The sequence below is a fragment of the Phacochoerus africanus genome, chromosome 10 (assembly GCF_016906955.1).
Source record: "Phacochoerus africanus isolate WHEZ1 chromosome 10, ROS_Pafr_v1, whole genome shotgun sequence".
Classification (NCBI taxonomy): Eukaryota; Metazoa; Chordata; class Mammalia; order Artiodactyla; family Suidae; genus Phacochoerus; species Phacochoerus africanus.
The window spans coordinates 20,092,431-20,337,232 of NC_062553.1; the positions used below are offsets into that span (position 1 = coordinate 20,092,431).

The 244,802-nt window shown below is 40.9% G+C and overlaps 2 protein-coding genes across 5 annotated transcripts; one reads left to right on the top strand and one right to left on the bottom strand.

Moving 5' to 3' along the window:
* Nucleotides 1-23,454: 23,454 nt before the first annotated feature.
* CCKAR (cholecystokinin A receptor) lies at nt 23,455-32,881 on the bottom strand. Its single transcript, XM_047799005.1, has 5 exons — nt 32,582-32,881; nt 31,629-31,880; nt 27,431-27,692; nt 25,199-25,326; nt 23,455-24,027 (listed from the first exon to the last, which is right to left on the bottom strand). The coding sequence occupies exons 1-5, from the start codon at nt 32,691-32,693 to the stop codon at nt 23,495-23,497; spliced, it is 1,287 nt and encodes a 428-aa protein (XP_047654961.1). The 5' UTR covers nt 32,694-32,881; the 3' UTR covers nt 23,455-23,494.
* Nucleotides 32,882-89,103: 56,222 nt separating this feature from the next.
* TBC1D19 (TBC1 domain family member 19) lies at nt 89,104-209,879 on the top strand. Of its 4 annotated transcripts, XM_047798790.1 has the most exons (21): nt 89,104-89,328; nt 103,666-103,738; nt 104,691-104,736; nt 111,170-111,245; nt 123,560-123,634; nt 124,672-124,735; nt 126,334-126,380; nt 130,383-130,493; nt 135,038-135,110; nt 144,180-144,218; nt 146,337-146,449; nt 157,128-157,202; nt 160,745-160,807; nt 174,173-174,257; nt 178,286-178,330; nt 191,731-191,763; nt 195,900-196,009; nt 198,345-198,436; nt 203,147-203,262; nt 208,531-208,601; nt 209,673-209,879. In XM_047798790.1, the coding sequence occupies exons 1-21, from the start codon at nt 89,230-89,232 to the stop codon at nt 209,745-209,747; spliced, it is 1,581 nt and encodes a 526-aa protein (XP_047654746.1). In that variant the 5' UTR covers nt 89,104-89,229; the 3' UTR covers nt 209,748-209,879. The 4 variants fall into 4 exon arrangements, with proteins under 4 accessions (XP_047654746.1, XP_047654747.1, XP_047654748.1 ...); XM_047798791.1 differs by lacking the exon at nt 208,531-208,601; XM_047798792.1 differs by lacking the exons at nt 103,666-103,738; nt 104,691-104,736 and having other exon boundaries at nt 89,152-89,328.
* Nucleotides 209,880-244,802: the final 34,923 nt, after the last annotated feature.

A 244,802-nucleotide genomic window follows, 5' to 3' on the forward strand; every position in this document is an offset into this window, starting at 1 on the left:
AGAAAACACGTTTTAATAGGAAACAGGAAGTCAAGGGGGGAAGTAGTTTCAGAGCAAGTTCGTTTGTCTGACCTCCCCCAGAAGAAAAAGTATAAGAAAAGAGTAACCGGGATTTGCTAAAGACATCTTCCTCTAAAAATAGTGGTTGTTAAATAAATATAAAACCATTTAGTTGGAATTTGGATGGTGAAGCTTTTAATGGATAAGATTAGTAATGGTTTCTTGATTTAGAGTTTAGAAGGAAATAAAATGTCCATATCCCTTGCTGTAAATAGGACATGATCACTTTCTAAGCAATCTATTGAAAGATCCATTAAGTGTATGCATGTGTATGTACCTTTTGTCCTTGAACCCCTGGATGGTTGCCAGTTAAAAAGATGCAGAGGGCAAGCCACATCGAGTTCTAGTGGTGAGTGATCACAGAAGCAAGTCCCCTCCTCAGACAAACAGAGGAAGATGCACTAGCAGCCCCACCCCCAGTTTAACACCAGACGACAGTGAGGGCAGCAGATTATGTTGGTATATGTAAAGCACAAATGAGGTGATTCATCTTGACCTACCAGTTAGACCCCAAAGCGTAAAGCTGGGAGAGAACTGTGGACCACAGCCCCTGTAGGACCTATGAGGCAGGACAGTTACACACGGTTCTATGTGTTAAGGATACGGTCATTTGTGTGCCTGGCACACGGGTGTTGAGTAAGTAGTTTAGTTTAACGTGTTGCGCACGCATGTAAGAAATCGTGACTCATCTTGGTTTATAGAAAAGGCAGGTAAATATTCTCTAAACAGGAAGGGGGAAAGGTTTTAACTCTTAACAAGAAACATTCATGCCGGACACAAATAGGTTGCTTTATAACTGTTGGACTTATAGAATGTTTTGCTTTGGGAAAGTGGCACTTTAAAATGTGGAACTCTGTGAAAAAAATGTCAAAGGTAAGTATGAAGTCTGGGTGTGTATGCAGTTCTTTCTGGTGCTGGTGTTGCAAGAGGAGTGGGTGGCCTGATGGAGGGCGAGGAGCTGGTTAGTAACCCTGGATATGCACAGTCCAGGCTGGCCACCTGGGGTAATGGGACTGTGGGAGCACTCGGAATGGATTGTTACCTGTTTTTTGTTTTTGTTTTCATTTTCCCCTGGCTGCATCCAAGGCCTAGGGGAGTTCCCAGGCCTGGGATCAAATCTGAGCCGCAGCTGTCACCTCCACCACAGCTGTGGCCGTACTGAATCCTTAACCCACTGTGCCACAGTGGGAACTCCATGTGGTTTAGTATAAATTTAACAGGTTCCCAGGGCCCAGTTTATAGTGTCCAACCATGGCTGTTAGGGAGCTGTTCTCTGCACCTCATGTCTTTGCTTACGGAGGGACCTTCCATTAGTATTTGGTAAGATTCCTGGCCTCTGCCCTTTGCTGAGTATTAATAACTTTGCCGAGTTAATAATTTAACTCGACTTCAGCCAGGAATTGCAAAGACTAATAAAATCCTGCTTCATGGGGTTCTGTACGGGGGAGAGGCAGAAATAAATGCAAATGTACATGCATGTGTACATACTAAAGGGCGCCTACTGAAATCATCACCATCTAGAGCCCAGAAGGGATGGGATCTGAGCATCAAAAGACAGCATCCAGGAGTTCCTGTCGTGGCGCGGTGGTTAACAAATCCGACTAGGAACCATGAGGTTGCAGGTTCGATCCCTGCCCTTGCTCAGTGGGTTAACGATCCGGCGTTGCCGTGAGCTGTGGTGTAGGTTGCAGACTCGGCTCGGATCCCGAGTTGCTGTGGCTCTGGCATAGGCTGGCAGCTACAGCTCCGATTCAACCCCTAGCCTGGGAAACTCCATATGCCGCGGGAGTGGCCCAAGAAATGGCAAAAAGACCAAAAAAAAAAAAAAAAAAAGACAGCATCCAGGAGCATGTGTGGGTGAGAACTACTACTGTGTCCTAGGGCACTGAGTAGGTAACACTCAGTATGAAAATCTCTTGTCTTTAGTGAGCACATCATCAGTCATTGCAGTGGGAGCACACATCACAGTCAAACAGCTGCCTGAGGAACTTAGGCTCGTCCCTGTGGTCATTCTTGAGATCTCTCAACCACCTTGAGGTAACCCCTGGGGCAGGGTGAGGTACTGTGAGCTGTGGGTGATGGAGAGATGAGCAGGAGAAAGTTTCTGTCTGCAAAAGTTATTGGCAGGGGGGCTGTAACTGGGATTGCCAAATGCCAAGCAAGGAGGGCTCAACCTAACGTGAGGTCTGCAAATCTTGCAGAGAGCTTCTCAGGGAAGAGCTGGAGGCCAGGGTGGAGGAGCAAGGCTGAGGGAAGGCAGGAGCACCTCAGGGGCCTGGTGCCCACCGCAGTCTCTGCTGGTTTGATTAGCCAGCACCCCGGGGTGCAGCCGGAGGAAAGGAAGAGCCCGTGCTGAGAGAGGTAAGGGGCGGGGGGGCAGGTTCCAGGGAAGGAAGGCAAGAGTGAGGGTCACATAGGGTCATTCTGAGATACTCTTTAGACTTGAAGTTGGATAGTAAGCAGTCAGCTCTCCAGATCGGGAGCTCAGGTCTGTGCTGGAGATTCACATTTGGGAGGCAAGCGGGGGCAGGGGGTGGTGGGGTTCAAAGCCATCAGCCTGATGACTTCACAGGGGAGGAGAAATGATAGAAAAGAGGCCCACACCCCCCTCCCCAAGTCCCACTTTAGATAGTGCTTCTCAAACTCTTGTGCAGGGGGCACCCAGGGGAGGGTGTTAACATGCGTCCGAGTCCATAGGTCCGTAGATGCGGGTCCGGACATCCTGCGCTCCTAACGGTCCTGCCGGTCCACAGACCCCCTTTGAGTAGCTTAGGCCTTGGGTGTGTCCAGACAGAAATGGGATCGGTCGATGAAAAGAGGAACACGGAGTTCCTGTTGTGGTGCAGCAGAAACGGTCTGACTAGGAACCATGAGGTTGCAGGTTCGATCCCTGGCCTCATTCAGTGGGTTCAGGATCCAACACAAGTCTTACAGGAATGTGATGGGGTTGTTTGTTTGCTCGTTTGTACTTTAAGGGCCACATCCATGGCATATGGAAGTTCCCGGGCTAGGGGGTCGAATTGGAGCCACAGCTGCCGGCCTACACCACAGCCACAGCAACCCTGGATCCAAGCCACATCTGTGACCTACATGGCAACTTGCAGCAAAGTGGGAGCCTCAACCCACTGAATGAGGCCACGGATCTAACTTGTGTCCTCATGGATACTATTCAGGTTCATTACCCCTGAGCCACAACCGGAACTCCAGAATGTGATTTGAACACCAGCCAAGCGTGTGGAGAGAGCAAAGGTTTGGGCACATTTACTGGATATGGGTTTACCGAGGACAAGCAGAGAAAAGACTTGGCTTTGAGGGCTGGTGTCAGAGCCCAGGGCAACCTGAAGCTTTGCTTTTGTTTTTTTGTTTGTTTCTTTTTTTTTTTTTTTCTGTCTTTTTAGGGCCGCACCCACTGCACATGGAGGTTCCCAGGGGTCTAATCGGAGTTGTAGCTGCCGGCCTATGCTGCAGCCACAGCAACGCCAGATCCAAGCCAAGTCTGCAGCTTACACCGCAGCTCATGCAACGCCAGATCCTTAACCCACTGAGCAAGGCCAGGGATGGAACCCACAACCTCATGGTTCCTAGTCGGATTCATTAACCACTGAGCCACGACGGGAACTCCTCCCCCTGTTTTTTTTTTTTTTTTTTTGTCTTTTGTTGTTGTTGTTGTTGTTGCTATTTCTTGGGCCGCTCCTGCGGCATATGGAGGTTCCCAGGCTAGGGGTTGAATCGGAGCTGTAGCCACTGGCCTACGCCAGAGCCACAGCAACGCGGGATCCGAGCCGCGTCTGCAACCTACACCACAGCTCACGGCAACGCCGGATCCTTAACCCACTGAGCAAGGCCAGGGACCGAACCCGCAACCTCATGGTTCCTAGTTGGATTCGTTAACCACTGCTCCACGACGGGAACTCCTCCCCCCGTTTCTTAAAGACCTCCACTGACTTCGCATTTTGCTCCGAGTAAAATCCACACTCCTCCATGACCTTCTGCCTGGCTACCTCCTGCCCCTTTCTTCCGCCCTCTTCCCAGGTCCGCTGTTTTCCAGACACCCTGGCTTCCTCGGCTTTCCTTGATTTCACCAAACGCGCTCTTGCCTCAGGGCCTTTGCACTGGCAGTTCTCTAGGTCTAGGACATTCTTCCTCCGCTGTCTCCAAGATCTGTGCCTCACTCCTGTAGGTTCACATCTCTAAACACCTTATGCAAAATGGTATTTCTACCTCCTCACTCTCCGCACCCTTGATCCTGCTTTTAATTCACAGCAGTTATCACTACCTGGCATTTTGTGTATTGTCCGCTTGTCCATTTCTGTCTGCTCCAACGAGCATGAAAGTTCCTCGAGAGCAGGGACTTTGTTGTGTTCCTTGCTGTGTCCCCAGACCCTAGCAGAGGGTGCCAATGCCTGGCAGAGAGCAGGTGCTCAGTGAATGGTTGCCGAGTGGATGACTAACTGTTCCTGAGTCACACCATTGAACGGGGGGTCCCGTTTACCTCGACAACCCAGATCCCTGCTGGAACACAGCTGGAACACTGCAGGGACAGAAGTGCCCAGAAGTGACAGGAACTGCTCAAGACCAGAGACGCTGTGCAGGGATGAAAACATAAACCTTGAGAGTGAAGGGATTCTTGGAAGCCAAGAAGATGGAATTGTAAAGAAATCAACTTGAGTTCCCACTGTGGCTCAGCGGGTTAAGACTGAATAATATCCATGAGGACCAAGGTTCGGTCCCGGGCCTCAGTGGGCTAAGGATCCAGTGTTGCCATGAGCTGTGATGTAGGTCGCAGATGCAGCTCAAATCTGGCGTTGCTGTAGCTGTGGAATAGGCTGGCAGCTGCTAGCCTGGGATCTTTCATTTGCCACAGGTGCAGCCCTGAGAAAAAAAACGCTGCACAAAATTCAGGAGCCCTCCCGCCCCCTTCCCTGCCCCAATAGCAAAGACTACAAAAGTTGAACTGGGAGGAAATTAGGGAAGTTCCCGTCGTGGCACAGCGGAAATGAATCTGACTAGGAACCATGAAGTTGTGGGTTTGATCCCTGGCCTTGCTCTGTGGGCTAAGGATTTGGTGTTGCCATGAGCTGTGGTGTAGGTTGCAGATGGGGCTCGGATCTGGCACTGCTGTGGCTGTGGCGTAGACTGGTGGCTACAGCTCCGATTCGACCCCTAGCCTGGGAACCTCCATATGCCGTGGGTGCGGCCCTAAAAGGTCAAAAGACAAAAAAAAAAAAGAGGCATTTTTCTCCATCTCTGCCATATAAGTGGACCCTCTGTTAGAATTTTGACTTTCTGTAAAAGACCCTATGTCTAGAACATTCTTCCTCCTTCCACAGGTGGCTGGAGGGGGGCTCTTTAAATGGAGGGAGGGAATGAACCCTGGAGGGCACTTCTACTCTGCACAGCCCTGAGGGGCTGAGTTAGCGCTGCAATGCAGTCGGAAGGTCAAGGCCATAGACTTCAACCCGGGGGCGGAGACAGGCCCCCACCAGCAGGAGTCGGAGGCAGCCTGCCTTGAGGCACAAGGTGAGGTCACCCGCAAACCTTTTTTCTAAACAACTGCATTGGCTCTTTCACGTCCGGGAGTTTGAAGGTGTCCTGGTCTGTGTGAGATAAGAGGGTCGCCGAGGGTTGGGCAGGTGTGCAGGGTCTCACGGCGGCGGAAGCTTTAGACTAGAAGGGCCGGCATCCGGGTGTTCCCACACTGGGCAAGGACACAAGCAGAAGCAAACAGCGAAAAATAAACAAATTAAAAGGGTTCGAAAGCAAATGTTGACGTTAAACAGAGGACTCCTTTGAACCCAACAGGAGGACATGTGTAACCAAACACGAGCCAGGCTCGGCGGCGCGGGAGTTGCAGGGGATTAGCAATATCCACAGGTCGTTTATATTTGGCGATAACGAAGTTACAGGTTAATGATAAAACTGCATCCCAGCAGGGCCCCATCAGCCGGTCTGGACCAGGGTGCGCGGTCCCGGGTGGGTGGCAGAGGCACACAGAGCCGCGGGACCACCTGGCTGGCCCCTGCGGCTGCCGAGACTTCGTGCGCCAGGGACTGTGACCGGAAGAGAAACTGCTCCGTTTGAGCCTGGCGCTCGAGGACGCAGCCCGGGGAAAATGAGGTTCAGTCCCCGACCCTGCTGAGCCCTTCCTCTCCGGAAGCCCATTTGGACTGTCCAAAGGCGGGGGCCCGGGGCGGGGGGGGGGGGGGGGAGGGGCGGGGGCGGTGGCAGGGGGCAGGTAGGACCCAACCTGAACTTGCCTGGAGCCGCCGCAGGGGGGACGTGGAAACGCACATTCCAGGGCACAGCGCCTCAGAGGCGGACGGAGAGGGACAGGCCACTGCCATGCTTCGAAGCCCCTCCTGTATTACCAAGTGGTGGAATGAGCCCCTCACCCCTCACCCCTCACCCCTCACCCAGGAGCAATGAAAGCACCGGGCCCTGCAAAGACCTGCAGATGTTCAGAGCAGGTGTCCCCACACTGGAAAGAACCCAAATGCCTCTAGGTTGGTGAGACACTGGACAAGCTGTGGACTATCCATACGTAGTGGGTTGAATGTTGGCCCTCAGAAGTCACACCGGTGTGCTGATCCTTGACTCTGGGAAGGTGACTTTTTTTTTTTTTTTTGGAAAAAGAGTCTTAACAGATGTCATTAAGGATCTGGAGATGAGGAGTTCCCGTTGCGGCTCAGCAGGTTAAGAACCTGACTAGTCTCAGTGAGGATGCAGGTTCGATCCCTGGCCTCACTCAGTGGGTTAAGGACCTGGCATTGCTGCAAGTTGCCATGTAGATCACAGATGTGGCTTGGATCCAGGGTTGCTGTGGCTGTGGTGTAGGCTCCTAGCTGCAATTCCTATTTGAATTTCCATATACCACAAGTGCGGCTATAAAAAGAAAAAACAAAACAAAAAAGCATCTTGAGATGAGACCATCCTGGATTGTCAAGGCTATCCAGATTACCATGGAGAAGATAAGGAAGGGAACCTCCCAGAAAGCCTGGAGCAGGGGAGTGTACAGGGCTAGCCTCGAAAATTGTGAGAGAATGAATCTCAGTAAATAAGTTTGCAAGAAACAAACAAGTTCATGGTACTACATCATACTATGTAATGCTACTTAGCAGCAAAAAGGAACAAATCAGTGACCCGGGCAAAACTGGATTGATCTCACCTGCATGTGCTGAGTGAAAGAAGCCAGACCCTAAAAAGGCTCCGTGCTCTGTGATTCCATCCAACACAGAGAAGCCCCATGTCCACTGAGTGAAAAGCCCAGGCTAGGTCAAGAAATTTTCTTTTCGCTTAAACCAGAAAGTTTCTGCCCCTTGCAGCAGGTGGTCCCAACAGACACATGACAGGTCCATGTGACACCTGTTTGTTGAGTGTGTGCTACCTACCAGGGCCCATGGGGGGCTGGAGAGTCGATGTCATTGGTCTCAGGAGCCTTGGGTTCCAGCTTGAGACACTAAAGACCCAGGCACCATCTGTCTCCTCCCCACCCCCCACCCCAAAGGACATTTGGGAAAAAAAAACTTGGTCTTAACATCCCTGGCACCTCACCAGCAGGCACAGCACTCTCTCTGTCCACCTGCTTGACCCTCACCTGCCCAGGGGAGGCAGGATGTCAGGGCTTCACTCCACCACAAACGATGCCCGTGGAGCTGCACACATACTCGGGCTCCACAGAGGGGAAGGTTGTGAGGACACGTGGGTCTAAGTGAGGAGGAATGTAAAATGACAGATTAAGTGGGACTGTCCCCATAGTCACACACGATTTTTCTTGTTTTCTGAGGTAAGAGTGTATTGTTATAAAGTCTGCCAATGTGTTGGGTTTCACAGGGCCTTAGGTAAAATTTAAATATATGCAGGTAACTGTAATGTTACAAGATGGCCAGTAGATGGCAGCACGTTTGAACTTGGCCTGGGAAATAGATTTCCTTGAGTTTGCTGGAATCCTATGAAAGTCAACTTAGGCACATTAAAGATGTAAAGGCAGACAGCTCTGGATAAAATGTGAGCCCAAAGTACTCTCCAGTCTTCACCTTGATGAGCATCTTTGTAAAGTCCATTTACATCTCTATGCTTTTTGGCATTTATTAAGAAATATAAATCAAAACCCCACTTTGTGCCCAGTGGCACTACCATAGCAGATAGGATCACCGCCATTTTTTTTTTTGTCTTTTTAGAGGCACACCCGTGGCATAAGGAGGTTCCCAGGCTAGGGGCTGACTCAGAGCTTTAGCTGCAGGCCTAAACCACAGCCACAGCAACACAGGATCCAAGCTGCATCTGCGACCTACACCACAGCTCACTGGCAATGCCGGATCCTTCACCCACAGAGCGAGGCCAGGGATCGAACCCGAGTCCTCATGGATGCTAGTCAGATTTGTTTCCGCTGAGCCACGATGGGAACTCCGCCATTTTAAAGTTTTATGTTTTAGCGCCGTTACTTGTGTTACCACCCAACACAGACGGCCCCTAAACAATGTTCAAAGCTGGTGTCCTGGAGTTCTCTTGTGGCATGGTGGGTTAAGGAGCCAGTGTTGTCACTGCAGTGGCTTGGGTCACTGCTGCGGTGCAGGTTCCATCCTTGGCCTGGAACCTCCACATGCTGAGGGCACAGCCAAAAAAAATAAAAAAAAAAAAAAAGAAGGCCTGTGTATTGAGGTGCAACACAAGGAGTTACAGGGTGATGTGAAGACATTCTTATTTTGGGTCCCTGAAAACCCCAAATAAGTACAATCACGAAGACTGCAAAGCAGGTTCCATGCCTCACTGTGTATCTGGAAGGTTTAATCATGTCTTAAAAATGAAAAAAATGTTATCACACCCTGGCATCAGAGTTAAATAAGGAGCAATTCACATAGGGAGGCCTGGAAAATATTCGGTAGGTAAGACTCTATCCTCTCTTTTACCTCTGTCTTTAGCATTTGTAGATGTGGTTATAGTCACAGAAATGATTCAGAAATAGGCCGCCTTCCACAGTCAGTCAGAATCCTGTTCTGTTTCCTCCGGGACAGCAGGTGAGCCAGGAGAATTGCAAAGGAGAGACGGTACCGCTCACAGGGAGCCATGACACTGGCCAGTGAGCCAAACAGGCTCTGGCTCCTGTTTTGTGTGATGCTACTGGACCGTTCCAAGCCCCCCTGATCGGTCCAGCATGGAACTGCCAATGGGGTGGCTGTGAGTTCATTGGTGGCCCAGCTAGGAGTGGCAGGTGTCTGAGGCATGGCAGCCAGGAAATGCGTTAGCAGCGATGTGCAGAGCCCAGGTAGCCAGCACCAGGGGAGTGGGCTGGGGTCCATGAAACGGATGAAGGAGCTGGGGTCTTGGACTTGAGCGCGCTCGACCTATCTTGACTTTCTCTTTGATGATAAGAATCACCTGGGATGGAGAGGGGTGCTTACTGAATGCACAGATGACCAGTCCTCTCCTCCAGAAATTCTAATTCAGTCAGGCTGGGGTGGGGCCCGAGCTTACTAATTTCTAGCAGGTTCCCATGGGATTCTGATGGGCTGGTCTTTGGTCCATACTTCAAGTAACAAGGGCTTAGAATCCCTTTTAACTCTAGATTCAACCATGGGTTCGTGTCCCTGGAACAACTCTGGCTTTGCATGTGGTGGGGAGAGAAAGTCGGACACCAGTATTTCAGTAGGACCTACCCAATGATGATGACCTTGCTCTTGGCTCTTTCCAAAGGCTATTTCATTTAACCCTCTCCGTACCCAACCTGGGGACTGTCTTCTTATCCCCATTGTACAGAAAAGGAAAGTGAGGGTCAGAGGAGTTACGTAACTTACCCAAAGTCAGTTACCTGGTGAAGGATGTAGGATTCAAAACAATGTCAGATTAGTCTGATGCTCATTACTTAATTATTTTACACATTCATTGAGCCAAAAAAGAGTGATTAAATATGCCTGTGACCTCTGCCGCCACTGTCAAGAGGTGGTAGGACATAAGGTGAGCAAAACAGGTGATGGACCAGCCCTCATGGGTTTTAGCAGGAAAGGTGGCTTTTGAATGAGAAAATAACACCAAGGGGAAAAACAGATCCCAAAGCTGTCACTCTGGTTCCGGGGGCCTCCACTGGTCTCTTCTTCCCCTGGGGAGGACACGTTCCCCCAGATCTTGACACGGCTGGCCCCTGCCTCTCACCCAGACGTCAGCCCTATGAGGCGGTATGTCCCATGGTGGTGACAGTTCAGACTGTGGCACCAGCCCTAGACCTGCCTGCATCTCCTCCACTTCCTGGCTGTGTGATACACAGCGAGTTACTCTGCTTCTCCGCGTCGGCGTCCTTACCTGTAAAAGGGCAAAGTAATCGAACCTACCCCAGCGGGTCTGTGGGAATTAAGTGAGTAATACACAGGAAGTACTCGAAGCAGCACCTGTTACAAGGTAAACAGCGTGGATGTTTCCAATTCTCTCATTCCCTGCGCACCCTGCCCGACTGTGGTGGACCCTCTTTTAGTCGCATGTATCGTGTCACCCTGTTTTCTTCCTAGTCCTTGTTACCACACTGCTCTGTGTTTACTTTGCGTGGTCTGTGTCACCTCCCAAGTCTAACCAGGGGACCTGGCATTTCTCCCTTCCTTGTGCCTCCAGGTCCTGGAGCTGGGCCTGGCACCTAGTGGGCTCTCAATAGCTTTTTTTTTTCTTTTCTTTTTCTTTTTGGTCTTTTTAGGGCTTCCCCCGCAGCCTGTGAAATTTCCCAGGCTAAAGCTAGGGGTTGAGTTGGAACTGCAGCTGCCAGCTTATGCCACAGCCATAGCAATGCCAGATCCGAGCCACACCTGTGACCTCCACCACAGCTCCTTAACCCTTAACTGTCTTGGGATCCAGAACTCACTGAATGAGGCGAGGGATGGAACCCGCGTCCTCATGCATCCTAGTCAGGTTCATTACGGCTGAGCCACAGTGGGAACTCCTCAATAGCCCTATATTAAAGGAGGGAATCCGCGAACGTGGAGTCTGTGTTCAGGGGGAGAACAGAGCCCAGGCCAAGCAGTCGGAAACAGCTGCCTTCCACGGGGCACGATTTAGACCCAGCTGCATTCTAGGCCCCAACACGAAAGCCACAGCCTCTGCCATTAAGAACAGATGATGGAAGAAAGAGATGGGGTTTGGTGGCCTCCGCTGACCTCCTCGATGCGTGGTTTGAGCCTTCCCGGAAAATCTTTAGAGCCCCGAAGCCAGAAACTGAGGAACATCTAGTTGTCGACGATTAGAGGCCGCAGCCTGTCTCAGACCATCCCGGTCTCTGTCGTAGTTTTGACACTATATTTAAACATGGGTTTTTATATTTAATAAACAAAAGGGCCCCGAGAGAGTCTCTGGAGCCTTCTGCTAACATTAATCATCTTCCTGAACACATGCTGCTATTTGGACCGGGAGCTGGCCAAACTTTAAGGGAAGGGGGGGCAGCTAGGATCGCCCACCTATGCTGCCACTTCTCCCAAGCAAACAGCAGAATGAAGCAGGTGTGTGGCTTTCGTGGAGTCCTTCTTTCAGGAGTCCAAGCCTTCCCGGAAACTCAGGTATTTGTTGGGGTCTGCCTCCCCTTAGGCTGCTAGGAGAGTGAAATCAGAAGACTTATAAAAAGCCTCCCTCATCTGTAAATGCCTGCTCCCTGAAGTCCCAACGGCAAAGTCTGTGTTTTTGCAAAGAGATGTGATTTGAGAAGCATATGCGTTTGGCAAGGGAAAGAGTATAAGTGAAATTCAGTCTAGGAGATAGGAGGTTGATCTCAGAGCTTTTTGGTTGAAAGATTTTGGTAGAAGGCAGAGGAGAGAGGATGGGAGACACAGAGAGAGGCGGCAGAAAACAGAGAAAGGGCAGTGCATCAATCAACCATTGCTACAGTAATGCTGTGTAACAAATCATCCACACCCCACACCACACATAGATATATAATAAGGGCTTATTCTTTTCTTTTTTCTTTTTTTTTTTTTAAGGGCCCCAATGTGGCATGTGGAAGTTCCCAGACTAGGGGTCAAACTGGAACTATAGCTGCCAGCCTATACCACACACAGCAACATGGGGTCCAAGCCATGTCTATGATCTCCGCCACAGCTCATAGCAATGCTGGATCCTTAACCCCCTGATTGAAGCCAGAGATCAAACCTGCGTCCTCATGGATACTCCTCGGGTTCATTACCGCTGAGCCATGACAGGAACTCTGATAAGGGTTTATTTCTTGATCAAGCGTCTGTCATTCTTTTGGCCAAAGCACGCCACTTGGCCAATCTCAATATCTGTGGGGCAGGGAAGTATATGCCTCCTGTGGAGGAGGGGGTGGCATCAAGAAAAAGACTATTTGCTGAACGATAATCTTTCACCGCCTTGGGTATCAAAGGCCATTTTTACCAACCTCACAATGAGCCTCCCATTGCACCAACCCCTTTCAGTTTCATTAGGTCCCCATAGAATTAGGATGGTGAATCAAAAATGGGGCCCGGGGTCTTTAAGTCATGCATCGTGATTTTATTCTGTGAAGGACCCCCCCTCTGCTCCTCCCCTCGCCATCTCTCACTGCAAACTCCAGGGCTCCACGCTCCACTTACCCTGCTTCTTTGGGCCCAGACTCCATTTCCCTCTCTGGACCTTTTTATTCTTGTTTCAGATCCTGGAAGACCAACAGCACCTCCCTCCCAAGGAAAAAACCATCCATTGGCGTCCCTGTTGTGACTCAGCATGTTAAGAACCTGACTAGTACCCAAGAGGATGTGGGTTTGGCTTCACTCCGTGGGTTAAGGATCCGGCGTTGCAGCAGGTGCAGGGTAGGTGGCGGATGCCGCTGGGATCTGGCATTGCTGTGGCTGCGGTGTAGTGCAGGTGTCGACTCTGATTCAACCGTTAGCTCAGGAACTTCTATATGCTGCAGGTCCGGCCCTAAAAAGACAACAAACAAACAACCCCACCCCCACCCCGCAAAGAAAAATCCATTGTCAAATATACCCGAATTTCTTGAAATTCCCCTTGTGGAAAAAAGAGGTAAGGGGGCTAGCAGCTGGACTCCCCTTAAAGAGATGAGCTTTCCCACAAGAAATTCAATCAGAACATTATTTTCCTAGTTAATAGGGGTGTGTTGATATCGAGGAGCTAAAGGTAAGACACTGACAGGTGAAGAGTGATATCGGGAGACCTAAACCTATCTTCCTGGTTGCCCCGCGGTGCGCCTGCGCGGAGCCTCCTGCCTTTGGCTTTGGGGGTGGCTCAGCACCCACTTAGGTAAACAGGAGGAAAGGCACCAGCCAGGGCGGCCAGCAGCCGTGTTTCTCTTCCTCTGGTGGTGCTGGTTCCTGAGCACAGTGGGCTCTAGGGAATCAGTGAGACCCAGTTCACCCAGTGAAATTCACCCAGTGGGAGAGAAACCAGTGGCAGGAAAACCAGTGAAACACGGAATATTCCGATTAGATATTTAAATGGCGCGAACTCATAATTGTCTTGAGTTCATCTGAAATGCATTTCTCCCCATGTTTGCCATTTTCCTAATCTGAACCTATATACACCAGCAGCCACACAGCCCGCTGTCTGGCTCCCCTCTGGCCTCACCTGGGGCTTGGGCGAGAAAGGAGGCGGGTCCTGTGTGTTCCTTAGTAAAGTCGTTAGGAGAGCGAAGGAGACTCAGAAGGAAGAATTAGCAATCAGACTTTCCAGTCTTGGAAAGTTTTATGGGGAACGAAGCCCTGGTGAGTCCACTTTTAAACTGTGAGGGGAGGGGCTAGGGAAAATGATGGGGCTCTCCTGGGATCCATCTCCTGCTGCGATTCTGTTCATTGGGACCTAGTTGGGGCACACCTTGGGCCAGGACCCTGGAGAAGATCAGAGGGCCTTGACCTCTGGTGCTTCAGATCTGGGGGTGGATACAGGAGCAGCGCAAAGTTTACAAACACCCGCACAACTGAATTCAGCCCGTATGCACTGAATATCTAGTGTGTGGCATTTACTTATTTATGGGCTTATCAGAAGCCAAAGTAACAATTCCAGCCTAGACTCATGGGTTAACAATTTTAGCTGACACTTTTGAGCACCTTTGGTATGGTAAGTGTTTTTTATTTTATTTTATTTTATTTGAGGGGGGGAGTTGAACCTGCAGCATATGGAGGTTCTCAGGCCAGGGATCAAATCATAGCTGTAGCTGTCAGCCTACGCTACAGCAACACCAGACCCGAGCCACATCTGTGACCTACGCCACAGCTTGCAGCAGCACCAGATCCTTAACCCACTGAGAGAGGCCAGGGATCGAACCTGCATCCTCATGGATGCTAGTGGGGCTCTTAACCCGCTGAGACACAACAGGAACTCCGGGTAAGAGCATTTTAAAAAGATAACCTCCTTCATTCTCTGCAGTTTTCTCAGAGCTGGACACTGCATCCTTCCCCCATTGCACAAAAGACAGACTGAGGAACAGAGAGGTTGCTCACGTGCCTGAGGGCTCACGGTGAGCAAGAGGAAGGATCCAGAATGAACCCGGGTGGTCTGGCTCCCGAGTCTTGCTTGTGGTTGCTGACCCTACCCCTTTTCTCCTTGTTCCCATGGGACTGGCTCTCTTACTTAGCTAGAATGGGGCCTTAGCTTGTGTGGCGTCTCACCAACCACCCCGCTGTTATTTTGCAGTTCCGGGTCCACCTGGGTGCAGCCTGAAAGGGAGCATCTGGCAGGAGGGCTGGGAGAGCGAGGTGACACTGCACGTCCATGGTACCACTGTTGCTGGCAGTGCTGCGATTCTCCTCTTTCCACCGTGGAACAGATGGTCACCCCTGCCCTGTGCACCTGATTCCTCGATCAGTTACAGCCCATGACTCAGACCCCCCCCCCCCCACCAAGTGGCTCATGCCCAGGGGGCTGTGGTGAGACCTGTTGCCCCATAAATCCTTGTCTTGGGAACAGGGAGTCAAACCTTTGAAAGAACGGAAAGTTGCAGAACAGAGATGCTGACAGTGCACCCCAGAACCACCTGCATAAGTACCATGGATCGTGCCCTCCGTGTGTGCGGCACACCATCATATTTAATTTCTTTCCTCTCAGTCCATTTCCTGACCTTCCTTCCTTGCCCCCAGCACCGGAGAGCCCCTGGATGCAGTTACCAAATACAGCGAATAAATACAACACTGCCCAGGACATGCGTATGCTAAAACATTATTCATTGCTTATCTGAAATCAAAACTAGATGGCGTCTTGTATTTTATCTGGCAACCCCCCCACCTGGAAGGCGCCCAGGGAAACACCTGCTGAGTTAGTCTTTGGATCCTTTGGCTCCACCCGGGGGGAGTTTTTCAGCTGGGCTGCACCCCCTCAGTGGCCATTCCTGCTCTCACTTTTCCCCCACCCCCATCCCTGCTGGCTCTTCCCTTATTGCTGCTGTGCTTGGGGGGATGTAACTCAAATTGGGGTCCCAGAGTGTAAGACAGAGCAGTTGAGGGAGAAGAGACCTATGGGTGGGTTAGGATTCTGCTCAAACCCTCAGGGGTTCTGGTGGTGCTGGGCAAGGGGCATCCCTGAATCTCCATCTTCTCTGGCTAGTTTGGCATGGTTTGGGGCCTTAGGAATGAGTGCGGCCCTCTGAGCCCTGCACCCTTTTGGAAGGCAAGGTGTATTAGTCAGCTATGGCTGCATAACAAAAATACCACGGACTAGGGGCTTATACAACAGAGATTTTATGTTCTCACAGTTCTGGAAGCTGGAAGTCCAGGATGAGCAGAACTGGTTTCCTCTGAGGCCTCTCCTTGGCCTGCAGGTGGCCACTTCTTGCTGCATCTTCACACTGTCATCTCTCTGTGCACCTGCAGCCCAGGCTTCTCTCTGTGTGTCCATTTCCTCTTATGAGGACCCCAGTCAGATTGGATTAGGGCCCAACCCTCACGGCCTCATTTTAATTACTCTTTCAAGGCCCCATTTCCAAAATCCAGTTACATTCTAGGGTACTGGGGCTTAGGACCGCAACCGGTGAATTTGGGGGGGGGGGTGTGCATCTGAGCTCACAACAGTAGCCATGATGGATATACAGTCCAGGGGTCCCCTCACAACTGAATGCCGAGGTGTGTTGAGTGGTCCATTCACTCAACAAAGCCAAAGGAGCAGAGTCTGGAAAGCAAGATTCTGAACTTGTGAGGCCAAGCTTAACTGAAGTCACTGGCTAGTTTTTTTGTTGTTTGTTTTTGTTTGCTTTGTAGGGTTGAACCTGCAGCATATGGAAGTTTCCAGGCTAGAGGTCAAATCAGAGCTACAGATGCCAGCCTACACCACAGTCATAGCAACTTGGGGTCCGAGCTGCATCTATGATCAACACTGCAGCTCACAGCAACTCTGGATCCTTAACCCAAGGAGCAAGGCCAGGGATCGAACCCATGTCTTCATGGATATTAGTTGGATTCATTTCTGCTGAGCCACGATGGGAACTCCCACACTGATGGTCCTAGGGTCATGGATGATTAGTCCTGGAATGGAGCTAAATTAGTGGTTTTCAAACCACATGCTGTGGAAACCCAGGGGTTTCAGTAAGATTTCAAGGAAGTAATCTTGAAGCTCCCATATCTTCATCTCTTTTGTGTTTGGGCTTTCCTACAGAATTGCTTGTGAAAAAAAGGGAAGGTCCTCTGTGTTAAAATTTTTAAATCACTAATTTAGTCCCGGTGCTTTATTTTATAGGGGAGGGATTCTTTCATCAAACATGTTTTGAGGAGTTCCCGTCGTGGCTCAGTGGCTAGCAAATCTGAGATTGTGGGTTCGATCCTTGGCCTTGCTCAGTGGGTTAAGGATCCAGTGTTGCTGTGAGCCATGGTGTAGGTCGCAGACTCGGCTCGGATCTGTTGTTGCTGTGGCTCTGGCGTAGGCCAGCGGCTACGGCTCTGATTAGACCCCTAGCCTGGGAACCTCCATGTGCCGCAGGTGCAGCCCTAGAAGAAAAGGACAAAACAAAACATGTTTTGAGCATCTTCATATATGATCCTTGGTGCTAGATTTGGATTGTTGGTTATTGGAGCAGAGGGCAACAAAACTGTCCAATAAACCCAAGCGGATTCACCCTTACCTTTCATTGGTGTCTTAGTCTTAGAAAATTACCACAGATGGGGTGGCTTAAACAACAAACATTTGTTTCTCACAGTCCTGGAAGCTGGGAAGTCCAAGATCAAAATGCTGGCAGATTAGATGGCTGATGAAAGCCCCCTTCCTGCTTCATAGATGGCCATATTTTTGCTGTGTGCTCATGTGGCTGGAGCAGTGAGGGATCCATTGGGGTCTTTTTTATTAGGGAACTAATCCTATTCTTAAGGACTCTACCTTCCTGAGCTAATCACCCCAAAGACCCTAATACCATCATCTTCGGGGTTAGATTTCTATATATGAATTTCGCAAATATTCTGTCTATAGTGGTTGGCTACAAGCAGTGATGAGTTAGGGTGGGCTTGCAAGAGCCAATTGCAGAGTTTTCAGGAAACTTGGTAATACTAAAAATCCATTGCTTTCTAATTATTTTATTGCCTCTAGGTGTTATCTATGCTCCGAATGCTATCTACGTGTATGGATTGGCATGGAAGAAATCCTACAAGCTGCTGTGCTGCTGTACTGCTCTTCCAAGCTCTGAGTTCAGTAATGTCACACTGGTAGCTTGACCTTGGCCATGGTGGGAATATTTTCACCATGGAACTCAGCAAACCCAGTATAAATCAAGGCCTTTTTTTTTTTTTTTTTTTTTAAACTGGAGGGCACATTGTTACTTTCAGTGGCTAGAAATGGGACACAAACGTACCTCTAAACCATTAACTGGCAAAAGGGAATGAGACTGTCATGCATTGCAGAGATCCACCAGGGTTTCCCCCTCGGAACCAGAACTTTTTCCCCTGAATATAACACCCAGATAATCACTGGGGAAGGGGGACTTGCTAGAAAGGTAGCAGGGGAAAGGGCAGACAGGAAGCTTTACATCACAGGCTCATGGATAAGTTGGCCAGTATTTGCCTCCTCTGTGATTTTTCTGAGAAACTAGATCTACTTTAATAATGTTGATAATTCACCCAAGAGGTGAAAGCTCATTGACTGATGGTATCTCTCAGCTTTCCCGTGAGATGGCAAAGCCTGTTACCTTCCTGCTGAAAATAAACATAGACATAGACGCATCCAAGACACAAGGGCGAGAGGCCAGCTTTCCAGTCCTCCACCTTCAGGGAGCTCAGAGCAAGGACCAAAATCCATGGGGGAAGGAGGAGGGAGGGACTGAGACGAGATTTCTCATCCTTGAGTCTGCGCTAGCGCCAGGTCCACGAGCTGCGGAGCATTATGGGAAATGTAGTCACCAGCCATTGATTACACAGGCTACTAAGTGTCACCTAATCCCAACAGCAGCCCAGTGGCATTAGAATGGGCCCGATCTGACTCTGCCATTTCCGAGCTGTCCAACCCTGAACACATCTCCAGCTCCCTGAGCCTCAACCTCTTCACCTGTGACGTGTGGACAATGATGCTTTCCACGTTGTCTTGAGAATTAAAGAAGAAACCAGATGCTGCTTGGCAAGCAACCCAGCCCCTCCTGATTGGTCAGTGGCAGGTGGAATCAGCAAGGGAAATTTCTCAGGCAGCAGCGAGGATAGATCTCTGCACCTGCCCACCCAACTCTGAGAATTTCCCCAGGGTCCTGGCCTGGTTCAGTGCAATAGCCTCAGCACCGCCTTTGAGCTGAGCACTATCTTGAGGCAACTTCTGGGAGTGGGGCAGGCAAGTGAGAAGCATATCCCAAGGCCTGGGGAGTGTGTGTGGGGGGGCCTAGTTGTCCGGGTCCAGCTCAAGGGTCACCTAGCGGTAATGTCTTTCTGGTGACCTCTAACCCCACATGCCCCAGACATTCTCCATCTCTGCACAGTATTCACCCGCTGTCACAGTGACCTCACAAGGCACGCAGCAGTCTTGATGAGTCTTGGTACCCCTCCCCGCCCCAGGCCAAATCGGCTTTGGGAGTGGATTTTCATGCCTGCATTTCAATGGGAAGGGGGCTTCCCATGCACACGCACCCAGGGGAAAGCAAAAGGGAGGAAGAGATGGTAGCAAACGTCATAGAGCCAAATCTCGGTTTGGGGATACACACATGCAGAGTCAGCATAAGCCCTCCAGAAATTCTGATACTCTCCAAGAAGATGTGGTACATATGCACAATGGAATATTACTCAGCCATTAAAAAGAATGAAATAGCGGCATTTTTAGCAACATGGATGGACCTAGAAACTATCATGCTAAGTAAAGTCAGCCATACAATGAGACACCAACATCAAATGATTTCACTGACATGTGGAATCTGAAAAAAGGACAGACGGAACTTCTTTGCAGAAAAGATGCTGACTCACAGACATTGAAAAACTTATGGTCTCTGGAGGAGACAGTTTGGGGGGTGGGGGGATGTGCTTGGGCTGTGGGATGGAAATCCTGTGAAGTCAGATTGTTATGATCATTATACAACTACAGATGCGATAAATTCATTTGAGTAATTTAAATAAATAAATAAATTATTAAAAAAAAAAAAAGAAATTCTGATACTCTCCCAAGAGTATGCCTTCCCTTGTGGAGATGCACCAGGGTGGACAGAGCACAGTCAATCACAGCATTTATTGAGCACTCATGGTGTACAGAGTTCTGGGCAGAACACTGGAAGGAAATACAGTGGAGATTCAGCAGCTACTGTCACTTGTGTCGTGGTTACATTTTAAGTGAATGGAGAAGATACACATACACACACAAACGTGTTGAATGGACATCTAGATACATATATTGCTCACTTACCACTATAAGTTATGACGAGAGTTTGCCACTGTAACTAGTGCAGGAGAAGCCATGGGGATACATGGGTTAAGTCAAGGTCAAAGACATATTTCAGGGCTCAAGTTCTGACTTCCCACTCTTGTGAGGAGTGGAAGCTACCAGAAGACACTAGAAAATACCAGAAACTTAGCAAGTTTGTTTTCTTTTTCTTTTTTTTTTGTTTTTGTTTTTTAGGCCACACCCATGGCATGCGGAGGTTCCCAGGCTAGGGGTTGAATTGGAGCTGCAGCTGCTGGACCACATCACAGCCACACAACGCAAGATCCTTAACCCACTGAGCAAGGCCAGGGATTGAACTCGCAACCTCATGGTTCCTAGTCACATTCGTTTCCCCTGTGCCATGATGGGAACTCCCAAATCTGTTTTCTTAACTGTTGGTCACTTTATTTCAAATTCAAGTTAATAATTCAGTTGAGCATGAAATAGAGGCAGTTGACTCAACAAAGTACTAGAAGAGCTTTATGTTAAAACAATTAAAAAAAAATCAGCGTGTTGATAGTACTATTTCCAAAGGTTGTACACAGATTCTGAAAGTTAATAGCATTTTTCTTTTTTTTGAAAAATGCTTCTGTGAAAGACTTTCCAATGAATTTAACGAACAGAGGCGTTTTAGTGCTCTGTATTTGGGAAATCTTGTTTATATTCTTACGTGCTTTTAAAGTTATTTTAAAGTAGGGCTGCCAGATAAATACAAGATATATTTTAGTGCATGGGACATATTCATACAAAAAAAAATACTGGCTGTTTATTTGAAATTAGAATTTAACAGGACATCCTGTATTTTATTTGCTAAGTCTGGCACACTATTTTTAGGTTAACTTACTTTTGGAATTTCCAGAGTTTTCCAATATCAGGGGAGGGGTAATTTATCTTCATTTGTATGCTAACATTGTCGGAGAGAAAGGTTTATTCTTTTTCTTTTTCTTTTTCTTTTTTTTTCTTCCACACCCATGGCACATGGACGTTCCCTGGCTATGGATTGAATCCAAGTTGCAAGTGCAACCTACAGCACAGCTGCAGCAACACTGGTTCCTTAACCCACTGTCCTGGGCCAGGGTCCTTTGCCACCACAGAGACAACACAGCATCTTTAACCTGCTGCACCATTGTGGTAACTCCAAGGCTTATTCTTCTAGCAGGAAAATTGTAGGTTTTGTAGTATTTACTCAAATATTAGAGACATCTTCCTTTCTTACACTTTTATAATTCCCATTTTAGTAGTGCATGTTTTAATCAGTGAGTGTGTCTACCTTGAAATTTTTGACTGAGGTGACAGGTTAGAAATATGAAATTTATTTATCTATTTATGTATTTATTTATTTAGCTTTTTTAGGGCCACACCTGCAGCATAGAGAGATTCCTAGGCTAGGGGTCATGTTGGAGCTGCAGCTGAAGCCTATGCCACAGCCACAGCAGTACAAAATCCAAGCCATGTCTGCAACCTACCCCACACTTGCAATGCCAGATTCCTAACCCACGGAGCAAGGCCAGGGATCAAACCTGCATCCTCATGAATACTAGTCAGGTTCGTTACCTCTGAGCTACAGTGGGAACTCAAGAAACAGGAAACTTAGATTGCAGTCTGAGGAAGAGAAAAAAACTAGTATCTGGCTTGAAAAGTCCCTCATGATAAATGATCACATCCTCAATAATTTCTTCTCCATTAGACTCTCCACTCTCCCTCCACAAAAAAAAAAAAAAAAAAAAAAAAAAAAAAAAACCAAAACGAGGAGTTCCGTCGTGGCGCAGTGGTTAATGAATCCGACTAGGAACCATGAGGTTGCGGGTTCCGTCCCTGCCCTTGCTCAGTGGGTTAACGATCCAGCGTTGCCGTGAGCTGTGGTGTAGGTTGCAGACGCGGCTCGGATCCCGCGTTGCTGTGGCTCTGGCGTAGGCCGGTGGCTACAGCTCCGATTCAACCCCTAGCCTGGGAACCTCCATATGCCGCGGGAGCGGCCCAAGAAATAGCAACAACAGCAGCAACAACAACAAAAAAAATAATAATAAAAAAACAACCCACAACAAACGGCAACACCCATGTCTTGTTAAACTACACAGCACCCCTTGCCCATTCATGGTCACTTCCTGCCATGCTCTGCCCCTCCCCCTACCATATTGATTTTTTTTCTTTTTTGATAATTGAAATCACTAGCCCTTGAGCACCACAAAGGGTATCAGTCATGGACCCAGGAAAAAAGAAAAGCTCACTTCTCAGATGCCCGGAGCATGAAAACTATGAAAAAAAAGGGAAGGAGGGAGAGTGAGAGGGAGAGAGCACAGGAGCGAGCAAGCATGGGAGAGGGGGAGTGGGAGGGAAGAGGCTTGCTAGATTCTATTCTAGAAGGGTATGTCCTGGCATCTACACGCATAGCCTGTGCCTTCCTTTAAGTTGAGATTTCTATGCTAGAGGAGAGAGATTTCAACACTCAGTTTGCAAAGAAAAGAAGTTCCCATGCAAACGCCAATTGCTGCAGAGAAATGCAGAATGATATCGTTTCTGAATCCAACCTCCATTCACTATTCTTTTTTAAAACACACCCAAGAGTAGACTTATAGGAAAAGAACACACTCCTATGTTCATCTTACGGACAAAATTACACTTATGAATAAACACAGATTGCATTTAAAGGCACGGACAGCTTTGGCATTCAAAAGCTATTTGTAAATTGAGTCCAAGTGTGCCAGTTTCTATTCTGGGCCCAACTCCACATGTTTCCAGCTTGGCCAGGTACATAGGTTACAGCTCTCCTTCGTACCTGGAGGTCTTTCCAGAAAAGAGGATGAGTATGGAAAATTAAGTTGAGGCAAAGAAGCCATCAGGTTTAGTATCACCACATAAAGGTGGAGTTAAGCAACACATACTATTAACGTAGAAAAATATTTCTATGCCCTTGGCAGCATTTAACTTTCGCTATGATAAGGCATCTTCCATCCAGCTGCTTCCCACTTAGTCTTGTCTTTCCAGAAACATAAGTTCCAAAAATTCCAACTTTTAGACAACGGTCCTTATGCTATTCTGCGAACAACATAAACGCGTATCTCTGACAGTTCCTGACCGACCTCGAGGAGAGTAAGTCAGGCTGTTCTCATACTACAGAAAACAGCCAGAAGAGGGTTCGCTTCGCGTTCCAGCTTGCGGTCATGATGAGGTGGGTGGCGACAAAATGGACATGAAAGAGGGTCGGACTCCTGGGAAGCCAAGCAATCTCCACAATTCTGCATCAGCAGAGGCAGCAGAGGACACAACGGTGGCCCCGTGCAGAGGGAGCGGTCACCCTGGATGTTCTAGAACCTTCTAAAGCTCAGTAGGGCCCACCTCCCCATCTGAACACATGCTTGGCAATTACACGTGCAGCCGGAGTCCTGTGGGACTCCCGTCACTCGCCTGCTGAGGTTGTTCTCAGGGTGACCGTTTCCAAAAATGCCCTGCCTGCACCGCCTGGAAACCCAGCCACGGCCGCACCGCCGTAGTGTCTCCCTGGAGCCCGGATGACGAATGACGGAGGCCAGGCAGACAAGGAGTAGTTTCCGCCGGGAGGGCCCTTGCTTCTCCTTCAATTCCTGCCTTCGCCGCCTCCTCTGCGTCCCCGCTCGGTCCCCGCTCCTTCCTGCGGCGCCGGCGGCCAGGGCGCCGCTCACGGGGGCGGCGCGGCGGGGCTCGCGTGGCTGTACGAGCACCTGGACAGAGAGGCCCGCGTGGTCCTGCTTTCCGCCTCCTCCCCCAGCTCCCCTCGCGCTCCTGGGGGACCGGGGTTGGGGCAGCAGGGGAACGTGGCCAGGAAGCCGAGCCGGAAGCGCTGGTTCATGAAGCAGTAGATGATGGGGTTGACGCAGGAGGAGGTGTAGGAGAGCAAGAGGATGAAGGAGATGGGGGTCCCCGAGAGGCGGCGCTCCGCCGAGGCCGCGTCGAAGGCCCGCCAGGCGTTGGCGCTGAAGATGGGCATCCAGCACAGGAAGAAGAGAATCACGATGACCACGAGCATGCGGATCACCCGCTTCTTGGCCATCAGGTTGGCCGCGGGGCTGCTGCTCCTGATGCGGTTGACCTTGCTGCCACCGCTGGTGGACAGCTGCTGCAGCTGCAGCTTCCTTGGGGACTTGGACTTCTGCAGGTAACACCCATCGCTGTCCTCGTATCTGCCGCTGCTGCCCGTGCTCGGGTTCCTTTCTGGGTGGGCAAGTGCCATCACTTAGTTTTCGGGATGGGTCATGCCAGACGGAAGGCATGGAACCCCTGCCCACTCCATCAAGAGGCTAAACCAGACCTGAGCTGCATTATTGGGCGGGCAACTTTGAGCCTGCACTGATGTGGGTAGATATTGTCTACACTAGTCCTCTCCTTTAAATGAAAACTAGTAAAACACAGTATGTGATGTAGAGAATGTGAAAGGAAAATAATATGTATATAGATCCTAGGGATAAACATTGGTGAAGAATGAATATTCACATTCTTCTTCCTTTCTCCAGCTCCTCAGGGGAAAGTTTCCTGCCTGCTCCAGACTGCTTTTACTGTGAGCACTCCGGCTAACCGGCTAACCGGCAGAAATCATCAAAAACCAAACAAAGGGAGTTCCCATTGTGGCTCAGAGGTAAAGACCCTGATTCGTAGCCGTGAGGATGCGGGTTCGATCCCTGGCCCTGCTCAATGGGTTAAGGATCTGGTGTTGCCACGAGCTGTGGTGTAGATTGCAGACGTGGCTCGGATCCTGTGTTGCTGTGACTGTGGCGTTCGTTGGCCGCTACCGCTCCGATTCCACCCCTGGCCAGGAACTTCCATAGGCTATAGGTGCAGCCCTAAAAACAAAACAAACAAAACAAGGAAGACCTGTACGTTGTATACATGGTAAAGAGCTGAGTAAAGGGTGGCGTGAGAAGCGGGTGAGAGATGCCAACAAAGGTGTCAGGTAGGTTTTGGTGGAGAGTGGATTGTAATGAGTGGGGTGGAAGGGAGGCCCTGGGGCATCTGCAAGGGGAGTGAAGGGAGAGAGAGGATGGGGACTGGAATTACAGTCAGCTTTGGTTGTGGAAGGGGGTCCATTTGGAGGCACCATCACAGAGAGCCTGGACCCGTGGACCCTCAGCTTGTAATCGGGTGAGGTGTGTATTATCTCATTTTATTCCGCTCAGCACCCTTTTGAGAGGAATAATTTCTCCATCTGAATAGATGAGGAAATAGAGACACTGGGTCTCACGGCTATGTCTTATGACACAGAGTCTCCTAAGAAAACTTTTGAAAACCTCTGATATACTCTATACACGCTCTGAGTATATCTATTTAAGTTACAGAAAACAAGCTTTTGTAATCTTTGGGCATAAACATACAGCTAAGAGATAGTTACCTCTAGCAGACTTCTTCTGGCTAGCATCAAATTTTATCCCTTGGTAGAGTTCCAGCGAGATTAATCCATATGCCACCATCATCACAATTCCAGGAATAAGAAAAAGGATGAGTAATAGGAACGTGTGCCTAATAAAATAAAAAGCAATCCAATAACCAGCAGCTCCAGCATTTCAGACTCAGATGGCATGGAATAAAAAGGGTTCATCTCCATTTTAATGAGTCCAAGCAAACACATTACTAGTATTTAATATCCTTGGAAATTCTGGAGGGTCCCTCATTCAAAATTGTTTACTTTTTTTTAAATTTCAAATAAAGTCTCTTATGAAGGGCTAGTTAAATTGGAGAAGTTTGCTATAAGTCAGTGCCTGAAAGAAGTCTACATTTAAAGCTAATGAGAGCTTAAAAAAAATAATAATCTGGGAGATCCCGTTGTGGCTCAGCAGGAACAAACCTAACATCCATGAGGATGAGGGTTGGATCCCCGACCTAGCTCAGTGGGTTTAGGATCTGGCTTTGCCATGAGCTGTGGTGTAGGCTGGCAGCTGCAACTCCGATTCAACCCCTGGCCTGGGAACTTCTATAGGCCACACGTGTGGCCCTAAAAAGCAAAAAACAGCAATGAAAACCCAAAAAACAAGCCCATGAGAGTAAGTGAATTTCTCAATAAAGCTGTTACGGAATAATTACAATAACAATTAAATGCATCCATTTACTGATGCCTTATTAAATGTCAATATACTATATATGTATTACTGTATTTAATTCTCATAATAAGCATTGAGATAGGTACTGTTAACATTATACCCATTTTGCAGATGAGGAAACTGAGACCCACGGAGATTGGATAATTTGTCCAAAGTCACACAGCTGGGGGCAAAGGTAGAGTTTGAACCCAGGCAATATGATTCTAGAACCTATGCCCCTGAGCATCACAATATACCATTTGTTGACTTCATAACAACAGAATCGTCAAATGCATAGGTAGCAATGATGGAGAACCTCCTTGTTTCTTGCAAAATAAGACATTCTGGCTGTTTCAACTTGTTGGCACAGCCGTGAGCTCATTCCAGTGCCTGGCGGGCCAGAGCTATGCTTTCTCTAAACGTGTTTGATTCCTGAAGACTTGCAGCCTCTTTATGAGTCTAGCCCCTAAATCACTTTTGCAGTCTGGCATGTGTAAGGTTACACGATTAGGCCATAAAATTGTCAGAGGCTCATAGTGGCCAAGCCATTTCTTATTTCAATTGGACATGTTTTGATAAGATTTCTTTTCAAGTCTTGGAAATGTCCCTCACTTGCAACATAATTCTTCGCGTGTGTGTGTGTGTGTGTGTGTGTGTGTGTGTGTGTTACTTGATTGAAATGAAAAGGGGGGGCGGGGGGGCAGGGAGAGGCAAAGAAAGCAGAGCTTATCTCAGTTTTGAGCCATTTTTTAATGTCTAGCTCCCTCCTTCTAAAACATAGTGCCCTGCAGTATGTAAACATAACGCCTGGCATTTGTATAGCCTTTTAAAATATATTTAATGACATTTTCATAAACAGAGTCTTGTTTGAATCATATCCATCTAAAGAGGCAGACTGAAAAATCTCTCCATCGTTAAATCCTTGTGTAGATAAAAAACTTGAATCTCAGGGAGGTAATACGACCTTAACCAGCATCATCTGCTAGCGAACAAAGAGACAGATATTAGAACCTTGGCTTTTTATTTCTCCTAAAGTGTTCTGTGTAAGTACCATAACTGAAGCGCTAAGTAAAAATCACGTGGGATCTGGGATTTATCCTCAGCCCCACCTCCCATTCTTGGAAAATCACCGTTTTGGAAAACCTTCCGGTCCTCTAACCAGAACCCCCACCAGGCCATCCAGAAGCACGCTGCCTCAGGGTTAAGCCCAGAGGCGCTGTGATCTCTTCAGGTTTGGGACCTTGAGCAACTTTCTTAACCTCTCCACGTCTCAGTTTCCTCATCTGTAAATGGGGACAATAATAGTACCTACCCTCCACTATCGGGTTTTGAGAGGATTATTGAATTAATATACGTGTGGCATTTAACACACAGCACCCTAAGTGGTTGCCATCGCTGTCATCCTAGAGAGAGGTTGAAACAATCCTTCTTGAAACGCCTCCAGGAAACTGATCCCCCCAGACATGCTGGACAAAACACTCCAGGTTTACTCAAAACTGCAAAATGATATCAAGTTGCATGGAACAAAGAAACCCACGGAGCCTTACCAGGACTGCTGCATAACATCATTCGGCAGGAGGAAGCGGCACATGTTCGCAGTCTGGTTGTTACTTTTGGTGAAAGGCACCAGGCTGCTGTAGATTGGGTACGGAGTCATGATGGTAAAGGAGAGGCACCAGGTAGCGGCGATCACCTTCAAAGCGTGGGATTTCGTCTGCCAGACTCGGGACTGTAAGGGTTTGCAAATGGCACCGTATCTCTCCAGCGATATGGCTACCAGATTGAAAGTGGATACGCTCACAGAGGTGCCTGGAAAAGAAACAAAGAAGCGGGTTATGCAGGCTCCGAAATCCAAAGTTTGTTTGCACATCAGCTTAAGCACACCTGACCTGCACAGGTTTAACAGATATCAAAGGAAAACGCTAAGAGGGTAAAGAAACTGTGTGTGTGTATATCTTTAAAAAATGAGGTATTCCCAGCTGTGTTCCAAAAAGGATCTGAGACAGTTAAAAAATGTACTGGCAAATACATCTTATGGTCAGTTTTCAGATAGGTTTATTGAACTTTGATTACAACCTAGCTCCTGCCTAGACTGAAAGCACTCATTAATTAATAACCAAGTGGACGAAATGGGCTCCTATCCCACAGAAGAGGTTTCTGAGTAACCCGTCGAATATCTTTAATTTTGAGCATGATCTGCATAGTTAAGTTGACCTTTTAACTTAATGTTCTCAAGGACCGTGACCCCTGAAGTTCACTGGGATCTAAGCTAGGAGCATTAAAACTCTTGCTGAAAATTTCTAGTACAGACTGTTTTTACTTTTATTTTTTAATTTTTTTTCCCCCCAGTTGAGCCTCCTGAACTAGCAGCTGTCTCCCAAGTCTAATTTTGAGCAGGAGTTTGTTTTTTTTTTTTTTCCTTTTATGCCACAAATGTGGCATATGGAAGCTCCCAGGCGAGGGGTTGAATTGGAGCTGCAGCTGCTGGCCTATGCCACAGCCACTGCAACGCCAGATCCAAGCCACTTCTGCGACCTACACTGCAGCTTAGGGCAATGCTGGGTCCTTAACCCACTGAGCCACGATGGGAAGTCCTCAGACTTGCTCCCACGGCATATGGAGGTTCCCAGGCTAGGGGTTGAATCAGAGCTGTAGCTGCCTGCCTACGCCAGAGCCACAGCAACGTGGGATCCAAGCTGCGTCTGCGACCTACACCACAGCTCATGGCAACGCCAGATCTTTAACCCACTGAGCAAGGCCAGGGATCGAACCTGAAACCTCATGGTTGCTAGTCGGATTCGTTAACCACTGAGCCACGATGGGAAATCCCCCAGACAGTTTTCAAGAGTGAAACATTCTAAATTTCAAAGGAGAGTGTTGGAAAAATCTCCATATTTTAAAGTTTTCCCTGGGTGGGAGGACTAGGGCTTCCTTATTCATTTTGCTCTTCTGTGTTTTTTAAAAGGAACATAGATTATCAGTGAGAAAGACATCAAAACACCTCATTTAAAAGGCACAGTGTATATGTAAAATAAATAATTCAAGACCTGCTGTATAGTGCAGGGAATTCTACTTAATATTCTGTAATAACCTATATGGGAAAAGAATCTGAAAAAGAATGGATGTATGTGTATGTATAACTGAATCACTTTGCTCTACACTGAAAACTAACACAACATTGTAAACCAACTAGACTTCAATACAAAAAAATCAACAAAACCAAACCAAGAAAGGGTGTACTTACAGAGTCAAAAAAGCTTACTTTTCCTTAATTTTTGTATTTTGTATGTGTATGCTTAATATAATAATATTAATATTATTATGCGCATACTTAATATAATATATTAAAGGGAATTAGTATAATATTATATTAGAATATTATTAGTATATGATTATATTAGTATACTAAAATTAAAGGGAATTAGCATATTATTATTTTAGTATATTATAATATACTAATATATATAGTATTATACCATAGTATATAGTAGTATAATATAATAGTATATACTACTATATACTATGGTATAATACTATATATCCTATAGCATTATAAGTATGTAAGTATAATATACTTATTCCGTTCAAATTCCCTTTAATTCTTCGTCCTGAATCCTGAATTCTGTCGATTCTTCTCTTATCTCTTACCATGATTTCTCAAACCTTAGAATTAGTCTGAGATTGAGAGACATTCTTGGCTTGAGGCCTTTTGGGAAACTACATATGAAAATGTTCTTTTTCTGAAGGGAATACCCAATAGTGCTCCTTAGAGAAACCTATAACCCCCAAACCATTAGATAAGAACTCATGTTCTGAGACAAGATTTGCTGTGTTTCATAGGTCTTTACCCTAAGGAGTTGAGGACGTTTCGATTCGAGCGTACAGCCCCAAACTTCTCAGAACCAAATCTATAAAATGGGTTCACTGTAATTCTAAGCCCCCGCCAGGCCAGCAGTCTTCTTTTGGCTACGTGTTAGGAGTTTAATGAGTGTTCCTTATTAGGAGCAGGACTGAAGAGAAGACAAAATTAAGAGAAGAATTGAAATCACTGTAATAAGAAATGCCACAACACCATTATGGTATTGCAGACACTTTCAGAAGTATCTTGCTTTTCATTTTCTAGAATAGTCTGTAGTAGAAATGTTCAGGAAGAGTTTTAATGCTCCCAGCTCAGACCCCGGCTATTTTAAAAACAGTTTTTATGGAGGTCGAATTCACATAACATTAATCATTTTAACGTGAACAGTTCCATGGCATTTAGCACATCCCCAGTGCTGTGCTGCTCCACAAGCCCTTGTTTTAAATCTCCTCGCACAAACCCCGGTTAAGATTAGTAAATATTATCGTAAGCTCTATATGGACAGGTCCTGCAAGCCTAAAGCGCTCTGAGATGCTCGTTATTGTGACTGTGACACTGTTTAACAGTGATCCTTTTCACTCGTGGTCCATTTTTCTTTCGGAGGACGTGGACCCCAGATTGACACGTTCTTGGTTATTTGTGGACCCAGATCGGTAATTCATCATCACTTCGTCAGTCCTGGATCCCGCTTCCTCAATGGGGAGCAATAAAGGCTTTTGAAGCTTTCCTGTCTTTGAAGTCTGCCCTAGCCCAGCTCAGCTCTGCATATTTTGCCAGGCTTAGGTCAGAACCAGAACTGCCTCTTCCCTCATTTCCCACCTCTCCTCTGTTCTCCCAACGGGGAAGGGACAAGGCATTCTGGCAGACAGAGGGGACCAAGAGACACGTCTTATTTCAGTGGCAGGAGAGCCACGACAGTCGGCAAAGCGAGGCTGTGTCCTCACCAACCACTGTGGTGGCTACCGGTCTGGGTTCAAGTCAGCTCAGTGGCTTACCATCTGTGTGTCCTTGAGCACATGGGTAACCTCTCTGTGCCTCTCTTCCCTTCTCAATGAGACAAGGATGAATAACTGTATACGCTGCATAGGGTGTAATATGATCCTGGAAGTAAAATCTTAAAGCAATTAGTAGGACAGCTGGTACTCAAAAAAAAAGTACTCAAAAATGTTAGCTCTTTTGATGGTTCTTATCATCACTATCATTTTGAATGGCAAAGGCAGAGAGCTGTGTATCTCAACAAATCAGGGTCAGGTCAGCCTAGTGACCCACAGGCTCCGGGAGCAAATTCAACTCCCAGCCTAGTGGCAGAGCGTGCTTTCTCTCTCTCTCTCTCTCTCTCTCTCTCTTTCTCTCTCGATGATCCCTGCTCCTAGGAAAACAGGCTGGGAAGTGGATCTTGAGAAGGGAATCCAACCTCTGATGACGCTGATTCTCAAATAGCCCAGTTCCCTAGGACAGCCCGAGCACCAGCAGGAAGAGCCCTCTTCCAGCCCCGCTGGCCACCCCAACAGCCACGCTTCAAGGTGGGTAGAGCTCAGAGTACAATCAACACCTTCCAGGAATGGACAGAGCAGCTGGAACCTGTCTTTCTAACAGCAGCAAGGAAAGCCATCTCCTCTGTGGCTTCTCACCAACTTATTCCCACGCTGAGACTCAGACCTCTGAAACGGGGGACTGACTTTGGGGGAGTTGGGAGGCCTGATCCTCACAAAGCCAGCTCCTCTGTTCTTACTCATAGCCCCACACAACCAGATGTTTAGGGTGTTTTTTTTTTTTTTTTTAACCTCAGCAGGGCTCCTGCCCTGAGGCTGTCAGGGGTTTGGGAAAGTCTGGGGCCGCATAGGGTCTTGGGGGAGCTCCAGGACTCGTCACCAGCAGCTACTCACCCATGAAGTAGGTGGTGATCTTGCAGACGGCACTCCCGAAGATGAAGTCCTTGAGCAGGTTGGGGATGAGGTTGAACGGCATGCAGACGAGGCAGAGCAGGAGGTCGCTGACGGCCAGGGAGAGCAGGAAGATGTTGGTGACAGTCCTCATTCTCTTGTTCCGAATCAGCACAGTAATGACCAGCGTGTTCCCCAGGATGCTGAGCAGAAATATCACCGAGTACAGGAGAATCTGCACGGCCGGCTGCCACTCTGCCGCGACCGGCACCGATGAGCCGGAGGGAAGGAGGTTGTGGGAGCAGGATGTTAAAACCTGAGCACACCAAGCAAACGTATGCCCTGCCGATTTTGGGGGGAGGGGGTGCAGGGCGTACATCATGGAACCCAGCTCTCCCCATACTTACAATATTTTGCAGAAACAAAGTGAGGAGAGCACAGAGCGACGTCGTCGAGGCTTAAATGGTTGGTCTGTTAAAGGATCCCTCGGGGAACCACTTTTTCTTAAGAACAGTGCTCCTCCAGTGAATCAGGATTGCTTTCTTCCCTAGCTGCTAAGCAGTTTTCGCTTTAATCGCTTCTTCACACTGATTTCCCCCAAGAAAAGGCCACAGCTAGATTGTGACAGCGCCTTTTCTGTGATGCTTGTAAGTTCAAGCTTCGACACTTGTCCTCCCTTCTGGCCACCCTTCAGCTCCTCCTCCTACCCCTTTTGTGCCCCCAAGTTCTATCCATGAATCCCAGCTCTCCCGTGGGGGAACAATAAGAGCCCTGAACTCGATTCTGCTTTTTGACCTCTTATCCAAACTTCTGAGCAGCTGACTTTATCCAGCCTGGCCTCACGAGGACCTGGTTCTATTTTGCTCAATCAGCCTTGCCGTTACGGATGTCTCCCCCACCCCCGCCACCCCAACTTAATAGTTTTCTGAATAAAAAGAATGGTCTCTGCCACCTACCTTGGGAAGGATGGGGCTGATCCAAACAGAAAAGCGTCTCATTTTCGATCCCCAGTTCGCAGGGGGGAGTGATGTTGCTTCCATTCATAAGAAGGCTGTGGACCACATCCATCCTTGCCTGCTGCTTTCCCCCAAGTGCTGGCGAGCTGGTGAACGGCTCCTGCTCGGCTCATTCCTCTAAAGACGGACTGCAGAGTCTCCCAAGTGCAACCTGCCCTGCGGGGCAGGGAGGTGGGGCAGTGAATTCCAGGTGCGGGCTTCTGCAGCCATTCTTAAAGGGACTGGAGTTCAGCACACTCAGTCCGGCTGGGCAAGCATGTGCACTCCTGTCTTGGAAAGAGCAGCTGATGTGAGCCAAGCCCACTCCACCTTCCAGGCCCACCCCATTCCTGGGCCAGCGCAGGGCCCTGAGCGCAGCCAGCCTTCCTGTGAGTTAACCCTTCCTGGAGTGATCGCTGCTTTTACACTCGCGTGCACACGTGCGTGGACAGACACATGCATGGGCACAGACGCACACGCTTCCCCGGTACCTCTCTTCTCTGTATAGGAACCTGTCACCATCCCAGACACAAGCAGAAGAAAGCCCGCCGTGGCTGTGTGAGGCAGGAACAATTAACAATTAACAGATACCATAATACAGAGCATCAGGACCTAAGGAGATGGAGTTTCTACCTCCTTATATAAAAGCAATTAGTGCCTTTTTAGCTTTGGAATGATGCCCAGCAATGTGTGTGGATATAACTGCCGGCTGGTTGTTAAGTTGTTACCAATCAGGGGGTGATTTCTTGTGGTCTCTGCCCTTGTTAACTGAAGCCAGGGGGTGCTTTGGCTCTAGGTGCCTGGATCCTTGTTACAGAAGCACTTAGGAAGATGTTTCATGCTTTCATTTATTCATGCGTCCATTCACTCACCCGTGTTCATAAGAGTCAGCTGTTTGCCAGGTACTTTTTTAAACACGTAAGCAAATAATGAACAGGATATTTCAAATGCGTGAAGCACCCCCAAAGAAATAAAGCAGGATGGAGTAAGGGAGAGGGATGGATGGGGGGTGGTTAATTTATACGGGGTATCAGGAAGGGCCTCCCGTAGGAGGAGGCCGTGATCAGAGAGCTGGGTGACCAGGAGGAGGAAGGCTTTGGTGATCTGGGGAAAACTGCTGCCAGTCTTTTTGGCAGAGGTGATGGCACGAGCAAAGGCCCTGAGGTGGGAATGAACTTGGCCTTTTGAGGAACAGTTAGACGTAGGAATGAGTAAGGGTGGACTGTGGGAGGTGAGATTGCGGGGGGCGGGGGTGGCGACCAAGGGCTCTGGCTTTTCTGTGAGACCTTGTGCTGCTGGCAAGCTCCTCGGGCCCCATCATACACTTGGTCTCCCCAGATGAGACCTTTGGGAAAGCAGAGGACAGCAGAGGGCGCTGTGTTTCTCACATGCCGCCGGGCCCAGCAGAGACCTGGACTGGACACATCTGGGCCCTCGTGTTCTGACAGCGCTCTCAGTTGACAGGGCAGCTTGTTTTATATTTGCTGGATCCCTGGCCGGCACAGATGAACTAAGGGGCATGTTTACTGCCCAGGCTCAGGATGTGGGGCTGGGAAGAGAGGGGTACCTCTTGTCTTTGAAATCACGAACAACTCATGTGGGAGGCCCTTAGTCATGGGAATTAGAAATGGAGAAACGCTGGAGTTCCCGTCGTGGTGCAGAGGTTAACGAATCCGACTAGGAACCATGAGGTTGCGGGTTCGGTCCCTGCCCTTGCTCAGTGGGTTAACGATCCGGCGTTGCCTTGAGCTGTGGTGTAGGTTGCAGACGCGGCTCGGATCCCGCGTTGCTGTGGCTCTGGCGTAGGCCGGCAGCTACAGCTCCGATTAGACCCCTAGCCTGGGAACCTCCATATGCTTCGGGAGCGGCCCAAGAAATAGAAAAAAGACAAAAAAAAAAAGAAATGGAGAAGCTCTCAGTAATTATTAAGAGGACAGGTTCTGGCAACAGACCCGGGATCAAATCCTGGCTTCACTGGTTACTTGCTGGGAAATACTGGGTGGGTTTCTTTCTTTTCTTTTTCTTTCTTGTCTTTTTTTTTTTTTTGCTTTGCTTTTTCTTTCTTTCTTTTTTGTTTTTGTTTTTTTGCTTTTCAGGGTGGCTCCTGTGACATATGGAGGTTCTGTGGCCGCCATCCTATGCCACAGCCATAGCATTGCAGGATCTGAGCCGCATCTGCGACCTACACAACAGCTCATGGCAACACCGGATGCTTAACCCACTGAGCGGGGCCAGAGATGGAACCCACATCTTTGTGGCTACCAGTAGGGTTTGTTTCCTCTGTGCTGTGACAGGAACTCCTGGGCAGGTTTCCTACCTAAGACTCGTTTCCTTCTTTTGTCAAGTGGGGATCAAAATGACCTCATGGATGTTTGTGATAAAGAATGACTGATCGCCTCAAAACAGAGAAAGGGTTCAATAAATCACAGACAATAAAAACTATGATTATTATTATTCCCTTTTACTCACAAGGCAGTTGACTCCGAGTGGCCACATGATTTGCTGGTGAGAACCAGCGGTGGGTTCCCCCCTGTGGACCGGCAGCCCCCTCCTCACTTCTCTCCTGTGGCATAGCGCTTTCTCCATCATTCTAGCGTCCTGTAGTCTGTCTGGAGTCAGAACCCCTGTCTCTGCCTCTCCTTCCTGCCACAGTTCCTGTTGGCTCAATCTTCCCAGTCTGTAGACTGATACGGACCCTGCCCACCAGGAGGGGACCCAGTGCGGGACTGTTCTGATTTGAGGAGAGATGCACATTCAGGGTCTGAGCTGTGGGTACAGCTAAATTTCACAGCACGGCTGATCCCAGGAGCCAGCTGCTTCAGCTGCTTTCACGGAGCTGACATCACCAGCCACAGAGGGCGCTTCCTGTTCGGGCACCTTGGCTGCTGCTTCTGCTACTGCACAGAGCCTGCTGCTGCGGGTCCAAGAGCAGAAGAGCAGGGGGCTCCCTCTCAGCCCACCCTGAGCTGAAATGGAGCCCACTTTGGAGCAAGTTCCTTCCTTCCCCCCTCCTGCCTCCTTTTCCCCTCCCTTCCTTTCCATTCCATTCTGTTCATCACTTGGCAGGAAGCAAGGGTGGAGTGGAGGAGGGTTTTATAAACTCACCAAGAGTAAGTATGGCCCATTGGAATGCTGCCGTGCAAATTGCAAACTGCAGGGCAAATCTGAATCACCCAGGGTAGGGGTTCAAAAATGGGGATTCCTATACAATGAAATACTACTCAGCCATAAAAAAGGACAAAAATAATGCCATTTGCAGCAACATAGATGCAATTAGAGATTCTCATACTACATGAAGTAAGTCAGAAAGAGAAAGACAAATGCCATATGCTATCACTTATATGTGGAATCTAAATTATGGCACAAATGATCCCATCTATAAAACAGAAATAGATCGTGGACATGAAGAACAGACTTGTGTTTGCCAGGGGAATGGGGGAGAGAAGGGCATGGACAGGGAGTTTGGGCTTAGGAGATGCAAACTCTTACATTTAAAGTGGCTGAGCAATGAGATCCTATTGCCCAGCACAGGGAACTGTGTACAGTCTCAGGTTAAAACATGGTGGAAGATTGTATTAAAAAAAGAAAAAATAGGAGTTCCCATCGTGGCGCAGTGGTTAACGAATCCGACTAGGAACCATGAGGTTGAGGGTTCGGTCCCTGCCCTTGCTCAGTGGGTTAACGATCCGGCGTTGCCGTGAGCTGTGGTGTAGGTTGCAGATGCGGCTCGGATCCCGCGTTGCTGTGGCTCTGGCGTAGGCCGGTGGCTACAGCTCCGATTCAACCCCTAGCCTGGGAACCTCCATATGCCGCAGGAGCGGCCCAAGAAATGGCAAAAAGACAAAAAAAAAAAAAAAAGAAAGAAAGAAAAAGAAAAAATATATATGTATGGCTGGTCACTTTGCTATACAGCAACAATTGAAGGAACATTGTAAATCAACTAGACTTTAAACAAATAAATAAATAATTTACCCCAAACTGGAATTTAAAAAAGTGAGGATTCCCAGGCTCCCCTCCTAGGGATTCTTCTTCTTCTTCTTTTTTTTTTTTTTCTTTTTAGGGCCACACCTGCAGCATATGGAGGTTCCCAGGCTAGGGGTTGAATCAGCTCTGCAGCTGGAGTCTATACCACAGCCACAGCAATGCAGGATCTGAGCTGCACCTGCCCCCTACACCACAGCTCACGGCAATGCCGGATCCTTAACCCACTGGTGAGGCTAGGGATTGAACCCACATCCTCATGTGTCTTCAAAACGGCCGAGCCACAGCGTGAGCTCCTGCTCCTAGGGATTCTGATCCTTCAGCCCTAGGCCTGGGAATCTTCATTTTAATCCAGCAATCCTGGTGATTTGGAGGCTGGCCATCTCAGGATGGCCTCTCAGGAAGGCAGCGGGAACCTAAGCTTGGTCTTCACCAATAGCTGTGAACGTGAACAAACGTCTTGACTTTTCTGAGTCTCCACCTGCTGATCTGTGAAATTGGCATAACATAGCACTGCCTATAAACCTAGCAAAGCACCTCAAATAGTGCCTGTAACACAGATCTGGACCCTCATGGTTGTTATTAGTGGGATAAGATTAATCCTAGGGATGCTCTATTTATTCCCATCAGCATGGCCAAGGTAAGGGTTTGTAGCTCCAGTGCGCGAGCACCGTTTCTGGCGAGTAGTATGTGCTTGGGAGATGGGAATGTGTTGAAAAGCAGGAGCGCCAGTATTGCATCACTTAGGCTACCTTTTTACTGGTTCTTTTCCCAGCCAACTCCAGATTTTTCACTCTGAGCCAGTGTTACTGTAGAGTTAAATTTAAAAGAGAGAGAATTCCAGCAAGAGACATTAGGGCTTTCAAGGGAAGAGCTGATGCATTTTTCAGGGAGTTAGCCTTCATCTCATTCCTCAGCACATAGTTATTGAATGTCTAAGTGCCAGGCATGATGCCAGGTGCTGGGGATCAGCCCTGAGCCGAGTAAAAAGAATTCCGCCTCTAGTAACTTCTCGGTCCACTTCAGGAGGCAGGAGAGAAATAGATGGGGCAAAATAGAAGGGGCCCTCTCTCCTTGAAGCCCCATCCTCTAGGGACCAGCTCAGGCAAATTGATAAAATTTACTAAATTGGAGTTCCTGTTATGACTCAGCGTGTTAAGAACCCGACTAGTATCCATGAGGATGTAGGTTTGATCCTTGGCCTTGCTCAGTGGTTAAGGATCTGGCATTGCCGCAAGCTGAGGCGAAGGTCACAGATGTGGCTCGGATCCCCGTTGCTGTGGCTCTGGCGTAAGCTGGCAGCTGCAGCTCCAATTCGACCCCTAGCCTGGGAACTTCCATATGCCATGGGTGTGGCCCTAGAAAGAAAAAAAAATTTACTAAATTGAGTTGAAATGGTTTAATTGTCTCTCCTCCCTCCGAGGCACACAGGTCGGGTGCCTCCTGAGGTCCAATTGCCCTTTGGGTGCCAGGGACTCTTTTCTGGCAAACGCTGCCTTCAGAAGATAGGACACGAGCCAGCTTGATAGACCCCTGAATGAGGAAATGGCTCCCTAAGCCATTCTCCAGCTTCAGAAACAATTATTCTGAAACATCGAAAAGATTTATATGGATTTTTTTTGTTCTCATTATAAAATGAATTACATGCTCATGGCAAATTTTTTTAAATAAAGAAAAATAGGTCCATATAAATATACGCACATACAGTTCAGGGCCCCACATGATTTAATCTCAGAGAAACACAGTCCAGGAGCCCGAGGTAGTTAACAGGTGATGGCAAGTTGCAGGTTACCCAATTCATAGGGCAGCCTGAGATTTCTTAAAATTCCTCTCCTTGCAATTTCCCCCTCTGCCTCCTTGACTGTTGCTCTAAATTCCTCACTCCTCATTCTCTTCCCAACCCACTCAGAAGGCTGCACGCTAGGTCTTTCCTCTTTCTGTCCGCCTCAGACTTCTGGAAGCACCTGACTGGAACTCCCCTCCCCTTGCCCAGCCTTGGGAGGGTGGACGTAATGAGGTTCGGGTGCAGCCCCACTGCCCCCCAGAGGCCTGTGCAAAACCGCCCGCTGACGTCCTTCTCCCACTGGCTGCCCTTCTGGAGAAATCATCAGTGGATCCTTTTTGGTAAGTGAAAAACCCCTCCTTGCCACAGAGGAAGGCAAGCCCCATGTCTGCCTGTCTGATGTGGCTGTCACTTAGCAACTCCTGGCTGGGTTTGGGCAAGTAGCTTTGCATCTGTCTCTATTTCCTCACCTGTAAAATGGGCTAACAGGGGTAACGCCTCCCTCAGCGGGCTGCTGGGACATTACATGTAAAGCAGCCAGCAGAGTGTTTGGCATGTCATAAGACTCAGTAAATAATAATAGTAATAGTAGCAGTAATAATAATATGCCATATTTCACGTTGATAGGAACAGGAAAATCGTCCTTAACACCACTGCTCAAGATAACATTTGTTATCAGATTTTGTGGCTCTCCTTCTGGCCTTTACCTCTAAACATGGTTTAAAAAAAAAACAAATTTGGGAGTTCCCTCATGGCTCAGTGGGTTAAGGATTGGGTGTTGTCACTGCTGTGGCTCTGGTTACAGTTGTGGCTTGGGTTTGATCCCTGGCCCAGGAATTTCCATATGCCACAGGTGTGGCCAAAAAAAAGCAAATTTGGAATCATACTTTATGTATGGTGTTCATTCTACTTACCATTTTTTGAAAATATATTTTGAAAGTAGAATTTTCCCTCAAAATGAGAAATATAGTTTTTGTAGGGTTCTGAAAAATGTACTAATTTTTTAAAATTTTCAATAAGAAAGTAAAAAATATATATAATGCCATCATCCAAAGAATTTGAAGTGTTTTACTTACATTCTACCTTGTATATTCATTAGTTTCTCTCAGTTTTTCATCATCACGTTTTAGTACTTCTCTATGGTATTATTTTTAGGGATGTCTATTATTTCATTAAGAACGTGTACTTCAATCCACTAAAGAATTTCCATACGTTGGATATGTAGTTATTATTTGCAGCCTTCTGCTTTTTTTTGGCGGCACCTGCAGCATGCAGAAGTTGTCAGGGATCGAACTCACGCCAGGGCAGCGACAATGCTGGATCCTTAACTGCTAGGCCACCAGGGAACTCCCACAGCCTTCTGCTTTTACAAGTGACACTGTAGTGAAACACTTGTGCATACACATTTTGGGGGCAGCATTCGTGTTGAACGCATCATCAGCGCCACTTCCTAGAGCTGCCAGCACAATGTGGGGGACTCCCTGGCACTGGTGTCCTGAGGCCTCAGCACATAGCCGTCCCTGAGATCATACTCAATTGTAAGGTTGCTATTTATTAGTACTGGTGTGTTCTTTTATCGGCATAGTTTCAGTTAATAGTATCATTTTGTTAATTGAATAATCTAAATAAATCTCACGGTTGCTTTCATTTGCATGTCTTTCCTTTTTAAGGAAGTATAGTTGATTCACAGTGTCATGTTAGTTTCGGGTGTACAACATAGTGATTCAAAATGTATAGATTATACTCCATTCAAGTTATTGTAAAACACTGGCTACATTCCCTGTGCTGTCCATGACATTCTTGTATCTTATTCATTTGTCTGTCTCATAGTTTGTACCTGTTAATTCCCTACCTCTAGCTTCTTCCCCTCCACCCTCTACTGATAACCACTAATTTGTACCTGGTATCTGTGTCTGTTTCTGCTTTATTATATTCATTCGTTTGTTTTATTTTTTAGCTTTCCCCTATAAGTAAAAACCTCCAGTATTTGTCTTTCTCTGTCTGATTTACTTCACAAGGCATCATACTCTCCAGGTCCATCCATGAGGTTGCACATGGCCGCATTTCATTCTTTTTTCTGGCTAATATAATTTGCATGTCTCATTACCAAAGATGCTCCATATTTTCCATGGGTTTGTTTCCCAGTTGTCTTTCTTCTTCTGTCACTTAGGTAAACCTAAGATAAGCCAGAGCATGTTAAATGCATTGTTTATGTGCTTTGCCCACTTCTTTGTTCGATCAACAAATGTCTATGGAACATCTACTCTGTGGCAAGAACTCGGGCCGGTACTTTTCACAGCAGTGAAGAAACCAAAGACCCCGCCTTTCCTGGGCTCCCATTCTAGTGAGGGACGTTCTGAGGAGGTGACATTTGAATTGAAGGAATGCGTTGCATGACTTTCTGGGAATTTAGTGTCGTCTTAAAATATTTTTGTTGGAGTTCCTGTCATGGCTCAGTGGTTAACAAATCTGACTAGAAACCATGAGGTTGCGGGTTCGATCCCTGGCCTTGCTCAGTGGGTTAAGGATCTGGCGTTGCCGTGAGCTGTGGTGTAGGTTGCAGATTCGGCTTGGATCCCGCATTGCTGTGGCTATGGTGTAGGCTGGCGGCTACAGCTCCAACTGGACTCCTAGCCTGGGAACCTCCATATGCCGCGGGAGCAGCCCTAAAAAGACAAATATATATATATATATATATATATATTTTTTTTTTTTTTTCTCATCACTTGACAAGAATGCTACTTAAAGAGATGACAATGCCATTTAATTTACAAAGTACTGTCATAAACTGCTGTGAGTTGCAAGACTGTTCCCCTTTTCCTTCTTATATGATAATAGGAGCCCCAATTCATTTCTTTTTATTGAAGTATAGTTGATTTACATTGTTGTGTTAGTTTCAGTTGTATAGCAAAGTGATTCAGATATATATACACCCACACAAGCATTTTTTTCAGATTCTCTTCCATTATAGGTTATTAGAAGATATTGAATATAGTTCCCTGTGCTCTACACGAGGTCTTTGCTATTTATTTCTGACATCATGGTGTGTATTGGTTAATCCCAAACTCCGAATTTATGCTTCCCCTTGCTTTCCCTCTGGTAACCATAATCTAGTTTTCTATGTCAGTGAGTCTTGGTTTTTTGTTTGTTTGTTTTTTGTTTTTATGGCCACACCAGTGGCATATGGAAGTTCCCAGGCCAGGGAAAGAATTCAAGTTGCAGCTGCCCACCTACACCATAGCTGCAGCAAAGCATCCTTTAACACTGCACCAGGCTGGGGATTGAACCTGCACCTCCATAGCCACCTGAGCCATTGTGGTTGGATTCTTAACCCACTGTGCCATAGCAGGAACTCCATTTTTGTTTTGTAAATAAGTTCATTGGTATAATTTTTAAAAGATTTTACATATAAGTGATATCATATGATATTTGTATTTCTCTGACTTAACTTCACTTAATATGATAATCTTTAGGCCCAAGAATGTTGCTGTAAATAGCATTATTTCATTCTTTTTTATGGCTGAGTACTATTCCATTGTATGTATAAACTACATCTTTATCCATTCCTCTTTTGGTGGACACATATTGCTTTCTTGTCTTGGTTATTATAGTGCTGCAATTAACACTGGGGTGTATATGTCTTTTCGAATTAAGAGTTTTCATTTTTTCTGGACACATGTATGCCCAGGAATGGGATTGTTGGATCATAGAGTAACTCTATTTTTAGTTTTTTGAGAGGAATCTCTATACTGTTCTCCACAGTGTCTGTACCAATTTACATCCCCACCAACAGTGTAGGAGGGTTCCCTTTTCCCCAATACCCACTCCAGCATTTATTGTTTGTAGACTTTTTGATGATGGCCATTCTGACTAGTGTGAGGTGATATCTTACTGTAGTTTTGATTTGCATTTCTCTAATAATTAGCAATGTTGAGCATCTTTTCACTTGCCTGTTGGCCATCTGCACATCTTCTTTGGGGAAATGTCTATTTAGATGTTCTGCCCGTTTTGTGATTGAGTGGTTTGGGGTTTTTTGATATTGAGTCAAATGAGCTGCTTGTGGATTTTGGAAATGGATCCTCAACTTTTAATTGGGTGCATAATTGCTTAGAATTGATTTTTATATTTCCAGCCTCCTTTGCACTTAGACGTGGCTCTATGACAAGATCTGGCCAATGAGAAATAGGCAGACATGAATATGAAGCTCCTGAGAAGTATCCTTACAGAGAAGGAGCATACCCTTTCCATCCTTCCTCTGGCTAGAATGAGGATGAGAATGCTGGAGCTAAAGCAGCCATATTGTACCCTGAGGTGGACGCCAGGCATTAAATGTAGCAGAAGCTTGGATACGAACAGAAACTGGGATCTCCGATGGTCTTAAAACTTATATGCCAGCCAGCCCTGAACTGCTTACCTTTAGACTTCACTTATGTAAGTAATAAAAATGAATTTGTTTCATTAAGCCAATATTTTGGGTTTTCTGCCACTTGCAATAATCCGAACTAAAACAGTGTGAGTTAGAGTCTGTGTATTTAGTTCTGATCTTTTCTTACATGATTCCTCAACTGCCCTCAGGATGCTTTAGGGTAGTAGTCACCTCACTGACTGTGCTCATATATCCCAGCCTCCAGCAGGTCTGATCCCCTCCCACCTAGTCAGGGTACCATTCTTTTTTTCTCTTTTTTTCTTTTTAGGGCCGCACCTGCGGCATATGGAGGTTCCCAGGCCAGGGGTCAAATTGGAGCTGTAGCTGCCAGCATATGCCACAGCAGTGCTACATCTGAGCCACATCTGCAACCTATACCACAACTTGTGGCAATGCTGGATCCTTAACTCACTGAGCCAGGCCAGGGATCGACCCCGCATCCTCACTGACCCTAGGTCGGGTTCTTAACACGCTGAGCCACAATGGGAACTCCAGGGTACCATTCTTCAGGGCCCAACTTCATCCCATCTTCAAGCAGCCATCTCCAGGTTACAGCCCTCATGGCTCTGCCTTTGCTCCTGACTGCCACAGCCTGTCCTACCAACCCCATCTATTGGAACGTAATCAAATTGCCTTATTCTGTCTCAAGCTGAAGATAAATCTCTGTCCAGTTATTTCACATCTCTCCATCCCCACTACCCTACCCCAGTCCACGTGACCCTTAATCAATGTCCCCACATCCCCTTTGACTTCTCGCATCCCTTCTTGATGCAATCACCTGAGTAGTGGTTTAAAAATATAGACCTGGGAGTTCCCGTTGTGGCTCAGTGGTCACGAACCCGACTGGTATTCATAAGGATGCAGGTTCTATCTCTGGCCTCTCTCAGCAGGTTAAGGATCCAGTATTGCCATGACCTGAGGTGTAGGTCGCAGACTCGGCTTGGATCTGGTGTTGCTGTGGTTGTGGTGTAGGCTCCCAGCTGTGGCTCTGATTCAACTCCCTAGCCTGGGAACTTCCATGGGCCACAGGTGCAGCCCTAAAAAATATATATGTGTATATGTGTGTGTGTGTGTGTGTGCATGTGTATATATGTGTATATATACATGTGTGTGTGTGTATATGTATATATGTATATATGTGTGTATATGTATGTGTGTATGTATACGTGCATGTGCGTGTATACATGTGTGTATGTATACATGTGTATGTAAGTGTATGTGTACGTGTGTGTGTGTGTGTATGTGTGTGTGAAACTCTCCAGCCCCATCAGAGCGGATGGTCTCTGCCTCCCCCCCGGCTTCATCTGACACTCTTCCCCACCCACTCCCAGGGCCCGTGTATGCCACACATACTTTCTTCTCTCTCCTGTGCCACGCGCCTGGCTCCCTCTCTTCCCTATAATCTTTGCACACATTGTTCTCTCTGCCCAGGCGGTTTTGCCAGTTCTCTTACCCTCACTCACCCGTACCCACCAAAGCCACCTTCTTAGGGAATACTCCCCTGGACCCAGACTGGAACAAGGTTCCCTTTGGGGTGTCTACATGGCCCCCAGAGCTCTTTTTCCTTTACTGTGCGCTCCAGGGCACTGACTGTGGTTGGCAATGTTACCTTTGTGTGTTTGCAGGGTCCGTCACCCACTAGCCTGAGGCACCGTGAAGGTAAAGGCTATGTCTCTTTCGCACATCCCTCTAGTAGCTCCTCAATCCAAGTGTCCAGCACCAGTCTTGTAAAACCTCTAGGAAGTAATCATTAGCTCTTGTTATCATTTCCTTCTGCAGATGAGGAAGATCCATCACAAGGAGATGGGAAATGCAGCATCAGTATTCAGACCCAAGGAGGACTGGCGCCAACATCTATGCTCATTTCATTCCACAACAGCAGTATAAACAGCCCCTAACACTTTCAGGGTCTGATGGGTACAGACACCAACAACTGACTTGCTTCCACCCCATCTGGTCCTCAGCGCAGTTGTGAAGGGGCAGTGAGTCTTCCAGACCCAAGGGCCTGAATCTCAGAATGGAATTTCACAGCGGATGACAGATACTGGGGGCGACACTTCAGGGCAGAGGATCCTATGATGTAAGAGTTGGCAGGAAGGCAAACTAGAAGTTGCTTAGACATTTGCCCGCTCTTGCTTAGGGTCTCCAAGGACCACTCAGAGCAGGACATCAAGAGGCAACTTTCTGAGCCAGAACATCGGAAAGCCCCTGAGAAAACAGTTCCATCAGCTCCGGTCCTGGGATCCCACCCAAAAGTTACCCTAGCCCTCCATCTCCCACTCCCCCGTTGGGCTCCCCCAACCCAAACGCCTTTCTCCTCCCTGAGTTAAAAGACCACAGCCCTCTGGGGCGGTAGTGGCTGCAAAGGGCTGGATGTGCCTCCCCAGAGGTGGTGGGAGGTCTGTGTCTTCAATTCTGCCAGCCTAATGTCCTCCTCCGCTATTATTATCATTGCTGGTCATGGCAGGACAGGGCTGCTGCACACGGGTAGGTCACGAACCACTCGAGGTTCACGTGCCTCAGAGGTGTGGGGCGCCAGCCACACTGCTCTTAGGGGAACCTTTGAGAGACAGGTGTCTTCTGATCCACCCACGCATCCGCTGGCTATTTCAGGATTGTAACAGCTACCGAATCCATTAACTGGACTAAAAGTAAAAGCAACTGGAAGCACAAGTGCCTTGAAAGGTTTCAGCGCCCATAATGCTGATCTGGCCTAATTATTGCCCGAAGGAGAGTCAGAACAGAGCTCTTCACCTCAGCCCCCTTCACGGCCCAATACGTTCCGGCTCCATGGGAGGGGATGCTCTCTGCTCCTTGAGGGCAGGACCTGGAGCGATGTTTGCTGCAACTGTATCTCCAGCTGTTCTGCAACGGCTGGTGCATTGCAAGCATTTAATGCATGAACAGAGGGAAGAATTGATGTTATTTCATGTCGTTTTATCGTTCTTACAGACAGAAGACAATTTTGGAGTCTGGGATTTTTCCAGACTGGATGGAATCATCTTCCTTATTTTACTGGAGATATAACCGTTTTGAAAACTCAGTAAATATTGTAAATTTACTCACAGGTAAATATTGTGATATATTCTCTTGGATGAAAGGCTGTTTTCAGGTCATTGATAATACGGCCGCAACAACAAAAGTAATAATAATAGCTAACACGGATGGACTTCTGTTTCAAGAGCTTTATAAACACTGATTCAGGTAATCCTTCAGCTTACCTCCTGAGGGAGGAACTCCTATAATCCCCATTTTTCAGAGAGGCTGAGTAACTTCTCCAAGACCACAACAGAAAAGGAACCTGTTGCATTAGACTCTTTCCTCACCTTCCTCAGGTCATAAATGCTCCTCAGGAATCTAATATCATGAATTTCCACCTAAGGCAAAAATGAACATGCCTTGAAACGTACACAGTCATGCACTGTTTCAGGAAGTTCATAAACTTGCAAACATCTAACCATAAACCATAGGTTAATGGCCAATGTGAAAATATCCTCAGGCTTTGGAGTCAGAGAATCTAGTTTCTTTCCTTTTCTTTAAAGTAGTGATTGTTAAGAACAAATACTGGATGGAGTACATGCCCTTCGGTGAAAATCCAAACGTTAGAGGTGATGTGTAAATTCCCTCCGACCAGTTAATTCCAGGACTCTTCCAAGAAGTAACCATTGCTAGCGGTTCACTTTATATCCATTTAGTATCCATTCAATGCTTTCCTCTGTAGCCATGGAAATTACTTGGTATGGTTGCATGTTATTGGAGAGTTTACAGAAATGATAATTGTATTGCATCTTTTTTTCTGCAGCTAGATTTTCCCACTTATGAATCAACTTGGAGGTTTTTCAGCCTGTATAGGTCTGCTTTATCCTTTTAGGCCACTGTGTAATTTTTCACAGTATGGATGCATCAAGCTATTACCATTTTCTTTCTAAGTGAGTTTAGATTGTCACTTAGAATTGTATGAATTTTAGCACATGTAGGGATTCACATGCTCACTGTCACAATTAAGTGACAGACCTGTTCGATTATCACTGAAAACGTCCTGGCATTGCCTTTCATAGTCACACCCTCCCCCACCCTTGCCTCTGGAAACTGCTGGTCTGCCCTCCGTCCCTAGCATTTTGTCTTTAAAGAATAAATAAATGAACCCTGAGACTCTTTCCTTTCATTCAGTATATAATGCACTAGAGGAGCAGTTAGGTTGCTCTGTGTAGGGGGAGTTCGTTCTTTTTTATGCTGAGAACGAGGTCTTTGTGTGGCTGAACCGGCAGGCATTTATCCATTCACCTGTCGAAGGCCATTTAGGTTGCTTCCGGTTTGGAGCAATTACGAGTAGAGATGCTCTGAACACGTACGTACAGGTTTCATGTGAACCCAAGTTTTCATCTCTTGAGGGCAAACGCCCAGTCATGGTATGGCTGAGTCCTACAGTCAATTAAAGACATTACCAAAGGGTCTTCCAGAGTGGCTGTATCAAGCATTCTCACCTTTGTACCACAAAAGCTTCACAAGCACCTCCTTTTCCCCCTTCTCTTGGGACAGGATCTTTCCTTCAGGCTCGCCTCCTCTAACGCCCCCTCCCTGCACCCTTCAGAGTGCCCAGGTCCTCCCTGCACTCTGGGGACCTGGAGGCAGCCGTCCGTAAGGGGCCTTGGGAGAGGCAGCCCCTGCCTGCCTCCCTGCCTTGGTTTCCGAATGCCCTCCCTGGAATGAAGGTGGAACTTCTCTTAGCTGTAAATTTCATTGATTTAAGATCAAAATCAATAGGAAACCTCTGAATCTGGCCACGTCTTCTGCCTGTCATAGCTCAACCTTATTGACAAGCAGAGAATTCTAACTGGGGAAAAATCCAAATCAGAGAGAAAGTGAGTCATTTGAATATACAGGTAACAAAGCAGGAGAAATGTGAAAAAATCCATTTGTCTGTGTCCGTTCATGGTTTTCATTACCATTTCACAGACAGTATTGGTAAGTAAAGCCAAAGAATCAAGCTATTGAGGACTTTGGTCTTAGAGTCAAAAGTCATTGAACTGTGGCGGCAAGACAGGCAGAGCTCTGTTCCTACAGCAACAGGCAGAGAGGGAACTTCTCTGTTGTAAGGGAAAGCCCAGCACATTTACTTTTAAAAGCCTTCTCTGTTTTTTTGTTCTTTGTTTTTTCTTTTTAGCGCCAAAACTTCTGCATATGGAAGTTCCCAGGAGAGGGGTCAAGTCAGAGCTGTAGCCGGGAGCTATAGCTGCTGGCCTATACCACAGCCACAGCAAGTCCAGATCCTTCACCCACTGCATGAAGCCAGGGATTGAACCTGCATTCTCACAGATACTAATCGGATTCATTTCCGCAGCGCTACAATGGGAACTTCCCAAAGCCTTCTCTTTTAATCGTATGTATTGCAAGAATCGTTGAGTGAATTCATTTGTAAATGGATAGAGGATGAATCTATTCCAAATGTCTCTGAGGAGGCAGTGAAGAACGAATCACTCCGGAATTAAAAGTTTCCCAGGGAGTCCTGGTGCGCAGCGAGGAGCCACCCTCATTCTGACGATGAGTGTTAAAAAGGAAAATGCGGGAGCAGGCTGGGGGAAGCTGGCGATTTTAGTCTTTTTTTTTTAATTTTTTTTATTTTTAGGGCTGAACCTATGGCATATGGAAGTTCCCAGGCTAGGAGTCGAATTGGAACTGCAGCTGCCAGCTTGCACCTCAGCCACAGCAATGCCAGATCCTTAACCCTCTGGGAGAGGCCAGGGATCGAACCCGCATCCTCACGGATGCTAGCCAGGTTCGTTACCACTGAGCCATCACGGGAGCTCCAGCCTGGTGATTTTAGAGTAAACAGTAGGCTCAGAGTGTTGATGAGCGTTGACTTCTGTGGGGGGCGGAGGGGGAAGCAAGGACAAGCTTCAAGATGGAGCTTTGTGGGATTGCAAGGAAATGTTTCCTTCAGGGTCAGAAACCAACCCTGCAGGGGAGCGAGTGTGGTTAAGGCAGATGGCCTTGGGGAGACTGCAGCAGGACTTGCATTTAATCCACCATGAACATGAACATTGGAGATTTACTAGAAAGTAATTTAATACACTGTCTAAATGAAAACAATTTTTTTTTTTTGAAAACAAAGAAGAAAAGTATTGGACTGCCACTGAGGGAAAAGGACTCACAAGTAGAGAGAAGAGAGGGTAAGAGAGTTCCCGTTGTGGCTCAGCAGCTTAAGAACCCTACTGGTATCCTTGAGGACGCGGGTTCCATTGCTGACCCTGCTCATCGGGTTAAGGATCTGGCGTTGCCATGAGCTGTGGTGTAGTCGCAGATGCAGCTGGGATCCCGTGTGGCTGTGGCTGTGGTGTAGGCTGGCAGCTGTGGCTCAGATTCAACCTCTGGCCCAGGAACGTCTGCATGCCACAGGTGTGGCTGTAAAAAGGAAAAGAAAAAAGTGGCATTTTAGTAGTTCTCTGGTGGCTCAGCTAGTTAAGGAGCTGGCACTGTCCCTTCTGTGGTTTGGGTCGCTACCGTGGCTTAGGTTTGATCCCTGGCCGTAGAACTTCTGCTTGCTACTGGTGCAGCCCTAAAAAGAAAGAGAGAGAGAAAAAAAGAGAGGGTAGGGAGAGGAAGGGAAGGTGGCTGAGAAAGGAGGGTGTTGTGGAGGGGGAGAGGAGATGAGATCCACAATCCTTGAGCAGCAGGGGTTTTAATCATGGAAACAGAGTCTGCAGTGCATGTGCCACGTAATCCCGTCTGTACTTCCCCATCCTGCACCCGCCCTGATACAACCTTCAGGAGAGATTCACGATGCTTTCTGTGCCGGCAGGTCAGACTCATGCTTCTTTAGGGTGGCTTTGTTTTATTTGCGTTACAGGTAAAAGTGCAATTAACACCCACCTTTTGGTAGCCTGAGGATTCAATAAAGCACAACACGAATTGCTTCACATACAACAGACTGAGCGTTTGCAATGGACCTGTCACTAGTCTATGCGGTAGAAACGAAGTGATTTACAGGACAGATAGAGTCTTGCCCTCATGGATCTTAATAAGTGGTCATGTTTTTTATCTTCCTTCTAAGGAAGCATTCAATGTAGGAGATAACACAACCAAAAGGGAATTTGGCATCTCATTGCAACCGTGATATCATACCTGCATAGATGAGCAATCCCTTTGGTTGTCTGATAAATTAATAATCTTGGCTAATATTTGTTGCTTGCTCTTGAGGAATTTTTCTTGGGTGAGGAGGAGGAGGGTTTTGTTGTTGTTTGTTTTAATGCACTAAATCCTTACCTAATGCCTATAAAGCAAGTATCTGTATTACCCTCATTTTAAAGATGAGGTCAATGGAGCACAAAGGTCTTGAAGCACTTAGCAAATTTCGGCAGAGGTGAGATTTGAACCAGATGTTGGCCTTTAAAGCTGCTACTCCACTGAGTATGATAATCTCTACTTGCATCCATGTTGCTGCAAATGGCATTATTTCATTGTTTTTCATGGCTGAGTAATATTCCACTGTGTTTGTGTGTGTATACTACCTCTTCTTTGTCCATTCCTCTGTCAATGGATATTTAGATTGCTTCCATGTCTTGGCTATTGTGATTAATGCTGTAGTGAACACTGGGGTGCGTGTATCTTTTCGAATTATGGTTTTCTCTGGATAGATGCCCAGGAGTGGGATTGCTGGATTATACGGACCTCCTGCACAGCACTGGGAAATCTGCTCAATATTCTGTAATGGCCCATATGGGAAAAAAGAATGTATATATGTATATATACAACTGATTCACTTTGCTGTGCGTTTGAAACTAACACAACATCGTAAGTCAACTACACTCCAAAAAAAAAAAAAAAGAAAGAAAGAAAAGAAAAAAAAAAATCTGCTACTCTAAGGAGACACCATTCTCCTGCTGGAGTGAAAAGGCCTATTCCCCTGGGAAGAAATGTGTTATCTAATGACTCTGCCCACACAGCCCCTAACGAGTTAACTGTTGGGCAAATGTTTGCTTTTCATAAAACAAACCTTAATGCCTTTATCTTTCCAAATGTGTGTCGTGTCGACAAGGCGTTCAGGGAGCCAGGGAACAGAGGCAGGAGTAAGCCTTTATTTACATTTGGAGAGGGCCATTCAGCATTTTTCTTGTCTACGGAAGAACGCTTACATCTGTCCGCAGAGCAGCTTCTGGGGCCTCACCGCTCTTTGCTACTGCTGCTCCCCCTTCCCGGCTGCTAAGACAGAGCTCTCCGCCTCATCCTCAGGGTACTGAGACGGCGCTTGCTCCCAGCTCCAGACAGACAGTCTCTGGGCCAAAGCCAGGAATGATTCTTCAGCAGATGGCCGTGTGACTCCTTCCTTTGTGGCCCAGGTTAATTTTTTTCCACTGCCATAATCATTTCTCTTGTGAATGACATACCTTCTTCTGGGTTCATTTCTCTCTATATTTTTTTTTCCTCTTTGCCTGCTTTTTTTTTTCTTCCTGTTATTCAAAGTTAACAGTGACATTAACTCTGTTTGAATAGTGCTCCCTGAGTTACAAGTGTTTCTGTTTACTTACTTGAATCCTCACCATTGTTTCATGAGATGGGTTTTCTATACCCATTACACAGATGAGAAAATTGAGACTCAGGTATTTTTGGTGATTGGTCCAGTGTGATTATAGTGACATTTGTTGTTCACTTAAGAGCCATTTTTCCTTTTTCTAACACCGTTCCAATTTTTTTTTTGTCTTTTTGCCATTTCTTGGGCCACTCCAGTGGCGTATGGAGGTTCCCAGGCTAGGGGTTGAATTGGAGCTGTAGCCACCGGCCTACGCCAGAGCCACAGCAACCCGGGATCCGAGCCTCGTCTGCAACCTACACCACAGCTCACGGCAACGAGGATCGTTAACCCACTGAGCAAGGCCAGGGATGGAACCCGAAACCTCATGGTTCCTAGTCAGATTCGTTTAACCACTTCGCGACAATGGGAACTCCACACCGTCCCAATTTTTATTGGAGTTGACTTCCCAGTCTTAGAGCGTGAGGTCCTTCATGAAGCTGAGTCAGCCAATGGTTCCACCAATGCCTATTCAAGTAATGCACCACCTGAGCCTCATTAAAAATTGATCAGTGACCTCCTCAGAGGTGACCAAAGCTCATCCTGGGAGTGACCTGGAGAAGGTCCTTCTTTTCATGAAACATGAAGCCTCAGACCCCACAGGAGAAAACAGATGCTGAAATGGAGTTGACGCAGAAGGACACAGAGCCAAAAACAGCCACTTTGCTGTACGCTTGAAACCAATACAACATCGTAAGTCAACTACACTCCAAAAACAAAACAAAACAAAAAACCAAAAAAAAAAAACCCAGTAGAGAGAATCCAGGAGGAAGATGCCATAAAGCCAAGACCTCACCCCTTCCGGCTTAAGCCAGTGAGCTGGGTTTCTGTGGTTGAGTCTGGAATCACACCCCTTATGCTCATAGCAGCCCAGCCATGTGACCCAGCTCACCTGATTCCAGCCCTGGTGGGTTTGCCTTGGCTCAGAGCCACCTTCAAGGGACCAGCCTCCCACCGTCTGAGTGTGACCAGAAAGCATGAGGGGCCACTTCATTGCAACGTCCCCGCTTCCTCTGCCCCCAGAACTTCATGTTTAGCCCACCAACTGCATTTCTACCTGTTTACGGGTCTCCCCTACCATCTTTCCCAGGATAAAAATAGAGTTAAACTCCCTCTCCTCTCCTCCCTCTCACCCTCACCCTCACTCACCCAAAGCAAGAAGGCAGATGTCTACAAGCCAGGAAGCAGACCCTTACCAAGACTCTGAACAGGCTTCCAGCCTCCAAACTGTGAGAAAACAAGTTTGCATTTAAGCTCCGCCATCTGTGATATTTTACTCTGGCAGCCCCAGCAAACTAAGACAACTGAATTCCCGAGCTGTCACTACACCCAAGACAGCCCCTCCTCAGAACTTGCACGTGAGGAGCCTGCTGAAGAGGCTTTTAGCCTTGGAAGAGGTGAATGAGTGGGGAGGAATCAGCAAAAGAGGATGCAGAACTTTCAAAGGCAAGAGGGCAAAACAGTGACCCAGCTGACAGGGACGGGAATGCTGGGCTGAAAACTGGTGAACAGAATGAGGTTAGAGCCACTCTTCATATGATCAAAGATCCTCAGGTTTTAAGGAGGAAAATATGTAAGGTGAGTGAATAATAAAACGACCAGTTTAGTGATTGAAAAAAAAAAGAGGAGTTAAAAATGTCTAGCTTGTAAACCCAAAGTCACCCTTTTTTTATTCCATTTTGAGTAGGTAGATGACCTTTCTCATATTTTGAGTTTCCTTTCTCCTTCTGAAGAACTGAAAAACAATAGTTAATAGCTTTGCAGTAATATCTGCCCATTCCCTGAGGACCTTAGAATAAATGCTATCAGACTCGGCTAATTAGAGTGTGTTCAGCTTCTAGCTATTCTCTGTCATTCTTTCTATTTCTAGAGACAGAGATTAAAGAAAAAAACAGTTAAGAGCTGCCCTAGTGGTACTGTCTTTTGTCTGTTGCTTTTGCATTTTGTTTTGTTTTTCTCTGATTTTTTTTTTCTTTTTAGGGCCACACCTGTGGCTACGCCAGAGCCATAGCAATGCCAGATCCGAGCCACGTCTGTGACCTACACCACAGCTCACGACAACGCCGGACCCTTAACCCACTGAGTGAGGCCAGGGATCGAACTCGCAACCTCATGGTTTCTAGTTGGGTTCATTTCCACTGCACCACAACGGGAACTCCTAGAATGGGTTTCGAACCTGGTCCTTGTGCTGCCTGAATGAAGACTCCTGCCTCTAGCTTTTCAGGTTGAAGGATGTGGGGGGAGGTCATGTGAAGCACCTGATTAAAGTGGAGAAGGAGGCAGCAGGGAACAAAAAGCCCCCGATATGGTCAACCCTGACCACTGTCGACCTCATCACAGACTTACTTGTTCAGTGTGCTTGTGGTTTAATTTCCACCCTTCCTCCAAGGAAAAGGAGAGAAAGGGAGCTGTCTGCACAACCTGTTCAACACCAGGCAATGGAAAAATTCTGTTCGTCATCCCAGTTTGTATCTGCTACCCTAAACAGCCAAATAACAGAATTCTCTAATTGTCATCAGGATGTCTGCTTGGCACAGGTATGGAGAAGGTCAGATGTCTCCATAGTTGGCTTTGTGGAAGGAAAAAAAAAATTAGAGCGGTGACTCAGAATGTAAAAATCACATTACTTTAAATGATATGAATAGCAGTCAAGGCAAGAATACAATTATCTGCAGGTGGAATCAGAAAGCAGCGGGTCACTGTCACAGTGCAGAACGAGGTTTGTGGTCGTCTGCGTTCCTTCCTCTTCCAGACAATCTAACTGACCGTTGATCAAACACAGTCGAGAGCACGGGAACTGACCCCAGTGGATCTAAGGAAATAAGATGATGTCTTGGTCCGTTGGGGCTGTCGCAGCAGAATACCACGTCACCACGTGGCTTCTAAACAACAGAAGTTCCTTTCTTACAGTGTTGGAGGCTGGGAAGTCCAGGATCTACATGTGGGCGATTCAGCGTCTGGCGAGAGCCTCCTGACTTCCTGGTTCACGAACAGCTGTCTTCTCCATGTCCTCACGTGGTGGAGGGGCCAGGGGGGTCTCCTGGGTTTCTTTTTTAAGGGCGCTAATCCTGTTCATTAGAGCGCCCCCCTTCTGACCTAAGTATTTCCCAAAGGGTCGGTCCACCTCTAAATATCATCACACTGCGGATTGGGACTTCAGCATACAAATTTCAACATATAAAAACTCAATCTATAGCAGATGGCATTTCGAGTTAGAGGAAAACAGACTGTTGTTATTATTCAACAATTCATGTAGGAGCGATGGATGAGCTATTTGAAAAAATTAACTTCTATTCTTACTGCACCGCATACATGAATTAGCCAGTGTTCTTGGTGACAGACAATGGAACGCTCTCTAGCTAGTGTAAGAAGAAAAGGGAATTATTAAAGGGTATTAAGTGGCCCCAAGACGCTCTAAGAAGGCCAGGAATCAGGCCTGAGGACTTTGCAGCCAGGAACAGCCCAAATTACAGCACAAGCCAGGTCTAGTGGAGACCCTACTGCTCCCCTCCTGAGTACTGACCTCCAGACCTCAGCCCTGGAGCTGCAGGAAAGATGCTGCCACCAGAACCTCTGCCATCGCTGCCTCTGAGGTCTGGAGGCCCCTGCCCCCACCCTGCCCAGGGTGGATTTTCGGGCTCCTACCCCACCCATCACTGATTTCTCAATCGAAATTTCACATGGATCGGGAAAGCCTTGGTCACATGTGTGAGCCCTATTGGCAAGGGCAGCTGAATGTCAAACGTCTGGCTTCCACCACAAGGGAGGTCCAGGCAGATAAGGTGGGAACATTCCCTACACACACACACACGCACACGCACACGCACACGCACACGCACACGCACACACACTGGAAGGACTATGTCCAAGTTGCCACTCAGCCAGAAACATAATGAATATTCACTATAATACTTTAGAATAAATTCTAGAAATTGCAGAGTTAACTGTAAAAAAAAAAAAAAAAAAGGAGCCCTAAAAAGACTGGAAGAAGATACAGGCAAATATTGAACAGATCTTGGGACAAAGAAGGACTTTCTGAGCATAAAAGCCATAGAAGAAATCACAAAGGAACAGATCAATAAATTCAACTACTTAAAAAATCCATTCCTTCTTACAATAAGCAAACCATGAACCTTTTGACTGATCACCCCACGTGACATTTGCCCCTTTAAAATAAGCACATGCATGAGGCCAAAGTCAACTGAGTAAAATATACGTGGACGGTCATCGGAGACCACACGGTTTGAGTCCAAATGAAACTCTTCGCGTCCTCTCAGAATCATCTTCAAACCAGCTCTGCTCTACTCCGGAGGATGATGTACACTTCTGAGGAAGAAGCCTTTGTTTTCCCCAGTCTCTTAAGAGTTGCTCTTACATATTTGGGAAGTTTAATTATTTTTATTGCCCAAATTACTTTCTGTCTTTTAGAGGAATTTAAGTTAATCCACATCTAGACTTATGAGTTTCTTTTAATTAGCAAGAAGAACGGCTTGGGTCACCGTGTCGATATTTCCTGCAATTCCCTCCGCTGTGTTTACAAGGTAATTGCTGAAAGTATTATTGCTGAAGGGGAGACCGACGCAGGGCAGTTAAAAAGAATTGTCTTTCTTCCTTTTCATTACAGCTCTGGGAGAATGTTGGGACTCGGCTCTTGCGGCTGGCTGGGGTCTGACTAGTGCTTTTTACTGACAGCATAAAATATACGTTGTTACATTTTTTGATTTCTGGTCAGGTTTCTGGGGTCTGACTAGTGCTTTTTACTGACAGTATAAAATATACGTTGTTACATTTTTTGATTTCTGGTCAGGTTCAGTTGATAACCGACATCATCTGCAAAGAGAATGAGGGAAAGAAGGAAAGCAAATCAGGATCTCGACACAGGTGTGCCCAGGGAGGTGAGGCTGGTGGTTAGGGCAGTGCAGGTGCAGGGGCACATCCCCCACGCTGGGCAGCTCACTCTGCGTTAGGGGAAGGGATGCGCAAGAACCCATAGATGGGAGGAGATTAGGAAGGGGTATCTGATCCGTGTGATCTTAATTGTTTTGGAGTTTGTGATCTAAGGTTAAGCAAAAAAGGGTACTTATAAGCAGACATGAAAACCAGCATCTATTCCCAGCTTGTACTTTCTTCCCATCTTTTGCATTTCCACTCCCATAAACCTACCAATGTACCCATTTCCTGGCAAAACTCAGAAGAAGTCAGAAAACTTCATTCTGGCATTATTATGTGCCAGCTAATTTTGTTATTGGCAGCCCTTTTTTTTCACAATAGCAGGAGTGGTGAGTTAAAGACGGTGCAAAATCTGGCGTTCCCGTCGTGGCTCAGTGGTAACGAACCCAACTAGTATCCGTGAGGATGTGGGTTCTATCCCTGGCCTCGCTCGTGGGTTAAGGATCTGGTGCTGATGTGAGCTATGGTATAGCTTGCAGACGCAGCTTAGGTCTCATGCTGCTGTGGCTGTGGTGTTGGCAAGCAGCTATAGTTCCGATTCAACCCCTGGCCTGGAAACTTCCATATGCTATGAGCATGACCCTAAAAAAAAAAGGCAAAAAAAAAAAAAACAAAACCCAAACATGGTGCAGATTCTAATCTGAGCTGGCTCTAGTTTTGAGCAGTGGAAAGTGGTAGAAATTCTTACTGTAGAACTTCCAGGGCTGTGCCTTAAGAGAACGGCAGCTTCTCCTTTTAAGTCCCTAGAAAGTTCCCTCTGGGAATCCAGTTGCCACAATACAAGAAGCCCGAGAAGTGGAGAGGCCACAGAGGGGGAGAACTGGGTCACTTCAGCCTCGCTCCCAGCAGAGAGAGGCAGCGCCAACTGGCAGGCATAGTCGTGAACCATCTTGTACCTTTCATCCTCCCAATGATGGTAACGCAGCTGACACCACGTGGAGCAGAGGAACTACCAGACTGAGCCCAGCCTACCCAAAGAACTGTGGCAGAGATAATAGATGCTTGCTGTTAGGTTAAGCCAGTAAGTTTTGGAGTGGTCTACATAGCCATAGGTAATCAAAATCACTATTTTTGATAAAATATCAAGATTTCCCAATAAAATAACTGGAGGATGCTTTGTTTGCTAAGCAGTGTGTCAAGTTTGCATGGGTTAGTGTAAAATTCAGAGCTAAAGTCATATGGTAATAAAAGTTTGGTGGAATTGCACAAGGTGAAAAATCCTGGAGGGAGAAGGAGAAGGGGCAAAAAAGAGAATGAGAAAGGAAGAGAAAGAAAGATGGATAGAGCAAGAGATAGAGAAGCTCACATAGCACCCCACCCTCCAGCACCCCCTCTGGTGGCAGGTTAGCAGAGAAGGGAGCTGGGGAAGGAAAGACTAGGTCACTTGCTATGGGGACCAATGAAGACGTCCACTTAAAACTTCCTTTCTCCGTATTTGGCATAAAAAGAAATAAGCTCCTCTGTAATTTAATAAGCCCTATATCAGAAAGGCAAACAAACAAGTTTATTAAGCAGAAGGTCTAAACAAGGGATTTCTGGATGGCACCAATTTTCCTTCATTCAAAGAAAAAAAGGCAATGACTTTGGTTGGCATGTCTTGCTTTAGAAATTTGTCTGTTTCCATAAAAGGGAATCAGCATGACAAGGTCATGCCGCAGGTCTCAGATGTAGCTTGGGGCTTTGTCTCTAGGAGTCACCCAGAAGCAGAAATATACCGATAAAAAGTTCAGGAAGGCTATCTATCGAAATATTAAAAGTGAGAAATTTGAATCTTTCTAAGATCAGGTAAAAGGCAAGGTTATTCCCTCACACCACTCCTTTTCAACATCATGCTAGAAATTCCAGCTAATACAATAAAGCAAGAAAAGAAAAGATGTACAGCCTGGGAAGGAAGAAATAAAAATATGACATGGTCATCTATGTATAAAACCTGAAAGATCTGACAAAAAAAAAAACCCAAAAACCTCCTGGAACTAATAAGCCATTATAGCAAGCTTGCAAGATACAAGGTTTTTATACAAAAGTCAAATGCTTTTCTATATATATACCAACAATGAACAAGTGGAATTTGAAATTAAAAATACATATCATTTACATTAGCATCCCCCCAAATTAAACTTAGGTGTAAATCTAGCAAAATATGTACAGAATTTATAGGAGGACAACTACAAAACTCTAATAAGTAAAATTAAAAAAAAAAACAAACAAAATGAATGGAGAATTATTCCATGTTCACGGGTTGGAAAACTAAATACTGTCAAGATGTGAGTTCTTCCCAAATTGATCTACAGAGTCAATGCCATCCCAATTAAAATTCCAACAAATTATTTTTGTAAATATCAACACACTAATTCTAAGGTTTCTGTAGAGAGGCAGAAGACTCAGAATAGCCAGCACAACATCGAAGGAGAAGGACAAAGTGGGAGGACTGACATTACTTGACTTTGCCAGTGCCCTAAGGTAAGCTACAAGCTTTGGGTGGTTATGCTGTGTCATTGTAACTTCATCCTTGGTAACAAATGTACCATTGTGGTGAGTGGTGTCAGTAATGGGGGAGCCTTTCTATGTGTGAGAGATACATGGGGAATCTTTCTATGTTTCTCTCGATTCTGCTGAGAACTTAGAACTGCTCATAAAATAGTCTTTAAAAATTAACAGTGGCCCTTTTTTACTGATGGGATGACAAGCACATTTAAATTTTTCTTTATACTTTGCCATATTTTCTGATTTTTTTATTACTCAATGAATTTATTATATTTATAGTTGTACAATGATCATCACAATCCAATTTTATAGGATTTCCATCCCACACCCCCTGAACTGTTTCCTTTGGAGACCATAAGTTTTTCAAAGTCTGTGAGCCAGTATCTGTTCTGCAAAGAAGTTCATTGTGTCCTTTTTTCAGATTCCACATGTCAGTGAAAGCATTTGATGTTGGTGTTTCATTGTCTGACTGACTTCACTCAGCATGATAATTTCTAGGTCCATCCATGTTGCTAAAAATGCTGGTATTTCATTCCTTTTTATGGCTGAGTAATATTCCATTGTGTATATGTACCAAATCTTCTTGATCCACTCCTCTGTCGATGGACATTTAGGTTTTACTTTTAAAAATGACATTTTGCTCTTATCGTTGTAGAAACAAGAAAACCATTTCAAATTAAAAAAAAATAGCTCAGAACTGTTTATGAACTTGGGATTTATAGATTCACCAGAAGTCTCAATTCCAGTAACATCTTTGCTATACTCTCAGCTTGACCCCTCTGTCCTTGGCTGACCAAGGAAATACCTACTCATAACACTTAATGATGGCTTCTCCACTGTTAGAAGACTATTATGATATTTTTCCCTCATTCCTGGGGAAAATGACACCAAATTTTTTAGACTTTTCTCCCAGAGCCAATTTTATCAACCCTTTCATCATGTTAGCACGTCCCATTGGCAACCCCACCAACAATGAAAAATAATTACATTTCCCTGACCTCCATCAAAGCAGGTTGACCAAATCCTATAATGGATACCTGGAGAGTCTGAAATAAAACTTACTGGATCACGTGCATCTGAGAAAGGGCTAAATGAAGAATAGTGGCCACATGGGCCCCTGAAGGCCTCCAGCAATGCTTACATTCCAACCACACCTTAAGTTGTTGCTCAACTTTTATCTAGGGGCAGGTTTTTTTTTTCTCCGATCTGGAAGCCATTTTATTTAATTTATTAATTTATTATTTTTATTTATTTATTTAATTTTTTTATTACTCAATGAATTTATTACATTTGTAGTTGTACAATGATCATCACAATCCACTTTTATAGGAGGATTTCCATCCCACAACCAGGGGCAGCTTTTAACTTCTGGTATCATGAGCCCCAGGGACCAGACTGCTCCATTGCCAATTGTTCTGCCTTCATAATAATAATAGTTCTAATTGTTATCATTAATGATAACAGAATGATCCCATTGGCATAGTATTTTTATTGCTACTATTACAATTCATTCTTATAATTTGCAATAGTTATTTTCTAAAGAGCTACTAAAGGCTTTAAAATTAGTGGATACTGAACCTTTGCTCTGAGGAGAAATACAAGGTATGGTACCTGCAAGCCTTTGGTCATTTTTTTTTCTTTTTCTTTTCTTTTTGTCTTTTTCTAGGGCCCCACTCTGGCATATGGAGGTTCCCAGGCTAGGGGTCTAATCAGAGCTGTAGCCGCCAGCCTACACCAGAACCACAGCAACACCAGATCTGAGCCACATCTGCGACCTACACCACAGCTCACAGCAACGCCAGATACTTAACCCACTGAACAAGGCCAGGGGTCGAACCTGTGACCTCGTGGTTCCTAGTCGTATTTGTTAACCACTGAGCCACGATGGGAATGCCTGGTCACGCTTTCATCAATTGATCAATACATCCCTTATTTCATGTGTGCTTCTGTTTGAAGACACCTTAGTTAGCCTATAGTGCTGATTCACTGACATTGAACTCATGGCCAATGGCACCATAACTCATGCCTGAATGCCTCTTATATCTGTATTCTCTCTATGGGGCATACATAGCACAGCCTTCTACTCGCACTTAGAAACCCGAGACATCACTTCACTCTTACACATGGGGACTATTCTAACTAGAGACATCACCAATGAAAAAATTCAAAAATCATGGCACTAACTAGACTACAAAAATTAGCTTGTTTACAGTATGAGAGTTGCAACACAAAAGCAAAGCATTTCCTTGTTCAACCTCAGCTGGAAACATGAGCATTGAGTTCCTCCCTAATTTATAGAGATAAATACATAGCAGAAGAGCAAATCAACAAGTTTGCTAAAAAAGAATTCCTTTGTCTTCTTTCTCTATTGGCTCAGAACTTATCGGGCCCTGGCAGGTACCCCAACACACAGTAGGAGCTTGATCGAACTACAGGGAATCCAAAACAGCAGAAATTTCTACCTCTCATTTCTGGAATGATCTGAGTTACCCTTTTTTGGGGGATGCATAGAATTTTTCAGAAAAAGGGATACTTTTTACAGCAAACTGTGAGAGAAGCCACCCAGCAGGTCGGAATAACCCTTCAGGCTGGGCTTGCAATTTCAATAACCACATAGGCAGGGGCTGGCTTTAACACAGCAGGACCACCCATTTCAGGGTCTTCAAATCCCACTGAACACAAACTTAACAGAGCTCCCTGCTTCTGTCAGGACTAAATAGTATCCAAACACCAACCAGGAACCAGGTTGGCCCTTGCAAACTGGGTAGATTTGCTTTGTTTTGTTTCAGACCCTATTATCAGTCTCCCCGGGGGCACATTATATTCAGAAGAGCTTCCCAGGGAGCAGTTGGTAGCTTTTACAGTTTGGCAAGGTTGATACAGGACTGAGTTTGGAGGCGACTGGAATGAAGTAAAATCTAAATGCCATTTTCATTCCAAGATCTGAGTTTATCTTAAATCAGCAGCTGCAAAATATGAGCATCTAGCCCACAGGAACATAAAGGGAAAGTCCAGGTTAGATTTCCAGCAAATTTATCCTCTTGTTAGGGCCTCTCTTCAAAGCCTTTTGAAAATTACCAACATAAGTCTAAAACCTTATTTATTTATTTATCTTTTAGAAGCAGCTTGGACATCTCTGTTCTAGAATAGAATGAAGACAGAAGATCTTTCACTGAATATTTAGTCTGTCTGAGCATACAGTGTTAGATGCTCTCACCAATAATATTCCATAACCTCCACAAAAGGACTCTGTAAATTGCATATTATCACTCCATTTTACTGATAAAGACACCAAGGTTTAAACCTATAAAGTAATTTGCCCACAGCAGCTCAGTTAGTAATGGGAGAAGGGAAAGAGAATTGAAATCTCTAAGACCAGGAGTAGAATAGAATTAAGATTTTTTTTTTTTTTTTTTTGCACTCAGGGTCAAAAGCCTGACAAATCTGACTACCTTAAACAAAAACAACCAAACAAAAAGACTTACAAAAACACTATAAGCAAAACAATATATCAAGAGCCCCTACATTTCAAAGTGAGGTGCAGAAACATGTATAAAGGACTTGCAAAAATATGTTTAGAAAAACCTATTTTGTGACCCCCAAAATGAGTGAGCTGGAGAGGGAGCGCTGGGAGAGAGCTACGCGTGCTGTGCATTCTGACTTCCTTCCATGAGGGCGGGGAGGAGAGCACTGCCTTCTGGCAGTAAGCCACATTCTGCAGGTTGCAGACAAGCGTGACATGTGTCCCCTGGAGGTGAAGGAGCCCAGGAAGTTGTAGGTGACCCACTTCTGAATAATTCTACAGGCAGGTGGCTGAGTGATGCTGCTTGAGGCAGCTGAACAGAAAGGTCCACACAAGGTGTAAACTGTAGTTCATTGATGGGGAGCACAGATGCTTCCTGGAGGACCAGCTATGGGACAAATTGGAAGGAACCAGCTTGGAGTCATCTTGGACTTCACTCAAGAGAACTTTCTAGAAGAGTAATGTGACTCCAACAAAGGGAGTGGACAGTCAGATGCCCAGAGCCTTAGGAAGAATTATAAGTAGCCACTGGAGGAAGGAGGGGGACCCTCTCTATCAAGGAAGCTGTGATCACTCGGTGTATCTCTGGGAATCCATGAAAGCATCTCGAGAGAGTAAGAATCGACTTTGGGATTCTCCATACAGTAGAGCCAATACTATGCATTCCAATTCCCAGGGTACACAGACTACATTTCCCAGCTGCCCTTGCAGTTTGGTGGGATTATATGACTGTGTGACCAATGGTGTGTGGGCAGTAATAGTGTGAGAGACACCTTCCCAGCTAAAGTGCATCCACAGGATCCTCTGTGCTTTTCCTCTTTTCCACCAATTGCAGAGCAGGATGAGGCCCTAGAGAATGAACAGGCCACAGGCTGGAAGAAGTGGGGCTTTGAGAACTACAAAATACTGCCCTCCCTAAACATTGCGCTTCAATTTACCCTGTTAGTAACGTGTGAGGGAATTGGTTTCCTCATACCTTCTTCCTAGAGTTTCATATTTATTTTCTGAGGACATAATAACAAAGTATCAAAAACATAGCAGCTTGAAACAATAGAAATGTATTCTCTCACAATTCTGGAGACCAGAAGTCCAAACCCAAGGAATTGGCAGGGCCAGGCTTCCTCCACGGGTTCTGGAGAGAAACCTTCCTTGCCTTTTCCAGCTTCTGGTGGTTCCCAGCATATCCTGGCTTCCTCAGCTTGTGGCTGTGTCACTCCAGTCTCTGCCTCCATCTTCACATGGCCTCACCCTCTTCTGGCTGTGTAATGTGTCTCTACTTCCTTCTCAGAAAGGCATTCATCATTGGATTTAGGGCGCTGGATAATTTAGGATGATCTCTTCATCTCAAGACTTTCAACTTAATTACAGCAACGAAGACCCTGCTCCAAAACAGGGTAACATTCATGGGTTCCAGGGATTAGGATAAACATTTATTTCTTTAGGAGTCACCATTCAACCCACTACAAGTTGATGAAAACTTTAAAAAACCTTTACTAAACAAACAACAACAACAAAACCTTTACTAATTTAGATGAAAAAAAATAGGTTCTAGGTATTTTTGCCAAAAGCATCTTTGCCACAGGCATTTTTGTCACCTAAAAATGCCTATTTTTCTTACATTTGTGGGCTCACACCTATAGCTTCCCTTGCCAACATCTTCTGTTCCCCTTGGTGTCTCTTCCTTCCTGTCCAAACAGGCACACCTGCTTCCTATCTTGAAGTCAAACACATGAGGAAGCATAGGCTGATGGAAATGATTGCTCTTGTTGAATAATAATGCAGGGTCTTGAAGAAAACTGTTGGTGGGAATGTAAATTGGCACAACCACTATGGAAAACAGTATGGCGGTTCCTCAAAAAACTAAAAATAAAACTACCATATGATCCAGCAATTCCATTCCTGGGCATCTAGCTGGAGAAACCATAATTCAAAAAGATATAGGTACTTCAGTATTCATTGCAGCACTATTTACAATAGCCAAGACATGGAAGCAACCTAAATGTCCATGGACAGTGGAAAGGATAAAGAAAATGTGGTACCTATATACAATGGAATACTACCCAGCCATAAAAAAGAATTAAATAATGCCATGTTCAGCAACAGGAATGGACCTGAAGATTATCATACTAAGTGAAGTTATTCAGACAGTGAAAGACAAACATCATATGATATCACTTATATGTGGAATCTAAAAAAAGGATACAAGTGAATGTATTTACAGAACAGAAACAGACTCACAGACTTTGAAAAACTTATGGTTACCAAAGGCGACAGGTAGCTGGTGGATTGGCATATGAACACTGAGGTATATGGACTGCCCAACGGGGATCTGCTGTATAACAGAGAGAACTCTACCCAGTATTCTGTGCAATCTATGTGGGTAAAGGATCTGAGAGAATGGATATTTGTATATATATGACTGAATCCATTTGTTCTACATTAGAAATTACCACAACCTTGTAAATCAACTATACTCCAATAAAACTTAAAAAGAAAAGTAACCCTATTAAAAATAAATAAAATTAAAAATTTTTAAATCTAAAAAAAAGCTAACAACAGCAACAAAAGGAAAGGAAATGTGTGAAGAAAGAATAAAAAGCAATCTATGGTAAAGAAGAAGGGTTGAAATGATTTTTCCTAAATCTTCCTGCTCTAAAAAAGTGATTTCTTTGCAACGGAGAAAAAGCCATGCTGATGCGCTACTTTGTTTGAACATATGAATGGTCATACAATAGAATAGGAAAGGTAATTGAAAGATTATAAAAATTTCATTGCATTTTAAAATAAATTTTCCACCTATATATTTGGGGTCATCAGAAGACAGAGGCAAATGCCGTTTAAATACTAGTTCTCCATGAATTTTAAATGACAAAATGAGATTGGAATTATAATGTAGTAGTAGAATTACTGTAACCTGTGTACTATTTTGTCGTTGTTCTTACCATACCATATTGTAGCTATTTGTTGAATGTGTCCTCTACTGATTGCGAGCATCTGCTTCTTTTTTCTCTCTGTGGTTCCAGTGCTATATGGTTTGTTGATTTCACTTATAATAAATAATGGCCACCAATTTGCACATTAATGAAAGAAAAGTTAGCTCCTCCCCCACCAAATCTTTTTGTAAATTACAGTTAGGCCAACATGTATTAGTCAAGACTCTGTCAGTTGTTGGGGCAGAATTTTAACTCAGATTGGCTGGAGTTAGCTGTGGATCCTGTAATGGATAGTTTGCAAAATTAAAGCAAGCTTTTTGGGAGTTCCCGTTGTGGCTCAGCAATAATGAACCTGACTAGTATCCATGAGGATGCGGTTTCAATCTCTAGCTTGCTCAGTTCGTTAAGGATCCAGTGTGGCCATGAGCTGTGGTGTAGGTTGCAGACGCTACTCGCCTCTGGTGTGGCTGTAGTTGGGAGCTGCAGTTTTGATTCGACTCCTAGCCTGGGAACGTCCATATGCTGCGGGTGTGGCCCTAAAAATAAATAAATAAATAAATAAATAAACAAAGCAAGCTTTGTAGGCATCATGGCAGCTCCAGGGACGTCCGAGATTGGAACTGGACCCCAATGCCCCAGGGCTCTATATATCTGCCATCGTATTTCTGGTCTCTCTTTATTCTCATCTGTTGAAGATGAGCTTTCCCCATGTGGAAGGGAAAAGGGCCACCAGCAGCTCCAGTTTCACTTTTTTTTTCTTTTTAATGTCCTTGTCCCTTCAGCTCCAACTGGAAAAAATCCAGAGAAAGGCCATGTTTGGCCCAGCCTGGTCACTTTAACACCTTTGAGCCATCCTCTGTGGCCAGAGGTGTGGGAGACAGTGGCCTTCCGCAGAAGAGAGGCTGAGGGGCTGGGGAAGGGGTCAGGGAGCATCAATCCTCCGGAAGAGGAAGCTTGTTCCTTGGCTTGGAGGATTTGCGCTACGTGGACAAAAACAACAGCCAGTCACCTCAGAAATACTTTTGCTCTTTGGAACAAATCCTACCTCAATCGATATTTACCAAGTTGCCAAAGATTGACACGGATGGTTGGCAACAGCAGAATTTTGAGAGCCGGTGTCAAAGAGACGGGGAGGCCCAAAGCACAGGCTGATTTCACCTTCTCACCCTTCGGAGCCCAGCCCCAATGCCGGTGTCCTTAATTTCCAAAAGGAGGCTCATCCCTTTGTTACTCTTACGGCTCTTTCCTGTTCTCTCCCTCTCCTTAAGGTACCTTGCACTGGTACATTCCCTCTTTGGCTGTTTTGAATAAGCCGATGTTCTCCCCTACAAAGGGAGGAAGGGGTCACTCTATTGTATCCCCAGCACAGAACACATGGTACTTAGAATAAAGGATGGATATAATTGCTAGAGACGTCAACACGAGTAATATATATTTTTTTTTTTGGTCATGCTGTGGCATGCAGAAGTTCCCTGGCAGGGATTGAACCTGTGCCACAGCTGTAAGCAGAGCCACAGCAGTGACAAGGCCAGATCCTTAACTGCTGAGCCATGAGGGAACTCCATGAATAAGCTATTCGAGGAAGTATGAAGACAGAGCAAAGCTGAGAGCCAAGGACTGAGCTCGGGGAGGGCCTGAATTAGGTTGAGTTAGAGGGAAGATGAGAGGGAAGGGGAGCCAAACAGAGAGGGAGCTGGAGGAGGGAGATTCGGCTTGTTGCCAAGCATCACTCTAGCCAAATAGGATAAAGTTGCGGTGAAAATGGGAGAGGTGGCAATGTTTACTGCAGTGAATCAGAAAACGATTTAAAAAAAATTTAAAGTCACAGTCCCCTAGATTTGTTCTGGAAGAGAGAGATGAGGCTCAACTCACCACCGCAATCACTCCTGACCAGACTGAGACTGGTCTTCCCCGGGGGTGGAGGGGGAGGGGACGCTCTCCCCCTTAGGAAAAGCCTGTGCGCCTGAGCTCTTGGCCTCTAGCCCCGCCTACGAATTTGATCTGAGATCTTTGCAGCCCTTCAGAAAAATGAATAGTTGCAAAGCTTCTGCTTGGTATTTACTTTGTTAAAGGTCATCAGTTGGGATTCACTTCTGGTAAAAGAAAGACGAGATTAGATTTCCATGCAAAAAAGAACACAAACGCAGGCTGGAATTGAGACGAGGGGCGGTGGGGGGCCTCGAAAACACAGTCCTATCCTGACCTGAATTCAGAGTATGTGAATCAGAATTTCTGCAGGTACAGTCCAATCACTGGAATTTTTTAAAAGTTTGACTCCAGCGTGAAATCAGGATTGAGCTAAACACAACTGTTTGTATTTATTTACTTACTTATTTATTTATGGCAACGCCTGCAGCATGCAGAAGTTCCCCCGACCAGAGATTGAAACCGCACCACCGCAGTGACAAAGCTGCATCCTAAACTGTTTTATGTAATGTTCCTACAAGCTTTTAAAAGTTTAACTTCTGCCTGGGGCTAAAGATGAGGAGCTGGAACTTGGGAGAGAGAAGATAAGACAGGTTCTTTGATCTGATTGGGGAGTGGACCCTCAGCTTCCAGGTGGCAGGCCTTGGGCTAAAGAGAGAGCCTACATTACCTGTCCCCTTGGGTGCCCACTCCACTCCTGCCCCCCATGAAAGGGCCAGCCAGTAAACTTTAGGGTTTGTGATATCTAACTTATGACTGATATGGTATTTAATTCCTCGGCCCTCTGTGATAACACCTGGCAGTAAATTTTGTTAGCAGGGTCATGGGTATGGAGGGTGTCCACCCTGGTTCAAGGGTGCCAAGATGGCAATAGATGACAGGGGGCAATATCCTATCTCTTGGGATAGAACATGATGGAAGATAATATGAGAAAAAGAATGTATATATATGTATGACTGGGTCACCTTGCTGTACAGCAGAAATTGGCACAACATTGTACATCAACTATATTTTAATAAAAAAATATATGCATTGGAGTTCCTGTCATGGCTCAGTGGTTAACGAACCCAACTAGCATGCATGAGGACACAGGTTCAATCCCTGGCCTTGCTCGGTGGGTTAAGGATCCGGTGTGGCTGTGAGCTGAGGTGTAGGTCTCAGACTCGGATCCCGCGTTGCGGTAGCTGTGGCTCCAATTAGACCCCTAGCCTGGGAACCTCCATATGCTGAGGGTGCAGCCCTAAATAGACAAAAGACAAAAAAAAATGTGCATTAAAAAAAAAAAAAAGGATGGCAAGAGGTACCCACCAGAGCAGCCTGGTACCACCATGTTGAGTTTGGTGACAAGGATCTCGCACTCCGTAATCTTCAGCTGGATCTTGCAAGACACTGGATTTCTTGCAATGATTAAGAATGAGGACAGAAGATTTTATTTTAATGTCACTTAAAAATGAAACACCAAAATTAATAACTTTGGGAACAAGGAGGTCAAGAAGCAAGGAAAGATTTTTAGATTTGGCATTAAGATCTATGGGGACATCCAAAGCATCCGTTTCAGAGGAATGGAGTCATATTTGTAGGGTCTTAGCAACAGGGTCTGTGTGTGCATGCACAAGGCTCTGGAGGGTGGTGAGGATGAAAAGATGCAATGCAGGTGCCATTATTCAAGCTACAGGGACACCACCTGGTGCTCACTTGGTCCAGAAATTTGGCTATAAAAAGGAGAGGCAGAGAATCTCAGCCAGAGGAGGTTACAGGATCAAATGAGGGTCCTCTTATGGGTTTGGATGGAGATGGGATGAAGGTGTGCACACTTGGATAGGAAGGAAGAGGCACCAAGAGGGAACTAAGGATGCTGGAGGGGAAGGGAGTAGGTGTGAGCCCACTGATGTAAGACAAACAGGTGTTTTTTAGGTAAATGGTCATGAAACTTCTGATTGCACCATTCCTATCAAGAAAATGTTTTTGAGGGTTTACTTTGAATTCAAGTATGTTTATTTACTTATAAATTGCTTATGTGGCACTATTATATGGTTATAAAATTGTGAAAATGGGTATTTTTAAATGAGGATATGAAATAAAATAGCTTTAGTTATTTATTATTAGTAAATTCTTTGTTTTTGAAATAGTATTTATATCTAAGACTACATATTACTATTAATAATAATATTTTTAGTTATGGCAAAGTCATTAAGTATGCTTCACTATTTTTGAAAATCTTTTTTGGGGGGCCACACCCACGGCATTCAGAAGTTCTTGCTTATGTGTCACTATTATATCATTATAAAATTGTGAAAATGGGTGTCTTTAAATAAGGATGTGAAATAAATTTTTTTTTTTGGTCTTTTTAACTTTTCTAGGGCCACTTCCCAAGGCATATGGAGGTTCCCATGCTAGGGGGCTAATCAGAGCTGTAGCCGACGGCCTACACCACAGCCACAGCAATGCGGGATCCGAGCCGCATCTGCCACCTACACCACAGCAATGCCGGATCGTTAACCCACTGAGCAAGGGCAGGGACCGAACCCGCAACCTCATGGTTTCTAGTCGGATTCGTTAACCACTGCGCCAAGATGGGAACTCCTGAAATAAAATATTTTAAAATAGTTTTAGTTATTTATACTTAAACTCTTTATTTTCAAAATAGTATTTATATCCAAGACTACATATTATTATTATTATTATTATTAATATTTTTTATCACAGCAAAGTCATTAAGTATGTGGCACTATTTTTGAAAAAAAAATTTTTGCTTTTTTGTTTTTTTAGGCCACACCCATGGCATATGGAGGTTCCCAGGCTGGGGGTGGAATCAGAGCTACAGCTGCTGGCCTACGCCACAGCCACAGCAACACAGGATCCAAGCCAGTCTTTGACCTACACCACAGCTCATGGCAACACCGGATCCTTAACTCACTTAGCAAGGCCAGGGATGGAACCTTCAGCCTCGTGGATACTAGTCGGATTCATTTCTGCTGAGGCACGATGGGAACTCTGAAAATCTTTTTTTTTTTTTTTTTTTGGCCATACCCACGGCATGCAGAAGTTCTCCAGCCTAGGGATCAAAGCCACGCCAGAGCAGTGACTGGAGCCACAGCAGTGACAACACCAGGTCCTTAACCCACTGAGCCTCCAGAGAACTCCTGAAAATCTCGATTTAGCATTTTGTACTACAGTGATTCAAAGGTCTGGTTCTAATTTCAGCTTAATTTGGTATTTGCTTTTATGTCTGTCATAGCTGAAAAAGTACCTCACAAAGATATACAGATCTGACTGGAAGTCGTCTGTCATTTGCTTTGCTTACTAATTCGTGGTACACTTTTTTAATTCCCACCCATTAATTATGCAAGGGTTATTACTGAAATTCAGCTTGGAAATTTCCATCTTCCATTTTTGTTCTTGCAAACTAATTGTTAGGTGTTCTATCTCTTTCTTTTTACCAAACGGGTTTAAAATCCATTGAAATTTTTTGTTTAGAAAAAAAAATATTTTTTATTGTAGGATAACACGCATAGTAAAATACACTGGTCCTCGGCTTAGTGGAGGATTTTTAAGCAGTGGAAAATTCAGTTTCCAAGTTTTTCAGGTGTGGGCATGTGGCTGTTTTTACAGGTAAACAAATATAAATTGTTGGGAGCAGCAACATAAAATAACTGTGGGAAACTCCCAATACCAGTTTCAAAACTGATGCCCCAAGAGCATAGATATATTTTTAAAAACAATGACTTCTTTTTCTCATCATTAAAAATGCCTTGGGAGTTCCTGTTGTGGCTCAGTGGTTAACGAACCCAGCTAGTAACCATGAGGATGCAGCTTTGATCCCTGGCCTCACTCAGTAGGTTAAGGATCCAGGATTGCCATGAGCTCTGGTGTAGATCAAAGACATGGCTTGGATCCCATGCTGCTGTGGCTGTGGTGTAGCTTGGCAGCTACAGCTCCAATTCAACCCCTAGCCTGGGAACTTCCATATGCCACAAGTGCAGCCCTGAAAAGACAACAACAAAAAATACCCTCACCTTGAAGGGACAGATTAAACATATCTACTTGTTTGAAAAATATTTGCTAGGAAGCATGTGAGTGACATTTACTTGTCATCATGGAAAAGGTCAGCAGATCTGTAGTACTTATGTTTTGGGTTTGTTTTGGGGGTTTTTTGTGTGAAAGAAAAATGAGTATCATCTTTAAGTTTGACAATGATTTTACCTTGGGATAACTGCTTTGTATGTGGGGTACCAATCAGTCTGCTGTTGTTACAACGATGCTGCATCGCCACCATGGGACCTCAATGAACTATGGCATAAGCATTGTTTCTAGTTCAAGGTCTGGTCCTAGCTGTGGGTGACAGAGCTTGGCCTCAGGCTGCTTCATGTGTCTTATTCCAGAACCCAGGCTGACAGGCAGCCGCAATTCAAGACATATTTGTTTTATGGCCATAGAAATGAGCAGGGCTTGGGTAGTACATTTTGAGCCTCTGCTCACGTGACAGCCGCTAACATCCTATTGGCCAAAACAAGTCACACACTAAACCCAAAGTCAAGAGTGGAAGGAATACTCCGTGTACCATGAGTCTATGTCAAAGCTGTTGAGGCAGAATATTCTCTAGCAGGAAAACGAAAAATTGAGACCAATCATTCAATTTACCACAAGTTCCCAAGATTTTTTTATTTTTATGTTTATTTGTACAGCTATGCCTGCAGCGTATGGAAGTTCCTGGTCCAGAGGTCGAATTGGAGCTGCAGCTGCAGGCCCATGCCACAGCCACAGCAACACTGCATCTGAGCTGCCTCTGTGACCTATGCTGCAGCTTGCAGCAATGCCAGATCCTTAACCCACTGAGCTGGGACAGGGATCAAACCTGTATCCTCACAGAGACAACGTTGAGTTCTTAACCTGCTGAGCCACAACGGGAACTCCATTTCCCAAGATTTTTGGGTCACTTCTAATCTCACTAAAGCATATTATATAAACGCTCTTACAGAGAGTGCTATCTTTGTAATCTTTCCCCAGAAAGTGTTTATTTATTCCTATCAATGCTCTGACCCTATCAGTAGTTTGCGCTAAAACATCTCTCTCTCTCTTTAGTGGAAAGAACTCCGTATTTTTTTTCAAAACAAACAACTTTTTATTGAAGCAGAGTTGGGATTTACGATGTTGTGTCAGTAGCAGATGTACAGCAGATGATTGTCATATGTGTGGGTGTGTATGTAGACATATACACACGTGTGTGTGTATGTATATCCTTTTTCAGATTCTTTTCCATTATAGGTTCTTGCAAGATATTGAATATAGTTCCCTGTGCTCTACAGTAGGTCCTTTTTGTCTATTTTATATAGTAGGGGGTATCTGTTAATCCCAACCCCCTAATTTATCCTTCCCCCAAGGCATTTTGCCATGAATTCATTATTGAATTCTTCTACTGGACACCTTTCCTTAGACGGTTTCTCTCTCACACACACAATGAACCTGTCCTTCCTTGTTTACGGAAGCAGAACCCCCCAAACTCAAATGAAGCACAGTCACATGACTGTGTTTTCCCGCAACAGAACAGCAAACTTCTCATCTGCCTAACTTGTACTAATACTCTTTATCCAGTTTTGCAGCAGTTTTTTGGTACATCTTCTAGCAATATTTTCTGGTAGAAGAATATGTATTGCTTGTAACCCTATTGTCTTAATGTATTATTTCAACTATTTGGCTGCCATGATGTTTCTTTTTTTATTATTAAAGTATAGTTGATTTACAGTGTTTCTTCAATTCCTGTTGTACAGCAAAGTGACCCAATCACACACAGTTCCCTGGGCTATACGGTAGGGCCCCATTGCCCATCTATTGCAAATATAACAGTTGGCATCCAACCCCCTCATCCCCCAAATGCCCATTCATCCCACTCCCTCCTCACTACCCCCTGGGAACCACAAGTCTGCTCTCCTTGGCTGTGATCCATTTCTGTCTTGTAGATAGGATCATTTGTGCAATATTTTAGATTCCACATATAAGTGATATCATACAGTATTTGTCCTTTTCTTTCTGACTAACTTCAATTAGTATGAGAATCTCTAGTTTCATCCATGTTGCTGAAAAAGGCATTATTTTGTTCTTTTTATGGGTGAGTAGCATTCCATTGTATATATGTACCACATCTTCTTAATCCATTCATCTGTTGACAGACATTTAGGTTGTTTCCATATCTTGGCTATTGTGAATAGAGCTACAATGAACATAGGGATGCATGTATTTTTTTGAATGAATGTTTTGTATGGATATATGCCCAGGAGTGGGATTGCTGGATCATATGGTAGTTTTGTGTTTAGTTTTCTGAGGTTCCTCCATACTGTTTTCCACAGTGGTTATACCAATTTTCATTCCCACCAACAGTGAAGGAAGGTACCCTTTTCTCCGTATCCCCTCCAGCATTTGCTATTTGTTGACTTGTTAATGATGGCCATTCTGACTGCTGTGAAGTGGTACCCCATCATAGACTTGATTTGCATTTCTCTAATAATTAGTGATGTTGAGCATTTTGTCATGTGTCTGTCGGCCATCTGTATGTCTTCTTTGAAGAAATGTCTATTTAGGTCTTCTGTCCATTTTTCAATTGGGTTGTTTGTTGCTGAGTTGTAAAATTTGCATAGAAACATAAAAGACCCCAATTAGCCAAAGAAATATTGAAAAAAAAAAAGAAAATGGAGGAATCAGGTTCCCTAACTTCAGACAATACTACAAACTACAGTTATAAAACCAATATGATACTGGCACAAAACAGAAATACAGATCAATTGAACAGGATAGAAAGCCCATAAAGAGACTGAAGCACTATGGTCAAGTAATCTATGACAAAGGAGGCAAGAACATACAGTGGAAGAAAGATAGTGTCTTCAATAAGCAGTGCTTGGAAAACTGGAAAGCTACACATAAAAGAGTGAAATTAAAACACTTACTAACACCACACATAAAAATAAAATAAAAATGGCTTAAAGACCTAAATATAAGGCCAGATATTATAAAACTCCTAAAGGAAAACATAGGCAGAATGCTCTTTGACATAAGTCACAGCAACATCTTGTTTGATACACCTGTTAGAATAATGACAATAAAGGCAAAAACAAACCAATGGGACCTAATTAGACTCAAAAGCTTTTGCACAGTAAAGGAAATCATTTAAAAAAGAAAAAGAAAAAACAACCCAAAGAATGGGAGAAAAATCTTTGCAAATGATGCAGCTGTCATGATGTTTCCGTCTTTGGTGTGTGGCTTGTTTGGTTTCGGTCTAAAACCATTTGTAAATATTTATCATTTGATCTAACAAAATGCTGTTAATACTAGAGTGATATCACATGTTTCTAAATATTGCTGAGAAGCAACAAGGGCCTTTCATGATTTGCCTGCTTGATTTTTTGTTATATGACTTGCTGTATTATCAAAGGAGAATATCCACTATATTGGAAAAGGATATTAAAATACTCCTCCCTCTTCCAGTTACATGTCTTTGTGTCACTGGATTTTTTCCAAAAACAACATAGCACCACTGATTGAATACCACAGGAGAATGAGGAACCCAGCAGTCTTCCCTTAAGCCAAGAGAACATCAATAGAACTGTGCAGAAATCTAAAATAATGCCTCCTTTCTCAGTAATACTTGTTTCCAAAAACACATTTTTAAAATATTTAGGTTAATATATCATAGGTTTGTTACTCTAATTTTAAAATGGATTATAAGTGATCTTTTCATTATGATAAAGTGTCATAGCATAAAGTTTACCATCTGAACCATTTTTAAATATGCAATTCAGGGGTATTAATAAACATTCATATTTTTGTGCAACTATCACCACCATCCATGCCCAGAACTCTTCATCTTGCAAAACAAAAATTCTATACCCATTAAGCAACAACTGCCTATCCCCTCTCCCACCGGTCCTTGGCAACCATCATTCTGCTCTCTGTCACTATGATTTGACTACTCTAAAGTACCTCTTATAAGCAAAGTCATATAACGTTTGCCTTTTTTGTGCCTAGCTTATTTTACTTCGCTTTATGTCTTCAAGGTTCATCCATATTGTAGCATATGCCAGCATTTCTCTCCTTTTTAAGTCTGAATAATATTCCATTGTATGTGTATATCACATTTTATTCTTTCATCTGTCAGTGGGTGTTTGGGTTACTTTCCATTCTTTAGCTACTGTGAATAATTCTGCTATGAATGTGGATATACAAGTATGTCTTCAAGACTCTGCTTTCAATTCTTTAAGACACAAACCCAGAAGTGGAATTGCTGGATCCTAGAGTAGGTCTCATTCTTGGGGTGGCTCTTCCCTTAAAGTGAGCAATTTCCAGTCTAATTCTCAGGATTTAAAAGTCTCTTTTTCTTTCATTGTCAAGGTTTTGTTATCTTTGTGACCCAAATAAAATAATCTTTTGTCTTATTTTTACAAAATAGTTTACAATTTAGAAGTTTCTTGAATTTTTTTGTGTTTGGCTAAAATTTGTCTCTTGAAAATGGGCTATGACTTTTCTGTTTATGGCAGAACTACCCATTTTGCCACAATCGGCTCTGGCAAATTCAAGAAAACCACTTAAAATGAGTAATGTTTTCCTTCCTGGGCTTAATAGACACCTATTTATGCAAAGACAGAGAACAGATCTTTGCATTTCCAGGAAATAGGGACAATTAGGAAACTGTGGAAATAATGGACCCAGACAGCACAGTGGCTAACAGACTTTTATGACATCCAGGAAATAGGAAAGCAACACGAGCAAGGTAAAGAGCAAATTATGAATGGATTTCTTTTTCTAACAAAATGTCCAAAGAATTAGACAAGGATCATTAAGCCCCATAAGAAGAATGAAAGATAATTTGACCTGTTGACATAATAGACTCCGAATTATTGGGAAATGAGGAAGGTTTATGTTTAGCCATCTAGCCTCCTCCTTTTATTAATGACTTTAATATTTTTACAGCACTTTGCAATTTACATAAAGCTTTTCTTGTTGGTGGCACCTGCCTCTTCATGTTTTCCCCTGGTCCCCACAGGCTTTCATCAGATCCGATCTCAGAAACGCATTTGCTTGACTCATTCCCAGTAATCAGCTTCAAATCCTTTATGAAACATGAAACAAGACAGGGTCATACTGAAAAAAAATTCATTCAAACAAAGGTAAAAATGACTGATAATGTTTAATATGTGACCTTTTCAGAGGCATTTGTATTTTACCCGAAGATAAGGTCTTAAGTTAAACAGATAAATCTGTAATTCTATAGGTCAGGCAGCAGGAGAGATTTTCTGGGGGAAGAGAGGGCCTAGGATTCAAAGTGTCCTTCTCTTAGCTCTAAAATGAAATCATTTAGGAAGACATTTTGCTCTCTGGCAAAGTATTTCTCTCTCCAGGTCTGCATAGCTGATGACATACGTTGCTTAGATTAGTTGGATTTAATTAATTAGAAACCAAACCATAGAAAAATATAGACTCAGAATTTTTTCAAACCATATTGTAGCATATGTCAGAATTTCCTTCCTTTTTAAGTCTGAATAATATTCCATTGTATGTGTATATCACATTTTATTCTTTCATCTGTCCGTGGGTGCTCGGGTTACTTTCCATTCTTTAGCTACTGTGAATAATTCTGCTATGAATGTGGATATGCAAGTATCTCGTCAGGACTCTGCTTTCAATTCATCCAAAAATATAGATGCAGAATTTTTTTTTTTTTGGTCTTTTTAGGGCCACACTGCAGCATATGGAAGTTTCCAGGCTAGGGGTTGAATTGGAGCTACGGCTGCTAGCTTATGCCACAGCCACAGCCACAGCAACTTGGGATCCGAGCTGCATCTGCAGCATACACCACAGCTCACAGCAATACTGGATGCTTAACCCACTGAGTGGGGCCAGGGATCGAATCTACCTCCTCATGGATACTAGTTGGTTTCGTTACCACTGAGCCACAAAGGGAACACCTAGATTCAGAATTTTAGAGATGAGAGAATCAGAGCTATTTTGAACAAACTTCTTATTTTACATATAAGAAAACTGAGAGCAACGAAGTCTAAATCTGATTAGTCTGAGCCGCAAGATCCAAATCCTGTAATAATCGAGGAAGCTGATAACAGAAAAGACCAAAGCTCAAACTGATCAGGAAAATCTCTTGGGATGCATTGTTGCAGTCTAGACAAGGGCTGGGTGAACTATACTTGGTGGTTGTTGTTGGGGTGGTGGTTGTTCCGTAAATCCCACTGAACTATATCTGAGCAGTAGATGGTAAAGATTCCATTGCCTAGCAATGCTGTTTTTTTCTTCTTTATGGCTGCACCTGTAGCACTTGGAAGCTCCCAAGCCAGGGATTGAACTCATGCCTCCACAGCAAACCCGAGGCACTTCAGTCAATTTTTAACCTACTGTGCCACAGTGGGAATTCCTCAATGTGGGTTTTTTTTTTTTTCATTTAAGAATTTTATTACAGTATAGCTGATTGACAATGTGGTGCTAATTTCTGCTGTACAGCAAAGTGATTCATCTATATATGTACATATATCTTATTTTTTTCAGTTTCTTTCCCTATATCGACCATCACAGAATATTGGGCAGAGTTCTCTGTGCTACACAGCATGTCCTCATTCTGAATACTGTAGTGTGCATATGCCAGTCCCAACCACCAGTCCATCTCTCCCACCCCACACACCTGTCCCCTTTGGTGACCACAAGTATGTATTCAAAGCCTGTGAGCCTGTTTCTGTTCTGCAAATAAGTTCATTTGTATCTATTTTTTTGTTTCCATGTATAAGTGATATCCTATGATGTTTGCCTTTCACTATCTGACTAACTCCACTTAGTATGATAATTTCTAGATCCATCCAAGTTCCTTAAAATGGCATTATTTCATTCTTTTTTATGGGTAAGTAATATTCCATTGTATACACATATCACATCTTCTTTATACATTCCTCTGTTGATAGACATGTAGGTGGCTTCCATATCTTGCAATTATAAATAGTGCTGCAATGAACATTGGGGTGCATGTATCTTTTTGAGTTATGGTTTTCTCCAGATAGAAACCCAAGCTGTACCTAAATCTAAGATCAGGCACTTTAAAACTCTTAGAGGAAAACATAGGCCAAATACTCTCTGACATAAACCACAACAATATCTTCTTAGATACACCTCTTAGAATAATGACAATAAAAACAAAAATAGGAGTTCCCATCATGGTGCAGCAGAAACTAATCCAACTAGGATCAATGAGATTGCGGGTTCCATCCCTGACCTCACTCAGTGGGTTGAGTATCTGGTGTCACCATGAGCTGTTGTGCAGGTCACAGATTCGGCTCGGATCTGATGTTGCTGTTGCTGTGGCTGTGGCATAGGCTGGTGGCTACAGCTCCTATTAGACCACTAGCCTGGGAACCTCCATATGCTGTGGATGTGGCCCTAAAAAGACAAAACTAACAAACAAACAAACCCCCCCAAAAAACAAAAAACCCCAAAATAAACAAATCAGACCTAATTAAACTTAAAAGGTTTTGCATAGTAATAGAATCCATAAGCAAAGCAAAAAGACAAACCACAGAATGGAAGACAATATTTGCAAATGAAGCAACTGACAAGGGATTACTCTCCAAAACGTACAAACACCTCCTGTAGCTCAATGTAAAAAAAAAAAACCCAAACAACTCAATCAAAAAATGGGCAGAAGACCTAAATAGACATTTCTCCAAAGAAGACATAAGGATGTACAAAAAACACTTGAAAAGATGCTCAACATCACTAATTATTAGAGGAAAGCAAATCAAAACTTCTACGAGATACCACTCTATACCAGCCAGAATGCCCATCATCAAAAAGTCTACAAATAATAAATGCTGGAGAGGGTGTGAAGAAAAGGGATCCCTCTTACTCTGTTGGTGGGAATGTAAATTGGCGCAACAAACATGGGAAACAGGATGGAGGTTCCTCAAAAAACTATCAATGGAACTACCACACAATCCAACAATCCCACTCCTGGGTATCTATCTAGAGAAAACCATAATTTGAATGGACACATGCACCTTAATGTTCATTGCAGCACTATATATATATATATTCTCCATCACATATAGTCATTGGGCTCTGCTTGTTTTATTCCATCTTATTTGTAGTTACTCCTAAATTTTTTCCAATTTTTCAATTTTTCTTAAAGGATTTTCTCCCTTACTTAGTTTTCATTCCAAAGGAAAGAAAGAGATTTAATTAAGACCATGTGCCTTAGGCTTTCAGATATTTATTTAACCAGTATTTACTGGCTGTCTTTCACGTATCAGGTTTCTTCCCTAGACACCAGGTGTCCAGCAGGGAACCTGACCATCTAGGACCCTGATTTACAGGGCTCATAGGAGAAAATGCAGTATAAATACATAAACAAACATTTTTTTAAAAGGACTGTTTAGATTAACATGGTTGTTTTGAAGAAAATAAAACATTGTAATGGGTTGAGGTGTCATATGTAGATTGGGTGGTCAGGGAAGGCATATTTGAGTGACATTTGACAAGGCTGACCCGGATTATTTAGTCGTTGACCTCAAATTGTGTCCATCACCCAAATAATTACTACAAACCTAAAGGTATTAGGCTTGGATGAACAAATGGAAAAACACAAGAAACAAAGCCCAAGCTGGTGGTGGTTAGAAGCTTGGTAGCTGTGAGCAGTGACGCTTCTAAAGACTGATGAGGAGATGGGGATTGGAACAGATCTTTCTCGTTTAGTACAATTTCCTGCTTTTGTGTGTTTTTTCTCCCTTGTTTTCTGGCCATCAGGGATTTGTTGGCTGGACTCTTGGACAAGTGGGTGTGAGTCCATGAAACCGCAAGTTATACTTGGATGTTCCTTCCTGTTAGTAATCAGTAGAACTCAGGGCTTAGCATTCCAGAGACCCTGCCATTAAATTGAAACTTTCCAAATGATTGTCTTCGTGAATATTTACTTCTAAAATACACCTCATTATGCCAACAGTATGCTGGCTTCTGATGATAGGTTGCAGCGGAATTGTTTAGCCTTTTCTCTTGTGTGATATTTTTCTTTCAGCTAATTTTTGATCGTATGAGTTGTGCTGTTTCATATTCAACTAAGCTATGTTCCTTCATTCAGTTGGTAATCATCCAAATTTGTGCCTTAAATTTCCAATTATACACCAGGTAGAAACAAATTGTTCCTTGGTGGTAGCAAAGGTTTGAATTGACCATGAGTGCAAATCTGCAAGATAAAAAAATTCTTGCAAAACAGTTATATGTTTTTCCTTGTGTAGCCAAAATACTCAGACAATTGATGGTTTGGTTTTGTTTTTTGTTTTATTTTTTCCCCAATTTTCCTCCAGATGACTCAATGTAGATGCAGCCAAGGAAATCTTTAAATCATAAATGCTCAATTTTCATGGCAGATTACAAATTTCTACAACCAGCATGAGTCATCACGCTTTTCCCAGAAAAGACTGCTCTTCCAAGCATCAGAATCTACAGTCAGTTGTTTTTTTTTAAGGAATTCTTTGACATTAATCTTGAATGTAGCCTTTGCTGCTTAAGATGAGTTTCTGAATTTTAAACAAAGGTGGAAATATTTAATGAAGAAAACATAAAATAAACAGCACATTTAGATGTTATTGGCTTTATCTCTCAGTTAAGCATTTTCCTTTCCTGCTAGGCCAAGTAAAACAAAAGGAAAGGAAAAATCAAACTCTTAGAGACTAGCACATCATCTGAGAACATTTCCAGTGATCTCACAAAGGCTGGGAAAAGAGTAAATTAGTCTCCTCTCCTCTTCCAGATTTGGATTCACACCAAAGGAATCATGACAGTCAACATTCTCTAGGTTTGAAGTAGGTGAGCTAAGTGTCTTTCTGGAGCCACCTGAGACTTCTGGGCTTGCTGTAAAATGGTGCCAAGCGGTACAGTGGACAGAGACCCAGGACAGAGGTACACAGCATCCAGATGCTCAATTCCGGTTCTTCTACAGATGAGGTGTGTGGCTCTTTGCGTCTCAGTGGCTCCTATGTTTAGCCATGTGATGCGTCTAAGCAAAATGATCTTAAAGAGTATTCATCAAAAATCTATGATGGAGAATAATATTAATATACATTCATATATAATATAAATATATAATCACATACAATACAATATGACTAATTATAATTCTTTATAATATAATTTATTTTTTTACAATATAATATAATTAATCATTTAATAAGTAGGCATTTAGCACCTACTGCTATGTTTATAACCTTTTCTCCTCGAACAAATTCCTCCAGGACAGAAGCATATCTTACTCATTATTACGGACTCAATTGTGTCCTCTTGCCCCCAAATTCACAGGTTGATGCCCTAACTATGAGCATGACTGTGTTTGGAGATAGGACTCCAAAGAGGAAATTAAGGTTAAATGAGGTCATAAGAATGAGGCCCTCATCCAGGAGGACTGGTGTCCTTATAAGAAGGAGAAGAGACACCATAGACGGGCAGGTGCACAGATAAAAGGCAGTGTGAGGACTTGGGGAGAAGCAGCCACCTGGAGCCAAGGAGGGAGGGCTCAGGAGAAACCACATCTGCCAGCACCTTGATCTTGAATTTCCTGCCTCCACAACTGTGAGAAATAGATTTCTGTCGGTAAAACCATCCAGTCTGTGGTATTTTACTGTGGCAGCCTTTGCTGACGCATACCTGCATTTATGGTGACTGTGGTAGCCTGGCACTCAGCATCTCTCCCAGCCTCCCTCGGAAGGTTCTCTTTCAGCCTCAAATGTAAATTAGGTTCCCCACCTAGATGCCCTTCTGGGAGATTTGGAAGGTAGAGGTGAGGCGGGGGCTGTCTCCAGGCTGCTGTGTGTGTTGCTGGGACAAGCGCAGTCGTGGAGATGCTGCTCTCGTAACTAGATCCGAGCTTTGAAGGCGTGGAGAGGCAGCTGTTGGGGTGGTCGAGGTAGCGGCTAGATGGCAGCTAAGGCAGTGTATCCTCAAACGTACCTGTTCCTGAAGGTGATCTGATTCTCTCTGCCCTGATTGTGGCAGAGGCTGCAGCCGCCTTGGTAGGTTCCCTTGACAATGTTCTGAGAGTGGTTTATGGAGCCCTGGTCTAGAACTTGCTCCTCAAGGCTTTCCTATTCCATAGGTATGTAATGGTCTATATAAAATCTCTTTCTGCTGAAGAAAGCTAGAGGGGTTTCTTTCTTTCTTCCTTTCTGTTTTGCTGCTGAACCTGGGACGGATACATTCTTCTCTGTGTCTTTGGCTATGAGCAAAATGCCTGGCATAAGTAGAAAATGAACCAATGTTTATTGTTGTCTAAACCAGTGGTTCTTTTTTTTTTAATTTTATGGTTGCATCCACAGAATATGGAAATTCCTGGGCCAGGGATTGAGTCTGACTGCACCTCCTGAGCAACCTGAACCACTCAGTCAGACTCTTAACATGCTGCGTGACAGCTGAAACTCCTAAGCCAGGGGTCTTCACACTTGCCTATGTATCATCACCACCTGAAACCCTAATAAAGAACACAAAGGCCCAAGCTCACTGAGGTAGAATGGGGCCCTCATCTCTGTATGTTGATCAAATTCCTTAGGAGATTCTAATACTCACCAAAGTTTGGGAAGCTCTGGTTTAAAGATTCTCTGAGGCTTCCCAAGGACCAGGGCATACTTCTAAGCACTTAGCACTCAGTGACTAACAGAATTCCCATGATAGCTTGATAAATTTGGAAGTAGTATTATCCCTATTTTACAGATGTAGAAATGGAGGCATAAAGAGCCTGAGAAAAAGTGCCCCAAATTGCACAGCAAATAAGTGGTAGATCTTAGTATCTCACCCCAAGCACCAAGATACTTAGACCACCAGCCCCAAGCTCACGACTGCTGTAATGTTCAGCTTGGATGATCTCTCTCTGCAGAGCCTAAAGATGACTCTCATTTAAATTTAAATCAGATTCCTCCAATTCCCCCAAGTAATTATTATTATTTATTTATTTATTTATTTATTTATTTATTTATTTTTGGTCTTTTTTTGCCTTTTCTAGGACCGCTCCCGCAGCATATGGAGGTTCCCAGGCTAGGGGTCGAATCAGAGCTGTAGCTGTAGACCTATGCCACAGCCACAGCAATGCAGGATCTGAGCCGTGTCTGCGACCTATACCACAGCTCATGGCAATGCCAGATCCTTAACCCACTGAGCGAGGCCAGGGATCGAACCCGCACCTCATGGTTCCTATTCGGATTTGTTAACCACTGAGCCATGATGGGAACTCCCAAATAATTTTTTTAAATTTAAAAATATCCTAGTCTCTCAGACCAAGTCCTTTGGTTACTAAAGAAAAACACTGGGCTAACAAAAAAGTCTTTCCAACCAAACAAATTTTTTTGGATAAATGACAACATAGTTCAAAGTCTAATAAACCTATTTAAATCAAAGAATAGCTTGAAGGAATAATTGCTCTCAGCTACAAAGCCAATAATTCCCTGAATATTATTATTATCTCCAAAGTGAAGAATAACAAAACTGACCCTTAGGTCCATCTGTTTATTAGATAAAACATTTACACATTTCCAAGAAGAATAGCTCAATATAGTGTTTAGCTGCAGAGTCCCGCACGCTTTTTACCTTACTAATCATGTTCTTTACATCCTCAAGATTGCATCTCTAAGATTTAATAAAATCTTATTATTTTTCTATTGCCTAGAAATTAATAATGTAGAAGAATATTATTAGATATCCAGAGGAACTTCTCATAGAGACACGCAATGAATAAAAGGAGATATTCTCCCTTCACATATTTTGTAACCTCTTTAGTCAATGGAAGATCTTACATTTAAATTTTATGTTTATTGAACAGGAGGATTTCTGAAAACTTTTTTTTTTGTCTTTTGTCTTTTTTTTCTTGTTGTTGTTGTTTTTGTTGCTATTTCTTGGGCCGCTCCCGAGGCATATGGAGGTTCCCAGGCTAGGGGTTGAATCGGAGCTGGAGCCACCGGCCTACGCCAGAGCCACAGCAACGCGGGATCCGAGCCGCGTCTGCAACCTACACCACAGCTCACGGCAACGCCGGATCTTTAACCCACTGAGCAAGGGCAGGGACCGAACCCGAAACCTCACGGTTCCTACTCGGATTCGTTAACCGCTGTGCCACGACGGGAACTCCTGAAAACTTTTTTTTTATATTTCTGAAAAAAAAATTTTAATATTTTTTGATATGAAGGAGTTTTCGTTCCTACCACTGGTTGGGCTTATAAGACAAAAGTGGGGCTTGAATATTTTTTTTGTTTTTTTTTGTTTTGTTTGTCTTTTTGCCATTTTTCTTGGGCCGCTCCTGTGGCATATGGAGGTTCCCAGGCTAGGGGTCGAATCAGAGCTATAGGCACCGGCCTATGCCACAGCCACAGCAACGCGGGATCCGAGCCGCGTCTGCGACCTACACCACAGCTCACGGCAACGCCGGATCCTTAACCCACTGAGCAAGGCCAGGGATCGAACCCACAACCTCATGGTTTCTAGTCGGATTCGTTAACCACTGAGCCACGAAGGGAACTCCCAGCTTGAATATTTTTGAGGCAAAGATTAACTCTCATTTGTCCCAGACAGGAAAAGTAAGGCTAAACAAGCTGGGTTCATGGTCTAGCTCTGTTATTATAAACTGTACTGTGACTGTGGACAAGTTATGTAAGTTTCAAGTTTTAGTTTCTATAAAACTTAGGGAGAATAACCTGTACCTTATGAGGTGTTATAAGGGTTAAACGAAATGATATTACTTTTTTCCCCTCCATGTTGAATCTCTGCAGCCCTGAAGAAAAGCTGGAAGGAGGAAGGAAGAAGGGAAGGAAGGGAATGAAAAAAAGATCATAACAACAAATCATACACAACAAAATAAAAATTCTAGAATTATGGGGACAAGTAGGATAAATTGTGAGAAAACTTGGGTGTAAATTTGGAGCTCTGCCTCCATCTTCTTGTGTGAACGGAAGCAATTCTCTTAATTTTAGTCCTGGAAAGAGTGACCTCTCACTTGTGTCAATGGAAATGAAATTTTTGACTCCCCAAGTCTGTTCTAATTCTGACAATCTATGCTGAAGAAATATAAAAAGTAATTCTTGAAGTTCCCGTTGTGGTTCAGTGGTAAAGAATCTGACTAGTATCCCGTGAGGATGAGGGTTCGATCCCTGGCCTCGCTCAGTGGTTTAAGGATCTGGTGTTGCCATGAGCTGTGGTGTAGGTCACAGACATGGCTCAGATCTGGCGTTGTTATGGCTGTGGCATAGGCCGGCCGCTGCAGCTTCGATTTATCCAACCCCTAGCCTTCCACATGCCATGGGTGCTAATTAGCCTATTTTTTTAAACCACTGTCCCTTCAATTTTTCTCCTGAGAGTTTTATAATTTACAAGAAGTTAACACAGTCTCTGAGATTGCTCACAGAGCCAGGAGCCAAATCCTCCCCATTCACACACAATTACCTGGGAGCAGAGGCATTTAGGATGGGGAGTGGAGGACGGCACATTCTAATACTCAGAAACAGGGTATGGCCACCTTGTAAAGAGAGGTGGAAAACAGAATCAAATTGGCTTTTTAAAACAGTTTTATTGAAGTATAATTGACTTACAAGGTTGTGATAATTTCTGCTGTACAACAAAGGTCTTTCAGTTACGCATGTACACACATCCATTCGCTTTCAGATTCTTTTTTCTCTCATGTGGATTATCGCACAATGTTGGGTAGAGGTCTTCATGCTGTAGAGCAGGTCAAATGGGCTTTTTGCATGGGGGCTTTTGTGGACCTTGGGATTTAAGCACCTCTGGTGTTTTGCAACTCCTGGAGCGCCAGGAAGCAGCACCCTGGACAGTGGCTTTGGGGCATCACACACCACCCAAGCAGGCATTGCAGATCAGAAGCAGAATTCTTGCTAAGCATGCCTGTTTCATTTCCTAATGACTCTTGGAAGCAATAGGAAGTGAACATGAAGAGGATCCTAAGGTCTTGGGCTGGCAGGTGGGACTAACTATCCAGTGACATTTGACATCACTCTGAGTTCATTTATTCCCAAACACAGCAAGGTCTGTGATGTCTGTGTTTCACACTGCGCACATAATGATTTTATTTAACTCAAGTCCTGACAACATACAATTCCAGCTATTCTGCAGCCACAACATGCTAAAAGCAGTGTCTCCTTCCAAGACAATATCTAAAAAATCCTTTTTGTTGTAGATTGTACAGGTGAGCCACACTTATTTGAATCAAATAAGGACATGTTCTGGTATACCCTAAAGCATGTCTTGTTTGTTTGTTTGTTTACTTATTTTGCTTTTTAGGGCCGCACCTGCAGCATATGGAAATTCCCAGGCTAGGGATTGAATCTGAGCTGCAGCTGCTGGCCTATGCCATAGCCACAGCAACCTGGGATCCGTGTTGTTTCTGCGACCTACACCACAGCTCACTGCAATGCCGGATCCTTAACCCACTGAGGGAGGCCAGGGATCGAACCTGCTTCCTCATGGATACTAGTAGGATTTGTTACCAGTGAGCCACAACAGGCATTCCCATGTCTTACTTTTGTGTTAGACTGTTTTTGATGTGGTCCACATCTTTGCCCCTGTAAGGCCACTGGTCAGTGACTTTCGAATACATCCTCTCACCCATAGTGATGCTACATTGTATATAAAATAAATCAAAGAAGAGAAGGTCGGAGAAAGTCAAGATTGGGCACAGAGCCATACGCATACTGGCCCAGAGGACCTCTGCTCTGAATTTGAGACAATTTTGAGGATACTTCCTTCTACATCTATTTGCTTCTGTCTCTGCTTATAGAATTTTAACTACTCCGATGATTTAGGCCCCTTTTGGCTATTCATCTGTCAGCGTGGGTTCACTTCTGGTCCGCAGTTTCATTTCTTTCCCTTCCATACTTTATGACCCTTCTTGACCTAAGCACCCTTATCTCTTCAGTTATTCATCACTTCACCCCTTCCAATCTCAAAAGATCTGTCTCCAGAGTCATCTTCTTTTGTTCAAAGTGACCTTTGTGCTGGAGACTCCTGAATGGACAGGGTATTGGGATAGAGAGACTATAGAGTTAAGGAAATGTACTCATCTACAAGTGTGAGATATTCTGAGCTGCTGGAGAATGTTTTGTAGCCAAACTACATGTTTTTTAGAGTGTGTCATAATTGCCTTAAGTACTTTGTTCTTTTCCTGTCCAACTCTTTCCAAAGATGTTCTAATTAAAAAAAAAAAAAAACCTCACCAAATTGGAATCTGTATTTACCATCACAACATTCTGAACGGTGGTGATGTGAAGGCCAGGGTACTGTGCATGGCTGCCAGAGGTCCAGGCCCTTTGAATCTCTGTGTTTACCTGTTCTAGTCCTTTGCTATTTAGAATGTAGTCCTTGGGTGACCAAGGGCATCATCTCTTGGGAGCTTGCCAGAAATGCATATTAGCAGATCCCATCTGAGGCCTATTGAATCAGAAGATCTTTTGCGACTCTTAATCACATTAAAGTTTAACGTAGTCACCACTGACAGAGGAGTGAATAAAGAAGATGTGGTATGTATGCACAATGGAATATTACTCAGTCATAAAAAGGAAAGAAACAATGGTGCTTGCAGCAACATGGATGGACCTAGAAATTATCATGCTAAGTGAAGATAATCAGAGAGTGAGACACCAGTGTCATATGCTATCACTTATATGTGGAATCTCAAAAAAGGATACAATGAATTTCTTCGCAGAACAGATACTGACTCACAGACTTTGAAAACCTTCGGTTTCCAAAGCAGACCAGTTGGGGTGTGGGAAGGATGGGCTGGGGGTTTGGAATGGAAATGCTATAAAACTGTGATAATCATAGTACAACTATAAATGGAATAAAGTTCACTGAGTTAAAAAAAAATGTTTAACATAGTTAGACCAGGGTAGTTTTTGCAGCAATCTTGGTCTGTTTTCTTGGAATCTTACATTTGTTCTGCTTAAAACATATGCATGTGCACATCTGAAATTAATTCTTGATGATTTTGGTGAGGATATTCTAATGCATGGATTATTCCACAGGCCTTTTACTTGCGACCCTTTGGAACATCATTCAATTAATTAAATCGGCTACTTCTAGTTCTCCTAAACTTTTTTTTGCTACGTTTCCTTGATGTCTAGAACCATGTTTTAGTTACCATTGTGCCCACATAGGTTCTTGATGTAAATGCTGAATAAGTTGAAAGCTGAATGAATTTCGAGTTGAGTTTTGATTGAATGAATGAATGCCTGGAAGAAGAGGACTCTAGATGGTGCAGAACTTGAAGACTGGGACAATGAATTAACTCTTCTTGAATTGCCAATGCTTCACAGAAAACCTATTAATAAATCCTTCTTGGTTATGTTATAGGTGTTAGATGAGAAGATGTTACTTTATTTATTCCTGGCTTAAGGCCCAGAGCATAGGAGCAGAAGGAGAAATCCAATGGAGTGCTAGGTACAGTGCTGGGCACCTTCGCTATTGTTACCCCAGCCAATCATCCCAGCATCTTGTTAACCGGGTATCATTTTACTGAGGTGGAAACTGAGTTCTGGAATCTAAGTACCTGCCCCAAGTTCACAAAGCTATTGTCAGAACCTCTTAATTCTTGGAAGTCATTTGCTATGTCATCATGTGCACGCCCCTGTTTCTGAAGAGCTTGGAAGGCAAAAGAGGATTGATCCTTTATAATAAAACACAAAAACTGACAACTTTCTGATTTCCCCTAGTGCATCAGAAGCCCTGTGTGGAAAGGGCTCCTCTTGCAGGAACAATGGAATGAAAAGCTACTCCCCTCCCCCAACCCCGCAGGTCTTTTTCTGCCAGCGGAACGCAGGTGCTGGGGCCGCCAATTGCGGAGGGGACCAGAGAGGAACGGACGCACAGCCCGGTAGTTGCCTGGTAACGCCCGCTGGAGGAGTCCCAGCGAAATAAGGTCCCCGAGAAGTGTCACTGGCCCCGAGCGGGACCCCGTTCGGAGCCTGTTGTCTCCGCGCCGGCGGCCTGCCCCCGCTGCCTGGCGGGCTAGGACAGGGGAGATGCTGCAGGAGGAGTCGGATCTGTCTCTCATTATTGCCCAGATAGTCCAAAAGCTCAAGGACTCCAATTTGTATGCTCAGTTGGAACGGCAGGCCTGGGTAAGTGAGGCTGAGTGGGAAGGGATGGCGACCCGCGGGGCCGCGGCGATGCCTTAGCTCCTTTTGCACCCCTCTGCCCTAAGCCCGAGATGGGTCTCTCCAGCTCTGTTCTGGGCACGGAAGACCTCCCTTCCAGGTGTAAGCTCCACTTGCTCAGCTTTGGGTGTAGGGTAATATTTTTTTTTTAAAAGGGTGGGGCACATCACGCCTTTCTTCAGAGCAGAGAAATGCTGATGCTCTTCATTCGTATTGCAGTCCTTTCAGGATCTAATTTTTTAAGCTGCTGGAGTCAGTAGAATTAGGTTGGACTATACCTTCCTTCCCCTTTTCCATCCTGTAGGAGGGTTTGGGCCCCAAATGCCTTTTGGCCTTTGCCTCTATAACCTTCTTGCACTCTATCCCCCCTGCAAAGGTTCCCCTCTAACTATCCACCCAGCATTTATTGAGTTGTTTTTTGTTTTTTGTTTTTTCGTGCTAGGTTCTTTAGACGCAGAGATCGATCAGGAGATCTTTGCCCTTTTTGTGAATGTCATCAGTGGAATCATATAGTATATAAATTCTTATGCCTGGTTTCTGTCATTTTACATAATGCTTTTGAGATGCATTCATATAGTTCGTACTTCAGTAGTTATGTTCCTTTTTATTGTTGAGTAATAGTTCACTGCCTGGATATACTTTGATTTGTTTATCTATTCATTGGTTGCTGGGCATTTTTGGTTAGAGTTATGCATTGTTTCTGTTTATAGAGATTACGAGTAAACCTGATATATGCTTTCTGGTTTAGTTGTTATTATTATTTGTTTTCTTTTCTCTTGGTTAAATACCTAGGAGTGAAATTGCTGAGATGTGTGTCATATATAAGAATCTGCTGAACTTTTCCAAAGTGGCTGTATCATTTTAAATTTCCACCAGCAATTATGAGAGTTTCAGTTGCTCCTCATCCTTGCTGGTGCTTGATGTCAGTTTTTTTTAATTAATTTGTATTTATTAATAACCTTTGTGGCATTAATTGCATTTGCCTAATGACAAAAGATATTGAGCATCTTATCATATGTTTATATCTCCTTTCGTGAAGTAGTCTGTTCAAATCTTTTGCCCATTAAAAAATTGTGTTTGTTCCCATGTTGTTGAATTGTAAGGATTCTTTATATATGACACAAGTCCCTTATCAGATATGTATCTCATGAATATTTTCTCCCAGTCCATAGCTTATCTTTTCATTTTTCTTAACTAGGTCTTTTAAAGAGAAGAAATTTTAAATTTTGATGTTGTAAATTTTTACACATTTTATGATTTGTGCTTTTTGTGCTATACCTAAGAATCTTTGTCTCCTCAAAGGTCTCAAAAAGTTTCTCCCATGTTTTGTTCTAGAAGTTTTATAGTTTTACCTTTACATTTATATCTGTGATCCATTTTAAAGTCAATTTTTGTATATGATGTAAAGCTTTTTTTTTTTTTTTTTTGGCATGTGGATGTCCAATACTATACCTGCTTCTAGTACTTATTTTTTTTGACAAATCTATACTTTCTCCACTAATTTTCTTGGCACCTTTGCTTAAAATTGATTTAGTGCATGCATGCCTGCGCGCGTGCGCACGCATGCACACACACACACACACACACACACAACTATTTCTGACTATTCTGTCCCATTGATCTATTTGTCTATTACTATGTAAATACTACACTATTTTGATTTTGGTAACTATGTTAAGTCTTGAAATCAGGTAATTAGTCCTTCAACTTTGATCTTTTTTTCAAAATTGTTTTGGCTACTCTAGGTTCTTTGCTTTGCCATATACATTTTAGAATCAAAAACCAAAATTTGGATTGGGGTTATGTTGAATCTGTAGATCAATTGGGGGAGAATTTATCTTGATATTGAATTTTCTGGTCCATGAACATGTTTTATTTCTTCATTTATTTATATCTTTATTTTCTCTTGTCAGTGTTCTATAGTTCAGTAACAAATACTGCTCATATTTTGTTAAGATTCTTCCCCTAAGTATTTCATGGTTTTTGATACTATTACAAATGTTGATTTTTTTTTTCTCATTTCATTTTCCAATTGTTTGTTGTTAGCGTATAGAAATACAATTGACATTTGTATATTTACCATGTATCCTGGGACCTTATCATACTTACTTGTTAGTTATAGTACGTTTTTTTTGTAAATTGCTAAGGATTTTCCAAGTATAGGTATCATTTGTGAATAAAGAGGTTTTACTTCTTCCTTTGCAATCTGTGTGCCTTTTAGTTCCTTTTCTTGCCTTGTTACACTGGCTAGTGCTTCCGGTGCAGTGTGGAATAGATGCTTTTTGTTAGGTTGAAGAAGCTCTCTTCTGCTCCTGGTCTTCTGAGATTTTTATTATGAATCGATGTTGAATTTTGTTAAATATGTTTATTGAGTCTAGAAAATGCTCATGAGACTTTTAAAAAAATATGTTGATATGATGAATAATATTAATTGGTTTTGAATTTTGAACCAATTTTACATTCCTGAGATAAATTCCACTTGGTTACAATGCATTATCCTTCTTACATATTTCTTGAGTCTGTTTGTAATATTTGTTGAAGATTTGGTGAGTATTTTTATGGAGGTTATCAGTTTATAGTTTTACTTTAACATCTTTGTCTAGATTTGATATCAGGTAATTGTGATCTCTCAAATTGAGTTGAGAAGTAGTTCCTTCTCTTCTATTTTCTGGAAGAATTTGTGTAGAATTAACATTTCCTCCTTAAACGTTTGGTAGAATTCCCAGTAATGTTGTTGGGGCCTGGAGTTTTCTTTGTGGGAACATTTTTAGTAAAAAAATTGAGTTTTAAAATATGTGTAATCTATTCCTGTTATTTATCTTATTTATTTTGTTGAGTGCTCTATTTGCACTTGAAAAGCATGAGCATTCTGTTGTTGCTATGCCATACATGTCAGATCAAGTAGACTGACACTTTTGCTCAAGTGTTCTATGTCCTTGAGTATAGAGGCTTCAGTCAGTACAGTCAGGAGTCAAGTTCGAGTTTTGTTATTAACTGTCATTAGTTTCAGTGTACCACAGGCTTCAATTCAGAGTGCTGCTGTAACTTTGCGCTTAGAAATGGCCCTGTGGTACTGGAGGATTTTTCTCAGTATTTCCATGACATCATTAAAAATGAATAAAAGCTCCGAATGGACACCTCACTGAAGAAGACTTGGGAAATAAACACACAAAAAGATATTTGTCTTTCATTTGTCTTCGCTTGCCTGTGCCACAGAGGAAGAGCTCTCTCTGTGCTCTGATCCCTTTCTCAGCAGTAGTCTGTTGTGTGTCACTCAATTCTAAATTCATAGTAGGTATAGGCATTCTCTGTTCTGGTCCTGTCTCAGTCCAAGTGCCTTGGGGGGAGTCTTTGACAATATTCCTTTCTCTTCTGCTTTTGCAGCCTCACTCTACCTTGTAGCAAGCGTATGATGGGTGAAAGAGAGATCCCTTCCCTTCCTTACTGCTGGTTTACCTCTGCTTTTTACTGACATAGGATTCTGGGCCTGTGAGAGTTTTTTTACCTTTCCATGAGGAAGACAGTTCTTGTATCTATCTCACCCCCAGAAACAATGAATTATTGCTTCCCTAGAGGTGTAAGACCTTTTCCTCAAATGAGACGAGAGTTTGGGCAAGGTGGCATGGTTGCATGCTTGTTTTATAGCAGTAGCTGTCCTTTCTTGCACACCTCTACCACAGAAAGGGGCTCTCTGGCTCCCTCTTCTGCCCCCAGGCTTTGGTGCGGACACCTGATAGAGAACCATGGAAAGGAGCATGCAAGGATGTGAATTTCCATTGTGCTTTATCTCTCAGTATTTCTAAACTGACATGCTAGTCCACATCTGGTCTATAACAGTTACAATTTTAGCTGATTTCTTCTTTTTTGCTAGTGTGGTAGCCTCCTTTTCCTCCTTTGCTTTGTCAAATATGAAATAATCTGGAGTCAAGTCCTGTCTGTTTTTGATGGCACTGTTACTATTTGGAATTTAGTCCACATGATTGATTGTCTTAAAACTTCAGTTTCCTGGTGAGTTCAAAAGTTGTGATTTTTTTAGATTATACCTCTTTTTCTTGTTGTTAGGGTAGGAATGATGTTTCTTGTTCTGGCTCTTCATATCCTATGCATTAGAACTCCAATTATAAGTGTTGAAGGATTGCATCTCTGAGTCCCACCTACTCATCTCTCCCTCCTATCCTCCCAAGCCCCTAGCAACCACTTGGTTTTGGTCCTTGAGAAAGATGTGTCTGTAATTTTCCTTTCCTGTAATATCTTTGACAAGTTTTATGTCAAGGTTATGCTGCCCTGATAAAATGGTTGGGAAGTGTTTCCTCCTTTTTTTCTACTTGCTGCAAAAAATGTTATGAAACCGTGTGATTTCTTTCTTATATGTTTGGAAGAATTCTCCATTGAAGCCTCTATTTCAGATTTTCTTTTGGCAAGGTTTTTTGTTTTGTTTTGAATTAGTAGACTATTTTTAAGAATGGTTTTAGGCTTACAGACAATTGAGCAGAAGGGACAGAGTTCCCATACATCTCCTCTCCTTGCATACAGTTTCCTTTATTATTAACATCTTGCAAGAATATGGTACACTTGTTGCCATTGGTGAACTAGTCAGTATTGCTATATTGCTGTTAGATAAAGTTCACAGTTTACACCAGGATCTATTCTTTGTGTTATACAGGTCTACCGGTTTTGACAAATGTATAATAAATACCATGTATCTTCTACTCCAGCATCTTAGAAAATAGTTTCACTGCCCTAAAAATCCTCTGTGTCCCACCCACATCTCTCCCTCCTATCCTCCCAAACCCCTGGCAACCACTTGGCTTTTTACTGTCTCTATAGTTTTGCCTTTAAGAATGTCATATAGTTGGAATCATATAGTATTTAGCTTTTTCAAACTGCCTTATTTCACATAGCAATATGCATTATGTTACTGTATGTCTTTTCATGTCTTGAGAGTTTTTTCCCCCCTAAATAATATTATAATGTGCAGAAGTATTAGTTTGCTTATATATTCACCTATCTATTGAAGAACATTTGATTGTTTCCAAGTTTGGCAGTTATGAATATAACTGCTATAAATATTGCTGGGTAGATTTTTCTGTTGACATAAATTTTCAACTAATTTGAGTAAATATTAAGGCGCATGATTTCCAAATTAAATGGTAAGACTTTGGTAAAATCAGACAACTTGTCTTCCATTGTGACTGTACCATTTTGCATTCTCACCAGCATTGAATGAAAATTCCCATTGCCTCACAATTCTCACCAGCATTTGGTGTTGTCTGTGCTTTCGATTTTGGCCATTCTAATAGGTGTATTCTGATATCTCACTCTGGCTTTAATTTGTAACATATAATATTGAATATCTTTTCATGTGTTTATTTGCCATGTCTTCTTTGGTGAGGTGTCCATTCGGATCTTTTATTCATTTTTTGGGGGCGTTCTTATTGTTGAGTTTTAAGAGTCTGTTGCATGCTTTGGGTACAAATCTTTTATCAGAAAATGTGCTTTGCAATTATCTTCTCCTAATTTGTGGCCAATCTTTTCATTCTCTTAACAGTATCTTTCTCAGAGAAGTTTTTAATTTTAATTGTCCAACTTATCCATTTTTTTTCTTTTATGGATCATGCTTTTGGTGTTGTGTCTAAGAATTAATCACCAAACCCAAAGTCACTTAGATTTTCACCTATGTTATCTTTTAGAAGTCTTACAGCTCTGAGTTTTATATTTAGGTCTATGATCCATTTTGATTTATTTTTTGTGAAGAGTATGACATCTGTGTCTAGATTTTTTTTTTGGCGTGGGGATGCCCAGTTGTCCTAGTACAATTTGTTGAAAACACTGTTCTTTGCTCCATGGAATTGCCTTTGCTCTTTTGTCAAAGATCAGCTGACTGTCTTTGTGTTGGTATTTCTGGGTCTCTATTCCATTCCATTGATCTATTTGTCTGTTTTCAGCATTACCACATTGTCTTGATTTTGGTAGCTTTATAATAAGTTGAAGTTGTCAGTCCTCCAACTTTATTCTTCAGTATTCTGTTGGCAATATTTTATTTTTATTTCTTAAATTAAATTAAATTAATTAATTTGTTTATTTATTTTTGTCTTTTTAGGACCTCACCCATGGCATATGGAGGTTCCCAGGCCAGGGGTCTGATCGGAGCTGTAGCCGCCAGCCTACGCCACAGCCACAGCAATGCCAGATCTGAGCCGTGTCTGCGACCTACACCACAGCTCACAGCACTGCCAGATCCTTAACCCACAGATCGAGGCCAGGGATCGAACCCGAAACCTCATGGTTCCTAGTCAGGTTCGTTAACCACCGAGCCACGACAGGAACTCCAATTTGCCTTAGTTTGTATTCAATAGCCAAGACATTTAATAGTAATCAGCTGACTCTTAAAAGGCAACTTGACAATCAGCTTTGATAACATTCTTTTAAGCAACTGGCTGTTTTTTTGTTACATGCCTTTGAAGTTTTAATCATGAGGGCATTTTCCTGCTGCCAGCATTTTCTGTACTACCTCCATTTTGACAGTATATTCAGAAAGTGCTAGAGCAGTGTTATTCCAACTTAATTAGAAAAATAAAATCACACAGAAAATATAAATGATTTTGAGGTTTTCCCCTGCCATTAGCACTTCCCTTCTAGTATTAAACATTGACTTTATCTTAATGTATTCTTTCGTACACTGAAGTTTAATTATTTAAGATCTTGGTATTATAACATGGAATTTTGTTTCTAGAAAAAGGTTATGTTGTTTGATTTCTGAGTTTCCCTGAGTTATGAAGTCAACCTACATCTTAAAATTGAATTTACTCATCCTCTAGCCATCAGAGTGATAGCCTAATTCCAAATGTGATGTCTAGCTCCAGATCAACATTGTTATTTTGTATCATGCATTATTTATATTTAAAGTGGATGTTATATAAAACCTCAAATGTTATTTCCATTCCATTAAGTGCTTAATAAGTCTTGTTGTTCAGATTGTTTTATAAATAATGGAATTGTGAAAGGAAGGAACCTGAAAGAAGATAGGCTTTAGAGAGAGAAGAAATAATACAACTGATAGGATGTGGTCATGAGTCTAGAACCTCAGATCCTGCCAATGCTAGTGTCCCTTCCAAAAACCTAGCAAACTAGATCTCAAACACTGTGTTTATTCATCATTGTCAGAGATACGTACCATGTATAGAGAATTAGGGATCATAAAAATGAGAGGAGAAATGGACATTTATGTATTATTTATTTTAGCGAAATGAACATGAAATAGATTTAATTACATAGATTTTCCTGTAAGGCATGGATGGATAGAATATATATTAATATTCAAAGTCCTATGCCATGATTAGGGCTTATTATCTTCTGTCTTTTTTTTTTCTTTCTAGGGTGGGATTTGGCATATACTAGGGGAAGCTCCATATTGAACTACTGTAGTTGATATATAAATTAATAACTCAGTGACTCTGATTGTGTTTGGTGTTCAGGGTTCTTGAACTAGGTAAGGCCATGTTGAAATGGGAGGGAAAAGATCAATTTTTCATGTTTCAGGCACAAAATATATTATGAAAGGAGGTCAAGAAGTGAAGATGTGGAGTAAAGGGCATAAAACAGCCAGTGCTGGCATGGAGGTGGGGCAGCCTGGGGATGTCAGAAAAAATAAAAAAGCCAGTGAGGGATCCATTCTCAGGTGAGAGAAATCAGAGTGGAACTTGAATTATACAACACACATTGAGGATTGAGGCATGGTCAGCTTGCGCAGAGCCCAAATTTCCAATTTGAAACTAAAACTCACTCCTGGCTACAATGCATGTCCACTAGGACTATTGGAATTATAGAAACAAATCTGGTTCTCACTTTTAGAAAGAACCAAAAGTATTAGGAAGACATGAGGATACCCAACTCAACATGTTTTAATTGAGCCTCTTTTCTGTGGTGGTGGTGATGGGCTCTTGAGAGAATTTAGACAAAGCCCAAGATAATTATATTAATGAGAATATTTGCTTTTGATGTGGAAAAGGGTATTATATCCTTTTTTAAAAAAAGAATCACACTTCTCTTAGCTTTTTGTTTACCTTACTTAATACATTGTGAGTTCCTCAAGAGTGAAGGAGGACTATGTGTTGGTTTTCCTTTTATATTCAGCAACTGAGAAGTGTTCGATTAATTATTGCAAGAAGAATTCAAATGAATAGGCATATTCTAGGGTGTAACTGCGCTGAAAGGAAGCCGCTGGCATTGGAGGAGACTTCAGTAGCGCTCAAGGTGAGAAGATGGGAGTGAATTCCTGATGTAGGAACCGCAAGAAGGCTAAGTAGAAGGTTTCTGTTATATGGCACTTCTAGAGAGATGAGATTATATAAATTGGGTGGAACAGGATTTTTCAGAGGATTGTAAATGCCAGAATGAGTCTGTCTTTATTTTATAGGCAGTGAAGGGGCCATTGAAGTATTTTGAGGAGGGTGAAGACATGGGAGGGTTTTGAGGACACTAGGCAGGCATCGTTGAACAGGATAGACAGGAATGGGGAGAGTGTCCAACCTTTCCCCTCTCCTTCACTCCTTCCTACTTCTATTGCAACTTTCACTCTTCCACAAACTGATAGTGCATAGGGGCATTCCCATGCCTCTGCTCAATCTGTCCCCCTCAGTCTTTGCTCCCCTTTTCTAGATTCTTCCATTAGAATTGATTGTTTCTTTCTTACTGGATGATACCTCTGATGTAACGTATTTTCTTTCTTATAGTGGAGTTAGCTTTCTTATTGGCTATCTTCAAAATAACAAGGATATTTTATTCGTCTTGTCTTTTCCATGGGGGTTTTGCAGGTGTAGGTCTAAGGAATCTTTAGTGCAAATGCATTCATTCAAAACCTGTTTACTATGTGATAAATATTATGCCGGTACAAAGAAGAAAGACACTTGTCCTCTCAAAGCTCGTAGTCTAGTGCCATGGTTCTCAAAGTACGGTCTATAGACCCTTGGTGGTCCCTAAGACCCCTTCAGGTCAAAACTCTTTTATATAATACAACGACCTTTTTAAGAAAAATTCATTGTGCTGACATTTGCACTGATGGTACAAAAGCAATGGCAATGGATTTAACTGCTTGTGTCTTAGCACAAATCGGGGAGCTAGTACCCAACTGTACTCATGGTCATTGTATTCTTCACCACCACAGTCAATTTTTTTTTAAAAAAAGTCATTTTAATTTGAGTGTCCTTTATCAAACAGTAAACAATTATTAATTTTATTAAATTTCATTTCTTGAATTACATTTAAAAATATTCTTTTTGAGGAAAGGGAAATTACATATAAGGTACTACTGCTGTATATTGAAATAAGATGATTATCTGGAGGAAAACCACTCCGGGGATTAATTGAGTTACAATCCGAACTGAGCTGCTTTTTTTTTTTTTTTTTTAATTTCACATCTTTACTATAAGAGTAAATACTGTAAATAACAGTAGCTATAATCTACATAAATGAAAGTACTCTTGGATGCTTAATAATTTTTAAGAGTGAGGGTCCTGAGACTTAAAAGTTTGAGAATCAGTGGTTTAGTGGAATGAGTGCAGTAGAGAGGAGTTAGGGAGTTACTGTAATAGAGGACAAGTAGGACTGGACTTTGCTCAGGCAAGAATGAGTAATCTGTCGTATGAAGCAGAACCTGCCATGAAGAGAACTTGGATAACCTGGATATATTTGTGACCTTGAGAAGAGAAGCTTTCAGGGAAGACGAAATAGCTAACTTTCAATATTTAAATAACTTTCACAGAAAAGGGATTAGGCATTTTTTTCTGTGACCTTGGAGTGGGGAAGGGCACATGATGGTAGCAGATGGTAGGGAGAATCAATTTTAGTTCATAATGAAGAATTTTCTAATGGCATAGTTCAAAGATGGAATTGCCTAAAAGTAGGGAAAGTTAGCTTAGAGTTTCTAAGCTAGAAAACCACTTGCAGAGGAAAGTCAGTTATCAAATGTCCCTTATAACCCTGACATTTTGTGATTCTTCGGGCACAGAAGAATGAAGCCCAGGATTGGCAATCATGAGAAGCAGGGAGGATGGAGCATCTTTAGAGAAAATTAAAGGATTTTTGGACCCCTTTTTGTAAACCTTCCTATGTCTTGGTTTGACCATTCTTAGTTTACATCTTAGCTTCTTGACCCAACCGTGACTTCAGCCACTTCAGCCACTGTTTCCTTTACTTAACAAGTTTAGAAATTTAAAATTGCCAGTGGCACTGCTTGGGATTAGGACTGTTCTGGTGGAAGTAGAGAGAAACTGGATACGCGCACACACGTGTCAGTGTGTGGAGTTCTGGCAGGGTTGGGGGTGGGGTGGAGATGGCCAAGTGGAAGATGTCAGAAATATCAACATAAATAAATTGGTGAAGGATGCATGCAGGGCCATGACTAGGAATGTACTGTATACTTTCTTGCTAGATTATATTTTGATCATATTCTTTACCAGCTCTTAGAGTGAGCTAAAGGCATTTTGATTAAGAGAAGGCCTAACTTTTGTTATAGATATTCTGAAAACCTCTACCTCCAGTCACTCCTTCTGTGCCAGTCTTTTACATTTAGTCCACTGCCACCTGGGCATTCTTAAATTTTATCACACAACATTAAATGTATTGGACTTCACAGCCTAAAATAACTTTGACGAAATTTTTAAAAATTTTATTGAAGTAGTTAATTTACAGTGTTGTGTTAATTTCTGCTGTATATCAAACTGACTCAGTTATATATTCTTTTTCGTTATGGTTTATCACAGGATATTGAATATAGTTTCCCTGTGTTATACAATAGGACCTATGTGTAACAGTTGGCTTCTGCTAATCCCAAACTCTCAATCCTTCCCTCCACCATCCCCCCTCATTGTCAACCACAAGTCTGTTGTCTATGTCTGTGAGTCTGTTTTTATTTCGTAGGTATGTTGATTTGTGTCGTATTTTAGATCTCACATATAAGTAATATCATATGGTATTTGTCTTTCTCTTTTTGAATTACTCCACTTAGTATGATAATCTCTAGGTCCATCTATATTGCTGCAAATGGCATTATTTCATTCTTTTTAATGGCTGAGTAATATTCCATTGTGTGTAATATGTGTATTATGTGCTTCCATATCTTGACTATTGTGAGTATGCCATAGTGAACATAGGGGTGCATGTATCTTTTTGAATATAGTTTTTTTATGATAATGCACAAGATTGGGATTGCTGGATCAAATGGTAACTCTATCCTTAGTTTTCTGAGGAACCTTCATACTGTTTTCTGTAGTGGCTGTACCAACTTCCATTCCCACCAACCATGTAGGAGGATTCCCTTTTCTCCACACCCTCTCCAGCATTTGTTATTTGTAGACCACTCTGTTGTTTGGTGGCCACTCTGACTGATGTGAGGTGGTACCTCATTGTAGTTTTGATTTGCATTTCTCTAGTAATTAGTGATGTTGAACATTTTTTTATGTGCCTATTGGCCATCCATATGTCTTCTTTGAAGGACGTCTATTTAGGTCGGCTGCCCATTTTTCATTTTGGTTGCTTGTTTTTTTTTTCTGTGAGTAGTATGAGTTGTTTGTATATTTTGGAGATTAGGCCCTTGTCAGTTGCATTGTTTGCAAAGATTTTCTTCTGTTTTGTGGGTTGTCTTTTCATTTTTTTAATGGTTTCCTTTGCTGTGCAAAAGCTTTTGAGTTTAATTATGTCCCATTGGTGTATTTATTTTTTTATTTTTATTTTTATTTTTTTTTGTCTTTTGTCTTTTTGTTGTTGTTGTTGTTGTTGTTGTTGCTATTTCTTGGGCCGCTCCCGCGGCATATGGAGGTTCCCAGGCTAGGGGTTGAATCGGAGCTGTAGCCACCGGCCTACGCCAGAGCCACAGCAACGCGGGATCCGAGCCGCGTCTGCGACCTACACCACAGCTCACGGCAACGCCGGATCTTTAACCCACTGAGCAAGGGCAGGGACCGAACCCGCAACCTCATGGTTCCTAGTCGGATTCGTTAACCACTGCACCACGACGGGAACTCCTATTTTTGTTTTTATTGTCATTATTCCAGGAGGTGGATCAAACAAAATGTTGCTGTGATTTATTTCAAAGAGCATTCTGCCTCTGTTTTCCTTTAGGAGTTTTATAGTATCTGGCATAACAATAATAATAAAATATTAAAAATAATAAGATCTATAGGTTTTTTTTCTCCTTCCCTTTTTTTCCTGTTACAATTTATCAGCTGCAGAACCAGGCCATTTGACTTTTAGAATTTCTCACAACCTAGACTTTTCTGATTGCACACTAATGGTGCAGTTTAACATGTTCCTCTGTCCTTTGTATGACTTACAAGTCGACAGTTAAGTTTCAGAGGCCTTGATCAGACTTAGGTGCCCTGTCTTTGGCCACGGCTATTGGCAGTGGAGTCTTCTTTCATTGAGAAGCACCTCATAGCCGGTTGTCTTTTTCAGTGTTAATGCTCAGTACCTGGAATTGATTAGGAGTTGCAAAATGGTGATATTCTAATTATATCATATCCAGTTTAGTTATCATCTGGAATATTTTGTAAAGAGACATTTCTCCTTATATGTTATTTGGTTACCCAGTGGAACAGTTCCTATAAGAAAGGCAGGTTAGATAAATGCCTTTTCATTTATTTGTCAGTTTTCAAGGTAATAAGTTGGTTCCCTATCATCCTCAATTTTTATTACTCTATCAAAATGTTCTCCTCAGAAAGGGAGAAAGAGAGCCCTGGCTGGTCAGTTTCAAGAATGTATAGGTTCTAGACTGTGCCACGGTCTTCAGACCACATCCATTATATTGGATTAGATAAAACCCCTCCCAGTGTCAGCTCCTATTCTAAAATTAGCTCTTGATATGTTCCAGGGAATATTTGCTGGCTATTTTGGGATTCTTCTCTTTTCATATTCATCAGGTACCCCTCTGCTCTTTTTGTATAGATGCTAATATCATAGAGATTTTGTGGCTGTTGGTTTATGCCCAACTGCTTATAATTTAGGTTTGTGGGGACTATCTCATCACCAAGTTTTGTTGTAAAGGTTTTCCGTGGGATTTTGGTTTTGCTGTCTAGTTGCGTGGTCTGTTTTTATGCGGCGATCAGGGAAATTTTTTAAAAAATCCTTGCTGCAACCAATGCCAACTTCCCAGAAGGGGGTTGACCCTCTAATTCTTATGTTAGATTAGGATTGAGAATAACTGAAGTTCCTGACATGGAAGATTTGGTGGATGGTAGTTTCATGGGCAATGACTAAAAATAGAAGAGAAAGAGAAAGGTAGTGACTGGAAGGTAAGATCAATTTTTGATTTCTTAGATTTGAAATGCTTATGAGATACCCTAATAGAAATCCCTTTTTAGGAAATATGTTTCTAGAATTTGATAGAGCTAGGAGGTGAAAGATCAACACTTTGAAGGTAACTGAAGCTATTAGAAGTTGGAGAAAGTATTATTTTTGGTGAAATTTATAGTGTGAAAAACAAGTAGAATAGAAGGCATGCACTTGAAGATGAAAGAGACCTTAAAAAGCATTTGTGAATGAGTAGCTTTATGTACTTTCCATAAATACGTATAACAAATGCAGGTTTACAGAGTAACAATCCAAAGAGGATAATACTCTTCAAAGATCCAGTTATATGCATGCAACAGGGCTTTTGGTTATTAGATGTTTGTAGGTGCCATGTATGTTGAACATAATATTAAGGGAATGAATTTCTAAAATTTGAGTATTTTTCCTGTTAGAAAAATAGATGTTAAGCATTCATAAAAATAAGAGTATTAAAGAAAGATGTTAACTATTATAAGCTCCAAGATTTAACATTTTAAGTTATACTATCACTTATGCTGTATTTTAAGAGTGGGTGAAAAAGTCTTCTCTGTATGAACTATTTCAGATACTCAGGTGTCTGAACCTCAAATGGAATTTTTAAAATAGTATGTACATTTGGAATATGCCTTTTAAAAAACTTCATTAGCATTAAATATCATCCCAAATGACTTTTTTTTTTTACTTTTTTCTTTTCAGGGCCGCAGGTATAGCATATGGAAGTTCCCAACCTAGGGGTCGAATTGGAGCCAGCCTACACCACAGCCACAGCAACGTGGGATACAAGCTGCATCTGCGACCTACACCTCAACTCACGGCAACACCCGATCCTAACCCACTGAGCAAGGCCAGGGATCGAACTTGCATCCTCTTGGATACTAGTCAGGTTTGTTTCTGCTGAACCACAGCGGGAACTCCCCCAAATGACTTACTTTTGACCTCTGTCTTCCTGTCCTCTTTTCTTCCTCTTTCTAAAATTAGGACAGTCTTCAGAGACCTGAGATTAAACTTGAATCACTAAAAGAAGATATTAAGGAATTCTTTAAAATATCAGGTTTGTAAGTTGCTTTTTTCCCTCGAATTCTTTAAAGCAACATAAGGATATACTTTATTTTAAAGGAATAATTTATCCACAGCCTTCTAATTACTCACTCAAAATTGTGAAAGGGTGGCTGGATAGGTTTCTTTTGAGGGAGAATTAGAACTTTCAGACATTTCAATAAAACTCTGCAGAAGTTCAGGAACACTGTGGGAATGACTACTTTACATTAATCAGTTTTAAATATCATTTACTCTGGTCAGAATACATCCCAAATGTATTAGGAATCTCCTTACTTACGACTTGTCCTTTCCTTGTGGCTTTTTTTCCATCTACACGTCTTTTCTCTCCTCTTTTCTGCCCCTTCAAAGAAAACAGAAGAAAATCCCAATTTTTTTAGCGCAAGCTGTTCAGCAGCCTTTGCACTTGGGAACTGAAATATTAAGTGGTTTACTTACCCAGATAAATTCTAGTAGTTAGCAGCCAAGCTAACTCTTCTGACGGCTGGTGACTCATAATAATAGCCTGCTTCTCTTGTTCAGGAGTTCACTGGCTAGTTAGTTGTCACAAAATACTTGTGCAGTGCCTGGCTATTCCTTGCCCTTCCTTTGGCACGTTCCTCATAGTGCCAGTAATGCAATAATAGCCAAAGATTTTGGCCTTCGTTGAGCACCTTAGCGGTGGAAGAAGGAAATGTTCCTCCCATCTTAAGAAAATGGTGCCATGGTTTTACTTACAAAACAATAAATTATGGTAAATGATCTTGCTACTTAGTGTCAGCCAAGGGATATTGGTAAAATATAGGAAATGATTTCTTAGTATATAATCCTTTACACTGCAATTGATGGTTGATAAAGTTCTTTCACAAACAAATGTGATGTTAAAGTTTTTGTGAGATAAATTTAATTATAATGTATATTTTAAAAACTAATATATTTGTGTATTTTATTCCTTTTTTTTAATATAGGTTGGGAGAAGAAACTTCAGAATGCTGTGTATAGTGAACTGAGTGTGTGAGTTTTTCCTAACTATTTTGAGATACTCTTGAGTTTAGCTGTGTTTACTTTGTAAGGAATGAATATAGTATTGCTACGTGTACCCATTGTTATTATTTTTCATTAGTATTTATATGGCATTTCAAAGAAGTTAAACTGTAAAAATTAATTCTTGCCTAAGAATTAATAATGAATAGGTGAGGGATTTTACTGCCCCAATTTTATATTAACAATTCATTAGTCCAGTGTAATTTAGGGAGTATGATATTTCTTTTAAGTTAATATTTCAGGTAATTTAAACTCAGCAGTATTCTTTTTATTGTTACTATTTTGGATATTATCCTTTTTCTGTCTTTATAATCTGATCATTTTAAACAGTTAACCTTTTTTTTTGAAAAATTAGTGTCATTATTAAGACATCAATGTTTTTACTTTTCTTGATTTGTCTTCAGAGTCTGTTGAAGTGTATAGAACTATTTGTCATTACAAAAAATATATAGATCCTGAATGTTAGTTTTTGTGGTTTATTCAGTGTTCTGTTATTCATCAGTTACTTATTGCTGGCACTATACCAGATGCTGGGAATATAGCATAGAACAGTAAACACAATTTCTGCCCTAATGGAGTTTCTAATAAAGTAGTGTTCTTATATCTTTTTTTTTTTTTCCCCTGCTCTCAATGTATGTGTCTCTAGCGTTCTCTAGTTTCTCACAGTCCCATTTCCAGTTGGCTCTTCTAATCTGCTGTTAACTGGGAAACAAGATAACCCAGTTTACCAGTCTTTCTAAAACAAAGAGACTCAGATGAATGCCTGTGGATTTGTGCTTAGACACACATTTTTAAAATTAGCAACTGCTTCTTTTCTTATTGTTGCCTTCCAAGTTGGTTTTTGAACTCTTAAATATCATCATGTATAAAGTGCTGTCTATTAACTAAAGTTGACTATGATCTTACCTTTTGTTCTAGTCACCCAAGGGAAAGACATTTATCATGACAAGTAGGCTTAAAATTCCCCAAATGAAATAGAGACGCTGTGGGTTGATTAGACTAATACGGCCATGGTGATTTATCTCTGCCCATTAAAACTTGTAACTTCAGTGTCTCTGTCACTGATAGGGGCTGAAGAAAAGCATCTGTTGTGTATAATTCCAAATTAAAATTCTCACTGAGGAAATGGTACTGATGAGTGCTACTTTTGTGGTATAGTGCATTCCTGAAAATTGTTCTGTGAGACAGAGCGCCTTTTTACTTGATGACGGGACAGTATTTCATTCATTGTCATATTTGATATCCTACATAATAGATGTTAATTAAATATTTTTGAGTAACTTCTTGGGATATTCGAAGGAGCTCAGTAATGCCATCTTTTTTCCTCACTTGGGCTCTGAACAAATTGAGAAACAAAATAAAACATAAAGGCCAATGGGAGATCAAAATTATACTTTTGTTTGGGATGAAGACTAGGCAGGGGGACGTAACTTAGTGCAAGAGCAAAATAAGCTCCTTAGCTGAACTCCAAACTTACATAGACTTAACCTTCCAGTTAAATAGCATTGATGAGCTTGTCCAGTTTATTCTTCCAAAATTTAAAAGTTGGAGAAGGCATTAAACCTCTTCTGGGGTGTAGTGAGGAAAGCTCTGGAGAGAGGCCAAGAGAGTTACAGTGAAGGAGCCCTTTTCATATGGAAAGACGCCTCGGAGTAGGGGAAGAGTATTTCCTAACCTAAATCAGAAGAATAAAGAGGATGTAGCATATTCTGTTGCATTTTTCATTGGTAGAAATCATTAAATGGATAAGTAAAAAAAGCAAAAGTAAAGTAGAAATATTCATTAAGTTAAATAATTGGAGCCGAAAAAACAAAAAACCACACTCACATTCTTAATAGTAGTGTGGACACATAAGCCATATAGATCATATCTGAAAATTGCTTATGTTTTTTACCTATTTTAATAAACATTCCAAAGATTTTAGTCATATTTTTATTTAATAGATATAGAAGAAAAATTTATGTATTCTGTTACTCCATGAAACTTGTAACTCTAGCCCAGTTTAGCTCTTCCCACTTTAAAATTGCCTACTTTTGTTTAACTATTATTGTGTTGATAACAACTTAAGATTATGGTAATGATAACTTACATTGAATGCTTCTTTTATGTCCATCACTATGCTAAGCATTTTATATACATTGCCTTATATTATGTGGTATTCATGATAACCCTGTGAGGTAGAATTTATTATCATCATTTTACAGAAGAGGTAACTGAGTGTTAGACCACTTAAGTAACTTGCTGAACATCACATAGCTAGTAAATGGCAGTGCTAGGGCTTCACCTCTAGCTATCTGATTCCAAAGCCCATGCCTTTTACTACATCTGACATATATTTATTTATATTTTATTTCTTATCTGGATTAAAAGTTTTATAAAATAAGAATTGTCTTTTCTTTCTTTCTTTCTTTGGTCTTTTTAGGGCTGCAGTCATGGCATATGGAAGTTCTCAGGCTAGGGGTCGAATCAGAGCTACAGCTACTGGCCTACACCACAGCCACAGCAACTCGGGATCCGAGCCATGTCTGACCTATACCACAGCTCATGGCGATGCCAGATCTTTTAACCCGCCAGGGATTGAACCCTTGTCCTCACTGATGCTAATCAGATTTGTTTCTGCTGCCCCACAATGGGAACTCCGAAACAAATGACATTGAGTCAGCAAATAGTTATTGAGCCACCTGAGAATGCAAGCACAGAATAAATATTTGTTGAATTGGGAAAACTCAGTGTAACTGTTGATCCTAAACTTACTGTAAGACTTAAGAAAGTCTTCACATTGAAAATGTACCCATTTCTTTCTGTGTCCTAGTCTTCAGTGTATTTTGTAAAGAGCAGTTTATAAAGAATTAGAAGACCCAATATTTTCCCTTAAGGAACATAAATTAAAGAAATATATAAACCTTTTTTAACCTTCTATATATGGATATATTATAAAAACATATACTATAGTCTACTGTCATAGTAGATATATGCAAGTGTCTGCCATACCTTGGAGACGATTAAGTGCTTGATAATAATGAGCCCCAAATGCAAAGATTTTGGGTAATAGGTACCTTACACTAGGTCACAAGGTTGAATAAATCTCTGTGGACATTCATGGTGTTTTCTGGAAGAGTCCTCATGTAGTAGACCTGGGCACCTCCCAAATGTCCTAATCAGAGTTCTTCTTCGCCCTCTTACTTTACTGTGCGCTTGTTTTATGCTGTGTACAGAGCTAGGTAGGTGGTCTTTGCTTTTATGGAGTTTATATCCAAGTGGGACACAGAGACTTTAAAGAGGCAATTACAGTACAATATAATAAGGACTATAATAGGGTAAGTACAAGGAATACCTAGGGCAGGCACTTAACTCAGATTGGGGATGTCATGACGACTTACCACAGGAAATCACATTCAGACTGAGTTAAAAAGCTAAGCTAGAGTTAGTCCGGAGAAGGAGTAGAAAAGAAAAGTCCTTTAGGCACAAGGGAGCAAGAGGTGCAGGAGTTTAGAGGTGGAAGAGAATGTGGCATAGTGGAGGAACAAAAGTGTATGGCTGGATGGAGGGGAGGAACGGGGCATAGGAAAAGATGAGCCTAGATCTGTAGGCAGGGATGTGCTTTGTACTCAGGGATTTATAGACTGGATCCTAGAAGCATGTGAATACCATTTTAGGATTTTAAGCAGAGTAGTGACATGATCACATTTGCATTTACTTGTTCACAGTGGACTGGGTGTCTAGTATGTGCCAGGCCTCATGCTGGACACTGGACACACAACCACTGGTGAATAGGGAAGACACTGCTCCTGCCTGACAGCCAGGCACGTTGGCAAATAGGTTGAAAATGGTGTGGAAGCAGGGGAGACAATATGAATGTGTCAGGTATATGTAGGCAAGAAATGTTGGTTGCCTGAAACAGTGTCAGTGGGGTAGAAAAAGATGAGAAGTATTTGGGCAGATCTGGGGAGACGGGAAGAGGGAGACGTCAAGAGTGATCTGCAGGTTTCTGCCTCGTTCCTGCCTGCTGAGCCTCATCTCCTTTTATTACTGAATGGAAACTCCACGAGGACAGAGATTTTAACGTGCTTTGTTCACTGCTGTATTTCTGTTACCTTGAACACCTAGTAGGTTCTCAGTAGATATTTACAAATGAATAAATATCTAATTATTTTGGTTTTAATATGAATTATTTTAGGGTTACCACTCGTTAACCTCTTTGGAGGATAAATTTCTTTTGAGCATTAAATAACTCTTAAGATCATCCGTAAGTGCTCTCAAGTTTCAATCCTAAATTTCTAAGTTTTATGAAATTTAGAAATAATTACTTTTAAAAGGAAGGATTTTAGAGTTATGTTTAATTACAAACCACATATCTCTTTACAAATGATATACTGAGTGGTATAAAATATATAGCTTCTAATCTATCTTTCATATTAGAAGAAATACTGAGGTATCTAGGGATTATCATTTCTAATTTTTTAATTTGTGAGTGGGAAAAGGTGATTTGTTTAGGTACATGGCATGCATATTTTAGTAGAAAAAATAATTAGCCAGAAATAATCAGTTAGTGAAACTGTCTTATCGATTAGGTGGGATAGGTTGGCTTTTTCTACTCCAAAAGGGTGTCTTATGAACATTGGAGCCTTTTACATGAGATTCTGGGATAGGTGCAAGTGACTTGGTCTGTCATTAGTTCTTGATGTGCTGATGTCCCCCTTTGAATTAGGAATTTCTTGAGAATTCAGTGTATGGTTCTTGATTGTTAGAACATGACTGCTTTGCATAGACCACAGCTATAGGTTCCACGACTAATTTCCAAGGGAGTTATATGTTGTTGTGAAAGATTGAAACCTCTAAGTAAGTGTTAAATTATTGTGTTTTCCTATTGCCTTCTCTGTGACTGTATATCACTCTGTGTCTCAGTCATTACATTCCAACTCTTCTGGGTTTTTTCTGATTTTTTTTTTTTTTTTTTGTCTTTTTAGGTCCTCACCCAAGACATATGGAGGTTCCCAGGCTAGGGCTGAATCAGAGCCACTGGCCTACACCACAACCACAGCAATGCCAGATCTGAGCTGCAGTCTACTGCAGCTCACGGCAGTGCTGGATCCTTAACCCACTGAGCAAGGTCAGGGATCGAACCTGTGTCCTCATGGATGCTAGTTAGATTCGTTTCCACTGAGCTGCAACGGGAACTCCTTTGATTTTTAAACATTCTAAATTTTCCCACTTCAAAGTCTTGTGCTTGTTGTCCTTTTGCCTATTCTTCCTCCAGATCTTTGAATGGTTGGCTCCTTTTCACTCATGTCTTGATTCAAGTGTTAGCTTTCCTAGACACCTTCTCTGCCCTTCCAAACCATTTTTGATTCTATCCTGCTGTCATTTTCTCATGTCACTTATTACTATTAGATGTTACTCTATTTATGTATTTGTTTTTATAAATATTGACTGCCTTTCTTCACTAGAATATTAGGTACATGAGAACAGGAGACACTGTCTTAATCCCACCATATACTTAGGACCTAGAATGGCTGAAATGTTTTTTTGTTTTTGGTCTTTTTGTCTTTTTAGGGTTGCACCCACGGCATATGGAGGTTCCCAGGCTAGGGGTCCAGTTGGAGCTCCTCCAGCCTAGGCCATAGCCACAACGACGCAGGAGCCAAGCAGTATCTGTGACCTACACCACAGTTCATGGCAACGCCAGATCCTTAACCCACTGAGCGAGGCCAGGGATCAAACCCGCATCCTCATGGATGCTAGTTGGGTTGGCCAAGCACTGAGCCATGATGGGAACTCCCTGAAATATTTGTTGAATAAATAAATCTGTTTTCTAAATAAAAACAATACATTTTGAATATAAACTGTAATGTTACTTAGAAAACAGAAAAATTCATATTAAATTTTAAAAGTTTTATTAAATTTCTGAATTAATATATTATATACTAAAACATGGCTATTACGAAAGTATACTATTGTTTCAACTAACTAAAAATATATATAATCTTATGGAAAAGGAAATTGGGAGAAATGAGAAAAGTTGATATATTAGTAAGTTAATGGATTTTTTTAGACATTAGACTTTAAAAATTCATCTGTTACAATATGTATATACTAAAATTAACAGTTGTGAAAGTTTTCACATAAGCACTTAGAAGTAAATAGTTTAAAAATTACCTAAATTAGTGAATTCACTATAACTTTTAACGAACAATTAAATTACTAGTTTAAAACTACAGCACCAGTAGGATAAGAATTAAAGTTTTATTAGGTTGTTGTACCTTGTGTAAGCACACGGAACTGCTAATAAATATTCCTGTTTCATTTATACCATACATTACAGAGGTAAGTAATTTTTAACCAAGGTAACTGATTAATTATGAAGAGTAATATATAATATTCAATTCCCTCTTTTTGTCCCTAGGTTTCCTTTACCTAGTCACCCTGCTGCACCTCCTGAACATCTTAAGGAACCCTTGGTGTACATGAGGAAAGCACAGGTTGGCTATTGTTCATTTTAGTTTTTTTTCTACACCAAGTCATATAATGCAGAATGAAAGATCCTTATTAATAGCAGGCCTATTTTATTCTTTGAAGGACTGGTAAGGCCCACTGAAGTGATGTGAATGGTATGTGCATACTCTTCCTTTTTACTTTCAGTAACCAACATGTACTCAACTGTAAGAAACCTGAAAACACTGAGTAGAAGCCAAAAAAAAAAATCATATGCCATACTGGCCTAAAATTTAGTCTGATAAAGGAATATGCAACCATTTGTTCCTCATGCTCTGTAATGTTAAAGGAATAAAATGAGAATGAACTGTACTCCTTCTTCCCTTGAAATTTTGCCTTTTGATACCAGTGTTACTGATTCCGTATTTGAAATATGTTTGTTTTCACAGCAGGTTGTTACATACTAATTGTGTTCTGTTACAGAACTCAAATGAACCTTGTATCTACAATGGACTGAAAACAAAAGTCACTTTATTATATTTTATTTTATTTTTTTGTCTTTTTGCCTTTTCTAGGGCCGCTCCCACGGCATATGGAGGTTCCCAGGCTAGGGGGCTAATCAGAGCTGTAGCTGCCAGCCTACACCAGAGCCACAGCAACGTGGGATCCGAGCCTCATCTGCAACCTACGCCACAGCTCATGGCAACGCCGGATCGTTAACCCACTGAGCAAGGCCAGGGATTGAGCCCTCAACCTCATGGTTCCTAGTCGGATTCGTTAACCACTGAGCCACAATGGGAACTACAAACGTCACTTTAAAAGAATAAAATAAAATAAGTTGAAACTCTAAAAAGCTGTTAAAATAGAAACCTCATGTGTTCTGTCATATGCCCCTACTTCTTTGGCTGGCCTTTGTTTCGGCCTTCCTCCTGGTGCCGGGGACTCTCCCTGCCACTGCTGAGGCAGTTAATGGACATCATAAGTTGATCTTCTCTCTCCATTCATAGTCTCAGAAATTGTTATGATAATTTTCAGATACACCCCCAAAGAACTCCCATGCATCCATCTCCCAGCTTCAGCAATTATCATAGCGGTTCTGCAGCTCCTGAGGTGTTCTGCTGCGGAGTTACCATGTTCCACAGCAGGGGACGTTAGGCAGATTTTAATTTTTCTGTTTTATTTTCATTTTTAAAACCCTCAAAATTAGGTGGTGAAAGGAAACAATATAACTAAAACCATGGAAGATATCTGAGGAAATATGTAATATATTTCCGTCTCTAGGTGGTACCTTAAGGGCCACCAGTCAGATAGTATTTACTATCAATGTGTCATAAAGCCCAGTCATTAATGAAATGTGTGTGGAAAATAAAACAAAAAGTTTGGATCTAAGTATTTTTTGGCAACATTTGAAAATTTTGGAAGTTTTAGAAAAAGTATCAGTTTTAGCATAAGTGTAAAAAGACAAAACCGAGAAGTTGGTTTGTTATTAAGACTGAAGAGACGTGGAGAAAATACCAGGTCTGTTCTTAAAGCCCTCTGCTGGTTGCTGAGACTGTGTGAACGGTAAGTGTGTGCGCGCTGTGTGTGTGTGCGGTGTTCCTCCTCTCTCCAGGCTACCCACTAGTTCAAGAGTTGCCACACTACAGCCCATGGGCCAAATCTGCCCTGCCACCTGTTTTTGTGTGGCTGGCACCTAGGAATATTTTTTCTCCCCACATTTTCAACTGGTTGAAAAATCAAAAGAAGAATAATGTCTTGTGACCCATGAAAATTATAGGAATTAATAAAATACGTTTTCTTGGAAAATAGTCATGCTCCTTTATTTATATATGGTCTGTGGCTACTTTTGCTCTACAGTGTCAGAATTAAGTAGTTGTCTTATAGACCTTATGACGTGTAAAGCCTAAAATTTTAATATCTGCCCTTTTACAGAAGGTTTGCAAATCCCTGTGCTAAATTATTCAGTTCTTTAAGAGCAGGGACTGTGCTTTTTATCCTCAGCATCCAAGCACAGCCCACAGAGCACTTAGTAACTGTTTGCTGAAATACGGTCGACTCTTGAACAACATGGGGAAACCTGTCAGATCCACTTAAATGGGGACTTTTTTTCAACGCTGAATGCTATAGTACTTCACTCTCCGGAGTTGGTTGACACTGCAGTTTGGAACCACGGGTATGGAGGGCCAGCTGTCAAGTTATAACTGGATTTTCCATTGTGTGGAGGGTTGGGTTGGCACTCCTAACTTCTGAGATTTTAATTGATTCCTTAACCATGGTCACACTAAATACCTCCTGTACCAGTTACCTGTCTTCCCACATATGTTCTCCTCTGGCCATCCAGTTCTTCAGCTCCCATTCTATGGTGCAGTTCTTTTGTTTGTGTGACAGTTTCCTAGTCTGGATTGAAGGACTCTATCGTGTCCTCTCTTCCACCTCGTATCTTTTCCCCCATCTGACTTCCATGGTGTCTGACATTCCGGTCCTCCTTCTAAGGCCACCTCGACCATCTACCTTCTCTCTTTTCCCAAACTGTTGAAACCTAAGAGGAAAATCACTCAAGTTCTATGTTTCCCATTAGATTAGTCTAAATCCATTTATCTGCCGGTGGATTCATTTTTCTGCCTCTCAATCCTTTAATTATTAATTATTCATGATCTGCTTTTCAAGTAGTTTTTAAAAGCTCTTATAGCCCTGAATTCTCCCTCTGTCTCATTCATTTTTAACATTTGCCACTTGTTAAGAATATTCTCATTATCCGATTTGAGCTTCTACAGCTTCCCTCTTTTTTGATTCCTGTCTTCTGTGATCAGCTGTCTACTGTAAATTACTTCTATGAGATCAAACTTACCATGTCTCAAAACGAGTCTATTATGTTACTCCTGAAATAAGCATCTCTTCCTGACCTTTCTATTTCTGTTAGTTGGTTTCTATCATTATTACAGTAATTTAGATTTAAATATCATTGGTCTCAGTTTTCCATGTCAAGTAGTCACTAAGTGCTATAAATTATTTCTTCCCATAATCTTTTCGTCTTTGCTTCTTTTTCATTATCAAGGCCTTTACCGGAGTGATGACGATGATGATAATGATAACTGTCTTCTACTGGGCACTTACTTTGTTTCAGACATTAATTTACCTCCTTGTCTAATTTTTACATCTGCCAACTTTTCAGTCTTTTCTGCATCTCCTTATGTACCTTCAATACTATTTGCTTTAACTACAAGCAGATGAACTCTCAAATGTGACTCACTGCCTTCCAACAACCTTCAGTGACTACCAGTTGCCTAACAAATGTTAAGAGTTTTTACTATCTGTCCTTTCACTTTCTCAGCCTCTGCTGTTTTATAATTGCCCCTTGTGTCCTTTCAAGGAAATCGTTTTGCCTTTCCTCTTGCTTTTTTTTTTTTTTTTTTTTGCTTTTTGGGGGCCACACCTGTGGCATACGGCGGTTTCCAGGTTAGGGGTCGAATCAGAGCTACAGCTGTCGGCCTACACCACAGCCACAGCAACGTGGGATCCAAGCCTCGTCTGTGACCTACACCCCAGTTCACAGCAATGCCAGACCCCCAACCACTGAGCGAGGCCAGGGATTATCCGACCTCATGGTTACTCGTCAGATTCGTTTCCCCTGCATCACAATGGGAACTCCTCCTCTTGCATCTTTAACACTTTTCTTATGTTGTTTCCTGTCAGGGAAAGCCCTTCTGCCTGCTTTGCAGTATGAAAATCCCATTTATTTTGTGTCAGATTATAATGGCATCTCTTCTCTAATGTTGTTATTACCCATGTTGAAAAGGATATCTCCCTATTGGACTCGTAGAGCACACAATCATTTTATGGCCCTTATCACAAGTTGCATCCTATTATAGTAATTCCTGTATGCATCTTTCTGACTTTTCTCTTGAAAGCAGTCACAATTTAAAAACATTTTTGTGGGAGCTCCCGTCGTGGCTCAGTGGTTAACGAATCCAACTAGGAACCATGAGGTTGAGGGTTCAATCCCTGGCCTTGCTCAGTGGGTCAAGGATCCAGCGTTGCCATGAGCTGTGGTGTAGGTCACAGACGCGGCTTGGATCCCGTGTTGCAGTGGCTCTGGTATAGGCTGGCGGCTACAGCTCCAATTAGACCCCTAGCCTGGGAACCTCCATATGCCATGGGTGCGGTCCTAGAAAAAACAGGAAAAAAAAAAAGACACAAAAAAAGATAAAAACATTTTCGTATAACCATTACATCCAGTATGCTGACCTTTATGTAGCAGGAGCTTTGTTAAGTTTGTGATGAATTAAAAAGTAAAGATATTTATCATCTAGTCTAGCAATTATTACGATATTTATTTAAAATATATTTATGGAAAGCATAGAAGACACTCTGCTAGCGCTATGGAGATTCAGAAATGAAGTAGATACAGATTCTGCCTTCAGGTAACTTTGTGATTTAGTCATTGAACGAAGAGGTGGACCTGTGGACCTGTGTGTAACGAAAGTGCTGTGTGCTGTAGGGAAGATGGCCGGCAAGTTTTCTGGGCTGATGAGGGGAAGAGGTTGCTTATCCTCGACAGCATTTTCCAGAGTGTTTTATGCCGAATCCTAGCCGGGAGGGGTGCTCCACAAGAGGGGACAAGGCGGTTTGGGAGTGGAGGCACACACTGCCTTCCTCTTGGTGAATCACAATTTATTTTATTATTTTTAGTGGAATTAATTTTTTATAAGAGTTTTAGATTTACAGAAAAATTGAAAAGATAGAACAGGGAGTGCCCATAAATCCCATCCCCAGTTTCCCCTATTATGAACATCTTACATTACTGTGGTATATTTGTTACAGTTAATGAGCTAATAGTAATACATTATTATTTTCTAAAGTTCATACGTTATTCAGATTTCCTTAGTTTTAACCTAATGTCCTTTTTCTGTTTTAGGATTCCATCCAGGACACCACATTACATTTGGTTGTCATTTCTCCTTAGGCTCCTCTTGGCTATGACAGTTTCTCAGACTTTCCTTGTTTTTGATGACCTTGACAGTTTTGAGAAGTACTGGTCAGGTATTTTGTAGAATATCCCTCTCTTGGAATTTGTCTGATGTTTTTCTCGTGATTAGACTGGGGTTGTGGGGTTTCTGGAGAAAGATCGCAGTGCCTTTTATATTCATTAAGTTATATCATGGTAACATACTATCAACATGATATATCACTGTTGATGTTGACCTTGATTGCCTGACTGTGGTAGTATTTGTGAAGTTTTTTCACTGTAAGCCACTCTTTTTCCCCCTTGTATATACACTGTACCCTCTGAAAGGAAGTAACAGTTCAGACTTCAGAAGGAGAACTTAACTCCACCTCCTGGAGGGAGGAGTATCTGTAGAAATTATTTGGAATTCTTCTGCTTGGAAGAGTTTTCTCCCCTCCCCCACTGATTTATTTATTCAGTCATTTATTTATATCAGTATGGAGTCACCGATATTTATTTTATACATTGGTTTTTAATCTAATACTTCTTTATTTTGTTCATTACAATTTATTTTGGTGTGCTAAAGGCTCTGAGAGGTTCTGCCGTAAAGAAATGGCTTAATTTTTATTTAATCCAGTGTTGTTCAAAGTTGTATGACCTATTGCCATGTAAAATACTTTGGGAGCTACTTTGCTACAACTTTCACAGAAAGCACTATTTGAAGAAACTTACATGCAGTGTGATAACTATAAGTGCCTAAGTTTTCTTATAAAATAATACTAGTAAGCCCATAGAGCCCAAATTATGTGCCAGGTACCATTCTAGTGCTTCACAAGTATTCGCTCATTTAATATTTATGCCGACCCTGTGAGGTGAGTTACTCTTCTGGTCTTAGATAAGTCCACTTTTGTAAAACTAAGTGGAAGACATGGAATTTGAACCTGGACAGCCACTCCAGAATCTGCCCTACCTGTTGATATTCAGCCTATTTCTGCATCTGGACGAGAAATGCTCAGGCAAACTCAAGATGTGCTGTGTGGTTGAATTTATCCTGTTCTCTGTCAATCCAGTAACCTCAGCAAAAATGAGAATTTTGATAGTTTTGTATTACCTCAATTCTCATCACCTTCCTAACTGGCCTTTCTGCCTTCTGTATTGTCAGTCCATTTCTTAAAACTCGTAGTACTTTTTGGGTAGAGCTCCAGTTCCTTCCTTTTGCTTAAAAGGTCATGAATAATCTTGCCTCTTTTTGCTGTTCAAGTCTCATCTCTATCATCCCACTATCCCTCCCCCTCCTGCCACTCCCGTCCCCACTTCCCCACACATACACATTCTCTCTAAGTGTACCTGATCTTCTAGGCTGTTCCCCAGAAGGAGAACCTGTGCTCATGTTGTTGACCCTCCCCCAAGCTGCCTCCCCTCAGATCCTACATATTTCTAACTTCTGCACATTCTTCAGGCATTGGATTAGATAGTAGTTTCTCTGAGAAGGCTCTCTGAACCCCAGATCTCAAATATCCAGATACTTATCCCATCTTGCCAGTCCTCCAAATGGTAGGCTCCCCAGCTTCCTACCATAGATGGCTGGTCTGCGTCATCCCTAGATTCTCCAGGACCACTGTCTGTCTTCACAGTGTGTCTGCAACATCTGGCATAGTGCCTGGCTCATGGTGGATGCTCAATAGATATTTATGCAAATAATGAATGAATCAAATAAACAAAAAATAGAAAATGTTCCCTTTTGGAAAATATTCATACCCTTATTCCTAGTACTTTCACTTCTTGAACCTTATATAAAGGAAAGAATCAGAGAAACATAGAAACTTACATTCATGATAATAGTACAAAATTTAAAAGCATCTAAATGTACAGCAATAGGCCTGCTTAAATATAATGTGGAATCTCCGAAAGACAATATTATACAGGCATCAGAAATGACATTTTTGAAGAACTGTAATGAAAGAGGAAGTTGCATACAATATAATTTAAATGGAAAAGGAAAACTATAAAACAATATAATTCCACTTTAATTAAATGTGTATATATATGCATGTGTGTGTATACACATATATACATCTCAATTGTATACATACATGCATAAAAATGATGAGAATAAAATGTTAACAGTGATTATTTTGGCTGATGGAAATTTTTGAATTCTTGTTTCTTATTTTTTACATATTATTTTGTTTTTCAAATTATCTTGAGTTAATGTGTTACTTCTACAACGAGAGAATTCCTAAAACCTCTTTCCATTAGATAGCTGGGTTATAATTTTGTTTTACTTTATTCTTTTCAGGGTGAAGAAATTAATTTTCAAATTTTATAATTTCATAGTTTTTTGCATGCTATGTATTTATCGATGGTTCTAAATTTCTTCTTACTTTCATTACTATAAAAAAGCAATGTGATAGTTAATACTCATTTAAAGATTTCAATACAATTGCAATTCTTTTGTTGATTTTTTACCTCTCATGGCTTAGAAATTACCTTATTTATAAAACTCGTAAAGTCCTTTGAGTTAATACCATAGATTCCAATTATTGGTGAAACTGATTTTAAAGCAACAATAATCTCATTTAGAGAGGATATGGGTTTAGGTAAAGGGTAATGTCTTCCTATTTAAACATTTTAAATGTAAAAGGCTATTTGTTCTCCTTTTAAACAACATTTTAAAAGATCTGTATTTTGTTTTGTAAGTCTTTGGGGTAGAAACTATTACTTTCTTCTTATTTTATATTAGTGCACTGTCATTTTTCAAAACTTACTTGCTAATTCCACTTTGGTGCTGGATGTACACTGAAATTTTTATTTAAGTAATAACATAAGAATAGCTGTGATTTTTTTTTTTTTGAGCATTTAGTTTTGAAACTTAGGGATTGTTTATTTACCTCCCAAATAGGACCAGGTAAAAATTAAGTATCTATAAAACTGAAGCTAAAGTGGACCTTCAGATATATCCAGTCCAGTCTCTGGAGTTCATCTCCTTTTGGTGGAGAACTTCTAGAAACAGAGAATTCACAATTTCACTGACTTAACCCATTTCGATTGTCTTTTTACTTGTTGGAAAGTTTGTTTCTTGTGCTAAATAGTTATATGTGCCTTATAACATTTGCTAACTGGTTTGAGCTTTGTGCTTTGTAGGTAGACAGCATTCAATACATGTTAGTGAGACCAAGGAATAAAGGAACGCCACTTAAGGTTAAAGGTCTTGAGCGAACCTAAAGGATGACCCAGCTTGAAAGCAGCTATTTGTTGCATATTGGATTTCCCCTCATGGTCCAAAAATTCTATTCCTATTTCTGATGTCTTTGGAAATGGTTTCTCTGACCATCCAAGGCTTCTGTGGAAATGATTTCTGACCATCTAACTGAAGTTCTAGGAAGGGATACCTTGGAAAAATCCCGCCAACCTTTTCATTGTCGTAGATATGGAACAGGAAATAGGGAAGATGCGGCCAACCACTGGGGTCACTTTTCTTTCATTATTTTTAGGATTTTCAGGGAAGTGGTATATGTTCTGCTGTCAAGTAGAAGTTTTGCTTCCTGCTTCTTTGCTTATTGGTTTTTGTTTTCTGTGGTTTATGACATATAGACTGATCTTATGAACTTTTTGCAACCTGTCCCATATTATTTGTGTTTCTGTCTTATCCTCCCTACCCTCTCTTCAGGAATGCTATTTTATTCATCTTTTAGTGGCATGTGTTTAGTAGGTGCCCAATACATATTTGTTGAATCAGTGTCTTTTCATTATTTGATAACCATCACACCTCATTTCCCCCTGTTCTAGTCATAAAAATTTGAATTTTTCTGAATTGGACATCCTTTTCCTCTTTCCTTCTCTCAATTTTTGTCGTATTCTTTCTTATCTTTTGGATCATTTCCAAATTTCTGCTTTTGTTGTGAATCATAGACAAAAAACGATAGTTGAATGAAGATTTGTAGAGCATTACTTCAGTTCTTAATATTCTTTTCCATTCTACTTTCATGTGCTCCTTTAAAAAGTTTCCACAATTGCAAAATGAGAGTAATGATACCTATCTCATAGGATTTAACAAAAGACCATATGTAAACACATGTAAATCACGTAGCTCTGTTTCTTCAACCTTTTCATTCAGAACGCTTCCTTCTAATTCTTTTCTAGTTGCTTTTCTGCATAATTTTTTCATAACGATTTTCTCTATTACATCTAATATTAAATTTAAATTTAGTAAGTTGAAATACTGGGTATAATGGGATATCCATTTAGGAGAACTATGATTACTCACTTAAAATTGTGCTACATAGAAAACACCTGAAGAGTTGTTTTTGTTAGAATAATTTTATAAAGGATAAGTTAAATATGTTTCAGAATATCCTGTCAATTTCTTGTCAATATAATTACAGAAAATATCACTTTATTTTAAATGGTCTTCCTGCTTGAGACTGTAGTAGGCTTTTCTTGAAAATATGTGCAGTATATATTTTGAACCACACATTGATGCCTATTGTAACTTTAATTTTATTTATATATCTGAGAGTCTTTTTATCAACTCAAGAGTGCTTTTATTAGTGGTTGAAAATGAGAATTTTTAGAATCATAATTCAATAGCTAGAAATTTGGTTTTTGTATAATAGAATAGATAATACAAATTTGGAGACTGGATTTTTAATCCTTAGGCAAATTTTATTTTTATGATAATGACTTATTGAAATTACTTTTTTTTAAAATTAAGTTTTCTCATACCTGCTCCCCGGACAGTTTGGAGTTGGGGGAGCAAGTGACAGAAGGCTTAGTAGAGGAAATTATTTTTAAGCTGAGATCTGAAAGTTAAATAAGATTTATCCAGATAAATTGGGGAGAGGGATGTTGAGGGTGGAAATGGATTGTATTGCAGTGATTGTTTGGTCATGAGAAATGTACCCAAGTGTATTTTAAGTCCTGGATCTAAGAGAACTATTTACAGAAAAAGAGAGAGGGAGGGAGGGAGGAAGGGAAAGAAAAGAAGCCAGTAAATGGAATTAGTTTGGGGGCTATTTCATGCAAATTACGAAGAGTTTTCTTTTATTCTAGAAAACCTATTTCTATATATTTAATAAACTAAGCCTCATGCATTTTACACAGCTCTGTGTTTCTCCTATAGATGATTTGTTTTCCTGTTCATTCATTGCTTAAGCAGTTGTACAAAAAAAAATTTAATGCTTTTAACGTAACTTAGAGTAGAAATATGTTCAATTATTGAGAACTGATTTTGTGCTAGACAAGTGTGACACGTGCCCTGATAGGTAAAAGAAGAGCTGCTGTGAGAACCCATAATCAAATGTTCCTAATATTACATGGGAGGGGGGCAGGTAAGAGAAGGCTTAATAGAGGTGAAGATCTAGAAGGTGAATAAAATGTATTCAGATAAAGTAGGAGTAAGTGTGCTGGGATGGGAGTAGAGCAGAGAGAGTATATTCCAGATAGAGAGTAATGCATTTAAATGTATTTTCAAAATAAATAAATATATTTTCAAGAGGAAGCTCTGAATAATGATGGCAGTAATAAAAGCTATCCATTATTGAATGATGATGATGATGATGATGATGGCGTCACTGTTCAGAGCACTTTACATCTTTAGTCTTTGTAACAATCACATAAAGGAACTCAGTATTATTATTCTACTTTTATAGTTGTAACTATTCTCTACCAATAAGTTAGTACACAGTTCTCTCTTTTTCTCCTCATTTGGTCCAAATATTGGAGCTTTGGTATCATTTTATTTTGGTTCTCGTGGGTCAGAATTGTCCTGTAGGCATATGTTAGTAAAAAGACCAAAAAGAAATTATGGGATTTTAGCTTTGCATTAAAAGAATAATTTACTAAAATATAGTATATATGGAAAAATCAATTTATGACTGACCATTAATGTTAAGTATTATTTCAAGTTTACAAGAAATATAGGGGAAAGAGAAGAAGATAATCAATATTGTGAAAAAACAGTAAGACCAATCCAGATTGTAACACATTCTAAAAGACAACTGGCCTGGACTCCAAAAAAGTCAGTATGGGGAGTTCCCGTCGTGGCGCAGTGGTTAACGAATCCGACTAGGAACCATGAGGTTGCGGGTTCGGTCCCTGCCCTTGCTTAGTGGGTTAACAATCTGGCGTTGCCGTGAGCTGTGGTGTAGGTTGCAGACGCGGCTCGGATCCCGCGTTGCTGTGGCTCTGGCGTGGGCCGGCGGCTACAGCTCCGATTCGACCCCTAGCCTGGGAACCTCCATATGCCGTGGGAGCGGCCCAAGAAATAGCAACAGCAACAACAACAACAAAAAAAAGGACAAAAAGACACACAAAAAAAAGTCAGTATAAAAAAAAGACAAGCTACATAGAGAGATATAACAACCAAATGTAATGTAATGCATTTATTTTATTTTATTTTATTTACTTTTTTTTTTGGCTGCACCCATTGCATGCAGAAATTCCTGGGTCAGGGATTAAAGTGACCTGAGACACTGCAGTGACAATGGCAGGTACTTAACCTGCTTGAGCTACGTGGGAACTCTTGCAATGCATTAATTTTTAATGGATCCTGGATTTTCAAAAAACTGTAAAGACGTTTTGGGGACAATTGGAAATTTTTGAATATGGAATATATATTAGATGATATGAAATATTATTTTCTTAGGTATGATAGTACTATTGTGGTTATATAGGAGAAGATTTTTATTCTTAGAACATTCACGCTGAAGTATTTAGGGGTGAGATCATGTTTGGAAAAATGCAACATATCAATTACTATAAAATTGTATTTTACTAGGACATTAATGGGATTCCTGCGTATCGTTTATAAAATGCTTAAGTGTAACTTACCTTTCTTTCTTTTTTTTTTTTAAGTCTTTTGTCCTTTTAGGGCCACACCTGCGGCATATGGAGGTTCCCAGGCGTCAGGGGTCTAATCAGAGCTGTTGTTGCTGCCAGCCTACGCCAGAGCCACAGCAACGCCATATCTGAGCCACAGCTCGAGGCAAGGCCAGATCCTTAACCCACTAAGCGAGGCCAGGGATTGAACCTGCAACCTGATGGTTCCTAGTTGGATTCATTTCCACGATGGGAACTCCTAATTTACCTTTCATAATCTGCTATTTTCCCTTATAATGTTTATTACCATAACACAACTTAATGATTTTTTTTTCAATCTATCTTCATTCCCACCCTCTGCTAGAACAACAGTTCATGAGGACTGAGACTTCCTGTTGTTCATGGCTTACTTCACAGCACTAAGGATAGTATCTGGCACATAGTAGGCAGCAATCAAACTTTGTTTAGTAAACTAATGAATAAAGATAACCAATCTCAACCAACTTCACTGTTTCCATATAACTCATAATATCTTTAATTTTTAAATCAGTTTTGGTATGGTTAACCAAAAATAATAGATTGTTCCCTATGTTTCAGGGAAGTTGGGAAAAAAGAATTTTGAAGAGTTTAAATAGTATGTGCACTGAACTGAGCATCCCATTGGCGCGAAAGGTATGTTTAACGTTTAAGTATTTTATTGTGAATCAAGTACTAGGAAGGATCATGAAGTTACAGCTGTAGGCAGGTTTATCTTGTTTTTCTTTTACTAGTATATCAGTGTGTTTTGAAACAAAAATCTGTAAAAGGCCAACTATGGGAGTGTAGTCTAAACAGATTTCTATTAGGTATGCTGTAATGCTTTTCAAAATAAACATATCTTGAGAATAAATATAGACTCTACAGTATAGGTTATTTAGAGATTTGTCTGTAAGGCTATAAATGCGCCTTAAAGACTTTCATTACCTTTAGTCTTCTTGAATGATTTGTCATCTCTCTGCAGAAGTATTTAGATCTAACAGTCCACATTTATCTGTCACTCTGGGCTTTGAGAGTGAAGAGATGAAAAAGGAGGGAAAAACCACTTGAGGAATGTTCTGGATTCTTTATAGCTGCTCAGAGTAGGAGAGAACAAGTTTCTCTTCACTTCATTCTCCCCACCTGCTATTTATTCCCAGCTGTGGACAGAGCACAGGGTATATTTGGATAATATCAAAGCACAAGTCACTGAAGGCACCAAAAAGCTGGTGTAAAAAAAAGAATAAATTTATATGAAAAACGACCTAAATATATAGTATTGTGTAATATACTGTCTTTCGTGTAGGAAGATGATGCTACTGACTCACAGTCACACTCTCTTGGCCAGTCCCCCTTGCGTTGCATTTCTGAGATTGCTGGATGGGGTAAGAGATGTAGTGTGTGACTGGGAAGTTTTTCTTTGTGAAATTTTACTGGCCATTACAGATCATTTACCTTCTATTCTTGGACTCATTAGCACCGTATTTAACTGAGCCATTGAGACTCTATATAATGTAATAGTAAAATAATAGTCATTTAAATATAATTCCCTATAGCTAACCGTATGTGATGAAATTATTTTTCTTGTGTTATGGTAGCTTATTTAAGCTTTTAGATAAGGTACTGATTCTTATTTTTAAGCTTCATTGCTTAACTTTGCAAAATGAAACCAGTTTTAAAATTACCTTTTTTAGAGGCCAGTTGGAGAACAGAAAGAACTTCTCAATAAATGGAATGAAATGGGGACTGATGAACCAGGTATATGGAAAACTTTTTTTCAAAACATGGTACTGGGGAAAAAAAAACAAACAAAAAAACTGCCTTTTTAAGTGTGAATCCCAAATAACAATATTAACTTTTTTTTTTTTGAAAGAGCAACCTTCCCTTCCCACTAATTTACTATCATCTATTTTGTTTGCTTATACTTCTGCTTTGCAGTTTAAAATTTTCTAACTTTAGTCAGTCTTCTCCATTGTTTTCATTTTGTTTTGTGTTGTTTTGTTTTGTTTGTTCTTAGGGCCACACCCGCAGCATATGGAGGCTCCCAGGCTAGGGGTCAAATCAGAGCTACAGCTGCCAGTCTACACCACAGCCACAGCAATGCATGATCCAAGCCATGTCTTTGACCTACACCACTGCTCCATGGCATTGCTGGACCCGTAACCCACTGAGCAAGGCCAGGGGTCGAACCCGCAACCTCATGGTTCCTAGTCAGATTCCTTTCCACTGCTCAATGACAGGAACTCCTTGTTTTGTTTTGTTTTGTCTTTTTAGAGTGTGCTCCATTGTTTTGAGAATGCTTAAATCAATTATCTTTTTTTTAAAGCAGCATTTGAAAACCTTTTTTTAAAACTAAATTAAATCATTCAGTGGATTTCTTAGAATCATAATTAAGGTAAATCTCTTTCAAGCTTTGATTACATTGAAATGTTAAAAATGGGTTAAGGAGTTCCTGTTGTGGCTCAGCAGTAATGAACCCAACTAGTATCCATGAGAATGTGGGTTCCATCCCTGCTCAGTGGGTTAAGGATCTGGCATTGTGGTTAGCTGTGGTGTAGGTCACAGATGCAGCTTGAATCTGGCATTGCTGTGGCTGTGGTGTAGGCTGGCAGCTGCAGCTCTGATTCCATCGCTAGTCTGGGAATTTCCACATGCTGCACATGCAGCCCTAAAAAGCAGGGGGGGGAAATGGGTTAAAAGTTGAAAAGTTTTAAGACTTCTAAAGTGTTTTAAAGAATTTATTTTGGTTCATTTTAATGTTTAAAGTCGAGTCACTCAAATCAATTTTACAAACCTATAATAAGTGATAACTATATAATATTTACTATGAAAAAATTTCTATATCTATTATAATTGTTTAGGTAGACATGTACATAGTTCCTCACCACTCCTTCTTTAACAAAAAAGGTGAGGGGAATAGGTAAGAAATTGTACCATCATAAAGGAAGTAGTGTGATATAGAAGTTCAAAAGGGAGAACAGTTCAATACAACTACAGGAATTCACTAAAAATGCATTATTTTTATTCTAAGTACCTTGATGATTCTCATCTAGAACTTCAATGTTATATTGACATGGTCTTTCTATTTAATTACAAATAACCAATTACAAAATTATGGAAGAGGGACTCCTCATTTCTTCCAGAATATGTCATCTAGGCTGTCAAGGGAAGGGATTGTCTTGTTATTCTTGTTGGCCCAGAACTTAACACAATGCATGACAAATAATTGATATGCTGCAAATATTTGAATTAATCTAGCTATATAGCAAATATGAAAGAATCATTGACATTTGTTATTAAAAAGCATTTATATAATATAATCGAAATTTTGTTTTAATCTATCTTATTAATCCTAGATTTAAGCCTTTTCAGACCTGTTTACGCACCTAAGGATTTTCTTGAGGTAGGTTCTATTGGTTAAATACATGTATATTAATAAGGTAAAAATATAAAATAAATGATGATATAAGAATATCTCCAGGCAGAGGGATCACCATGTAAAAAGCCTTGGAACCACTAAAGCAGTGGGATAACGTGATCAGATTTGTGTTGGTAAATTGCGCATGGAAAATACATTCCAGTGTGGAAAGATTAGAGGCAAGTAAATCAGGAAGATTTGATTAAAAAATCGTGACTGTAAATCATGTAGCCTGCTGCCCAGCACATGGAAGTGCTCAGGGAATCCTTTCCTTTTTTATTTCCTCTCTGTTCTGGTAATTCAGACAAGGCGTGATAAAGGTCTGAACTAAGGGGACATTCGAAAATGAAAAGAATTCAAAAGACTTGAGGGATTTTTAAGGAAAATTTGGGAACTGATTAGACCTAGGGCATTTGAGAAAAAGGAAAGAAAAGGAAGTTCTTTAATTGACTAGATTGGGCAATCGGGCAGTGGTAACTTACCCTTGAGGTAGAAAATAGAGGAAAAGGAACAGGTCCATTAGTGAATGATGAGCTTAATTAAATTTGAGAGCCTATTGAGCATTCAAGTGGAACTCTTCAGTAGGCAGTTAGGACTCACTAATTATTCTAATTCCCCATCTTTAAGTCTGCTTTTTCTCTTGTACCTTCCATGCAATCCATCAGCAAATCCTTTCGGCTTCACCTTCGAGGTACATCCAGAATCCATCCACTTATCAGCTCCATTCCTCTGTCACTGGTACAAGCTGCCATCTCTTGTCTGGACTATTTCAGTAGCCTCTTAGTCGCTCCTTCTGCTTCTATCTTTGCCCACCTAGAATTTGTTCTTAGCAGAGTTTCTAGAGGAAGCCTTAGAAGTACATTTCTGAAGAAGCCACTCTTCTGGGACCCAGTGACTTTCCATCTCATTCTACTTAGAAATCAAAGTCATAACAGTGACCTAAAATGTCCTGTTTGATCCGATTTATACCCCATCACCTCTCTGGGTTCATCTCCTATTCCTTTCCCTCCTGATTGTTCTACTCCTGCTGCTTTAGCCTCCTTGCTTCCCCCTGGCTTCCTGCCATTCAAGGACCTTTGCTCCTTGTTTTCTCTGCCTGCACTGCTTTCCCCCAGATACTTGTGTGTATGTTCCCTCACTCCTTATGTCTTTGCTGAAATGTCACATTCTCAGCATAAAAGGGTATGCTCAATAATATTGTAATTACTTTGTATGAGTACAGATGGTTACTAGACCTATCCTGACGATCATGTCATAATATATGCAAATATCAAATCACTATGTGGTACACTTGAAACTAACATAATATTGTATGTTGACTGTATTTCAACTAAAAAAAGGAACATTCATGGAAAAAATTCAAACACATACACACACAAAAAAAATGTCAACTTCTCAGCACAGCTCTACTCCCCCAGCCCCCCACCTCTGGCTCCCTTGCTTGGAACTCCTTCTAGACCTTTCCTACTTTGTTTTTCTCCATAGCATTTATCATTATATAACATATTATCTTTTCTATTTTGCTTATTGCCTGCCTTCCTCTATCAGATGGAAGCTTTGTTCACTGCCGAAACAATCACAGAGTCAAGTCAGATAACTGAAGATTCGCAAGACTTTACTCACAAAATAACACCCACATAAGGCTTTCTTTCAGCAAGTGAAAGAAAGCACTTGAGGATACAAAGAGATAGACATTTCTAGACACAGCTCCCAGGGCCCTTTCTGAGTTTCACAAGATGCACTCTGTCTTTGGGTTATGAATCACCAAGGTACATGCAAGATTCTCTTGTCCTGGGAGTCAAGGCACAAGTTTTCCGAGGGGTCTTTTCTACCCCAGTGGTAATTCAGGTGCAATCAGCAATCTGTACATTCTCGGAAAGCAATGTAAATAATACGGAGTGCCTCCAGGAACACTAAATAGCACTTTAGAAATGACTAATCAGTGCCTCTCGTCCCATCTTGGCCAAGGGTCACTAACAGATGTTCAGTGCTGAAGATAGAGCTGCCAAAAACCAAACTGCTCTCTTTCGGACAGGGAGAACGGTGCTTGCACATGCGTCGTTTCTCAATAAAGATGTGCTGAGCGCATGCGTAAGAGAATGATTGGCTCTTTCACATTTTTCTTTCTTTCCTGGACCTGCTGTCTCTGACACCAGTTGCCAACCAGCATAAAACATCATTATAAATTATCTCAGGCCATTTACAATTGCAAGTAGTGTCCTTTTAAAATTTAGTCGGTTTGAAACTGCCTTAATGGTGATAGCATTATTTCTCTTAGCTTATTAAAGATTTCTCCTAAACTCCTCCCTTCTCTAACACTTAAATTTCATGTAACTTTTATGTGGTTACCTCTATGTTTTCTCCTTAATAATCATAGTGTTCTATTTGCTTGAGGACTGTTACTGAATTGATCCTTTTATTAGTTATGCTGAGATTCTTCTTTAACTGAAGAACATTTTCTATAATCATTTCCTTAGTTATACTTTCTGCATTTCTAATACTTTCTCTTTTCACTTGGCCATGTATTCATGGTTTCCTTTTCTTTTCAGTTCTGTGTTTTGAGTTTCCCATGCAGTATGATCCCTTATTTGTGTAATTAGACTAAAATTGTTTTGTTCTATGTTAGTCTATATTTAACACTGTTGATTCTTTGCTCAATTTTTGAAACAAATACCTTTGAGATTTTTAGTTTCAATTTGGTGTTTGCAGTTTTAGGAAATTCTCTCGGCCTTATACCATATTCCATTTTATCAGCCATTAGTTTTCAGTTTATTAATACATTCTTCAGACATGAGAGGTTTTCTGTCATTGTAATCTCCTTCACTGGATTCGTGATAGTTTCTTTACCTAAAGAGTTTCAATTTAAAAATATTTTTTGAAATTACTGCTTTTCCCTCCCCAAAATGTATGTTAATTGTTAGAAAAATAAGAAAACACATATAAGAAAAAAATTTTAAACAAAAATGATTCCTAATACCATCATACAGCAATTAACACAATTATGCTATCACTTTTTAACTTACTATATTGTGATATTTATTCACTGAGGCATATTACACTGTAACTTATATGAATTAAGCATAATTTATTTAGGTAATGTGTTCTAATGGAATGTTTTAAGTTGTTTCATATTTTTCTGTTATAAACAGTACTTCCTTGATGGTTTTTCATACACTGTCTCTGCAAACAGCATTAATTATTTCCATAATCATACTCATAGGAATGGGACTCCTAGATTAAAGAATAGGCAAATATCTAAGATTTTTAAATCTACTAAATTTTGAAAAAATATATAAATCGTCTTTCCTGTTAGCTTGGCTTCCGAAAAATTGTCTTGCCTTTGGGTTTGACATAGAGGCAGCACCTTATGTTACTCTACCGTCTTTCTATAAACCTTGTCAATATCTGTTTTTATTTTTTATTTTTAAAATTTTATGGCTGTACCTGTGGTATATGGAAGTTTCCAAGTGAGAGATCGAATCTGAGCCACAGCTGAAACCTACATCAGATTTTTTACCCACTCTGTCAGGCCAGGGATCAAACCCACCCCTTTGCAGTGACCTGAGCTGCTGCAGACAGATTCTTAAACCACTGCACCACAGTGGGAACTCTGTCAATATCTCTTTTTAAAAGGATTAGACTTGCTTCTAAGATTTTCCCTGGAAAATAATTACAATCAAGCAATTTAGATTTTTCTGCCATTTTCCCTGGAAAAAATTATAATCAAACAACTTTTATTTTTTCTTACCATCAAAAAGTTTTTTTTAACTTTTTAGAGTTTTATATGGTAGATCATATGTTGGAATATTAAAAGCATATTTATAGTATTTTAATATAATTTTATAATTTTAATTATGTAAAGTATATGCATAACCAAACTGTTATTAATTTTGTGATGATATACCAAGAATATCCATCACTGCCAAATTTATAAGTGTAAATATTCTGTAAAGAAACTAACCAACTTTGTCGAATTTGTTTTTAAAGGTATTAATTAATCTTCGCAACCCAAATTATGAAAGTGGTGATTCTCTTAGTTTCAGGACTCATTTGGGTTTAATCCAAGTTCCTCTCAAAGTAAAAGACATCCCTGAGTTGGTAAGTATAGGCATTTAAAAAGAAATTAACATATTTAGAAAACTACTATTAGAAAATATTTTAGTGCAGCATATGCCTAAAGCAATAAAACAATCTACTCACTAAATAAATGAATAAAATGAAAAGGTTTTTTTTTATTGTAAATATGTTCTATAGAGAGTGATTGCTTTTCTAGCAGGATTAAAGATGAGCATTCATTGACCTATAAATGCTTTTGCTTATTTCTTACCGTAATTAACAGCATAGATTTATAAGACTCCTGTTGGGATTCGAGTGCCTGATGCATGATTATAAAACTGATTGAAACAAATTGTGAATTTTATAAAAAAATTTTAAGAATGTACATTTCATTTAATTCAGCCCACCTTAATTAAGTACATACGTGGTGAGGCATTGAGGGAAATAAAGGAACACAAATGGGGCAAAGATTGTCTTTACTCGAGAGACTGGGGCATTTTGGTAAGGAAATTACTTTTAAAATAGAGTAGTTATAGAAAGGTGGGGAGATTTCCTGATAAAGGAGTTAAAAAAATGACCATTATTCTTTCTTTTGTTAATTATCCCAAAACAATAATGAGCACAGAAATATAAGTGCTATCTTTGGTGAAACTAAGAAACAACTTGTATCTAAGATTTACAATGTTGAGTATTAAAGAGCTGGTAGGAGAATGACAAATGCCTTGCACTTGAAGGTCAAGCCTTATGCCTCTGAAAAGTGGGAAGTGTGGATGAGAAATGTGCCAGTAAGCAATCTGTTATCTTTCAGTTCAAATCCACCTTAATTAAAAATTGAACTATTAATTGATTTACAATATTGTGTTAGTTTCCAGTATACAGCAAAGTGAATCTGTTTGATATGTATATACACATATATATTCTTTTTCAGATTCTTTTCCATTATAGGTTATTACAGATATTGAATATAGTTCTCTGTACTATGTAGTAAATCCTTGTCATTTATTTTATTTATAGTAGTGTATATCTGTTAATCTCATGCTTTTAATTTATCCCTCCCCTTGCCGTTTCCCCCTTTGGTAAGCATAAGTTTGTTTTCTGTGTCAGTGAGTCTGCTTTTGTTTTGTAGTAAGTTCCTTTTTTTTTAGATTCCGTATATAAGTGATGTAATATTTGTCTTTCTCTGTCTGACTTACTTGACTTAATATGATCTCTGGGTCCACCTGTGTTGCTGCAAATGGCAATATTTCATTCTTTTTATGGCTGAGTAATAGTCCTTTGTAATGTGTATGTTTGTACACACCCACCGCATCTTTTTTTTTTTTTTTTTTTGTCTTTCTGCCTTTTCTAGGGCTGCTTCTGCGGCATATGGAGGTTCCCAGGCTAGGGGTCAAATAGGAGCTGTAGCCGATGGCCTACGCCAGAGCCACAGCAACACGGGATCCGAGCCGTGTTGCACCATAGCTCACGGCAACACCGGATCCTTAACCCCTGAGCAAGGCCAAGGATCGAACCCACAACCTCATGGTTCCTAGTCGGACCACTGCTCCATGACGGGAACTCCCCACCGCATCTTCTTTAAACATTCTTCTGTTGATGGATACTTACATTGCTTCCATGTCTTGGCTGTTGTACGTAGTGCTACTATGAATATTGAGGTACATGTATCTTTTTGAATTAGAATTTTTCTTTTCCTGGTATATGCCGAAGAGTGGGATTGCTGGATTATATAGTAACTCTAGTTTTTTAAGGAACCGCCATACTATTTTCTACAGTGGCTGCACCAGTTTACATTCCCACCAACAGTGTAGGAGGGTTCCCATTTTTCTACACATTCTCCGACATTTATTATTTATAGACTATAGACTTTTTGATGATGACTATTCTGACAAGTGTGTGGTGATACTTCATTGTAGTTTCCAAAATCTACTCCCCCACAAATTTTATTTTACTGGAGCTGGACCTTATAGAGATTTCTTTTTTTTCTGCCGTGCCCAAGCAGGTAGAAGGTCCCAGGACAGGGATCCAACTCTTGCCATAGAAGTGACAACGCTGAATCCTAAACTACTAGGCCACTGGGGGGAGCTCCTCAACATTTCTTTTTTACTAACTAGCTTGATGTTAGTCTTTTTCAATAGAGGGTTCTGGAGGGACACTGCAGGAGAAAAGGGCTCTCCGTGTACAGAAGCCAGCATATCAGCAAGCAGAAGGCCCAGTAGCTCTCCTCTCTGCAGCCCTCGGTCAACCAGCTGCAGCCTGTACTTCTCTGGCAAGGCTCTTCTTTATACTCTCTCGTTAAAAGTCTGAATCTCAGTCTTGAGGGCATGGGGGAGGGGACCCTTCCTGAGTTCTTAGTTCCTTCTTGGTTCACTTTCATTCAGCCTAGAAGTCATAGTTGCTTTCTGCATTTGCTAGTTGTATTTCCCTGTTCACATTTCTGGTATAGTTTCTATTTCTTGACCGAACTCTGACTGATACAAGAAGCCAGATGAATTTTTTTTTCCCCTAGAACTTTGGAAAGGATCAAGAATTGGCGACATCACGTGTTATAGAAGGCCATAGTGAGACATAGGGCTGAAAATGGAGATTGCGTAAAGTCTGCATCAGGAGGGTTTAGACCTCCAGATGTTTCCCATGCTGCATATTCTGGTGACTCCTTCGTCCCCACAAGAGACCAGATAATGAATATATATATTCATTACAGAAACAGAATCAGAAAGCCTATGAACTTAGGCCTCAGATGGAGAGCTGAAGGAATGAGCCACTGTATTGAAAACAAAGAAATTAAGTGAAAGTCGACCAAAGAGTGAGACTAATACCCTTATCCTCTACCACTACCACTATGTCTGCCCAGTCTCTCCCTCTTTACCCTCCACCAACTTTAGAATGCCAGAGAGGCTACCAGAGATTTGAAGAACGCTGACAAAAAAAAAGAAGGAAGAAGAAAAGAGAAAAACAGCTAATTGGCTATAAAACTCCTTCACAGCGAAGCTCACCAACTGTGCCCAGTCCTGCAGATAGAGCTTGCAGTCTGTTGTTCATTGCCTCAATTCTAACTATGACTGACCAGCCTAGGATCTCCAGATATTTGAAATCTTTCAATTTGAAAGATGCCAGTCAAAACTAAAACAAATAAAAAAAATAAGGTTGAGGAAAAAGCCAATTTAGGGAAGTGCTTATTATGATCGGTAGTGGTTATTTCAGGTCAGAATTTACATCTACACTCACAAGATACAATAGGCCAAGACCTGGTGCGAGGCTCACTTAAATTTGTGGAATAATACAGGATAGAAAACATAGCATGTCAGTATATCTTCATTGGAAGTCCTTACAGCCAACCAGATGCTACTTCCAGCCTGCACGAGGAATGCATGCAATTGGAAGTGACAATTGGAAAGTCTTATATACAATAAGAGCCATTTCTTGTCATGCACTTGAGCATAGCTTCCAAATCCTCTCAAGAGGCACACCAGGTATAGCTGAGGCCTGTGTTTTCCAATAGACTCTTATAGTCCATTACAGTCTTCCATTTCAGATGTGATTTGCCACTCAAGGGTCATATTTTTTCAGTAAATTATATTGCTTAGTAATATAACTGGCTTTCCTCTCCACAATTTGGTGGGGTAGCGGGATCAGTACATTTTTCAGAGCAACGATGCTGGGAGAAGGTGGAGAGAAGAGTGATGTTGAATTTGTATCTCTTTAGTCATTAAAAATTGGTAACATGAGCTACAGTGCTTTTTAACATATTGGTAAAAATTAAGTTTAGCTAAAAATTAAAATATAATGGCAGTTATTTAAAATTGACAGAAAAATGAAATTGTGTTAGGCTGAATAACTATTTTGTGAGAGACAAATAAATCACTAACTTAAATAACAATAGTTAATTATGAAGGAATAAAACTGATTCCATTTTTTAAAAGAGGAGGACGTTTGGTTTTAGCAGTTAGAATAGTAACAAACATTGAGGCAAATATTAATAGAAATATCTAATTACTTAGGTAATAAAAATAATGTGAATAATATGGGGTTGTTATATATTTTAAAAATAACAGACAAAACATGATTACTTTCCTTAGACATTACTAAATAAGTAGAGGAAGTCTAGAGAATAAATCTAATATATTTTTATTTTCACAAAGCACTTGATAGTCTAATTTTACTTAAACAGTAATTTAAGTTGTTCAGTTGATTCAGAGCTGAGTGAAGTACAGTACCGTGGAAAGCACAGTTGCAGAATATATTGGTAATTCTAAACAATGAATTTAGAAAATGAAATTGATAAGTGCAACATATGCTGTGTGTATATGTATGTTTCAGGAAAGATTTGAATATTATTAGTTCTTAACTCGAAATGATAATCATTCATTATTTTACTGATTAGTTTACCTAAAAAGGGAAATTTTTGGACTAAAGAATTATATTTAAAGGATCAATAATATCCTTTTCTTTTTTAGATAATTGAGTGAAGCAAAGATATATTTTACATTATGATTTTCATTTAAGTTGATGTTTAGGTGAAGATGATTTTTAAAACTAACGTGTGGCAAAGTCTGAGAGGTATGTTAATCCTATGTGTTGTTTTGCAGAAAGAATTCTTTGTAGAACTCGGCTTGTCTACAGGACAACTGGGTATAGATGACTCTACTCAAGTGCCTCCTGGTTAGTATTTCTTCCATATGGCGTATGGTAAATGAAAATGAGAGTGTGTTTAAGGTTTAATTGGCATTTCCCAGTTTATCTAGTCCCTTTTTAATGTCTGACAACGAACATGCTTTTTGCTTCTCCTTGGTTACTAGTCATGATTGAATAGAATCTTGTATGTTATAATTAGTAGAGTTCAGTTAGATTTTGTCTTTTTAGAAGGTCTTTGAAATAATTTTGAAAAGTCCTTAGACATGCATAAGTCATTTTGTTGCCAAAATCTTCACTGGCAGCACTCATATTTCCCTTTAGTTGCCACCATTATTTTTTTATTATTATTTTTCATATCACCAAATTAAGCAAACGCTGGACATTCTGTCTTGTATAAACTCAGGCTTTAAAATTAGTGTCAGGAATTCCCGTTGTGGCTCAGTGGAAATGAATCTGACTAGTATCCCTGAGGATTCAGGTTCTACCCCTGGCCTCGCTCAGTGGGTTAGGGATTTGGCATTGCCGTGAGCTATGGTGTAGGTCACAGACACGGCTTGGATCCCGAGTTGCTGTGGCTGTGGTGTAGGTTGGCAGCTGTAGCTCCAATTCGACCCATAGCTTGGGAACTTCCATATGCCATGGGTACAGCCCTAAAAAGCAAAAAATAAAATAAAATTAGTGTCTCTTCATCCAGAAAATTTCCCCAACATTTCTCTTCTTATGCCTAAATGAAGTGTACTTTTCATAAAAGGCCAGGTTAATATTTATTTGTAATAGAGAGGAAGTAAAAATTGACTTAAAAACATGAGAGGTCTATATTGTGGTAGAAATCTCAATAGACAGGAGTCAGGGAACTGTTCTTGTCTTTCCTCTGCCACTGGCTAGCTGTGTGACTTAAAAAAAAATCACTTTATATTTTATGGACTTGTTTTTTTCTTTTTCTTTTTTTTCCTTTTTTTTTGCTTTTTAGGGCTGCTCCTTCGGCAAATGCAAGTTCCCAGGCTAGGGGTCAAATTGGAGCTGTAGCTGCCGGCCTACACCATGGCCACGGCAATGCAGGATCCAAGCCATGTCTGCGACCTACACCACAGCTCACCGCAACGCTGGATCCTTAGCCCACTGAGTGAGGCCAGGGATCGATCCCATAACCTCATAGTTCCTAGTCGGATTCATTTCTGCTGCACCACCACGAGAATTTCTGGTTTTTCTTCTATAAAATAAGGAGTTGGCTCTTATAATTTTTGTTGTTAACAATAATAATAAACAATAATAAACAGTTACTGAGCATATATTATGTGTTATATGCATTTTATCTCTCAGCAACTCTAGGTTAGGTTGTAACTTTATTAACATTTAATGTATATAGAAAACTACATGTATCGGAAGAGAATAGCTCGATGAATTTTTATGAATTAGCCACATGTACTAAAGTATCATAAACTGAAGCCCCCTCTTACCACTCTCAGTGTTTATCCCTCGTGTTAAAGATAACCACTATTTTGATTTCTAGCAGCAGAGTATAGTTTTGCCATTGCTTGAACATCTGTGAATGGAAGCACACCACTTATACCCTTTAGTGTTTGACTTGTTTTGTTCAACAATAAATTAATGTAATTCAACCATACTGTTGTATGTATTTATAGACCATTTTTTCCCATTATGTTCCATTGTGTTCATATACCACACATTTATTTATTCATTGCACTACTGATGGGTATTTGGGCAGTTTCAAACTTGGGCCTATTATAAATAGGGCTACTATGAGCATCCTACTATGTGTCTTTCAGTGAACATAAGTGTACCCTCTGTTGAGTATGTACCTGGGAATGCAGTTTTCAGTCCTAGGGTTTACACAAGTTCAGCTTTAATAGATTACTGCCAAAGAATTTTCTAAAGTGATGGTAGTACCAGTTTACACTCCCCCCAGCAATGCCTGAGTGGTGGTTGCTCTCCATGCTGGCCAGTGCTTGGTGTGTTCCATCTCCTTTGTTTTAGTCATTTGCATGGTATATAGCGGTATTGAATTAGGTTTTAATTTTCTTATGTGATGTGAGGTAGAAGTACTACTACCATTTTAAAGTAGAAGAAGTGGAGATTTTTAAGTAACTTGCCCAAGTTCATAAAGCTAATAAGTAGTAGAACCAAAATTCAAAACCAAACAGTCTACCTACAAAGTCTGCTGTTAAATGCCACCTCCCCTCTTTACCCTTTTGGTGGTCTTTTCTTGTTTTATAAGATATCAAATAACAACAAAAAAATGAGTTCCCGTCGTGGCACAGCAGAAACGAATCTGATAGGAACCATGGGGTTGCGGGTTTGATCCCTGGCCTCGCTCATCGGGTTAAGGATCTGGCGTTGCTGTGAGCTGTGGTGTAGGCCGGTAGCTACAGCTCTGATTCAACCCCTAGCCTGGGAACCTCCAAATGCCATGGCTGCGGCCCTGAAAAGACAAAAAGAAAAAAAGAAGATACAGTACCTCACAGAATAAGATATTGCTATGGTTTGAATGTTTGTGTCCTCCTAAAATTCATATTTTGAAGTCCTAACACCCGATGTCATGGTATTAGGACGTTAAGGCCCTTGGAAAGTGCTTCGGGCAAGAGGGCAGAGCTCCAGGAATGAGATTAGCCCCCTTATAAGAGAGCTCCCTACCCCTTCCACCAAGGGAATACAGCCAAGTGTTACAACTCAGAAGAGGGCCTTCACCAGAGCTTGACCATACTGGTACTCTGAACTTGGACTCTGGAGTTATAGCCTCCAGAGCTGAGAGTTATGAATTTTTGTTGTTTGTAAGCTGCCCAGTCTCTGAGTATTTTGTTATAGCAGCCTGAACAGCTAAGACAAATATTTTATGTTTCTGTTCATGGCCCATGATAGCAATAGATAATAAAAAGAAATAGTAATACAGCCTTGAGTGATAATTATGTTTTTCATTTTTGAAACAATCCTTAAGAATTATGTAAAGTTATTCTAAATCTTATAGTAGCTTGCTTTAGAAAACCTATTTTTCTTCTTAATCTAGAGATAAGATTAAGATCTAATCAATCTTCTTTGATTCACTCGTAATATAACAAATATGAGACTTCGCTAAGGGCCAGGGACTAGTGAATGCATATATATGACATAATTTTTGCTCTTAGGGAAGATATAGCAGAAAATAAGATTCATACAAGAATCAGTGTGGTATTTGCTGTTATTATATACAAAAGTCAGTTGGAATGGGGGAAAGAACACTTAAGTCTGCCCGAAGGAGGTTAATAATCTCTTTAGTTGAAACAGTTATTTTTGCTATCTTTACTTCGCAAAGCAAGACTACTAAAAATTGGGTTAAATTGGTATTTATCCAATAAGATTGTTTTTATTGGTATAATATTTGGGTTTTTGCCTGTTGAGAATTGCTGGTTAACAATATTACTTGGAAAAAGAATGTGGTCATATGTAACCACTTTTGCCTATAATTCACTTTTGTTTTCATTTTTTAGGGCAATAACTATGGCTTTGGTTAAATTAGAACTGTAATGCTAAATGTTTGAAAATGTTGCTAATAGTTGTATTTTGCTAGAGGCCAATTTTATATTTGAAATTAAGTTTAAGTGTCACTTAATGGAACTGTATCCTTCTTACTCATCTTTTAAAAGCTATGTTACCTATGTTTTATTCAATTTTTATATTTGAAATGCATTCCTCACTAACTTAACAGTTTTTGTATAAAAGTCAGGAGAAAGCTTCTTATGTTTGTAATATAGATTCCTTATTTAACAATAATAAAAAAGACAGATAGTCATTACAAACTCTCAAATATGCATATATTGTAAACACAAAGACATGCATGCATATGTATACAAACTTACTGCAGAAACCATTTGTAAGACCCACATTAAAAGGGTTAAAAAGGATCAACATTCTTCCATAAGCCTTTCCGATAAAGGAGGGAGTCATATATCTGATATTATTGGCTGACACACCTAGTGATGAATCATATTAGAGGGGGGTTCTGCTAAATAACCATTTTCTACAGTTTATTTCCAAAAGAAAATATAGAATCTTCATTCAACTGGTGCAGAATTTCCTAACGTGTGTTCATGAAGCATTCATCAGATAAAGGCCTGTGACAAAGAAGCACCATTGCCTCTGTTGTCAAATAAGGTTGGGGAAAGGCTGTGCCATATACCTTTTTAAGATATACAGTGTGTGTTACTGTCTTAAAGGCTATGAGAGGTCCTAAATCAACTTTCAGCATAGCGTATCCCTAACTCATTTTACTAGGGACCTTTTTTTTTTCTTTTTTCTAAGCAAGATCTGCTACACAGATGCATCTATTAACATGGCGGTCCTCAGAGCATAGTGCAGATCGGATAGCTGACACCACAGGGCTTCTTATTCTTAGACTACAAAAAATAGCACTTAGAAAAATCATTGTGTTTCACATAAATGAACAGTTAAATTCTATGAAGAAGTCTTTTTATTTCAAACTGCTTTCAGTGATAAAGCACTATTAGCATTCAGGGGGTATCATCCACTTCTTTTTTTTTCTTTTGTCTTTTTAGGGCCACACCCATGGCATATGGAGATTCCCAGGCTAGGGGTTGAATCAGAGCTGTAACCGCCAGCCTACACCACAGCCACAGCAACGCAGGATCCGAGCCACATCTTCAACCTACACCACAGCTCACGGCAACACTGGATCCTTAACCCGATGAGCGAGGCCAGGGATCGAACCCCTGTCCTCATGGATACTAGTCGGGTATGTTAACCACTGTGCCATATCAGGAACTCCCATCCAGTTTTTTAAGAGTCAAGATTTGACTGACAACTTTTGATGCTTTGGTTATTAAGTCTTGGCATTCAGAGCTGATTAAAATGAAACTGGCATTGTTAGTTTATATGCAGTCTTTGAAATAAATATATTCAAATAGTTTAGTGATAGAAAATGGTTGTATGTTGGCCAAAACCCCAGACACTTCATCATGGTATAATGTGCTGAGCAAATTACTTTAGAGACATTAAGACTAGAATAAAAAATAGAGAACTCTGGTTTAGATATTCTATTAAGTAAAACCAGCTTTATGGATAAATTTTTAAATATACATAAAAAAATACCTAACCCTGAAAATACTAACAAATGGAAAATAGAATTCCAGTACCGTTTTATATTTAGTTGGGCTAAACCTGGACATCACAAAATAGGCTTTCTAGAAAACTCTGTTAAAATCTCAGCCCAGGACAGGTCTCCTTTTCCCTCCATGCCCAGATCTCAGTACCAGCAGGTTTGGGTTTGGAATAATAAGGATTCCGCTTAAAAGAGACTCAAGGGCCAAGACGGCCACCAGGTTGCCCGGGCACCCCAGGCTCTACTGACCCAAGCAGTCCCACGTAAACTAATGACCTTTAGCAGTAGTATTCCACTCATTAGAAAAGTTTAACCACTGTTGTAAATCTGGCAAATCCAATTATCCGGTCCTCCTTTTTCAGGTGGTAGGGAAAAAGAAGAGGAACAGAAGTAGAGAAACTGATTTTCTCTGGGGTGGGGGAAAGAGCTAACGGTTCTTGCCGCGTGGTTTTATAACCTTTGTTTTACTCTAATTTTTAAATGACTTTTATAGAAGTATAACATACTTACTGAAATGGATACAAGTCATAGGTATACAGATCAGTGAATTTTTTGCAAGGTGAATCCAGCCGTGAAACCCACAACCAGACCAAGAAATAGAGTATCACTAGCATCCCAGAAGCCCTGTTAGGCACAGTTCCAGGCTCTACGACCCTCATGTGTAACAATAATGCTGACTTCTAATAGCATAGCTTAGTTTTGACTGTTTTATAGATATGGGGTCACATCATGTGTACTCTCGCGTCTAGCTTCTTTTGCTTAACGTTCTTTTTCTTTCCTGAGATCCATATTGCTGTCTGTAGTTATAAATCATTCATTCTCATTGATATGTTGTAATCCATTGTATGAAAACACTACTATTTATCCATTCTACCATTGATGATCATTTGAGTTGTTCCTACTATTTCGTTGAATTGTCCCTTGGCATCTGTGGGTGTTGGTTCCTGAATTCACCTCCTACTCCATGAACACCGAAATCTGTGGCTACTCAAGTCTCTTGAATAAAATGGTGTAGTATTTGCATGTAACCAGCGCACATCCTCCCATTCACTTTATATATTTTTTAATTTTTTTATGATTTTTATTTTTTCCATTATAGTGATTGACGGTGTTCTGTCACTCCCATACACTTTACATCATCTCTAGATTACTTATAATGCCTAACACAATGTAAATACTATGTAAAATAGTTGTTCTTCTGTGGTAAGGAATAACGACAAGAAAAAAAAAGTCTGTACCTGTTAGTGCAGATGCAACCATAAACTACATCATAGGCCTGTAGTGCAAGTCAGCAGCAATGTAACTTTTTCTTCCTTTCAGCAGGTACGGATTGCTTTCATTTAATGACCTGGGAGAGAAATACATAGAATAAGATAAAATAGTTAAAATACAAGTACATGTAGAAAATATAAATAGAGAAAATATAAATTCATTCTTTCTCTTTTTCTCTCTTTCTCCCTCTCATACGCACACAGAGATGGACACACACAGACACAGTATTAACACTCACCACAACCCCGCTTCTTCTGTCTTGGTAACCCTCCTGTGATGTTGCTGCTGCTGATTGCTGTAGGGTATCTACAGCGCCAGTGTGCTGAGGTGATGAGCTGGGTGGCACTGTAGCTAAGTCGTGGGACATCAGGCTGACTTTAACCTTCTGACAGGATGTCAGAAGGACTGGTTCTGATTTCAGATGTTAATGCTTTGGAGGAGGCTCATTCATACTAATGTCAGGTTCTGTGAGGTTGAGGGCTTTTCTTCAAGCTTTCAAAGTCTAGGCTTTACAGTTGCAGATGCTTTAGAAACATTGTTATAGGAAGCTGTTTCTTCTTTTTTTTTTTTTCCTTTTCTTTTTTTTTTTGGTCTTTTTAGGGCCACACCCAAGGCATGTGAAAGGCTTCCAAGCTAGGGGTCTAGTTGGAGCTGTAGCCACTGTCCTACGCCAGAACCACAGCAACATGGGATCCAAGCTGCGTCTGCGACCTACACCACAGCTCATGGCAATGCCGGATCCTTAACCCACTGAGCAAGACCAGGGATCGAACCCACTTCCTCCTGGATGCTAGTCTGGTTGGCTAACCTCTGCGCCACAACAGGAACTCCTATTTCTTCTTTTTCTTTGCATCAACAAAGCTTGCAGTGTTTGGAATCATGTTGTTATCCCTCAGGTGACATAGGCGCCATTCCGTGGATAGGTCTTAATGGAGGATCATATACTTTAACACTGGTGCCTATTGAAAAACTGCTGCAAATTTTTCTTTTTTTTCATGGCCACACCTGAGTCGTATGGAAGTTCCCAGGCCAGGAGCCAAATTAGAGCTGGAGCTGAGGCCTCCGCCACAACCATGGATCGGAGCTGCATCTGCGACCTATGATGCATCCTTCACCCACTGAGTGAGGCCATGAATCAAACCTGCATCCTCACAGATTCAACGCTGGGTTCTTAACCTGCTGAGCTGCAGTGGGAACTCCTCACCTGAGGATCCCTGAAATGATGGGAGACTACAGCAGGGTGTACCAACATGTCAGTCCGTTCTCACAGTTCAGCATAGTGTTTGAGACACAGCAAATTCAAGTGTTGTTTTTGGAACTTTCTGGAATTTTTTTCAAATGTTTTCAGTCTGTGGCTGGTTGAATCCATAGGTGTGGAACCCACAGACGAGGGCTGACTGTTTTATCAGTTGCTGCTGTTCTTGTGTGAGTCTCTTGGTGCACATAGGTGGACATTAGCGTGTGTACCGAGAGTGATGTGCTGCTGTCAGGCCATGCACATAGTCAGTGTTAGCAGACGTTGGCAGACAGTTTTCCAAGGTGGTTGTACTCTTTTCACTCTACCACCCTTGTGTGAGAAGCTCACTTGCTCCATTTCCTTTGCATTTAGAATTATCAGCCTTTTTCATTTTGGTCATTGTGGTGGGTATGTATTTCACAATGTTTTGGGTTTTTTTGTCTTTTTAGCAGCAAACTCGTGGCACATGGAGGTTCCCAGGCTAGGGGTCCAATCAGAGCTCTAGCCTCCGGCCTACACCACAGCCACAGCAACGCTGAATCTGAGCTACGTCTGTGACTTACATCACAGCTCACATCAATTCCAGATCCTTAACCCTCTGAGCAGGGCTAGGGATCGAACCCACATCCTCATGGATACTAGTTGGGTTCGTTAACTGCTGAGCCACAACGGGAACTCCTCCTTTTTTTTTTTTTAAACAATGGTTTTAATTGCCTTTCTCTGATAACTAACATGGTTGAGCATCTTTTCATAAGTTTATTGGTCCTTGGAATTACCTCTTTTGTAAAGAACCTGCCTGTTTGTGTCAGAGTTATCTTTTTTTATTGACTTACCAGGAGTGCTTTATATATTCTAAGTACAAGTCCTTTGCTGGATATAAGTATTGCATATATATTCTCCCACTCTGAGTTACCTTTTCACTCTCAATGGTGTCTTGATGAACAGAAGTGTTTCGGTTCTAATATGATCTAGTTTATGATGTTTTTTTTTTTCCATTATGATTGGTACTTGTTTCTCTCATGTAATCTTTCAAAATGGCATTTGTATAGTGGGATTTTACCTGTATAGTATTAAGGCTTTTATTAGATAATGCTTTCATAGTAGGTTAGAAGTACGGATTTGCAAATGAAGCTGTCAACAAGTGTTGTTTGTTCGTTTGTTTTTTTAGGAAAAAAAATCAAAGATGAATGGATAGAAACGTTTATGTTGTGAGAAGATATTCTATATTATTACAACAAAGTAGAACTATCAGTTTTTTCTTCTGATTAAATATACTTCCTTTTAATTTCTACAAACGTTAAACAACTTAGAAAAAAGATTCTTCTGTATTTAAAAATAAATGTAGTTATAGTTTCCTATAAAGCCATTCAGCTTTGAAAATAATTAAAAGTATCAATACCAGAAAAAATATATATAATATTGTTCAAAATTTGGCTAATCATTTTTATGTCTAATAATTTTATTTTCTTATTTTCAGAACTTTTTGAAAATGAGCATGTACGTATTGGGCAAAAAGGTAAGCTTTTGATTATACTTACTTTAATTTTTGAAAATGAGACAGTCTTAAGTAAATGTCTGTATCATATACCCTCAAGTGAAATTTAATCTCTGAAAAGCTAAAGACCTAAAAAGGAGTGAGATTTACAATATAGATAAAACAATGGGAATCTTTATAAAGACGGGAAATGCATCATTTGGGCTTTATTAATAAATGTCAGATAAAGAGGTACACAGATGGTTCACTAAAAAGGAAATGATAAATGCAGGCACACATTCCTCAAGGATATTAGCTTAATGCATTCAGCAGTAGAATTTTATTTTAAAATCAAAGAGGCAGGTTCACTCTTTGATGTGCCCACACCCTTCTCATTAGTGGTAATAAGAATATGCTCCTGCATCAGGGGACAATAATAACTGTTATACCTCCAGTGACTATTCACAAAGGTAGCACTTAATGACTGAAGCGCTCTGAGTGTCCTGGAAAATAAATTTTCCCCATCTTTCGGTGATTCTCTTCCTTGCTTTTGTAAATCCTGTTTTGTCTTTGAAATATGAAGTACAGGGAAGGTCTTTGTGTCAGAATGCCCCTTCTATGGCAATTATGTTATCGTGTTCTAAACTCTTTAGTTCAGTTTTTCAGAATCTAATTTAGAAGACTACATTTGTATAACTTGGTATTTTCATTAAACACAACTGCAAAGTAAGGAATGTTTCATCTCTTTTTATTTCATCCAATCTCTTTGTTTCTTTTGTCATTTTCATCTAGTGTAAGATTTTTTTCCCTTTCCTTTTAAGAAGAAAATGTAAGAAAACAATACTGTTAGTCAGATACCAGCAGCTGTCTAGTATGTCTTTTGGGGGATTTTTTGGTTTTGTTTGTTTGTTTGGGGGGTGCTTAATTCCCAGACTTAATAGCTAGTATTTTCATTAAAATGAAAATGAAAACAAAAGGATAGTATATTAATTTTGCAAACTTGACTGTTTATGAATAATTTTTGGCCTTCTTAAAATGTTTTTGGATTTTTTTTTTTTTTAAGTCTACACTTATGTATGGAAGACATGCAGAAGTTCCCTGGCTAACAGTCAAATCGGAGCTGCAGCTGTGGTCTATACCACAGCCACAGCAATACTATATCCAAGCCGCATCTGCAAGCTATGGTGCAGCTTGCAGCAATGCCAGATTGTGAAACCACTGTGTGAGGCCGGGGATCAAACCTGCATCCTCATGGACACTATGTCAGATTCTTAACTTGCTGAACCACAGCAGGAACTCCTTTTTTGTTTTTACTTCTTTTAAAAAAATCCCTCTTTGCTCTTTATTTTAGCAGATAGTTAAAAAAGAATGGATATCTAGATTACTTTTAATTCTTAACAATAATACTTCAAATAGCATCCTGCTTCCAAATACTAGAATAGTCATGACTTAATAGAATATGCGTTAAGATGTGTGTGGTTTCCGTAGATAGGACTTGACTTAATCATGAAATATAAAAATTGTTATATATGTGCATCACTAATTTCAGATTCATGGAGCTATAGTTAAAGCAAAGTGAACTTAAGGTATCTGCATTAAAAACTTTCACCAGGCAAGGTAGGAGGTGGAGGTGCTTAAGGCTTGAAGCTTAGCAGGGCTGTAAATAAGGCCACATCCCGCATCGACATTCCAAGAGTTAAAGAAGACTGTCAAGATTGATATGATTATGTTAGAAATAAAAATGAAATGTTAGCTTCTCAAAAGATTTTTAATTAAAGATTTCATAATGTTATTTCATACATTATGAACTTTCTTTTTTTTTGTCTTTTGTTGTTGTTGTTGTTGTTGTTGTTATTGTTGTTGTTGTTGTTGTTGCTGCTATTTCTTGGGCCGCTCCCACGGCATATGGAGGTTCCCAGGCTAGGGGTTGAATCGGAGCTGTAGCCACCGGCCTACACCAGAGCCACAGCAACGCTGGATCCGACCCGTGTCTGTGACCTACACCACAGCTCATGGCAACGCCGGATCGTTAACCCACTGAGCAAGGTCAGGGACCGAACCCACAACCTCATGGTTCCTAGTCGGATTCGTTAACCACTGCGCCACGACGGGAACTCCCGTTATGAACTTTCTCATGAGATTTTACTGTTCTTCTGACAGTTCTGGCAGAACAAGACAGTGCTGCTGCTCAGCAGTATATCCGACAAGGAAGTCCCACAGCACTGAGAGCTGAATTGTGGGCGCTCATTTTGAATATTTCCAGTCAACCTGAGGTAAGAAGAAAAAGAATGGGTCCCGTTTGAACCATTGATATTCATTTGTCTAAGGCCTGTTATTCAAAATAGAAATACTTTTTTTCCTTAGTCTAATATTTCTTAATCCCCATTTTTGATTTTCAAATTCACTGTAATTTAATCACCATGTACTTAGAAGTTGTTTCATCTTGTTTTTTCTTTTTCTTTTTCCAACCATGCCCATAGCATATGGAAGTTCCCAGGCCAGGGACTGAATCTGAATAGACCCCAGCTGCAGCAATGCAGTGCCTGATCCTTAACCCACCATGTCACAGCGGGAACTCCACAAGTTTTTGTTATTAAGAGTTGGGTAGTGTAAGCCTATACATACAACAGAACAATAAGTAAAATTTTAAGAAGCAGAATCCACCAATTTAGATCAGTGAAAATGTGTGATAGAATAGGGAGAAATAATGGTGGGCACCTTGGTTTATATAAATGAGTGCTTTGTCTCTACAGTTACATTCAAAATGTGCACTCTGTGGTTCTAAAAATGGGCAGATTATGTAGGAATGTTATTTTTCTATATAAGAACATTTTCTTTTAGGAAATATAATGACTATGAAGACAAATCACCAACAGACAGGTAGTAGATTCAATTAAAAAATATGTTAAGACATTAATTCTTTTTGAAATATTTGGAGAAATTTTTTTTGGCTTAAGCTCATTGATCCTATAAAGCATCTCTTTCAAGATTTTAATAAAAAGCAAACTTAATAAGCCTAATGGTTATGGATTTTGTTTGGTATCATATAACCTAGTTTCAACTCCTCGCTCCCCCAACTTATTTGAAATAAGTTGTTGAGTGAGTTAAGTATCTTTAAACCTCAACTTACCCATTCTTAAAGGTAGGTAGTAATATTTATTATCACAGAGTGGTTGTAAGAATTACATGAAATCTTGGCATTTCCATCGTGGCACAGTGGTTAATGAATCTGACTAGGAACCATGAGGTTGCGGCTTCGATCCCTGGCTTTGCTCAGCAGGTTAAGGATCCGGTGTTGCTGTGGCTGTGGCGTAGGCTGGCAGCTACAGCTCCGATTAGACCCCTAGCTTGGGAACGTCCATATGCCTCAGGAGCGGCCCTAGAAAAGGCAAAAAGACAAAAAAAAAAAATTTAAATGAAATCTATATGAGTCTTTTATTAACACAATACCTGATGTAACCGGTCACCATTAATGGTAACAATAATAACTACATTATTATATTAATCACAAATAACAATATATTACCTGTAATTATGGTGTATGTTAATTATAATTTATAATAATGCAGTTTTTAAGAAAAACATTAACATATGTCATAAAAACTACACCTCTAACCTTTGCAAATTACATATGCATGCGTGTGAGGAAAGCATGTGTTTTAAATCTCTCTCTGTGAACAGTACTATCAAAACTCAGTTGCTTGCTTTTTGAAAGAATAAACCTTTTAATTTAATTTAGAGCTGTTTTAAACCAAATGATACTGGTCTTTTGTGGGTGACACTTTAAAAATAACAGTTTACAGATTTGTCTGTATGTTGGGCTTTTGTTGTTGTTGTTGTTGTTGTTGTTTCTTTGTTTTTTAGGGCTGCAGGTGTGGCATATGGAAGTTCCCAGGCTAGGGGACCATTTGGAGCTACAGCTGCCAGTCTACACCACAGCCACAGCAACGCAGGATCCAAGCCACATCTGTGATCTACACCACACCTCACAGCAACACCAGATCTTTAACCCACTGAGCAAGGCTGGGGATCGAACCAGCATCCAGGTGGATACTAGTAGGGTTCGTAACCTTCTGGGTCACAACAGGAGCTTCTATGTTGGACATTTTTTGTGAGTGCATCCACTCTTGTAGAAGAGATGGTAATTCTTGTCCTGCTATAACTGTGTAGATAAGTACTAACTTCACTGATGAAGAGCTAGGTTAACAAATCCTGTTCTCTGCAGAGGAGCTAACTACTACCACTTCAAAAATAGATTTAGAGTTTTCCCAAAAGTATCGTAGAATACAAGTAGTAGTCCCAGATAGTGATTGTCTATTATAAAATTCAGAGTTAGTTTTTATACTTGAATTCTGGAGCTGATAGATATTTTGATTTTCTGTATTCAAAATAACAAATCTGTAAATAGAAATGAATATTATCAGGCAACCTAGATTTTATTGAATAAAACACTTTTCATCACTTACACTTATTTTCACTGTAAAAGTGTCACCTGAACAAACCTTAGCAGTTCCAAAATAATTGTGCATTAGGGGAAGGAGAGAGAAAGGGAGAATAATTACCTCTTACGAAGAACACTTTAGCGGAACTTTTTATTCAATTACTTTCAGTCACTTAAAATAAGCTACACATACTAATGCATCATAGTTGAGGAGTTAAAGAGATAATGGAATATTTCATACTCGTAAAGCTATTTTTAAAATCTACTCAATAGAAAGACTTGGGATTTAATGCTTTAAGTTCTTAGCAGTTAATTTATTTGGTGCTTTTACCAGAACATTATATAACTTTGATTTTTTTTCGCTTTTTAAGAAAATATGGGGAGTTCCTGTCGTGGCTCAGTGGTGATGAACCCAACTAGTATCCATGAGGACGCAGGTTCAATCCCTGGCCTTGCTCAGTGGGTTAAGGATCTGGCATTGCCATGAGCTGTGGTGTAGGTCACAGACATGGCTTGGGTCCTGCATTGCTGTGGCTGTGGTGTAGGCCAGCAGCTGCAGTCCAATTCGACCCCTGGCCTGGGAACTTCCATATGCCTCGAGTGTGACCCAAAAAAAAAAACCAAAACCCAAAAAAATAGAAAAGAAAAGAAAATATAAGCTTAAAAGGATTGCTTTTATGTATTTTCTGCAGATCTCTAGGTATATATCAGAATATCCATATTTAGTAAATGTTACTCATATTTAAATATTTTGCTTAATTTCAGATTGCTAATTAAAAGAAGACAGAAAATTTTCTTATACTTTGCTTACTGCTAAAATAGCCAAGATGAGTATTAACATTTAAGATTTTCATTAGTGATTTCACAATAAGGTTCTTCACAACCTGACCTGAAGGTCTGCAGCAGTGCCTGACCTTCCTGGGTCTTTCTGGTCAGCTCACCTAGTTTTCACAGTGCCTGTTTCTGACCTTCACTCTCCCCAGCACTTCTATTCACAGTTGTTGCAAAAGATCTCACCTTCTCCTACCTAGAGAAAACAGAAGTCATCAGAAGGAGCTCATTTAGATTCCTTCCACCGAACCTGTAAACTTAATTGCATCAGCACCTCCTCTTGCCTACTACTTTACGGCAAAACCCTGTGAAAGAAAAGTCTGTGCTGGGGCTCCTACTTCCTTCATTTCATTAATCACTGAGTCCATCAGCATCTGGCAGACAGCCACTCTACGACTGGAACTGTCCTGGCTAAAGTCACCAGGCAACAGTGGACACGTTTTAGTCTTTACATCTACTGCATTTGATACTGCTCTCTACTTTGTCCTTGAAATATTCTTGGTGTTTAATTTCGTTCACTCTGTTTTCTTAGTTCTCCTTTCCCTCTTTTCCTTTTTTTTTTTTCCCTCCAAGTCTGCTTTTGGGTTCCTCTGTTGGACCTTACATGCTTGTATTTTTCAGATTTCCATTTTGATTCTCTATTCACCCTGCACATTTTCCATGGACTGCTTTATCCACAGGTCACCTTTTCCCTAATGGCTTCAACTCTATTTTCAACCATACTTTGTCTTAAGCCTAAGACTTTTATTTCCAGTTGCCTACAGAATGCTAGTGCACGCCCTGCGCATGTATCAGATTTCTGTTGTCTAAAAGAAAAGGCATAGTCTTGACATTAACATGTTTGTGGACATCTAAGAGATACTGTATTGTCTCTCTTCCCATCATGCTGTTCTCTCCCTGAAAAAGACCTTCTCAGACTTTTGTCGTCTTGGTACTTTTGCTCTTCTTTCATGTGCAGCATATTCCATTACCTTTTCTTAGGAGCCTTCCTAACATTGCTACCTTGTCTTCTCACAGCTCCATCACTGCTACTGCTACTTCCTTCTTTTTCCTCCCTCCATAACCAGGACAGGCGCAAAGACCTAAAGACAGAAAAACATATGCTATATTGTTTACGCTAGTGGCTTCCTCCCTTTTTCGATTTTTTTCTTCTTCATCGTCTGTAGTGTCAGTATCTTCTACAAGAAAGGTAGGCTTATCTAATGCTTGATAAACAATTAAGTATAAAATATTAGGGATGTTTTGTGAGTTCTTTGATTCCTGAGAGTATATTTCCTTTTTCTTTAGTTAAAGAGATAGTATGTCTGTATAAAATACCAAATAAATACATATGCCAAAATTTAAGTAATTTCTGAAGCTAAAAATGTGGGCTACTTTGTTTTTCAAAGGTTGCTTTTTAAAAAAATTTTTTACTCTTAAGTATATATTTTGCCAGAGTTTATGTAAAATACTCTTAAAATATCCTGTTATATTATTGGTAATTGTTGTGTTTTATAAATGCTTATGCATTTTATAGAATAAAATTAAAATATCAATACAAAAATTGTTCTTTATCTTATGACATTATAATTTTGACTCCCCTATCCATGTATTTCTTTCATTTTATATGGATAAGTTACATCAAAAACTATTGAAACCGAATACTATAGACTGGGAATTAGGAGGACTAGTTCAATCCCCAGATATTTTTGTAATTTTGACTAAAGCAGTTAACAGGGCCAGATCTCCTTTTCTTAATGTACAAATAAGAAAGCAGACTAGGGAGTTCCCGTCGTGGCACAGTGGTTAACGAATCCGACTAGGAACCATGAGGTTGCGGGTTCGGTCCCTGCCCTTGCTCAGTGGGTTAACGATCCGGCGTTGCCATGAGCTGTGGTGTAGGTCGCAGACACGGGTCGGATCCAGCGTTGCTGTGGCTCTGGTGTAGGCCGGTGGCTACAGCTCCGATTCAACCCCTAGCCTGGGAACCTCCATATGCCTTGGGAGCGGCCCAAGAAATAGCAAAAAGACAAAAAAAAAAAAAAGAAAGCAGACTAGATGTTTCTAAGGTCCCTTCTAGGTCTCAGTTCTCTAATATATTTTCCTTTTTTCTCTAGAAATGAAAGTAGCTTTTTGTCAGTAACACTCTTACATGTCTAAAGTTAGACATTAAGTTATTCACAGTATTCTGAAGATATATTTCTTTATGGAAGCATGCTGAACTAAAATTAGAATTTTAATGATTTCTTTTTATTAAAATATTAGTTTGCTAGCTTGGTCATGCAGGCAGTTTGTTATTAATTTATAATGAAAACCATTGCAAATGCAATTACAAATAAATCATTATTTAGAAAAGCAATTAAAGTGAAATATCCTGTGGGAATGTATAAGTTGTATGTAATAAAGGAAACACGAATACATGCCTGCAGTATAAATTACCTAAAGAAATTTTTCCTTTAGTTGATTTTACTTCACTCTTTTATGTTAATGTCTATGTAAACCAAAAAAATTTGAATGATACATTAAAATAAAAATAATAAATTAAATTCACACTGTCCTAAAGCAATAGTTTCTTTAAGAACTTATGTAAATCAACTATACTTCAATTTTTAAAAAATGAAAAAAAAAGAGTTTATTTTTTAGGGCAACTTTAAGTTTACAGCAAAATTGAGGGGAAGATACAGAGACCTCTCACAGCTTCTGCTCCCACGTCGACATAGCCACGCCAGTTATTAACATCCCCCACCAGAGTGGTGCATTTGTTACAATTAATGAATTTGCACTGACACCTCATAATAACTCAAAGTCCAGTGTTCACTTTGGGGTCATCATGGTATTGTACAGTCTGTGGGTTTGACAAACATACCATGACAGGTGGTATTTTCACTACTGCAAAAAATTCTCCATGCTCCATCCCTCTCCCTTCTCTCCACTCCCCCAACAACAACGAATGTTTTTACGTCTCTCTCCGTAGTTTGCCTTTTCCAGAATGTCGCATGGTTGAATCATATATTATGTAGCCTCTCAATATTGGTTTATTTCACCTAGAAATAGGCATTTAAGGTTTCTCCCTATCTTTTCATGATTTGATAACTTTCATTTCTTTTTAGTGCTGAATAGTATTTCATTGTTTGGATGTACCACTGTTTATTCATTTACCTACTGAAGGACATCTTTGTTGCTTTCAAGTTTTGGCAATTTTATGAATAAAGCTGTTGTAAACATCTTCACGTAGGTTTTTGTGTGAATGTGAGTTTTCACCTCCTTTGAGTGAATACCAAGGAGCTCGATTGCTGGATCATATGGGGAGAGCATGTTTAGTTTTGTGAAAACCACCAAACTGTCTTCCAGAGTAGCTCTACCATTTTGCACCTCCACCTGCAGTATGTGGAAGTTCCTGTTGCTCCACATCCTTGTCAGCATTTGGTGTTGACAGTGTTCCAGATTTTGGTCATTCTAATAGATGCGTGGTGATAGCTCACTGTTTTAATTTGCATTTCCCTGGTGACACATGATGTGGAATATCTTTTTATATGCTTATTTGCCATCTGTATATCTTCTTTGGTGAAGTGTCTGTTAAAATCTCTGGCCCATTTTTTAATTGGGTTGTTTGTTTACTTACTGTTGAGCTCTAAGAGTTCTTTTTATATCTTGCATATCAGATAAGTCTTTTTGCAGAAAACAAGTTTTTAATTTTAATGAAGCCAGCTTATTCACTGTTTCTTTCTTGTCTTTAATGTTATATCTAAAAAGACATCAATATACCTAAGGATAGGTTTATCTAGGATTTCTCCTGTTATCTTCTAGGAGTTTTTTCATTTTACATTTAGGTCTATGATCCATTTTGAATTAATTTTTCTGTAGAGTGTAAGATCTGTGTGTAGAGTTATTATTATTATTATTATTTGCATGTGAATATCTAGTTGTCCCAGCATCATTTGTCGAAAGAAACGTCTGTCTTTGCTCCCTTGTATTGTCTTTGCTCCTTTGTCAAAGATTAGTTGACTGTATTTACATGAATCTATTTCTGGAATCTTTATTCTGTTTCATTGATCTCTTTGTCTCTTCTTTTGCCAATACCACACCATCTTAACTACTATATAGTTTTAAAGTAAATCTGGAAGTTGAGTAATGTCAGTCCTCCAACTTTGTTCTTTTCATTCAGTTTATTTGTTGGCTGTTCAGGGTCCTTTTGCCTTTCCACATAAATTTTAGAATCACTTTGTTGATATCCACAAAGTAGCTTTAGCCGGGATTTTGACTGGGATTGCATTGACTCTATGGAGGAAGTTGGAAAGAATGCACGTCTTGACAATACTGAGTCTTCCTGTCTATGAGCATAGATATCTCTCCACTTATTTAGTTCTTTGATTTCGTCCACCAGAGTTTTATAGTTTTCCTCATATAAATCTTGTACATATTTGTTAGTTGTATACCTAAGTTGAAATCATATTTTGAGTGCTAATATAAATGACATTTTGTTTTTTTATTTTGAATTTCACATGTTCATTATTCTTGACCAGGCCCACGGCATGTTGGAGTTCCCAGACCAGGGATTGAACCTGAGCCATGGTGGTGACCCAGGCCACTGCAGTAACAATGCTGGATCCTTAATCCACTGTGCCACAGGAGAATTCCTGAATCTATTTCTGATAGAGATGTGTTGAAGTATTTCAGTTGGAAATGCATGGTTTATTTAATAAATGATGCTGATAACCATCCTTCTGAAAGAAAACAATCAGACCTTTGGCTTACCATATAAAAAAATAAGTTCCACGTAGATCATAAACATTTAAATTTAACAAAATAACAATTTTAGAAAAAATTAGGAAAATATTTGTATAAACATGTGGTGTAGGAGAGCCTTGCCTAAGGCAAGCAAGAAAACTCAAAGCCATGAAGAATATTTAAAAATTTGTCAATGTATACCATAAGCAAAAATCAAACAACATGTATTAACTTGAAGAAAAAGTATTTGTAACACAAATGACAAAAGGTTAATCCTCATTATAAGTAGTCTGACAAATTAATAAAATAAATATAATTAGTAGAAAAATATGTAAATCACTGTAGTGGAAATTCATATGACCAGTAAGCATATGAAAGAATATGCAACTTTATTTTATTTGGGAAAGTACAAATTAATACAACAATAATATAATCATTTTCATCCATGGAAAATTTAAATGGTGAGGGTATAGGTAAACCTGTGCTCATGGGTTACTGGTGGGAATTTGAACTGATAGCTTTGTTAAAGTAATCAGGCAGTCTGTAGTCCAACTAAAGAGATACATGTAGTCTTCAGCTATACTCCTACCTTTGCCAATTTATCCCAAAGACAGAAGAGCATATATGCATGAGGATATTTATTGCAGTATTTGTGGTGACAAGCAAAGAAACCACCTGAGTATCTATCTATAGGAGAATGGTTAAATAACGCGTGATAATCTGTTGCACAGCTTTAAAAATATTAAAGTGTATGTAGTTATATAAAAAAAGAGGTAGGTATATATTTATTGACATATAGAGATGATTATGATATATCACTGGAAGTAAAGAATAAGTATAGAATGATTCCATTTTATGTTAAAAAAAAACAATGAAAACTCCTAAATATGATGATATATTTGTATAAGCATGGAGAAAAGTATGGAAGAATAGAAATTACAAATAATGTTACAGGAGTTCCCTTCAGTGGCTCAGCAGTTAACCCACATGACTAGGATCCATGAAGATGCGGGTTTGATCCCTGGCCTCACATGGTGGGTTAAGGATCTGGCGTTGCCGTGAGCTGTGGTGTAGGTTGCAGACGCAGCTCGGATCCTGCGTTGCTGTGGTGTAGGCCAGCGGCTACAGCTCCGATTTGACCCCTAGCCTGGGAACCTCCATATGCTGCGGGAGTGGCCCTAGAAAAGGCAAAAAAACAAAAACAAAACCAAAAAAAGTTAAAATTAAAAAAAATAAAAATGTTCTTTTGTTCTAGCCAAACAAATGGATTTGATGAATATAATAGAAGGTAAATAAAATAGTAAAATAATTTTGCTTTAGGTAAAAAAACAAAACATCATGAATGAGAACAAAGTAATAAGGCTTTCTAATTAAAATAAAATGTCTAAAAATAGCCAGTAGATATCTAGCTTACAAAGAGCACTTTGACTCCAATCAGAGAACTGTGTATCAAGCATTTTTCGAGACAAAGAAATGATGTTTCGGGAAACAGGTGTGACACCACCCTTCCAAGGCATCGGTATGCAAGAGATAGTCTTCTTTGTCCCAGATGACTCTGTGCCACAACTCTTATTTGTTTGAGGGAGTGTCTTCAGAAAGAATCACACAGACTGGGGTGCACTGTTGGAGCCTAGCAGCATTTGGATATGGGCGGCCACTGGGGCCAAAGTGCCTGAGAAATGCTTGGAGGGATTCAGAGGAATACAAGGATCCACTAAAGTAATGAGATGGTATTTCCATCGCTCTTTAACACAGCCATTACTTAGTCTTAACCATTTTTGGGTTTTTTTTTTTCACATTTATTATGACTGCCCTGACCAACAATTCACCTGATGTTTAACTGGATTACATCTGAAGTCTCTCCTCCCTCTTTCCCTTCCTCTATTTTTTCTTCTTTTTCCTTTCCTCCCCTTTTCTTTCCATCTTTCCTCTCTTCCTGCTATTATTCTCTATTAAATTAAGCACTAACCTAATCTTATTACTGTTTAGTTAATCAGATTTTCTAATATTATGGTACTGTATTCTATTATTTCTTAAAAACTGATCTTTTTATTAAACTGGGACTCAGATTTAAAGAAAAGTACACTGCTGATTCTGTTGATCAGTGTCATTAAAAGTCCTATACCCATTATTATTTTCCATTAGCCAGACGAGATAAGAATGTTTGTTAATATCTCTTGGAAACTTAGATACCTTCCCAAGTTGTGCTTAAATCATATACAGGTTAACTGTATAGAATTCTATATAATTATAATCATTATATTTTGAATTAAAAAGTGAATAATGAAGATTTTCCTTCCAAAAATACCTGATTTTTTTCATATGCTGTATGATCGCATTTACTATCAGTGATGATTTAGTGTGTTTATACTTTTTAATTTTATAATAAAATTATAAAGGTATTAATCATAAAGGTAATAAAGGTAATCAAATTATTTTAGGTATTAAAAAGGTATTAAAGTAATTTAGGTATTAGCTATTAAAACAGTATTATATAGGTTCTAGGGGTTTCCTGGGATCAAATCACACTCCCTTTGTAGCCTTAACAGTCAGTTACTTCTTTCTCTGGGCCTCAGTTTCGCAAATGTAAATGAGAATGATAATCATTGACCAGTTTTATTTTGTTGATATGGGATTAAATGTAGAGTGAGTAGAACTGTTCCTGGCACCTAGTAGTTACTTAGTAGATACTGTATTTACTATTAAAGTTAAATTACAGTTTGTTAACTTAGCAAACATTGATCAAATACCCACCAGGTACCGGAGTTTATGCTAAAGAATGGCGTTAGGTGTATTTATTGATCATCTACTGTTGATTAGCCCGGCATGGAGACTGTAGTAGTGAATAAAATACAGTCCTTATCCTTGGTGTTTATAATACTATTAATGATCCTTATTTATTAAAATTTGAGGCCGGCTTTCTAAGTGTAATTAACTTTTAATATTTTTGTTTGTTTTACTTTTAAATCTAGGATATCTTGTATTATGAGCAGCTTAAGACCAATGTGATACAACATGACCTTTTGGTGGATAGTCTAATTTATAAAGTAAGTAAAATTGTACTAGTCTTTCTGTTTCATTAATATCATTAAACAGTTATTGAGAATCTTCATCATGCAGGGGCTGTACTAGGTATGATGATACATATTAACCTTAAAAAATAATTTTGAGTGATCGTTATACTTAAAAAGTTAAGGTTGACCTTCAAAATTTGCAGTTTCCCATTCAATGTTATCTTCCTTCCCTTTGAAACTGTTCTCATTATCCTTTTCTGACCCTCTCATTCAGTGATTAAGAGAATAAGTATTTCTTGTCCTTATAAATTCAGTTTTCTGCACAAACTATGTAAAAAGCAACTGAAAGGAAAGTCAGATTATGGAATTTTTATATTATCTCGTGATTCTTTAGGGCTTATTTATTTTATTATATTGAAGTCATGTTTTATTTTTAATTTCTTTTAGTTTCTAGACATATGAGTTAAGCACATCTCAAGTTTTATGATAGGGCTTCATTGGCTTTTTGTTTCCAGACCTCTGATATTAAGTTGAAAGTCAAAATGTAGATGATGAAAGCATGATATAGGATATGACTAATTCTGGATTCATAATTGGGTTGTTTAAAAGACTTGGATTTAATTTAATCTTATTTTTTTTGTCTTTTGTCCTTTTAGGGCCGCTCCCGCGGCATATGGAGGTTCCCAGGCTAGGGGTCTAATCAGAGCTGTAGCTGCTGGCCTACGCCAGAGCCACAACAACACCAGATCCAAGCCTCATCTACCACCTACACCACAGCTCATGGCAACGCCGGATCCTTAACCCACTGAGTGAGGCCGGGGATCAAACCCACAACCTCATGGTTCCTAGTCAGATTCGTTTCCACTGTGCCACGATGGGAACTCCAAGACTTGGATTTTAGATTTCGAACTTGCATGCCAGAAGAGAAGGGCGTGTTATTCCAGGCCTCAGAAATAGAGGAGAGAAGCATCTAAAGGTTTGTCTGGGTAGAACATGACCAAGGTTAATAATAACAACAACCACTAGCATTTAATGACTGCTTACTATGTGCTGTATGTGTTGCATAGATTGTCATTTGATCCTGACCCCTACCTTAGGGTGGTAGATAACCAGCATTTGGACTATAAATGATAAATGGAATTTTCCGTGGAAGGAAACTTGCGTTCTGCAAAATCACAGATGAAAAATAATAGAGTTTATGGGAAAAACAGGGTTAGGGTAGCTTTTGTAACAAAGTGCTAACAGAAATAACAATTGGTAGCTTGGGAGGTGAATTGGACCGCTCAGGCAGACTGCTCCCACAGGAACTATTAAAAATGTACAGAAGTCATAAAGTGCAGATGCTAAAATAATACAGATGGAAGTGGTACGCTGGGCCACTGGGGCTACTGCTCGGGTGGGCACAAGAGGAAGTGCAGCAGCTCGGATATATATGTAGGAGGCTGGAGGTGTGCCTCTCTGGAGAAGGGGCTCCAGTACAGTCACTCATTTGCTGTTTTCTACAGCCAGCAGGGCTCATGCCCTGTGTAGCAGGCTAGCTGAAGGCTCTGTCCTTTCCTGCTAAATTTTATAGTTCTACTTCTGCACTTCTGGTTTTTTGTTTTTCTTGGTTTTTTTTTTTTTTTTTTAATGAAAACTGGCCTATGAACCAGCATGGTTTTCATGTTATACAGCCATCACTCCCTTACTTGCCAGCCATGTGTTGATCCAAGTGTTATAGCAAAACAGGAACTACTATTACTTTACATTTTATAAACAAGGGAACTAAGGTAAAGAAAAGATTAAAGAAATTTGTTTAAATTCACGTATTAAGTAGCAAAGCCAGGACTGGAACCTAAGTAATCCAACTTCACAACCTGTAACTTTAACAGCTGTGCTCTACAGGGAGGAAGGGTGAGGAGAGTTAAGAGGATACAGTCTTTTGATGAAAAGTCTTGATTCTCACAGAAGTTTTACATAGATTTGGATCAAGGATACTGCTATTAGCTTTGATGTCAAATGATCATGCTCAGGGGATTATTTTAGCCACAGCCTAAGAGATCTCTGGAGTTTTAAGACTTTCAACTTCTTTTCTGTTCAAATGAGAGAAGACTCATAAGAGAAGTAGTTCAGAATTGCCAGGTGCTAGAGTGAGTTTTCTTTTGCTGTCAACATGAATTTCAGTTAGAATCAGTAAAGAAAGAGGTAAATGGTTTGTGTCTGAAGAATTGCTTGTAAGTTTTGGTAGAATCAATCCTGACTGTCCACACAACATGAGTGTTTTTAGGAAGATATCTGTCTCTGGTTGTTCCTGACTTGTGTTAGTTGAGCTCTGCTGATCTTGTTGGACCAGCTCCAAATGTTATTAAAATCAGCCCTTGAGGGAATGAGCATTTTAAAAAATTATTTGGAGTTTCATTACAACTGCCTTTGGCAAAGACACATTTTTAATTTAACTGAAAATAAAGTAGAATTATTTTAGTGGTTAAAGAAATGAATGAAACAGGGCAACGTTTAAATACAGAACACTATCAAGCCTTCCCTAAGCTAAATATCAAAAAATCTCTGGACCGTGTTTTTTTCCACAAACCTGCCTTGAATCCATACCATCTACAGTTTTCCACCACTTCCTGTGATCTAACGGTTTATATCCGTTTTTCTCAACCTTTTCTTCATTATTATGCCCCTAGAGAGAAAATTTTCTCTAATATAAAAATTAAATACCAAAGAATAAGATTTCATTGTGTATGGATCAGCTTTAGAGGTCCACATACCATTGTATGATGAAAAATTTTTTGATCCCCAGGAGTGAAGTCTCACCCTGCTGAGAATGCATGATCTCCACCTCCGTCTCTGTGGCATAGACCTGCTCCCTTCTTTTCTCTTAACCTGTGTCTTTCGGTTGCTCAAGCCTTAGCACACATTCACTCCCTCCAGAGCCATCCTTAGCTCATTCATCCTCCCCTGAGTGCTCTTTGATCAATAGCTCAATTCAATCTTGTAGGTTGAGCAATATTATCATGTATTTCTGCAATATTTTTGTGTAATTGTTCCAATATTTCTACTATGTATGTTGCCTTGCTGGTAGGTTGAAGATAAACAGTGTCTTGTTTGTTTATTTGCTAACAAGCAATGACTTGCAAGTGAGTAATCATAAAAATATGAAAGATTTTGGTATTTTGAGTGAATGATGAGAATGTGGGCTTGAACAGGAGAGGATGACATTAGAGCTGTGATTCTAGGCCAGACTGTTATAGCTCCTTTTGGACATTATGATTGCATCTGCTTTTCTAATTTTAAGATACCTTAATAGTAGATATAAAGGAGATAAACATGAATAAATAATAAGGAATTACTAATGGGACTCAAAAAAGTGTGAAAAATTTGAGGTCAAATAGTGTGTCACATATATTAGTTAAGCAAATTTATAAGTGTACTTGTGGTAGGTCCAGCAATAAAATCTAATTGAGAAGTTTATAATCCTACATAAAACAATGAAGTCATTGTGGTATTATTTCCAGATGTTGGATTTATGTCTTAGTACTATAGACACATTCATTTAGGTTCTTTTCAGTGCTCTCTACTTTTAATTATAGGATGTGAAGTTGACAGCAAGCAATGATGATTATTATTTTGTATTTGAAGATTATTTATATCAGGTAAGTTGAGAAATGAAAATATATAATGTTCTTAAATTTTAAATTCTCTACTTTGGGATACTTTAGGAGATGCCTCTGTTATTAACTGAATCCTCCTGAAATCCAAGCTATGTTTATTTTTTGTCAAACTAAATGTTCTAAGTTTGGAGTAAGGTTAACTTTTGTTTTTACATGGGACTAGGTGGGAGAGTAAGAGCTACATATCTACTCCAACCAGGAGAGGTATAGGCACAGATTCTGAAATTAAATGTCTAGTTCATATTTAATCATCCTAAAGATGTTTAGAGAAAGCATTTTACATGATACTTTTCTGTTAAAGGTTTGAATAAATAATTAAATGGTTTAAAATCAGTTTGAAGCCTTATGATTACTCTTTGATCATTTCATAAGCTGATACTGTGGGTGTTTGGATTTACCTAGGTCTTTTTCATGTCCACTAAAATAGAAAAATCTTATTATAAATAGGGAACACATAATTTATGTATAACTGCTGAAATTATATTCTTTTATAAGATAGATAGATGTAGGTAGATAGAAGATTAATAATTTGCTTTTGAGTGAATGTCAATATATGTCATGGAAAAATCATCTAGATTCCACATGGTAGTTTCTGATTGATTTACTCAGTTCTAACTGTTTGGATTAGCAGGTTTCAGAGTGGTAAGAGTGGTGATATATATGCATCTGTTCAAGAAAAAAAAAAAGCATTAAATAAGAATCTCTCATGAAGGTTTAATTAATCATATAGTCCAAGAACTGAAGTCCAAAGACTTTATAAAGCTTATTTACAAAATTAAGATGTGAAATACTCCTGGAAACAATTTTAAGGGAAATTTCATTGATTTCATATAGGCCATTAATTTTTTTTATTTTAAAAAATTCCATTCTATAACATATAGTTATTAGTTAAATAAGTTGGAAAATACAAAAATCTAAGTTTATTTACTTATGTAGTAATATGAAGCCTGGTGCCTACCTAATTCTTAGTACTCAGTAAAAACTTGAATGTACAGTAAAGTTAATGCTTTATTTATACAGTAATTTTTGTTTTTGTACTTAAGAAATGGAAATTACCACTTTTGGAATTGTCAAAGAATGTTCTGCCTATGTTTTCCCCTAGGAGTTTTATAGTATCTGGCCTTACATTTTGGTCTTTAATCCATTTTGAATTTATTTTTATATATGGTGTTAGTGTTCTGATTTCATTCTTTTACATGTTCCAGTTTTCCCAGCACCATTTATTGAAGAGACTACCTTTCTTCCACTGTATGTTCTTGCCTCCTTTGTCATAGATTAATTGACCATAGGTGCTTAGGTTTATTTCTGGGCTTTCTACCCTGTTCCATTGATCCACATTTCTGTTTTTGTGCCAGTATGATCTTGTTTTGATAACTGTAGCTTTGTGATATTGTCTGAAGTCAGGGAGCCTGATTCCTCTATTTCCATTTTTCCATTTCAATATGCTTTGGTTATTTGGGGTCTTTGTGTTTCCATACAAACTTTTAAATATTCTGTTCTAATTCTGTAAAGAATGTCCCTTGGTAATTTGATATGACATCTGCAAACAGTGACAGTTTTACTTCTTCTTTTCCAATTGAATCTGTAGATGCCCTTGAGTAGTATAGTCATTGTGACAGTATTGATTGTTCCAATCCAAGAGCATGGTATATCTTTCCATCTGTTTGTGTTGTTTTTGATTTCTTTCATCAGTGTCTTATAGTTTTCAGAGTATAGGTCTTTTGTCTCTTTAGGTAGATTAATTCCTAGGTATTTTATTCTTTTTGATGTGATGATGTTACATGGGAGAGTTTCTCCGATTTCTCTTTCTGTCTCATTGTTGGTAGGTAGAAATGCAGTTGACTCCTGTGTATTAATTTTGTGTCCTGCAACTTTGCCAAATTCATTGATGAGTCCTAACAGTTTTCTGGTGCTATCTTTAGGCTTTTCTGGGTATACTATCATGACATCTGCAAACAGTGACGGTTTTACTTCTTCTTTTTCAGTTTGAATTCCTTTTATTTCTTTTTCTTCTCTGATTGCCATTGCTAGGACTCCCAAAACTATGTTGCATAATAATGGTGAAAGTGGACATCCTTGTCTTGTTCCTGATCTTAGTGGAAGTATTTTCTATTTTTCACCATTGAGAATGATGTTAGCTGTGGGTTTTTTATATATGATTTTTATTACGTTGAGCTGGGTTCCCTCCATGCCCACTTTCTGGAGAGTTTTTTAATCAGAAACATGTGTTGAATTTTGTCAAAAGCCTTTTCTGCATCTGTTAAGATGATCATATGGTTTTTATTTTTCATTTTGTTGATGTGGTATATCACATTTATTGATTTGCAGATATTAAAGAATCCTTGCATCCCTGGGATAAATCCCACTTGCTCATGGTGTATGATCTTTTTAATATATATTCAGATTTGGTTTGCCAGTGTTTTATTGAGGATTTTTGCATCTATGTTCATCAGTGATGTTGTCTGTAATTTTCTTTTTTTGTGGTATCCTTGTCTGTTTTGGGGATCAGGGTGATGGTGGCCTCATAGAATGAGCTTGGGAGTATTCCTTCCTTAGGTACTTTTTTGGAAGAGTTTCAGAAGAATAGGTGTTAACTCTTCTCTGAATGTATGCTAGAACTTGCCTGTGTAGCCTTCAGGTCCTGGACTTGTGTTTTTTGTAGTTTTTTAAATCACATTCACAATTTCACTACTTGTGATTGGTCTGTTCACATGTTCAGTTTCTTCCTGGTTCAGTCTTGGTAGGTTGTATCTTTATAAGAATCTGTCCATTTCTTCTGGGTTGTCCATTTTATGGCATATAGTTGCCTATAGTAGCCTCTTATGATCCTTTGTATTTCTGTGGAGTCAGTTGTAATTTCTCTGTTTTCATTTCTGATTTTATTGATTTGAGCCCTCTCCCTTTTTTTCTTGATGAGTTTGGCTAAAGGTTTATCAATTTTGTTGGCAACTGCTGACAGCCATAAAAGGAGTAATCGATAGCAACATGATAATAGTGGGGGACTTTAACAAGTCACTTACATTGAGGGACAGATCATCCACACAGAGAATCAACAAGGAAACACAGACCTTAAATGACACACTAGACCAGATAGACTTAACTTATAGAACTTTCCATCCCCAAACTGCAGAATATACGTTCTTCTCAAGTGCACATGGAACATTCTCCAGGATAGAGCACATCTTGGGCCACAGATCAAGCCTTGGTAAATTTTAAAAAGTTGAAATTATCCCATGCCCATGCATTTTCTCCAATCACAATGCTATGAAACTAGAAATCAACTACAAGGAAAAAAAATAGCAGTCCTGAAAGCTAAACAATATGCTACTGAACAATCAATGGATCATTGAAGAAATCAAAGTAGGTATTTTAACAATGATAATTTTTCTGATCCATTAACTCAGGATATTGTTCTGTTCATCTGTGTCTTCAATTTCTTTCATCAACTTCTTGTAGTTTTCAGTGTACAGATCTTTCACCTCCTTGATTAAATGTATTCCTTAGTATTTTATTGTTTTTGATGCCGTTGTGAATGGAATTGTTCGCTTTAGTTTTTAGTGTATAGACACACAACTGTGTTCCATATGTTGATTTTGTATCCTACAAATTTACTGAATTTATTGATCAGTTCTAGTATATTTTTGGTAGTCTTTGGAATTTCCTGTATATAAGATCATATCATCTGCAAATAAAGATAATTTTATTTCATTCTTTCCTATTTGAATGTCTTTTTATTCACCTCTCATTGTTTGGTGAACCAGTCTCATTGTTCCCCTTTGCCTTGACAATCTGGCACTGTGTATTCCAACCCCTCTGAGCTTTTACTCCTCAAGTTCACTATACTTCTTTTACCTCAGGGCCATCAGACTTGCAATTCTTTTAATGTAAAAGACTCTTAGCCACCCTCCCCCCCCCTCCGACTTTCTCTAGTAAATTCCTATTTTTCCTTCAGCTCTCAGCTAAAATATCACTTACTCACATATGCCTTCCCTGACCTACTCTCTACTTCCCAACATTAAACACACAACAGCAAGATCATGGCTCTCTAAAATAATATGTAGTATTTTTTGTTCTTTTTATATATAATATTTATTGGAGCTTATTTGATTATTTTATAATTGTCTCTCATATAAATTCCCTAAGTGTTTTGGTCCTCATTGTTAATTCTAGTGCATAGCATGCTACAGATACTGCATAAAAATTTAGCTTAACATCAGATGCTTTTTTATTGATAGAGTTTTTTTTCATTATTGAGAAGGGAGCTTTCTTTTCTTATCTCAAAGCTTAATATTAATAATTATTGGCTGACTACAGTTACTGTCCTTGTACAGGGCTCTGGATTTCCTTTAGTTAAGAGTTTATTTCTGGGTGTGATGGATCCTTTTTATGAACTGTTTCCTAAGGGAAACAGATTTGTTAATGTTGCACAATATTAAATTTATGAAACAAACAAAACCAAATCAAATATCTACAACTTGGCAAAAATTTAAGTAACTTGTTAAAGTTTTTTGGTCCTTCCTATGATAACTATTTTGATCCAAACATAAAAGTGTTATGACACTAAACATGAGTATATAAATTATAATATCAGCCAAAGGCCAATAATCATGTGATTTATAGTGTGTTGACTATTCTACCTTCCTGTGTGGATAGAGAAAGTGTAAATTTGACAGTTTCATACCCTTTGGTGACTGGAGAGAAGAGTGTTGTCATTTTTAAGTTACATCTATGAAGGCTTTTTGGTAATGGTAAAAGGGATTTGCCAGGTAATAAATCTGCCTCTTCTGATGAACAGGGTAAGTAAAAATATCATTTTAAACGAGACTAGTAACAATTTCTCCAAATAGTGCCAGAATTAACTCTTGAGGATATATTCATCTTTGGGCATTACATAAACTTGGAAAACTTATAAGTGACTGAGCCTGACAAATGGAACTATTTGTAAACAATGGGTGCATTCTCTGAGAAAAAGCAGAATGGTCATCAGTATATATTTATTGATCTTTATATGTAAATGATACCATTTTTGATGGGCTTACATTGTAGCTAAAGTGGCAAAAGATGTTTTGAAATTGTTTTAAAGTTTGTATGAGGCATTGGATGTGAAATTAATATCATAGATAAATAAGTACTATAGAAGTGTGCTTTAACCTTTATTTTCCATTTTTATCAATATTTTAGTCTAATTTGTATTATTTTTAGATTTCGCATAATTTTTGCAGTCATAGATATGATGGCCTCCGCCACTCTTAGTACTTTATAAAGCTTTAATGTGGATCTTTATCCTTATAATATAAATAAAAAGGTAATTATAACACCTGAGTTCTGTCTTTAGGAATTATGCAGAACTAAATCTTCCTCATGTAGATTGTTACTAAGAAAATACTTTCCATGATCATACCTTTTAATAATTAATTTTACAATTAACCTGACTTATCAGAGAGAAGTTCATCATCATAATAAAAATATATGTAATTGTACAAACTGAAAACAGTATTATCAGAGTTCTGATTTTTCTCTGGGAAATAATTTTTATCTCTGTGTGTGCGCACGTACTCGTGTATGTATATATGAGATAAGAAAGAAGAAAACCTTTTCCCGTCACTAATTATAGGCTCTCCTTTGGCAGAGCTGCCTAGCAACGTAAATGCTGTGTGGGAAAATTGCTGGTGATAATGGAGTGAACTTTTTTGTTTCTGGCCATGCTCTGAGTCATAACCCATTTATTGAGTTTTTGTGACTAGACTACAAAATTAGATGGTAGGCTATGTCCATATATAGATGAGAAAAGCTTCATTAATCCCTCCTAGAGGAAAATCTGGGCCTGCGTTACAAGGATACTCAGGCATTCTTCTGAGTGACTCATCTTAATTACCTAAATCTTATAGGCAACAATGCGGAATATTATAGAAATACTATTTTGAGTAGTAAGTGACCTTATTAGTATTCCAAACTTTGGTGTTTATTTTCATGAAATCTTAAAAATGCTTACATCAGGTAAGTTGAAAAATTAAAATATATAATGTTCTTGTTTTAAGTTCTCAAACTCAGGATACTTTAGAAGATATCTCTGTTGTTAACTGAATCCTCCTGAAATCTAAGCCATGTTCACTTTTCAAATTATATGAGAATTTTAAAATATGCTCAAACAGAAGACTACCCTTATTCCATGGAGGTAAACTGAGTAGTTTGATACTATCATTTTCAAGTTCTAGTACTTAATAGCATCATGACAACTTGTAAAAGTTAACTTACTATCCAAAGTACATAAAGTATTTATAGGGAAGAATTTTTATATAGTAAAGAGAAGACATGGGAATTTACTCTTCCCGTTGTGTGACAAATCTTCTATCATATGCTTGGCTTATCTAGCATATGCTTAGCAGCAATATTGATATATTAGAGTATGCCGTAGTTACAGATATTTTAATGCCATTGAATGAAGTTTAAGAAAGGCCCAGGTGCAATCAGAGATGCTTTATTCATGTATTCATGTCAAATTATTGAGTGTTTGTTCTGATACAGGAATTGTGTTAGGTGCTGCATAAAACGATGTTTATTAGGCTCACATTTTAGTGAAAATGAGAGAAAGGAAAGTACATAGTTATAATTTGATAAATGCTCTAATAGAGGTTTATGCAATGTTCCATGCAAATACAATGAAAGGGGAAATAAATTCTGGGAGTAGTCCAGCTTTGTTGTGGCTTCAGAAGAGAAATGGTAAAAGAAATGTCTGGTTCTTTTTCCTGAATTTTTTAAAGTTTTAAATTTTTTATTGAAGGATGGTTGACCTATAGTATTATATTAGTTTAGGTGTACAACATAGTGTTTCGACATTTATATACGTTACAAAGTGATCACCACAATAAGTCTAGTAACCGTCTGTCACCATACAAAGTTACACCAATATTATTGACTATATTCCTTGTGCTATGTATTACATGCCCATGATTTATTTATTTTATAACTGAAAGTTTGTACCTCTTAATCCTCTTCACCTATTTTTTCCAACCCCCCCTCCCATCTCCCTCCCCTCTGGCTACCATCAATTGTTCTCTGTATCCATGAGTCTATTTCTGTTTTATTTTGTTTGTTCATTTGTGGGTGTTTTTTTTTTTTTTTAAGATTCCTCATATAAATGAAATCACATGGTACTTGTCTTTCTCTGAGGAAATAACTGATTCATAAAGGCAAGGACTTAAGAGGAGAATGGAGAAAGCAAAAATAAACACAAACCATGTGCATATGGTGATTCAGTTGTGAGGAGAGGTTATTTTTATTTTTATTAACCTTATTTTAGGAGGTGGATCAAACAAGATGTTGCCATGATTTATGTCAAAGAACATTCTGCCTATGTTTTCCTCTAGGAGTTTTATATTATCTGGCCTTATATTTTGGTCTTTAATCCATTTTGAGTTCATTTTTGTATATGTTGTTAGAGAGTATTCTAATTTCATTCTTTTACATGTAGCTGTCCAGCTTTCCCAGCACCACTTATTGAAGAGACTGTCTTTCTTCCACTGTATGTTCTTGCTTCCTTTGTCATAGATTAGTTGACCATAGGTGCTTAGGTTTATTTCTGGGCTTTCTATCCTGTTCCATCAGTTTCTTTCTGTTTTTGTGCCAGTATGATCTTGTTTTGATAACTGTAGCTTTGTAGTATAGTCTGAAATCAGGGAGCCTGATTCCTCCATTTCCATTTTTCTTTTTCAGTATTGCTTTGGTTATTTGGGGTCTTTGTGTTTCCATACAAATTTTTAAATACTCTGTTCTATTTCTGTGAAGAATGTCTTTGGTAATTTGACAGGGATTGCATCATTGAATCTGTAGATTCCCTTGAGTAGTATAGTAATTTTGACAGGGTTTTTTTTTATTTTTTTTGGGGGGGGGGTTGGGGTTTTTGTTGTTGTTGGTTTTTTGGGTTTTTTTTTTCCGCTTTTAGGGCCACACCCACAACATATGGAGGCTCCCAGGCTAGGGATCCAATTGGAGCTACAGCTGCTGACCTACACCACAGCCACAGCAACATAGGATCTGAGCCACATCTACAACTTATACCACAGCTCATGGCAATGCTGGATCCTTAACCCACTGAGCAAGGCCAGGGATTGAACCCACAACTTTATGGTTCCTAGTCGGATTTGTTTCCACTGTGCCACAACGAGAACTCCCGTTTTTTGGAAGTTTTTAAATCACATTTTCAATTTCACTACTTGTGATTGGTCTATTCATATGTTCAATTTCTTCCTGATTCAGTCTTGGTAGGTTGTATCTTTGTAAGAATCTGTCCATTTCTTCTGGGTTGTCCATTTTATGGCATATAGTTGCCTATAGTAGCCTCTTATGATCCTTTGTATTTCTGTGGAGTCCATTGTAATTTCTCTGTTTTCATTTCTGATTTTATTGATTTGAGCCCTCTCCCTTTTTTTCTTGATGAGTCTGGCTAAGGGTTTATCAATTTTGTTGATCTTTTCAGAGAACCAACTTTTGGTTTCATTGATCTTCTCTGTTGTTTTCTTTGTCTCTATGTTATTAATTTCTGCTCTGATCTATATGATTTCTTTCTTTCTACTAATTTTGGGCTTTGTCTGTTCTTTCTTCTCTAGTTGTTTGCCCCTATCCAATTGTATCTTGGTTTAAAAACTATGCAATTATGTCAATAGATGCCCAAAACATATTTGTGACTATATTTAATAACTTTTAAAAAATTGTGATAAAAACGCAGCAAAAATTTAGTATTTTCACCATTTCTAAGCGTACTATTCAGTAGTGTTAGGTATATTCACGTTTTTATGCAGCCTAATGTCCTTTGTTTGTGCTAACTCTATATACGCTAGAATAGAGATGTATTTTCTTGGCATAGTATTTATGTGAAACCAACGTTTGCCATCTTAATGTAAGCTAATGTTATTTAGTGTTAAAATACTAGAGATGTGCCCACTAAAGTAAGGAAAGAACATGAGTCATTTTGGAATTTCTAGCCAATGAATAAGATAAGAAAAATAACCTTGTAGATGCTAGAAAAGAAACAAAATTATTATCAAATATAGGTATATAGAAATTCAAAGGAACTAACTGAAAATCATTAGAGCTAAAAAATAATTCAGTTAAATACCTGTTTACCAAATAAAATATTAAAATAATTAGCTGTTTTAAATATGAGAAATAGTTGTTTGGCATATATAATGGAAAATAAAGAGCCAACATAAGTCCTTTATTCCTAAAGAGGGATCTCGGTGGCATACCCCCGTGGCCACTACATACTGCTGCCATCTTAGTCCTAGCCACTATCTTCTACAGGGCTGTATAGAATAGTCTTCTGTAGCATCCCATTCTACACAGCATCCCTGTTTCTCTTCTTGCCCTCGTGGCCAGTTCTCTTTACAGTGGCTAGAGTGATCCTTATAAGTTAGATCATCTCACTCCTCTGCTGAAAACCCTGCGGTGGATCTCCATTTCACTCCCAATAAAAGCCAGTAGCCTGACAGTGGCCCACCATGCCTTGCATAATTGGGCCGCTTTTTACCTCTCTCACATCCCTTTCCACTCATCTGTTCCAGTGACACCTGTAACCATGCTGTCCTCCAGCGCATCAGGCATACTCCTTCTTTAGTACTTTTGCCATTGTTGGCTTTTCTGCCTGGAATGCTCTTCCCCCAGATATCTGTATGTTAACTTCCACAAGTTCTTTCAAGTCTTTGACCAGATGTTACCTTCTCAATGAAGCCCACCCTGACTGTTCTCTTTAAAATGGCAATCATCCTTCCCCATTTCCCCTTAACTTTGTTCCCATAGCATTTACCACCTAACACATTATCTAATGTAATCATTTATAATGGTTTCTATTTATTACCCCCTGCCATAATTAAGTTCTGCCGGGGAGGTTTTCTGTTTGTCTTTCTACTTCCTTTGTTGTATCCCCACCAAGCAGCTAGAACAGTGCCTGGTACATAGTAGAAACAAAAGGAAAGAATTAGTGAACTGATTTAAAAAAAATTTTTTTTGGAAGTCATCCAGAATGGAGCACAGAGGGGTAAAAGTAATTAAGAGATATGGCAGTTTGAAAAGGTGTCAGTCAATCTTAGATCTCGTAGGAGTCAGGTGGAAGTGAATGGAGAATGTGAGCGAGACTTCAGTCAAAAAGATAATGACTGAGAATGTTCCAGAAGTGAGGATAAACAAAATTCCAGGTTTAAGAAACATAATAGTCTTAAGTCATAGAAGTAGAAACAAACCCCAGATTAAATATATTTGGGGGGATATGGAATTATTGGCCAACAGGGACCTGCTGTATAGCATAGGAAACTCTACCTAATATTCTGTGAATAACCGATATGGGGAAAAAAATCTGAAAAAGAATGGATATACATACATATATAACTGAATCACTTGGTTGTACAGCAGAAATTATCAAAACATTGTAAATCAACTATACTTCAATAAAACTTTAAACAGTGAAAGAAGTAAAATAGCAACCTCCACCTCCCCCCCCAAAAATATATATATATATATGAAGAACTGCAGAATAAAGAATAAAATTAAAGTAGTAGTAGTATTAGCAGTGGTAATTGCAGCTAACATTGTAGTAATATTCACCATGTGCTAGGCACTGTTTTAAGCACTTAATGTATATTCATTAATCCCCACAATAGACTTTGATATAGGTATTATTATTGTATACATATTACATGGATGAAATAGACACTGAGAAGTCCAGTAACTTGCCCAGTGTCACACGGCTAGTAAGTGATGGGGCTATAATTTGAACTCCAGAAGTCTAGTTTCAAAATGTATTCCAGATGGGTTAAGGATTTTACCACAAAATGAATCTATGCTAGACAAAAATTCCTGTTTTAGTCAGTATGCACTGGATTATACTGTTGCAAAATGCAAACCCCAATCTCAGTGGCTTAAAAACAACAAAGCTTTATTTCTTGCTCGTGGAGATGTCCGTCCCAATTGGATGGGGACCCAGCTCTTTGTCATCCTCACTCCAGGCTGATGGCGTAAACCACTATCTGGAACAGTAATGGTTTCATGCAGAGGGAAAGAGGGAACTACTCTGGTTCTTGGAGCTTCGATTTGGAAACTATCAAGTGACACATCTATTTCATCAAGTAAGGAGCAGATCACATGGCCACACCTAACACCAAAGTGGCCAGAAAAGATAAGCCGATATCTGTTCCCAAAGGGGAAGAACCAGAAATATTTGATGAAAACACCAGTGACTTTCATAGTTTGGGTGAATATGTATAGAATATTATGTATGTGGGAAGGTACTTTCTAAGCATGAAAGTATTGGTAGAGTTGAGCATATAAAAATAAAATCATTTCTATATCAAAAATAACAAATTATTGAGCAAATTATTGAGCAAAGCCATTTGTAACATATAATTAGACCAAATGTTGGAATCCTTAATATATAAAAATTTTTATTTATTTTTTTTGTCTTTTTTGCTATTTCTTGAGCCGCTCTTTTTAAAATGGCCTAAGATGATGAACTATAAAATAAAAGAAATGCAAATGGAAGAGTTTTCAGCCTCATTAGTAATTAAAGCACAGTGATGTTTTTTGCCTATAAGATTATAATAAACCATTTTGATGAGAATAAGAGAAAATATATAATATCTTACTGCTGTCTTTGTTGAAAGCAAAACCATAACCTTTCTGGAGGCCAGTTTGGCAATATGTATCAAAAGTTTTAGATATAAAATGCCTATCACTTTGGTCAGACAGCTAGTCCAGTTTTAGAAATTTAAATTAAGGTGTACATAACTACTTAGCTGTAAGGAAGGTTACTGTAACATTGTAGCTGGGAAAAAGTGGAGATAATTAAATGTTCAACAATAAAAGACAGGTTAAAAAAAACTGTTTTCCTTCATGTAGTGAAATAATCTGCAGCATTAAAAATGTGGATAGAAAGCACTTATTTTGTAATATTGAGAGAAAATAAGCACATAGAACAGTATGTATAATCCTGCTTGAAAAATTTATATTATGTATGTATAAGAACAGTCTGAAAGGACATAGATCAAATATTAGCACTGGTTGGATTGTGGGTATTTTTTTCTTCTTTTGAGTACCTTTATTTCTGTTTTTACATTAAACATGTATTACTTGCCTAGTCTTTTGAAATATAAAAATAAATCAGTGGCAGTGGTTGGTACATATCCTACCATTGGTTCTGACGGGTGCCCAGTCTCCAATATCTCTCCTTTTTCTAAAGCTGGGCCCCTTTCTTGTGTCTTGAACCTGTAGTTCTCTCCATTTGCTCCTGCCGTTAGTCCAGCCCTGACTTTGTGTCCTGGTTCTATTAACTGGACTTCTGCCTTTTCTGTTATTGCCAAATTCCCTTGGTACCATCTTTTGAATCCCGGGTCTCCTAAAACCAGGACCCAGATTTCCTGTCACTAATTGCCTCCAGGGGATTTCCCCCTGCCCCCAAATCTCAGGCTGCTGTCAACAATCCAATACCTCCTACTAGATATCTTTTGAGGTTTTTTTTTTTTAATTTTTTGCTTTTTAAATTTTTTTAAAATTATATTTGATTAACAATGTTGTTCCAATTCCTGCTGTACAGCAAAGTGACTCAGTTATACAAATACATATTTGTGTGTGTGAATATATATATATACACCCATTATATATACACATTCTTTTTTACATTCTTTTCTATCACGGTTTATCCAGGAGATTTGATATATCGTCCTGTGCTATATAGTAGTACCTTGTTGTTCTAATGGACATCTTTGATTTTAACTTTCTGCCCTACCTATTTTCATCTCCAGGTAGAGTTGCCACACTCTACCTGCTGGTCAGGACGATCAGCTTATAACCTGTATCAGGGCTGCCACTTGTCCTGCTGCTGCTAATCCCTTTTAGATACCAGGAGTTGTCTTCCCTCCCACCCTGACATGCCCACCTGCCACCTGCTGCATCCCAGCAATGAGCCTTATTCCAGTTTCCTGCACTTCTCAAATTGCTCTATGCCACTGTAGTTATCTAGGTTTCCCCTCCTCCCCGCCTCTACATTTTTTGTCTTTTTAAGTTTCTCCCAGATGGTTCTCTTTTCCAGAAAAAAAAAATACACTAAAAGAAACAACTGGTAGTAACTTGCATTTTCTGCTGTTCAAGGTTTAGGTGATTAACAGTCTTTGGATGAATTTGTTGACACTCGATATCCACTGTAACACTACCATCAGTGTACCAGTAGAGGGCACTCTTCGCATTGAGAGGCACAGTACTGAACTGGAGAGGCCACCTCAGTGCCTCTCAAGCAGAAGTAGCAATGAATTACCTGTTATAAAACAGTGCTTAACTGTTTGTTTTCTCCCGTGTTGTACCCAGGTATTACTTTGTTTTTCACGAGATACGTCTGTGTTGAGTCACTTTGCATACAACAGTGCTTCACCGCCGAAATCCTACATAAGAGGTAAAATTTTAGTAACGTAAAGGAAATAGTCTTTAATACTTACATAATCGTGCCAAGACTTTATTTTATAGCACATATTGGTGTTGTCAAAATTTCTGTTTTAAATTATTTAATACGATTTCTCTCAGGTTGTTGTAACCATCCTTTCACTGCCACTTCAATCAGTGCCCAAGCAACTTATCACAAATCACAGGAAAGTGATTTCCAAAAACAGCATTTAGTTACCTTCTTTATCTGTCCTGATTGCTCTCTATTCTTTTGCTCTTTTTGCCATAGCTGTTGACTTTTATTTCCCCCGTCTAACAATGAGTTTATCAAGTGAATTAGCTTTTTCTTTTTTGCCTTCTTTCTTTCTTTTTTTTGGTCCTTTTTAGGGCCGCACCCGAGGCATATGGAGGTTTCCCCCAGGCTAGGAGTCTAATTGGAGCTACAGCTGCCGGCCTACGTCAGAGCCACAGCAAGGCCAGATCCAAGCCGCGTCTGTGACATACACCACAGCTCACAGCAGTGCCGGATCCTTAACCCACTGAGCAAGGCCAGGGATCGAACCCACAACCTCATGGTTCTAGTCGGATTCATTAACCACTGCGCCACGACGGGAATCCTGTTCCTTCTTTTAAAATGTTACACCACTCTTTTTTTTTTTTTTTTGTCTTTTTTCTATTTCTTTCTTTGGGCCGCTCCTGTGGCACATGGAGGTTCCCAGGCTAGGGGTCCAATCGGAGCTGTAGCTGCCAGCCTACGCCAGAGCCACGGCAATGCGGGATCCAGCCACGTCTGCAACCTACACCACAGCTCGCAGCAACGCCGGATCGTCAACCCACTGAGCAAGGGCAGGGACCGAACCCGCAACCTCATGGTTCCTAGTCGGATTCGTCAACCACTGCGCCACGACGGGAACTCCATATAATGTTACACCACTCTTAAAATTTGATAATTTATATGCTATTAGCTCTTTAATTTCTGCTTTAGAGTTTTCTTCTCTTTATCACTGGCTGCCTATGAGATAATGCTATTTCAATATCCTGCTATCACATGACAGTTGAGCTAATTTCGGCTAGAATCCTTTACCTGATTTCTCCTTTTTATTAAGTAGTGAACACCCATGCTGAAAGCTTATAAGCCTATTGTGTACAGTCGTTTTGCTGTTCCCATAAGGAGTGAAGCTGTTTGTCCTGTGTCTCCTGTATCTCCTGAGTCTGTCTGATTGCTATAACCCTGCCCTAAGTTGGGGGATCCCGCCCCCAACTTCTACACTCAACTGATAGAAACCTTTGGTTTGCTTGTTTGTTTCTTTAATATCATCTGACAAAAAACTGATTGTTGAACTTAACTATCTAACGGATTCACCTCTAAATTCAGCAATATTTTAAAGCCCTAAATCAGTTGATCCTTTTAACCTAGTTAACTTTGGTTCCCTGTTAATTCCATATTCGTTACCCCATATTCATTCTAAGCCTCTATATATTCCCACTTCTCCACCCCAGAGAGCATAGCTTCTTGAAGAACTAGCCTATATCTCACCTGTATCAGAAAACTCAGGTTATTTCCTTCTAAGCAGGGAAAAACCTTGTTCTTTCCTGCTGTGTTTCTCTCCTGTGTGCTTATTTTACTACTCACACAAAACCCTTCACTTCTGACACTTTTGGTCAGACACGTGGAGGTGTTTGTCCACAGTAACAAAGTTTTGACACCAACTGGAGATCCTACAATTTAAGCATGTTCTAACACTGCCTACCTAGACATGGTGTCAGATGCTACAGGTTAAGGACTCAGTCCCCTCACACCCCCCACACACTCTTCGATACCAGCCGCAAGCCTAGGTTATCACCTGTGCTGCTGCAGATTGGAGGTTCCAACAGCCTGCTTCTTGGGTTTGATTAAATTGCTAGGGTGACTCACAGAACTCAGGGAAATGTATACTTACATTTACCAGTTTATTAAAGGATATGATAATACAGATGAACGGCCAGATGAAGAGGAACATAAGGCTGGATCTGGGAGGGTCATGAGCACAGGAGCTTCTGTCCCCTTGGGATTGGGGTACATCATCCTCCCAGTGTTGATGTGTTTGCCCTGCTGGAAGCTCTTCAAACCCCCTACTTTTGGGATTTTATGGAGTCTTCCTCACATAGGCACAATCAGTTATTAAACTTCCTTTCCAGCCCCTCTGAAATAAGGGGGGTGGGACTGGAAATTCCAAGCTACTAGTCATGGCTTGGTCTTTCTGGTGAAGAGCCCCCATCCAGAAGCCTACTCAGAGTCACTCCAGCAGAGCAAAAGATGCTCCCACTGCTCTTAGCACTCAGGAAATTACAAGGATTTCAGGAGCCTTGTGTCAGGGACCACGGGCAGAGACCACCTCACACTCCCCACGCCCACCAATCCATCGTCAGTTTCCTTCTCTAAACCTTTAAAATGCTTAAATCCTGTGCTGAAAATTTAGCAAACGTATCTTATTGTTTCTTCTTTTAATCTGGATTCTGAGCTACCTGGTTCAAGGACCGTATTGTATATCTACTCTGTTTGCCTCTTGGCATGTAGCGCGGTATCTGAGCCCCAGCAGATACTCTCCATCATCCATCCATCCATCCGTCCATTCCTGCTCCCCTACCCATCCATCCATCACTGCCTTCTCCCCTTACTCACAGAACCAGTCCTGCGGTCTCCACCCTAAACTAAACTGCTCGTGCAGTTCTTCATCTCTGCACCACCATTCCCAACAAGAAATACCCCCCCCCAATTTTTAAATTAAAAATCTTACCTTAAAGCCAAGTGCAAAAACACAGTGACTTTTCAGGAGACCCAGCAGTGTTAGAAAAATGGTCAAGATAGAAGTTCCCATCGTGGCGCAGTGGTTAACGAATCCGACTAGGAACCATGAGGTGGCGGGTTCGGTCCCTGCCCTTGCTCAGTGGGTTAACGGTCTGGCGTTGCCGGGAGCTGTGGTGTAGGTTGCAGACGCGGCTGGGATCCCGCGTTGCTGTGGCTCTGGTGTAGGCCAGTGGCTACAGCTCTGATTGGACCCCTAGCCTGGGAACCTCCATATGCAGCGAGAGCAGCTCTGAAAAAGGCAAAAAGACAAAAAAAAAAAAAAGAAAGAAAGAAAAATGGTCAAGATAAAAGTTGCCTACTTTTTCCAACTTTAGTGGAAGTTAGGAAAACACTCAGACCTTTAAAAGTGTGAGGAAAAACTTTTTAAAACTCCCTCAAACATTTAATGGTGAATATCTTTAATTTTCTGAGACAATCTTGATTTTTAACATTCAATCTCATTTTCCAATCACATCAACTGTTTAGGTATTCAGAAAGTATTACTGCCATACAGTTAAAGACATTTCATTTTAATCTTCAGCACATTCCATAAAAATGTACACTCGATCTTAGCCAAAAGGCCAAGAAGCGATTCCATAAAAATATAGACTAATGAGGCATTGCAAAGCCATAAGACTCACTTTAATGAAGAGAATAGAATGGAACAGAATAGAATTATTTATAATTAGCACAATAGTTCTGTGTTTAAAAGTAGCTGCTGCTGGGAGTTCCCATTGTGGCACAGCAGAAGCAAATCCAACTAGGGAACCATGAGGTTGAAGGTTCAATCCCTGGCCTCGCTCTGTGGGTTAAGGATCGACATGCTGTGGTGTATGTCTCACACACACTCGGCTCGGATCCAGCGTTGCTGTGGCTGTGGTGTAGGGCAGCAGCTACAGCTCCGATTCAACCCCAAGCCTGGGAACCAAGTGCTTACAGAGCTTGAAAATCTTTGTTTTTTAATTATTTTGTATCTCTTGCCTTGTACTTAAGTTTATATTATTAACTTTAATTGATGAAAGGATTTGCTAATACCAGAAGATTGGCTGGCATATTTTCAAATTAATTCCACATCATAAGATGAAATGAAAGAACATTGTACTATAGTAATTTTTAAAATTCCATTAATTATTTGTACATTCACGAAGTTAACTTTTAAAGCTTTTTCTATTTTATTTAATCATATTGACACTCTTTCTTGTTTTCTCTTACAGGAAAACTAGGACTAGAAGAATATGCTGTCTTTTATCCACCAAATGGTGAGAGTAATGCTATTGCTTCCTCTAGTGGGAAATGAGAAAATTACAGCTTTATAAAAGGAATGTGACTTTCTTTCTCTATCTTTAAATGGATACTTTATCATCTAAAGTAAACCTTCTATAGAATAATGATTCTAATTAATTTTTCCACGTTTGTGGTGAGTTTATGCTAAACTATACATGTTCTTTCTGATTTTCCTTGAGACCAGTGGTAGCATTTGTGAGAAAGCTAAGTAGACTCAGGTGTCCAGGGTGGCTGTCTTTCCTCTGAAGGACACTCCCTAGTCCATCCGGGACTTCCTCTTGGCTTTGTTGGAGCAGGGCTGTCATGAGTGGGTTGCCTTGTTTTGCACCGCATTGTTCTCATGATTTGGCAAGTGTAGTAATTATGAATTAAAAAGACTTGAAAGAATATATCACCAAAATAGTATATTTTGATTAAAGTGATCCAATGTGTAATGATCTCCTTAGATATTAACTATTCTTTGAGATTATTAGACAGCTTTTAAGATGTGCTTCTTGGAAAAGCAATATATAGCAGTCCTTATCATGACAATAGTGAGCTGTAGCCTGAAGAAAGTTCTTTTACTCCAGCAGAGTTAAGAACATGGGCTTTGTAATCCTGCAGACCTGGGTTCAGAGCCCAGTTCTGACAGCTCACCTTATGACCTCGGGTAAGTTCTGTGTCTTCGCTGAACTTCAGATTCGTCATCTATAGCATATGAATAACAGATGAAAGAAGACGCACTGCATGAAACAGCACAGTGTAGTGAGTGCTCAAAAAATACAGTTATTACAAGTTGTGTTTAGCGTCTTTATTGACCAGCCCATGTGAAACTTCTCCTTGGCTTTCACGGCCCTGTTCTCTCTTTGTACCTCTCAGTGTGGTGTCCCAAGTTATTTCACAGGGCAGCCTCCTCTGCCCTTCTTTAAGCACTGGCGTTCCAGTGTCCCACCCTACCGTTATTCTGCTGCTCTTCTTTTCACACCTTTTCCTAGGATTTCTTATCCGCTCTCTTGGTTCTATTTGTTAACCACTCTAAAATTTATATCTTCCATTCTGACTTCTGCAGTATTTAACTCAAATTTAACATCTCAACCTGAAGTAATTAATCTTCACATGCCTTCTATTTAAAAAAGAAAAGAACGAAAGCACCCAAATATGACCCAGGATTCAGCAATAATGGAGGAACTGTTTTTCAGGAAACCTAGGCATTTTGATGACATATATTCACTGATTTTAAATGCACTGCATGCTCACTGTAGAAAATTTGGAGAATATGGAAGAATAATAAAAAGAAGTTAAAATCATCTGTAACCCGTGTTCAGCAATAACTAGAGTTAACATTTTAGTGTTTATCATTTATTTCTATTTCACAGTATACACACAATTGCAGATTTTTTGCAAATTTGTCATCATACGATGCAAACTACTTACAACCTGTTTATTTCTCAATATATTGTAAAGTATTTATCATGCCATACTTCCAAAACATGATTTTCTAGCGGCTTGCATTATATCTGCATCTAAAAGTGGTTGGTGTAACTCCTTAAATGTATTGTTAGGTTCTAGCATTTTCCGGTTTTCTGATGTGTGAATATATTATAATGAGCATCCTTGTATATTAATCTACTGGTGTATCCTGAAGATATTAAATCCTAAACAGATCCAAAAAAAAGCAAAAATTAAATTTAAAAAATAAAATGGTACCAAAAAAGCAAATACTTTCCTATTTCTCTCAGTTCATTGTACTCTCATTTAGCCAGTAGTTTAAGGCTTAAAACCTGGTAGTCATCCTTGATTCCCTTCGGTCTTAGACCCCCTTCACCCATCATCCAGTTTTATCTTCAAAATATATCTGGGATCCTCTCTACCTCACTATAGCTACTACCTTGCCCGCGTTCAGGCTTTCCTATCTCTAGTTTATTAATTGCAACAGACACCTAAGTGATCTCTCTTCCTCCAGTCTTTTCTAGCTCTGTTCTGTCTTTTACAATGCCGTCTCAGTTATGCATCTAAAAGCAAAATCTGAAAATTGCCATCTTTCTCCTTAAATTTTTCATAATAGCTCCCCGCATCTCTTTATAACAATGTCCAAGCCTCTTGGCATAGCATAAGATGTCCTCTCTTGACCTTGACCTCCGCGCAGTTAACTCAGAGCTCTGTTTCTCACTGTTTCCCATCTCACTGTTTTAAATCCCAGCGATATCAAATTATTAGTTCTTTACAGAAACACAGCTACATACTTTCTCAGAAGCACTCTGCTGCTTCCTACCTTGTTCCCTCTCCTGTTCCCATGCTTGCAGTAGCCCATTCAACCTTATCTTACCTGGCCGTCTTCCAGGCGCAGTTCAGGTGTGATCCTTTTCAGGAAACTTTCCCTGTATCCCCAGTTTAGGCTAAGTTTAGGCCCTTTCTCTAGGCTCTCATAGTACCCAGTGTGAAAACATTTGGTGTCTCTTATTATATCATCTTGGCCTTCTTTGTTTATGCTCTATACCCCTCTGGATTGCAAGCCTCTTGAGGTTCAGGACCATATTGTTCATTTTTGTTTCTCCAGTATCTAGCTGTAATAGAACCTTAGTAAGTATTAATTTGAACTAGATTAGATACTTTAATTTTAGTATTTATGTGTAACCTTTGTTACATGTGTCCCCAGGAACTTAATTGTCATGTAACTTTTTAAATTTATATAAGGATCAGGAAATAGGAAAAAATAAAGAGACAAGGAACAGTCAGTCCACTGTCCCTTTACTCTTTACTCAAGGCAACATTCTCTTCTATTACCTGTCCTGTTTTTCAACTGGAACATGAACAGAGCCTAGAATACACAGAGTGAGTCATGCAAACAAGGAGGAGGCGAGCACTCCAAAGGGAACATAGACCCCGTTTGAAGGCTTAAGGAGGAAGATCCTTGAGAAGAACAAAAAGACGGCCAGAATAGCTGATGACAGTGAGCAGAATATAAATTGGTACAAGGTGAGATAGGAGAGGTAGACAGGGGCCAGGTCAGGCAGGGAGACCGTTGATCTAAAGTTTCATATATTAAGTCCAACATCTGGGCTTCCTTAGGTGCAGTTTCTAATGTCTTATTTTCCTGTGAATAGATCATTTTTCTTATTTCTTTGCATGCATAGTAGTTTTTGTTGTTGGTAACTAAGTATCTTGAGTATTATAATGTGGTAGCTCTGAATATCAGATTTCTATCCCCCCCCACCAAGAATTATTTATTGCTTGTTGTGGTTCATAGTTGTTTGTTTAGTGAGTTTTCTTAACTACTTTTGTAAAGATCGCCTTTTTTTGTATTGAATACCCCTTGAAGTCATAATCAGTTAGTGATTTGACAGAGATTTCCTTAAATGACTGAAACCAAAAAAAGAAAGAAAATTCTGGAATTCCCATTGTGGTGCAGCAGAAATGAATCCAAGTAGTGTCCATGAGGATGTGGGTTCGATCTCTGGCCTGGATCAGTGGGTTAAGGATCCTGCATTGCTGTGAGCTGTGGAGTAGGTCACAGACATGGCTTGGACCCTGCATTGCTGTTGTTGTGGTATAGGCCAACAGCTACAGCTCCGATTCAACCCCTAGCCTGGGAACTTTCATATGTTGCCAGTGTGGTCCTAAAAAGCAAAAAAGAAAAAGAAAGAAAGAAAAGAAAAAAAAAAGAAAAGAAAGAAAGAAAGAAAGAAAGAAAGAAAGAAAGAAAGAAAGAAAGAAAGAAAGAAAGAAAGAAAGAAAGAAAGAAAGAAAGAAAACTCTTCCAGTCTTTGTTGATAGGCTCTGGATAGGGGTACTCCTTCAAGGCTTAGCCAGGCCATTTAAGGCTCTACCTTAGCCTTCATTTCTTATTTGCGAAGAGCCCAGAAGTCAGGCAAGAGTGAAAGCTGAAGGTCTCAGGTCTTTTCTAGATTCCCCTGATTACAGAGGAGCTTTTCAAAGCCTTTGTCTCTCTATACATATGCTTCCCAGTCTCTTCCTTCCAAGCCTTTTCAGTTTGTCTACCCCTTGCCCCAACTGTTATCCCTCACTGCCCCAGGGGACTAAGGCTAATATATTTGCTTTTAAATGCTTTTGATAAATATAACCTGGCTGGCCACTTCAGCCCCATCCCTCAGGTAGCTACTAGACAGGTCAAAATATACAACCACAAATTATTGGTTCAAGATCCATTTGCCCCCTCTGGCATCAGAAGGCTGAACCAGGAATGTGGGTACATGTCTTTATAACCACCAAACTGGAGAGTGAGTGGTGGTGGGCAGGTAGATTAAAATACCACAATCTTCTTTTTCCAAAATTCAACAGCATCTTTATTTCCTTGGTTGCTGTAAGTTCTTTATTAGATTCCAGATTTTTCTTTTTTTTAAGTTGATTCTAGCACTTCTAGCCAGCTTAACCATTGCTCTCGTGGAGGGATGAAGTTTTAGAGTTTTCTACCTCACTCTTCTCAGTGACGTCTTTCCTCGAATTCCTAATTAATATTTTTAAAAGATCATCCTGACTACTATGTAGAATAAAAGTGTCACGCTAATGTAAGCTCCAGTAGAATAAGGACCTTAATAGTTTTGATGACTAACATATCTGGCACCTAGACTCATACATGGCACAAAGTCACTGCTCAGGAAACATTATTGAATGAGTGAGCAGATAAGTGAGGGACTGGATGTAGAAGACTATAGAGGAGCAAGAATAGAAGCAAGGAGGTAAGACTTTTAGGAAAAATATACATGGATCTGACTGAGACTTTTAAAAAAACCATCATATTTGCTCATGCTGTTTGTTTCCCATAAGACAAAATAAGTAATTGCTAGTGAACATTAGGGAGAGGAGTTTTAGGACTCTAGAGCAGTGGTTCTCCAGTAAGAGCAATTCCACCCCCACCCCACCCCCTACGACATTTGGTGATGTCTGAAGACACTTTTGGTTGTCAGAGGGGAGGACGTATTTATTATGAGGCCAGAGATACTGCTAAACATCATACAGCACATGACAGCCCTTCACCACAAAGATTACGAGAGGCTTTTGGAAGAAATAACAAAAATATATCATTTTAAATCTGCAAGTGTCAGGTTGATAAATAGCAATGTACTTTGTTATCTGTATTAATTAGATAAATTCAAAACATCTCATAATCCAAAATTCATTTCATGTATAACTTTAGACATAAATTGAAAAACCAATTAAAATTCTATTTAATGTGATTTTTAGATTGATATTTAACAATGATTATGTTCTGGTGTTTGGGGAAATTTTAACTGCTACAATAAAGTAACAAAGTTATATTCTGAAATTATAATTCAGAAAGATAACAGAACTAGCTAGAAAACAGTTTGACCATTGTCCTCATCCCCACACTTACTGACCTGTAGGCTACGTGTGGAATGAGAATAAACAGAGGAAATGATTATTTCATCAAACGAACTAAATAAACTCTACTAAGTAATCTCTGATGAAAGAGTGTAAAAATTTACTTTCACCTGGAATGATGATAAAGTGAATCAGATGTGAGAGTTATGGTACAACTATAAATGCCAAGTATTAATAGAGACAGTGGGGAAGTGTAGGGAAAAATATTTAGTAAGTGCAAAGCATGTTAATAATATTTGGGGTATTTTCTGAGTCATGTTTACTATTTATATCTCCCCTAGTTCAAGATTTATTTTCGTTGATGATGTTTACCGTTCCGAGCTAAGTCAAAGGTCCATTAAATCATTACTTTATAAAGTTATTTCTATTGAATAGAGTAGGCAGTTAATATTTTAAAGTTTCCTCAGTTAGATTAAAGGTAGGCTGGGATCTTAAAATAACCACTCCAAGCAGACTTGTAGAACTGAGGCCAGATAAGAGACGGTGTCGCAAGCATCCTGATCCCTGTTAGAAGTTCACTCTTGGATGATGGCCAGCTGCACGAAACTTGATCCTTGAGAGACGGAAGTGGGCGGAGACAAAGGAAGGAATTTTGAAAAACTGACCAAGAACATGACAACCTCTGAGATCAAAGACATGTTTTAGGTGGTATGTGTCCTAGAGTATCAGTGAATTCTTCTTTGCTTCTTGTGTCTCCCACGTTTATTTGCCAGAATCTGACTGTCCTTCTTCAATGGAGTGGACTATGTGCCCTTTTTTGGAACCTTAAGCCATGAATAATCTCGATTAAGTGAACCCTTATTTGATGCTAAGCAAAAAAAAAGATTTTCTTAGGTTTAAGCTGGTATTTAAATGTGGTGTTCTCCCTTCTGAGAACAAAATAGCCATAGCTAGTGAGCATCTGCTGTGTACTAAATATTATACTGGTATGCTTTAAATACATTAACTCACCACTGCTTTAGTACAACCCAGTGAAGTTAGTATTACTTACCTCCATTTTCAAAAATGAAAATAGGGACTCAGAGAGTGTTGGTAACTTTCCTGGAGACACACGAAATTCAAATTTATGACCTTATGACTTTGCGGGCTATTTGTAATTTCAACACTGAGTTATCAAGAACCTGCTGCTCTGTATGTTACTTACTTATTCATAAGTGAATATCATACTTTAATATTTTATTTATAAGCCTTGATTATATTTATAAATGCTCAAATTGCCATCATTAACAACATAAATTGACCATCTTACTTGTAGAAGATACTATACTAGATACTGAAAATAATGCACAGTATGAGTTGTGGCCCTTGCCTCAAATGGTTTATAACCTGACTGCTTATCGGGCAGCTGTAGATTTCAGAACCTGGGGGAAATGTGGTGAAAGTGTGATTAACCCTGAGTCATCTTAACACATGAATCCCTTTTTGCTATTTAGCAGTTCACTAATTCATTCACTCTAAGCTTCCTAATGAAAAGCGCTTTGTCCTGACTAGGGTATTCTTACACTTAGGACATAGTTAATATTTGTAGAAGATGAAAATAGTAATAGTAAGGTCTTCATTTCTGACTACCTTAACTTACTGTTCGAATGTTTCTGCAGTACTTAATAGAGGAAGGAAAATGTATTTTTGCCATAAGAATATAGGGGTTTTGTATCAGCAATCTGCTTTGAGATTTAGTATTTAGAAAAGGTAATATGTACTTACATTTCTGTAAAGTATCAAAATATGCCTTCTATTTTGAAATTATCTGTCTCTCAGTTTTTCTTTCATATGTCAACATTGTTAGAAAAAGATGAACTTCGAAAACTATCTATTGAAAGTTTATAATCCATAAAGGGAATAAAATGAAGCCTCAGGGAAGATAGAAAAAGATGAGTGTCATATTCATTTTAATATCTTCAGAGGCTAGAGAGTATGTTTTTTTTTGTCTTTTTGTCTTTTTGTCTTTTTGTCTTTTTGTTGTTGTTGTTGTTGCTATTTCTTGGGCCGCTCCCACGGCATATGGAGGTTCCCAGGCTAGGGGTTGAATCGGAGCTGTAGCCACCGGCCCACGCCAGAGCCACAGCAACGCGGGATCTGAGCTGAGTCTGCAACCTACACCACAGCTCACGGCAACGCCGGATCGTTAACCCACTGAGCAAGGGCAGGGACCGAACCCGCAACCTCATGGTTCCTAGTCGGATTCGTTAAGCACTGCGCCACAATGGGAACTCCTAGAGAGTATGTTTTTAATGATTGGTTAATTGGATGAATAGGAACTCAGCAAATATTTGGTGGATGGATGAACGGTCAGTGTAAAATCCTCGATGGATGTAGAGGTGTTTTTCATGGTTTCATCAACATTTTTAGAAGATAATCTGAACCATTATGAAAGTTGGTTGGGGGGCAGAGAGTTTGGGGAAAGGAAGTTCTTGCAGGAGCATAGGTAAGAGTTTATCAGTAGGGAGTTGGGAGGGCAGTAGGGAGGAGTGAATGATTGAAGAATGATAGAGGTAGATTCTCTAGTGTTTTACATATTCATTCCACAATCATTTCGTACGAGTACCTATTATGGGCACTAAATTTGTCTCTGGATATAGAGGTAAATAAGGAATAGTTTTTGTAGTCATTTGATTTATTCCATTGGAAGAGAGAAAAACAAAAATGACTCTAATGCAGTATGATAAGAGAAGGAAAACATCATTAGTTAAGTACTGACTTTGCATCAAGTTTTATGCTAGGCGCATAGCATCCATCATCTTACTTAATCCTTAATCCACAACTTCATTGGTATTGTCCTCATTTTCTAGATGACAGTGTTGTCCTCATTCTATATATGAAGGCATATCCTCCTTTTATATGTGACAGTGTTGTCCTCATTTTAAAGATGTTCCTAACTTTTGCAGGGTCTAGGGCAAGAGTGCAATTGGAAGCCCATCTACTATAAATCCCAATTTTTAGAAGTTATAAATCAGACTAACGAACAGATAAGTAAAGTCTATTTTGTTTTCTTGTCTTGAAAAAAATACCTTTATAACAATCTGGAAGGCCAGGTTCAAATTCAGGATTCTTAGAGCCCTCTGTAATCCCTAGCTTGTGGTATCTCCACCACCTTCTCATCCATGGGTCCAGCCCACATGCACATGGACTCACTAGGCTGCCAGTCCAAGCTCTGTTCACATATTCCTCCGATAGCCACCCTTGGCCACCTCTCCATCCTGAAGATAGTACCCATCAGGAAGGTACCAAAGAGGCCATGCAGACCCTGAGAGCTGGCTAGAGGCTCCGAGTCTTGGGTATCTGTGCTGTGGTCTGAAAGGAAGGACATGGACTCTGGGCGAAGGATATAGTCAGCGGAGGGCAGAGCAGGGCCCTGACTCCAAGGCCCCTGTCCTTGGTCTAGGAGACTACTGGATGAGCAAACAGGTTAATAAGTGACCTAAGTGTACACAGGTGGAGCCAGAATTGGGCAGAATTGTCTAGGCACACAGAGGAGAAGGGGTCCCTCAATCACCCAGGGCAAGTCAGCTGATACGAGGGTACCAGTTAGTGAATGACTGGGGTGGGGAGTCCGGGGCTGCCGGGGGATCTTTCTAGGAGGAGTATTGTTTATACTCTGAGAAGGTGGGGCTGGGACAGGGCCAGCAGTGTAGGAGAGTTGCCTGTAGCCCTTGTCGAAAGCCCCAGAGGCTGAAGGGGCAGTCAGCAGTTAGGTGGGCAGGCTTGGACTGGTACTTGTGGGGCAGGGGAGAAAAATGAAGCTGCCAATGTTAGATTGTGGTCACATCCTGAAGAGTTAAGCGTTCTTTACCCTAAAGGGCCAGGAAAGGCCACAGTCACATTTAGGTGTAAGGGCTGAGGGAGAACTCAAGAGCAAAGATGACTCAAAGCTTTCTTCTTGAAGCCTAGGGAGGTGAAGAGCTGTTCCCAGAACTAGAGAGGCCAGACAGAGGCCAGGAAATGGGGCTTTTACTGTTTGAGTTGCAGATTAGTAATGAGAATACTGGTGGAAGGAGAGAGAAAACAAATGGAGTCTTGGAAAGCAGCTGTATTTGAGGAGTGGGCAGAGAGAGAACTAGCCCAAAACACAACCTAAAAGAAAGAAACAAACACTGGGCAGCAGAAGTTTCCGGGGCCGGGCGGATCTGCACAGCGTCCTCCGCGCCTGATTGCGAAGGAACTTTCAGTTGCTGGGGGCCCAGGAGACATACCGAGAGGAGACTCCCGGATTCAGCACTGGGAGGTTGGGGTGAGGGAAGTGGAAACCAGTTTATAAGGAGTTAGGGGTATGTAAGGAGGAAGTAAGGGGAGTTAATTGAGATAGTTTTTTAAAATTAAGCTTGGCCTCAGGGGAAGGAGAGAGAGCAGAGATGTGTTGGATGGGAAATAAGGCCCAGGGAAGAAAAGGGACGAGTGCTCCTCCTCCTCTTCGTGGTGGTTTTATTACTAGTGAGGGTATTTCTGATGTCTTCGGCGGGAAGGTTGCAGTGACATAGGAGAACCTGGAGAGAGATGCTCCTGGATGGGACCTCCCCACTGCTCCCCCTGCTCCCCACTGGCAGCAGTGAGAGCTGACGCCACCACCCTCTGCCTTCAGGCCACCGACCAGGAAACTCAGCCCCATTCCTGACCGTCGCCTCGTGAAGCCCAGGGCTTCCAGGTCACCCCTCCCTGATCAGGCGACTCCGTTCTCCACAACTTCAATGGCGTCCTCCCTCCCCAGGGCTTGTCCCTTCTATGCCCCTTCCCTCCATTATTTCTCTTCCTGGCACTTATCACTGCCTGACATAATTCACTTATTTTATCATGCTTTTTCTGCCCCCAAGAAAAACTAAGCTCCAGATCTCAGAACAGTGTCTGGTACCCAGCAGAGGCCCACTGCTCTGTTGAGTGATACACATACAAGGAGGGGGAGGAAAACTGGTGGGACAGGATTCCAAAGCCAAGGCTGACAACCTGTTCCTGTAAGGGGCCAGATAGCAAATATTTTAAATTTTGCTGGCCACATAGTCTCTTCCACATATTCCTCTTTGTTGTTGTTGTTGTTTAATAATCTTTCAAAAAATGTAAAATCCATTCTTAGTTCACAGGCTGCACATAGATAAGCCACAGATCTGACCATAGCCTCTCTGAGAGAAAGTCAGGGAAACAGGGTTCAGAACATAGTTGAAGATGGTATCTCTGGGGGAAAAACAAAAAAGTAAGGAACTGTCTTTTTCCGAAGACTTACCTCAAGGGACATGAGAAAGCAGATGAAGTGTGTGAGAAACAGTCGGGGTACAAAATAGACCAGTGAGAGTTCATGTCGGTGGGTGGCATCAGCCGCCCAGTGACGGGAAGGAGCTCTGCAGTTGGGTGTGAAGCTCCTGAAGAGGAGGGAAGTTCTAGAAGCACAAGGTGGCGAATCAAACAGATAAGCAAGGACGTGGACAAACAACAGATAAACAACAAGGGATTCACACAGAGTTGGACAACATGCATCTGCGGTGCGTTCTCAAAGACTAGGGGAAATGGGAAAAGGTAGATTCTGGGAATTCTAGTCTGTGAAGTTTAAGAGTAATGCACAAAATCCTAAAGGTGTTTGGCCTGGTATACTAGCTCAGAATAATATTGGATTTTCCTCATTCTCTTTTTTTTTTTTTTTTGGATAAAATTACTGCTAGAACCAACAAAGAAATATGAGCTAATTTGTGAATAATAGTATCCATAATTAACTTTTATTATGGGCCTAAGCTATTTATTTATTAATGGCTAAACTACTGTCATTATCTCATTTAATCGTTTATGTAGTTCTGGCATTATCTCTGATTTACACGATGAGGAAACTGCAAGTTAGAGCAGCTGAGAAACTTATCTAAAGTTCTTAAACAAGAGAGCTAGATGCATCCAACCCGGTCTGTCTGACACCTGGCCTGTGCTCTTCACTTACCGCAATAGGGTGCTGATCAGTGAATTACTCAGCAATAGGAAAGGTGGTCTCTAGAGATAAGACCTGTCCTTGCTCTGTCTTGGCATTTGTATAATGCTCTAGATGAAGACATAGATAGTGCAGTTATCAAACCTCTCAGCAATGTAGACCCAGGAAGAATTGGGAGGACATTAGATAACAGGATAAGAATCCAGGATTATCTCAAATTGGAATGGTTCGCCAAAGAAGAAACGCACTAGAGATAAGAATACAGTCCCTTATTGAGGTCAGAAACAGCTGCACAAGTGCACCGTGCTTTAGCTGGGAGAAGGGGTGTAGGGAGGAAAAATGCTTAGGGGCTTTTGTCACCTCACTCTAAGGACTGTAGTGAACCACAGCTTGTCCAGAGCAAGAGTAGAACAGAGGAGCTATTCAGGACCACTTCATCTGAGGAACTGGTAAAGAAACTCAGAGTCTCCGGGTAAAACAAAATAAAAGCAAATTAAAAAAATAATCCAGGAGTTCCCGTCGTGGCACAGTGGTTAACGACTCCGACTAGGAACCATGAGGTTGCGGGTTCGGTTCCTGCCCTTGCTCAGTGGGTTAAGGATCCGGCGTTGCCGTGAGCTGTGGTGTAGGTTGCAGACGCGGCTCGGATCCCGCGTTGCTGTGGCTCTGGCGTAGGCCGGTGGCTACAGCTCCAATTCAACCCCTAGCCTGGGAACCTCCATATGCCGCGGGAGCGGCCCAAGAAATAGCAACAGCAACAACAACAACAACAACAACAAAAGACAAAAAAAAATCCAACTGGGTGATGGTGATGAGGGTGCTAGAGAGAACACTGTCTCCAAATATTTCTGACAGTTCCCTTCGAGACTCAGTGGTTAACGAACCCGACTAGGAACCATGAGGATGTGGATTCAATCCCTGGCCTCGCTCAATGGGTTAAGGATCCGGTGTTGCCGTGAGCTGGGGTGTAGGTCACAGATGGGGCTCAGATCCCATGTTGCTGTGGCTGGGATGTAGGCCGGCAGTTATAGCTCCAGTTCGACTCCTTGCCTGGGAACCTCCAATATGCTGGGGGTGCAGCCCTAAAAAGACAAATATATATATTTCTGAAAGTTTTCATAGAAGAGAAGTCAGGCTTGTTCCATGTGACCCTTGTGGTCAGAACTAGGAATGGCAGAAGGGTATTACAAGGATCCAGAGTTTGGGTCAGGATGAGAAATAACTCCCCCTAAGTTAAACCTGTTCAGAATTGTAGTTGGTTGTATTGGGGATAATGTGCCCTGTACTGCTGGATGTCTTTGAGACTGAGACTGAACAATCACTTATTAGAACTTAACCTAGATGACCTGTAAAGTCTCTGCCAGCACTAAGTGTTTGCCTCTGAACATGGCAAATGAATAAAGTATTTCTATACTATTTTTCAAAAAAGTAAACTCAGCTTTCTTCTCTGCTTGCCGCCTGATTTAGTACAGGGTTAGATATATGGTAGTGTATATTACAGAACTCCTGTTTTGAAACTAAGCTGTACAAGTTCTAATTTTTCACTTAGAATGAGACAAGATTTTGAGCACACCAAGTTAAGCTTTGAGTATTTCTTTTAAATGAATGTGTACTTTACCTGTGTATAACTCTTGCCAAAAATTACACTCAATTTATACCATGTTCCTGCCAATATTTTTTCTAAACCACATCCTCTGATGTAATTCTTGGTAAGTTTATAAGGGAATGCATCTCTACAAGATGCATTGAATACTCATTTATCTTTTAACAGATTGAATTCTGATATAAAGGATGAAGTTGTTTCAAGGATTTAATCTGACTTTCTGAGACCATCACAGTTAGTTCTTCAACTTAGTTCTGTAATCTGCCTCATTCTCTTTTTGTAATACACATTCACAGTCTTAATTTCCAACTTAATAGAAAGAACTAGATATATATTGAAAACGTCTATATTGCTTTTCTAAAGATATTAAAAAGCATATCATTTTGTTGGTTACCATCACTGTCTTTCTGACGTTGCTGAACAAAGTTGTAGCAAAAATAGGAAACTCTCTATTTTTGGTCTTAATCCTCTATAAAGTTTACCTAATAACTCAGTGAGTATACTAATTGAAAAGAAATACTTTTTTATTTTTTCAGGTGTAATCCCTTTCCATGGATTTTCAATGTATGGTAAGTTGGGCTTTAAAATATTCACTGTTTTTATTACACTTTAGGAAATTAAACATGAAAGTCACACTTTGTGTAACATCACCCACATTTTTTCAACATTGGGTTTGGTATCTGTTTATATGTCCAATTAAAAAAAATTTAGATAAAGGGTCATCATAATTGCTCAGATGTTAATGGCTTGTCAAATTAGAATTGAACATACTATGAAAATGGTTCTGTGGTTTCCCATTTTCTAATTCAGTGAAAACTAGAGATTGATATTGATATTTAATTCTAATAGATGAACAATGAGATTGCTTGAATTCCTGAACTAGTTCTCATAAGTATGTAAAAAAAAAAAATAATAGGTCAGAAAGGATGCAGAGGGAGGGACAACTGAGTGTGCGTTCATAATTTCTCTAGACTGGCTGGTATACAAACAACAGTTACATGGAAACATCTGGTCATCCTGAGACACTCATGTGCAGGTTTGAGCTTTCTGGTCTCACGTGGAGGAATACAGGAAGTGTAACGAAGATGCAAGAGGAAGAACACCCTACACCTTAACGCCACTTAATTTTAAATTTTTCATGTATTACATGTGAACTTGTTGAAGATTGTTGTCCAACTATTCCTACTCCCCAACCTTTAGACTAAATAGAAAAACCGTAATACTTTTATAAAAAGAATCAGCAATAAATTAACCCTTTGTTTAAAAAAAAAAAACCTCACGTGTTCAACATTAAGCAGTAATGGTACATGACATGATATAAAACTTTTAAAACCAGCATACAGGGAAAAGAACTCAAAGTGCCGAGGCATTTTGCATCATGCTGCTTTTGGTGGTGTTGGCCGTGGGCTTGAATTACAGCGTGCTGTACTTAATTCTCTGGAGCAACCGAGAAAATGGAAAACCTAAAGATTAAGAATATAAATTTTACCTTTAAGAAGAAAAATGTTAGCCCTTTTAACCTTCCGTTCTAATAATTCCAAGCGTAAGCTTTTTTTTGTCTTTTTGCTTTTTTGGGCCACTCCCGCGGCATATGGAGGTTCCCAGGCTAGGGGTCCAATCGGAGCCTACGCCCAGGGCCACAACAACGCGGGATCTGAGCCTCGTCTGCAACCTACACCACAGCTCACGGCAACGCCGTGATCCTTAACCCACTGAGCAAGGGCAGCGACCGAACCCGCAAGCTCATGGTTCCTAGTCGGATTCGTTAACCACTGCGCCATGACGGGAACTCCCCAACTGTAAGCATTTTTGAAGTGAATAGTTTTTAAAAGGTGTACATGAGCAACTTGAAGGATAGTTAATGACGGCAGGAAAGTTTAAACCTTCTAACTATCCTCGGGTTGCAAAAGCCATCATTGTCTGCTGCCGATTCATATTTCTGGTCCTTTTAATAGAGTAGTTTGTACACCAGAGGGGGAAATGTTCACCAAGGAAATAGATGATGCAAAATCTTTGATATAGAGTTGTTGCTGTTTTAGAAAAATATGGTAAACATCCACAGGTACTTTAGAGCAGCAATCACTTATTTAGAACCAGTAGATGGAATAATCACAACTGATCCCAAGAAACTCTGAATAGAACTGGGCCACTTTTGCTTTAGTTACTGTATTCCTTTAAAATTATAACACTCGTCTCTTTAAAAATATATAAAAAATTTCTCCGATTTAAGCTGGCCTGTCCTCTCTCCCATTTATGTAGATTAATAAAGTTGTATGTGTAGTATATTATGATTTCATAAGTTCTTAGAGTGCAGTATTTAAGGGGTTAAAAAGATAATGAGCTAGTTCATTTTTGTGGAAGAACCGAAAAGAGAAAGATACTTAAAATAGAAAATAAACATCATATAGAAAATTTCATACATATTATATGTAATGGCCTAAAGCTTTTCCATTTCATAGCTGTATAAGGGAATTCAACATAACTTATTATAAAGTTTTCTATATTACGTGTGTTTGTAGAAAAGTACTGATTTTAAAATTCTCTTTCATTCCTTCACTGGAAATGATCACTAATGATTACTGAACTTTTAAAATGTTTAGATTCAGATTACAACTGTTCATATATCAGTAACTAAAAAGTTGGAGGAAAACATATGCCTCAACAAAAAGTAAATTCATTCCAAAAACCTTCATTTTGAATTTGAATAATACCATGTATTTTTGCCACATTGCTTTTTCTTAGGTTGCTGCAATTAGAACATGTGTTATTCTGGTTAAATATATAGGATATCTCAAGTTGGGCTATTTTAATAAGTAGTAATTTATTTTGATAATAAAATAAGATTGTTTGTTGTGACTTCTTAGGGCCACACCCACAGCATGTGGAAGTTCCCAGGCTAGGGGTTGAGTCCGAGCTACAGCTGCAGGCCTACACCACAGGCACAGCAACACCAGATCCGAGTCACATCTGCAACCTCCACCACAGCTCACCACAACGCTGGATCCTTAACTCACTGAGCAAGGCCAGGGATCAAATCCGAGTGCTCATGGATACTAGTCGAGTTCTTAACCTGCTGAGCCACAATGGGAATTCCTAAATTAGGTTTTTTAAATTAATTGTGAAGTGTAATGACATGGCTGTCAGTTTTTAAACATACACATGTCTTTATATATGTAATATAAAGGTTTTTTCCTATATATAGAGAGAGAATTCTTTTTGTATGTTTTTAGCTATTTACCCCCGTCAAATTGACTTCTCTCTCTTTTGTCCTTCAGAAAAAGTGAAATTTCTCCGTTGCAGTGCTAGTTTTTGATGATTTATTCATCAGGAATACTGTGCACTGCATTTATTCCAGATAATTGAATTTTGGTTTTGTCAGTTTAAAACTTGTTAAATCATTTTTTCCTTTTACATGGTCAATAAGAAGTGAGCTGGTTGGCTCATTGGTTTCCCTGCTTACCTAACACCTACTGCCGGCAGGGCTTTACCGACAGATTATAGAGCCTAAGACCTTCTTACCTGTCTGATTTATATCGTAGATAAAATTACCCAATAAGTAAGTTACTTTTTATTAAAATTAGTATTTAGGCAATGCAGTTCTATATATCTGCATTATAAGTGTATTTATGCCACCTAAAATTCTTAAGTCTTGAAAAGGTAAAAATCATGACCGTGTTTGTCAATGCACAGTAATTACACTGTCAGATCAGCATCTGATTTTAAAATCTGACTTTCTCACATTCTGCTCTGGGCTGTCTGGTTAAGTTGACCCACTTGTGCTTACTTGCCATGAACTGGATACAAAAGAAAACTTATTCAAATTCAATAGAGAATTCATATTTTCTTACAGTTGTTTTAAGCCTATGAAAACTGTCTAAATAGGAGTTCCCGTCGTGGCGCCGTGGTTAAGGAATCCGACTAGGAACCATGAGGTTGTGGGTTCGATCCCTGCCCTTGCTCAGTGGGTTAATGATCCGGCGTTGCCGTGAGCTGTGGTGTAGGTCACAGATGCGGCTCAGATCCCGAGTTGCTGTGGCTCTGGCGTAGGCTGGCAGCTACAGCTCCAATTGGACCCCTAGCCTGGGAACCTCCATGTGCCATGGGAGCAGCCCAAGAAATGGCAAAAAAAAAAGAAAGAAAACTGTCTAAATATATATTGAAATATGCCAATATAAACTGATAGCCTAAACTGTTAATTACAATTTTAATTTTCAAATTCAGTTAGTTGAAGACCATCATTCTAAAAGCTAGTCACAAATCATCTTATATTTTACTTCCCTGACTTCAAAAATTAAAAATTTTGAAAGATCCTTTGTGGAACAAAGTAAAAATGAATTGCCTGATTGTCATTTTATTATTACTTCAACTGAAAAAAAAAAGGAGACTTGACTCTATGTAGTTTTTAAGTTATTTAAAATTTTTAATATCCCTATACAGTCCTACTGTTTCATTCTTATTCTACTAGTGAGGTTATAATAGTTTATAATTTACTCCTTTCTTTTTAATTTTTAATAACTCAATTTTTACACGTGCATATATTCCCTTTTCAACATGAAAAAAGAATATATATATGATTTTAAGCTTGTCTGTGAATGAATATTATTACTATAAAGAATTTCTTTATTCTTTCATATTTTATGAACTTATTTTTAAAATTTTAGTAGTTCTGCAATATTATCAATTAATTTTTTTTTTGTTCTTTCAGTTGCTCCACTTTGTTTTCTATACCATGAACCTTCCAAACTGTATCAGATATTCCGTGAGATGTATGTGCGTTTTTTCTTCAGACTTCATTCCATCTCTTCTCATCCTTCTGTAAGTTCATTAAAAAAATGAATCAAACCAGACTCTAATCTGTTCTTTCTTTCCTTAAGAAAAACAAATGTTAATTTGTGATGTCAAGCAACGCTTTTCTGTAGAATAAATGAAAGGGAAGAAATTGATATTTAAGTAGCTTTAGTAATAGGGAGGAAAAAGTCCTTTATCAATTGCATTGAAATTAATCTTTTATATATTGAAAGAAAAAACATAGCAGTGTCTGAATTATTTTCTTTGACAAAGCTTCTTTCAACACTGGTTTCCTCCTCTCTGAACTGAAGTTAGTAATAAGTTTCTGTGGTGCTATAGAGAAGAGCACCCTGGGGGTACTGGGCTCCCGGCAGGTGTTTAGTAGATAGATGGCTGCTGTGTTTATCGTGGGGGTGGGGTCATCATCATCATCATCATCATCATTTTCTTTGTTGATGAAAATTAAACATCTATTTGTCACATTGTTCAGTATCACACTAGGCGAATTATCAGCTATCAAACTACATTTTTTGTGTTTATTCAGTAGATGGTTTCTTAACATGAAATTCAAGGAGAAACATATTGGGAGTTAAATATTTGTATCTGTTTTATTTGGGCAGGTCCTTTATCCGATCTTTCCTTCCCTCCCCGCCCCTGCTCCCCCCTTAGTCTGAGTAAAAGCAGTGTTTGTTTTATTTCAGTTTTACTTTATCTGTCTTTGGGCCTCCTTTGGTCTGTCTACCTGTGGGTGACTTAACTGACTCTCCAGAAGAAACACTAAAAATTGGAATGTGTCAGAGTTCTCTTGTGGTGCAGCAGGTTAGGGATCTGGTGTCACCGCAGCAGCTTGGGTTGCTGCTGTGGCCTGGGTTCGATCCCTGGCCCAGGAATTCCACCTACCCTGGGGCTTGGCCAAAAAAGAAAAAAAAAAAAAAAAAAAAAAAGGAATGTGTCAAGGCTACCAAGTTTCCTGAAAGAGGAGACTCTGTCACTGCTACTAAACTTAATAGCTTTTCATCATCTCCCCATTTTAATTCTGTGTATTGCTGTTCCACCTTCCCCGTCTCCACTGTTGCTCTCATACATTGCTGGTGAAAAGTTTGGCAAATAACAGAAATCCAGGATGTCTTAGGTGAGCAAATGAAGTAGCGCCAGTTATCTTGGGTTTCTTCTCTCTGAGACTAATTGATTTAGGACCTATACTGCATTCATAATCTAGAATAACCAGAAATATATTAATAATTCTCTTTTCTAATGGCTCCTTCGTAGCCTCAGATTTCTTACTCTCATATTCAGTCCCATTTTATGCTTCGGAGTTAAAAAAAAAACAAAAAAAAAGGTTTTTAACTGGCTGCCCGGTAGATAGCTGTGGTATTTTCCCTGTGCAGGCCGCTGAAGCTGGCCACCGAGGAACTTTAGATACTCCTTCTCTGTCGCCAGGCTCCTTACGTGTCCTTTTGCAGCCCTGCAAATCGATTGCAGCAGCCCTGCCTCTGCCCCTTCCTTATTCAGTGAAATAAAAGACTTACAGGCGGTCATCTCCTTTTCTGGCTTGCAGCCAGACTGAACTTGGAATCATGACAGCCTTATTTCTTTGGAAACTCAAAAAGAGGATTAAACTTCCTTACAAAGATCAGCCCTGAGGAATGCTGAGCTGCAAGAAAGATTTTATTCGGAGTTGTCAAGTAATAAATGAACTTGAAAAACCATCTGCTTGTCCTCTACAAATAATGCCCTTCTTAAAAAGTAGATTTCAGTTTTAAAAAGTTATCCTTATACTAAGTAATCAAACATTCTTGTTTGGTAACTTCCTGACACAAATTTCAAGCAGTCAGCAATAGTGTTTCCCTGGGGATAGATTTCAACGAAAGGGTGAAAAAAGCAGGAAATATTTTCCCTGATGGGTGAGGCAGCTGGAAGCGAAGGGACGTATTGGAGGGAGAAAGTCAAGGGTGTGGCTGTAGCACCAGAGAAATACCTGGAAACTGGAATGCATCCAGAAAAAACTAATTTTGCTGGGCCTAAGTGATAATATATGGCATTCAGCGAAGCAGGTTTTCTATAAAATGATGTTTTCTTTGAAAAACATGAGCATTGCTACATGCCAGGCTACGTGGGAAGCCTATTGTTAAGAACGAAGGCTCCTCAGAGTATCTCTAGGAGTGAGTGTCCATAAAAGCAGATAAAATTTATCTTTAAACGGAATGTTAAAGATCATTAGTGCATTTCCTGTTTGGGGCTCTTAATATAAAAATATTTATATTGATTTTTTTTTCTCATTTCCATTTGAATGATGTGTTGGCCAACTTCATTTTTAAATCCTAAATTATGCACTTCTCTTGTGATTTATTATTATACCCAGGGTATTGTGTCACTCTGTCTGCTGTTCGAAACGCTTCTTCAAACTTATCTCCCCCAACTCTTTTATCATCTACGAGAAATTGGGGCTCAACCGTGAGTATTTTTCTCTAATTGGAGAATAAATTGACACCAGAAAGATTCAGTAATTTTTCAGATAAATTAAACTATCAGTTTCCCCAATAAAACAGTAATTATCAAACAGTAAATTATGACTCAACATGGTGCCAGAAATCCTTGGAAGACTTACCAAAATCCTAATAAATTTATATTTGCTAGGGTACTTGTGCTTGGTACAAGAATCACCAAAAGAACTAATTTCTATCCGTAATGAAAGATGTTGGCCAAACGGATGCAAAAATTTATGGAAACAAATACCACCTGAGAATTGTGACAATACTAAAATCAAATTTATCAGAAAACAACTTATGAAAGCCATATAGATTAAAGTTTGCTGTCTTCCATTAAAGCAAACTAGATTAATTACCTACCGATGGTGGTACACTGTGATTTTCCCTTCCGATAGCTTGAGTATTTGTTCATTTACCTCAGTATGAGTTATTGGTGAGTATACAGAGTACGTGGACTTCATTTTTATTGGTTCTCTTCTCTCTTTTTTAATTAACAATATCTAAGGCAACAGAGATTTCGAAATGATTTATCAGTGTTTTGTTACTGTCTTCCTCTCTGTGTAACATTTTCTCCTAAATAAGGGCATATTTGAAGAGAGCACTAACTTTGCAACCACAAAAGGAATTAATGGGAAATAGAACAGTTTCATACTTGTCTTCTCCTCACCTGAATCCATAGCAGATGGATGAATGAATGAATGAGCGGGTGGGCTTAAGAGACAGACCCAGATTCAAATTCTATCTCTACTAAACTGTATAATCCTGGTAAAGTTATTAAATTTATCTAAGCCTCGGTGTCTTTCTTTAAACCAAGATAATTCAATTCCTTTATCTTTAAAAGCAAGAGAATTCCTACTTCTTGGAGTTGTTTGAAGATTGAATATATGCATATATATATAACATACATATATAGTGGATATATTCAAATGTATATATATCTCCATTCTATAAAGCACCATTGAATTTCAGACATCCTAGATCTCAGAAATACCATTTATAAAACATTTTATGTCATCCATTGATTATACCTGACACTCTTTCTTTTGTAGCCATTAAAAATATAGTTTATATTACATGTAAGTCTTTTTTTTTTCTTAAGTTTGTAGTAAACTGACCTCTTTTTTTTACTATTGTGAAATGAACATTTGAATATAACTATGCTTTTCTTTACTAGGGTAAAGGTATTTAGTTTACTGCTAGAAACTACAATCCCAGTAATTTTTCTCCCTAGCCTATTTATACACTTTAATCATTAAAAGGAACAAATTTAGTTCAATGAATTGTGATAAACATCAAAATTCTTATGCAGAAGAAAGTATAAAAATTAAATTGTCAGGCTAGAAATCAGTTATTAAAAGTCTATCATGAATTAATGTTTATGCTGTTGGAAGGCTTTTAATTTAGAATTTAACTTTTTTAACAGATATAGGACTCTTCAGGTTATCTCCTTCTTGACTCTTCAGGTTATCTCCTTATTTTGTGCATTTTATCTAAGTTATAATATATATGGACATAAAGTTATTCTCAATATTCCTAAATTATTCTTAATTGTATAATCAGAGTGGCATTATCTCTCTCATTTCTGAGATTGATATTTGTATCTTGTCTCTCTCTTTCTGGATTATTCTGGCTGAAGTTTATTAATTTTATTCTTCTTTGAAAGAATCAGGTTTTGGTTTTGTTGATTTTCTGTTTTTCTATTTTCAATGTCATTGATTTGTGCTCTTTTATTTATTTCCTTCTATATGCTCGCTGTAGCTTTATTCGGCTCTTGTATTTCTACTTGCTTAAAGTGAAATTTAGATAATTAATCTGAGACATTTCTTCTTTTCTAATATAAGCAATAGTCTTATAAGTTGTAGTCTAAGCACTGCTTTACCTCCACTCAACAAATTTTGATATGTTTTCATTTTCATTCAATTCAAAATATTTCTTAATTTCCCTTGTGACTTCCTCTTTGACAATTAGTTATATTAAAGTGCTTTTTTAATTTCCAAATATTTGGAAAGATACTATATCTTTCTGTTATTGATTTCTGTTTTAATTCTGTTACAGCTCTACAACATGCTTCATAAGGTTTTAGTTCTTTTGCATGTGTTACAATTTGTTTTATGACCCAGTATATGATCTATCTTGGAGAATCTTCCATGTACGCATGAATTCATATTCTGTTAGTGTGGAGCAAAATGTCCCATAAGTGGTAATGAAATCAAGTTTGTTGATAATGTTCAAGACTTCTATACACTTGTGAATTTTCTATGTCCTTTTTCTATTGATTATTGAGAATGAAATGTTAGTCTCTAATTATACCTCTTAATTTATCTGTTTATTTCTTCAATGCTGTATATATATTTTTTACTTCATGTTAGTTGAATCTCTGTTTTTATCATTATATAATGTCTTTTCTAGTAATAAATCTACTAGGTCTGATATAACCATTCCAGCTTTCTTTTTATTACAACTTGTTGAGTGTATTCTTTTCTGTCCTTTTACTTTTAATATATTGATTATCAATGTCTTTACTATTCAGGTGGCTTTCTTGTCAAAAGTATAGTTGAGTCTTCCAGTGTAGCAGTTTGTCTTTTAATTGGTGTGTTTATTCCATTCGCATTTAATGTAATTGATATTACTGGATTAAAATAGTATCAATTGATATTATTTACTATCTTGATAGACTTTTTTGTTTGTTTTATGTGCTCTTTATTCTCTTTTTCCATTTTTTCTGCCTACTTTTGAATTGAATATTTTTATTCCATTTTGTCTCCAGTATTAGATTATTATTTATTTATCTCTTTTTAAAATTTTTTTTTTTTTTTTAGGGCCACACCCGTGTCATATGGAGGTTCCCAGGCTAGGGGTTGAATTGGAACTGTAGCCACTGGCCCACGCCACAGCCACAGCAACTCCAGATCCAAGCTGCATCTGCAACCTGCACCACAGGTCACAGCAATACCGGATCCTTAACCCACTGAGCAAGGCCAGGGATCAAACCTGTGTCCTCATGGATGCTAGTCAGATTCATTTCTACCGAGCCATGATATATCTTTTGATAGGTATCCATCTTAGTTCGGTCTGCTATTAACAAATTGCTATAAAGAGAACAACTGTCTAAGATCAGATTGCTAATATTGTCAAGTTCCAGTGAGAGCTTCTAGCTTGAAGACTGCTGACTTCTCATTGTATCCTCACATGATGGAGAGCAGAGAGGAAAAACAAGCTCTCTCATGACCCTTATGAAGGCACTAATCACATAAGGACCCACCTTCATAACTTTATCTAATCCTAATCAATTTATAAAGCCCATATCTCTTTCCTAATACCATCACATTAAGAGGTAGTTTCAACATATGAATTTAGGGGTGGGAGTGGGAACACAAACATTCAGTTTATGACAGTGCCCTACAGTTTATAATGTACATCTTTAATTAATCACATTCTACTTCCAAATAAACTCTAGGCCTGGAGGGCTTCACAGGCAAATTCTACCAAAAATTTTAGAAAGAAATAATATCAAGTCTTGTTTTTCTCTGGCTGCTATCAAAATCTTTGTCTTTAGTTCTCAGCACTTTGATCATAATGTATCTGGACATGGATTTCTTGGATTTACCCTGTTTGGGGTTTTCTAAGTGTCTTGAATTTGAGGCTTATTTCTTTTGCCATTTTTTTAACCATTTTTTCAACCATTAGTTCTTCAAATATTTTTTCTGCACTGCACTCATTCTCCTTTTCTTCTGGGATTCTGATGACACAAATATTAAAACTTTTGGTCTTATCCCACAGGCTCCTGAAGCTCTGTTCATTTTTTCAGTCCTCTTTATAGTTCAGAGTGGACATTTCTATTGATTTGTACTTAAATTCACTGCTTCTCTCATTGATTATTTCCATTTGGCTATTTGATCCATCCAGTAAATGTTGCTTTCTTTTTTATTGTTTTTGTTGTTTTTATATTTTTCAGTTCTAAAATTCCATTTGGTTCTTAATAAAATTCAGAGTTGTGCATTAATAAGAGCAAATTCTACTGTACATAAGTTATACCTCAATAAACTTTATTTATAAGAAACTGGTTCTGTGCTCTATATATTAGGGAGCAGGGAGACATGATGTGTGGTGGTGCTGTTCTAAGACAACACTCTGAGAGATGCAGTAAAATAAAACTAATTAAAGTTAATAATTTAGCTTTAAAAGTTAATGAATTCTTCAAATTTAAAATGTCCAGTGGCCAAAAGTTTTTTTGGCATCTATAAACAGATATACTGAAACTAACCAAAAAAGCTCGACTTATCAGTACTACTGCCCTATCTACTTTGTTATATTACAGTAGTTATCTAATATTGAGAATTTCAGAAACTTGGGAGTCCTTTTCATGGAATTTTTTTTTTTTAGGGCCACACCAACAGCATATGTGGGTTCCCAGGCAAGGGGTCACATCGGAGCTGTAGTCACTGGCATATGCCGCAGCCACAGCAACACCAGATCCAAGCGACATCTGTGACCTACACCACAGCTCATGGCAACGCCAGATCCTTAACCCACTGAGCGAGGCCAGGAATTGAACCCACCTCCCCATGGATACTAGTTGGGTTCATTACTGCTGAGCCACAAGGGGAACTCCTGATATTGCTTTTTGATGAGGAGAAATTCCATTGGTAAAATTTCTTTCTTTCTCCATATACAGACTTCGCATATCATTTAAATGGATGGTTCGAGCTTTCTCTGGATACTTAGCTACAGATCAACTCTTGCTTTTGTGGGATAGAATCCTAGGATACAACTCTCTGGAAATTCTTGCTGGTAAGAGTAAGTGCTTGTTTGTAAAACACATGCTGTTTCTATAGTAAAGGCCCTTTCCTTTCTAACATTCACCATGTATTTGGAATTTGAGTATACAGTTGTCTGTCGTTTCTAATTCATGAACATTTATTAAATTTATCTGATTTAGAAGACAGGCCCTCAGGAGTTCCCATTGTGGCTCAGCAGTAATGAATCCAACTAGTCTCCATGAGGAGGTGGGTTCAATTCCTGGCCTCATTCAGTGGGTTAAGGATCTGACATTGCCGTGAACTATGGTGTAGGTCGCAGATGTGGCTTAGATCCCACGTTGCTGTGGCTGTGGCATAAGCCAGCAGCTACAGCTCCAATTTGACTCCTAGCCTGTGAATTTCCATATGCCCTGGGTGTAGCCCTAAAAAAAAACCAAAAAAAAAACAAAAACAAAAACAAAGACAGGCCCTGAGGTTCTATGATCCAGATATGTCACCAGTTTAACCCTAGTCTGTCTTGGTGGTTTCCAGGAAAGTCTGTTTCCTCTCCCCTGTTCTTAGTCCAGCCAGGCTTATGGTATCAGCTCCCGTGAGTTGTGCAGCAGAGTGTAGGCAGACATCCATTCTTCCCTGGACTCCTCTTAGTGTTCTATTCCAGGCCCCTTCTCACCTGCTACGTAAATCCAAGCTGAGACTGAACTTCCCTGCAGAGTTGACATCTCATCTCTTCTGGACTTCAGTTTATATTGAATTCAGAATTTTTTTTTTTTTTTTTTTTTTTTTTTTGCTAACAGTCTCTAACTCCTGCCCTGGTGGCTAAGTTTGCCCGTTGAGATATTCTCTTAAGCCAAAAGGAATTCATCCTTTTTTTCAGGCAGCCACAAAATCCATCTCTCCCTAAGCAGTTCTTATAACAGATATAACAGAGGGCAACTGTATGGTAACACATAGGGCACAGATTTCTCATTCAGTTATTTTGCTTCTCCTTTGTAAAATAGATGCAGTTATTTTTCAGCATTGAAACTATCAGGAAATTGAGATAAGTATTACAGGGTTATCACAGGGACTGGGAGCAGAGAATTTGGCAGAGTGCTGCTTCCAACCATCTCCAGTTGTGTGATATTGAACAAAGTATCTAACACGTTTCAGTCTTTGGTTCTTTACCCAGTGATTGCATTGTGAAGGCACGTCTGTGAGCCATTTGGAAATAATGCTTAATCGAAGACTCTTTTCTTGCAAAAGAGTTTCTAGGTACCATGTCAACATATTTTTGAATGTCAAGAGGTCTAGAATAATTATGTGGCATTTTGAAAAGGAAATTAGAGTAATAATAAAGTGCCATGAAGATAAATGTTGTCCCTGGTACATTCAGAGATACTATTTACTGGTGTTTTTAACAGCTCCTAGTATTTCTGGCTCAATAATTTTAGAGTAATAGAATAATTTCTATCTCAATTGTTTTTAAAGTCCAGGCAAATGTGAGTTAGGGGAAAATGGTCTGCCATCACCTCTTTGGGCTGCGTGGCAGTGATAGATACAATCTAGAGATGGAAGGAATCCCACAGGTCATCAGGTATAACTTCTTTTAAATATTTCCGACAGGCAGTTCTCATCCTCTGAACATTCGGTGGTAGGTAATCCCTGTCTTACGAAGTAGCCCGTCTCATGTCTAGATGATATAACTTGTTAAAATGTACTACCACTAAGCCAGAGTCACCATCGTGTTTTTTCTACTCTCTCACCCACCCGCCTTTCCCCCACGTCTTCTATTTTCCGGGCTAAGTAGTCTTGGTTTTTTGCTACCATTTCTCAGGTAAAAGGACTTCAGATTTTCTACCAAGTAGCTCTTCTGGGTAGGTCAGAAATTTGAAGGGTGTTGTATGCCGCTTTTTGTATCATTTCAAAAAGATATACAGAGCATGTTAAAGAAACGGGTTCAGTGTAACCAAGTGCTTTCTAATAATTATGATTTTCCGAAAGTAGAATGAGCTTTTTAACTGTTACCTGCAGGGTTAAGAGGTTTTCTATCTATCATGAAAGAAATGTTGAATTGGAAGACCTTCAAGGCCTCTTCCAATTTAAATTCTCCCATTCTGTCGCTTATCACCTGTCAGCAAACTAACGTAAAAGAGAAATAAATGAATGTTGAAAGCTGCATTTGCTCTAAGCTAGGCACTCTGCTGTGACCTTAATACGTTAATAAAAAAAGTTATTGATGTATAGGTAGAAATGCATCCACACCATTACATCCATTCCCTTTCTCTGAGTGGTTTAAAAAAAAAAAAAATCCCAAGAGAAGAGCTATAGAATATCTAGAAATGGAATTAGACTGAGGCAGTTCCTACCATGGAATTCAGATAAAGAGCCACAGGGTAGGTAATTGCATATAGATGTAGGTGAATTCGTTTTGATTATTTTATACATGTTTTGATCTGAATATTGGGGACCACCTTTTTTGCCTACGTCAATTTACATAGTCTTTAGAAATGTTTTAGTAAATACTGACTGGTTTTGATTGCGAATTAACTAGGGCCTTTTGAAGAACAGTTTAAAGCACAGGTGTCTTAATGTTCACAACAGAGTTGCTTAAAGTCATGAGAACAGTCTAAAGGACCAGATGTAAATATGTGAGTTTCTTTTTTTCATATGAAGCATGTTTTTAGTTGAAAATATCCCAAAGCGTAGACCTTTTCTCCTTGGCAAAGAAACCTGCTCTGCGGAAGGGCTGGGCAAACCAAACATGAGCAAAAGGAAAGGAACTTCTGTGATGTGACACCAAGATAAATAAAGGTTATGAGCACATAAGCGTTGTGGATGCTGAAGTTAATTAGTGAACTGCGCTTTTATTCTCCCTCTTATCTACCTTTGGAAAAACTATTTCCCACCGTGTAGAACTCTTTCCTGCTACAGCAGAAAATTTGACCATCCTGTCCAGCTTTCACCAGCTCAGTGAAATTACACACAAAAAAGGAAAGAGGGACCACACCCCTTGCTTCTAAAATGTCTCTATTGTCATATATGATTCCAGATATGAGAAAACGATACAGAAGTTGCTGGTCCACAGAAATGGCTTTCTTTGATATTCTTGTGAAAATGGAAGCTCAGGGATGTTAAAGTACTTAAGTTTTTCTCCATTTCAATTAAAGAATAAATTCTTTGCCCCAGATCTCTTATATCCCTTGTTGCATATTAAATAATCCCAGCTGATTTGACTTTTCAAATTATTTTACCCTTACCATCTTTTTCTCCCAGCATTTTCCTAACTGGTTTTAATGCTTTTTTGCCAAACTGTCCACAGTCTGCTGTCCTGTCAAAAAATGCCTTTGCTCCCCAGTCACTGGTTCCACTCTGCCTCTATCTGGGGCAATTTAAGAGGCCTGGATCCTGACTTCTACTCCATAGGCACAGCCACCTGCTAGGTGGGTCAGAGCCCAGGACCACCAGGGTGTCATCCTTCAGGCCATCTCTAGGGACAGAAGAGAAGACAGTTCTTAGGAAAGCACACAGATTTCCGTGGTAGGAATGAGTCATCGTGCTTACCTTCAGTCTCAGGAATGTCATCACTTACTGTTTAAATGCTTGGCCTCTAGAGCCAGAGTTGAGTATTCACTCTACTATTTTCTACCTGTGTGACTCTATGTCATCCAAGCTCCCAGTGCTTCAGTTTCCATGTTAGTAAAATGGTACTTAACTCATAGAGTTGGTATGAGAAATAACTGCTGTTATCGTTATTCCCATAGTAAAAATGTATTTAAAATGTATTTGCATTAGCTATGCAATGTATGTAGGAATAGTCTTCCAAATAATTTTAAAGATTCCTCACCATTTATCACCTAAACTTCAAGGACTTGAGAGGTAGGGAATGAACTGCCCCCACTGGTAATGAAAAAAGGGGGAGGAGTCAAGCATCCTCTCCATACAGTACCGTCTCCTTATCAGCGTTTCCTAAACCTCTTAAATTGTTCATGGTGACTCATTCTCTTCCATGAGGCTTTATGGTGGATTATATAATAAGACGTAACACGGAGTTTCCTTCGTGGCTCAGTGGGAACAAATCTGACTAGTATCCATGAGGACGCAGGTTCGGTCCCTGGCCTTGCTCAGTGGGTTAAGGATCCAGTGTTTCCGTGAGCTGTGGTGTAGGTCTCAAACATGGCTCGGATCCTGCGTTGCTGTGGCTGTGGTGTAGGCCAGCGACTACAGCTGCAATTTGACCACTAGTCTGGGAACCTCTGTATGCCTCAGATGCAGCCCTAAAGAGACAAAAAAAAAAAAAAAGGAACGAATGTGAGCATTACTCTCTTTTCATTGCATGCAATTAATGCAAACAAAAATCCAGATATTTTCTACTTAATATATATTATTGACCTTTAAGATGTTCCATAATAGTTTAATTTGTTTGTTGGGCTTTTTTTCCTTCAAAGTTTCAACTTCTTTTTCCCGTAGGCAACATTAATGTAAATATCCAGATCAACCCACAGGAGCCCGCCCCACAGATATATCCGTTTATGACACTCTAAGAAAGTCAATGCTGAGTATAAAAATATAAATGTAACAAAATGGTATAAAAATATTTTTAAGAAAGACTTTATTGCCAAATTTTTATTAGGATATCTCTTTGATCTATTTGAAACATCATTTGATATATTTAAAAATTCAGTCCACATATAACTTTTCAGAAGCCTCTCCATTGCATCAGTAAGAAACACCTACATCAAAATAAATTTATGGGAGTTCCTGTCATGGCTCAATGGTTAAGGGATCCAACTAGGAACCATGGGGTTGTGGGTTTGATCCCTGGCCTCGCTCAGTGGGTTAAGGATCCGGCGTTGCCATGAGCTGTGGTGTAGGTCGAAGACGAGGCTTGGATCTGATGTTGCTGTGGCTCTGGTGTAGACCGGCAGCTACAGCTCCAATTAGACCCCTAGCCTGGGAACCTCCATATGCCATGGGAGCGGCCCTAAAAAAGACAAAACAGAACAAACAAATAAATAAATAAATTTACGACAGTGATTAGATCTTCCTGCCATTTAAAAACTGTCATAATTGAAGTTGTAGGTACAAAAGAAATGATTCATAAAATGACTTTTTTAAGACCGCTGAACTTCCCTTTTTTCCCTAAACTGTGCCACAGGCACTGTTCTCCATGGAAGACAATTCCCATTCCTTGCCAGACCTTAATTCGGAATGCAGTTTTCATCAGCAGTTCTGAGCTCTCATAGTGGGTTGTGGGCATAGCGGTAAATTTGTCAGGCTGATGAGTAGGCCAGCAGTTGAAATAGTGTGCATTCTTTTCCAGTCCTGGCAGCTGCTGTGTTTGCTTTCCGAGCAGTGAACCTGATGGAGGTGACATCACTGGCTGCAGCTGAAGTAAGGATAAGTTTCACTCAGATGGGCTGGAAATAGGTCCTGAGAGGTTGCCAGGCTTGGGCACTTTAGTCTCAGATGCGTACTTGTACACATTACTTGGAGCCTAATTTTTTTTTTTACTTAGGTAAAACTTGTAAGTTTTGAGCTAAGTAATAGTAGGTATTCAGAATTCCTCAACTACATGGAAACAGTGTTGCTTGGGAAGGAGTCATAAAGATGATAATAGATAGGAAACCCCCCTACCCGTTATGGGAAACAGGTACCTCATCATTTTAGTAGAAACTATTGGGGCTTATGTTGCATGTTCTTATCATTGTTCACATCCATGTGTTACACTCATAGAACAAAGCCAAGCCAGTTGAAAGAATTAAAGAGCATGTGTTTGAATGATTTAGTAAAGATACCTGGGATCCATGGGCTTTTTGGTTATTTTTCGTTGTGAGTTGATTATTTAAAGCTGATTTTTTTCGGTCGTATATATAGCTTATACCTGAAAACATGGTTCAGTTAAACAGTGGTTTATTTACAATGTTACTCTTTGTTATATCTCATAGAAATGTAAATTTTATCCTTAAAATAGCTACCTGTGTTCTTTATTTAAAGAGAGGAGGATGTTTATGCATCTTGCAACTGAATAGATATTAGTTCCATCTCAAAATGATTTCCTGAAGTCAGTTACTCCTTACACCAGTATAACGGGACTAGGATTCATAATGTACATTTATTTATAGAAGCAAGTTGAAACGTTAGACCTCTTATAAACTCATGCTACCTTGTATATTTGAAAAAGGCTCAAGGCTAAAGTCCAGGTTATTTTCTACTGCACTTTTGAGTGTTTTGCTCATGATCTAACATTAAGATGTTCAAAAAAGAGAAGGAAGGTTGTAGCTTCCAAACAGAGATCTGGAACAAATCTGAGGCATTTAGAGTGTGTTGATGTCAGAACTACATTGTAATAGTGTTTCTGTGCCTTATTTCATAGGCGTCACTTGGCTGATCAGAATACCGATACTAATAATTCCTTTTTTTTTCTTTTTCTTTTTTGTTTTGTTTTGTTTTGTTTTGTTTCAGGCAGTTCTTGCTGACCTTTCTACTTTAAAAGTTATGCCTCTTCTTCAGATTTTCCTGTTTGCTACTGTCACCTGATCTTCTTCAAGGTCACTGACAATACATCTAGTTTTCATTAGAAAGTAATCATGAACTATGCAAACTCTGCATAAAACCAAAATTAAACTTTGCATATAAGCCAATAAAGATCATGTTCCTTCCTCAGTCAAACTTCAGTAGTTTTTCACTTTTTGAAACAGTAACTCTGTGCACACCACGTATTGCACTGCATGCTGCTGATTTTCAAGACAGAAGCAACAGACATAACTTCTGCCAAATTGAGCATACTATATAGATCATCCTGGCTTGTGAAAGGCATGTGACAATGTTTGCAGTAAGAGCTAAAGATACTGTAATGAACTTGAAGAGGTAATGTAGCCTCTGGGACATTCTCCTAAGTCAGTTTGTAAATGTATCTCTAGATGATGAATCGTTTTGTCTGGTTCTCCACTCAGAGCCAGGGGTGGGGTAGGTCATGGGAAGACTTGAAGAAGATAATACTTTTAAGTAGGAATTCAAATGTACTTTAGTTGTTTTTTAACAACTTTTCTCTCATGGAGATCGTCTAGATCCCTCTCCACTTTATTTCTCCCTTAAAGGTCTCTATTAAGGAAGGTCAAATGCAATAGTCTCCACCTGACAGTGTTTTATTCATCACTTTCGGAAAAAAGAAAATTATGGACTGATCCCTTCAAACTTCTCAACCTTCCATCTCATGGTTGGAAGACTTGACGCTGCTGAGGTCTGTTGCCAGATTCTCTCACTTTGAAAGCACACAAAGAGGACACTCAAAGAGTCGCTGAAGGGAATGAAAAATCAAAAGCATATCCACCTTTACTGAAGCTAGGTTTAACAAATTACTTCTAGGGCAGAGCAGCTTAGAGAGACCAGAAGTAGGTACCATACAGTTATTCGTTCCAACACCTAAGATATTACACAAGGCATCAGTCTTATTTTGGTCCTTATTATAAGTGAAGGATCTTATTTTATATTACTTCTTAAATACCTAACATTTTTGTAATATGGAATGATGGAATGTCAGAAAAAGAAAGTCCAAAAATCATTCTCTTTCCATTTTAGACCCAAATTCAAGATGCTGATCGTTAAAAAAAAAAACAAAACACTCTGAATCAATAGATTGATGGTCTTACTGAATGCCGAAAACTGAAGTGTTTTATCCAAATGTATTTCCCATGTATTTTATTTTGGAAAATATATTTTAGGACATGTGTAACAAGACTTCTGGTATGATGGAATTTGATATAACTACTAGTTATGAATTTGAAAAGCTATATGAATGCCTTTATTCATCAGGTACTTGTTGACTTATTGAGGACTAAATAATCATTTATTCAGTGACTGATTTCTTAATAAACTCCATTTTGTTGCTTTTGAAGGGATATTGTTATAATCATATGCTCTGCCACTCTGTGTATCAAGATGCACATTCATCACGGGGATGAGCACACACCTGCGACTGTTTCGTCCTTGCTTCCCTGTTAGGAAGAGACAGTTTTCAAGGACTGAGGTCAAATATGTACAAATCCATCCATCTTTGGCTTTTTTCTTTAAGGGAATGTTCATAAGCCCTTTTAAAAGCAGCAGTGTATTAGTCTCGTAGGGAAAACATTCGATTGGAGAGTTCTTTTCTTAATTTTAAGTCCCTAGATATTTAATCCCTCTTATCTGTAATTTGGGTGAGGGAGGTGGGGGAGAGGACAGGCAGCAGAAGATTCTTGCATTTGCTCTGTTTACCTTACAGGGTTGAGCAAGACCAAATGAGAAAATATATTTGAGAGTGTTTTTTTTTTTTTTAAGGCGACAAAGCACCAAGCGACTGTGAAGAGGTTGTCAGTAATTAATTTTAAATATGACTTCTTAATGTCAAGTGGTAGAAGATAGTATTTGAAGAATGCCCAACCTCGTTAGCATTTACATGACTTTATTTGATGATTGGAGAGTTTATATCCCTAAAAAATGACTGGACATGGCAGAGCAGATCCTCTCATCTGGCGTGGGTGCATCTGAGTCCCAGAGCCACGCGTGGTGGGCTGCCAGACACTCTGCTGCCGTCACAAACCCCTCTCAGCCACGTGCTGCTCTTGGCTGCTTGCTCGCGTGATGCGTGGAGGAAGTCAAGCTGCCTTGCCCCCTCCGTCTCCAACTGCACTCCTCACGCCGCTTCTCCCGGCGCCTTCCTCCAGCCTTCTCCACCGCCACGCCTCCCAGCAGCCTCGCACAGGCTCTGCCCCGGATCACAAGGATCCGGGTGACCGGTGACCAATTATTCTTCCTGAGGCCTTCTCACGGATGGTGAAATGGCCTAATGGACAAATCATATTTGGCTCTTCTGGATTTCAGTTTACCCATTAATATAATATGCATGGGCGTATATGACGGAAGAGTTTATTGAACAGTCCCCTTGATCAGAATGTTTTGGTAGTGCAGGCTTGTGGCTAACTGAAATTTCCAGCCTGTCTTAACTGCATGGCACCCCCTTACCTTCACCGCATACTGGCTCTGCCAATTTCATAGGAAAAAGACTGCTAGGCTTGAACTCCCCCAGCCCTCCAACCTCACAGCTTAGCTTTCTTCCCTTCTACTTAGCTCCTTCCTTGTCTCAGGAAGTGTCTGTCTGTTCCTACAGCTCTTTCAGTACAGGTCAAGTCTATCACTTACATACTTGAAAATTAAACAATACTGTACTGCTTAAAGGAGAAAGTCCAGGCTCTGTAGCAGAGCAGGGGGGATTTGCCATGGCTCCATCTCTGCATTTCTGTGCTCCCGCGCTCATCAGTTATTCCTGTCCTTCAGCCTCCCCAGATTCCATGCTGCTGCTCAGCCAGCGGTGGCCGTGTACTTTATCTCTCCATTTTTCAAGGCCCCACTAAAAAACTCGCCTCTATTGTGTATATGCCCTGGAGCCGATAAATTAGAATTAATTCCATGCTTCTCTCTGTTCTCATAAAACTGCTCATTTTCCAATACGGTGCTTAGAATCTTGAGTGACGGGTTTTTGTATGTGTATTTCGTCTGTCACGTCACTTTATTCTGACGTCAGTTTTCACTGACTATCCCAGGAATGAAAGAAGAGATGAATGAATGAAGATGAAAGAAAAAATTTATCCCTGCGAGTTTGTAGCGCCTGACTTGTTCTAAACTATGTTAGAATCTGTTTTTCTTAAAACTTGGTTCCTCCTCGGTATCTCTAGTCTCCCTTCCTCTACGAAGGTGCTCATGTTCGTTCGGAGACCTCCCCCCATCCCCACCCCTGCCCCACGTGTCTTGGATGAGGCTGACCCCCACCTCCTGAGTCCCAGCCAAGCCACTGTTCTGAACCATCCTTCTGGCCACAGGGATTTTCAGGATCCGTGTAGCATCCAAGGCTGTGCAAAATCAATGAGACTCGATTAAGAGGCTTTGATTTAATTTGCAGGGAAGCTGGGTATGAAAAAGAGAGGCTATAGGGCCTGGAGCTGCTGCAGCCTAGGAATGGAAAGCGTGTGAAGCTGCTCCGGTGACCTTGTTAATCCCCCTGTCATGCTCCACCAGTCTCACCCTGGACTGTTTTGTTACGTGAGCCAAGATTCCCTTTGCAGCAGAAAGGATGCTAATGGAAGGTATAGTTATTTTACCTTTTAGGTGATCCTCTACAACATGGCTATTTGGTACAAGACCCCTATCTACACGCTGGTTAAACTAGAGAAGTCTTTTTTTTTTCAGTCAAGACACATCATGACCTTACAAGTATGAATTCCATGTCCTAGACCCACTAAGCTCCCTGCGGTACCTTAAACACACAAGCCTGTCTCTCTCTCTTTTGGCCCTTTACCCATACAGTGCCCTCCATTCGGGGTGCCTTCTTATCTCTCTTTACCCAACTCTTACTTGTACCTCAAAACCCAACTCAGGTTTTGCATCGTCAGGGAAGACTGCTTCTCCTATGAATTCTCCTTTTACCCTAAATATACATAAGCAATATCATCATCAAATGTTAACTTGTCCTTCTCTTCCACTAGACTGATTCCTTAAGGACCAAAAAAAAAAAAAAAAAAGGTTTCTTTTTCACCTTTATATCTCTAGAACCTGGCATAGTGCTTGTCCCGTAGTGGGCTTTTGTAAGTGCTTATTAAAAGAGCAAATGAAGTCGTCTACTCTAACTCACTCATTTTACTGATGAGGAAAATTGCTCAGTTCAGGGTAATAACTTGCTTTTTCAGTGTCACCCAGCTGTTTTACCTACTACGTTGATTGATGAAGTTGCCTGTGGAAGTTCAAAAAAGAAGAATATTTTGAGCGAAAAAAAATGGAAATGCTTAGCTCTGTCAAGTGTTTTCATTTAAATCAACTTCATTAGGATATAATTTATGTAAAAAAAAGTGTATGTGTTTTAATTATACAGTTCTATAAAGTTTGACAAATGTATAATCCACATCACCTCCACGGCAACCATCACCTGAAACAACTCTCTTTATGCTCCTTCCCTTTTGATCTTAAATACATTCACCCCAAACAACCATTGATCTGCTCTGTCCCTAAACATTAGATCAGTCTTTTCTAGAGTTTCATGGAAATGGAATCATACGTACGTTCTCTTTTATGTCTGACTTCTTTTGCTCAGCATGATGTTTGGAGACTCATCCATGTTGAGTGATTAGTTTTCCATTTCGTTTTTATTACTTGACAGTGTTTCATCGTTTCTTTACCAGTCATTGTTAATGGGCGTCCATGTTGTTGTCGTGTCGGCTGTATTATGGTTACAGCTCCTATAAACATTTGTGTGCAAGCCCGCATGTGGAATAGCTTCATTTCTTTGGGGTAAATGCCTAGGAGTGGCCTCGCTGAGTCATATGTAAACACAAATTTAACTTTCTACGAAAACTCTAACTCTTCTCTGAAGTAGCTCTACGATTTTACATTTCCACTAGCAGTGAACGAGAGTTCCAGTGGCTCCAAATCTCACCAACTCTTGGTATCATTGTGTTAGTCACACAATAGGTGGTTTTAATTTGCATTTCCCTAATTACTAATGATGTTGAGAATCTTTTTTATGTTTATATGCTATTTATACATATTCTTTTGTAACGTGTCCAAATCTTTTGCTCATTTTTAATCAGTTACTTGATGGCGTGAGAATTATTTATTCTGGTTACGCTTCTGGTTTGTAAAATTTTCTCTCAGTTTGTGGCTTGTCTCTTAATTTTCTTAGCTATCTTATAAAAAGCAGAAGTTTTAATTTTGTCGAATCAGTTTTTTATGGTTCATAGTTTTTGCCTCATATGTAAGAAATCTTTGTATAACTCAAGGTCACAAAATGTTTTTTCCTATGTTCGTTTCTAGAAACTTTATAGTTTTAGCTTTTACATTTAGACCTTTTTGTTTTGTTAGTTAATTTTTGTGTGTGGCACAAATTGTGTTGGGGGGGTCACAGTTTCCACATGGATATACAATTGTTCCAGTCGAATTTGCTAAAAAAAAAAACAAAAACAAACTATCCTTTCCCTTTTACGTGAGCCCCTCAGTATAAAATCAATTGATCATCTATTTGTGGGCTCATTTTTGGACTCTCTGTTCTCTTCCATGGATTTACGTCTGTACTTATTCCTGTACCACACTGTCTCGATCTTTGTAGTTTTAGAGTAAATCTTGAAATCAAGTGGTGTAAGTTCTCTTAATTTCATTCACCTGTCTCACAACTGTTTTGGCTATTTTAAGTTCTTTGCATTTCTAAATAACTCTTAAAATCAGCTTTTCCGTTTGTACCAAAAAAAAAAAAAAAAGCTGGTGGAATTTTTATTTTTATTGACATAGCATTAAATCTTTAGGGAAGTGTGCGGACAATTGCTATCTTAACAACGTTGAGTCTACCAGTCCGTGACTGTGGACTGTATCTTCGTGTTCTTTAGGTCCCATTTAATTTCACTCAGCAATATTTTGTAGTTCTCCATGTAGAGTTTTTGAACATATTCTGTTAAAATCATCCCTTTTTATTTCACTTCCTATGCTATTGTAAACAGCATTTTTTGTTTCAATTTCCAATGGTTTGTTAATACATAAAAATACAATTGCTTTTTTATATTGATCTTGTATCCTGAGATCCTGCTAAGCTTACTACTTCTAGTATCTCTTTTTATAGCTGCCCTAGGATTTTCTACATACATGCCATCTCTAAATAAAGCCACTTTTACATGTTTTTCAAATTCGTACGCCTTTCATTTCTTTTTCTTCCTTTTTTCATTGATTGGAACCTGCAATAGAATATAGAAGTGCTGCGACTCACCTAATTTTAAATTAAATGCACGTCTTTCTTGAATAAGTGCAACAAATATTTTAAGTATATATGTCAATTTACTACTTTGGCCAATTTAGGTATAAAACAGTGGGAGGAAAGCAAACAGATTCAGAATGAGGTGGGGAGACATGTCCATACACGGTGAAGATAACTTTGCCAAGTTTTATGTTGCCGATGATCCAAATGACTTCTTCAGATTATTCTTAAGCAGTTGGCCTCAGGCATTATCAGTGTCTTTATTAGGTTAATTAGGTGATTTTTTTTTTCTATTACTTCAACTGTTCTTTAAAACGTTTTTCTGGCATTCCTGTTGTGGCTCAGTGGTTAACAAACCTGACTAGCGTCCATGAGGATGTGGGTTCCATTCCTGGCCTCGCTCAATGGGTTAAGGATCTGGTGCTTCCATGAGCTGTGGTGTAGGTCAAAGATGCGGCTCGGATCCAGCGTGGCTGTGGCTGTGGCCTAGGCCAGCAGCTGTAGCTCCGATTGAACCTCTAGCCTGGGAACCTCTATGTGCCACAGCTGCGGCCCTAAAATGACCAAAAAAAAATTTTTTTTCTTAGATATGTCTTGTGCACATATTTACTCAACAAACATTAAATGCTTATTCTGAACAACGTACTATTCTGGGCACTCAATGTTTATACATATTTGTATTTTGCTTATTCAGAAGAGACATTACTTCTTATGGGACTAGAGTACTAACACCTGTTTTTCAAAGTAATGGTGCCATCCCTCCTATTGTAGGAAGGATATTGGTCCCTTAAAGATTTTCAGGTTCCAGTCCCAGAATCCTGTGACTGTGCTACCTTACATGACAAAAGGCACTTTGCTCATGTAAGGAAATTAAGGAATTTGAGATGGATCGTCAAGTGCACCCAGTACAATGACGTGGTCTTTGTAAAGGAAAGAGGGAGGCAAGCAGGAGTATCAGAGTCAGAGAGCGGACTGACGATGCAATGCTATTGGTTTGGAAAATGAAAGGAGTTCGCGTCGAGGCTCAGTGGTTAACAAATCTGACTAGGAACGATGAGGTTGAGGGTTCGATCCCTGGCCTCGCTCAGTGGGTTAAGGATCCCACGTTGCCATGAGCTGTGTTGTAGGCCGCAGATGCGGCTTGGATCCCCAGTTGCTGTGGCTCTGGCGTAGGCCGGCGGTTACAGCTCCAATTAGACCCCTAGCCTGGGAACCTCCATATGCTGAGGGAGCGGCCCTAGAAAAGACAAAAATACAAAAAAAAAAAGAAAAGAAAATGGAGAAAGAGGCCATGAGCTAAGAATGCAGGTGGGCTGTATCGCTGGAGGAAGCAGGGAAATGGCTTTCCCCCAGAGCCTCTGGAAGGACCTCAGCCCTATTGACACCTTGATTTTAGGACTTCTTACCTTCAGAACTGTAACATAATCACTTTGTGTTGTCTTAAGTCACTAAGTGTATAGTCATTTATTACCGCAACAACAAGAAACTAACCCACCTCCTCTCAGATAAATTTGGTTTACTGTATTAACTGTAGCCTATGACAGAAATTTCACATTGCTTTACTGCTCTTTGCCTATAAAATAGGTGATTCTACCTGCCCTGTTCCTCTAGTGGGGTGTTTTTTGTTTTGGTTTGGTTTTTGGTTTTTCCGGTCTTTTTAGGGCCGCACCCGAGGCATACGGAGGTTCCCAGGCTAGGGGTCTAATTGGAGCTACAGCTGCCAGCCTACACCACAGCTCATGGCAACACCGGATCCTTAACCCACTGGGCGAGGCCAGGGATCGAACCCGCAACCTCATGGTTCCTAGTTGGATTCATTTCCACGTGCCACGACGGGAACTCCCAGTGTGGTTTTTATACTACTCAAGATGAAATTTGTACAAGTATTTCGAAGACTACCTTCTGCTGCTCTGGTGCTGGGAGGGAAAAGACCCCAGAAAGTTAGGCTTTTTTCTAAAGCAAGTGTAATGGAGAAAGAGTGGAGGGGTGGTGTATGGCCAAGTCCTGATGTTTCTTTCCACGTGGGGGGAGGTCACTGGTGTAACGCTCCTCACCCCCTCCTTCCGTGGCGAGGAGGGAATTCTGTTAGTGCTGAAGTTGGGAGCAATGAGTGGCCTGTAAGGAAAGCCAACCCCTTTCTCACACCTTTCTTTGGGGACCCCGCCTCCCAGAGCAAACGTCTGTCCTGCACTCTTTCCCCATGTCCCAGGTCTGGATCCCATGGGATGGGAAAAAGTGGGGTGAGGGGGTGGCTGCCGTTGTTCAGTTCACCACGGAGTGCCTAAGTCTGAGACACAGCTTGGAAAATCCTGCCCTTGCTGCAAAACTAAATCACATTCCCTGAGATTAACTTTATCAGTAAGAAAGATGACACATCATCTTCATCTGCTTTCATTTGCTTAGGTTTCAATGTTACCTCTCACGTGCTCAGAACACAACTAGGAAGAAGGGTGCTATTTATTGGACCTCCACACTTCATTCAGTAGGGCAAGGAAGTTAAGGGTTGCAAAGAAGAAACTCACGATGGATCATGGAATACAAACTAGAAGAGAGAAATGGGGGGGTGGTGATGATAGATATGGATAAAGAAAGGTGGGTAGATTGAGGGTCATGACCAAACCGTAAAAGCACATTTGCAAATAGGGTGCTTCAGCAAGTAGTTTGGAAGGGTACTATTTGTAGCCAGAAGGAGGTGTTTGCATTTGAAATTTTGGAGGGCGTGCTGTTTTGGTTGACGTGCTTGATCTAAGGCAGGTAGAGTAGACGGAAACAGCACTGAAACTAGGAGGAAGTCAAGAAACCAGGAGTCCATGGTATTGGATGGGTCAGTCATCAGCCTACATGTTGAAAGAGGCAAGACGGATGACAGAGGCAGAGATAAGAAAACTGAACTGCGAGTTAGTTTTACCGAGAAGGAGGAAGAAAGACCAGAGGCTACTAGTGACCATAGCGTGGAGAAAGAAGAGTGGTCTATTCAAATGGTGTGAGCCTCCACGGAGCAGAGGGGTTTGCAAGAGGAAATTGGGGACTAAAACGCAAATTGGCGTTGGTGGACGAAGGCTGGTGCTGGAGCACTTTGGCTTTGAGAGAAAGGAAATAATCCAGGGCTGCATAGAAACCAAGTCCCCAGGATGCAGCCTGCTTTTAGTGAAGAGGGGGATACAAGAGAAGAGGTTAAAAAATACAAGAGTTCATTGATCTCACATTGGAATTGGGAATTCCAAGAGACAGGGGGAGGAATTTACTAGGGAGAGGAATGAAGGGTGGATGGGAGTTAGGTCAGAGTAAGGCAAGAAAGTTGGGGTTAAGTAGCGGGTGACTGGGAGTTCTGATGGAGAGTGGAATAAACAGGGAGTCCTCTCAGAGGTGGTTGCTGTGGTCCAGACCATTTTTCTGTGATGGGGCAACTCCCTCAGGCAGCCTGGGGTTGGTGTGGTCTAATTTTGGTCAGCTGCTTCTTCAGACAGCGGGGCTTATGGCTGTCTCTGCGCTGGCACTGCACTAGTTGGATGACTTAGTTTGTTTTGGTTTTGGGGTTTGGGGTTTTTTTTTTTCCCCCAATTCAATGAATTTAGTTCTCCTCTCCCTCTCTGGGCTTTTGCCTCTTTGTGTTTCAGTTTATTCATGGCTTGGGAGAGGTTATGTTCGTTACTCAGACTAAAGGATCCTTCCTTTAAAATTGGAGTCCCTGCAAAGTTTTCATGAAATGGAAAGCAGCAGGGAGTTCCCATCGTGGCTCAGCGGTAACAAATCCAACTAGTATCCCTGAGGATGTAGGTTTGATCCCTGGCCTCACTCCATGGGTTAAGGATCCAGCGTTGATGTGAGCTATGGTGTCAGTCACAGACGCAGCTCAGGTCCCATGCTGCTGTGGCTGTGCTATAGGCTCTGATTAGACCGCTAGCCTGGGAACTTCCATATGCTGCAGGTGTGGCCCTAAAGAAACAAAAAAAAAAAAAAAAAAAGAAAGAAAAAGAAAAAGAGAGCGAGAGAAGAAAGAAAGTAACATATCTCTAATATGCAACATAATTGGCATCCATAGCATGTACAGTGATGGACTAACCCCCTGAGAGAGATCGTGTGTGTGTGTGTGTGTGTGTGTGTGTGTGGTGTGTGTGAGAGAGTGAGAGAGAGTGAGAGGATGAATGAATGAATGAATGAAGGTGAGAACATCCGTGTTAAGACTCCGTAAGACGAAATAGCCAGGTTTCTCCCTTGCCCTCTGTCACCTTTCCAAGGACGGTGTGCCTCACCCTCAACAAAGCGCACACTCTTCTTTGTGTCGATGGGCTGCCTCCTCTTCCTGGAGGAGAAATGTGGCTGATGATCAAACACCTCACGCAAGAGCCTAAAGAAAATGCAAAGACAGGAATAAATGTGCAGGAAGAAAGATTTCAGTCCGTGGACAGGCCTCCAGGGCCCCAACGCTGACAGAGGTCTGCCCTTGCTGGTGTTATCAGCCCCCAGATGTTCCGAGAGGGCACTGGACAGGGGGACGGGAAGTCTCCTGGACGGAAGGCCAACCCAGGACTTCAGCCTCGGGACAAGGTCGAGGGACCTCATCCGGAGAGCAGGCTCGGCGGTCTTCCGCCCTCTCTTATCAATATGTTCGAGGACTGTGTGAGGACACCGTCCAGCATATGACCCCCAGGACTCTTCTCTAAGAGACCTCCAGACACCTCTTCCATGCTCGGGAGGCTGCTGCAGGGGCCGCCCGGGCAGAGTTCCCAAACCTGTGCTTTGTAGGGACCATGCGTGTCAGCAACTCCTGTGCTGGAGACAGAGGGAGTGGTCACCACTGTGGAAAACAAGTGTTTTCACATATCCCCTCCTCTTTTTTTTTTGTCTTTTTAGGGCCGCACCCGCAGCACATGGAGGTTCCCAGGCTAGGGGTCCAATCAGAGCTACAATTGCCGGCCTACACCACAGCCACAGCCACACCAGATCTGAGACGCATCTGTGACCTACACCACAGTTCATGGCAATGCTGGGCACTTAACCCAATGAGCGAGGCCAGGGATCGAACCCACATCCTCATGGATCCTAGTCGGATTTGTTACTGCTGAACCATGACAGGAACTCCCAAAACTCTTTTTTTTTTTTTCATTTCCAGAAATTTTCCTTGAGGTAGTTCCTGTTGTGGCTCAGTAGTTAACGAATCTGACTAGGAACCATGAGATTGCGGGTTCGATCCCTGACCTCGCTCAGTGGGTTAAGGATCTGGCATTGCCGTGAGCTGTGGGGTAGGTTGCATATGTGGCTCGGATCCCGCGTTGCTGTGGCTCTGGTGTAGGCCAGCGGCTACAGCTCCAATTCAACCCCTAGCCTGGGAACCTCCATATGCCGCGGGAGCAGCCCTAAAAAAGGCCAAAAGACAAAGAAAGAAAGAGAGGGAGAGAGAGGGAAAGAAAGAAAGAAAGAAAGAAAGAAAGAAAGAAAGAAAGAAAGAAAAGAAAGAAAGAAAGAAAGAAAGAAAGAAGAAAGAAAGAAAGAGAAGAGAGCGAGAAAGAGAGAGAGAGAGAAAGAGGAGAGAGAGAAAGAAAAAGGGAGAGAGAGAGAGAGAAGAGAAAGAGAGAGCGAAAGAAAGAAAGAAGAAGAAGAAAGAAAAAAAAAAAAGAAAGAAAGAAAGAAAGAAAGAAAGAAAGAAAGAAAGAAAGAAAAGGAAGGAAGGAAGAAGGAAAGAAGGAAAGAAAGGAAGAAATTTTCCTTGAAATACAGTGTTTAGTATCTGTTCTGTTTCCTTGTTTTGGTTTTCTTCTGCAGGAAGCCCTAGGATAACAGATCACCTCATTTCTCCACTTTTCAGGTAACAAAACCGATGATCAGAAAATTATGTAATTTTTTCAAGCTTCTGCAGCTTGTTGGAGGAGGACTGGAACTTAACCCTGAATCCCGAGGTCTTTCTCCCACACTACCCGCTGCTCAGCTCCAGAGGTTGCACAGCTGGACTTTCCCCGTGTTTAGTTCACTGCCTTTCTTTCCGACAGTCAACTCCTGTGTTTCAAAGTAAGGCCCTTGGGCCCGTAGCATTGGCACCACTGGGGAACTCCTTAGAACCACAGTATCTGGAGTTCCCGTCATGGCTCAGCAGACACAAATCTGACTGGTATCCATGAGGACGCAGGTTCGATCCCTGGCCTCGATTAGTGGGTTAAGGATCTGGCGTTGCTGCGAGCTGTGGTGTAGGTGGCAGACGCAGCTCAGACGTGTTGTTGCTGTGGCCAAGGCTGGCGGCTACAGCTCCGATTGGACCCCCAGCCTGGGACCCCTCCATATGCTGCAGGTGTGGCCCTAAAAAGACAAAAAATAAAAGAACTGCAGAATCTCCCTTGCTTCAGGACTACTGAATGAGAATCTGAATGTGCACAAGCTGCCCTGGTGATTCCCCTGCCTTTAAAATTCGAGAACCACTGCTCTAGGGGAAAAATCTGAAGGTACTTTATGCAGTGCTTCTCAAATTTTCACTGCATGTTAGAATCACCTTGGATGCTCATTTAAAAACCCAGATACTCAGGCCGCAATTCTTGCCAAGTCCATCAGAATCTCTTGGCACAGAACCCACACATCAGTATATTTTGAAACTCCCCAAAGGTACAGTAAGTTTGGAAGCCAGTGCTTTAAGCAATGCCTTTTAGTCCCTAATGTCCCTGGGAGTCACCGGAGAGCATCTGAAGTGACAGATGTTGATGTAGTGGATCTGAGGTTGGGCCTGAGATTCTGCATTTTGCACAAATTCCCAGAAGACAGGTGCTGCTGGTCCCAGGAGTTTCTGCAGGAAAATGACCCTACCTGGGATTTCCTACAGCAGTAACACAAACAGCACAGGATCGAGGCCAGCTTATCTAAGACACAGCCTCCCCGCTTTATCTCTGAGTGAGATAAAGGGAGGAACTCTGGGAGAAGGGGTGGGGTGGGGGGGAGGCTGCTGCAGCTCTTCCAGGGCCTTCCAGCTGGCTTCACACCTGTGCTGGACAGGTGGCTGCTCCTGGCTGGCCTCAGGCCACAGCACCGCAGCCGCGGGGCAGAGCTCCTGCAAGCACAGGCCGCTCCTTTCTGGCTGCCTGTGCCTTCACGGGCTGTTTACCTTTTCTGTCCCTAGGGTGTCCTCTCATTCTGCCTGGCTCGTGTCTAGGCTCCTCAGCAGTCCCTGAGGCACTTGCTCGGCCCTTTTGTGCTTCCTTGGGCTTTATGTCAAAACTGAAAAGGCTCAGGCCACAAAGTAGGAATGCAAGCCTGGAGAGTGGGGGCCCCCGGGGTGAGCGCCTCTGGGCCGCAGCGTGATGGAACTCGATTTGCTCTGCAGCCTGGCTCCCTTCATGACAGGCGAGATTCGGTCTGAGGGCTGTGGCTTGGCAGGACCTGACATGCACCGTGCTCATTCCGGCTTATGATTTACATATTTTTCTCCCTTGGCAAGACCCAAGCCGCTGTCCTCAGCAGGTTGTGTGGGGCGTGCTGCGTACGAGGCCCAGACTGGCCTGGGTTGGGTTCAGCGGAGGGCCCAGAGTTTTGACTCAAATCCTCTGGCCTCCAGCAGAGTGGGGATGCTTGTGAGGTGAAGGCTTCCCTCTGGAGGAAGCCCCCTGAAGGACTTAAATGGCCCTGTTTCTAAGACGGCTGGACACCTCCCCAAAATTCCAGTGGGCCAGCAATGAACCCGTGCAACAGAGCAAACGAATTCCTTTTTCTCTAGGATTGCCAGGAAGAAAACAAGAAGGGAAGGGAAAAGCTGAAACCTTAGGACATCTGGTGCAAAGGCAGCCCAGTAGGGAATTCTACTGGCATTTGCAAGCGTGTGTGTCTCTGTGCACACGTGTGTGCAATTTTGTTTTGTTGTTTACAGCTGCACCTGCAGCATGTGGACATTCCCAGGCCAGGGGTCGAATTGGAGCTGCAGCTACCAGCCTACACCACAGCCACAGCAAAGCCCCATCCGAGCCGCATCTGCGACCTACACCAAAGCTTTTGCCACGTCAGATCCTTAAGCCACTGAGTGAGGCCAGGGATCACCCCCGCATCCTCACAGAGACAGTGTCAGGTCCTCATCCCGCTGAGCCCCAGTTTGGGGCTTGTTCGCTGCCATTTTTCTAAGCACTATTTACAAGGCATTTAAGATAAAACTAGTGATCAGAACACAACCTGTTCCCCCGTTGCAGTAACACCTTTTTTCCTTCCTAGATTCTTGAGACTCTGTTTATTTCCTGCCCGTTTCTAAGGATTAAAGAAAGCCACTCTGAAACCTACAAGAGTTCATGTAACTCCAAGGCTGAGCAGCTTTCTCATCTTTACTGTCGGAATAAGCAATCCCCGTTGTTCCTCGGGGTCACCCAAGAGAAGGCTTCTTTCCACAGGGAAGGGGCTCCAACAACCTCCCAAGGCTTTTGTCCCAGCGACTAAGTGGCCGGTTACCCACCCTGGGGGACCCAGCCTCTGGGACCCGCCTCTGGTCTCCCATGACCAGTCTCAGGAGATGTTGTTTCCTCTCTTCACTTCCCCAAGCCTAATAACATCCCCCCTGGGGGCACTATTTAAATGTAGGCATTTGAGGGTGGAAACAAATGAAGATATTTCCTGGTTCATAAGTGAGTCATTGGCCCAGTGGAACTTCCGCTGGGGGAGGGTAGCTCATTAACCAAGGCTGGAGGGGAGTCTCCAGAAACAGCCCAGGGTGTGGAGACTGGCCATCCAGGGGGCTGGAAGTTTCAGCCTGGCCACTGGGCCCTCTGACTGCCTTAAACATCCCATAAAGCAGAGGAGTTCCGGGCACTAAGACCCAGACCTTGAAAAAGCCCCAGAGTTAAGGTCCTGCTCTCACCCACTGGTCCTCGGTCCTCGGTGTGGTCACTAAGGAACAGTGTCGACATCAGCTGGGAATTCGTTAGAAATGCACCCTCTCAGGCCCTGTCCCACAGACAAGCTGAGTCCCATTCTCGAGTGACCAGAGCCAGCAATCTGCCTCAACAGCCCTTCTGGGGATTCTGCCACACGCTCGAGTTTGAGAACCACCGCTCATCATTGCTCAGCCGCTTGAAATCAGGCTAATAGTTCAGATGTCGAGGGGTTGGGTCACAATGTGGGGCTTTCCAATCAGATTGCCAGATTCTGAATTTCAGCTCTGCACCTTCCTAGTCATGTGACCTTGCAAATCGGTCCCCTCAGCTCTAAGATGGGGAAATAATACCTCTTGCCCAGGAGGTCATGAACTTGTAATAGTTTTTCTTTCCCACTCCATTCTTTCAGATAGGGAATCACAGAATAAGACCTTCTGTCCTTAGAGTGAAAATCTGCAAGACAGGAAATGGCTACACAGGTAATGTTTATATATTTTTTTTTATTTTCTGCACCCACAGCAAATGAAAGTTCCCTGGCCAGGGATCGAATCCAAGCTGCAGCTTTGAGCTATGCCATAGCTGTGGCAACACCAGGTCCCTGACTCACCATGCCACAGCAGAAACTCCCCATTAATACCTTTTTTTTTTCCTTTTTACAGCCACACCTTTGGCATATGGAGATTCCCAGGCTAGGGGTCGAATCAGAGTTGTAGCTGCTGGCCTACGCCAGAGCCACAGCAACGCAGGATCCAAGCAGCATCTGCAACCTTTACCACAACTCACAGCAATGCAGGATCCTTAACCCACTGAGCAAGGCCAGGGATCGAACCTGCATCCTCATGGAGACTAGTTCATTACCCCTGAGCCACAATGGGAACTCCCCAGTCATTTTTAATTAACATTTAAGAGTTCAGTTTAGCCTTTGAGTGGTGGAGATAGGAAATTTTTTTCAGCATAAATAGATTTCCTCATGCTGACTTTCATCAAAATAGTTTCAAAGATTAGATTAAAACTTTCCTTAAAAGTAAAACAACTTCATGCAATGATGCTTCCTTTTTTTCCCTCTCTCTTTTTAAGAGAGAGAGGAAGAACAGATCATGTGAGGCTTGATTTGGGCTTTTTGTAGATGTAGTTAAGGATTAGGCAAAGTTAACAAAACTAATCAAAATGATTTGAGTATTTTCTTTCTGTTAAGGGACTGCACTTCGGACTCTATATTGCAGGTTACATTGTGCTCTACGTACATATTAAAAAGTATATCTTTGTAGCAAGAATTTTAGGAAACACAGACAACTATGAAGAGGAAAGAAAACACTCATATCCTATGGCTTAGAGATAGTCATTTAATTGCTGTTCATGTTTCAGTATATTTCTCTGTGGTGTTTCTGCTTACAGGTATAATTGTAAATGTGTGTACTATAGGAAATGTTTTTCATAGGATTATACTGTATTTTTGTGATCACCATGCGGGGGGGGGGGGACCTCCCCCCACCCAAAAGTTGGTTCAGATGTCCAAAGTGACGATACCACATATGCACCAGGAGGACAGAAAAAGGTTCATCACTCACATGATGAGGTTTTCTGGGGAAGGCAGGGTGGGCTTCAAAGGAGGTCCCAAAATGGCAAGAGGGCAGGGAAAGGAAACTGGCTTAGGAGGTTCTGGGGAGGAGGGGTGGGGGAGGATCCTGCACAGAGACCAGGGCTTTGCATGGTTTGAACTTCCTGCTGGTGCCAAAGGAGGTTGCACCTGGGCTGGTCGCTCAGCTTGCCCAGCCTTGGGCCGGAAAGGGAGAGGGGCCTTGAAGGTTATCAGCAGACAAACCTCAACACTGGAATTAGACTCTCTTAGTTGCACAATTTTGCATCTTTGGCCTAAAGTTAGCATTGCATGTTGTGAACAGTGACCCAAAGTTTTATTGCCAAGAGAAATTAAATTTCTCTTGGTATCTTGTGGCAATGCCAGTTTTTCCTGTCACTGATGGTTTATTCCTATTCCAGAAGGATGTGTAGGTAAAAACAACATTGATTTTTTTCTGGTTGTTACATAACAAATTTTTTTAATCATAGAAGAATAAAATATAGCATATATCCTGAAAGCAAGGCATTTATAAGTTTTCCTTGAAAATAAATACAGCTTGTTCAGGGAAAGGAACACGAATGGCTTTTGTTTGTGAGTGTATTTGCATTTTTTATGACCGCACGTTATACAGCCTACAGAATGTGAGTCACGTATCTAATCTGCTTTTAAATATTGGTCCTGAGAAACTTCTGATCCTACAGTTGGAGTCCACACCTTGTGACAACAAAAGACAACTCAAGTCAGCTGCAAACAAGAATCCTAACTAACAGTGGGGCTATTTTTTCCATCTGGAATAAAGAATGTTCCAGCATCTTTAATGACTTAAGTTAATCCTGTCGTCATCTTGTGCATCTAGGTTATAAAAATATATACGCTGCTTTGAAGAAAGGCTCTGGGCCACTGCTGTCAAGTGAAGGTCAGATTATGGAAAACTGGCATTGTTACAACAAGAAATGAAGCCTGCTTATGTTTCTCTTGGTATTTTTGAATAAAGAAGTTCACTGCATAGGTTCCAACTTGAAGATTTAATTAAGGGCCTGAAGAGTGATTGGTTCTAGATGCTGATTCCTGAAGATGACTGACTTGCCATGCGTTAGAGAAACACCTTCTACTGGAATGTAGGAGGGGGAAAAAATCTGTTTCGAGGTGGAGGGTCTACTGGAAGATATTTTGCATGGACCAGGGAGAGCAGAACAAATTGCAATGTCTTATACCAAGATAAAAGCGCTTTTTTTAAACAAACAAACAAAAGTTATTTGATGGACACATTAGCCAACCCTATTGTTTCCCTTTAACGCAGGAGAATTTGTCATCCCCAAGAAATCAAGTGGGTATGCTTTTTGAACTAAGGTGTAAAGACTGGCAATACAGTGTCAAAATAATAGCTCCATGGCAGAGATGACAAGAGGCTGGAGGCAGGGTGAATAAATTGAGAAAGAATGCTCTTCACAGTTGATAATTTAGAGACATGGATGTTCCTCATACTTCCTCTAAGTGGTATGGCTCACCAGCCACTGCAGAAATGTTCCTGGGGCACACCTTCTGGTGGCTGCCATCTCTAGGAAGCTTCCCCAAGCTTCTGTACTGGTGACCAGTAACCCCACGAATACATGGGGAGCAGTTAACACAATGTCTGTTGCACAGTTAGCACTGAAAGATGTTATCTATGCCCATAATGATGGTGATGATGACAGCGATGGTGGTGAGGACCACAGGGTTATTGCCCTTAAGAAGGTACGTGTACATATACATATATACGGTGGAATATTACTCTGCCATGAAAAGGAATGATATAATGGCATTTGCACCAACATGGGTGGACTTAGAAATTATCATGCTAAGTAAATTAGTCAGACACAAACATCATATGCTATCATGCTTTAGATCATATGCTTTAGATTCATATGGAATCTAAAAAAAGGATACAATGAATTTCTTTGCAGAACAGAAATTGATTCACAGATTTTGAAAAACTTATAGTCACCAAAGGAGACAGGTTGGGAGGGGGTAGGAGGGATGATCTGGAGGTTTGGGATGGACATGTAAAATTAGGTTGTGATGATGGTTGTACACCTATATATAAATATAATAAAAGTCACTGAATTTTTTAAAAAGGAAGTTCACAGCCTAGTGGAGGACACTTCAGGTAAACAGGTGATCCTGAAACAGTGTGGTGAGAATAATGTGAGTGTGATGAGGGCGAAAAAGAGAACAAGACCGAGACTAGGGGTGAGGGTTTGGGTGGGGACACTGTGCAGTAGGAATGTACATGGACAGCTGTCAGTGACTGATTGCTTGTCCATCTGGCTTATAAACAGGAACAGAGTTGGGTTCAGACAACTGCTGCTTTATCTATTTCCTTTTCCTTGCGCTACGTAGACCAGGAGCTCCAGGAGCTCTTAAAAATACCACTTCCGGGTGATATTTTGTTTGTTTGTTTTATGACTGCACCCAAGGCATATGGAAGTTCCCTGGCCAGGGACTGAATCCAAGCTGCAGCTTTGACCTTTGCCACAGCTGCGGCAGCGCCAGATCCTTAAGCCACTGTGCCGGCCTAGGGATTGAACTGGGGGCCTGAGCCACTGCAGTCAGATTCTTAACCCACTGTACCACACTGGGAACTCACTTTGGACGAAGAGTTTTGGGATGTGTAGTCCGGTCATCAGAGCTCTCCCTGTAATATAAAGGGGCAGGCAGGAAGGAGAGAAAAAGAATTACGGTTGCTTAGGAAACTGAGCAGTTTCCTGTGATTACAATCTCAAGGCTAAAGGTCCATGCTCACTGCAGGATTTTGTGGACAGCAGTGTGCACCTGTCAAAAGGATACGAAACAAGGGCTCTCTGGGGCTCCAGGAGAGTCTGGCTCAGGACTCTGGCAAGAGACCTGTTGACCTTTCTTGAATGGTCTTCCCTGGCCCTCATCACCTAAAGACTTGGCCTCCTGGGAACACATCTTTTATCTCCAAAACCTCCCTATAAAAGCAGAGTAAATATTCAATCACTAGCCAGCGGTCAGTAAGGATCCAAAATGCATGAAAGTGTGGTGTGCTTTATGAGGGGCACCTGATCCTGTCCTGAGTGATTCCAACCTGGTTAGACAGGTAATGTCTACACTAGGAAAGAAGCAGTACCACACTGGGCTACTGTAGGAGGGGTACAGAGACCGTGGCAGGACGCTGGAAGTGCAAGAAAGCTGTTCTGCTGCACGCAGGCATTTGGGGAAGGAACACAAGGATGAGTAGACAGTTGAATGGATGGATGGGTGCCCGTACGCACGTACAGATTCTGAACTAATAACTCAGTGGTCTGAAAGCCAACTGGGCAAGAGTTACCCGTCTGTCATTTACTGGTGGCATGACCTCAGGATATTTAATTCACTCCTTCAAACCCAATTTCCTCACCTGATAAAAAAGGCAATAATACTTGCCTTGAAGACAGTTGAGAGAGTCAGATGTGATGAGGTTTGTAAAGAACCAGGTATATGGTAGGCATTCCATAGAGCGACTCTGCTTATGTATATTCAGAACGGTGTAGAAGAATTTCCAGGTGGACCTGGACCAAAGGCAGCCCTGAGAAAGGATGAAATTGAGAGGGAGGGAAGGCAGGCAGAGGGCCATCTGTTAGAAGAACAGCGATGATGAGAACCAGCACCTAGAAAAGCCGGAAGCACATGCGGTGTCGCCAAGGGAGGCTTCCTGGCGTGGTAGTTTCCTGAAGCTGCAAAGGCAAACAGGGGCCTGAGCTTAGAGGACTCAAAATGCTGGCTTCTCCCTGGAGGTCAGCAGGGAATACCCACCATTCAGAGGAAGCAGAAAAGCTCCCTGGCAAGGAGGGGGTGGTGGAAAGAGCCCCTCTCTTCCTTAGCCAGACCTTGACAACATCCGGGCTTCCTTTGAACTTGGAGGCTCTCCCTTTTTACAATATTTGTAGTTCCTCTTACTTTTACAAGTGGCCCCTGGACTTCCTGTGCCCAGGACAGCTGCAGGACCCGCAGCCAGCCTCTCTTGCATCTCTGGGGGAGCCGCTGCAAGCTGCTGTCTATGGAAAACCCACCCCGGAGGGTGAAGAAGCAAATGATTTTTAAAGATTAGCTCTCACAAAGGGAAAGAAGGGCCCTAATCGTCCTTTGTCAAATGCATGCTACCTGTGAATCAGAGGAGCTTCTGGCGTGACTCACACTCTCCCAGGGCTCCAAGGGGAAGGCTGCCCGCCAGCAGATCCGGGGCGCGGTGCCAGGCAACCCGAGCCCTGGGCTTGCGAGGCGGACCTCCTGGAGGCTGCTGCTGCCGCCCAGGGAGCCTAGGAGCCGCCTGGGAGGCTTCCTTCCATAGGAGGCAGCAGAGTCAAGGGGAGCATCCTGCTTTCAGAAAGCAAGAGCCCTGGAGCTGAAAAGTGGCCGGACTCCGCTGATCTTAACAACTGGTTCAGGGACATCCTTCAGGAAGCTTGTAAGGTCCTGCAGACTTCGGCGGCTCTGTGCGTTCTGTGGGAAGAGGACCCCTCGTTTGAGTTAGAGGCTTTGGGTTCTAAGACCCGCACCATCCCCACCCCACACATGTCTTGATCTTGCCCAGAGGGCGTGACTGGGGCCGGCATTTACTCCCCAGGTGGGCAGCTGAAAAGAGAGTGGAAGCCAAGTCCCCAGGGCCCTTTCCACAGCCCTGGCCCCCTGAGAGGGCCTGAAATAAGACGAGGCCTGTGATGTTCCGAACAGGAACCTCTGGATGGACATCACACAATGACACGCGTCGAGAAGGGTTGCTTTGAAAGTCTTGCCGCAGCCGGGCCCCTCTCCTGCTTCTGGTTACCTCCTCCCTCCGCAGCCCGCCCACCTGTCACGCTGGCTTCCTCTTAAGAGGACAGTGTGCTCTTGGTGACATTTGCGATGGCAGGATTGCTGAGGCTGACCCCCCGATTATCAAGCACCTGGTGCCGAGGGGGAGGGGAGGAGATCATTGCTGAGTTTCTGGCCCTCTTGGCGGAACATTCAGGGGAAACGGGAATGACAGTGAACAGAAAAATGGAAGCACTCCCGTGGGCCAGGAGTCTTTTTTTTTTTTTCATGTATTTGAGTGGCCGGTTGTCACTTTGCCCCAGCCTCCATGGAACGTCATCATAGCTGCAGTGATCAAGAGCCTGTACTCTGGGTGCTGACAGGGTGAATTTGAATCCTGGCTCCATCACTTGGTACTGATATATAACCCTGGGCAATTTCTTTACCTTCTAGACCTTGGTCTTCCCATGCATAAAATGACATACTAGGGCCCGCCTTTGGCAAAGACAGATACGTGCCCAGTACTCACAGACAGCCAGACTGTCCTTCCCCGCCCAGCCTTCCTTGCTGGTAGGTCTGCTGTGGGGTTGAATTCTCCAGCAAAGGGCATGTGAGGGGTGCTATGTGCCCTCATTCCAGGCCTGGCCCGTGGAAACTTCCTGGGTGACCCTCCCCATTCTCTCTTGTCCCATCTGCTAGCTTAGTGACAGAGCCCCCACATGGAAGGAGCCTGGGTCCCTGAGTCACCATGTGGAAGCCTGCCTGCCAAAGACCTGCATGAACAATTACTTGAGTGAAGAACAAACCACTATTGTGTTAAGAACTGAGACTCTCTGGTGGGGTTCTACAGCAGTTACCCTCCTAGCCACGGTAAGGTGGTTGCCATAATTAAATGCAGTAACATATGCAAAGTCTGAAATGGCACCTGGAATACCTGCGCTCCATGCATGATTGCTGTTATGCTGACAGATGGATGGGTGGATAGATAAGTAGATGTTGAGAGAGAAAAAGAGAGACCGAGAGAATTATCTTTAAGGTTTGCAAAGGTAGATGCCCCAGAGGCTTCTCCCAGTTTTACCGAGATTGGCTTGACACACAGCACTGTATAAGTTTTCGGTATACAGCATAATGATTTGACTTAGATATATTGTGACGTGATTACCACGATAAGTTAGCATTCATCCTCTCATATCAATATTTAAAAAAAAGAAAAAAAATTCAATTCCTTTTGAGAAAAGCTTTGAGGATCTACTTTTTTAACAATTTTTGAATATTACTACACAGTGGTTAACAAATCCCACTAGGAACCATGAGGTTGCGAGTTCGATCCCTGGCCTTGCTCAGTGGGTTAAGGATCCGGCGTTGCTCTGAGCTGCAGTGTGGGTCGCAGATGCGGCTCGGTTCCCACGTTGCTCTGGTGTAGGCCAGCATCTACAGCTCCGATTTGACCCCTAGCCTGGGAACCTCCATATGCCATGGGAAGCTGCCCTAGAAAAGGCAAAAAGACAAAAAAAAAAATATATATATATATACACTATACAACAGTGTTAAATATAGCAATCACATTGTTGTACATTAGGACTTATTTATCTCATAGCTGGAGGTTTGTATCTTTGACCACCTTCATCTCATCAATTCCCCCTCCTTCTGCTCCCACCCCTCTCTTAATCACAGATCTCATCTTTTTTTCTATGAGTTTGGTTGGTTGTTTGTATGAGCTCATACAGGATTTTGTCTTTCTTTATTCCTTAGTTCTCATAGGCCAAAGTATTATTTCTTAGATTATCTCCAAGATAATATTTAAAAATATGTTTTTACTACACAGCTATAGACTTTGCCTTTGGGGACAAAAGATGGCATTGTAGAAAAATACATTGGAGCATTTATTAATACCTTTCTATGTTTCATGAAGAAAAACAGAAGACTACCACTTTCCTCAAAGAGAGACAGCATGGAGGATTTTCAGCTAAATTTGGTGTCTGTGCAAAAATAATATTTTCACTTTTCCACTGAAATAATTATTAAAATCATTTGCTTTTTGAGAAATAGGAAGGAGGAAGGAAGGAAGGAAGGAAGGAAGGAAGGGTCCCCAAGTCCTGCTTTATCACCTCTTTCTCTCCTGCTCTAAACCCTGCGTGGCTCTTGGCTGCTTCCCACAGAGAACCTCAAATGTTTCTAGAGCAAAGCCTCAGTGGTAGAAGAGAACAAATTCTGTCATCCATTCTTTAACCATTGATTCAATTCATTCTAATAATATTTTTTTAAAAATTTTATTGGAGTATAGTTGACTTACAATGTTGTATTAGTTTCAGGCGTACAGCAAAGTGAATCAGTTATACATATAACTATATCCATTCTTTTTTCTCATACAGATTATTACAAACTATTGAATAGATTCCTGGTCTATACAGTAGGTTCTTATTAATCACCTATTTTGTATAGTAGTGTGTCTATGTTATTCCAACCCTCCCAATTCCTCCCTCCCCTCTAATGAAACCTTTAAGCACCTGCTATGAACCAGAGGATACAACAGTGAAAAAAAACTGGCACAGGCTTTCTGCTCTGATGGAGCTTACTCTAGAGTGCACAAAGATAGAGAATAAATGAATAAACAAGCTACATCATGGTACATTATATGATGATAAGCACGAGGAAAAAAATTAATTGGGGATGAGTAATAGCAGATACCAGGTGTGGGTGTAGGAGGATGATATTTTAAATAAGGTGATTAGGGAAGGACTCATTGAAAAGTGATATTTAAGCCAAGAGCTGAGAAGATGAGGGAGCCAGGTATGTGCAGAGCTGAAGGAAAGTGTTCCAGAAGGAATACATTTGAGCCAAATGCAGGTCTGGAATGTTTGAGGAGCAGCAAGGAATCCAGCAGGACTGGCATGGGATGAGAAAGGAGAAAGCAGACTAGTCAAGTGAAGGCTTGAAAACCATCAGTTGGAGTTTGGCTTTTCCCAAGTGAGCTGGGAAGCCATTGGAAGATTCCAAACAGAGGAATAAATGGTGTGGTCTGACTGAGGTATTGACATGATAGCTCTGGTTCCCACGTGAAGAGTAGCCTCAAGTAGGCAAAGCTAGAAGCCAGGAGACCAGTAAGGCACCTAAGACAGTATGAGCAAGAGATGATGGATGATGGCAGCTTAGACCAGGGTGCTTGTGTACCAGTGGAGCTTCTGGGTATAGTTGGAACATAGAGTTAAGACAATTTTCTGATTGATTAGATGTGGGATATAAAAGAGGAATCAATCATGATTCCACTGTTTGAAACCTAAATATATCAAAAGTGAAGTTATCACTTAATAAGATGAGAGAAGAGCAGGTTTATTGTGAGAGGCTTAGAAGTTTTCTTTTGGGGTGTGTTGGGTATGAGATGCATATGAGACACAAGTGGGGATGTCAGGTATGCAGTTGGAATTCAGGGGAAAGATCCAGGCCTGGAGACAACAATTTGGAGATGGTATTTTCAGCTGTGAGACTGGCCCACACCAGAACACATGAATAGAGCCAGCATCAGAGGGCTGGGACCTGGGCTGCCCCCGCTCCATAAAAAGTGGTCTGGGAAATGAGAAAAACCAACAAAGGAGATGGAAATGAGATGGCCACTGGGGGAACCAACTCAAGAGAGTCCTTCCAGGAGGAGAGGCTGGTAAACTACATCCAATTCTGCACTGGTCACATCACCTGAGCGCAGGTAATTGACCCCTGGATGTAGCAACACAGAAGCAGCTAGGGCTTTGGCCAGATCGAAGTGGGAACAACACAGTGATGGGGTGGGTTCAAGAAAGACCAAGATGAGGAGAAGGAGAGGCAGTTACTTTAGACACAGCCCTTTGAATGAGTTTTCCTATTAAGGAAGCCAACTATAGGCGCCAGAGCTGGAGGAGAATATGGGGCCAGGAGAAGGCTTTCCTGAAGACAGGTGATGTCGCATTATAAGTGTATGTCACCAGAAAATAGGCGGCACTTTGACTGAAGCAGCCTGCCATAAGCATAACACGTCTTTGAAGTCATAAAGATTCACATCGATTTTTCCTTTTATTCTGAAGATGTTTTAGTTTACAGGTCATCTAGCCTCCCAAAATCTATGAGAAAAATTGACCCTCCTGCCTCCAAAAAAGCTGTATTTGTCCTATTGCCCTGCGAGAACTCAAAAGATACACCTGCCCACTTCAGGTCAGGGCCTGGGTGTTTAGCCTGGCTTTCCAGATCCTTTATACCCTGAACACAGGGTCTTTCCTGACCTCCCTCTCCCTCCACCTAGCACACACCTCTGCTCTGGCCAGCCTGGGCTGTTTCCAGGCTTCCTGCTTTTCCAGGCAAATGGACCCATTTAAGAGGTAGTTCTGTGACCAAAAAATTAGGCAATTCTGCCTTTCTCCCAAGTCAAAATGTTCAAACATGTATAAAATACAAACATTTAACAGACAACCAGAAGAATGGAGAACCAAATACTGTGGAAGTTGCCTGCTGAAAAGGCCTACGGAGTGGGCATTTCAAGGAGGGAGTCAGGAACAGTCAGACTTGTGGGCCCAGAAAGCTCTTAGGTTTGTGTGGGGGGGTGACAGTGCCAGTGGTGACTTGACCCCTCTCTGCCAAAGGACATGCAGAGACCACACAATCTGTGTCTGTCAAGACTCCCCAGTGGTGTGTGTCAGAAGCCCAATTCGAACTCACTAGACAAAAGTAGGAATGCACTTGCTTGTGTAACTAGAAAATATATAAAGGTGAATCAGCTCAGACATGACATGATGTCGTTAAGAATCCATGGCTTTGTCTGTGTTCCTCTTTGCTGAATTCTTTCTCGGACAAGCTCTTGCTGGTAGCAGTAAAGATAGCCATCAGCTGCTCCTGACTCTCTTGCTTCATAGCACCTGAAACTTCAGAAGGGTAGTCTCTCTCTTTCCCAATAGTTCTAGCAAGCCCTGGGAAGAGATTTGATTGGCTCATCTTGGATCATGTGCCCATGCCTGGACCAGTCATGTGGCCAGATAGATGCAGTGCTCTGATTAGCTAGGCCTAAATCGTGTGCCTCCAATCTTCCAGCTCAGAGGTGAGATCTCTGTTGACTGAGGATGAGGGACATGTGGTCCTCAAAGGAAAACTGATGTTATGTTGCCGGAAAGAAAGGGGATGCATCTTACAGGAGCAAAAAGAAATACCGATGTCCATTCTACACTACTAATCTTGATTTATTTTTGAAAGAAAAAAATCCCTATTTGGTCAAGAATTATTGTCATTTAGCAATTCACATTTTTTCCAGCTTACTTTGTTGATTCTTTGGAACTTGAAATTATTTTTGTCTTTTTTTTTTTTGCCATTTTCTTAGGCCGCTCCTGCGGCATATGGAGGTTCCCAGGCTAGGGGTCGAATCAGAGCTGTAGCCACCGGCCTACCCAGAGCCACAGCAACGCGGGATCCGAGCCGCGTCTGTGACCTACACCACAGCTCATGGCAATGCGGGATTCTTAACCCACTGAGCAAGGGCAGGGACCGAACCCACAACCTCATGGTTCCTAGTCGGATTCGTTAACCACCGAGCCACAATGGGAACTCCTGAAGTTGTTTTTTTAAGTAAGACAATAAGGCAAGTGAAACTAGGTAGATGAAATTAATAAAATATTCTTGAAATAGGAATCAACAAAATAATGATGGCATCAATAAATCCCAAACTGAGTCACTTGCAAAGACTAATAAACAGATATTATGAGCTTTATTAAGGATAAAAGAAAGCAAAAAATATATACATTTTTAAATAAAAAAGAAACACAACCGCATAACAGAGAAATTAAAAGTCATAAATGGATATAAATGGAACACATGAGGGAAAGTACGATTTTTTTTAAACAAAATGCAAAATATCAAAATTAATCATAAAAGAACTGGAAAAGTCAAATGTTAATTACCATAGAAGAGATGGAAAAGGTGACTTTAAAGCCACCATTGAAACGGACAATTAGTATGGCATCACAGTCGAGTTTCAACTTTTAAAAATGGATAATTAAATACGACTTAAATAGTTATAAGCCATAGGAAAAGTGTAAAAAGTTCTGTAATTCAGGAGTTCCCATCATGGCACAGCGGAAACAAATGCCACTAGGAACTATGAGGTTACAGGTTCGATTCCCAGCCTTGCTCAGTGGGTTAGGGATCGGGCATTACTGTGAGCTGTGGTGTAGGTCACAGACGTGGCTCGGATCCTGAGTTGCTGTGGCTATGGTATAGGCCGGCAGCAACAGCTCTGGCTAGACCCCTAGCCTGGGAACCTCCATATGCCACAGGTGCGGCCCTCAAAAGATTTTGTAAAAGACAAAAAAAAAAGTTCCGTAATTCAGTATTAAAAGAGAAAACCAACTAATCAATTAAACATAAATGCAAAACTTGAAAACAGATTAGTCAATAGAATCCAGCAATGAATGAAAAGAATAATTGCTTCATGATTGAGTTTTTATTCCAATAATTCAAGGTTAGTTTGGTATTGGAAATCTAACAACATTATTCATTACTACAAACATTTTCCCAATGATCTATTAATACTTAACAAATGACCTCAAAACCTGTGGCTTAAATAAGTAACAAGATATTCTTGCTTGTGATTCTGTAGTTTGGCTGGGCTCAGCTGGGTGGTTCTGCTCCACATAGTGTTGCTGAGTCACTCATGTGATTTTTGACTGGGGGTTCAGCTGGGGCTGGAACAGCCAAGATGCCCTATCCTCACTAAGTTGTTTAGCATTCATCAATGTTCAACTCTTTTAGACCTATAAACAATTTCCCATGATTCAGTCTAAAATCAACGTAGATGCCAAAGTGCTGAAACGATGTCCCTTTAAATCAGGAACTTGAAAGGAAAGCCACAATCATCATGATTATTTAACATTTCCTGGAGATTCTCATAAATGCATCAAGACAAGAATATGAAATAACTGGTATAAATACTGAGTCTAATCTCTGTTTGCCAATGATGTGGTTCTGTATCTAGAAATCTCAATATAATCTTATAAAAATACTACAAGAATCAATGAAGTAACTAATGCATTCCCTCTTCTGGCAAGAAGCACCTGAAAAACAAAATGGGAAAAAATGTACTCCTGGAAACTTTGCTATGCCACAGATGTGTCCCTAAAAAGAAAAAGAAAAAAAAAAATGGGGAAAAATGCTTCATTCACAATAAAATCAAAATTTTCTAGAAATAGGAGTTCCCGTCGTGGCGCAGTGGTTAACGAATCCGACTAGGAACCATGAGGTTGCAGGTTCGGTCCCTGCCCTTGCTCAGTGGGTTGACGATCCAGCGTTGCCATGAGCTGTGGTGTAGGTCGCAGACGCGGCTCGGATCCCGAGTTGCTGTGGCTCTGGTGTAGGCCGGTGGCTACAGCTCCGATTGGACCCCTAGCCTGGGAACCTCCATATGCCGCAAGAGCGGCCCAAGAAATGGTAAAAAGACAAAAAAAAAATTTCTAGAAATAAATTTAATGAAAAGGACACTTAATCATAACATCAAAGTATCTAAAAGAAAGTATCTTAATAGAAAAATAGTTCATAGTCTTGATTGAGAAGACAACATGATTTAAAAATCTATTCTCCCAAAACTAAGATATAAATCTTACGCAGTTACAATTGGAATGCTAGCAATGTTGAAGGTGAGAACTGGATAAAATTGTCTTAAAGTTTGTACGGAAGGATAAATGCCTGAGAATAGCTAAGAGGAAATCTTGAGTAGGCAAAAAATTAAATTAAAATTAAGGTAAAATTATACAGTGAAAAAAATGTTCCCATCCTTGTCCCACATCTGCCCAGGTCCGGCTCATATCCTTCCAGAATTTCTTTACATATATATAAATACAGAATCTGGGTTTTTTCCAAGTTTTTTACATAAAGCATTACATATTATTCATTCTGAATCTTGTTTTTGTTTTTTGCTTACTGTCTCCAAGGTATTTGTAGTATAAAACGTGCTTTGTTATGTCCCTTATTATTTAACTATTTCTCTGCTACTGAAAGTTAAGGTTGTTTCTAATATTTTGTTATTGCAAACAATGTTGCAAATGTGTGTGTGCATGGGGTGTGTGTATGCACACCTTTTATCCCTAATGAAAATATATCTTAGAATAACTTCCCAAAAGTACAATTTCTGGGAATATGCATTTGACGTATTGCCAAATTGCCTTACATGGAGGTTATGCTCTTACCAGAAATGACTAAGAATATTTGCCCACAGCCTCATCTAAGCACAGTGGGCTAGCAAACTTTTGGATTATTGCCAACTTAAGAGGTAAAAAATGGCATCTTGGCATAGTACATTTGTACTTTTTTTTTTTGTTACTAGCGGTGATATTGAGCATCATTTAAAATACATTCGTATGTTCTTTGCTTTGCTCATATTTTTACCAGGTGGAAAGATAAATGAATCAATGGAACAAAACAGGGTCCTAAATGGATCTGAATGGATCATATATTTATAGTTTCAGGTAGGACAAAAGTGAATTTTTACCCACAGAAAAGGCAAATTTATAAACACAAAAAGCAGATCTGTGCTTGCCTAGGCCAAGGGGTAACCAGGCATTAGAAAACTTGCTGGGGTGCTGGAAATGTTCTCAACCTAGATTGTGATGATGGCTGCCCAACTCTATAAACGTACTAAAAATCACTTAATGATGGGGGAATTTTATGGCGGGTAAATTATGCCTCAATAAAGCGGTTTTTAAAAGTGTTTTTTGGCAGTTCCCTGGTGGCACTGCTGTTCCTCAGTTTGCAGCTGTGGCACAGGTTCGATCCCTGGCCCGGGAACTTTTGCATGCTGCCAGCCAAATCAAGTGAATAAAAATGATTTTTGAATCCAGTAGGGAAGGATTAGGTAAAAAGAAGGATGCTAGAACAACTGACTATCCAGCCAGAAGTAAATAAAAATGAACCCCTCTTTTACCCCACATGGAAACATAAATTCTATGTGGATTAAAGACCTAAACATAAAATACTAAATAGGATAAATAATACCGAACATCACATGGAAAATCTAGGGTGGATGAGAGCTTTTTAATCAAGACCGGAAACCCAAAAGCTATAAAGGTACATATATACATATTTGATCAAATGAAAATGAGAAACATTTGGAAAAGACACCATGATCTAAGTCAACGATAGACACTAAATTGGGGAGCAGGAGTGGACTGGCAACCCAAAGATCAGAGGGTAAATGGCTATAATATATAAAGAACTCTTCCAAAACAAATGAATGAGGCAGGAATAAACACTACAACAGAAAAGCGAAGCACAGATATGAATAGGCAATTCACACAAAAGCAGTTCCAGGTGGCTAATGAATATGTAAAAAGAGGCTCAAACTCACACGTAGTCAAAAGACATGAATAAAGTCAAGAGACATCAATTTACATGGATCAGAGGGAAAAATTAGGGAGACAATCCTTATTGCTAAAGGGGATGTGGGGACATTTGTACATTTCTGGTTGGAAATATGTATTAATACAGTCTTTTTGGAAAGCAATATGGCAACATCTGTTACGATTAAAAATACATATATCTTTGACTCAGAAATCTCACTCCCAGGAATCTATCTCTTAGGAATGAAAGCTTCCAAACCTAAGGACACAGTAACACGGAAGTGGACTGCTTTGTGTACAGTGGTTAAACAAACAAACAAACAAACAAAAAACTGGAAACAAAGTGAATATCGTCCGTATGGGGATGGTTGAATAAATTATGGTTCTGCTGCCCCATACAATTATAAGTGGCCATTAAAAAGAATAAGTCAGAGCTAAACTGGGTGAATTAAGAGGGAGTCCATTAGGTGCTGGAGATTTTTTTCAAAAGAAAGATATAGAAAAAAATGTAAGAATAATAAAACAATGGTAAACAAGATAAACATGCACTTGTATAGATGTACATGGGTATTTATAGATGATTATACAAACATGGAGAAAAAATAGTGGAAGGATCAGGTCTTAGTGCTGGTTTCTATGACAAAATACCACAGACTGGGTGCCTTAATCATCAGATATTTACTTCTCACAGTTGCAAAGGTTGAAGTCCAAGATCAAGATTTCAAGAGATTCGTTCTCGGTACGTGCCCTCATCTAACCCCAATTACCTCTGAAAGACTCAGCCTCCTCATACCATCTGGAATTAGGACTTCAACATATGGATTCAGAGGGACATACATATCCGGTCCCAGCAGATACATCCTAAGCTGTCTGTACACATGCTACAGTGTAACTACAAATGAAAAGGGGAGTTCCCCTCATGGCTCAGCAGAAACGAATCTGACTAGTATCCAAGGGATACACGTTCCATCCCTGGCCTCACTCAGTGGGTTAAGGATCCGGTGTTGCCGTGAGCTGTGGTCACAGAATTGGCTTGGATCCTGCGTTGCTGGGCTGTGATGTAGGCCAACAGCTATAGCTCTCATTTGACCCCTAGCCTGGGAAACTCCATATGCTGTGGGTGTGGCCCTAAAAAGACAAGAAAGGAAGAAAGGAAGGAAGGAAGAAGGAAGGAAGGAAGAGAGAGAGAGAGAGAGAGAAGGAAGGAAGGAAGGAAAAAGGAAGAAAATAAATCACAAGATTTATCTGTTAAAATAAAAATTTATCTTATACCAGCAGATTTCAGTGCCCCTGACCAATAGCTATTGCATAGAAGATTTCTCCCTGTTCTCAACATGGAGAAATGCAAGCTCAGAAAGGATTATTTCCTGAGCCAGGGCCCCACAGTCAGGCAATTACTGAACCATAAATACCCACCCGCAGCCTCCTGATTTTCCCATGGCTTGAATCAGAACTATTCCCAGATAAATATAACCAAGTCATTAGCATGAAATCGATGAACGCAAACATATAAATGACAAAGGCTTGGCCTCACAGCCTGGAAGTCTGGAACTGGCCCTGGGACTTAAGAGAGTCAGCTGGTGTCACTTGGCGGGGTGGAGGTGGAGGTGGAGGCCGCCTCTCTGAGTTTCCCAAAGAAACAACAAACAAGGTTGTGGCCCCAAGGCTGTGGCTGGACCCACGTGAATCAGCCCCACAGTCCTGCTCCCAGTTGTCTCCAGCCCATTTGTGGCAAATGGTGCATTTGGAGGGATTAACAGGGAGTAGGAGGGGGTGAGCAGATGCAACAGATTAGAGAGGAAATCTGTTCCTGGGTGGCTCTTGGCAAGACTGTGGGGTTTCTGGCAGAACAGCAGAGAGAGAGAAGGTTGGGGAAAGAAGGAGATGGAAATGTCTCATTTTTGATTTTGCAGGGCCTTCCGATCAAAACTTTACTGCTTGCATGTCTTTGGTAAACTGTAGCTACACCATAAATGGGGCGGGGGGGGGGAGTTGAGTTAGGAAAGGTGGAATTTTCTGGAATGCAATGGATTCAAATGAATTCAGATGGAATTCAAGGGGCAGGCTCAATTTCTTTCAGTAGACTTTTCTCAGAGAGCCCCTGGATCTAACTTCTAAAAAAAAAAAAAAGAAAACGCAAATTTCTAGCTGCATTTTTCTCCGTTATTTAAAAAAAAAGGGAAAAAAAAGTACAATTGGTGATCTCTGCCAACAGATCATTGGCATTTACCCTGGCATCTGAAATTCCACCTGGGATGGGACTCCCTCCACAGCCTGGGGGGAGCTGCCGGACCTCAGCTAAGCCAGGACATCGTGCGAGAGCACGGAAGCAACCCTGTTCCACTCAAAGCGGCGCTGGCTCTGATCGGGCCGCGACGACCCGGCACCGACCAAGGCCGGCTTGGCCCGAGCAGCTGCAGGAGAGGTCAGCCCGGCCCGGGGGCCCCCTCTCCCCGCTTCCGTGACCACAGTCACCCACTTCACTTAGCGCCCGCCGTGTTTGATCCATGGAGCTTTTAAATAAACGGGAAGCAGCCGACACAGTCCAGCGGACAAGATTTATTTTTATTTAGGAAGGCTGAAGAGGAAAAATTTTAACCTGATTTAAATATTTAGTCAAAGAGGAGATCGGCGGAGCGCTGAAACATTCTAACCTAGACTCGGGGCGAGAAGCTGAAGATTGCTTTTCTCAAGTCGGCCACAGGCCGCTAGAGAAACCTCCTGGTGGAAGGAAAGGGGGCGTGAAAATTCAGGAGGGTCAGGAAAGCTTACGTTGGGAGGTGACGTGGACTCTCCCCCCACAGATGCTTGATGGCCTTGCCGTGAGATTCTGGGCGATTTTCTTACCTGCTCTCAGCGCTGGTGTTGTTGGCTTCTGTTACAGATGGAGGGGGAAGTAGGAATCTCAAAGCGTTCTTACGAGATTGAAAAATCAGGGATGTTGAGTGCTGACACACAGGAAGTGCTTAATAAAAGTGAGCTACTCAACCTACACTAGGCCTGGGAAACTACAGACCCCTAGACTTGGACAGGAAGACTCAGTGGGTCTGAGAAAAGGCCCAGGGATCTGTATTTTGAACGTGCTCTCGGCAGGTTTCTACTGGGCAAGCAGGTTTGGAAACCTGACCTCACGCAGAAGTGGCCCCAGTGCTTGCAGCGGATGCCCGCGGGACTCTCAACCCAGCGGTCCTCATTTGGGTTCCGTACCTTGGCTTCAAGGACCAGTGGATGCCCCGTAGACCTGCTGAACCGAGTACTTCGGCCCCGCCCCCACCTCCCCGGGGGCAGCCGCATTCACGCAGTCGCTCAGGCTCTGTGCTTGCTGTCTCTCTGCCTTCGGAACCCGGCAAGTCCCTTCAGCCTTTCCTCCTGACCTCCCCCTTCCCTGATCGGCCTCCCAGCTTCCCCTCTGGCTCCCCTGTTGAAGCCTGTGTACCGGGCAGAGAGCCCTTTATAAAGATTAGATCAGGCCCCCGGGCCCTGCTCCCTAGAGCCTCCATCCATCTTCACCCCTCCTTGCTCCCTGCTGCCTGCACCAGGCTCCAGCCACAGCCTGCCCAGTCGCCCCTGCGCAGGGTAAGCTTGTGCCTGACTCAGGGCCTTGGCACTGGCTCTTCCCTGTGCAGAAACACCTGTGCTCCCCCAACTCTCCCTGCCCAGCCTTCTCGCAGGGGTTGCTTTCTCCTCATCCAAGTCTCTGCTCGCAGCCCGTCTCTTCAGAGAGGTTTGCTCCGACTTCCACAGCAGAAGGGACGTCTGGCAGGCGACTCAGCTTTTCCGGAGCTCAGTTTCCTTATCTGTAAAATGGGGCTAATAATAGTACCTGCCTCTTAGGGTCCCTATGACATTATAGGAGCTTAAATGTAAAATTCATTTTTTTTCTGTTTTACTAAGATATAATTGACACGTAACAGGGAATTCGTTTAAGGTGTACAACGCAATGATTTGATATGATGTATATATTGCAAAAGTTTTACCAGAGTAACTTTAATTAATATCATCACCTCAGCTACAATTCTTTTTTTCTTGTGATAGCTTTTACAATGTACTATCTTAGCAACTTTCAAATCCACAATACAGTATTGTTAACTATATTCCCCATGCTGTATGTTACCTCTCAAGAACTAATGTACCTTATAATGGGAATTTCGTAATTTTTGGCCACCTTCACCTATTTCCTCCACTGGCCCACCTCCCACTACTGGCAACCACCAATCTTGTTCTCTGTATTGAGTCAATATTTGTTTACTTTTATTGCTGTAGAGTTAATTTACAATATTGTGTTAGTTTCAGGTGTACAGC

Bases quoted from the DNA above. Each gene is read 5' to 3' on its own strand.
- CCKAR (XM_047799005.1), bottom strand. From the start codon at position 32,693: ATGGATGTGGTCCACAGCCTTCTTATGAATGGAAGCAACATCACTCCC. The intron at 31,881-32,581 runs GTAGGTGGCAGA...CGGTCGCGGCAG, and splicing joins TCAGCCCCATCCTTCCCAAG to AGTGGCAGCCGGCCGTGCAG. The intron at 24,028-25,198 runs GTAACTATCTCT...TTGCCCACCCAG, and splicing joins CCAGAAGAAGTCTGCTAGAG to AAAGGAACCCGAGCACGGGC.
- TBC1D19 (XM_047798790.1), top strand. From the start codon at position 89,230: ATGCTGCAGGAGGAGTCGGATCTGTCTCTCATTATTGCCCAGATAGTC. The intron at 104,737-111,169 runs GTGAGTTTTTCC...TTTTGTCCCTAG, and splicing joins GTGTATAGTGAACTGAGTGT to GTTTCCTTTACCTAGTCACC. The intron at 157,203-160,744 runs GTAAGTAAAATT...TTTTAATTATAG, and splicing joins TGGATAGTCTAATTTATAAA to GATGTGAAGTTGACAGCAAG.